At 46.5% G+C, this 225,000-nt stretch overlaps 1 protein-coding gene across 7 annotated transcripts; it reads left to right on the top strand.

Annotated features, from left to right (window-relative positions):
- Nucleotides 1-49,004: 49,004 nt before the first annotated feature.
- On the top strand, nucleotides 49,005-174,114 carry NFE2L1 (NFE2 like bZIP transcription factor 1). Of its 7 annotated transcripts, none has more exons than XM_086924282.1 (6): nucleotides 49,005-49,345; nucleotides 52,569-53,616; nucleotides 125,462-125,671; nucleotides 129,508-129,597; nucleotides 164,628-164,795; nucleotides 170,808-174,114. In XM_086924282.1, the coding sequence occupies exons 2-6, from the start codon at nucleotides 53,104-53,106 to the stop codon at nucleotides 172,137-172,139; spliced, it is 2,313 nt and encodes a 770-aa protein (XP_086780408.1). In that variant the 5' UTR covers nucleotides 49,005-49,345; nucleotides 52,569-53,103; the 3' UTR covers nucleotides 172,140-174,114. The 7 variants fall into 7 exon arrangements, with proteins under 7 accessions (XP_086780408.1, XP_086780405.1, XP_086780409.1 ...); XM_086924279.1 differs by lacking the exon at nucleotides 49,005-49,345 and adding an exon at nucleotides 49,432-49,584; XM_086924280.1 differs by lacking the exon at nucleotides 49,005-49,345 and adding an exon at nucleotides 49,488-49,867.
- The last annotated feature ends 50,886 nt before the right edge of the window (nucleotides 174,115-225,000 follow it).

Raw genomic sequence — 225,000 nt, 5'->3', positions numbered from 1 at the left:
GTGCACATTTACTTTCACCAGGGTGCAGAGAATAGAGAGACGGGCGTTTTCAATAAAAGATATTATTTATTGAGCAGTCTTCCTTCTCATGCAAGAGAAATGAATTGCCACAATTGCAAGACTTGTTATTATGAAAAGTGCGTACAGTAAAAGGAGTATTCCGAAATAATACTGTAAAAGCATTGATATGGTTTCTTAGCCATAAGATAGTTAAAATGAATAAAATATATACATTCATATATACATTGGCTAACGACCTCAACTGGTGCTTCTAACTACGCCTACCCCGGTGTACCTGACCTAATCCTAGTACATGGGAGGGAGTAAGTAGGTAGCAATTTAAGTTAAGTTGGTTTTACCAAGAGTTTGTTTCAAGAATTCTCTCTAAGGGTTTAGTCAGCACCGTACCTCTGGAATAGAATACAGGAGGTCTGGTATCTCCTCTCAGGACCCGATATCCCAGTCACCCACAAAGGTAGGCTGGAAACGCCGGAGCTGGATTTTCTCGGCAGGAGAAAAGACAGCGTCTTTCTCAGCGCGTCAAGGAGGAAGGGCAGCGTCCGTGGGCTTCTCGCGTCTGCTGGGCTCTCTGCAAGGGGACAGCTGTTCTGCTCCAGTATTCACCACCACCGTGTGTTTGCTTAAGGCAACGTTGGTATATTTATACCTGAAAGGTGCCGAGTTTGACGTAAGTTTTTGGACATAAGACGCCAATAAAGATGTCACTAAGAACTGGTCGTTCTTACAGTGCTCGCAGGAGTTCTATTACTAATCAAAACAAAGCAAGCAAGGCTTTCCCAGGTTGCTGGGGGTTTGGTATGTCGAAAGAACTCGGTGTGCTATCTAGGAATCTAAGGAAGTGGCTTCTGCTGTGTCATGGACTGTCATTAACTGCAGAGACGAGTTACTGAAATATGGCTCTGATTGTTATGCCATTATAGGGATATGTATTGATTATAGCTGTATAGGGGCATGAGGTCACAATATTGATCGGGGTCCTAGATAAAACACATCACCCACTCCACGAATTTATGTCCATCAAATTACTAAAAACTAAAGCAATAGGATGCACGTGTATTCCTACCCACCCCAAAATACATTTTTGCATTTGAAATGGTGTATATGAAATATATGAAAATGATAATAGGTACTGTATGTTTTCAAGCATAGTAATCATTCAAAAAATATTGCATATGTAATCAGTTGAACGATTTTGCGAAGAATTACACATGAAATGTCTATAAATACAGAAAAGATGGGCGAGACTATTTCATCACATATAAATACAATTGCTGTAAAATGTGCTAGAGGCTGAGGTAATATTTTGTCTCTAGATCTACTAAAAATAGAAGCTCTGTTCTTTAAGAATAGTTCTACTTTAAGCAAAGTACGAGTGCCAGAAAAAGGTAAATATTTTGGAAAAAAATTAATGTCATGGTGAGCGGGGAAAAAATAGTTCAAAATGCTTCTCAGTAGCTTTTGTTTATCAAAGCTGAAGGCCGAATTGAGAGTTCATGGGAACGCTGTGTGCCGGATTGTTTTCCAAAAAGTTATTGTTTCTGTTCAGGGGAGAACATCATTTCAGACAGGCTCGCAAAGAATTGGTCTACATATTCAGGTGACAGTTCGACCCAGTTCGATAATGCTGTAACTTGGCAGTTGTGAGAATGATTGCTATCATCGATTTCAGGATCAGCAATGCTCACAGAAGGTCGTACCTGGGTGATGCTGCTTCCATTTCTTGCCTTACTGCCACCACCTAGTCGTAGCGCAGGAGTCTCAACGAATGCCGTCATCAGGATTGGTAACCGCTGGGGACAACACGATGCGTGAGCCGTTACTGGACTTAGCAAAGTATCGACATCCATTGGTATTGCTGATGGTAGTGCAAGACAGGTGTCTAACACGCATTCCTCTCCGCATAGCATACATCGAAGTACAGGTAAGATGCAGGTCTGCCATATAGGTCTGAATGAAAGAAACCAGGTCATATTCAGATCTCTTAGCCGGGCTAATCCAAGGACTTTAGTTATGCGGTCCCGGTAGCGTATTGCTAGGAACGTTTCTTCCATTGTTGCCGGAGTCATGTCTGCGTTTGCCATATCGGAGCAGGAGGGTAAAAAATAAAATACCTGCTACGAGTCCCAAACGTAGTGGTAGGCCGCCAAAGATCGAATGGACAAAATTTGGAAAGATACCCAGGACTGCTTCAAATGGTGTTAACAGTCCCTGAAAAATTGTCTTAAATACATTCGAGATACCACTGGCATTCGACATATTTAGGATTTGGCTGAGCATTTCTGTGAAATGCACCAGGCAATTTGTTGATAAAAGTGTATGTATCTCTGAAATTGTCCTTGCAACTTGGAGATCATACGTCTCTTTTGATGACGAGATGGGCACTGTTGTCTGCAAAAGCACAGACTTCATTCTGCTTAAAGTATCAATTCGTATATAAGAGATATTCAAAGGAGGCCAAATCGGAGCCACTGAGTCTCCAGGGCCGTTCGGATACAATGCTTGCATACAGCAAGTGACCATGGAACTCATGCTTAAGAGATATGCTTTCCCTGGCACCAAGCCACAACAGCTGCGATCCGTTATTAGAACGTAACTCCCGTTAGAAAGTTGCCGAAAGAATGGCTCTATTTGTGCTGCAGGTGTGCCATGCTGGTGGCATGAAAGGTTGTTTGAAGTACCCTCACAGGCCCCGTGTAAGTTAATACCTTGGCACAAAAGTATACAGTGGTAATGTGGTTGCATTATCAGGTATTGGCTTTGGAATAGACGGTTTGTTAAGGTCTTTAATCTTGGCTAGTCCAAGAAAGGTTGTTTGTTGAATTGTGTCATTCAAGAACATTATTTGTTCTGGGATCGTGCAGGCTCAAAATAGTGCTTCTAGGCCTTGTACCTGCCAATCTTTTGTACCCCAGATGGTTTTTGTTTCAATGTTATTTTTCCAGAAATCAAAACCAAATGTAATAATTTTTTCATAAAATGCTTCTGAATATATCAATTTAGTATTTGTCAGCATGGTTTTCGTCCCTGTTTTATCCAACAGTTTATAATAAAATGTTTCTGCAATACTTGTGTTAAACCCTGAGAAGTACTGGAATTTCTCATAGAATTTTTTTGAACTGCTTTTAGGTGGAGTAGCACAATGTTACCATTGGTTATATTTAAAAACATTTCTAGGTTGAGCAGATTTATGTAAATAGTGGTCTGCGTAATGTGAAAAACAGTACATCTGTTCATAATTAGATGAACCTTGTAAATAATCATGTTCTGTAAATTTTGCTGACAACACTAAATCCGACATCATATTGTTTATACTTTCAAAATCCCAATCATCAGAGAATGTACTGGGTTTTACAAAGTCACTTAATGAAACCTTAAATTGGTGAGGATATTTCAAGATCTCGACCGGTCCATATATTTCATAGTCTGTTTTGTCCAAAACTATCCCGCCGGGTATTGGAATGGCTGTGACATTTACTGATGATAGTCCTCTTTTCTCGATGTGGGATGATTTGTGAGGCTTCAGAACTAAGTTGATGTTCTGACTTGCTGTGTCCATTGAACTGTATTTTCCCTCAATGAATTTTCCCAAACAAAGTACCATGATGAGCCAAAGAAGGAGGAAAAATACACCTAGCCCAATCCAAAATTCTAACCATGGAGAAATAAGATAGGTTTCTTTGAGTTGATGAAAGATTTCTGTTGCTTTTTCTTTAAAAGTCTTTGTTTCTGGCGTCACTTCAGGGTCGCTTTGATCTTCAGAAAAGTTGTCGAAATTGATGGAGTAGCCAGATGCAGCTCTGTCGATGGTTGGAATTGTTTTTCCTATTTGGCTTTCATTAGCACATTCTGATGCCACATCATTGTAGACTGGTGTTTCATGACGAACTGTTTCAATTTGTGTTTCAAGAGACACAAGTTCCATGGCATTTCTGCATAGTCCTTTTTTATTCACTCAGGGGTGGGGAATTCATATCTCCCGACGCCCGAGACTTCTAGATTTTCTACAAGGGCAAGAGGTTTTAATTTCTGTTTTGTCCGAAGGACAAGTAGAAAGTCCTAAAGTAATTTGATACACAGCTGTTGAACTCTGTTGTTCACATCTAGTTAATAAGTCGCTCAGAGCAGTTTATTAGCACTGAAAGGACGAATGCAAAAGCTGGGGGTTGCACTTTCACTTTCCCCTAAGCAGAAGAACATGATGGAGCGAAGGTCAAAGTTGCAGCTACCTCCGACCCCAGCATGTACATCCACAGCAGTATCAGGCTCACGTGTGGCTTGTGGGCCCCCTCCGGGTCCTTTCATTTACTTTGTGCCTGAGACGAACATCGAGCTTCTGCAGCTCCAGAACACCTGCAGCACTGGCATGTAAGAGACAGCCTTTTCTGTCTCTTGGCCCCCGCTCTGACTTGAACTTGTGAACCCTGTCTTTCATTCTGTGCTTCACCCTTGGGTCTCTTACGGCCCCACGATTCCTCCACATCCTCACCTCCAGGAACTAATGTAAAGCACCTTGTTTTCCCTTCTCATGAAGCTCGTGCCCTCCCCCCCCTCCCTTTGTATTTCCTATACACCTCCGCCGCCATCTCTGACAGCCCTGACCCCTTTCTCTTGGCCTCTCATATCTTACGTGTACATTACATCTCCTTACTTTCCCCATGGGGCTTTCATGCAGGCCTCAGGCCCACACCTATTTTTATACGTGCACTTTGTCTCACTTTTTGTCTTCTTCAGGGTGCACTGTAAACACACAGTTGTAGCAGCTACTGCAGCTGTGAGGTTCTTGATAGGTGTCTTTCATCTGCAGGTTCACAGACAAAGGCTAATTAATGTGAAAGGGTGGGTGAGTGGGTTAAAGGGTGGATGGATAGATGCAAGGATTGATGTAAGAATGGGTGAGTGAAAGGATAGAAGGATTAACGCACGGGTAAATGAATGGATGGGGCGAACGAGCATGGAAGAGTGAAAGGATGGATGGCTGAATGAAATGGTGGATTGACGGCTGAAAGAACTAAGATGGATGGGTGGATGGTTAGGTGGGTGGATGGATGATAGGTGGATAGGTGGGTGGATGGTGGATAGGTGTGTGGATGGATGGATAAGTGGGTGGATGGAGGATAAGTGGATAGGTGGGTGGGTGGAGGATAGGTGGATAGGTGAGTGGATGAATAAGTGGGTGGCTCGGTGGAAAGGTTGCTGGATGGATAAGCGGATGGATGGATAGATTGATGGGTGGATAGTGGAGTGAAAAGGCTGATGAGTGAAAGGGTAGATAGAGGGATTGAAAGGGTGGATGGATGAGCAAAAGGACAGATTGATGGTGGGATGGCTGAAAGGGAGGCTGGATATATGAGTTGAAAGGAGGATGGATGGGATGGATGGATGGATGAGTGAAAGAATGGATGGAAGATGAGTGCAACTGTGGATGGATATCTGAGTTAAAAAGAGGATGATGGGGTTAAATCGTGGATGTATGAGTGAAAGGATGGATGGAGGGATGAATGAATGGAAGGAGGAATGGATGAGTTTGATGGATAGATTTGGAGATGGAAGGATAGGGTTGGAGAAGGGTGTCAGGAACCCCTCATTGTGGCAGCTACAATGGGGGTGCAGCCCGTAATGTGCCTCTTCGGTCTACAACTCAGCAGACAAAGGCTGATAAGTAATGTGAAAGAGCTGGTGATTGAGTGAAAGGATGGATGGATGTGTGGGTGAAAGGGTGGTTGGATGAGTGAGTGTAAGTGTGTCTGGCTAGATGGATGGATGAATGAATGAGTGAGTGAAAGGATAGGTTCAAGGATGGATGAGTGATAGGTATGGTGGATGGACGACTGATGTGATGAAGGAAAGAGTGGATGCATGGGTTATAGGGTGGATGGATTAGTGAGAGAAAAGATGGATGGGTGGAAGGATGGATGGGTGGGCGGAAGGATGGATAAATGGATGGATGAATAAAAAGGAGGGTGGATGGAAGTAGTGAAAGGGTGGTGGATGGTGAGAAAAAGGATGGGTGGGTGGCTGCAATAGATGGATGTATAGGTTTGGAGATGATTGGGTAGGTTTAGATATGGGTGGGCGGATGGTTGGATGGAAAAACAATGGTGAAAGGCTATTGGATGAAAGAATGAATGGATGACAATGTAAAGGTAAAATGGTAGATATCAGTGGGCGAATGAAAAGTTGAATGGGTAGATGCTTGGATGGGAAAGACAAGAGCTTTTCTAGAGAGGGTTGCAATGGCTTTCTTCACTTGCTTGGTAGCATAAGAACTTTGGTTCAAAGTGGGGTGTATTTTAATTTTCTGCTCACGCACTTGGCCTGCACTATGCTCCTTACTCTATATCGGCTTATCAGGTGAGCGTGGTGCTGTTTGCCAGCACGTTCTTCCTAGACAGCCAACTGTTTTTGTTCTCAAAAGGCCCACATTGCCACAGTAGTTCCTGGAACTGAACAAAACTACTTTTTGTGCAGATATGCTACTTGTAAAAGAGCAGAATGCTGTTACACACAGTGAAGTCAGCCGATAGATAGAGAAAGCATTTTAATTAAAACAAAAGTTCTTGGTTAAAGCTCAATTGTTAAAGAAAGCCACAAAAGTGCACAATGATGGATGTCCTTGCATTAATGCAGATTTGCATCTTTCATGAATTCACATGAATTTCCTTAAGTAGGCCAGGAAATCATACTCTAGGAAATATTTGTGAATTGCACTTTCACATGAGCTATGAATGTGTAGTTTTGCCACTGCGAAAATCTGTTGAATGTTTACAAGTTCACTTTTCTTCGAACCACATTTTTCCCAGCCCTCAAAGAAATTTTACTACTGTCAGGAGTACATTTCCAACCCTTCTCTGTATTGGAAAGGATTAAAGAGAGCTGATGATAGCCCTCAAAATATGCGCGTTAGTAGGTTTGCATAGACTCGAAAGAGCATTCTAACCCTGTAAATATTGCTTACTGCTACTTCCAAACCCAGCATGTAGACTTGCAGAAAGGATGCAAAATAAGAGATTTGCTAGTATTCAAATCTGTCTATACTATGAGCCTGACATAACCAGAGTGGCAATTGCCAAAGCTCTTTTATGACGAGACTGCTGCCATTATTTGACGGTGCACTATATCGCACTAAAGGGACAAGTGGGTTTTGTTAAAGGACAAGCAGATTTATGAAGCTACTTGTCCCATGGACAACTAGATATTTTACTAAATTCCACAACCCTGTCACTGCAGGTTTATCAAATGTGATTAGTCTTTCAGTTTGAACCTCTTGGATACTTGCAAATTTGGGCATTCTGTTACTTCTTGGGAGTCCACTGGACCTGCTATTGATTATAGGCCACATGGTTGTGGTTTTACCAGGTCGATTGATACAACTCGGTTCTCCTTTTTACCAACAAGGGGCGGTAGTACTACTGATCTTGTTCCGTTGATCGCTAAGACAGGTACTGCTTTTCTGTAAGAAGGCCCAAATTCCTTCTTCACCGCTATTTTCTCTCTGACCAGATCCCCAATCTTTGGAATCCAGACAGGTCTTGCTGGGACAGGTGGTGTGTCTTCAGTGGTGGTTAGCTGTTGTTTAACTTTATGTTGCTCAGGGCTTTTCTTGTTTCGTTTAAGTCCTGTAAAACAGCCAAACGATCTTTGATGTCAAAGTCTTTATTCTTATCTTCTACCACTGAAGCAAGACTATCTAAGTCCTGAACATGCATTTTAGTTCCGAACAATAGTTCGTACGGGCTGAAACCTTTAAGAGAATTTCTTGGCAAATTGTTAAGACTACGTTGGACACTTATTAAATGCTTGACCCACCCATCACCTGAACCTATTACCTTTGCGGTTATAGATTGCTTTATGTCTCGGTTTTTTCTTTTCACTACCCCGTGTCCCTCAGAATGGAAGGGACAAGAGAATCGGAATCCAATGCCCATGCTGGTCATGGCCTCCTTATAAGCTCGAGAGCTAAAAGCAGGACCCTAGTCAGAATGAAGCATGGCAATTGCGTATGTGCCGATAAAGACTCGCAAATCTTTTATAACAGTTCTGGCGTCAGCCGAGCGCTGGGGCCACATTTTTAAAGTAAATGTAGTCTTAAACAATTAATAGGACGCTGGATTGCATGTGTAGATAGCTCTATGCTACCTTCATAAATGGCCATGGCATTACTCCGCTTGACTCGTTACTCCGGTCTCTGTCGCAGTCTGGGCAGTTCTTTACAAATTTATAATGGTGCAGGCTCATCCCCGGCCACCAGTATGCTGATTGTAATTCGGTCAGAGATACCTTCATCTCTTTGTGCCTTGGACCTTCACCCATGTGTGCGTCTGCTATTAATAACTTTCTCCGATTCGTGTTTGGAATTACCCTATCCCCCACTCAAGGGATTCGAGCAAAAGGAACGGAGTTTGCATCAATTAAGTATGTATAATTGAGTGGATAGTTCACAGGTAATGCTGCACAGTTGCCTTTTGAAGACGTTTTTACCGCCAGCATGGTTTCCCCGTCTATGTATTTTTCTGAACGCTTTTTTGTGGCTACGGAAGCCGGTTTAGTTGCTTCCGCTGTGGCTAAATTAGCCAATGAATTCCCTGCAACGTGAACGCCATCACGTTGATGACTCAGAGTGTGTATCACGTGAGTCTTCTGTAGTTCTTTCTGAAAAAGAACTACCTGTTTCCAGAGCATTTTATGCTTGATTGTGGCACCTGTGTCATCCTTGTAATAATTTTTAACCCAGCTCTGCAAATCATTATTGTAAGAATTGACGCAAAAATGCGAATCGCACACGATTAGTGTTGGGAATTCACGTTTTGCTTTTTCAAGAGCCATCTTTAAAGATCTGATTTCAGCTCGCTGAGCCGAACATTTTCTCAGTGATTCAGTTTTTGTTATTTTCGGTCTGAATTTACCGCAGAGCCAGCGACCTTTAACAATTGCGCAGGCTGCATCGTAGGATTTATCTTCTACATTGTAATGCTGTACAAATCTGTCTGTATAGATTATACAGGAGTACTGTTCTAGAGGGAGAATTTCGATTGGCAGAGGATATTCTTTTTCATATTTTAAATCATTCCGTTTTTTCATGTGCGGGGCGAAATAGTATTTCACCTCTTCTGCAGCAAGAGAGTTTTCCCACTGTATCCATTTCGGATCTAGTGACACTGTAGGCAGGTTTACTGGGCTGAATAGTGCCTCGAAGGCGGATTCTGCTGTGAGAACAGTGATCCTTTTGCCTTGTGCTAGTGCCCGTTCTTTCGCTATAGCAGTTTGCACTGCCTTTACAGTATTTTCTGTGAGACTGAATGTTTTTTCTGCTTGTGTGTACAAATGTGATTTGTAAGCTATTGGTACCATTTCTCCCTCATTAGAGGTCAGGTACGTGAATCCGCATCTTCCTGGGATGACCCGGATTACAAGGTTGCGTGTATTGTCACATGTTTCTAATTTTGTTTTAGCTAACATGTCTGTTTTTGAGTCCAGGTGATTGGTTTAAAATCAGGTTTTGTTAATTCGTAGAGAGGTTTAATCCTCTCTGCATAGTTTAGAATGTAAGTTCTTCCGAAATTCAGGAAGCCTAGAATTGATTGTAAGTTCTTCAGCGTTTTCGGTGCTTGGAGTACAGCGCACTTCTCTAAGAAGTTGTCCGCTAGGCTTTTTCCTTCACTTGATAATTCGTATCCTAAGAATAAGACTATTAGATGGGCAATTCTTTTTTTTTTTTTTTTAAATTTTTGAAAACCTTTATTGTGCATAAGGAAGCATAACAAATATGGGCCTACAACCATCCGGCCGGCCACGAATAATCAGTTAGCACAACAGCTTACGTTATGGCGACACAGTGCTGTAACAGAATCACAAGCATTTAGAGGAAGAAAGACTGAAGGATATCGCAGCACCGTGTCTCAGGATGGATGTAGGTTTAATTTTAAAGTTTTTTGTATGCAACTATTGAAGTCAGGCCGTAGTGTTCCGTACCAATAAAATAAAGTTAAGAATAAGGTCCATGCAGGTGGGACATGACGTTAGCAACTGTACCAAGCAAGTCAGAGATCGATAATCAAGTCCCCACCAGGCAGGATGGTTACACAATAGCAATGTTACAGAGCAGCACATATGATCCAGTCACAGTACCACTGCCACCCTGTACCCAGCACTCCCAAACATGGGCAAGAAAGTCGAAATCATAGAGGAGAACAAAACAGGTCCCATAGAAACTAATAAAAATGAAATATAACCCCCCACCCTACACACATGCAGAGGCTATGGCCTACCCCCCCCCCCCAGCAGCGTGCCTGTCGCCCTATAAACCCGAAATTTAGGAAGAAGAAAAGTCGGAAGAAAGGAGAAGGAACAGCAAGAGAGTGCAGAAAGAAGGAAAAAAGGGGAAGAAAAGAAGAAGAAAAAGGAAAAAATGTCACTCTTGAATATAGGGAGGGAGAAAAGAGCAAGCTAATCTACCACTCCCAAGAGAAAAAGTGGGGGGGAGGAGCCCACTTAACTTCCGAACTCCCGGGGCCCCAGCCATCCACTGCGTCCCACACTGAAAACCTCCTACTCCAAATGCAACAGCGCTGTATTAAAGAGCAACAATAGGAGGAATGGAGAAATCATTTCACGATGTATGCGCCCAACATTTACAGAAGCAGTCCCAGTCTCCGTGCAGCCCACCCGAGAAGTCATAGCATCATTAATCACCCCAAACACGACATGATAGCGGGCACATGACAAAGCCAGTCGCTAATAATAAGGCATTCTCATTCAGAACCCCGGACCCTTGCAGAACCCCCCTCCCACCATCAAGGAACACAGCAGTACAGGATAGTCACGAGCTCAAATGGGAAGGTGGCTACAATGGCAAATCAGTTAGTAGAACAAAACGATAAATAGTCCGGGTCTCCGCCAGCCGATCAAACAAGCCGAGGTGAGGAGCCCCTTCAACCCTGTCCCGATCGACGAAACCTCTCCAGGCAGGACCATCGCAGCGGATACATGTCCGGCAGAACAAAGGAGCAAAATGGCCGCTCTCGACATGGAGGGAGCAGAAGAGAGGAAGATGAGCGTCCACGATCTCCTACTAACACAGCGGCCAGGATGACAAGCCCCCCTTGCCATGCAAGATGTCGCCCACTCCGGCAATGTTGAAAGAGGGCCCCGAGGGTTGCACCCTCAAAGGGAGCAAACAGCTGGGAGAGCGATAAGCAAAGCCTTGAGTGCAATTGTTCAGGCAGAGTCAGAGTTCCCGGAGTGAGGGGAAACTTCGTAGCAGTAAAAGCATCGGCAGGGAGGCACGCAACACTGTAGCTAGGAACATCGCGATCCTCCGCTCGCACTTGTAATAACACTGTATCCATTTGCTTTTTTTTTTTTTTTTTTTATATTTAAAAATTTTATTTCCATAATTTGCACAGTTTACACATCATACATTTATACATTTCGTATACTACATTTCATATTATTTGCCTGTAAAGTAAAACATAGGAACACGACAGCGAAAAGCCAAAAAACACAAAGGAATAGCCCTTAGACCTACTGAGGCCCAATATTCTCTTTCCATCTAATTATGGGTTCCCATATTTTTAATCCTCTCATTTTACCTCTTATCCCTTTTCTGGAATAAATAGGTTTCTCCAAATTATAGACTGCCAACAAATTAGCCAACCAGGTTTGCATGGTAGGTGGATTTTTATCTAACCATGCTCTAGCTATAGTCAGTCTATAAACTGCAGCAGCCACAAAGATAAATTCTTTATGTATTATATCTCCATCCTGATCCATCCCCAACAATAATACTGATGGTGTGAGGGTTATACGTAACTTCAATGACCTAATTAAAAATCGTTCAACATTTTCAATCAGTGTGTACAGCTGTGGACAAGTAGCAAAGACATGTATTATATCCGCCTCTGGATGATTGCACCTTGAACAAGTAATGCCCGTAGTTCCTCCCCATTTAGCTATTCTAGCTGGGGTAAAGTATAAGAAGTACAAAGTTTTATAATGCTGTGATTGTAAAGGTGCCGAACATAGAACCGTACGCGCAAGCTCAAGTGACTCTTGAAATAATTCTTTTGGAATACTCAGTTTAGATGCCCATTTGTTACTAAATTTCTCCATATCATCTACTTTTCCTTTCACCAGGCATGCATACAGGCTCCTAATTGTACAATCTCCAGAGATTTGTATTTTCTCTAAGATTTCATTACTCTGGAATCCTGCAGGTCCTCCCTGCTTATTACCCAAAAAGCTCCTAACCTGGAGATATTTAAAAAAAGATCTCCTATCAATGGCGAATTTCGTCACTAGATCTGTGAACTGTAACATCGCTTCACTCCCTCTGAGGTCCCCAATCTGACCAATTCCCCTTTCAGCCCAGCCAGCCATTGTACTATCAGCAAAAATTGCTGCGGGTAATGACCTATTCTTGTACAATCTGACATATCTGTTAAACCTACCAAGGCCTGATTTCTTTAGAAAAACATTCCAGATTCTAAGAGCAGCATTTAGTGTTTTAAACCTGGTCCTTTTGTAGTACCCATACTCCGTACAATTTAAAAAACAATTTTCAGCTTCTTCACCCAGAACAGCCTTATAAACTTCTGTCGACATACTTGTAACTTTTTGTGTCTTGCCACCTCCCCCAATTAACCCCTGCATATACTGCAGGGCAGCAGCAAGATAGTACATCCTGAAATCAGGCACTCCCCACCCCCCTTTTTCTCTCGGCAAAGCCATAAATCTATAAGCCCTTCTCGTCTTACCTTGCGCCCATATGAATTTATTCAAAATAATCTCTAATGAGTTAAACCACTTATTCTCAAAAAAAAGGGGGATGGCTCTGAAAAAATAAAGGAACTTAGGAAGGATTAGCATTTTGATAACATTTGTAGTTCCTACAAGAGACAAATGTAAATTGTTGAGCCTTTCCAGGTCATTTTTGACTTTTGCCAATAGGGGGGCGATATTAATTCCCACAACATTATCAATGTCTGCCGAAATAGCCACCCCTAAATAAACTGCCGAAGTAACCACACGCGGATCATTACAATTAGAATATCCATTTTCTACAATCTGAGTCTTTGCTTTATTAAGACTATACCCAGAGATTTGCCCAAATAACTCCGCTTCCCGTTCAACTTGACCAATTGACATATGAGGGTCAGAGGTGAGAATTGCCACATCGTCTGCGTAGGCTAGGGATTTGACAACGCACCCATTCAATCTAACTGGCGTGATCAAAGGATTGCCTTCTAATCTGTGGAGCAATGGTTCTAAATACAGGGCAAATAACAGTGGGGATGATGGACACCCCTGTCTTGTCCCCCTTCCTATAATGACATCTGCTGAATATCCTCGATTAACTCTGATTCTGACTATAGGATCAATATATAACCCCTGTATAGCCCTAATAAAGCCCTCGCCTATCCCCGACCACCTCATAGTTTGCCATAAATACTTCCATGAGACCCCATCGAATGCCTTCTCGGCGTCTAAGAAGAGTGCTGCCATAGGGTCTCCCAGGCCACCTGCAGCGTCGAACATAGTTAGAACCGTCCTGGTATGCTGCGTTGTCCCTTTGCCAGGTATAAATCCGTGTTGGACGGGGCTTACCAAACTCTCAATAACCCCTGACAGCCTTGTAGCTAATATTTTAGAGTAGACCTTGACGTCAGCATTCATCAATGTGATCGGTCTATAAGATCCAGTATTTTTTGGGTCTTTCCCTTTTTTAAGGATTACAATAATATCTGCCCCTCCCCAGGATGGGGGAGACCCATCACCTTTTTGTGCTGAAATCATAATATTAAACATATCATTAAGCAATACATCCTTAAATACTTTATAAAACTCCACCGGAATCAAGTCCGGCCCTGCAGCTTTGCCTGATGGTAGGCTATTCAATGCTGTATTAAACTCATCTAATTGTATTGCAGTCTCAAGTTCTTCTCTTCCATTTTCAGACAATTTACAGGTCTCAACTCCCCTTAAGTACCTCTCAATATCTGTAAAGCTCTCTTCCTTCTCTGGGGTATAGAGGGATGCGTAGTACTCCCTAAAAACCTCTCTCTTGTTCTGTCTCGCTTACCAAGTTAACCCTGTCTATCCTTAATTTCTTTAATATCCGAAGTAGCAAGTCTCTGTCTCGTGCGGACCGCCAATATATGTCCTACCTTCTCACTTAATTCATATGCACTCTCCTTTTTGGACAAATAATTAATTGCCTCTTTCTCTGCAATACATTCTACTGCTTCTGCTTTCACAGCTATAATCCTATACAAATGTGATTCCACTGGAACATTCTGTATTAAGGCCATAGCAAGATCTTCTTCCTCTTTTATCAATCTCAATCTTACCTCCTCCAATCTCGCTCTCTCCTTCTTCTGTCTTGTTAGGACAAAACTAACTGTCTCCCCCCTTATTCCCGCCTTGAAAGCGTCCCAGACGATACCTGACCTGGCAGATCCTCTATTAATTTCCCAATAGAATTTTATCCATTTTTCCATGTGACCTCTGTATGCGTCATCTGTTAGTAATGATCTTTCGAATGTCCATTGTGATCTAATTTCCTGACCCTGTCCTAGTTTAAAAGTTAAAATCAACGGACTGTGATCTGATATTATCCGAGGTTGTTTCTCAATTTGGACATCCTGGAGTATTGTCCTAGAAATTAAAAAGTAATCCAACCTAACCAAAGTCCTATGTGGGGCCGAGAAGAATGTGCTACCATCTACCTGTTGTTGTGAATTAATCCAAGGATCTACCAGGGAATTATGTGTCACCAGATTTACTAGAGCCTTATATACTTTCTTCTTCCTACCCCCATAATGTCCACCCGTCTGCAAGCAAAAGCCATCTGGAACATGTATGTTTAAATCTCCGCAACATACTATTGGCTCTGGCCAATGAGCTAATTCAATATCCAAATATTGTAAAACATCAGGATCATCCTCAGTAGAACCATAGATTGACGTCAGTGTAAAAGTCTTTCCTTTAAAACAGATTTCAAGTATGACCCATCTTCCCCACTGATCTTCTTTCTTTCTTTTAACTGCTATCTCCCTAGTCTTTCCCAAAACTGCTACTCCTCTTGTTTTTGTCCCTTGTTTAGTGTTGGCCAATAACCTATAGCCAAGCTGTTCCATTAGATAGCCTCTTGTACCTTCAATATGTGTCTCTTGTAAACACACCAAGTCCAATCTCAGAGATTTTAGCAGCGCTGCCACCCTCAACCTCTTGTTAACACAGTTAAGACCACAAACATTAATTGAGGCAATTCTACACGTCATCATGCTTCCACAATTTCCTTATATGAAAAACTGAATTTTTTATGTACCACCTACTCTGGAATATGTAGGATGTGTAATCGTGCTGAGTCAAACATTGTGTATCGTGCAACTGTACTTCTTTTTCCCCCCCTCCCCCTCCCGCCCCCCTCTCTCCACAGTTCCCACCCCGGTCTCCCCCCCCCCCCTCCACAGGCAAATAGGTCAACAGACCTATGTGTGGCCGCTTTTGAATTGCGTCAGTCGCTTCCCCTCTCAGCCTAATCTCATCACTAGCTGAGTCCATGGTTCCCCTTATCATTTACCCAATCTGTGCTTATAGTGAAACCCCAACTATCATATCCTAGTCATCAGCTTAAGCCCCCTTCCTATTCTTCAGCTCTTCAATGAACTGCTGTGCCTTAATTTCGGAAATGAACACTCTAATTTTCCCCTTCGTTACAACTTTCAATTTAGCAGGAAAAAGGAGGTATGCCTCTGACCCTAATGCCTGAAATGGTGCGATCAGCTGTCTGAGCCTCCACCTCCTCTCCACCGTGACATGACAAAAATCGGGCCTAGCAAAGAATGCGGTACCCTCAAATACCCTCTTGCTATCTGGTCTAGCTTTGGCAATAATCTCTTCCCTCAACAGGAAGTTACCTACATTTACCAAGATCGCTCTGGGATAAGAGCCCTGTCCATCTTTCCTGGCCCCCTGTTTCAATGTAAAGGGATATCTATGCGCACGCTGTACCTCTGTATCCCACTGCCAATCTGACTCTGGAAAAGCCCCTTTCAACAAGTTCACAACAAACCGTCTTGTATCCTGCCCCTCAATCCCTTCTGCCACACCCAAAAGTCTAATGTTATTTCTTCTCTGACGATTTTCAAAATCTTCCAGCTTCCATTGGAAGTCCTCCGAAAGTTTTTCTTGATCTGACTTAAAAGTTTTGAAATCGCCCATCTCATCTTCCAGCTTGCCTGTCCGCTCTTCAGCCTCTGTTACTCTTTCAGCTAGTTCATCATAGAGCTTGTTCATTTTCCTCATTGTATTTTGAATTTTTTTAGCGTCCTGTCTTGCTCTACGGCTTTCTGCCCTAGCCTCCGCTTGCATCTGCTTGAGTGTATTAAACAGAAGTTCGACTGGGAACTGATGCGCTGTGTCTGAGCCTGCTGGGGTAGGACCTGGGTTATTATCATCCACCTCCTGGTAGGAGTGCGATGTCGCTGAGTAATCCCATAATAACTTCTTCTGGGCCTCCTCAAACCCCCCTGCCAGCTGTCTAGATAGCTGCAAGGACTTCCTTCTAAGGGTGGTATCTTTGTCAATACTTAAGTCTGAGTCTGAATCTGATTGTTCACCCTCCTCTGAGCTACCAGTGCTTGTTTGTTCAGGATCTGTCTCCTCATTCACTGAGAAAAAACAATCTCCCTCTGCCGAGCCACCTTCGAGCTTACCATCTCCATCACCAGCACCATTTTTACTTGCCAGGCTGAGGGAGCTTCCCCATGTTTTCAATGGCTCCAAGCTCGCTAATTTCATTTCATTTTCCACGACCAGCAGAGCACCTAACATATCTGCATTACCAAATTCAGCCGTGGGCCTGCCTTGGCTTCCTTGGTTTCCCATAGATTCTCCAGTCTCAGTCTCAATAACAGTAACAACGTTATTACCTTCTGACTGCATCTTTCCTTCTCCAGTCTCAGTCTCAGTAACAGTAGCAACGTTATTACCTTCTGGCTGCATCTTTCCTTCGAGTTGCTGCAGCTTCTCTGGTCGTGTTTGCCCCTCTGCCACTATCACCGCTGTGTCAGTAGCACTGGTCTCCTCACAGAGCTCTGTCTTGCCGCCGAGACCGTGATTCAGGCGTTGCCTAGCAACCCCTGCAGTAGCGTCGACAGCGTCCTCGAGGACGCTCTCCTGAGCGTCCGGTTTTCCACTGTTTTCCTCGGGTCCCGTGAGTCCGCTGATTCCGCTGCTGCTAACACTTCCCCGTTTTCCTCTTGGGCCCTGCACACCGTCCACGCGCTGGAGGGATCTCGGGGAGAAAGCTTCAGTCACGGTAGGCTGCCGCAACAATGTATCTTTACCTTTCCATTTGTCTTGTTGCCTGCCGGTTTTAATAACATTGCTTGCGCGAAGAGTGTGCTCATCAGAGCTGCTGCATTTCTGATCGGATTTCTTTTTTCCTCCGACCACGACCCCTGTTTTAGGGATAGCACCCAGATTGGCGCCTGGATTGCGTGAAGCTTTACTCATCCCAGTTGTATTCCCTGCTAAATCACTCGGTCCACTCGGCGTCTTCTTGTCCTTCTTATCTTTTTCTCTCTGCATTTCTTGCTTCTCTTGCCTTTCACTTTTCGTCATTTTTGTGGGCATTGTAGACATCGAAGACTCCTGCACTTGAGCTTCAGCCTGCTGTAACAGGGTTTTCCTTTTAATCCTTAGCGCGATTGTACTCATCAGGATTTTGGCACCTTTCTTCAGACAGTTGAAGGCACGATAGCAGTAATAAACTTGCTTAGCTATTAACCCTGAGTAACTTGATTTTAAAAGCTCTGGCTCATCCTGTACCAGCCATATCAGTGCCATTCAGAAGAGACTAGGAAGACCATGGATTCCAGCTGTACATTCTGCTACTCTTCCTTAGGCTGGAGAGGGGAAAAGTGCGACTGCTCACAGCAATCCAGCGTCGGCCATCTTGCCTCTCCTGCACAGCGCCATCTTGCCTCTCCTGCACAGGCAGGACCATCGCAGCGGATACATGTCCGGCAGAACAAAGGAGCAAAATGGCCGCTCTCGACATGGAGGGAGCAGAAGAGAGGAAGATGAGCGTCCACGATCTCCTACTAACACAGCGGCCAGGATGACAAGCCCCCCTTGCCATGCAAGATGTCGCCCACTCCGGCAATGTTGAAAGAGGGCCCCGAGGGTTGCACCCTCAAAGGGAGCAAACAGCTGGGAGAGCGATAAGCAAAGCCTTGAGTGCAATTGTTCAGGCAGAGTCAGAGTTCCCGGAGTGAGGGGAAACTTCGTAGCAGTAAAAGCATCGGCAGGGAGGCACGCAACACTGTAGCTAGGAACATCACGATCCTCCGCTCGCACTTGTAATAACACTGTATCCATTTGCAAAGCGCACGCAGGTAGTAGAGAAACAGGTAGCCTCGGCCGCTTTAAGGAGAACACAGCCTCATCGATCCTATCTCCTAGTTCTTGAGCCATGTGCCGCCATGTTACTCGTAGGTCTGTGATGGCATCAAGAATATCGCCACAGGTCAGGTCACTCCGTAACACCAGCCGATCCCCATTGCACAGCGTCGCATCCGGATCTACGCCCGGGTCAAGTGCGGGCAGGTCCGCACCAGCTGGGGACAAGGGAACAGCCCACTGGTCTTGCTGAAGGGCAGGCGCCATTGCGTTCTCTCCCACGGATCCACACTGGAGGGAGGGGGGCGATTCCGTTATGGAAAGGCAATCGTCGCTCCCCAGAGGGGCATGCAGCTAGCAGAGCGGAGGGCCCCACACAATGAGATCCCCCTCGGCTCCCGGGGGTACCAGTAGCGCGCGACCAGAAGGACGCCGCAAGATGGAGTCCGCCCAGGACAAAGGCAGCGTAGGAGCGGAGAGCGAGGAACAAAGGGATCCCGTTTCCCGGGCACACACTCCTCAGCAAACTGGAGTCGCGCCTCGCAGGACAGGATGAGCTCCTTCCGTCTCCCGCAATCAGGTCAGTTCAAAACGCCGGCGCCTCCACTGCCCGTCCGCCCATCTGGGAGCACCAGTGACCTGCAGCGACAATCGGCACCAGGGTCGCGGGCAGCCCCGGTAATCGGCTAGTTACCAAGTCCTCGTCCAAAACGGCCGGCGGAGGTTTCAAATGAAAGCGACTGTCCTCAGCGCGGTCGTGTCATCGTCTCAGTGCGGTGTAAGCAAGGATTAGTGCAGGATTTCAAAGCGGAGCAGACGGCTTTGGGAGCCGGGCGCTCACACGTCCGTCCCGTCCGCCATCTTGGCTCCTCCCCCCTAGATGGGCAATTCTTGACTTTTTAAAGTTGAATTTGTAACCCTCTGCTGCGAACCCAAGTATTATGGTGTTCACTGTTTTCAAGTGAGTATCCAAGTCGTCGTCAGTGAGATAGATGTCATCGACATAAGATAATGCCTCATCATCATATATTTGTAGTAACTCTGTTACTCTGGCTGAGAATAGTCCTGGGCTGTTCTTGAATCCCTGTGGGAGCCTACAGAAATTTTTCTGTGACCCCATTATTGAGAAAGCGGTCAAGTACCTGCTTTCTGGTGCAATATTTTGGCAAATGTCTAATGTCGTTTTGTATTTTTTGCGAACTATGTTATTCATTAGTGATGCACTGTGCGAATTTTGTACCACAAATATTTTGCAACGTGAGTTAAGGTGTCTGTAGTCCAAGACTAAACGATACAAATCGTCCGGTTTGGAGACAGGAAACAAAGGATTGTTCATTTGAGAGGTGCATGTTTCAATTACCCCTTGGTATTCAAGTTGATCTAAAATCTCCCTGACCTGTCTTTTAGCTTCTTGCTTAATTGGGTACTGCCTTTGTGCAGTTGGTTGACATTTTAACTGGATTTTGTGAGGAGGAGAGTTCTCATCCCATCCTACATGATTTTTATATAATGCTGGTGCCTGGGCTACTGTCCATTTCCTTGCATATATATATAGTGTGAATTGGAATGTGATTTGAGAAGGCAGGCATAATCATTTCTTTGCCATGAGGGCACTCCCTGACAAACTCTGGGGGCCAATCTTTCTCGGCTAACAGGATGTCATAGCCTTTTGAGAGGTTATCCCAAAATAGACCCCTTATTTTTCTAGTCTTATCTCCCTCTATACGCAGTGTTATTTCGTATATCTTATGAGGTTCGCTAACTGGTGTCTGCAGTTTCTACCTGAATGTATTCATTCGTGTCCATTGTCTCCAGATGACTCATCAGGATCTTGCGAGCTATGCTGATTTCTGCTGCACTGTCTAGCATTGTCTGTGCCCACTCTCCGTTTTTCAGTTGTGTCCTCAGTATTCTCGGCATGTTCGATTACTCTAATACTGGCTACCTGCTTCCTTGGGAATTGTAATTTTTTACTTTGAGCAGGTTCCTTGTCTTTAGACATGGCGTGCTCTTCCCTTGGGTCTGACCGTCCTCTTCTTTCCGATTTCTGCGAAAAAGATCGAGAGGGACGTGTATCAATACTTTGATATCTATCAGGCTTTTTCAAGTTATCCCTATTTCTAAGGTTATATCTTTTCACAGAGTGTTCCCTCTGGGGAGACTGGTGTTCTCGAGTCGGAGTTCTTTCCCTCCGCAGAGGAGACCTTCCTCTGGACTGGAAAACTTTTCCTTTGGGAGTGGATTGTTTATTTCCATCCCAGCTTTTTTTAGGAGTGTTTAGATTATTTTTAATAAATAATTTTTCAGGATTTTCGAGTAGTTGGGGTTTTACAGGTTTCCCACCCAAACTATCTCTACCTAATTCTTCATAGCATTTTTCTATAATTCTGGCAAGCTCAATTGGTTGATCTGTTATATCTGTTTCTTTCAATTTCTGGCGGATCGCCACAGATGCTGCTTCTCATTTTATGTTGGCTAGTAATATAGCCGAGACCTGCTTGAAGTCTTTCAGTAATTTCATACCAAGAGTTAAAGCAGGTTCTGGACCGTATTCATTCTGAATTTGTTTCAGCACATCCGGTATTACCGCCATGGACGGAACACCATGTGTTTTTGTGTAAATGGAAGCAAAGAGTGTACCCAAAGTGTCACAGTCCTCCACATGTGGTGCGACCCCCATTGGAAGGCAGATAGTCAGAATTCTGTGTTTCTCAATAGGGGTAGTATTTGGGAATACTGCCTCTATTTGAGTAATTTTCTGTGCTAACCAGAAAGGAATTTGTTCCCGTTTTGCTGGAGTTTTTCCAAGACATGATTGTATGTTCTGTGGTGTAATTTTATTTGTGTTCCCCTGATGAGGGGTCAGCTGTGGAACATTAACAGCTGTTTGGACTGTTGCAGTCCGCATTACATATTGGACTAACTGTCTATGTATTTTAATTAGTAATTTTAGCTTTGCTAAAAGTTCTTCTTTTGACATTTTATCAATGTCTGGATGTGGTGTGTAGCTGGCTAGAACCGGCCACGTTGCTCCTGGTCTATCTAGTGGACCGAGCCTGGTAATGTGATCATTATGTTTTAGGGCGCCTTTAAACCAGAGCAGGTGCTCTTGGTATTTTAATGGGATTTCAATCTCCTCGAAAGGAGCGTACTCTTCCGGTGGTTCCTCTATTTTGTAATAGTGGAACTCGTGTGTTGTAGCGTTTGCCGCTGGAAAGTTTATTCAAGAATAGAATACCTCTGTCTGCCGATATTCGTGTGCCTCTATCACGAAAATGACTGTACCACCTCGTGATGTCAGTCCGTTTTCTATAAGTTTTGAAGTTATAGATTTTCTTATGTTTGCAGGGATGATAATCTCACCCGATTCATTAATCCCTGTAACATCGGGACCCTGTTGATTCGCGTCTACTGCGACTTCATTGGTTCCGTTGTTATTGCCATTTTCTGACATTGTATTAATGAAGGTTTGCAGAGCAGGTTTCCAAGGAAACAAAGATTAGGTGCACAATATTTTGTAACACTGTATCCTTCAACGTTGATTAAACCAGAATCTCTACATAGGAATCTCTTCCTACTACGTTCCGGCGGATTTTAACCTTTCACCCACTCCAGACGTCTATTGGAGTATTTACGGGAGAAAGGGTCTGTGTGAAAAAGCACGACTGAGTTACTCTAACGTCTTGCGTTAGTTTTATCGCCTTACCAAACGTTGGGCGCCATGTAGTGTAGTTCCTATTTTCCCTACAGGCTCTGCGCATTGGAATAACATAAACAGCAGTGTAGACGTAGGACTGCGGTCTTCTAGGTCTCTACTGACTATGTTAGACTTAATTTTAGGTTTGCGCCAGCTAGCTCAGAGGTCACTGGAAACTTTCTTGACCGAATAGGATGTCAGGATTATGGTTCTGAACGGGACGCTGTCCGCGCAATGCGTATCATTTGGCACCTCAATCAACCGAACTACATTTCCCAGAGGGCCAAGTGGTTACGCGACGCAACGCGCTAACCACACAATTCCCGGAAGTAAAACAATGAAGCGACGGCTGTCGGCGCCGATAATTCTTACCAAGCTGGGGTAAGAGGTTTGCAGAGAACGGTAATCCGACACAACCGTGAGTAACAGCTATTGTGAAGAGATTTGCCTGGATTTTCTCGGAGTGGTTCAGGCTGTGTTCCGGGGTGCGTTTCTGGTGATTCACTCGGCTGAGTGGATACGTCTGTTTTCCCCGTTGGCTGAGAAGTGCAGCTGCATTCTCTTGCGGGGAAAAGAACTTTACGTAATTTTGGAGTGTTTGTTTACCACAGGAGCTGAACGAGGGTTCTTATATATCTGTGGTTATATTGGAACTTGTTCTCCTGTGACACGTAGTTTGGGCTCAAGCTAATATATGGGTATAGACTTTGTGGATGACAAAGGATTGTCAAAGACACTTAATTGCACATGAACATTCACGCATAAAGGTGTGAGCAGAACTGATAAGGGGGTGAAGCAACCTTCATTGATTGTTATATCATTTGTCTGCCGACAACTTTGTTTTGTTATCTTTTCTTCAGTGCAGGAGAGAACCTACAACGGGGGTTATCTAATCAAAAGGACTCGACCAGCCCAAGGCAAAACACTGAAAGAAAGTGGTAGGTGAGGTACTGAACTAATGTACATGCACTCTGTGAGGAAGATAGCATCACCTTATATTCTTCCTTGTTCTCTTTCAGTTGGTTGCCATTTTGGATAGAACCCTAGCCTCTCTCTCTCCTGTTTATAAAGACCTCCTATTTTTCCTTTACAGGTAGAAGGGTAGACATACAGGGGTCTCTTGTTATATAACTCGTTGTATGCAGGCTTGAGAAGAAAAGATAAGAAAGTGGACATTATTGTAAACGTATTATTTCTGTTGTTTCAGATCTCCCTCCCCGCTGTCCCCTTCCTTTCCCGCGCTCATGGGACCATTCTGCTCGTCTGTGGTTACCAAGTCAGACAGCGGGATTGTTACGACGGTGTGGGTAAAGGGCTTTCAACACAGCCCCAAGGAGTAGTGCGACGGAGCCTGACAGAATTATCGGCCCAAGAAAACGGTCCTCCTCTTGGCTGTGTTGAAAGACAATGGCCACGCTTGATGACGTCCTGGCAGCCCTAGCCTTAGTGCAGACAGAACTGGCAGCCTCCAATAGAGAAGTGGCGGCTTCCAGAACTGAAAATGCTCAATTACGAGCCCGTATGGATAGAATGCAGGGGAATCCGTTTGATGCTGGGGCGAGCGCTACACCTACCCCCTCTTTAGTCGTGGAAATGCCCACACAAATACCACTAGCTCCCCCTGAACGGTTTTATGGGGATAATAAAAAGGTCAAGGTTTTCATGACACAAGTGCTCTTACACTTCATGTGTAAACCTAAAATGTTTTCAACCAGTCAGGCTCGGGTAGCGTTTCTAATTTCCTACCTTGGGGGGGAAGCAGCGCAGTGGGCTGTCCCAGTGGTTAGAAGAGATGACCCCTTGCTCTACGACAGGGACGAATTCAGGGTAGAGTTCGAAAAAACATTCGATCGCAGAGCAGAAACGTTTTCAGCGGACAGGGAGTTGTTGGTCCTTAAGCAGGGTAACACAGATCTGGTGACTTATTTGAATAGTTTCCGTCGATTGGTTGCAGAAACAGATTGGCCCGAGGTCAAACAATCAGTTTTGTTCTATCAGGGCCTCAACGATGAAATGAAGGATGTGCTGGCACATATCGACCCGCAACCCCGTACCTGTTCGGCTCTCATAGAACTCGCTCTACGCCTGGATCATCGGATAAGAGAGCGGAAAGGCGAATTAAGAAAGAAAGAGCCAATAGTGGTGGTTCCTGATCGAGGTGGAGGGGTTGGCGACAAAACGACCTCGGCACAAGACGCCATGGAAATAGGAGCAGTTCGGGCTTCTTGATCTTTTAGCAAAAAGGAATATCGCAGAAAGAACGGCCTTTGTTTATATTTTGGGAAAAAAGGTCATTATCTACGTGAATGCCCAACAAAGTCTAAGACTGGAAGGTATAGGACAGGACAAGCCGCTGCCGGAGCATCGGATAAGAAGACGGAAAACTCCAGTGCTTGACAGCGGAAGAAGGGCTACCCTCAGGCTTGACCATCATCCCTCCCATAACGCCTGGTTGTGATCAGGAAAAGAATCATGTGTTTTTGTCCTTGTCTTTATTCGTGGAATCCGGAGAAAGAGAAGTCAAAGCTATGGTGGACTCTGGGGCCACAGGTTGTTTCATAGACTATGCTGAAGCGGAACGATTGGGAAGACGGCTTATTTCCAAGAAACAACCTGAACTGGTATTTGCGGTGGATGGCAGTGAACTGATAGCCGGACCCATCAAATACCATACCTCTGAATACAATTGTATCTACAACGGTAACCACCAGGAGATGATCTCGTTTAATGTGATACAAGCACCACAATATGGCATCATTTTGGGGCTTCCCTGGCTCCAAAAACACGAACCATACATTCAATGGACTTCTAAAACGATCAGTTTTGTTTCGGAATATTGCAAAGAACATTGCATAGTGACTGCGGAGTGTCCATCTCGAGCCTTGGCGTTGTTACATAACATCACCACTGCCGCAGAAAAAGAAGTGGAGTTACAAGTTATAAGGCTTTTTCGGAGGTGTTCAGTGAGGATCAAGTCGAGGCACTTCCGCCTTATAGAACATTCGATTGTCGTATCGATCTCATTCCAGGATCAATAGTACCAAACGGCAGGCTCTACGCTCTTACCGTACCCGAGAATGAGTACCTAAGGGCTTATTTGGACAAATACCTGGCTACTGGGTACATCCGACCTTCAAGATCACCGGCGTTGTCGCCTTTATTTTTTATCCCTAAGGCGAACGGAGAGAAGAGGTGCTGTATAGACTATTGTGCTTTGAATTCCATAACTATAAAGAATCAGTACCCTTTGCCCTTGATCCCGGTCTTGCTGGAACAAGTCAGAGCAGCTACTATCTACAGGAAGCTCGACCTACGAGGGGCATACCATCTGGTCCGCATTAGAAAGGGCGACGAATGGAAGACGGCCTTTAAGACGCAGTATGGGCTCTTTGAATACCTAGTGATGCCCTTCGGGCTTTGTAACGCCCCGGCCGTATTTCAATTCTTTATGAATGAGGTACTGAGGGGGTTTCTGAATCGCTTCATAGTCGTCTACATCGACGACATCCTGGTGTACTCCAACTCAACAGATGAACATCGAATACACGTAAGCAAGGTGTTGGAAGCCTTGATGTGTCATCATCTTTATTGTAAAATCACAAAGTGTGAATTTCATGTGACAACTGTTGAGTTTCTGGGGGTAATGCTTACTCCCTCAGGTCAGGTTATGGCGGAAAGGAAAGTTAGAGCCATAAAAGAATTGCCTTGTCCATGTACAGTCAAAGACATCCAGTGCCTGTTGGGCTTTGCCAATTTTTATCGGTGCTTTATCAGTGGACTTTCTGCCCTGGTGACCCCCTTAAACCGCCTCACCAGAAAGAATGTATCGTTTCTTTGGGATGCTGAAGCGCAACAAGCGTTTGATGGTTTGAAAGAGGCCTTCACCCGAGCACCTGTCTTGACTCACGCCAATCCGGAACTGCGTTTTGTGGTAGAAGCAGATGTGTCTAAAGTAGCTTTAGGGGCTGTTCTGTCCCAGAGAAACGAAAGCACAGGAATCCTACACCCCATTGCTTTTATGTCAAGGAAGCTCAGTCCTGCAGAAATAAATTACACCATCGCAGAAAAGGAGCTACTGGCGATAAGAGACGCCTTTTTGGAGTGGAGACAGTGAAGTAGTGTGGCTCACTGGTTAGAGGCGGCAGACCCGAGAGCAGAGGACGGCCCGGGACCAGGGTTCGATTCCCGGCGCGGCAGGTTTCTGGACCAGGGTCAGCGGACTCGATAATTCTCTCGCCTCGGTGCCCACTCTGATCAGCGATCACACTCGGCAACTCTGGGCATTAGCTTGCCTCATCTTCACTAACGGCCCCACCAGACCGCCGGGGATGCCTGGTCTCACCCTGGAGATACCCATTAAGGGACCATCTCTCAGGGAAGCCAGGAAGGGTTTCGCAGCGGTCGAAGCGCCTTGGGACCCTACGGGTAAGTAGTGCGCTATATAAATGCCTATACATTTACATTGGTTGTTGGGAGCGGTTCATCAGGTCAGGGTCTATACTGACCATCGTAACTTACAATTCATACGAGCAGCACGTCATCTCTCTCCCTGACAGCTACGATGGATGCTGTTTTTTGAGGAGTACAGATTTGTTGTCACTTACAGACCCGGAATTAACAACAAAAAGGCAGATAAGTTGACCCGGCAAGAAAGTCCTGTGATGCATGCCATAACCCCAAACCGATCCATCATAGATCCCACTAAGGTGGTGTGTGTTGCCCAATCCGGAGACTTCTTGCAAGCAGTGCGTTCAGGGGTACAGTCCTGCGTATGGAGAACTTGGCTTCGCCACCATCCGGAATGGAAAATGAAACAAGGAATAGCCATGAAGGGAACACAAGTGCTTGTACCTACCAAAGCATTGCAAAGAACCGTGTTCAAATGGTGTCATGACACGCCTAGTGCAGGCCATATGGGACATGTGAAGACTCTGGAGAAGGCGTTAAGGCAATTCTGGTGGCCTTCCATTCGCGTGGATTTAAGTAATTGGGGAAAACAGTGCGTGCAGTGTGCCCGAATGAAACCAGATCGACAACAACCTCAGGGGTTCTTTCAACCTTTACCCACTCCTGAGACCCCATGGGAAAGCTTCTCCGTGGATTTTATCGTTGGCTTACCGAAGGATCAGGGCAAGACAGCCATCGTGGTTGTTGTGGATTATCTTACAAAGATGGGACATTTTATCGCTTGTGATCAGGTGCCAACTGCGGGTCGATTAGCACACCTTCTATTGGTACACGTGGTGAGGTTGCATGGACTCCCTAAAGTGATAGTATCGGACAGAGGGGCCCAGTTTACTACCGGTTTCTGGAGAGTCTGGTGTTCGGCACTACATATATCCTCATCCTTATCCACTAGTTTTCACCCCCAGTCTGATGGCCAAACGGAGAGGCTCAACCAATCCCTGAAACAATATCTCCATTGTTATGTTCAGGTAGATTCGGATTCCTGGATGGATTGGCTGTGGGTGGCGGAGTTAGCGTATAATAGCACTCAACACTCTTCTACGGGTCATTCCCCTTTTTTCAGCTCCTATGGTCATCATCCTAGGGTTAATCCCTTGGTGCTCCCAAACGATACTGTTCGGCTGCCAGACGTCAAAGCAAGATTGATGCGCATTCGCAAGATACTTCTGGCGACGCGTAGGAATCTTGTTCGGGCCAAGGTGAGGTACAAGGTACAGGCGGATAAACACCGAAGGCCGAGTCCTGTGTACAAAAAAGGGGACTTAGTGTGGTTATCCACAAGACACATCAGATTCAGGAGACATAGTGTGTTTAATCCCAGGTTCATTGGTCCTTATCAGGTGGTTAGACGGGTGAACCCTGTTGCTGTGGAATTGAAGTTGCCTGCTCATTTCAAAATTCACCCTGTGTTTCATGTGTCGCTCCTGAAGCCCTCTCGTGTCCCTGTTTGTCGGGCTCCCTTGCCTGTTTGGGTGCAGAATGAGCAGGAATACGAGGTTCTGCAAGTGTTGGACTCCAGGAGGGTGAGGGGGAGGCTCCAATACTTGCTCTCAAGGAAAGGATAAGGCCCGGAGGAGAACTCCTGGGAGCCGGCTGGTTCGTTACATGCTCCCCGACTTGTGTCCCGCTTCCATAGACTGCATCTGGACAGGCCGGCTCCTGGACAGCGTCCCTTGTGAAGGGGGATGTACTGTCAGGATTATGGTTCCGAACGGGACGCTGTCCGCGCAATGCGTATCATTTGGCACCTCAATCAACCGGAACTACATTTCCCAGAGGGCCAAGTGGTTACGCGACGCAACAACGCTAACCACGCAATTCCCGGAAGTAAAACAATGAAGCGACGGCTGTCGGCGCCGATAATTCTTACCAAGCTGGGGTAAGAGGTTTGCAGAGAACGGTAATCCGACACAACCGTGAGTAACAGCTATTGTGAAGAGATTTGCCTGGATTTTCTCGGAGTGGTTCAGGCTGTGTTCCGGGGTGTGTTTCTGGTGATTCACTCGGCTGAGTGGATACGTCTGTTTTCCCCGTTGGCTGAGAAGTGCGGCTGCATTCTCTTGCGGGGAAAATAACTTTACGTAATTTTGGAGTGTTTGTTTACCACAGGAGCTGAACGAGGGTTCTTATATATCCGTTGTTAAATTGGAACTTGTTCTCCTGTGACAAGTAGTTTGGGCTCAAGCTAATATATGGGTATAGACTTTGTGGATGACGAAGGATTGTCAAAGACACTTAATTGCACATGAACATTCACGCATAAAGGTGTGAGCAGAACTGATAAGGGGGTGAAGCAACCTTCATTGATTGTTATATCATTTGTCTGCCGACAACTTTGTTTTGTTATCTTTTCTTCAGTGCAGGAGAGAACCTACAAGGGGGGTATCTAATCAAAAGGACTCGACCAGCCCAAGGCAGAACACTGAAAGAAAGAAGTAGGTGAGGTACTGTACTAATGTACATGCACTCTGTGAGGAAGATAGCATCACCTTATATTCTTCCTTGTTCTCTTTCAGTTGGTTGCCATTTTGGATAGAACCCTAGCCTCTCTCTCTCCTGTTTATAAAGACCTCCTATTTTTCCTTTACAGGTAGGAGGGTAGACATGCAGGGGTCTCTTGTTATATAACTCGTTGTATGCAGGCTTGAGAAGAAAAGATAAGAAAGTGGAAATTTTTGTAAACGTATTATTTCCGTCGTTTCAGATCTCCCTCCCCGCTGTCCCCTTCCTTTCCAGCGCTCATGGGACCATTCTGCTAGTCTGTGGTTACCAAGTCAGACAGCGGGATTGTTACGAGGGTGTGGGTAAAGGGCTTTCAACACAGCCCCGAGGAGTAGTGCGACTGAGCCTGACATAGGAAGTGATCAGCTTCCCTGGCTCAGACAAGAAGGGATTCAGCTTCCGACAACCGCATAAACATGACAACCTTGCTCCTCAGAATAAGAGTCAATCTCTGGAGTCGTGTGAAACAATAGACAGCTATTTCACTCAGTCAGTTGTGCACATTTACTTTCACCAGGGTGCAGAGAATAGAGAGACGGGCGTTTTCAATAAAAGATATTATTTATTGAGCAGTCTTCCTTCTCATGCAAGAGAAATGAATTGCCACAATTGCAAGACTTGTTATTATGAAAAGTGCGTACAGTAAAAGGAGTATTACGAAATAATACTGTAAAAGCATTGATATGGTTTCTTAGCCATAAGATAGTTAAAATGAATAAAATATATACATTCATATATACATTGGCTAACGACCTCAACTGGTGCCTCTAACTACGCCTACCCCGGTGTACCTGATCTAAGCCTAATACATGGGAGGGAGTAAGTAGGTAGCAATTTAAGTTAAGTTGGTTTTGCCAAGAGTTTGTTTCAAGAATTCTCTGTAAGGGTTTAGTCAGCACCGTACCTCTGGTATAGAATACAGGAGGTCTGGTATCTCCTCTCAGGACCCGATATCCCAGTCACCCGTAAGGGTAGGCTGGAAACGCTGGAGCTGGATTTTCTCGGCAGGAGAAAAGACAGCGTCTTTCTCAGTGCGTCAAGGAGGAGGGGCAGCGTCCGTGGGCTTCTCGCATCTGCTGGGCTCTCTGCAAGGGGACAGCTGTTCTGCTCCAGTATTCACCACCACCGTGTGTTTGCTTAAGGCACCGTTGGTATATTTATACCTGAAAGGTGCCGAGTTTGACGTACGTTTTTGGACATAAGACGTCAATAAAGATGTCACTAAGAACTGGTCGTTCTTACAGTGCTCGCAGGAGTTCTATTACTAATCAAAACAAAGCAAGCGGGGTTTTCCCAGGTTGCTGGGGGTTTGGTATGTCGAAAGAACTCGGTGTGCTATCTAGGAATCTAAGGAATTGGCTTCTGCTGTGTCATGGACTGTCATGAACTGCAGAGACAAGTTACTGAAATATGGCTCTGATTGTTATGCCATTATAGGGATATGTATTGATTATAGCCGTATAGGGGCATGAGGTCACAATATTGATCGGGGTCCTAGATAAAACACATCACTGATGAGATGTTATACCGCGGCGGAGAATATGGGTGGTGGTGAGTGACACCGTCAGAGAGTATGAAGTGAAGCATACAGTGTCTGCCAGAAGTAGGGGCGGGTATGCCGTACCATGTTTGGAACTTGACTTGAGCTTGAAGCGACCGGGTAGACACTGGCTCTGTCCTTTTCCCAATGCTTCACTTCATACGTTCTGACGGTTTCATTCACCGCCACTCATATTCTCTGCCGCAGTTGACATGTGGGTGCCAGGTAGTAGGAAGGAAATGGCATGATGGTCAGACCAGTCACAAGGATCTATGAAGATAAGCTTGACTGTTGATTCTTTGGAGATGATGCTGTCCAGAGTGGCCCCCTTCGAGTGAGTTGAGAGTGAACAGGCTTGGGACAAGGCTTGATCGGCCAGTAGGTCTTTGATGGCATTGACATGAGGATCCTTGTGATCGTTCCAGTGTAAGTTGAAATCACCCTGGAAAATACCTTTAGCGTTGGAGGAAACCTTAGTTGTGATGAATTCCATGAGGTGGTCAGTGAAGGAGTTGTTCAATCCTGGGAGGTGGTAGAAGATGTGTAGATTACACAGTTGGGTGGAGTTGCTGCAATTGAAGGGGGTGAGGTATTCGCAGGAGTCTGTGGTATCCGCTAGAAGTTCCGTAACTAGAAGGTTAGAGCGGTAGATGCAAGCGATGCCTCCTCCTTTCTTGCTAGATTGCCTGTCCAGCCTTGAAATGTTATAGTTGGGAGGGACTAAGAGGTCCAGGCAGGGAGATGAGGATTTGTTAAGCCATGATTCTGTTAGGATTGCTAAGTCAAAATTTTTGTCCGGGATGAGGTCTGCAATATCGGCGGCGTGCTTAGATGCTGATCGGCAGTTGATTAAGAGACCAGACAGAGAGGGGTCGGAGGGAGTGCCAGGAGACAGGGTGGACAGGTGAACAGGGGCTAGATTGCTTTTGACCATGTTTCTGTTGCGGAGGGTAGCTGATCTGTTGGGGTTGATAGTGACCGTGCAGATTGCATGTTCGGCACTCAATTTCAAGTAGACAAGGGGTAGCTGGGGCAGTGTTGTAGTCTCTGTGCTGCTTGTGGACCACCTGGAATAATAAACGACTCTGACCCGAACTGCCGGGCACACCAATGTATATTTTGACACTATACTGATATATTTCAACGGGTGCAGAACGCGGCAGCTAGAGCCCTGGTGGGCCTGCCACGCTTCTGCTCAGCCCGTAGCACAATCTTCAATCTGCACTGGCTGCCAGTAATCAGGCGCATAGAGTTCAAGGCCCTCTGCTTTGCCTTCAAAATTCTTAAATCTGACACCCCTATCATCCTTCAGCACCTTTTGTCTTTGTACACCCCTTCGCGCAGTCTTCGTTCTGCTGGCCAAAATCTGGCACTTGCCCCCGATTTCAGAGATGTAGACTGGGTGGCCGATCGTTTACGGTCTTGGCCTCTAAACTATGGAACGCACTTCCTGCCTACATTCGCACTTTGGATGACCTTTTTGCTTTTAGGAAAGCTGTCAAAACTCATTTCTTTCCTCTGCCTTATTAATCACTCCCTACTCTTTCTGTGTTATTAGTTATGTTACCTTTTCCAGTTATAGCGCCGGGACGCCCCTTAGCTGGGGCAGCTGCGCGCTTAAAAATCCAAATAACATAACATAACATAACATATATGTCTCGATATATCTAACAAAAAGAAAGTATGATTTCTATTGCATATGTAAAGTAAAATGCTCTATCACCCATTGTGGGGTAATATTTCTTGTTGTATACAAGCCCTCAAATAAAATAAACTCTGAAAGAATTTTTGAGATATTATGTATCTGGCTCTCAGAACAATTGGAAGTCCCTGATCACTGCTGCAGAGTTTGTTTACAACAATATTGGGCACCCTTTTTTGCTCTCACAGAATTCCACCTTTGAAATTTTCCCCAATGATATTCTGTTCCTGCCATTCTAGCAAAATGTCACCTATATCAGGAAGATCCTTCTTGAGGGGGTGTGGCCAAGCACCTAAAATAGCTGACGTGTTCGAGTGAAGCTCGGGGTCCCATCCCCAGGTTATCCTGAACATCGCTGCATAAATCTACTAAATACCGGCCCTGCTGGGTCGGAAGGTGAAGAGGAACTCCCGCTACACCCAAGGAGGGGCTTATCGCGCATCAGACTCCCTAACAGAGTTGGTTCTTGGCCACGGCCTACCGCGCAGCTGACCCGGTGCCTCCTGGGAGTGGTGGCCGATGCCGCGCGGAGACGGACCTCCCTGCCCTTTGGGTGCTCATAATTCTGGCACCTTCCGGAGCCATGGAGGGCCATTACAGAACAGCGTGCTGTCTGAGAGGATGATGGGGTAAAGATACCTTCAAGGGATTTTAATGAACACAGAAATTTTGAAATCACTTACGGTATGAAATCATGTGGGCTTTAGTGATTTGAACCCACTAATGCTGGTTATGCAACAACAAAAATGACATATATTCAAAGCTGTTACTTGTCAGTAATCAGTCAGGAGAGAGAGCAAAAAGAGATTGAAAAACGGGTGTATATAAACAAAGAGTATTTAATTTTTTCTTTTTTTCAAAACAAGTTAAAAAGTAGGGTACAAGATAAACAGCAAAGGTGTAAAGGGGTAACACCATTAATCCACACAGCCCTTTTTACATCAATTGCTCAAGCTTTTCTACCTAACACAAAATTAATTAAATATTCAATGGTAGATAAAGCCACAGTCGACGTTTCGGTCTCTATTCTTTCGTGTAGGAGACCATCCTCAGGACATGGATTTCATATCTTGAGTACCCTAAAAATGATAACAGATTTAAAAAAAAATTTCAATACTGTCTCAGCCCAATGAAAGTATGATCTACTTGATATATATAACACCCAAAGAGTTCTCAACTCCTAAGAATAAAGGCAGATATTTAGGCATACCTTTTAGTTGAACGACAATCAAAAAATATATAGTGGTAAAGTAACAAATACAAGATTATGAGTTGCAGCTATTATTTACATCATAAATGACATTCAGGAGATACAGTTTGTGAATCAAATTAGATAAAGAGTAAATTCTTCATTTACGTAATGGAAAACATTTAAAAGATACAATTTAAACATCAAGTTATGTAAATGATATCATAATTAAGGAGTGCACTTCCTAAATAATATCAATTCTATGTCATCATCCAAATTATCCACAGGGTATCCATTTTAGGCCAAGGGAAACCTTAGGTTAACATTCAATGTATTAGTTCTATAATGGTTAGGACAGTGATCTAGCAAGAATTAGGTCAGGAATCAAATTTGGACGTTGTTTATACCTAATGGACAAGTTAATTCGAATGTTGGCATAAAAACCACCCTCATTTTTAACCTTTTTTATATTTTTGTACCTCAATCATGTAGGCGCATGTGTCAATCATGCAAGCGTCCGGATCATAAAGTCAATTTCCTAGCGCTGATACCGATTCAAGAATTATCGTATTGCGCTGAAGTACCCTGTGATTGGATAGTGAAGCAGAACAAGAATTAGATTACATTACATATCCCTATATTAGATCAAATTTCCGTGTAACTAAATCCTTGGTTTTTACCTCATGGGAGCCAACAGGTGTCCCAGGTAGATGGAATAGTTTGCACCATAGAGATTAAGAATGCCGTCGCGGTATCTGTATTTATAGATAATATAGATATATTGGTAAGCTGATAATATCCAATATGCGTCTATGCATTTCCCCATTCTATACATAAGTTATTATTTCTTACTTATCCATTTGCCTAGATCTTTTGTTTTAAGGCAAAGTCACAAGAATTTCCCAAAGCATTCTGCATTATTAGCCTTGTTGACCAAAACACTCACTAGTCAGTGTTGGTGGACAGTTTTAATGTTAAATCCTACTGTATACGCTCTATGATAGAGTTTTGGCTAACTGATGTTATCAGGTTTTTGCGACATTATAGAAGTCAAAAAGGGGATAATATCCGAATAATCACTAAATTGCCTGTGTAAAGCCACGGATTTAGAAACAGGTGGGGGGGTCACTCATTATTTTTTAAGGGATGTATTATTTGTGGTACAAAAAAGGGGTGTACCCTGGCTGATCTTAGGCTCAAACACATTGATACACAAATCGAATCACAGTAATCACTATATATTATGATTGCGGCCGACATTCTGATGTCCCATGCAGCTGTATATTCTATACACCGAAGCTCTAGCTAAACAGGACTGTCAGATTTTATTAAGACACAGTAGCCGAGTTAATCACAGAATACCTGTTAAGTCGGTCGTTTCCAAAACCACGGGTTTAGGGACGGGGTCCTTGTTAATTTTAAAGGATTCCCTGATTGCAATTTAAGGAAAAACAGAGGTTACATTAAACCTTTAGAAGGGTTCAAGTGCGTTAATACATAATTTTACTCTAAGAGTCCATACATACCTTACACATTCGAAGGTATAGCAACACCTTCTTGTAAATCTTTTTCAGTGAGGTAGTCAGTTCTAAAAGTTCTAAAAGTTTAAAAGACCACCATAAGATTTACGATAGAAAAGGGCGATTAATCGAAGCAATTTATCTAGGCAAGGGAATTTGCGGGGTGACCCAATTCCAAATACCTGGGTTCAATGTGTCAGAGTCCGTCCTCACGCAGCGAATGATACAGCAGTGGATGCAAAGAAAGTGGCGGCAGATTCACATGAGTTTATACTCTGTGGTTTGGAGATCAACAGAGGACTAGAATGCTTAAAGCTCATAGGGTCTATTGCACAAAGGGGCGGCCATTTTGTAATGGTGCTTCCTTAAGCAGGTAACTCATCGACACGCCAGTATAGTGTCTAATTACCAAATGTCATGGTTATTTTATACAGTCATCCTTTGTCACCAAATTTGTGGCGTAAGGCAAAAATGTATACCCATTGGGCACCGAAGAGCTCCACTGTCGTTTGGAGATCGACAGAGGACTAGAATGCTAAAAGCTCATAGGGTCTATTGCACAAAGGGGCGGCCATTTTGTAATGGTGCTTTCTTAAGCAGGTAACTCATCGACACGCCAGTATAGTGTCTAATTACCAAATGTCACTGTTATTTTATACAGTCATTCTTTGTCACCAAATTTGTGGTGTAAGGCAAAAATGTATACCCATTGGGCACCGAAGAATTCTTTGTTATAGACATATATTTCCGGGACCCACAAGGTTGTCACCGGGACCCACAAAGGTATCTTAATGGTGGGTGCACAAAAAAATAGAAAAGGGGCAAAACTCTTTGATGTATCACATAATTTTGCATGGCACCTACCGTATGTGGCCACGTTGGTGAAAAAATAATTATCAAGTTTGTGACCACGTCTAGAGAGGCGTGGTCGGGTTTCCATTTAAGTCAAAAACTTATGTACCTAACAAACAAATGTGGTAACATTTTTTTTTTTCTAATTCTTTTTATTGAAGTTGTATTCAGGTTTTATGCAGCATAGATCAAAAAACACGGAAAATCACAGCAAAGTAAAAATTACATTTGGTTTCAACTTAACGTAATATCAAACCAATTTACTCAAAATAACATCCCCAAATTTGATCGAATTTTCTAATACCCCCAACTCTTTGAGCAAATAACAATTCGCTTTTCCTAACCCTTTTCATTTTTTCCAGCCATTCCTTCAGCGTCGGGATATAGGTTGAAAGCCAATTCTGCAATAGTAAAGATCTAGCCACGGCCATTATAATATAAATCAATTTTGTACAATCAGGATCATAACCAAATAATAACATTGTTGCATTGCATGGGACTGATAACATACAATAAGTTTTTAAAAAACCAATAATTTCTTCCCAGAAATGCTTCATTTTAGGACAAAACACTATAATGTGTGACCAATTGGCTTGTTCGCAATTGCAATGTCTAAAACAGAAAGCAGATGCATTGTTATACATTTTAGCAATTATTACTGGTGTACGATATAATAGCCAATTGCTAAAATACAACATCCGGCGCCAATTGGCACCACGCAGTACACAAAAATTAAACTGATTAATAGTTTTCCATATTTCCGGTGACAATATTAAATTTTCCTGAGTGTACCATTTACGGATAGCTTTAGCAGTCAGCTCTACCTCCCGACTTTGTATCAGACACTGTTTCCATGCTCCGGGTTTCTTCTCCAAGTTATTAACAAAAAGATCTAAAACAAGAGTAGAAGTATAATTCGAAATGGTACCGAGATCTTATTGCGCCAACATAGGATAAATTAAATTAGAATAGGAACCAATTAGCAAAAAATTGCCAACAATTCGACCTGACATCTCGTTAACAGAGAGCCAAGTCCCGCTGACCAAAAAATCAGCTAATGTTCTGAACCCGGCCCGGCCCCAATTTTCTATAACAATGGGATCGATTTTAATCTTTAAAAAGGAAAACACTCCAATTAAGGGAGTTAGTAAATGAAAGGGTGGAAGTGAATATCTCTTAAGCATTGCATTACGTCGTTTAAAAAACCAATTTAGGATTTTATACCGCACAAATTTGGGAGATTTCGGTACAAACAAAGGGGATGGAATTTGAATTTCTGAACATATCAAATCAAAGAAAAAATGTATAAAACAACTAGTTGCTGCATTCCTATTCTTAAATCTCTCTAAATACTGTGCAAAGTAAGCATAGTAATAATCTTTCAAATTTGGAAAGGAAAGACCGCCATAATCAGTTTCTGCAGTTAATGTCCGTACATCTAATCTGGGTGATTTTTTTGCCCAAATAAATTTGGAAAACATAGATTCTATTTTGGAGAAAAAAGTACCCGGCAAATAGACTGGAATGGAAGCGAACAAAAAATTAAAAAGAGGAAGGATTGACATTTTAATTAAATTGATGCGACCGAGAACAGTTAAAGGCAGAGGGTCCCAACGAGCGAACAAATGTGGTAACATATCATCAATTGTGTTCAGGATATCAGCATCAATCTGTAGTAAAATTAGAAATGCCAGCATCAATCTGTAGTAGGGTGTCATAAACATTAAATTAACATCCAAAAACAGATAGGTACAAAACATTTGATGAAAATATATTGTTATTTTGATTTATAAGGTCTTCTTTTACATCAATTAGTATGTATACAATGAAGATTATTGTGAGGCCCTCCTGGTTGTGTCCCAGTTTACAACTAACCTACATATCTAAAGGAAGTCCCTCCTAGTCCACAACCAGTTTACACCTAGATCGAAATACAGGAAAAACATGCAAATTTACAGACACGCAAGTGAATGCCATTCAGTGGCGCTGTTGAGCCCTTTCTCAATGTTATTGGCATTGCAAATGTATTTTCCTTCCCTGAGTGTCAAAATACGGTCAACATTTTGTTGCTGTTTTGTCGGTTTGACTACCTCAATGACCCACCAGGTCATTTGGTCAAATGTGTGGCCTGATCTGAGATAGTATTCAACAAGTGGGGCAGATTCTACCTTGCATCGGATGCCGGACTGATGCTGAAGTATTCGCTTCTTTACAGGTTGAATTGTCTTGCCGATATAATGTAGTTCACATGGGCATTTTATGCAGTAAACCACATTGGCCGTATTGCAGTTAGAGAAGTACTTCATGATCAACATAATGCCATTGATGTTACAGGTTTTTACTGTCTGTGTGGTATTACAGGCTTGGCAGCTACAGCATTTAAAGTGACCAATAATGGGTGCCAGTTGCCTCATGTTATCAACCACATGTTGGTCTTTAGCGTTATCATACGCATGGACTAACCGATCCTGAAGATTGGTGCCTCTCTTAAAAGCAAAAAGCGGCTTTTGGATCAACTCAGGAATTGACACTAACAGATTCCAATGCTTTAGTATGATTTTCCTAATGGCATTGGCATGAGTGCCAAAGGTGGATACACATACTAGATTGTCTTTTCTAGGGCGGTCTTTGACTTTCAAGAGCTCCTCTCTTGGGTTATACCAGGCTCGTTTGAGAGATCTTTTTAGGAGCTTGGAGGGATAACCCCTCGCCTTCAATTTCTCCTTTAGAATTTTTGCTTCAGAAAAGTAGTCCGATCTTAGGGTGCAATGAGAGATGCTATAAAACAAATGAAATACATGTGACAGAGGGGCTATTACTTCAATATAAAATACTAAGCGTCAGATGTACGTTCTGTTTTTATATGCGCGAACGGGTTCCCGAACCCGTTTATGCATGCAAAAACCTATTTAGCCATGTACATAGCCTATTTTGCGAGTCGCAATTTGTTTGCGACTCGCTAAATAGATTTTGCAACTTGCTATTTGGAAGGGGCATTCCCTTCCAAATAGGGAGTCTCAAAACCATGTCGCTGACCACCTAGTTCAAGTAGATGGTAATGCATTCCCAAATGGGAAAGGTTCCCCAGGGGACCCCTTCCCCTTTGCAAATGCATCAAAATTATTTTTTAAGGAAAGGCAGTGGTCCAGGACCTCTGCCTGCCCTTAGAAAATGAAACGAAAACGTTTCATTTTCTTTTTTAAATGCATGGTAAACAGGCTGCATTTTTTTTTTTAACTGCTTTATTTAAAAGCAGTCCGAGACATGGTGGCCTGCTGAGCCCAGCCGGCCACCATCCCTGGGAGGGCTGGCATTCCCAATGGGCTTGAATATTGCGAGAGGCTCATTAATATTAATGAACCTCGCAATTTGCGACCCCATTGGGAATCCAAAACAGTGTTAAACACACTGTTGTACACTTCATTTAGCGACTCGCAATTTGCCACTCGCAATGTGTCGCCAATTGCGAGGCGCTAAATTAAATGGTCGTACATCTGGCCCCAAAATCCTTAGTACTTTGAGTATTTGTTTTGTGTGCACACATGTGTATTTTTTTCGAATTACTGTTTTAATTTTGAAATTTAACTCATACAAATTGCTTGGGATACCCCGGCTTCCAGTGGTGACTCAATGGGGGTCCTCAGGAGTCAAAAGTTTGGGAACCACTGGTCTAATGAAATGGTCGGCATATTGTGCCAATGGTTTGAATATAGAATTGCAGCCGGACACTATAGGTCGTCCGGGAGGGTCTAATAGGTTCTTATGGACATTAGGCAATAGGTATATTGCTGGCACTGTTGGTGTTTTGTTGATAAGGAAAGCTGCTTCCTTATCCTTAAGCCAGCCTCCATCCAAGCCTTCTTTACTTAAGGCACAAATTTCTTTAGTCAATCGGGGAGTAGGGTTGGTTGACAACTCCCTATAGTTGGTTCTATTAGATAGTTGTTTAAGCATTTCTCTGTTATATTTGTTGCGTTCCCAAAGCACTATTCCACCACCTTTATCTGCAGGTTTAATTAGGGTATTCTCCAATGTTTAGAGATTACGTAACGCTTTTTGTTGGTCAATAGGGAAGTTAGACTTGTATTGCAGTCTCTTCTTTTTAAGGTTATCTATTCCAATCAAGACAGTGTTCTCAAATGTGACAACTTCTTTCCTGACCATGGAGTTCAAAGGGTAAAAGGTTGAAGGGCAGAGAAGGCCCATTATGCCTTGATTTCTGCTACTGGTATTATTAGCAAAAAAGTTTTTAAGTCTCACAGATCTAAAAAATCTGTACATTTGAAGTTTGGTTTCAAAGAGGTCATTTTTATAGGTAGGGATGAAACTGAGACCAGCTGATAAAACCACAATTTCTTTTTCTGACAGATTCAGTAGAGAGGCGAACCGAGTATGCACAAAATCGCATGATTTGTGCATCTTCGGTTCGCCTCTCTACTGAATCACTGAAGATGACGACGGGAGTACTCTCCTATAAACCAATTTTTTTTCCTTGGATTGCATCAAATATATGAATTTTAGAGATATTGATCTTATATCTGAATAGAGGATTAATGGAAATGTGACTTTCATGAGGAGAATCGATTTTACTTAGTTTTATGCTGTATTGGGCCATTGGTAGGTCTTACCTGGAATGTGGTGTATTCTTTCTCGAGGATTACTTATGCTCTGATGAAGTCATTGGGTGATTGTTTCTCGTGCCGAAACGCGTGTCGGCTTGGTTTTCTGGCTACATTCTGTATAATTCCAATCAACTTAACAAGGAGAATTACTATTTTGTGAAAACTCCACGATTGTGAAGAGAAAAGAAAGGAAAATAAAGGAATTAATTGATTGAACTTTGGAAACAGCTAAACTGCTGATTTATTCTCTTTTCTCTTGAACTTATTATATTTATTAGATAAACATCTATTGTGTATGGTGCTCAGGAACAACAACTCTTTATTGTGTTTTCTCTGTGTTTACACAGAGGATTATTTGGAACGTAGGTGGCCGTTGCCCTTTTGTTCCCTTGAGCAATTTATTATGGAACCTGTTACTATTGCATTGGTTTTGCAAAAGGTTTAACCCAGCCACGCCTCATAGCATAGCAGTCAAAACAGTACTAACCATATAGAAGGATACCTCCAAAGCCACATTCAAAGGGTGGCTGAACTGGGTGACTTTCCTCAGAGGAGCCGACAACACTGCACTCAGACACACACCATGGAGGAACCCCAACAGAGGTATGTGGTCGAAGCTAGACATATTCCTAAACACCTGCAAACCCCAATAGACAACAAATGCATGTCTAATGAGCCAAACCAGCTTAACGTAACTTCACGTGGTCCGACGCTCTGTCACCAAATAACCACCAATCACTTTTATGTTTTATGTACCAACTAGATACGCGCCCAATGGTAATAACCTATGTGTTTAATGTTATATGTGAGCTAGACTTTCAGGCGGACAAGCAAAGACTGTTAAAACAATCACTGTTGCCCTATTGCCTTACACCTTTCTCAGGCGGCTGATGTAACATGATTTCTCTGGCCTAAACACTCACTTGACACAGTTGACTAATGCCACTACACATCTATCACCTTTCACATAATTGCCCACTGACTCATAGCTGCCAAGGTTTCAGATTGCTATGTGTGACATTTTCATAATTTTTGTGTAATTATGAGTGAAATTTCAGAGAATATGAGTGACACTTTCTTGTGCGTAAAATCAAGTAACGAAACTAGGGAGATATATAAATATATGAAATTACACCCATTTGAGTAAGGAGAAGCTCTATATCTTGCCCCAATAATACATTGTCATGTGAGATCTTTGTATGCCTAATTGTACTGTGCACACATTGTCCAGCCTACCTGCCGCCTATTCTCCCCGGTCCACCGCGACTTCGTCGATTCTTGTGGAGGGAGAATACGCCCACATCCGGGTTACGGAGGTTGCGTTTGAGCGGCCTGACCCCCATAAAACCGGATGTGCTTTTGGCCGCGCAGCGGACGACGATTGGGGTGAGACAGCACCTAATCACACGGAGAGAGAGAGCACTGCGGTGCAAATTGAAAGCGTATTTTTATACTTTGCTTTTAAAAACCCATTTTTAACTGTTTAACTGTTTGTGGTCTCGCCACTTTTATTCTGGGATGACACTGCACCACTTGTCCTATTTGTGAGATCTTTGTATGCCTAATTGTACTGTGCACACATTGTCCAGCCTACCTGCCGCCTATTCTCCCCGGTACACCGCGACTTCGTCGATTGTTGTGGAGGGAAAATACGCCCACATCCGGTTTACAGAGGTTGCGTTTGAGCGGCATGACCCCCATAAAACCGGACGGGACGGGAAACGCTACCGGTTCTAGCCTAAGTCAAGACAAACCTTTAAGGTATGATAGCGTTGCGCTAAGACAATACACCCCCCTCATAAATGCCATAACCTTGTCGAGTTAGACCGGGACAACCGAATCATATCCTGCAACATGTGTAACTGGACTAACGTCCGCTACTCAGCAATTGCACCCGACCCCATGTCTAACACGCCGGATCGAGATAAGAGGAGCCAGGGAAACCTTATAGTTTACCTGCTCAATGTAAGATCCCTTAACAAAAATGCCCAGCACATCTCTGACCTGATCTCAGATTCAAGGCCTGACATATTTTTCTTAACGGAAACCTGGCTCTCGGACACTTCCAACCCCACATTGGCAATAGTCGTGCCCATGGGCTACTCCATCCTTAGGAAGGACAGCACCACTGGGAAGGGTGGCGGCATTACCATGATTTTTAAAAAGGATATCTCGGCCAAGCTTCTCCCCGTGGATGAAATCGAGGGGGCAGAGAGCTTTTGTTTCTACTGTACATTATCCGCCCATCAATCCCTGGCTGGTGTTTTATTATACAGACCCCCAGGCTACTCAGGACCTTTTTTAAAAGCCATCACCAATACTATAGCACCACTTGCCCTCAAATATAACCAATTTCTGGTCCTAGGAGACTTTAATGTCCATATTGACATATCTGAAAGTGCTGAGAACATTTTATTAGGTGAGACCCTTAACGCTCTGAACCTGTGTCCCCTCTTAAATTCACCCACTCACGAGAAAGGACACATATTAGACCACATCTTCTCTAACACCCCATGCCACCCCGAAGAACCCACCCCTTTGGTCTGGACGGACCACTTTCTGCTAAAATTTACATTGGCTACAATCAGGAAACCAGGCCTCACCAACACCAAACCCCCCCTTCTTAAATATAGAGCTCTCCATAAGATAACTCCAGAGGCCCTCAACTCTGCACTGCAAACGCACTTGTTTGTCAGCAGTAATGAATTAGAGCTGGACGCCTCCAATCTGGAAAAATGGATAACGCAGGGAGTGTAGACTATAGCACCCGAGACTCTACGGTCCCAACGGACCATACACCGTTCTGCACCCTGGTTCAATGAAACCATACGCAAACACAAAAGTGTCTGTAAACAGCTAGAAAGGTCATGGAGGAAAAACTTTCGCGACAATAGTAAATCCCTCTATAAAAAGTCCAGAAAATCCTGGCGGAAAAGAAACGGTTCTTTGAAACTAAAATTGACATATCAGTCAATAAAAGTGAGGAAATATTTAAAATCGTTAAACACTTCATCTCACCGCCAACAGCTGTTCCTAACAGCGTAGTCTCTGAGGTTTGGACACATCAAATAGCAGACTTCTTCCACAGGAAGATAGTCGATATACAGCTTTCCCTCAACCCCCCCACTAAGACACCCACTGACCCATGTCTGCCACACGTCAAACCATTACCAACCGCCACCTTCCTTCAATTCCCCTCCATTTCATTAGCTCAATCCCTGAAAATCATGAAGAATTTAAAATCCGGCTCCCCATTAGACCCCTGCCCAGCTAAAATATTGGCATCTGTAGCAGAGGTGATCAATACCGAGGTCAATACTGTGCTGAACCTATCACTAAGCAGTGGCCAGGTTCCAGCTATGTGGAAACACGCCAAAATTCTGCCACTGCTAAAAAAGCCCACAGCAGATCCTCTAACAGCGTCTAACTATAGACCCATCTCACTCCTGCCGTCCATTGCTAAGGTCATCGATAACCATGTGAACTCGGTTACCACCGAATTTATGGAGTCGAACAACTGCCTCCATACGAGCCAATCAGGTTTCCGAGCGGGCTTTAGCACCGAATCAGCCCTCCTCGAAATAACTGAATCCATCAAAATGACCCTCGACGCGGGGGGAGAGCGGCTCTGATTCTGCTCGATCTTTCTGCAGCTTTCGACACCGTGCCCCACGTGAGACTCCTTCAGAGACTGAGAGAATGTGGGGCTGGGGGCACGATGTTGAAGTGGTTCTCTTCGTTCCTTCAAGATCGAAGGCAGGAAGTCTGGATCCCACCTTTCTCCTCCTTCATGCCTCCCACGGAGGTGGGTGTCCCTCAGGGCTCTATCCTGAGCCCATTACTTTTTAATCTTTAAATGGCCCCTCTCGCCCTGCTGGTCGAAGCTGCTGGAGCCCGGATTATATCCTACGCTGACGACACCCAGCTCCTGTTCACCTGTAAGAAGGGAGAGGATCTTGATGGCGACAAAATCAGGAACTGTTTAAGACAGGTCTTTTCCTGGTTTAGTCACAACCAGCTTCAGTGCAACTCCGCTAAACTCAGAAGTAATTCTCTTTGGAGCCTCGGACCAGGATGTCTGGAGACAGTGGTGGCCACCTGACATGTCCCCCCGCAGTCTTCGGTGGGAGTAGCCAAAAACTTAGGGGTCAAACTGGACAACGCATTGAACATGAAGACCCAAGTTCAAGCTGTGGTAGGCACCTGTTACGGAACTCTAAAAATGCTCCGGAGATTCCTCCCCCTTTTGTCCCTCTCCCACAGAAGGACCGTGGTCCAGGCCCTTACCACCTCCAGGCTGGACTACGCTAATGCTCTCTATTTGGGTCTTCCAGAATACCTCCTTGGAAGACTCCAGGTCGTGCAGAACTCGGCCGCAAGAGCTATCCTTATGCTGGGCCCCAGAGTCCATATCTCGCCACACCTAAAGAAGCTGCACTGGCTTCCCATCCGACACAGAATCAAGTTCAAAGCTCTATCCATTGTCTACAAGGCCCTGCATGGTTAAGGGGCCACCTATCTGAGGAAAAGAGTGAGCTACTACATACCTGGTAGAGCACTCAGATCTTCTCACCAATATCGGCTGAGTGTGCCAAAAGTCAACCGTGCCCGCTTGGGAGGACGTTCCTTCCAAGTCCTGGTCGCTAACCTCTGGAATGAACTTCCTTTAACAGTCAGACAAGCGCCTGATATTCTGCACTTCAGGAAATTACTGAAGACATGGTTGTTCCAACAGTAACTCGGACCCTTCTCCCGCACCCACGCCTCTTTCTAATCGCTCTGTCTGCCAGCGCCGGGACACTCAGCTGAGTAGCTGTGCGCTCTATAAATATGTTAAATAAATAAATACTCCTACATCGAATCTGAAAACCTCAGTGTTATACGCGTGGTCGGTCTCTGAGTCTACACTTATCTGTTGTGTGATCTTTGTCCACACCTGATCTTCATGTACTCTGTTACCTACAAAATCGGATTGCTTGGAAACAGGTGCCTGCCCATATTAGATTCTGTGTTTAAAGCAAACAGTCACCCTCGCTTAGGGATTATTAACAAACTCGGCTGCACTCACTATTGTTGCGATGCCGCTCCAATTTCACTTCAGCAAGGTCACTGCCCGGGTCCCGTTCGGCGGCTGCCCTATCATGATCACACCTGAGCCCTCTGATGCCGCCCGGACATGATGTTGCTGACCATTCTCCGGGACTAATCACTGTCTCGGGTCCCGATCTCGCCTGCCGGTCCAGCGCGGGGGGAGGGGTGTAATTATTGCCTCGAGTCTCCCTCCGAGTCCAGCCCTGCAGTGCTGCATCATGCTAATCTAAGACATAAATTAAATAGCGCGGCGGGTCGGGCCCGCACTGCTTCTCCAACCTCCTTTCCTGCCTGGACTGAAGTGACAGGTCACATCCGATCCCCACCCCCCACGACTCCCCACCCACCCCACTATCTGCACCAAAGAGTCGAATGAAAGATGGATGATGCCCCCATTCTCTCTGTACTCTTTGTGCCTGTTACGGGGCGCAGGCGGCCGCGGCGGGCGGCCATGCCATGGCGGCGCTTGAGAGAGTCAGAGAGCGTCTCGTCGTGATCTGTTGACTGGGTAGGCGTGGAAGGGTATGCTCAGATGTGAGTCCCTTGCTCACTGCACCATCAGGATTCAAGCAAGCCGGGCCGAAGACGGCTGTAATGCCAGAAACCGGTCCCCGGAAGCTTGTTTCCTTCCCAGTAAAAGAATTGGCTTGGTAGTTTGGTCTGCCCTGTTCCCATGATGCACTGGGCCAGGGACAGACTAATTTGCATGTAGCCGGGTTCTGAGCTGGGATGGTGCAGTGAGCTAAAAAATGGTGATGGATCAAGCCCTGATCTGTTGACTGGGTAGGAGTGCTCTGCTTAATTCAGATACTCTGTCCATCACCACCCCCTTTTCTGAATCGTTTTGTCCACCATAAGCGTGGGAGGGTATGCTCAGATGTGAGTCCCTTGCTCACTGCACCATTAGGATTCAAGCAAGCCGGGCCGAAGACGGCTGTAATGCCAGAAACCGGTCCCCGGAAGCTTGTTTCCTTCCCAGTAAAAGAATTGGCTTGGTAGTTTGGTCTGCCCTGTTCCCATGATGCACTGGGCCAGGGACAGACTAATTTGCATGTAGCCGGGTTCTGAGCTGGGATGGTGCAGTGAGCTCAAAAACGGTGATGGATCAAGCCCTGATCTGTTGACTGGGTAGGAGTGCTCTGCTTAATTCAGATACTCTGTCCATCACCACCCCCTTTTCTGAATCGTTTTGTCCACCATACGCGTGGAAGGGTATGCTCAGATGTGAGTCCCTTGCTCACTGCACCATCAGGATTCAAGCAAGCCGGGCCGAAGACGGCTGTAATGCCAGAAACCGGTCCCCGGAAGCTTGTTTCCTTCCCAGTAAAAGAATTGGCTTGGTAGTTTGGTCTGCCCTGTTCCCATGATGCACTGGGCCAGGGACAGACTAATTTGCATGTAGCCGGGTTGTGAGCTGGGATGGTGCAGTGAGCTAAAAAACTGTGATGGATTAAGCCCTGATCTGTTGACTGGGTAGGAGTGCTCTGCTTAATTCAGATACTCTGTCCATCACCACCCCCTTTTCTGAATTGTTACTGGGCGCAGGCGGGCGCGGCGGGCGGCCATGCCATGGCGGCGCTTGAGAGAGTCAGAGAGCGTCTCGTCGTGGCAGCCTGCAGACTCTAATCCTCCGCCGCTTTTCTGCACTTTCTAGTTTCGGACGTGACGGCACTACTGAGGCCGGCACATCCGGATTTAATCCCGGCCCCCCTGGTGCGCCACACGGTGACTGACAGCGCTGAGCTGCTGACTGCATTATTGAGAGAGCAGCCCGGCCCCCCTACAGACACTGTGAGGAGTCTGAGAGTAGCCGTGCGCCGCACCATTGGCACTCGGGCTCTCTCAGAACAGCAGAGAGGGAGCCCGGACACAGGAGCGCCTGGCACAGGTCGAAAATGCGTGACAATGCATTTCAGTGCGGTGATGCGGATCACCGCACTGAAATGCGTGGGCGTCACACCTGTTGCGTGACGCTTGGCAGGACTGCTGGCTTGACTAGGCTGCCGACTGCGCATACTGTGACTAAATGTGTGCTTCACAGGGCCTGAGGCTGCCTTGACCAAAATGCCCGGGGTGCGTGCTACTGCTCCATTCTGCCCCCTTAGTTTTCACTTGACTTCACCCTGGCGAGCCAACAGCTCAACTGTGCTTTACTTGGGTGATGATAGGAAATTAAATTCAGCGTTCCCAAGACGATGGTAGGAGTCTCTTGAAGATGGTGCCCGTGTTTGTGAGGCAGCGGTTACCCGGATGTACACGTGTGATACATGAATGCTAGCTAAACTAAAGTGCGTCAAAAATACACCAGTTATGGGAGGATGTGGATAGAAAATAGAGCAGGTTGTTTATTTTGAATAATTACTAATTTATGCTGAGTGGCCTCAAGTTGAACGGGCCATTCCTTGAAGAACTTCGAAACAACTGAGTAAATTTTGAGAGACTCGTTTATAAAATTATAAACATTACAGCACACTAGTTGGCTCTGCCTGAGACTATGCGCCTCAGCTTGAGGCTTAATGTGTTTTAGGTGCTTTACAGTACTTTAAAGATGTGTTTGTTGCTAAAATCCAATTTAATTTATGCTTCATTTTGCTCGAGAAAAATTGTCACTCATGGTCATTGAAATGTCACTCATAATCACACTGAAATTAGGAAAATGTCACACATAGCAATATGAAACCTTGGCATTTATGAGTAACCCTAAGAATATCGAGCTATACTTTTTTGCAGTATATTACGCAAACTCTTCCAGGAGGTATTAAAGTGCTTTGTGTGAGCTTCGTTACATAACACAAGGACACATCAACTTTGTAAGCACTGGGTGATTAAGTGATGTGCCCAGAATCACAGGATGTTGAGCCGACACCGATACTTGAACCTGGTTCTATAGTTCAAAGTTGGCAGCTCTGACCGTAGTACCACATCTAAATGCGAATACGTATTTACAAATCCTTGAATGTTTTACTCATTTTCTTTCTTGTTTCACAATTGCTGTATCTAATTGATTAGCAATATGGCACCCCAGAGTTGAAGCGCGCACGTGGCCGAACTCCGGTTTTATGAAATCGAAAGCACATAGCGCATACACACAAATAGCATATAAAATAAATCAAGGCGCATGCGCTGTACAACTGTGTCGCTTTCTTCGTTATTCTTTCCTAACATCTGGGACGTTAACAAAGGCTGGGAACTCCCCGTTTCAAGATGGCGACCTTGCAATGCGCCCACGCTGCCTTTGTCCTTTGAGCTCACAGTGCTTGTTAGGGGATTTCCCGCACGTTGTCAGCCTTATGACGCCATTCACCCAGATCTTTCCAGAACGCGGTTGGACCCCGGTCCAGCGCATGCGCACACAAAGGCGGGGTTGTGGGCGTAGCCCCATTAGTTTCTGCAAGTCACTGTGGGAGGCGCTTAGGGAGTCGCGAAAGGCCAGACACTAAGTTTCGTCTTCATTTATTTACTTACATCAGCTGGGCTATGGATACATTTACAACGCTGACCGCTTGGTGTCCGCGACGAGTAGCAGGCTTACCCAGCACATCCCCTCCGTTTCGCTAGGCCCTATCTTCTGTTCTAACGGTAGAAAAGGCCATTGGCTGAGCTCATCAGGAGACGGCTGGCGCACCGTTTTGGTTGGACATCATATTCGTCAATCTGCGCCACTGCAGACCTGCGAGGGTGGGCGCCCGCTCTAATCTGCAAAGTGACTGGAGGTTATTGCTGTCACTTTGTGTTGGGTTAGTCGCCGCAGAGCTCTGATTGGATAGTGGTTATGTCGTTTGGCGTAGTTTCGGTCTAGGATGTGACATGATTGGTGCAAGGCCGTGTCCCAACTATGTTGCCCCGGTGATGCGGAAGTGTCGACTGTTCGCCCTGTGCGTTTGTTTGTGCGGCGGCGTCACTGACAGGACGGAAGCCGGGGCGGGGCCGGCCGTCAGCGGCTGCAGGGCACGGAGCCGAAGTGGGGCGAGAGGGGGTGAGGGTCTTGAGACAACTGGAGACGGATGGCACGGATTTGTGGGAGAGTGTGAGTGCATAGACAGGAGATAGTGGTGAAGATGGAGGTCAACCATGTGGAGCTCATTGAAGGTTGCCGCCCTCCTACTCTTTGGAGAGGAGGATGATCTGTGCTAGGAAGCCATGAGCAGTTGGTGGTAATAACTGGGAGTAGAGATGGACGCTGGCTGTGTGCAAAGGGAGGGCTGTGGAGAAGTGAAAGGAGCTGCAAGGTGGAAACGGGAAGTGGATGAGTTTAGGTGGTAAGTGTGACTTTCACATGGGGGAGGTACGTCGAAGCACAGTGAGTGGGACACTAGATGACGTATATGGTCTAACACGTCTCGGAGGAATTGGAAATTTTGTTAGTGGGAAAGGGTACGTCTTGGGGGGGGGGGGGGGGGGGGGGGGGGTAAAACAGCCCCGAGTCAAGTTCCATCTTAAGTTGGGCATATTCGCTTGTCCCCATCATACCTAACCAGCCCTTCTTTTCAGTACCATTTATTATCCTTATTCACCCTTGCGAGGCCCTAGAGAAACTTGACTTGTGTTTATGGGTTGGGTAGGGTTAGAGCTGACTTGGAAGGTCCGAAAATTAGGTTCTTTATGGCAAAGTCAAGCTCTAAGAACAGATGATCAATAGATGCGAGCTGAGGCGTTCGTCTCATAGTTAATTTATTATAATTCATGGGATCTAGTTAGTGTGTACATTTGTGTGTGGAAGTTGACGGTGTGTACTTTGAGGCACAGTGTATTGTAGTTGACATGGCCTCGTTGTCCTGTAGTTTTTGCAATCTGTGGAATTTGCGCCAGTATGCTTTGTAATTGATGGATCCTGGTTTGTTAGCGCCTTGTAGTAAACAAGGCCTGGCTTCTTTGGCGCAATGAATTGTAGTTGACAGGATCTGGGTTGTTTGACCCACAAAGCGTTAAAGTCAACCTGGACTGGCTTATTTGTCCAACAGTGTGTTGTAGTCAGCTGAGTCTAGTTAGATTATTCTGCAGTGCTGTTATTTACAGGATCTGGTCACTTTACATCACAGTATGCTGTAGTTCACAGGTCCTGAGTTCAGGCACAGTGCGATGAAGCTGGTGGGATGTGGGTCAAGGCAGAGTATGGTATGGTTATGTGGGTACAGCACAGTGGTGTTATTTATAGTGTCTTGTTTTGGTTCAGGCACATCGCAGCATACTCTGTGTCGTAATTGATGGGGTCGATTGGGATTTTAGGCACAGTGCCGTGTAGTTCATGGGGTCTGGTTGGGTTCAGGTACAGTGTGGTGGTATTGAAGGGTAGTCTGGGTGTGTTCAGGCACCATGTGTTGTAGTTGATGGGTAGTCTGGGTGGGTTCAGGCACCTCGTGTTTTAATTGACTGGCTCTGTACCAACAGTTGGTTCTGTAATTCTTTTGTTATGTTAACATTTCACAGATAGTGCTGTGCTATACAAATTCTGTTTGATTGAATAACAAAAGAACAATGTCTACAGGTCCTAGTTTGTTAGCTGCACACTCTGTTGCGGTTAACAGGGTCTTGGTTGTTAGTCCCACAGTGCATTGTAGTCAATGGGTGCTTGGTTGGTCTGCTGCAGTGTGTTTGACAGGATCTGATCACTTTGTGGCACAGTATGTTGTAGTTGACAGGGCCTGAGTTTAGGCGACAGTACTGTGTAGTTGACAAGTATAGTTGGTTTCAGGTGGAGCATGTTGTAGTTGACAGGGTCTGGTTGGGTTCAGGCACAGTGCAGTATAAATAAAGGATAATGGCACAGCGTGTTGTTGACGGGTAGCCTAGTTGGGTTCAAGCACTGTGCAGTATAGTCAACGGGTAGTCTTAGTTGATTTTGGGCTCAGTGTGGTGTAGATGACGGTCCTTCTAGTTGGGTTCAGGACAATGTAGTTTTGCGGGGTAGTCCACTTGAGTTCGGGCTCAGTGTGGTTGATGGGCAGGCTGAGTTTAGGCCCAGTGTGTTGTGGTTGATTGGTAGTCTGGTTGGGTTCAGGCAGTTCGTTGTGGTTGGGGTGGGTAATATGTAGTTGTTGTATTCTGGTTTAAGGGACGTTGCTTTGTAGTTGATTGGTTCAGGTTTTGGAGACAGTGGTTTGTAGTTGATGGGTGCTTGCGTTGCCGGGGTGCTGTTAGTTTGCGGCACAGTGCGTTTTCTAGTTGAGGGGGGTCTGGTTAGTTTGACCCCTTGCGCTTTTCTGGTTGACTTGAGGTTGCTAGTGTCTGGGTAGCTCGAGGCACAGTGTATTGTGACTTGCATGGTCTGGCTTCTTGAGATACAATTTATTATAGCTGACGAGGCTGGTTAGTGGCACTGTGGATTGTGTCGAGATCTAGTTTGTGGCACAGCGTGTTGTTGATGAGTTTTGGTTAGTTTCAGTCAGCTTGTTTTCATTTGCGAGCTCTAGTTGGTTTGGGGTGTGGTGATGTTGATGGGATCATGTTAAAGGAGCAGCGTGCTTAAATATTTAAAGGGGATAGGCTCTGGATTGTACTTCACGACGTTTAGTTTGTGGTACAGTGTATTGTTGTCAAGGTCACGTTCTACTTACTATATTTAAGGTCAGGTTCGATACTTATTGTATTGTAGTGCATATGACCTGCTTCTTTTTAGCACCAGTGGTTTGCAGTTGACGGGTCTGGTTTCGTTTGAGAAATAGTGGTGTGTACAGTGAGTATTGGGGAATAATAGGAGCCTACTTGTTTTCATCGAATAGCTACTACTGACTATCAAGAACTAGGATGATCCTATTTCTGGTGACACTTGGGGTTTAAGTGCCCCTGTGTGTTACATATTGATATAGCAGAAGTTCGTGTGTGGCACGTGGCGTTTTGGAGTGCGAGGCTAAATGTAGTGTAATGGGGTGTAGGCTGTGCACGGTTGAGTTTGCGTTCAGGGACTTTTACGTGTATTGTTTTGTCTATTTACTGGAATTTCGTGTCGTTTTTCCTCGTTAGATATACATTGTAAACGAAAGCCTGTGACTGTCGGGAAGGACCCGCTGCGCCGGCGGCTGCCATTAGACCAGAGCTCGAGTGCCGGGAGTGTTGACGGAAGTTGCTGGAACGAACTTTGGGCCGCGGATGAGTCACGTGTGGGAGAGTGGAGCCTCCCCTGAAATAGATTCACCGTCCCCGGGGAGCGCCAAGAGTCAGAACAGCTGAGCACGCGGCACCGGAGAGCACCGTCCACACTCCAGGGACAGACCCCGAGGATCGAAGGAAGTCAGCACCCGTCCCGAGGACAGCAGACAAAGGGAGCACGCGTCTGGAGGGAGCCGGGCAGGCCGGACCGGTGAGCACGAGGGGACAAAGGGAGCGCTCGCAGGCGCCGAACCCGGGGACTGCCTAGGGCCTCCGAGGCGTGGCGTCCTAATCTGAAGCTTTGTGTGACAAACCCGAATGCCCACCTGCACCTGCTGGACTCTAAAGCTGGTCAGCGTATGTGTTTTTTAGTCTGTTGTATTGCCTTTTGGGTTGGTTTTGCTCAGAAATGCTGTCTCTGAAGAAGTATTTCACAGAAGGCCTCATCCAATTCACCATCCTACTGAGCTTGATTGGCGTGCGTGTGGACGTGGACAGCTACCTGAACCCCCGGCTGCCCCACCTGCGAGAGATCATCCTGGGCCCCAGCTCTGCGTACACCCAGACTCAGTTCCACAACCTCCGCAACACCTTGCAGGGCTATGACGTCCACCCCAAGAGTGTGGACCTGGACAGCTTCTTCACCACCCGCCGCCTCCTCAGCCAGGTAAGAGCCCTGGACCGGCTGCAGGTCCCCATCGCAGAGGTGGATGCCTGGCTGGTGCACAGGGAGCCCGAAAGCTCCGTGTCTAGTGCCCAGCCCAACCCACCCATCACCATCGACAGTGTCGGCGGGCTGCAGGAGGTCGGTAACCTTGAATCAACGGTGAGGGCCGAAGGCTTGCCCGAGCAAGGCTATGGGGAAGAAGAGGAAGACCAGGGAGCGGTGGCGCCCCCCAGCAACGACGACCTTACAAAAGAGGTAGGTGTCTGTCTTGCATCCTACCCTTCTGGATCTCTTAAATCTGATCTCCGCTTTGTCCCTCCAACTCTTCCCCACCCCTTGTTTATTTTTCTTATACTGAAACTAAATACCGGCTTGCGTTTGTTGGGAGGTGCATGCCCGGACAGAAACCCTTTCAGACGCTCTGAGATGGGACTGTTTGGGTTGACGAGCATAGATCTATTTCTGGGGCGACCTTGCATCACCTGTCTACCGAAGTCTGTCGCTGGAAGATATTAGCCACATTTGGTAACTGATACCTAACCCCGTGTCACATGTTGTGCCCTGTAGAATCCTGTGCAGTTTTGTGGGGAGTTCAGAATGTCCGAAATTTGTTTACTTGGCTGTCGTTCAGCTTGTATACCTGCCCTGGCCTGTCGCATTAGCGTCTTGTATGTTTAAAGGCATCAATACAGAGCTCTCTTTGAAAATTGGGTGCGGCGCATATTTTCGTGGCTCAGTCTTTAAACAGTTCATTACTTTTCACATGCATTCTTCGAGTGAAATGCCTTGGTTGGGGGTGTGGGTCTAGCTAATGCACTAAATAGTCTGTTAGGCCCGATATGGATACTAAAGTTGATAAAAACATGACCTCTAGACAGATCTGCAAAGGTGCAAAACCAGTACATTTTGGCCAATTCTTCCACAGTACGTGCTGTGATCTGCACTCTGAGCATGCCATCTTTGTATTACCTCGGGAGTTCTTTAGAACTAGGTCACAGCAATTTTGTTTATAAACGCCTGACAGTGATTGTCACCCCAATAGTCTACACCACCCTAAGATGGTCCCTAAACTCCACCTCTGCACCTACGTATAAGCTACTGACATCCAACTGATAACAGATTACTTTTTTGAAAATCTTTCACACCCTTTTTTGCTGTGTCTGCTCCCCAGCACTGTGTTCATGGCCCACACAGTGCCACTTTGGCCATGAATCACCAACAGTGCTCATGTCCCACTGCAGTCCTACTTTGTAGAGAAACTATAAACTTGAGCCACAAAGTGTTCTGTCTTTAACGCCCAAAATTTTTTAGGAGGCCCCCTCTTGGTAGTTATCTGGGACCAGGGGGAATATATGCAAAAAAAATTATGGGGTGTCCCGTTTTTGCAGGCCAGAAGACCTGTTGTCCAATGGAAGTGTTCTGTATGTCTGAGTACTATGGCATCTAGTAGGGGTTTAGCAACAATACGCAACAAGTATCTGATGTGTACCTAATACACAGACAATCAATGAGTACTACAGATATAGGGTGACTAATGTAAACTAATACAAATAATTTTTGGTAAAAAATATATACGAGTTTATTCTTATTTCATACAAATTGAGACATATCGTAATGTTAAACAGCAATAAAAACAAACCTGTGTAATCAGTCAACGTAGCATTGTACAAATTAATTCAAATTATAATAAAATACGATACATAACAACAAGAATCACAGGTTAAGTCGAAGCGGCGTTTCGGTTTTCCTTATAAGACACCTTCTTCAGGACCGATTCTTTAACACTAATCTTTATATTTGAGTCCACTTAGATTTTTAGTGGTATGTAGTGCCCCAGTCTTGTACGATCTGTTGGCATATGTTGGATTTTGGTCTGAGGCTATCTGTCTTCTTTAATTAGATATCAGGCCTTCCACACTGTGCGAGGGAGCCACCGTTGTGATTTGGATGTAGAGTTTCCTATTCTCGTGGGGACAAACAGCTGCAGTCAGTTGCCTCTAGATCGGGATTGGCGCCAAAAGTTTTTTCAGGGGTTATTCTCCCGTTCCGGTTCGTTTAGCCCACTGCACTCTTTTCCAATGATTACGTCCTCCCTGCTCCTCGTCACAGCGTCGCCGGTTTCGTGTTAAATTCGATTCCGATCCTCATCATCAGCCTAGCTGATGAGGGGTGTTACCCTATTACCGGTCCCAGGATGCATGTTTTCGGTCCAGTGAAGACCTGGCTTGGCAGTTTGGGCTGGACTGTTTCCATGAAGAACAGGATCAACACTGAATTGGATATGGCTGAGTCTGAACTAGGGTGGCGAAGTGAGCCAAAGCATGATGATTGATTCAACCCAGATACGTGACTGGGGGTGAGTGTCTGAAAAGGTTCAGAGCTCCGTCCATCATCTCCTTGTGTTGGCTGAGTTAAAAACTCAACCCCAGTATTTCACACTAGTACTGCATAGCTTCAAAGTCCAGTCGTTTAGCTGTAGAAAGCAGAAACACCTTCGTGTTATAGGTTCTTTTGTGGCAACCATTTGCCCCGATGTGTGACCAAACTCTCACTATGTATACAAGGACCCCATGACATTGAAGACAATGATGCTACTCTGAAGATCTAGCGATGTAGTCTCTGCTGACCACTGGGTCAGGTCACATGAATCTGGTTAGGGCACAGTCCAAAGTAAGTAAAACCCTTCAAGTAGTTAAGAAACTAAGAGATAGGACGCATGTAGTGGGCAATTGGCCTCCATTAAATCAATAGGTTACTTAAACTTGTGACCCTGCATCTCTGGCAATGTCCGTTCCAGTAAATATTTTCTACTGGCAGGGGCAACCACTTCTGTCTCATTAAATTTGTAATTGCAGGTGACAGTGGAGCTTGCGACCCATATGATGCAGCTCTGTCAGATGATGCGATGATTTCAGGTCAGGATGCTTCATCTGTCAGCTGGATTGTGGGGATCTCATCTCATTGTGGTTGAACTCTTTCAGCTCTTCAAATCAGCTGGCCCTTCTGCAGATCCTCATAGAATTAAGTCTATTTCTCCAGGGGTGGACCACCGTACTCCTCGTGCAGATGAGCTCTTTTTTCTTTCCACAGATCACTGCATAAGGTTTCAGGTCAGCTTTCCAGACTATTGAAGATGTTTTCTTCCAACATTGATATGTTATGTTATGTTATGCTAGACGTGCTTGTGTAGTGCATGGCTGCCTCAACATCGGGAGTCCCAGTGCTCACGGACGGATGACCAGGAAAACGAATGCAAGCCAGATGAAGAGACAGTCTGGTATAGCCAGTTTCTACGAGTCACGGAACAGGAGCGCGGCATTTGCATACACATGAACTAGATGGATGAAAACAGCCAGGTTTTAATCTGTTTTCGGAATGCCCAATGATCTTGTGTGCTGTGCGCCATGAATGGAATAGAGTTCCATAGTGCAGGGGCCAGAGACCTAAAGGAGCGCCCTCCCGCTCTGCTCCTGCGCACCCTAGGGGTGTAGACCAGATACAGGTCTGCAGAGCACAGTGTTCTTGTTGGGACATAAAATGTACAGAGTACACAGTATCTGGGGACCCTGGCCGTGTAAGATCTTATGGGTGGCACAGAGATTCAAACTGAGTTCTCTGTTTGATAGGCAGCCATTGTAGACGGTGCAGGAGATGGGAGGTGTGACAGTGCTTAGGGAGGGCAAGTAGAATGCGGGCGGCCGCTTTCTGTGCCTTTTGGAGTCTCTTTGTGACAGTTTTATTAACGCCCAGTAGCAGCCCGTTGCTGTAGTCGAGACGTGACCTAACCACTGATTGAATAATCACTTATCGGGTGGAAGCATCGGAAAACCCCAGAAGGGGTTTCAGACCACGTAGGTGGCCAAAGCAAGTGCCTGCCACTTTTTTGGCATGGAGCTCGAAAGAGAGGGAATTGTCCATCAGGACCCCCATATTATGTAAGCCTCCTCCTTGTCCATCCGACCGACTGCAAGTACTGGACGTAGGGAGTGGATGGGGGAGACGTAGCAGGTGTAATTCGTTAGTCTGCTGGTGACCAAGACTTAAAGACACCATCAATCACAAGATCTGCTTTATTTAAAGTTTTGCGCTTGCTTTCCTGGGCTTTGAAGCCATAAGTTGGAGAGAAAACAAGTATGCAGTGGTTCAAGTGCTTTCTGGAATGAGGACTAGACATTGCTTTGGGACCGTGCAAAAATACAAGAAAGTGGGGTAGCTGAGTGTATCTCCGGGAGGGGAAACCATCTCTGCACAGATTTATTTATATGCTTATGTGCCATAGCCACCACCATCATCTTGCAGCAGGTTTCAGTGACTGGAAAGCAGCATGTGCAGTGACTGGAAAGCAGCATGTGCAGCGCCGGGCATGTCCAGCATAGACCTAGCCATCCTTCCCAGGAAAAGTTACCTATTAAGACGGTCTAGACTGATCTTTTATCTGGCATGTGGTACAGCCACTAGGAAATCTAGGTTCAAGGGCCCGTTAAAACCCCCCCAAGAAAACTGTGTCACTGGGTTATAAATCTGTTCCTGTCACAGAATTGGGTGGGTCGAAAAAGCAATAACCACATTCAGACTTTGGGGTATATTTGAACAGAAGAATGAAGAGATACCATTCCTAGTGGCCTTCTCTGGTTTTGGAGTCCATTAGAGAACACGCTACCCTAACCAGAAAAACCTGAAAGGGCACCATGGCTCTTCTTTTTCAAAGAACACTGCGGTCACTCCTCCCAACAGTTGAGGGTTGTGCCATGCCTCAGTGATGGGTTTCACACCCACCTGTAGCTCACGCTTGAACCATGTCTTCGTTTAGATGTTCATTCTCTCTGTCGTGTTTCATACCATGACTGGGAGTTTTTATATCCTCCACCCCCCCCCCCCCCCCCCCCCCCCCCCCATATGCGCCTCCATACAATTTGGCTTTCTTTACCTCTGGTCACCGCACCTCCCTATTGTTTTGGCCTCAAAGATTTAGAGGTGGCAATCTTTACTGTTGTTTTTTGGTGGGATGGTTGTTAACTTACACTAAGCCGTTTCAGTGATTTGTTTGGAGAAATGGGAGTGAAGTGGAAAGCCAAGATGCTAGAATGCGCTGCTCCTACCCTGCAGGTGCCGTTGACCTTTCATAGGTTTGCCTTTCTGGTCTGTAACAGGCGATGCCGGTTTTGGGTTGTCACTGCAATTTAAAAATCTGTGGTTGAGCCCATTCCGGTCAGGCCTGCAGTACCTAGGAACCGCCCTCTGCCATACAAGAGGTGGAGATTTCCAGGCCCACGTTGCAGAGTGGGGCAGGACACAACTAGACACCGAACTAAACAGGATATTTCAACAGGAAAAGAAGTATGCCTGGAAGGAGAGCCTGTGGTCTGGAGCTGGCACACACATTTCAGAAAACTTGGCTCCTCTGCCAGAACGCATAGATGAACAGGCTGCAGAGGGGGAGGAGGAGAAATAAGCTAATACCTTCTTGTAAAGGAGGTGTATATTCTGGGAAATCATTTTGCAAACACTCGCCAAGGCCTGCTCGTCAGGAAAGTGTTGGTGGGTGCGAGTGTAGCGAATTAGAAAGTCTTTTCCATTTACTTGCTGGATTTGTAGATGCATGAGTTGAAGGGTTAGTTCTGGTAATAGCTGGGCAGTAGGAGTGACTGTAAGTAAAAAACGCACCATTGTGGATGAGAAGCAATTGCTTTGTAATTGGGAAGGTAGGGGTTGTTTGGTATAGTTGAGTGCTTGAAACTTTGCTCTGGCTGGTCACATACATGTTTAGCGCTGGCCATTACAAAGAGCTACAGGTTTGCTAAGAGATTAAACTCTACACTCTTGCCAATGCGCCTTGTATCTTAAAGGAGACAGCTTGCCAATTTGGGCCCACTGGAGTCTCATCACAGTGCAAGTATGCATTCATGAGGCAGGATTTAGAGTTGGATTTTTAAGTGATTTTTAGCACTCATCAAAAACATTCCCCATGGTTTTGGTCATTGATGGTCTGTGAAACATTGTCAAACCGATGATGGACTGATTAGTCTGCTTAGAGGTCTGAATCTAGTGCATTTTTTTGAGAAACAGAAAAGTAACTTCTGTACTGGAAGGAATTGTTAAAAGTACCCTTTTCCCAGGTTTTGCTAGTTGGTTGTTATAAGGGGGCTTCGGTGGTTGAGAATCTCTACAGTTTACAGCTTAGTGCCAAAATGAGGCTTCTGGTACAAGGTCCTCTGTCTTCAGGTCCAGGGGCTCAAACATGTGGTGTCTCCATCTAGTATTGGGCTTCCATGGACTGCACTACTGCAGGCCTCCTATTTGGCATTTATTGTTCCCTTATTCTGCTCTTATGTACCCTAGGGCTTTTTTTCCCTTTTCATTTTTATTTCAAGGTCTAGACTTTCTTCCTCACCATTTACTGATGTCCATGTCCCAGCTACGTATGCACTGGTACAGAGAGCACACCCGAAGGAATGGTGCAAGGTTATCTGGTAATGCAGGTTATTCCGTGCTATCATGGCCAGATTTCCCTGGGGCATCCCAAGTGGAGTAGGGTTTGTTCAGCTAAATTTCAGAGTCCTCATTTTCCTCTTACTTTCCTATTCAATACATTTCAGAATTCTCAAACATTGATAGTGAGCTCACAACTTTTCAAGAGTCTTTTACTCGGATCTTGGATATAATTGCAGCTTTAAGACCTATCGCTGACAGTTCACTAGACCCCCCTGCTTTATGGTTTAACGAGGAACTCTAGCAAGAGAAATCAGCTTGTAGGAAACTGAAAAAGAGATGGTGTATATCCAAAACTCCAGCCGACAAAATGACCTACATAACTGTTTAAAAAAAAAATTGAGCCACTCGGAAGTCTAATCTCCTCAATAGAATTGGTAACGCTGGTACCTCCACTAAAGAACTTCGTTTATAAAATTGTTTTTATTGGCAGTTTCATAATCATACAGTTTGATATACACTATATTTAGAGGCACGTCTTTAACAAGTAGTACTGTTATGTCTTAAAGATAGCAAATAAGTAGAACAATAGTTACGTAGACCATACAATGCTCACATCAAAGGTCGTCATGAGGAACAATCATATTGAGCATTCAGCTCCGGTACATGAGGGACAAACATGTGAACCAGGAAGGCAATTAAGTAATAGTGGCAGTTCACTAGGCTCTGGTACGTTTTGTTCTGACGTCCTCAGCCAAGTGAGACCCCATATGTCCCTTGGTCGAGACGCAATGGGCATTATTTCCCAAAAGACAATGAGTTGTGCTTGACAAAATGTGACATCAAGGATCCAGTATTTAAGCATGGGAGGGTTTGGCCTACCCCACCTCATGGCGACTCTGTGTTTTGCTAAAAGTAACAGCATAGCCAATAACCTGCGGACTCCCAAAGGGGCGTACCTGACGTACCCCAGTAATCCCACTAGTGCCATAGGCTCTGTGTGTCCTGAGTATTTCACTTTATTTTTAGAAAGATCTTTCTCTCCAATAAGCCGCAATCTGGGGGCAGTCCCAGGCCAGGTGCAGAAAAGTTACCTGGTCTTTGTGACCTCTTCAGCACTCCACTTTGGGGCCAATGCCCATACGAAACAATTATATAGGTGTTATGTAGAATGGATTTACCTGAGTTTATAGTTTGGGGACAGCTGCTCCAAGTTGCGCGCAGCAAAATTGCCATTGCTCTTCCGTGATCTAGGGATGTAACTCGGCGTTCCACTGTTCTGTGTTTTGGCGTTGTCAATGGACCGTGTGTTTGCGTGGACCAGTAGAGTCTTGTAATTAGCTTGTGTGCTGAGGGAGTGGTGACTATGTGCTCTAGGGCCTGTAGGGCCGGAAGGGAGTCCGGAAATGTGCTGTGCATCTGACGGCAGACTGCCCGTATACGATGGTACAACAGTGTGTCAGAGAAATTGTGAGGTGGCGTGTCGGTCGCGGATGGTGGCCCAATGAACCCTTCTTCCTGATATAAATCTGCATAGCTGATGATGCTAAGTCACCTTGATCCTCTAACGGGGGCATTGCTGGTTTTTAGCGAAAGATTATTGAAGGGGCAAATAGTTTCTTTGTATTGGTGCTCCTCCGTATTCCGTCCCATGCCCATCGCAATATTTCTGTGGTGTCACTTGCATGGGGGGTGGGGGGGGGGGGTTTGTATGGTCGGTACAATGCCACTACTAGGGGAGTAGGTGCAGCTAGATCATACTCTACCGCCATGTGGGGCTGGAAAGGGGTCGGGTCAAGAATTACGCTTGTGCGCAGTATGCGTATAGTGGAAAATCGGGCGCACCCACTCCCCCCTGGCTCTGTGGGAGCGTCATTGTTTACCGAGAGACTCTAGCCTGTCCTCCCACCCATACTAGTGATATCAGCGAGCACATAGTGTTGAAGAATGCTTGAGTAAGTTTGAGAGGGACATTTACAAAAATATACAGATACTTGAGGATGACAATCATTTTAGCGATTTTAATATTTTTCCCGCTAGGGACAATGGCAGTGTGGACCAGACTTTAACTTTCCACTCTAGCCAGGCATTGGGGGAAAGGGGACATCCCTGTCTCGTTCCACAGGTTATAGTAAATGCGTCTGATATTTGGCCATTTACCTTCGTACAGTGGGATCTGAATATAGCAGTTGAATCTGTTGTATAAAGAGCAGGCTAAATCCCAATCTTGTAAGTACAGCAAAAAGAAATGGCTACTCCAGGGAGTCAACTGTCTCGGTGGCGTCAAGGAGTGCTGCCACCGCTGGAAAATGTGGGTAGAGGTAGTGAAGGATCGTGAAAAAAGTGAGAAAATTATGTGCAGTCTATCTCCCAGGAATAAAACCAGATTGATCTGGTCTTGTAATGAGCGGTAAAAGCGGCTGAACTCTATTGGCTAGCAATGTGGCGTAAATTTTATTATCTGTGTTGATTAGGGATAGTGGACAATGAGTCACAGATCTGATGATTTGTCAGGCTTAAGTAGCAACAAAATGCTTGCTTCTCTAAGTGTAGGGGGTAGTCTACCATTTTCAAGGGACTCCTGGTTTACTGCCATAAGGTGAGGAGCAAGGATAGATCCGTAACATTTATAAAAAGAGGCCTTCCGGCCGTCCAGCCTGGGGCTTTGTCAGGTGGTAAACTATTGATGACCTGGACTACTTCTTTGGTGAATGGTTCGTCTAGATATGCTCTGCGTGCATTTCTCAGCCACAGCAGCTCCACCGAATCAAAGTAGGGTTGCATATTCTCTGGCTGGCCAGTGCACTGTGATGTGTACAGATCTGAATAGAACTTTGTGATGTGGTTCATTATTTCCTGAGGGTCCCTAATTGTCTGCTGTGCCTCATCTCTTAGTTCTGTAATGTAATGTAATTTGTGATGTGTGGAGGTCTGAGTAGGGCTACTACTGTTTTCCCAGGCCCATCACCATACCTTCTAGCTTGTGTGTTTTTGCTTAAGTGTTGAACCTTTCTCTGTGCCTCCTCTTCAAACTCATCAAGCCTGCTCCTGATTTGGGAAAGTAGATTGCGATCGCCAGACTGGTAGTAGTCAAGCTCAAGTGTTCGGATTTGTGTTTCTAGGTTTTTGAGTGTTTGTCTAAGGGCCTGAAGTACTTCGGCTTGTCTGGCGATACACTTGCCACCTTGAATGCCTCCCATAGAGATGATGGGGAGGATACAGATCCCTCATTGAGTCAGAAGTATTCGAGGATATCACTTTTTATTTCCTCTCTAAAAGCGGCATCTAGTAAGGCTGTAGGTGGGAGCTTCCATTGAAATTCTCGGGTAGGTGCAGTCGTTGTTTGTAGATGAAGCAAGCATGGTGCATGGTCCGAGAGGGTTTGAGGGAGGTGTTTAATGTCTATAGCCCACATGGCTACGTCTTTAGTTACAAGCCAGTAATCAATGAGAGACCAGGCTAAGTGTTGCACCATAACGCATGTGCCCTCCGTCGTGTCTGGGTGTCACTGTCTCCATTTATCTATCAACCAGCTGTCTTTTTTTTAGTGTGTTTAACGCAGTGCTGTCATTAGGGTGCAGTTTGCCAGTCGCTCCCTTGCGATCCAGAGAGTCCTCAAGGATGGCATTGAAATTCCACCACCCACCCCCCACATAGTATTGTGTCGCAGCCGGTTTGCATTATGCTGCCCCGGAGAGTCCGAGTTGGGGTCATAGACTGTCACCAAGACCAGCCTGACCGCTCCGAGTGTGCCCTCCGTTAGATGTATCTTCCTTCCGGGTCAGACTGCGTTTGAATCTGGTTCCAGCCAATACCTTTGCGAATAAGGATCGCGGTTCCTCTAGCGTAGTGAGAGTAGGCCGCCAGATATACGTTTCCCCAGTGTCTGGTATGGAACGGCATGGAGAAGTAAAATAACCTGCATCAACCTATAAGGATATAGCAGGCAACACAGATGCCCTACCTCCCCCACTGATATACTGTTGATACTATGAGCGATATGGCTCTCTGCCTCTTGCCACCCAGACCAGCATGATTTCTCTTCTTTTACACAAGAGCTGCAGAATAACATCTTATCCTCCTACAGTGGACAGAGTCCTGAATCAAGACACTGACAACAGCCAAATCTTCATTTACACTGATGCCTAGCGTAAGACCTGCAGGAGCTTCCTACACAGTCTGATAGTTGGAGGATTTTATAGAGCTTTTTTGCGGTCTCTAACAAATGGTGTAGTCAGAACCAGCCCTTATGTAACAGATACATGCCCCACGTTCTCCAAAGACGTCTCGCTTCCACAAGCATTTTCTTGTAAACATCTGTAGAATATGCAGCAAATGATGGATTAATTGGCAAGGGTGGAATAATTATTTTGAAAACTTTGTAGAAACGCATAATTCCAGTTTGTCTGACCATAATGCACACAACTACCATGCAAAACAAAACTCGTACCACAAATGCAGTTGAAAAGTGTTTTAAGAAACGGGGGAATGTTTATTGAAAATACTGAAATACTGCACTATTCCCCTCTTTGTTAAAACAAAAAATATATGTATATAAAATTGGTTGAGAATCAATGATCAGTGTATAGTAGTCCGAGTCCGTGGAATTATGCAGTTTTTTAGCTGCAGTGTTTATTGCATAGTTATTTACTGCACTTTGCCGATTTCAAAAATATGTTTAAAAAAATCAAATTAATTAAAATACTGCAGTTAAATGTGTTTTATAATATATTTTAAATAATCCTGCCACATAATTTGGCTCTTCGTCTTCATTGCTGCTTAATCCTAGTGGCTCGACTACTTTAAAGCTCTTTAGGAATTGTTTGGGAGCTGTCATGATGCTGAAATCCACAAGTCACGGCGGGGTGCGGTGGTGTATGTGTACGTATCTCTAACAGGGAGGGGAGGGGTGTACACGTACCTCTAACAGGAGCCTGCCCCCGTTGCAAAATGAACAATTGCTGGACTGAATGTTGCACAATTCAAACAGGCCTGATAGTGCCATGGGAAGTACACCCATCTTCGGAATGTGCTGTTGAAGTACCCCCCTTTTTCAGTGGGTCCTGTCCAGTGAAGAGTTAGGCTCTTTGGGGCGTACTTGTCGAGTGAAGATTCGTTTTTAGGTCGAGCCTAGACGAAAGCAAAGCGAAGCTTTGCTGTCTAGGTCGACAACTTATGTAATCACTTTCAGGGGAATGTGGACAGCAGACTGTCACGAGCGTCTCCTGCCTGAGATTCTACCTCGTGAGCGCGCACGCCCAGCCCGGCGCCGTGCACGTCCGCTGCCACACACACATATGCACACGCAGGCAGGAAGGACCACACACACACACACAGACACACGCGCGCACCCCCCGCCACACACGCAGGAGCGCACCTACACACACGCACGCACGCATACAGAGACACCCCCCCCCCCGCATACACAGAAGCGCCCCCGGCCGCCGCATACATACTGTAGCGATACGCAGCCCCCACGTGCTACTGCGAGGCCACCACGGACATTCTGTGAGGGTCTGATAACACTCAGGGCAACAGCAGGGCATGGGCGGGTTTTTGTTGTGGGCCTCTCGGGGCCGAGGGGGCAGGGCATGGGCGGAGTCCCGCTCGGGGGACTCGATGCACCGGCAATGTGCCCCGACGCCCCTCCTCTCTATTTGGGACTCACCGGGTCGGCTGGCGCTCGGCGGCGGCCCGGTCTCTCCTCCTCCAGCGGGGGCTCCCTGTTCTGCACGGGGCCCCCCCGCCATGGCTGGTTTTTGTTGGGTCCCATTGTCAGCGTTGTGTGTATTTCCGACTTTCACTTACTTCCGTTATGTACTTATTCATTTGGGCTCAACAGAATTTCAGTTGCGTGCTCCAAACTTTCATTACTTTCGTTATGTACTTATTTATTACTTTCGTCACAACAGGATCTCAGTTGCATGCTTCTGGCTTTCACTTACTTGCCTTATGTACTTACTTATTTGGGCACAACGAGATTTTACCTGCGTGTTCCCAACTTTCACTTACTTCCCTTATGTACTTATTAATTTATTTAAGCACAACGGGATCTCGGCTGCGGCTCTCGACTTCAACTAACTTTACTTATGTACTCATTTATTCGGGTACAACGGGATTTCAGCTGCGTGCTCTCGACTTTAACTTACTTCCCTTATGTACTTATTACTTTATTTGAGCATAACGCGTACTTATTACTTTATTTGAGCATAACGCGATCTCAGCTGCGTGCTTCCAACTTCCACTAACTTTCCTTATCTACTTATTTATTTCGGCACAACGAGATTTCAGCTGCGTGCTTACGACTTTCACTTACTTCCCTTATGTACTTATTTATTCAGGCACAACAAGATCTCAGCTGCGTGCTCCCGCGTTTCATTAACTTTATTTACTTGAGCCCCCACTCCGCCTCATGAAAGAGCACACCCTTTACTCCTGCCCCCTGTTGCCCCAATCCCTCCAAACCCTTTCTCATTTTCCAACCCTGCACCCGCAGCCTCCCGTAGGCTCGCTTTCCACAGACATCGCACCTAACCTCCTCATGCTCGTCCTCAACACCCCCCTCCTCCTCCCACCTACTGTTGTTTCATGGACACCATGCCCCCTGCCCTGTTCTGGCATCACAGTACAGTACTACTACCAAAGTAAGTTAATACTGAACTTACCTGTGGCGAACAGGCTGACAAGGACCCAATTGGGACAGCGAGAGACGAGGGAGACGTGAGACTCGAAGTGAGGGGCACATTCACACGGGTTGCAAGAGCATTCATGGCCTTTTGTTTACTCATTATTAACCTGCCTCGTGTTACGCATACTAATTACTAGAAGTCAGGTTGAGTAGGCAGGCTGACTTGACGCAATCTTACTCTCGTAGTGAGCTGCCTGCTGTGGCGGTGATAGTGGGCGTGGCAGTAATGAAAAAAAAATGTGCGCGCGTTCTCGCACAAACTGCCTCTATCCTACTAAAATCCAGCCCAACCCAATGTCTTACAGTCCGGTGTTCTATAATCCGCGGCCACCACAAGCAAGTGTCTAAGGCTGCCGCAGCACGCAATGCAGTACCACCATTAACAATTCTATGAATTCCTAAGACCCCTAGTTCGCATCCCCGCCACCCCACATATACTTGAGCCCCCACTCCACCTCATGGAAGAGCACACCTTTCACTCCTGGCTCCCTTTGCCCACAATCCCTCCAAACGCTTTAATATTTTCCTTCCCTACGCCTGCAGCCTCCCGTGGGCCCGCCTTCCTCAGACAATGCACCTAACTTCCTCGTGCTCGTCCTCAACACCTTCCCCCTCCCCGTCCAACCTAATGTTGTCTCCTAGACACCACGCCCCCTGCCCTGTTCTGACGTGACAGTACAGTACTACTACCAGAGTAAATTAGTACTAAACATACCTGTGGGGAACAGACTGACAAGGGCTCACTTGAGACAGCGGGAGGCGTGGGACGAGAGGCAGGGGCACATTCACACGGGCTGCAACAGCATTCACTGACTTTTGTTTACTCATTTTTAACCTGCCTCGTGTTACGCATACTAATTACTACGAGTCAGGTTGAGTAGGCAGGCTGACTTGACGCAATCTTACTCTCGTAGCGAGCTGCCTGCTGTGGCGGTGATGGTGGGCGTGGCAGTAATGAAAAAAAAATGTGCGCGCGTTCTCGCACAAACTGCCTCTATCCTACCAAAATCTAGTGACACTACCATTGTTATATCAATAGATGCACGTTACATTAATGCACGACATATTGCATTACTAATGCTATAGGTGTCACATTTCCAAAAGTTAAAAATATTCGCATTTTACATAAACTATTAAGTTAGATATTTTCAAAACTACCACATAAATAAACAAATTGCTATTTACAATACTAATAACTCTAGCTTTTCGAATGCGAGACCTATTGCATTGCAAATGCTTGTTAACTTCTTTTATCATGTCCTTAGTGTGTAAAGGTCACTAGGAAAACTAACTACGCATATGCAAGGCAAGGTCACTGATGTTATTCATCACTTTGCAGATCTTGTTGCTTTTATTTGGCTTCACATTTACAATGTAGACCTTCCTGTGCTGAACTACTGAAATTGCATGATACCGAGAGCATCATGCATACATTGTCTGAGTTACTTCCTCGCTCACCTGATCTGGCTCGAAGCTCACTGTTAATCGGTATGAGATGCTTACATTTTCCTTTTTTGTTGTTATAAAAAACACATACGCGTGGCAAAACAGGTGTTCTATCATAAGGCGAGCATCATTGTTATAAGAGTATCCATAACATTTTACACTTTCAGTCTTCGTTATATTATAAACTTGCTACAACCCTTTCTTATCAGTCCTAGTTACAGTTAAACATCTTAAGCCCATTTCTTAGCGCCGTATAGCCTTCTTATGTAATCTTACTGGATTGGCATTCCCCCATCAATGCTCTATGATCGCCTGGATCTCCGTGTTCTCTGGAAGCCACCCATCTGCCCCAGGTCTTATCCCACTTCTTTTGGCATCCCCTGTTTTGGTACACCACTTTTTCAGCAGTGCAGCACCAGTCTAGGCCCTCCTTCCAATCAGTAATCCCCAGTGATTGTATTTCCCCCTATGCTTGTGCTATATTTCTTTTGGCTATCATGTCAGCTATCTTGAGCCGTAGTGGTGTGTCTTTTGGCCATCTATTTTCATTTTTCACACATAGCATGTGCCATTTGGCCCTCCTTGGGGCTTTTTGTCCTACTACTTAAGCCATTACCTGTATGGTTGTTTCCCAATACTGCTTACTAGGGCAAGCCAACAACGTGTGGAAAAATGTGCGGGTTTCCCCACAGCCCCGGTACATAGTTCCGTGTCACTGTGGCCCATTCGGTGGAGAAGTGCCCTTGAGGTGTAGGAACTAGTAATTTGTAACTGTACAAGGCGAAATCGCGCTGGTATTGCAATCTCTCTAGGGCTCTGTATAGTCTCTGTCCGGTCATCCTCTTCCAATATGCCTAGGTCAGTTTCCCACGATTCTCATAGTGTTCCTAATAGGTCAGGTGTGTTGTTCATTATTTGTTTTATTAGTGAGGTAAGTGGCCTTATAAATCATGGGGTCCAGTAGTGTGTTCGCCCTTTGGGATATGCCATCGCAGTGCGTGCTTCATCTGGATATATCTATATTGTTTGGTATCAGACACTTCGTATTCCGTTTTTAACTCTTCAAATTCAAACATCTTTCGTCCCCTCCATACGTTTTCTAAGTAGTCAATACCCTGTTGTTTCTACTTGCTGAAAGCCTGTTGTCCACCTACTTCCCATAGGAGGTCACTATCCCATAGCGGAGTCCTTCCTGTACTCTTTCCCTTCCATCCCAGGAATTTTGTTGCCTCTCGCCATATCTTTATAAAGAGCCGCTAGATATCCTCTCTGCCCTATATCCTGTATGCAGGTTTGTCCATTCCCGTAAAGACCCATGCGTTTATCGTGACTAGCTGTGCTGCCCGGTAATATTTTTTGATGTCCGGAATGGCCAGTCCGCCAACAAACACTCCCCTCTGTAATTTGTGTATGGCTATCCTAGGGCTCCCCCTCCCATAGTAATAATCTAATTTCACTGTCTACTTTTCGAAAGAAGTCTGATGATACCCTACATGGTGTATACTGTAAAACATAGAGGTATCAGGGTGGCGAGGGGGGGGGGGGTTAGCCCTATCATTTTAAACAGTCCAGCCCTTCCTATGAGAGACGGTGGTAACTGTCTTAAGTATACTACATCATTTCAAAGCCGGTCTGTTTGTGGGAATACGTTGTCCTCTAGGAATTCAATGTCTGTTTTTTTTAAATATATTTTTAATTGTATTTTCGTTACATAGACAGGATATACATAGACGTACACGGGTACAACGCTCTTTCTGACGCGTCGATCACTTCGCCCTTACATTTTACATCCTCGACAAATGGATGATCTATGCGTTGTTTTACTCCGTTGGGCGGTTACTTCCCTGTCCATTTGGGCTAATAGTTCTATTCCATATATCGGTGGACGGTATTACGTTGGCTCTTAGCTTTTTCGTGAACATGTAACATATAGCTGTTGGCAGGTAGTTAAAGATAGTCTTCCCACCGTATTCTACAGAACCGTGGTTTATATGGCTATGGTGGTTTGAAAGGGTCAAGTGCACTGTCTAACGCTGACCACATCGGTCTATTGGGCTTCTTCCAGGGAGTGTATTTTAGAGCTGTTTTGTCAGCGCCTCTTAGGAATGTAACCCAATTTATCCATCCCTTAAAGGTGGCTTTGGAGGTGTTTTTCCATTTGGCTAGTATGATTTTTGTGGCACTTGTTAGGAGGAAATCTAGAAGGTTTCTGTCTTGTTGTATGTTGATGTGTGTTGTTGGGGTGCAGAACTCCCGCTTGAGGGTGCAGCCTAGTGTCTGGTGGGTGAATTCAAACACTTTGTCCCAGAATTTTCTGACCTTGCAGCAGTAGAAGATTAGATGGGCCAAGTCCCCTGTTGCTTTGTTGCAGTTCCAGCACTGACTATTCTCTCTTAGGCTCAGTTTTGCTAGTTTTGCTGGGGTCCAGTGTACTTGGTGTATCAGCCAAAATTTGGTTTGCGCTAGTACTGGCGAGACTGTTCTGTGTGGGGGAGGCCCAGATGGTCGACAGCTCCTTCTCTGTGAGGGTACGGCCTATCTGGTTTTCCCAGTAGAGTTTGTTTTTCATTGTGTTTTGAGGTCTTTGGGCGGAGAAGTTTGTATAGCTGTGATATGTGGTGCCCAGTTTTGTTTAGGTCTTCTATGAGTTGAAAGATAGAAGGGGTGAGGCTACTTAGGTTCGCTTTTGTGATCTCTGTTTCGATGGTCAGGAAGTTATATAGTTCCACCTCTGGGAGGCCGAACCTACCCTTTATGGTGCTGTAGGAGAGCGGTTTGCCTTCCTCTTCTAGGTGTGCTTGGTGTGAGAAGCCTAGTGAGCTCCACGTCTTTATATCCAGGGGCTTCCCTTTGTACTTTATTTTTGGGTTAGCCCATAGTGCCACGCATTTCGAGTTTTTTAGGCTTACTTCTAGTTTCTGATCTACCTTGAGGAGGGAACTTCTCGTTGCTTTGAAAATTGGGTTCCCTTTTAGTGACTGTTTATTGGCTGTGAGGAGGGTTAGGGGGTCCGAGTTGTCCAGGATGGCTGTTTCCAGGGCCAGCCACGTTGGTGTGTATTTCTGGTTTTGGATTACCCAGTGCAACCCTTGTCTGGCTATGCAGGCTGTCTGGAATGTTTTTAGATCTGCCACGTTTAGGCCTAGTTCTTTTCTTAGTCTAAGTTTTTGGAGGGCAATTCTTGTTTTTTTGTCCCTTAAGATGAATTTGTTCAGTGCTTGGTCTACTTTTTTATGGAAGTCTTCGGTTAGAACTAGGGGAAGCAGGGGTGTGGAATTTATTAAAATATCTACTTGTCCATGGGGCAGGTTGCTTCATAAATCTACTGGCCCTGTAACAAAATCCACTTGTCCCTTTGTTGCCATGTTCTGCGGCGACAAATTATGGCAGCAATCATTATATAAGAGCTCCTATATAGCCTCTCTGACTATGACATGGCTCATACCATAGTAGCAATCTCTTTATGTTGCTACGTTTCCGCAGGTCTACATACTGGGACTGAAGGTAGTGGTAAACAATAGTTGGAATTTCCTTTTGAGTCTGTGCAAACCTACTAACTTGCATGTTTTAAGGGTTTTCAACAACTCTTCCCTAATCTTTTCCAATACCAAGAAATGTTGGAAATGTACTCCAGACAATGGCAGATGTAAACCTTCTTCCAGAGTTGGGAAAAAAGTGGTTGGAGGGAAAATAAACTTGCAAACACTCAGGTGTTTACATGAGCAATCCTACTCATGCATATTTGCTCATGCTAAAATGCAGTTCACAAATATTTTCTAGGAGTACTATTTCTTGCCCTACTGCTGTAAATTCTTTTGAATTCACGAAAGCCATATAGCTGCTCTTAATGCAAGGACATGTACCAAGAGTGCACTTTTGAGACTTTCTTTAATAATTGGGCCCCTATTTTGGTCTGGCTTTAACATGACTTTTTGTGTTTATCAAAATTCTCTCTCTGTATTGACTGGCTTCACGGTGAGTGACAGCATTCTGCTCTTTCACAAGGAGCATATCGGCACACAAAGTAGTTTTGTTCGTTGCCAGTAACTAATTTGGCTGTAAGTGCTTTTTTGAGACCAAAAACAATTTTTGCTTTTGCCAATGTTTGTTATATTGGTGAGGGTCTGGCAGCTCTCACACCAATACGGTTTTACAAAAACCATGCCAAAACAAGTCACCCATTACCAAAACTAAAAAGCGGACTAGCATTTCCGACCTACTGGCTTTGCCAATGCTTCTTTATTTTTGTTTCCCAAAATCTTATTGAAACTGGTGGCACTGATTTCTAATATGAATATTTTGGGGAAATACTAGCATGCATCAACAAACACATTTTACAAAATGATGCTGAAAAGAAACGGTAACTGAAATTTTACAGTAGTTTAGCAAAGAAATGTTTTCCTACTTTCATTTTTAGGAACATTTTATAATTAAAGCAAAGAATCCTCAATCTTGCTTTTAAGCTTCTGCAAATATTTGCATCTAATCGGAGAGCATTCTGGGAGCATTATGCATAGCCTCATATTGCTAAACTTTGAAACCGTGTCTCCACATTTTTATACTGGAACCACTGTCAGTAGTGCAGTCAGAACTTACATTTACCGAGAGCGCTCAGCCTAATAATAAAGGCTCTCAATTAATGAACCATAAATACAAGTTTGGACAGCATTAACATATGTACACAAATATTAACTTAACTGCAGGCAGTGTCCCTCCCTGATCCTTAATCTGGTACTGCAAACTGGCAGCCAAAGGGTTTGCGCTGCAAGGGGTTGAGACTTCTTGTCCCAAGGACAAAATGCACATTAAAACTTGTTGCCTTTGACCCCAAACAATATGTCCTGGGCGTCGGGCTATAGGAATTCCACATCCCTGGGGAAGCATACTGGCTGGGTAGTTAACTATAGGTGTGGCCATCATTTTGACTGTTTCTATTCTTCCCCACCAGGTGATAAATTTTGGTGACCATTTTTCCAGCAGATCTCTTATCTTTGTCAGTGTACTCTTTTTGTTCAGGTCTAGGGTCGTTTTTAGATCTTTGCCAAAGTTTATTCTTAAGTATTTGATTGATTTTGTTTGCCACGCTAGCCCAGAATCCCCTAGTACCTCTTTGGTTGTGTGTACATTCATGTGCATGCACTCTGACTTGTCCCTGTTTAGTTTGTACCCTGAGTGGGAAGCATATGTGTCTATGGTATGCATGAGTGCGGGTATAGACACTGTTGGGTCTTCTGTAACTATCAACAGGTCGTCTGCGTATGCCGCCAGTTTAGCCGTGGTTTTGTTAAAGGAGATGCCTGCTATGTTCTCGTTTGTGAGAATGTCCTTGATCAGGGGTTCGAGTACTAGTAAGAATAGTAGTGGGGACAGCGGACATCCCTGTGTAGTTCCTCTTTGGAGGTCTAAGGGGGCTGAGGTCGTGCCGGTAATTGCGATCTGCGCTTTTGGGTTTCTATACATGGCCATGACCCTTCTGGCATACATGTCACCCAGGTTGTATGCTTGCAGGAATTCTTTTAGGAAATGCCAAGACACCCTGTCAAAGGCATATTCTGCATCAAGTGCGATTGTAACCGCAAATTTTTGTGCGTGAGAGTAGTGTTCAATGACTTGGCACAATAGTCTGGTGTTGTTGCTGGACAATCTGCCTTTCATATATCCTACTTGTGTGTTGTTTATCAGTTGTGGGAGCACGGCGCACAGCCTGGTAGCTAATATTTTAGCGTATAGTTTGCAGTCAAGGTTGATGAGTGATATAGGTCGGTAGTTCTTTGGCCATTGTGGGTCTTTACCCTCTTTCGGAATAACTATGATGGCTTGTACCATTGTCGTGGTCACTTCACCAGCCGCCCCGCAGTGTTTAAAGGCTTTCGTTAGAGTAGGAGCTAGTTGCTCTTGGAATGATTTGTAGAAGGTTGTTGTTTAGCCATCTAGGCCTAGGGCCTTGTTATCTTTTAGCGCTTAGATGGCTGTTATCACCTCCATTGGTTTGATGTCTTGACCTGAGGCCCTCGCTTCTTCATCTGTGACTTTTGGCAACTTCAGGCTCTCTAGGTAGGCCTTCGTTCGCGTTGTTTCTAGTCCCTCATCTTTTTTTGTACAATTCCCTGTAGAATTCCTTGAAGGTGTCAACAATGTCTTTGTGTCTGGTGTGTGACTTGCCTGCAGTGTCTGTGATTGATGTAATGTTGTGTTGTCTCTGCTTGCGCTTGAGGTATGCTGCCAGTGTTTTACCTGCTCTGTTTGCTTCACACAGATTGATCTCTTTGTACTTTTTTATCCAGAGGCCTGCTCGTTCGCTGAGTACTCTATTGAATTCATATTTCTTTTTAGTGAGTTCTGTTAGTATGTTTTGGTTGTCTATGTTGCTTATGTGCTCGGTCTCTAACCTTTTAATGTCTTTTTCTAACTGTGCTATCTGTCCTCTTGTCTCTTTGTCTTTTCTCCCCTTTATTTCCATCAGGACTCCTCTTACGGTTGCTTTCAGTGCTTCCCATAACCTGCCCGGGTCTATATCTGGTGTGTCATTCACTGCCATGTATTCTCTGATGGCTGTCTGAATCTTGGCTCTGTCCTCTTGCTAAGCTAGGGTTGTGGGGTCAAGTCGCCATCTGTGTGTCCGTTGCTCATTGTGGCTGCCTGCTAGGTGTAGGCTGATGCAAGCGTGATATGGTTCTAGCTGCGATGTCTGTGTGGTCGGTTAGGTGGGTGTGGGTTGAGGATATGAGGATATAGTCTATTCTGCTGTAGGAGTTGTGTGGGTGTGAGTAGAAGGTGTAATCTCTTGTGTTGGGGTGTTGTAGGCGCCATGGATCTGCTATGTCCAGTTTGTTGCACTTGTTCTTCAGTGCCTTGTGCGATGTTGGCGTACGTGTTTTGTGTTTGGCCTGTCTGTCTAGCGTTTGGTCTAGTGTCATGTTGAAATCCCCTGCCACTACCACCATACTGTGTGAGGCGCTATTCTCCAGGTCCTTGGTTACTTTCTCCCAGAAAGGGGGCAGGGGGAGTCTGTGTTTGGTGCGTAGATGTTCGCCACTAGGATAGTCTCCTCACCTCTTTTCAGCTACGTGATTAGTAATCTGCCTTCCTCGTCATGCTGTACCTTTTCAATGGTTTTGTTGGATTTGCTGCTGACTAGTGTGATGACTCCTCTTTTTTTCCCTACTGCTGGCAACTTGGCCAATCCATCTGGCTCTGAGTTTGTTTGCTTCCTCTGTGGATAGTTTTCTCTCTTGCAATAGTATTATGTCTCCTTCGTCTTGGCATGGTAGTCTAGTGTTTTTATCCTTTTCACTGGATGGTTGAGACCTTTCACATTAAGTGAGATGACTCTTAGCTCTGTCTGTATTGATTTGCTATGCAACTGTGTCATCCTTATGATTGCATCCGGTTATGTGTGGTTTGGCGCTGGATGACTGCAGCGTGTCTCTTTGGTGCTGTCTGTTACCACTAATGTAAATGGCTGGTTGTGCCGGTGCTGGCGGCGATCTTTTAACGTTGTTGGATACTTTACTGACAAAGACATGACTAACAAGACAAGCAGGACTTACAAGACTTACAAAATGAACTTTTCTACGTTCTGCCCTCTCCCCCGCCCCGCCCCCCCCCCTTCCCCCCCCCCCCCCCTGTTTTTGAGATCACAATTCCCTTGGTATTTGAATTTGTGATTTATTTCTAGGGTTTGAGCACTGGATGGCAATGCTTGTGCCGTTCCCGCCAGCACAAAGGAGTGATTTATCTCAATTAATCTGATACCCCGAGTATCCCCCAAATATTTGGAATATGTGAAGTATTCAGAATGTCGATTTTTGGGTTTGTGATATATAATAATAGATCATCCGCATAGAGTGATCTTTTCCCATCCCAGTCGTTCCTTCCTGGTATCCGCATTATCAGAGAGTCACCTCTGACCCACGCTGCTAGGGGTTCCAAGGCTAATTGAAAAAGCATCTGGGATAGCGGGCAACCCTTGTGCTAGATTATTGGCCGTGATATCGTCCCATTTACTGTCACCCTGACTAGTGGGTTGGTATACAAGAGATTGAAATTGTAATTGTGTGTGTCTTGTAAAGCGCACTTCTACCCGCACCGCAGGCCTCGTAGCGCTATAGACCGCTGGGGAACCCGTCCTGGCTTTCCCTGTGAGATAGTCCCTCCTGGGAGTCTCCAAGGTGAAACCAGGCATCCCCGGCGTTTGTGAGGGGCCGTTGTGGAGATGAGGCAAGCTAATGCCCAGAGTTGCTGAGTGTGATCTCTGGTTGGAGTAGGCACCGATGCGAGAATTATCGAGTCCGTTGATCCTGGTCCAAGACCCTGCCGCGTCGGGAATCGAACCCTGGTCCCGGGCCGTTCTCTGCTCTCGGGTCTGCCGCCTCTAACCAGTGAGCCACACCACTCCACTGTGCTTGGGTCCAAGAGATGGACCCAAGCACAAAACTTTAAGCCTGGTCCCAGACGTTCTAGCACCTCGAATAGATACGGCCATTCGATGCTATCAAACGCCATACGGGGATCTAATGACAGGAGCTCTGCATCTTCTTCCAGCTTTTGCTTCATAAAATGGATTACTCCATATAATCATTGTAGATCAGGCCGGCCAGGTGCTCCTATGTGGCATAAAACCTGAGTACTGTACTCTATCTAGTAGCCAACACTTTCACCAGCACTTTTGCTTCTATATTAAGCAGTGAAATGGGGCGGTAGGAGTTAGTCTGTCAGTGGTTTAACCTTTTTCAGAATAGCTACGATGGTGGCCTTCTGTTGGTCCTCCCCGAGGATAGCCGGCTCCAGTGCCTCTTGGTACATATTTAGCCTATGCGGTGCCATGACAGTCTCTACTCTTTTATATAATTCAGCTAGAATGCCGTTTGGTATGTACGCCTTTTCTGTTTGCAAGGCTCTAATAGCATGCCCTAGGTCTCCCTCAGTTAAGTCTTTATTTAGATCTACCTGTTCGCCTGGGGATAGTGTGGGAAGTCTAGGCTCTCTGAGGAAGTCAGCACAGTCTGGTCCAGTTCTATTTGTGGTTGACTGATACATGCTTTCATAATGCTTTGCAAATGCTGAGGCTATCTCTTCTGCTGTCCTGCTTATTTCTCCTCGTGGGGTACAAATTTCCAACACTCAATTTCTTTCTTTGTCCAGTTTCTCTGGCCAAGCCATCAATGTATTGGCTTTGTCCCCTACCTCAAACAATCTTTTCTGGGTCACTTTGGCCTGTGCCCTGGCCTTCCCTTCCGCATGTCCCTCAGCTCCTGAAGCTTGAGTCGGATTTGATGTTTAACCTGGGCCTCTAGTCCCCCTGCATTTCTGTCTTTTAGTCTCAAGTCAGGCCGGCTCAGTTTCTATATTGGCATACTGGAACCTTTTGTTTATTGTTTTTAACTCCAGCTAAAGCTTGCATGCACCCTCTAATCCCTGTTTTTATATACTTCCCACACTATACCTGCTGAATTTACGGGGCCACCATTTTCTTGGTAATATTGCTGTGTCCGTTCTCTCACTTTATCTCGGAGCAGCTTATCTTTGAAGAGCCAAGTGTCTAGTCTTGATGGCAGTTTGATATCTTTAGTGGGTTCCTTCATGTGTACCTCCACTGGTGCATGATCTGATATGCCCCTCATCTTGTGAGTTGCCCCCCATAAATCAACCTGCTGTGGTGGAATGTGTCATTAGTCTAAACGAGAATATCTCCCTCCATAAAGCTAGTAATCTGAGGGCCTTCATGAATGCTCTCCGGGGTTGTGTGCTCATTCCCCTATCTGTGGTTGATATCTTTTATGGGGTCCAAGGTGCAATCATGTCACCTGCCAGAATTAAGATGCCTATTTGTAGTTCAAGCATTAGTGCATTGATGGCAGGCATTCTGTTAGCGTCGAGTCTTGGTGGTACGTATATTGAGCATATGTGGATAACCTTTCTCTCCCAGGCCCCTGTCAGTGCCATGTATCTGCCCATCTAATCGCTCCCGACCTTGCCCGGTATAAAGGGGAAGTGCGTCCCCACCAGGATCCCTGTTCCTTCTGATTCCCCGATGTGAACCCTGCATGTGCGAAGAGTGTATAGCCACCACTATCCAGGGTTTTGTAATTGTTACCTTTATTAGTGCGTTTCCTGTAACAGTACTATGCCGGATTGTGTCGCCAGAGATCTTGCAATACCATTGTACTTTTTATTTTGTGGCCTATGCCGTTCACATTCCAGGGCATTATTCTCAGATCTGCACTGGCATGTGTTTTCCTTGTAGGTAGGTTCAGGAATCCTGTCTCTTCACCCCTTGTTGTCATGTGGTGCGTTTGACATGTGGTCCGTTTTACATGTGGTCCTAGTAGGTGTTTGCCTCCCCCCTTTTGTGTCAAACCTCCCCAATTCTTCGTTTGCCTAGCTGAACATCAAGTATAACTATAAAGCATTCCCACCTTGAACCTCGCCTCTCAACCTATTGCAGCCCAACTCCCCCGTCCCTACTGCCCTGTGAAGTGGGTTTAAAACTTCTCACCCCCCTAACTTGCAGAGCGCCTGTCTCCCCATAAGAATCCTACCGTGAATCAGGTGGGCTTTGGCCCAATGTGTGTCTACTGGACGCCTATTTAGGCCCTCATATATAGATCATGTGTATAGTAGCATATCCTATATCATAAGGTGGTCCTATAATTGATCATTCAGTTAATTGATTAAACATTAATTTAGCTGTGTAGATAGTTTCTGCCCACAAGATCCCCACCTCTTCTGTTCTCGATATCTCCCTTCAACGTCTGTGCTTAAGTCACTCAGTGGACATGTGCATTTGTTTGTGATGTCCCAATGGTTATAGTCCTTCCCTGCCATTCTTCAAGGGATCAGAGCTCTGTGATGAGTCCTCCGTTTGATCTGGGGTCAGGTGTGCTCGGTCATTGGTCAGTTCTCCTGTGTCTCTGGTGTTTTGCTCCCCCTCCCCCTGGCTTTCCCCGCCGTCCTCCAACCATTGAGCCACTCCCATGCCGCCTCAGGAGTCGTAGCACCAAATTTTTCCATCCGAGTCTATTCTGAGCGTTGCATGGAAGAGCATGGACAATTTGATTTATTTTTCTGTAGAGCTGCTTTCACCTCCAGGAAGCTCTGTCATTGCCGCTGTACCTTTTTAGTGTGAAGTCTGGGGAAAAAGGTAATGGTGGCGTTCTAGAATTTGAGTGGCAGGGCACTCCGAGCAGTCTGCAGTATCACATACCTGTCTCAGAAGTTGAAGATTTTCGCTATTATGGGGCATGGAGGTGCTCCCAGTTTTGGTCAAGTGCCCGGAATATGGTGTGCCTGGTCCACTGAAAAGTATTTGGATAGTCATCTTGGTTGAAGCATTTTGGTTATTAGTTCCTCCACAAATAGGTCCACTGTTGGCCCCACTGCTTTTTCTGTCACCCCCTATAATTTGATTGTCGTTGCGCCTGGAGTTCTTTTCTCAGCGTTAAAGCTTGGCCTTCAACTGACTGGTCACATCCTGTAATTAACTGACCTGTATTTGTAGAATTTTGCTGCCACCTTTTATTCAAGATCCCATATTTCACACATCCGCTCTCAACAGGGAGACCTCTGTCATCACTGAATCGATTTTCCCAGCGAGGTCAGTCTTGACCACCTGGATAGCTGTCAAAATAATTTGCAGCACGGCTTCATGCGCTACCGATGAAGGCAACATTGTATCTGCCATTGTCCCAGGTCCTGTCATTGCTTCCTTTTGATGGGGTGGATTTGTCCAGTATAGTTTGTTGCGTGGAGTAGGGGCTCTTTTGCCCTGTCATTGGTTCCACGTACTACTGCTGGTTTTGTCCAGCGATATGGGACCCGAGATGCTTGCATTTTCAGTGCTCCCATTCCTGCACCTCTCATGACATTGTGTTGGGATGGAAAAGTTCCTTACATGGTGACGGAAGGGCATACTGCCCTGAGTGCCCAACCTACAACAATATCTGTTTCCTTGGTACTGATTTTTGTTTTGTGTATGTGTCGCAAGCGAACACAGATCATGTTTGGGTGCCATGACTTAGACCCGACTCATGTATTGCAGTTTTTCTTATTGGACCAGGTGGGGCTCCCAAAGTGCTACCCTCCTAAGTGGTAAAGGGCTACCGCTCCTTACCAAAGAGTTAAGTAGCACAAGCACAGTGGTGGAAGTATATGGTGTTTTAGGGCTCGCCTGCTGATGCGCTTCTGCGCATCGCTGGCGAAGCTCTAATGCGGCTTATCCAGTGTTTAACGACCACTGGCGATTCCACTGGCGATTTCTTGAAGTGCATGTGCTTTTTAGGTCATTACGCAAGCCCTAAAAAGCGCGTGCACGATGCCACCAGCTGCCTGCCTGCCTGCCTCGCATTACCACATCAAAGGCAGCCCGCCCCCCTCCCACAGCTTCTCTAATTATTCACTGCCAGCCGGCCGGCCGTACTTTACATCACGCCTGTTAGACCTGTTACTTCACATAACGAGTGCGGCTGAAATCCACATGCACGGACACTAAACATATTTGTATTACAAATAAATCGATCACAGTGAATAGTGAATCAAGGCTTCCAAAAATATCAGCAACGCTTCTATAGAGGAAGTGCTCAAGGCTTGCAGAAGGTTCCCAGGGGCACTATACGACCAATGAGGTGCACTACCTGTCCCCGCACACAGTGTTGCTCAGTGCAGGCTGGTACATTGTTTTCGGGACACTATAATACAACCGAGGGGTCTGCTCCCGTTCCTCGCTGCACCGCAATAAAAGCTCTGTGTGATGGCTGCTCAGCCACGGGGGGGAGGGCCTTTCTCTCCTATTCGAGCATACAGTTAGTAAAGTCGGGTAGCTTGTCAGCATCAAGAGAGACGTATTGGAAGACTTTGCTTGCCAGCATCTTCCTGGGCTATCTTTAACTCTTGCCAGGAACCACTGATTTAAGCGTTTCTCTTTTCCTGACATGATGCTCACCATACAGTATCAGTATTTTGTTTTATACTGCGTGGCATTTTAATAATCGGTGTGCTTCTTATTGGATTCTTCAGGATTGCAGGGTGCACTTATGTGGCTAATAGAGGTACCTTTAAAACTCCAGAGGGACACCTAGTAACAACCTGTGATACTGCACCCTTTTGTTTTTGCTTGGCAGGAACCACTGCGGTAAGCGATTCTTTTCCCGACACAATCCTCATCAAACTATAAGAATTCCGTTTTCATAATGCGTGGCCCATGTGTGGCAGAAAGCAGATCAAAACGCTGAACTCCATCCTCCAGTGAGCTAATGCACGGATAAATTACATTATTTCGCATTTGAGGAGGATCACAATTTTTTTTATACTCATCAGCATTCTTTTGATTGGATTCTTCAGGATTGCAGGGTGCAGTACCTTATGTGGCTAATACAGGTCTAGAGAAACACCTAGCAACAGCCTGTAGTACCACACCCTATCTCCGCTTTGTGGATTTTCTTTTATTGCTTTCGCTACGGCTTGACGTATGCCACTCCCTTGTGTCCAGCACACTAGAACGGTTAGAAAACTATACAACCACTCTTTTCAGAATTTTCCGTTTTTTGCTGTAGCATGCATTTTCTAAATGATCCCCCCAACTGCAAAAAATAAACAAGCTTCACCGAGGCACCCACATACACAGCTCCACCGAGGCACCTACCACACAGCTCCACTGATGCACCCTCCACACAGCTCCACCTATGCACCCACCACACAGCTCCACCGAGGCACCCCCACACAGCTCTACAGATGCACCCACCACACAGCTCCCCCTACACAGCTCCACCGATGGACACAGCTCCACCGATGCACCAACCACACAGCTCCACCGATGCACCAACCACACAGCTCCACACATGCAGCCACCACACAGCTCCACCGACACAGCTCCCCCGATGCACCCACCACACAGCTCCACCGATGCACCTACCACACAGCTCCACCTACACAGCTCCACCGATGCACCCACCACACAGCTCCACCGATGCACCCACCACACAGCTCCACCGATGCACCCACCACACAGCTCCACCAATGCACCCACCACACAGCTCCACCGATGCAGCCACCACACAGCTCCACCGATGCACCCAGCTCCACCAATGCACCCACCACACAGCTCCACCGATGCACCCACCACACAGCTCCACCTACACAGCTCCACCGATGCACCCATCACACAGCTCCACCGAGGCACCCACCACACAGCTACACTGATGCACCCACCACACAGCTCCACCGATGCACCCACCACACATCTCCACCGATGCAGCCACCACACAGCTCCACCGACATAGCTCCACCGATGCACCCAGCTCCACCGATGCACCCACCACACAGCTCCACCGATGCACCCACCACACAGCTCCACCTACACAGCTCCACCGATGCACCCAGCTCCACCAATGCACCCACCACACAGCTCCACCGATGCACCCACCACACAGCTCCACCTACACAGCTCCACCGATGCACCCACCACACAGCTCCACCGATGCACCCAGCTCCACCAATGCACCCACCACACAGCTCCACCGATGCACCCACCACACAGCTCCACCGAGGCACCCACCACACAGCTCCACCGAGGCACCCACCACACAGCTCCACCGAGGCACCCACCACACAGCTCCACCGAGGCACCCACCACACAGCTCCACCGAGGCACCCACCACACAGCTCCACCGATGCAGCCACCACACAGCTCCACCAAAATAGCTCCACCGATGCACCCAGCTCCACCGATGCACCCACCACACAGCTCCACCGATGCACCCACCACACAGCACCACCTGCACAGCTCCACCGATGCACCCACCACACAGCTCCATTGATGCACCCACCACACAGCTCCACACATGCAGCCACCACACAGCTCCACCGACACAGCTCCCCCGATGCACCCACCACCACCAATGCACCCACCACACAGCTCCACCGATGCACCCACCACACAGCTCCACCTACACAGCTCCACCTACACAGCTCCACCTACACAGCTCCACCTACACAGCTCCACCGATGCACCCACCACACAGGTCCACCGATGCACCTACCACACAGCTCCACCGATGCACCCACCACACAGCTCCACCGATGCACCCACCACACAGCTCCACCGAGGCACCCCCACACAGCTCTACAGATGCACCCACCACACAGCTCCCCCTACACAGCTCCACTGATGCACACAGCTCCACCGATGCACCAACCACACAGCTCCACCGATGCACCAACCACACAGCTCCACACATGCAGCCACCACACAGCTCCACCGACACAGCTCCCCCGATGCACCCACCACACAGCTCCACCGATGCACCCACCACACAGCTCCACCTACACAGCTCCACCGATGCACCCACCACACAGCTCCACCGATGCACCCACCACACAGCTCCACCGATGCACCCACCACACAGCTCCACCAATGCACCCACCACACAGCTCCACCGATGCAGCCACCACACAGCTCCACCGATGCAGCCACCACACAGCTCCACCGATGCACCCAGCTCCACCAATGCACCCACCACACAGCTCCACCGATGCACCCACCACACAGCTCCACCGAGGCACCCACCACACAGCTCCACCGAGGCACCCACCACACAGCTACACTGATGCACCCACCACACAGCTCCACCGATGCACCCACCACACATCTCCACCGATGCAGCCACCACACAGCTCCACCGACATAGCTCCACCGATGCACCCAGCTCCACCGATGCACCCAGCTCCACCGATGCACCCACCACACAGCTCCACCGATGCACCCACCACACAGCTCCACCGATGCACCCACCACACAGCTCCACCGATGCACCCACCACACAGCTCCACCGATGCTCCCACCACACAGCTCCACCTACACAGCTCCACCGATGCACCCAGCTCCACCAATGCACCCACCACACAGCTCCACCGATGCACCCACCACACAGCTCCACCTACACAGCTCCACCGATGCACCCACCTACACAGCTCCACCGAGGCACCCACCACACAGCTCCACCGAGGCACCCACCACACAGCTCCACCGAGGCACCCACCACACAGCTCCACCGAGGCACCCACCACACAGCTCCACCGATGCAGCCACCACACAGCTCCACCGACATAGCTCCACCGATGCACCCAGCTCCACCGATGCACCCACCACACAGCTCCACCGATGCACCCACCACACAGCACCACCTGCACAGCTCCATTGATGCACCCACCACACAGCTCCATTGATGCACCCACCACACAGCTCCACACATGCAGCCACCACACAGCTCCACCGACACAGCTCCCCCGATGCACCCACCACCACCAATGCACCCACCACACAGCTCCACCGATGCACCCACCACACAGCTCCACCTACACAGCTCCACCTACACAGCTCCACCTACACAGCTCCACCTACACAGCTCCACCTACACAGCTCCACCGATGCACCCACCACACAGGTCCACCGATGCACCTACCACACAGGTCCACCGATGCACCTACCACACAGCTCCACCGATGCACCCACCACACAGCTCCACCGATGCACCCACCACACAGCTCCACCGATGCACCCACCACACAGCTCCACCGATGCACCCACCACACAGCTCCACCGAACGACCCACCACACAGCTCCACCGAACCACCCACCACACAGCTCCACCGAACCACCCACCACACAGCTCCACCGAACCACCCACCACACAGCTCCACCGAACCACCCACCACACAGCTCCACCGAACCACCCACCACACAGCTCCACCGAACGACCCACCACACAGCTCCAGCGATGAGGCCACCACACAGCTCCAGCGATGCAGCCACCACACAGCTCCAGCGATGCAGCCACCACACAGCTCCAGCGATGCAGCCACCACACAGCTCCAGCGATGCAGCCACCACACAGCTCCAGCGATGCAGCCACCACACAGCTCCAGCGATGCAGCCACCACACAGCTCCAGCGATGCAGCCACCACACAGCTCCAGCGATGCAGCCACCACACAGCTCCAGCGATGCAGCCACCACACAGCTCCAGCGATGCAGCCACCACACAGCTCCACCGATGCAGCCACCACACATCTCCACCGATGCAGCCACCACACATCTCCACCGATGCACCCACCACACAGCTGAACAGATGCACCCACCACACAGCTCCACCGATGCAGCCACAGATGCAGCCACCACACAGCTCCACCGAGGCACCCCCACACAGCTCTACAGATGCACCCACCACACAGCTCTACAGATGCACCCACCACACAGCTCCACCTATGCACCCACTACACAGCTCCACCGATGCACCCACCACACAGCTCCACCGATGCACCCAGCTCCACCAATGCACCCACCACACAGCTCCACCGATGCACCCACTACACAGCTCCACCGATGCACCCACTACACAGCTCCACCGATGCACCCACCACACAGCTCCACCGATGCACCCACCACACAGCTCCACCGATGCAGCCACAGATGCAGCCACCACACAGCTCCACCGAGGCACCCCCACACAGCTCTACAGATGCACCCACCACACAGCTCCACCTATGCACCCACTACACAGCTCCACCGATGCACCCACCACACAGCTCCACCGATGCACCCAGCTCCACCAATGCACCCACCACACAGCTCCACCGATGCACCCACTACACAGCTCCACCGATGCACCCACCACACAGCTCCACCGATGCACCCACCACACAGCTCCACCGTTGCAGCCACCACACAGCTCCACCGTTGCAGCCACCACACAGCTCCACCGATGCAGCCACCACACAGCTCCACCGATGCAGCCACCACACAGCTCCACCGATGCAGCCACCACACAGCTCCACCGATGCAGCCACCACACAGCTCCACCGATGCAGCCACCACACAGCTCCACCGATGCAGCCACCACACAACTCCACCGATGCAGCCACCACACAGCTCCACCGATGCAGCCACCACACAGCTCCACCGATGCTGCCACCACACAGCTCCACCGATGCTGCCACCACACAGCTCCACCGATGCTGCCACCACACATCTCCACCGATGCACCCACCACACATCTCCACCGATGCAGCCACCACACAGCTCCACCGAGGCACCCACCACACAGCTGAACCGATGCACCCACCACACAGCTCTACCGAAGCACCCACCACAAAGCTCCACCGAGGCACCCACCACACAGCTCCACCAAACGACCCACCACACAGCTCCACCAATGCACCCACCACAGCATCACTCAGCGCAACCACTGCATCACTCAGCGCAACCACTGCATCACTCAGCGCAACCACTGCATCACTCAGCGCAACCACAGCATCACTCAGCGCAACCACAGCATCACTCAGCGCAACCACAGCATCACTCAGCCCAACCACAGCATCACTCAGCCCAACCACAGCATCACTCAGCCCAACCACAGCATCACTCAGCCCAACCACAGCATCACTCAGCCCAACCACAGCATCACTCAGCCCAACCACAGCATCACTCAGCCCAACCACAGCATCACTGGTTCAAATGTGTTCTTTCAATGTTTCAAGCTGTTTTCAAGATTTCATGCTTTATTACAAATCACAAAAAGATGTTAATATTTCACTTCTGTTCTTGGATTTTCGTCACAATATAAAACACTGTACATAATCTTGACAAAAGTTATTTACAAGTTTAAGCTATTGCCATTACAAATTAAATAACTTATTTAAGTATTAATTATTTAAAAAAATTAAAAGCCATTGTTATTTGTAATATCAATACATCTAAGTCACGTAAATACAAAACATGTTGCATTACAAATGCTATAGGTGTTTGCGAAAGTTATAACTATTGGCATTGTAAATGACAAAGCTATTAATTTAGCTAGTTTAAAAAATAACACATAAATAAAAAAAATTCATTTATAAGACCAATAGCTCAAACTTTCCTAATGCGAGCCCTATTGCATTTCCAATGCTTGTTTGTAATAGGGATCAGTGGTGTGAACAGGCCTTTTTAGGTTTCGCCTAGCGGAAGCTGCGCTCTGCGCAGCTTTTCCGCGCAGGCGAAATCCTGTTGAGAACTGTAGTGTGGCTTTTGTTCGGCCCTCGTCCTTGATTGGCTGGCTCCGTAAACGGAGCCTTGCCATTGGACGAGGGGCCTGTCCGTCAATGCCGGACCAGACACGGGGGCGTTCCCGACATTCTTTGGCTTTTGCCGACGTCACGCGACGCCGGGAACGCCCCCGTGTCTGGTCCGGCATTGCCGGCACTTCTACGTCTCTCCTGCCCCGTGTCGCATCTGTCCCCGGAGAAAAGCCGCCACCGAGACTATCATCGGGCTCGGGGCCCGCAACGTTTGTTCCCCCCCTTGGTTTTGGGGTTGCCAGCCTGCCTGCAAGTGCCAAGGTATTGTTGATATCCCCCGCGGTGCGAGCCGCCCCTTCCCGCTGACTCGCACCGCTCTGTGTCTCTCTGCCTGCCTGCAGCTCCGCGCTGCGAGAGCGCTCCAGCCCCTCCCGCTGGAATCCTTTAGCGGTCGGGTCCAGCAGGCTGCAAACGAAGCCCCCGCCCGCGTGACTGAGGCGGCGCTGGGTCCTTGGGCCTTCCCTCCCCCTGGATAGCCCTGAGGTCGGTGGTTCCCCCCCGAGTGGGTCCTGTAGACCAGGGGGGCCATCCGCTCTACAAGACCCGACCGGGCCGATCGCGTCTCACGCGGGAAGCGTGAGACTTGGCAGGGAGTCGGGATTTCACCCGTCCAAGGCACCGCGAAGCGCGGCAAAGTCCCTCATCCGCACCGGGTTCTTGGCTGCCGCTCCGCTGCCCACCTCCTGCCCCTCGAAGTCCTGGGATGCACCGGCGTAGCTAGGGGGGTGCGGTGGGGGCGGTCCGCCCCAGGCGGCACTATTCCGAGGGCGGCGGCCGCGGCAGTACCCCATTGCAGCGCCCTTATCATTTATGTACTGTCAGTGAGTGTCGTGTCCTCATATAAATGATAAAGGCCGCCACAACAACTGGCCGCCACTACCACGGCCGCCGTCTGAAGTGCGAGCGCTGCACAGCAGCGCGTCACGTGACTTCCTGCTTGCTGCGATGAAGAAGTTGTGGCAGGCCGCAGAAATGAGCGCGCCTCGCTCACACCGAAGAATCATTTAAAAAAAATGTGTTCGTTTGACCGGACCCCTGAGCCAACCCCAAGGATCACAGCTGCCTCGCAGCCAAGGGCACACCGGTGTGCAGCTTTGCTGCTGAACCTATTAATCATGCCCGGGCGGCATGGTTTGCCCCAGGAGTCAGTGTGGCCACGAGGAGGCCTAGCCGTGCTGAATTGCCGCTCGTAGAGTGAGGCAGGTAATTGTATCCTATCTCTTGATTGAATTCGATTTCGAGCCCTCTGTCTTTAAAGTTTCGAGCATCTGTAATTCAAGAAGAAGACGCACGCTACTCTAAAGACTGTCGTATTTAGGAAACCTACCAGACCTACATATTGCGGCTGCATCAATCAATAGATAGGGTGCGACACACAGAATTGTTCGAGAAAGCTAAGGGGCACATAGCATCTACATAACATGAGACAAACTGTCTTTATCTTTATCCTGTCTGCCCACCCGAGCATTCTCGAAAATAAGGGTCCAGTATCTGTTTACCGGCCAGGGAGTTCACATCCAGCCTAGTTTTGGTTACACTAAGATCAAATCAGCATGGCTTCCTGATGAAGGCTTGTGGCCGAGTTTTGCATGTTCAAACATTATGACATAAAATAGATTGTGTTTGTATAACAGGTTATATGATTCAAATGAAATGTGAAAGTGATTACCTACTGTGAGAACTAAAAAAAGATAACATAACACAGAGGTTTCATACGAACTAAATCTTTTTATTGCATTAAATATTAAAAGAATAAATCATTTTTTGAAAAAGAAAAATAAATACATTTCTAATATCACTTTTTGTGTAATTTAATGTACTTTCAAAATCCTATACAATTATTGTCTCACAGTGTCTGTTTATGTCCATATTTTTAATCATGTTTTCTAAACTCGCTAGTTACAACTAATTGTATCTCTTGATATCATCTGTAGCACGATAACAATATATGGTCATCCTCACATGGTTGGTGTATGAACCATGCATAACCACCTATAGAGAAACTAATACATTGATCATTCGGTATATTCCAGTGTATATTATTTGTGTATGTACGCTGTGCCCCTGTGCCACCCTCCAAAGTAACCTGGATGGCATGTGCCATTTATGGAGCATGACAGGGGACCACCATGGCAAAGGACGCAGCTGCCATCAGCAAGTGGTCTTTAAAAACGCATTACATATTTTTTCTGGAATTTAATTAAATAGTGGCAGGATTAGCAAACTGTTTCGATGAGTGAGTCGTTAAAGCTTTGGCCCATATTTACTAAGGTACAAACAGGTCTCCTACATACAAGGTCCCTACAAAAATACAGTAAATGCTAAACCAGCTTCGGCTTAAGTGCACTTTGTAAAACGACTACTATACCCAAGCTCTGTCACACAGTGTGACCTTTAGCACACAACCTTCTTTTTGAACCCAAAGCTACTCTTTTTGTTTCTGAAGGAGGGATTTAATTAAGCTATTTGTATTCCAATAAAACACATTTTAATACATTTATAGTACAGATCCAGTAAAAAAAGGTAGCATTCTTCATATATTTGATTAGGCAGGAACACACCCAAAAAGTTCACACTAGTAGTTTAAACTCACTATTTCTAATCATGCATCTTTACTGCTGTTCATCTGTAAAGCTGTAATCATACATATTTTTTGTATTTTGCTGCTTTCACGCCGAGACTATATTATACATAGGGGCCCATACGTGCTCTTGAATATACATTGCGCCACCTGGCAGCTCTGCGACACGAGCTCAGAGGATACTGCCACTACAGTAGCTCGGAGTGTAGTCTGTAAACAGAAAGGTGGGAATAAAGCAAGTGTCAATTGCAGAATAATTGGTACCACTTGGTACCACTGCACCAGCCACACTACTTCCCTACTGACCGTTCTCCACTTCAGCCCCGTCTAAATTACAATTCCTGCTTGTGACCCTTTTGCCTGCTTGTGCTTGTTTTCCTGACCCTGTTGCCTGCTTGTGCCTCCGTGTGCCCCTGTTGCCTGCTTGTGCCTCCGTGTGCCCCTGTCGCCTGTTTGTGCCTCAGTTTTCGTGCCCCTGTTGCCTGCTTGTGCGCCCCTGTTGCCTGCTTGTGCCTCCGTGTGCCCCTGTTGCCTGCTTGTGCCTCCGTGTGCCCCTGTCGCCTGCTTGTGCCTCAGTTTTCGTGCCCCTGTTGCCTGCTTGTGCGCCCCTGTTGCCTGCTTGTGCCTCCGTGTGCCCTTGTTGCCTGCTTGTGCCCCTGTTGCCTGCTTGTGCCTCCGTGTGCCCCTGTTGCCTGCTTGTGCCTCCGTGTGCCCCTGTTGCCTGCTTGTGCCTCCGTGTGCCCCTGTTGCCTGCTTGTGCCTCAGTGTGCCCCTGTTGCCTGCTTGTGCGTCCGTGTGCCCCTGTTGCCTGCTTGTGCCTCAGTGTGCCCCTGTTGCCTGCTTGTGCCATGTGGGTGTGTGTGGAGGGCTCTGTGTGGCTGTGTGTGTGGGGAGGTTTGTGTGGCTGTGTGTGTGGGGAGCTTTGTGTGGCTGTGTGTGTGGGGAGCTTTGTGTGGCTGTGTGTGTGGGGAGCTTTGTGCGGCTGTGTGTGTGGGGAGCTTTGTGTGGCTGTGTGTGGGGGGGGGGCTCTGTGTGTGTCATTTGCGAGAGATAAAGCTAGTGGCATTGTAAATGACAATGCCATTTATTTATGTTAAAAAATACATAAATAAAAATAATGTCAAGAGCAATGCCAATAGCTCTAACTTTAACAAAGGCGAAACCATTGCATTGTAAATGCTTGTTACCCGTGTCAGTGGAGTCAGACCTACTGGTAAAGCTCAGCTGATGTGAGTTTAACTTTGCCTACCTGGTGTTAGCATTTAGTGCTGTATAGTGTGCAAGTTGTGATGAATGTGTGCTTGTAAGAGGTACAATACATTGAGGTCTGTGGGTTCTATATTGGAAGCCCAGGGTCTTGAGGAAGGCATGTGGAGAAACCATCCACGGCAGGTTAGTGGATTGTATTAGAATCTTTCACTTCCTTTCTCTCTCTTGCTTTCTTTCTTTTTTGTCTTTGTTCGATTTGTTTCACCCTTTTTTAGGTCTCGAGACATTTAGTATATGGGTTTTCTAAGTGCTGTAACAGGCTTTGGCGTGGCCTAGTGCTTGCGTTTACGGACGCAGCCGCCATCTGCCTCGCTTCCAGCCCGATCACTTTCACTTTTTTGTGCTGCTTGCGCATAACTAACATGTATTTTTGTTTTGTTTACATTACTACAAGCTTCCCGCGTCGCTCGGCCAATGCTTGTCTTGAAGTGCAAACATGGCTCTTCCATTTGCTTCATGTAGGAACCGTTTTTAAAACCACAGCTTTACTCAAAATCTGCTCTCAGGAGCGTTGGGATGTGTTTTAATCCTGTCCACTGCCGTCATTTTCAGATTTTTGCCAAATTACAGGAGTAAAGGAGCAGCACAGTATCACATCTGCTTTAGCTGAGCTTCAAGGACGTCAACTTCGGTTCAATTTTTAGGTCTCATCGAACGTACAAAAGGTGATGGAGGGAATGCTTGCAGTTTGCCTAAGCGTGTGTAAACTCAACAGTGCTATTTTCTGCCAAGAACTTTCATATTTAATCCGCTCAGAAAACATACGTGCTGTTCTCCCCCTGCCGCTATTTGTTATCCTTCCTCTGTGTGCCGTGCTGTGGCTATTCACCATGCGGGCATATCGGTGTGTCATTAAAAAGCACTGTTACTTCTGTTTAGGCGGGAAAGCACCACCTTCACTTTGTGAGATCCTTTCTCTGTCTTTTGATGGGGCACACAGCAAAGTTTCCGTGCTGCACTATTGTGCAAGAGAGAACAGCAGGCATGACTTCGAGTGACAGACACTCCACTGACCTACCTAGCTCTTGAGTCTGTTACTGACCCTTTTGGTTCTTCCTGTAGGTACATTTCCTGTACCCTATCTGGATTGTCCTCTCTTAACAATCAGTCAATACCTGTGATTGCGCCTACCAAACATCACTTGCAATCATCTATTAAATAGTTATAGTGACAGCAGTCGGGGTGCCATCACCCATGGTTATTCATCCTCCCCTGTCATGTTTTTGGAATCAGAATTTGCCACTAATGTTTTTTTAACAGTTCAGGTCACTAATCAAATGCTACAACTGAAAAAAACGGTACAAAAGGGGGTGGTGATGGACGGAGCATCTGAATCAATCAAACACTCACACCCAGTCAAAAAATCTGGGTTTAATCCATCACCGTTCTTTAGCCCACTCTGCCACCCCAGTTCAGAAATGGCTATATGCAAATCAGTCTGACCCTGTGCCTCAGGGGAACAGTCCAGCCCGAACTGCCAAGCCATGTCTTCCCTGGACCGGAAACAAGCTTCCGAGGACCGGTTTCTGGCATTCCATCCGTCTTCAGCCCGGCTTGCTTGAATCCAGTGGCAAAGCTTGTTTCCGGTCCAGGGAAGACATGGGTTGGCAGCCAGAAGTGTGGCAGGGTATGCTCAGACGTGAGTCCCTTGCTCACTTTGCCACTGGACAATGGTGATGCCGAGGCTTTTCATCGAGGGGAATGGGGAGGCAGGTGACCCCATTGTTGACGGCCAGAAGTGCAGGCCCCAACTGGCCCCCCATTTGCCAGGAAGCACCAGCTCGGCCTTCCCTGGGTTGAGTTTTAGATGGTTCAACTCCATCCACCGCTGGATGTGCAGCATGGTGGCCTGGAATTCCGTGGCAGAGTCCGGGGAGTCCAATGTGAATATTAGTTGCAGGTCATCGGCGTAATTAAAGGTTGTAACCTTTCTGTTTTTTAGAGAATGTAACAGGGGTTTCAGCTATAGGTTAAACAGAAGTGGAGACAGTGACGAGCCTTGTGGGACACCGCAGGTAGTAGCCAGCTTGGGCGCAGTAAAGTTCCCGAGCCTGACCGCCTGAGTACGGTCAGTTAGGAAGGAGTTCACTCAGCTGAGAGTGGATTATCATTTTTACGTTTTACGTTATTTTTAGAGGAAAGCCTGCTTTGGCGAAGACATAACTATTGAGTTGTTGCTTGCCCAGCAGCTTCTGCTTTGTCTATAGTGTTTGAGAACTTCACAGGAGTATTTTGCTTTCTATGTGTTTATTTTTTATGTTTCCCCTAGACAGTGCATGCACTGTCTCTGCAAGACTTTTGTGTACATATAGTGGCTTACAGGCCGTCCTTAGCTTACCATTTCTTAGCTTCAGCATCACTCTTAATTTGCTTCGTTCCAGTTCGTCACGGCATGCGGGTGTCATGTCCTTTTCTCGTGTTGGTCTCTCCCCTGAAGCATGTGTCCATCCACTGCTCCCATTTTCGGACCGACTTTTTTTAGTGTTCAAGCGCTCCTGTAAAAGTGCTTGTGTTTTCAGTCCGTCTCCCATATTCCCTTCTATGTAGCTTCTATTCCCGCTCACCCTCCCACTTTCCATGTTTCGTATTTTACGTCCCACTCCCTACACTGCACTCTATGCCACTGCACTCTATGCCACTCTACTCCACTCTGTACCACTCTACTCTATTCCACTGTACTTTGCACTACTGTACTCAACTCCACTGTACACTAGGATACTCTACTGTGCCATTCTACGCCACTGCGCCCTACACCACTGCACCCTACGCCACTCTACACCACTCTATTCTACACCACTGCCCTCTACACCATTCTACTCTTCTCTGCCACACTCTAATGCACTGCACTCTACTCCAATCCACTCTACTCTATGCAACTCCACTCTATGCAACTCCACTCTAACAACTCTACGCCCCTGCACACTAAGCCAGTCAGTCCACTCTACTCCACTCTAATCTATGCCACTCCACTGCCCTCCCCTCTATGCCACTCCACTCTACTGTACGCCATGCTTTGACACTATACACCATGGCATTTCACGGCATTCTACTCTATTCTGCACCACTCTACTCCACTCCTGACAATGCCACTCTTCTCTATGCCACTCTTCTCTATGCCACTCTTCTCTATGCTATACTTGAGAACTACCCCGGGTTCTCTGCTTCTTTTTTGTATAATTTGTCACTCTATGCCTGAAAGGGTGGGGGGGGGGGGGTGGTGTGTGTGTGTGTGTGTGTGTGTATATATATATATATATATATATATATATATATATATATATATATATATATATATATATATATATATATATATATATATATATATATATATATATATATATATATATATATATATATATATATATATATATATATATATATATATATATATATATATATATATATATATATATATATATATATATATATATATATATATATACACACACACACACACACACCCCCCCACCCTTTCAGGCATAGAGTGACAAATTATACAAAAAAGAAGCAGAGAACCCGGGGTATATATATTCCTGTTTCGCCACTGCTCGGCGAAAACACGACCAGGTGCAGACCTCCAAAGTAACTCCGATTTTACAACTTGTAGTGGTTCACGAAGAAAATACAAATCCTCAAATGGATGGCAGAGTTCAAGATTTTATTTAGTCAAATCATAGGACCAGTGTCCAATCACGACGCGTTTCACTTCTCCAGGGAGCTTGATCACATGAAACGCTCAGTGGTGTGCAAATATATTCTAAACATAGTTGTGGGACAAATTAGTGCAGTGCACGCCCTCGGCGTGCAAATAATAAAAACAAATGACAGACAACAAAATATATATATCTGTTCTGTTAACCAGTTCATACCATGATAATTATTTCGGTGATTAAATGTTAGATACAAAATATGTATATTTGTCATTATGAATGTCGTGGATGTTTTAATTTAAAACCAGGAAGAAAAAATATATAATCCTGGAAATAACAACATAACGCGAACAATATTCTTTGAAATATACTCTTCAGCAGTAGTATTTTGCTAAAAAGAATTTCAGATAAAAAAGTAAGGCATAGTGCCATAATAGAATCTTGATTCTTAAATAATTAACCAGTGTCAAAAAATCTGAGAATATAAAATAAATTCATACAGTTCTTGTTATAATGTAACAATTTTCTCGTGTATCTTCGATCAAAATTTATCTAATATGAACAAACAGATACTATTGTTCATTTATTTTGAGATTTTTTTGCTGTCAAAAAAAGTGCATAAAAAGTGCAGTGAAAATGTGAAAATGTGAACAAAATAAATTCATGGTTTAAACCCACTAAAAAAAGTATGTACAAATTACATCCGAGTAAGCGGATTCGACAGCCCATCACAATTCATATATATTTTATACATTGTTTAAGACATTAACAGCCTGATTCATCACCGACCCGTTTTGCGAGTCTATAATAGCGATTCATAAGGAATTGCTATTACAGGCTCGCAAAACGGGATTCATGTAGGAATCGCAAAAAAAAATGCGATCCCTACATATTCTTTATTTGCGATTAGCAAATTGCTAATTGCAAATAAGGAATAACTCCCCATTCATTCCTATGGGCCAAAATGCCCATAGGAATGAATGGGGAGTATTCCTTATTTGCGATTAGCAATTTGCTAATCGCAAATAAGATAGCGATTTAAAGGGTGCCAGGGGTGTCTAAAGGACACCCTGTAGCACCCCTTAAATGCAAATTTAAACAGGTGTTGCGCACACACAGGTCCAAAGGACATGTGTGTGTGCAACATGCAAGTTAGAAAAATGCTTTTAAAAGCATTTTTCTAAGTTTTCGCTATTTACCACGAGGTTTGACCTCGTGGTAAATAGCGGGCCAAAATTGCGAATTCGCAATTTTGAAATGGATGATGAATTACATTTAAGGAATCTCAAATAGAGATTCCTTAAATGTAATTCCTCGCTAAATAGCGAAATCGCTATTACCGATTTTTGCATTTGGGATGATGAATCCCAAATGCAAAAATCACACTCGCAAAGGGCCAGATTCTCAGAATCTGGCCCTTTGTGAGCGCAAATCAGGCTGTAAATCCTGTATATACAACATTGATCAACTGGTCATCATCCGATGACAAATCAATTCTAAAATGATTGAATAATAAAATTAAATGCAGTAATGTGAACGCAACCCAAGAAAAGGATATTATATAGAGTTCATTCATATAGGAAGTTGTTCAAATCCTCAGTTAAATTCAAACCGTTGGGTGCCTTAGTATCTAACGCTAGTATAAGGTGTGACTCTTTTTGTCTGAGCAGTTTCTCACGATCCCCACCCCGTCGGGGCTGGGGCACTGAGCATAAAACAGTGTATTCAAGATCCTTCAATAATTTGTTGTGAACAGCACGAAAATGTCTTGCCACAGGGTAATTATTGTCACTGTTGACCATTGCTTTTATATGCTGTAAAATGCGCTTATGCACAGGCAATTTTGTACTACCTATGTATTCGAGATTGCAGCTACATTTTAATTTATAAACTACAAATTCAGATCTGCAGGTTGGATATTCTCGAATAGGGATAGGGACATCACTAAAAGCTGTCATATAGGGAGTACTGTTTTTTGCAAAAGTGCAAGCGCGACAAGAAGTGCATTTGAAAAATCCTGTTTTGCTCAGCCAAGTTTTTTAGGAGTAATCTCAGGTGTAGGTCTATCCAATACATCACCCATTGAAGTTGCCCTCCTGAAAGTTATATTATGTGTACTAGACAGAATTGGGCCCAAAATGACATCTGTCAACACTATTGGCCACTCATTACAGATAATGCGCCGGATTTTACGCTCTTGTGCACAAAAAGTTGTTATCAGTCTAACTGAGCATTCTGATCTAGTGATCTCAGTATTTTTCGGTGCAAGAAGGAATTTGCGATCCATTGATTTAGCCCTAGTTAGAGCCAAGTCCAATAAAGACCTAGAATAACCCCTATTTAAGAACCGATGTATTGATTGATTTAAACAAAGGTCCAGTGAATCCTTATCACTGCAAATTCTGCAGATACGTATGAACTCCCCATAGGGGATGCTCTTAATAGTATGTGCGGGATGGGCACTCCGAGCATGTAAAATTGAGTTGCCCGCTGTAGATTTGCGGTGGATCCGGGTCTCTAGTTCATTATCTTTTAATGAACATTCGAACATCTAAAAATTCGGCCACACCAGTGAATTTCAAATTGAGTGTGTTTATGTTTTTAGGTCTGCTACAAATGTTGATGCCTCCTCTGTCGTACCTCTCCAAATTATACAGACATCATCAATAGAACGCCAGTAATTGACGATATTGGGCAACCAGTGTTGGTGTGTGGTTCTGAGCACGTGCTCCTCCCACCAGCCTACATGCAAGCATGAATAGCTGGGGGAGAAGCACGAGCCCATCGCCACACCGCGTAGTTGTTGATAAATGTTACCCTGAAATCTGAAGAAATTTGAGTTAAGACAGATTTTGATCATTTTTCAATCAACATTAAATTATGATCACGAAAGCAGATATCACGTTTACTCAAATAATGTTCAACAGCACTGATGCCATCATGGTGGTTGATGGATGTGTATAGTGATTCAATGTCCATCACTAGAAATAGATAGTTTGTACACCATTTAACATTCATGATCTTGTTGAGGAAGTCAGTCGTATCCTTCAAATAGGATGTCAAATTAATCATATGTGGTTGAAGAAAAAAGTCTACATACTTGGAGATGTTCTCATTCATACTCTCGATTGCAGAGATGATTGGGCGACCGGGAGTAGGTGTAACTTGTTTATGTACTTTAGGGAAGAAATACAGACAAGGTGTTATAGGATGCTCTACGCCTAGGAATTTAGACTCTTCTTTGGTAATTAACCCAAGTCGTTTCCAACTACCAATTTGTTTCCGTGTGTTATTGTTTTTATTCATTGCAAATTGGGTTGATAGTGAATAGCATGATGGATCTGATAGATGTCTTTCCGCCTCAGTTATGTAGTCATCCAGACGCCAAAGAACTGTATTCCCTCCTTTGTCAGCATTTTTAACAATTACATTGTTGTTATTTTGTAATTTTCTCATGAGTAGATGGTATTGACTGTCGTTATAGTTATGTTGTTTGCGTTGGTTCATAACTCTCGTATTTAAAGCTTTCAATTCCACAATTACCCTGTCACTGAATACATCCACCGCATCTTTTGGCATCAACGGTACAAAAGTTGATTTAGGGCGGAAAGGGCTGGTGACTGATCTGTTGGCATTGATAGCCTGGCTCACAGTGGGGGCAGTTTGAGTGTCATCTATATACGCCAAATCATACAGGTTTTGTAAACCGGTGATATCTTGAACCTGAAGAACTTGTACTGTGTCTTCATTCGTAGTCTCATTAGATGTTTTATTGCGCTTAGATTCCAGTTGAAAGTGCTTAATCAGTTTGATTTTACGAATAAATTTGAAGATCTCAATCCTCGTTTGATTGTATGAAAACCTGTTAGATGGACAGTAAGATAACCCCAGTTAGAGCAATTGTTCCTCCGCTTTAGTTAGGACAAGGTCAGTTAAATTGATTACTGTATTTTCAGTCATACCAACTATTGTCTCCAATTCTTTTTTGTTTTGACTTGAGTAGTATTTCTTTTTACAAATCCGCTTCCTTGCGCGCCTGCGCTGGCTGTTTGATTGCCTTGTTTTGATTGAGGATTGCGGGAGCGCAGTGAATATCTCCGGTCCTCGCTTACAAAATGTAACTCCTCTATCAAAGAAAAGTTCCCACGACCAGTTAAACCGGTAAGATGTGTTCCTTGCCCACTTTCATCAGAATCATTATTAGAAGTAAGTGAATTCGTAGACAAAGTATCAGTATTGTCAGTGGGAATAGAAGAGGCACCATTAGGTTCTGTAACATGACTTGGTAGTTGTTGACCGCTGTTTGTTTTAATGCCTTGCGTTTATAGTTATCATATTTGGGGGAGAAGGTGGAAATTCTGCCAGTGGCATAATCATTTTTGTCCCGTGCAAATTTTGTGATTTTCCGTTCAATAATGGTTTCCTCTAATTTCTTGATGCGTATATCAATCTCCGCTTTACTTTTGACAATAAAATCAGCTTCCCCAGTTGCTTCTAGAAGACTGTTAACTCGGTCGATTTCCACCAATAATGCTTCCCGGTCTGACTCTGCATACTTGATCAGTATGTGGATCATGTTCATTGAGCTTTTCAGATTTTTTTCGGCCCATTCCTGGAGCATTTGGGGATTGGGATTCTCATATGTGGGTACAATTAGCACCCGCAGGCCACGTGGAACTCTGTTAGCATCACGATACTTCTCAAGGGATTTTTTCTCCCACCATTTGGAGCGCTCACTGCGAAGTAACCTCTCCAAAGTTTTTATCAAAGTTTTGGCATCCTTGTTAGTGTTCATTGGTACTGCATTTATGTGATTTAATACAGGAGCTGGAAGGCTGTTGAAGCGCACCTCGGCTGTAGCCTCTCTATTTCTGAGCGCATCACTGGATATCATTATGACTGTATTTAAATTTTCGTATTCGGCATTCAAACTGATTTCGTGTATATGCCGCCGATACTCTGCTCGAGTGAAACCACTTTGCAAGTAAAATTAAGGAGCTCAATCCCGCAACCCACTGTAAAACAATATATGCAAACAGATGCACAGCATCAGGTGGAGCGTCTTACCGGAATCGGTGCTGGGCTGCCCACCAGTCAGAAGACCGACTCTCCCCTCAGCAACCACGGCGTTCGACCGAACTCCGACCTCCAAAGCAGCGCAAAATAGTTTGTTTCTTCACTTCAGCGGGGGCACAGCACAAAGCAGATTCGTCCGAATCAAAGTTCCGAAATGCGAGTGAACGCAAACAGCTGAGCCAACGCTGTGCCTCTAACAGCGGGAGGGTCCACAAGCCGGAAGCAGCAAATCCTGGTAAAGCAAATGAAAGTAATGTTCCTGTTTCGCCACTGCTCGGCGAAAACACGACCAGGTGCAGACCTCCAAAGTAACTCTGATTTTACAACTTGTAGTGATTCACGAAGAAAATACAAATCCTCAAATGGATGGCAGAGTTCAAGATTTTATTTAGTCAAATCATAGGACCAGTGTTCACCCACGACGCGTTTCACTCCTCAAGGGAGCTTGATCGCATGAAACGCTCAGTGGTGTGCAAATATATACTAAACACAGTTGTGGGACAAATTAGTGCAGTGCACGCCCTCGACGTGCAAATAATAAAAACAAATGACAGACAACAAAATATATATATCTGTTCTGTTAACCAGTTCATACCATGATAATTATTTTGGTGATTAAATGTTAGATACAAAATATGTATATTTGTTATTATGAATGTCGTGGATGTTTTAATTTACAACCAGGAAGAAAAAATATATAATCCTGGAAATAACATAATGCGAACAATATTCTTTGAAATATACTCTTCAGCAGTAGTATTTTGCTAAAAAGAATTTCAGATTATATATATATATATATATATATATATATATATATATATATATACACACACATACCGCCCGCAACATCGACTTGCTTCCCAGTTGACTTTATTCGTCTTTAGGCATGGCAGCACAGCAACACTCTTAGAATCCCTACGCGTTTCGGCGTTAGCCTTGTTCACAGGTGAGTGCACTATTTTATAGTCTAAGTGGTCATGTGGTTCACAGTTCTGACCACAAATCCCAGAATGCACCAATATGCAAATTATGCAGCATGACACGGCGCGCTGTTCCATTCTGCTTAATAGCGTACTTACATTGCCAATGTCACTTTAAAATCACTGATGTACTTCACGGTGCTTGCAGGTAAGTTTCTTTCTGCAAAGTGCATAGTTTTGGCTGCCATGCACAGGAAATATGTCCGGGATGCGACGTTGCCAGAAAGAGTCAAAACCTCCTTCATTTCCCTTTCTCTCTCGCATCACCAAATAGCCCTGGAAATCCGTTGGCTGGTGCGCTAGAAGAGCGTGTCATGCCCCCTCTGTTTGGAGCATAAGAAATTCTCCATTTTACTGGGGGCCCCCGACTCTGCAGGGCGGGCTCAAGATAGCAGGAATGGAGAATCCTGCTGCCATTTGAACACAGAAGCGTAGAGCCCGCAACATCGACTTGCTTCCTAGTTGACTTTATTCGTCTTTAGGCATGGCAGCACAGCAACACTCTTAAAATCCCTATGCGTTTCGGCGTTAGCCTTGTTCACAGGTGAGTGCGCTATTTTATAGTCCAAGTGGTCATGTGGTTCACAGTTCTGACCACAAATCCCAGAATGCACCAATATGCAAATTATGCAGCATGACACAGCGCGCTGTTCCATTCTGCTTAATAGCGTACTTACATTGCCAATGTCACTTTAAATCACTGATATACTTCACGGTGCTTGCAGGTTTGCATAATTTGCATATTGGTGCATTCTGGGATTATATATATATATATATCTATATCTATATTCACTGAAAAAACCATAGGTTTCACACCAGTTTAGTTGAGGATTAGCATTTAAAAAACCTATTAACCCCTTCGATGCTCATGACGAGCTCAGCTCGTCATGAGGCACAGTGGAGCTGTGCTGATGATGAGCTGAGCTCGTCATGAACAATGGGAGTGATGAAATATCAGCACAGGAGGAAAATATCAATATCAGCGAAGGTGTTAAATTCACTGAAAAAACCATAGGTTTCACACCAGTTTTAGTTAGCTGGAAATTTTACTGACATAAAACCATTGAAATTCCACGTTATAGTTAGTTGGGCTCACTATAACTTGCGCGCCTGCAATGCACTGCTGATGACGTCACATATTACATCACTCATGACATGGTCAGTGACATCACTCATGACATCCCTGATGACACCATCCAGTGAATGTGTGTCTTTCTGAAATATCAATGTTTTATATATGTACTAGCAGCCCGTCCCGACCTTGTCCGGGAACAACAGGCTTCCCCGACCCCTGCCCGCCCGACATTGTCCAGCACCCCGGGCCCCAGCCTGGCCCGTCCCCCGCCTGCCCCGACCCGCGCTTGCCCCGACCTGCGCCTGCCCCGACATGGGACCCTTACCTCAGCCGCCGCTCCTCCCGCCTGTCCCCTGCTGATATACAGCTTTAAATATGTCTGTTCTTCCTTGCAGAGGTGTACAGCTGACCTATCCGCTCTACAGAGTGTACATTGGCTGTGAAAGCTTACATCATAGCTAATCTTTTTGGCCTAGAGATGTGTTAATGATTGCCGTTTCACCATAAAAACACGGGATCATTCTCTTTTCTCCTGCAGCCCGGGCCCCCGCCCAGCCCGTCCCCCGCCTGCCCCGACAGGGGTCCCCTTACCTCAGCCGCCGCTCCTCCTGCCTGTCCGCTGCTCGCACCGCCGCTGGCCTGTCCGCTGCTCCTCACGTCACCGTTCCTCCCCCGCGCCATGTCCGCCGCTTCCTTACCTCAGCCGCCGCTCCTCCAGCCTGTCCGCTGCTTGCACCGCCCCTTAGCCTGTCCGCTGCTCCTCACGTCACCGCTCCTCTCCCGCGCCATGTCCGCTGCTCCTCGTCGCACTCATGGACGCCGCTCCTCCCCGCGCTCCTGACGTGAGCACGCACGTCGCGGCCGGCGCTACTTCGGAGGGACTACTTTTTTTTTTTACTGTACATTTTTTAAATAACGTTTTTTTTAAACATTTATATAGCCTATAACCATCTACACACCCTGACGATTCCAACTGTGTTTCAAGTGTGTGGATTGGCGCTGTAGTTCCCGAGTTTACCCGCCTCAAAGGCTGAAAGTTCTTCCTTTATTATAGTAGTATAGATTTGTAAAGGTCGATGGACGAATAAATGTTTAAATAAGTGTTTTAATGAATGTTTTTTTTTTTTTAAATGATTGGTTAACTGGCTTATTAAGTGTATCTTAGTGAATACATATTAATGTTTTTTTTTTAAATGATTGGTTAACTGGCTTATTAAGTGTATCTTAGTGAATACATATATTAGCGAGTAACTTTTAAATATTGAAATGTATGTATCAGTGTTTCACTTTGTGTATAAGTGGCTGTATGGGTTGGTGACTGTCTCACTGTTTGTATGTGTTTTGAAGACAGCATATGTACAGGACTGTATGGATGGATGAGTGTGTATATGTGTGTGTTAGTGAGTAAACAACTGTCTCACTATTGTCTTTATCAGTAACTACATATGTTTTAATCTAGTATATGTGAGTATTGATATATATAAGTGAGTATATGTGAGAGTGAGAGATTGTAAGAGTTCCTGTTTAAATAAGTATGCATTTCTAGAAGTGATTGTTTAAGAGAGTAAGTATGTGTAAGTTTCCTTAGAAGTAAAGTGGTAGTGTGTGTGTATAGCTGTATATGCAAATAAATGGATGTTCAATAGTTTATTTGCATGTGTGAATATGTGTGTGAGTAACTTTTGGATGACTGTCCGTGTGTAACAGGATGTATAGGTCTATCACTACATATGATGAGTGAATATATGTATAAGTAACTATATTGAACTGTTGGTGAATGAGTGGATGTGTATTAGATGGTGGTATTACTGAATTGGATGTTGTAACTGGTATGGGTATCTCCACTTTTTTGAAAATGTTTTTTTTTTTTTTAATTTTTGAAAACCTTTATTTGTAAACAAGGTGTACACAGCTATTCAGCCGAACATCCCGGAGGCACGGCAGCAGGATTAGAGACCAGAACTATTGCAGCACACACCATTTTGCACAGGATGAGTGAGGTTATTTTTAAATTTTACAACAGGATAGTTACCGTTAAAAGAAATGAATTTCAATATAATAACAAAAAGAGCGGAAAACAAGAAAGAAGGGTGGGATCAGTCACAGAATCTAAATCATATATCTATCGGCATCTTTAAGGGGGGCCAATCAGTATACGCGTGCAATCAAACACTAAGCACACCCGGCCATCGCCCGTACACGGAGAGGCTTAATGAAAAACATTCATGGGCGGAACCCACGGTCAAATGTCGAGAATACGAAATCAGGTAATGCACTGCACCGATCCCAGAACCAAGAAAGAAGGGAAAGGAACAGAGAGTCCAGTTAAACTAATGAAGAAAAAAGGCCATAGAAACAACAAACAGAAAAACAATAATACCCCATCCCCCCTCTCCCCCCCCCCCCCCCCTGCCCCCCCCCACCCTGCACCCCTGCAAATGGCTACGGCCTACCCCCCTAGCAGCGTGCCTGTCGCCCAGCATCTAAAAACCCGAAATATAGCGAGAAAAGGGAAATATAAAAAGATAGAAAAAGGAAAAGATAAGAGAAAGAAAAAAGACGGAGGAGGAGAAAAATCACATTTGCCCTCGGTCCCCTTACCCCCCTGCGGCGCACGGTCCCAGTTCTAAGTACAGCAATTACGTAAGCAAGTTATTGAAAATAAAGCCCAGGGAAGGCGTCAGACACTGCCCCACCACCCGCAAGCAACAAAATGACGGATCCCCCGAACTTCACGCACCCCCAAAGTCAAGATCTACAGCAGTCTCACCCTTGACCCCTCCGAATGTTCACAATGAGTTCAGCCAACTGTACTAGAACGTATCTAGGAAAAATCAAAGTTCCCGCCAGTCTGTGGACCTGCATAAGGAGTCCGATCAAGCACCTCAGTCCGTCATGATCCGCCACCGCCATGACACTTGCCGTTTTCCAGCCAAAGTACGACCATGTCGATCTCAAACTCAAGGCAAAGTCAAAACAATCAAGTGATGTTCGCAGCATCCGCCGGGTTGTATTAGCCGTAGGCTCAGGAGAAGAGAAGACTACAAACACATCAGTGGACGGATGCGCCGATAATGGCGGGCGTCTCTCTGAGACAACAGGTCCATTAGCACACAGTGTTCCAGGCGATAATTGCGAGGTTTCGACATGAAGGGAGTCTCGTTTGGTAAGTACCGGGAATAGCGAAGACATAACAGCCAGCTCAAATGCACCAGGCAGGTCGGGGTCCTCGCACGATCGGGCAGTTTCGGTGACATTCGCGATCGTCTTCTGGTGGGTAGAGGCCATGAAGGATCGCAGCTCCTTAATGGCGGCCATCACGGTCCTCAAAGACGGCTCTTCATTACCCCGCACCGCCTCCACACGGTCAGCTCCAGACATTTGAGTGCACCTCGGAGCGCCCGATTCCCCCGGGGACCGAAGTGCGGGTCGGGTAGGCGGGGATTGGAGGCTCACTTCCGAACAGTGACGGGGCTTCTCTGGCGGGGGCACCAGCCCGGCGAGGGGGCCAGCCGCCGGGAAGGGGACCCCCAACCTCTCAGCCACCTTCAGGATACGTACACCTCCGCAGTGTGCACAGGACCGTAGGCACCTCACCAATACAGGGATGGGAAACACTCCAGGTCAATCATCCGGACCACGTCTGGGGCACCCAACCGCCGCTGCTGCCCAGTAACCCGGCTGGGTCAGTGATCGAGGTCCCGGCGTACAGGCAACCTTGGGCCAAGAACTTTCACACGGCACAATTCCGCCAGTGTCAGCAAAGATTACCCCGCACAGGGGTGAGGCGCGAAAGCAGGATATATGTAAGGATCTTCAAGCAACAGGCGGAGGTCGACTGAGCCGAGAGCTTATGCGGCCATCTTCGTTCGTCGCTAGGCTCCTCCCCTAGCTTTTTATTGACAATGTTGGTTACTATTTTTGAATATGTGTTTCAAGGGTTACTTTACATTGAAAGGAGGTCTGTCACTGTCACAAGGATGGTGTCATCAGTGATGTCATGAGTGATGTCACTGACCATGTCATGAGTGATGTAATATGTGACGTCATCAGCAGTGCATTGCAGGCGCGCAAGTTATAGTGAGTCCAACTAACTATAACGTGGAATTTCAATGGTTTTATGTCAGTAAAATTTCCTGGGAAAACACATTTTGGGACCCCCCTTTTATCTCGGCCCCCGCTTGACGAATCCCCCCCCAAACTTTCAGGGAAGGACCGGAGCGGAGCGGGCCATCTACTTTGAGAAATTCGCAAAGATTCGTCCACCGGCGCCAAAGTTATTCCCAATAGAATGTTGCGGATTTCCTATGGAAAGTAGATCCTAACTATAACTACCTACTGGCGACTGCATATATACACACACAGAATCCGGTGATAGGAGGCCGTCTTTCACGGCGGTCCGTGAACAGGGCACCAGGAGCCCTGAAATATCCAACCACCAACGATTTCCAAGTCCAGAAATCACAGGGACACCTTGAGTGGGTTGCAGGTAATGTATTCCACAACTGCACAGCAACGGGTTTCGACTTTTGTCTTGATCACGCTAACAAGACCGGCAGCATTAACACACATATACATAGTCTTTTTAGCAATCAGAAACGGACTTACAATGACACCAAGTGAAAAAGTATATATCAAAATGTAATGATAATTTGGCGGCCATCTTCTCACTGTCATGTCAATGTGTAATTTAGTGTCACAACCCTAATATTTACAAAATAGGTCATTATCACTTCACCTTTGATTGATCAGTAATTCAAAACAAAAGATTTGAAGAATATATACATTGATTTTTAAGAAATTTTAACCAAATTCAATCATGGTAAAATATGCATTACATTGTATTGTAACAATTTGCTTCAAACGTAACAATTTTTACACTTCAGCACGATTTGACATAAAAGATTCATGATTGATCTTCATATTAGTAATACATTTCATCAAATTCAAGTGCTTTATTCAGCACAAAATGCGCTGACAAGCATGCACTTGTTTTGGCTGGCTTCCAACGCACTATTGCCCCAACGAAGAACACTATACACATAGGAATTGTGACCGCAAATTGATAACCCTGATAGCGTGATCAAGACGAAAGTCGAAACGCGTTGCTGTGCAGTTATGGAATAAATTACCTGCAGCCCACTCAAGGTGCCCGTGTGATTTCTGGACTTTAAAATCGTTGGTGGTTGGATGGATATATGTGTATGTATGTGTATGTGTATGTATATATGTATGTGTATGTATGTGTGTGTGTATGTATATATATATATATATATATATATATATATCCATCCAAAAGAAAAGCACTCTGCATGTGAGGGCCTCACCCGTTGACAACTTTCTATCTTGTTGGCAGAATGAAAGGCTTGCAGACAGAATCCTTTCACGCATATTTATTCAGCATGCCATCATTTCCAAACATGTTTCGGGCAGCATTGCCCTTGATCACTGGTGTCTGCAGATTTCACGGGGCAGCAACAGTTCAAATGCGCACCTGCGCCTTGTTAAATAGACGCCCCTCTCGGCTTGCACTTGCTTTGCATTCTTGTAGTTGTAGTCTGTACGATATAATTTCACAATGCGTGCTGCCACACGAAAAGCACTGTTAATCCCATAGTGGGTCTGCATTTAGGTAACTGCTGCTCACCTTTCCAATGTCCAATTTCCACCAACTGGTAACACAACGTTTCCCTCAGCGCTTCAAGTTCATAGCGCCAGTGACCTGCTCCTCAGCAGTGGGGCACTCGCGATCTGAGTCAGACCGTGATACCTCCAAAAGAAAAGCACTCTGCATGAGGTATATTCACCACATATTCTCCAAGAGTAATCAAAACCAACTTCAAAAAGATGCTGTGATAGAGCAGGTAATGTGTCACTTGGACATTTACCTAGCGCCTACTAGAATGGTAAATATTTTGGATGTGGAAGCCTAAATCCAAGATATTGAGCATTCTAGGAGACACTAGGTCCTAGGTAGACGTCCAAGTGATACATTATCTGCACCATCACTACATCCTTTTTAGGTCTCGCCCTGGAATTCGCATCCGAAGGATGCGTCCAGGGTCGGAGACTTATAGTCGTCTGACACGGGGGAATGAGGGACACAAAACTGTGACGAGCGGGTGGATTGAGCTGCGTGCACGCGCGTCAACATTCACGCATGCGCACATCACAGCCACACGCATACACAGCACTCACGCATGCGCACATACACACGCATACACAGGCACACCCCCGTCACCTACACGCATACACAGAGACCCCTCCACACACACCAGCCCCTCTCCTCTCGGCTCCACACACACGCACACGCATTTACACTTACACAGACACGCAGGCACCCAGACAGGCAACCCCCCCCCCCCCCTCACACACACGCATACACACAGACTCCAGGACACATACACACACACATGCACGCTCACACACATACACAGCCCGCCGCCGCGTGCGCGCGCGCACACAGATGCCCCCCCCCCCCCACACACAAGGCGAAGCCCCACTCACCGGCTTCCTCAGTGCAGCGGCTCCCACCGGCAGCAAGACTCTTCTTCGGCACCGGGGCGCAGGGTAGGCTCCTGCCTGCTCCGGTGCTCCAAACAATCGCGGCTCTTCCGTGGGAGGCGGGGTAGGCTCCCGCCCTCCTACTTCCGGTTGTCCCGCCCGGCCTGCCTGACTTCCTGGTCGCAGGCCGGCGCAAAACGCTGAAGAGTGCTTGTTTGGATTTAGAATAAGCCCCCGCCCCCGTGTTCTGGGAAACTGCGTGTTTTTTAGGTCGGTTCGAGTTCCTGACGGTGAGGGAGAAGCAGAAGCAGCCTCGAATACAGATTTCCAGTGTTCGGCAGATTAAAGGCCCCCGGTGCATTGTTCGAATACCACGAGATTAGTTTCCAAGGAGACGGATGTCCGTTGCTATAGGCACCGGGGGCCAGGAATTAGGATTGTGGTTTTTTTTTTCATCTTGATCACGCAAACCGGTTGCTCACGCTCCACAATTTAAGCGTCCGTTTACAAAACCCGACAGGAAAGCTGAAGAGCGGATTGCTTCCTGGAATTTATTTTCCTCTCCCGCCACTCGTTTCCATGTACACAGCGTTTGGTATTAACCCCCCACCCCCCAACCAAAGTCGCTCCTCTTTCTTTTTTGTTGGGGCCGAATACCTGAGTGGGTCTGTACTTTTCAACAGTATTATGCGCACACATACCATTTTTGTAAACAAGTCCAACTGCCCTTGGAAAATCCTTTCCATCATACCCTACTGATCGCAAATCCGAGAGATTTCGGCTCTTAACCAAGGTATAAGCAGAGATTGTGGGTCCATATCTTCAGAATATGAGACCCATCGACATGCTTGAGCCGCAAGGAACGAAAGTGAATGCATATTGATTGTAACTACAGTTTATTAAAACTTACAATAAAATAATGCTCGTTACAATAAAAAACACAGTAAAAGAGCTATTTAGTCTCGTGTTAAGATCACATAGCAGACATCGTTCCCTGTTTAAACACAATGCTAATTCGATAGCATTATTGCTGAATCCGTGCTCAGTCAAGAGGAGCGTGCTAGGTGCATTGTTCCATGCCAATAAGAACATGAAGTAGAGTGCGGAAAAAGTGTGTGGTGCATGTTTTAAAATGAGCAGAAATAGGGCTGGGGCAGGAACAGGACTGATCATTAAATAGGGCTCAGAGACGACGAAAAGTGCATGTTATAACATCAGAAGTTAAACACATGAGAGCTGTTGGACCGTGGCCGTGGTTTGTAGAATAATGAAGTTGCTTGTTGGCGAGGAAAGGCATGAATAATGAAGAGAAAACTGAACCACCGTCATAAAAGGCCCAGAACCGTTATGCACTCGGAATACGGCAAACGTGGACAGTGACTTGGCGTGCGTGCTCTGCGGTGCCAGCGCGGTCAGGGCACAGTTATCAGGTACCCCTATTCTGTGATGCCAGCAAGGTCAATTTTGATTCAGCAAAGGTCATACATTTTGGGAATTTCCCAAAGCATAAGATCTTCTTGAAGTGAGGCTATAATACCTTCGTACATGTGCGGGTTCCGGCTGTTTCAAGAACACGCTCTTCTCGGACGGGGCAAGTGCAGATATGGCAAATATCTATCTTTGGGTAGTGGCAGAGCCGGCAAGCGGTCCCGCCGGCATTCCGGCTTCTCCAGGCCAGGAGATTGCATGCAGTGTGAAGAAGCTGCCTTATCGACAATTCAACAGTCTGAGTTTCGCCTTTAGACTAACAGTGAGTGCAGAGTGCGTGCAGAAACAGTGAGTGCAGAGTGCATGCAGAGTGAGTGCAGAGTGACAGTGAGTGCGGAGTGACAGTGAGTGCGGAGTGACAGTGAGTGCGGAGTGACAGTGAGTGCGGAGTGACAGTGAGTGCGGAGTGACAGTGAGTGCGGAGTGACAGTGAGTGCGGAGTGACAGTGAGTGCGGAGTGACAGTGAGTGCGGAGTGACAGTGAGTGCGGAGTGACAGTGAGTGCAGAGTGAGTGCAGAGTGACAGTGAGTGCGGAGTGACAGTGAGTGCGGAGTGACAATGAGTGCAGAGTGCGTGCAGAAACAGTGAGTGCAGAGTGACAGTGAGTGCGGAGTGACAGTGAGTGCAGAGTGACAGTGAGTGCAGAGTGACAGTGAGTGCAGAGTGACAGTGAGTGCAGAGTGACAGTGAGTGCAGAGTGACAGTGAGTGCAGAGTGCGTGCAGAGTGACAGTGAGTGCAGAGTGCGTGCAGAGTGACAGTGAGTGCAGAGTGAGTGCAGAGTGAGTGCAGAGTGACAGTGAGTGCAGAGTGACAGTGAGTGCAGAGTGACAGTGAGTGCAGAGTGACAGTGAGTGCAGAGTGACAGTGAGTGCAGAGTGACAGTGAGTGCAGAGTGACAGTGAGTGCAGAGTGACAGTGAGTGCAGAGTGACAGTGAGTGCAGAGTGACAGTGAGTGCAGAGTGCGTGCAGAGTGACAGTGCGTGCAGAGTGACAGTGAGTGCAGAGTGACAGTGAGTGCAGAGTGCGTGCAGAGTGACAGTGAGTGCAGAGTGAGTGCAGAGTGAGTGCAGAGTGACAGTGAGTGCAGAGTGACAGTGAGTGCAGAGTGCGTGCAGAAACAGTGAGTGCAGAGTGACAGTGAGTGCAGAGTGACAGTGAGTGCAGAGTGACAGTGAGTGCAGAGTGACAGTGAGTGCAGAGTGACAGTGAGTGCAGAGTGACAGTGAGTGCAGAGTGACAGTGAGTGCAGAGTGACAGTGAGTGCAGAGTGACAGTGAGTGCAGAGTGACAGTGAGTGCAGAGTGACAGTGAGTGCAGAGTGACAGTGAGTGCAGAGTGACAGTGAGTGCAGAGTGACAGTGAGTGCAGAGTGACAGTGAGTGCAGAGTGACAGTGAGTGCAGAGTGCGTGCAGAGTGACAGTGAGTGCAGAGTGACAGTGAGTGCAGAGTGACAGTGAGTGCAGAGTGACAGTGAGTGCAGAGTGACAGTGAGTGCAGAGTGAGTGCAGAGTGACAGTGAGTGCAGAGTGAGTGCAGAGTGACAGTGAGTGCAGAGTGAGTGCAGAGTGACAGTGAGTGCAGAGTGACAGTGAGTGCAGAGTGCGTGCAGAGTGACAGTGAGTGCAGAGTGACAGTGAGTGCAGAGTGACAGTGAGTACAGTCACTCAGCACCACCACATTATCACTCAGAACCACCACAGCATCACTCAGAACCACCACAGCATCACTCAGAACCACCACAGCACCACTCAGCACCACCACAGCATCACTCAGCACCACCACAGCACCACCATAGCACCACTCAGCACCACCACAGCATCACCACAGCCCCATTCAGCACCACCACAGCATCACTCAGCACCACCACAGCACAAATATGTTCTCTCAATGTTTCAAGCTTTATTACAAATGTCACAAAAAGATGTTAATATTTCACTTCTGTTCTTGGATTTTGTTACAATAAAATACACTGAACATAATCTTCACAAAAGTTATTTACAAAAGTTTAAGCTATTGCCATTATAAATTACAATCACTTTTATTAAGTATTAAAAAAAATTAAAAGCCATTGTTATTTGTAATATCAATACATCTAAGTCACGTAAATACAAATGTTGCATTACAAATGCTATAGGTGTCACATTTGCGAAAGTTATAACTATTGGCATTGTAAATGACAAAGCTATTAATTTAGCTATTTTCAAAACCAACACATAAATGAAGATTTGGTGAATTTCCATTAAAATATTTGACTTTTTTACTAAGATATTATTATACTGTTTTATGCAAACAAAATTTAGATACTGCATAAATAACTTTAATAAAACATATTTTAAATGTAGCTTTTTATGTAAAAAAAAACTATAGCATAAAGCAAAAAACAATTGCCATTTACAATGCTAATAGCTCAAACTTAAATAATGCGAGACCTATTGCATTGCAAATGCTTGTTTTGGTTGGTTTTGATTCCTTATCAAGACTTTCCCTCCCTGTACAAAGCTAGAAGCTGTGGGATCTCTGATGCAGAGGAAGAGTTTGGAGTTTCACTTCGGTGTCAGACTTCAACTGGCCGAGCCCTGCCACCGATGGACGAGAACTGTACTGAAGTGGGCCTTCCTGCCTCATCTGAGCTGGTAGCTGACCTCCCCCGAAGAATGCTGAAAGCACCCCTTTCTTTGAAGCCGAGTCCACCATCCCTTGGGAGGCAGCTGCCGGGAAGCTGCAGCTGGTGGATTAGCCGTTTCTCTGTAACATTTTCACAAGCGGATAAAAATATCGCATGTGACAGCTTGTGATTGTAAGGGGGGCGACTCTGGAGGGGTGTCTGCTGCTGTCCCTTCTCATTCAGTGATAGTGAGCCAGTGGGCGAGGGGAGCAGCGGCGGCTGTCAGCGCCTGGCTGGACCCACTTGCACTTGATCCGACAGGTCAATCCGGGCTTGTTTACCCAGACTTTCCGACAGCAGCCAGGTCCAGTTCCAGGGCCCGGCTTGGGACACGGCGTTTTATTTAACCTTCAAGTTAAGCTGCGAGGACCAGTAAACGCGGCTCGTTGCGATTCCGATCTCTTGGCTTTTAATAGTCATACAGCACCCTAGGCCGCAAGCTCTTTGGGAAAACTTGCATTTGAACGCACATGCTGGGCTTTTGGACGAGAGAAATTGTAAAGTCTAAAATGTCAGTACTTACACATTCCAGTTAATCAACGGGGAATTTATATTTGCCTCGGGTCGCAGCGTCGATTATATTAGCCTGGACAAAATATGCATTATTCTGGCGTAATTTCACATTACACTTGTTTGAAATGACAGGCCGCGTATCATTATCATTCGCCATTCTTGGTAAATATTTACCGCGAATGCACTGTTCGCGGTAGAGTTGATTTACCAGCAATGCACAGCAATTACGCGAACGGCAGAGAGTGAGTAGGGCTTTTTTCACTTGGTTTAGTTTTTGGCACGAAATGCATCCTCTTGTCAAAAGTGAGCGCAAGGATACATTTAGTGCTACAATACAGAGCTAAATGTAATTTTTTTCATTTTGCAACATCAAATTTCCCTTAGTTTTGCTGATATTTTTTGTAATTGCAGAAAAGCAAAATACACAAATTTCACACACCCCTCGATTATGTAATATTTGGTGGGGGGGAGCATTGTCAAAGCCATTCAGTCCCCCTGTGTCATCAGTGGGCTTTGTAGATTAGTTAGCCTTGCTTTGGTATTGACCACTGATGCACGTGTGCATGATGACGTGGACGCCATTCTCTTTATTTGTATTTATTGATCGAAGATGGTGAATGCCACTTGGGTCGGTAAATGAAGAAATAGTTTTATTTTTTGCACGCATCAGGGAGAGGGAGAAACAGGAAGATGGAAGAGAATCATATGATGGCGAAAAACACTGAGCTCAAAGGGATCACCATAGAAGCGCGAAAGCGAGTAACATGAGCGCTGGGGAGTAGCATACAAGGGAGAGACCAGGTGGTGGGGAAGAAAGTACATGGGAGAGATGCACATGCGAGAAGCACAGAGTCGGCAGGGAGCAAGCATTTGTGGGGGTGGGCAAATGAGGGAGAGAGCTGGAAAACACACATGCTCATGCTTAAGTACTGTATACCTGAAGTGCTGAAACGGTGCTGTCTAGTAGTTCCTAAAAGTGAGCTTTGGAAGGACACTGGTAAAGAGGATGGATAAGTAAGGCTGCTGAATAAAAACAAGAAAATGAGTGACAGTAAAACCAAACTAATGGCGGCCAACGATCGTACTAAAGCCCAGTAATTTCTTTATAGGGCCATAATAGGTATTTTGCTACCAGACAGTGCACTGTATGGTAGGAGCAATTTGATAATGGGTTGAAATTTATTTTATTTTAAAGGTTTTGTAAAGCGCGAACAAGACCCATGCGGGTATCCGAGCGCTTCACAAATGAGTTGGTTAGTTAGACAAAAGAAGCATTGTACAAAAGAAACCTAGTATTTCGAGATAAAGACATATGTTACAACTGGATTGTTCCAGGAATCTGAAATAATGTTCACATGACTTTCGTCATGAGAAGAGATTTAACTTCTTTGTTGAAGGATACAGATGATGTCTGGTTTCTTGGGGTTGTGCATTCCAAATCCTTGGAGCAATTCCAGAGAAGGCGCAATTATATGTTTTCTTCTTAGCAAATCTTTGAGACTTCAAAAGAATGTTGTTGGCGCTCCTAGAGGATCTGTTTCCACACAAGCTCCAATTTCTGGTCCAGGTAACTCTGGGTGTTGTGATGTAGGTCTTTGTGTGTCATGCAAGCAATGTTTAGTTGGATTCTTGCTTCGAAGGGCAGCCAGTTGAACGTTTTGAAGTCGGGGGAAATGTGGCAATGTATTTAGAACCTGTGAGATGAGTCTGGCCACTGATTTAAGTGATGCTCTTAGCGGGGCAGTTGTCCATCTAGGGAGTCCACAAAGCATTGCACTACCATATTCTAGTCTGGGAAGTACTAGTGGTTGGACCGCCAGTTTGAAGTCATTTGCTGGGAGGAAGGGTTTTAGTTTTCTCAGGGTGTGCATCTGAAAGTTTGCTCCTTTTGCTGCAGCACTGATATGTTTTTGCATGTTTGTTACTGTCCAGAGTTGCTCCCAGTGATTTTGCTGAGTCGATTTAAAAGAGGTTGGCAGTTGAGCACTGAAAGTTATTTAAGCCATTCTTGAATGATGTCTGTTTGATTAGGGAGGGGGGTGATTAGTAGGAATTTGGTTTTGAGGGAGTGTAGTTTGAGGTGGTTATCAGTCAACCAAGACTGAGTTTTTAGTAGGGTTGAATTGAGAGCCTTGATGTCGCCCGGGGAGTTTATCTTTAAATAAAGTTGTGTGTCGTCTCGTACATGTGAAAGTTCATATTAGATGAATTGAAGATTTCAGTACGAGGTTCCATGAATACGTTGAACAGTGTAGGTGAAAGGGAGGAGACCTGCGGGACTCCTAATGTGACTGGGACCGTCCTGGACAGGGATTGGTTGACCTTGATCCGTTGGGCTCTATTCCGGAGGAAAGAGGTAAACCAATTTAGAACCGACCCTGATGAGCCCATTCTATGTTGGAGGAGGTCAAGAAGATTTTCATGTTTGACGGTGTCGAAAGCTGATGATGTAAAGGGATGAATTAGCACTAGAGGTGTAGTAACCTTAGGAGAAACGGCGACCCTTCAGACCTACTTTTAGTGTCTGTGAAAGGTGTATGTAGCTAGGAAAGATGTAGCTATACAAGTCAGTGTGACATTTGGATCGATTTGCCCTCGGTTATAGGTTAAGACCTGTCTGAGAAATCTCCACTTTCAGTTGCTGGCCTGTCGCCCCCTGTATACCACTGGCTTTTCCAGAAACCCTATTACACTGCAGATCAGGCAGGATTGGAAAGCCTCTATCATTGTGGTTGTACTTCCTTTTGCTTTTAGAATCTCAACTTCAAAAGCCACACTTCCTCTCATGCCCATCCCCAGTTACACAGGTGTTCATAAAATGGTCTGTTTGGTATTTTAATACTTGGAATGCTTGTTTCCCTGTGTTGTTCCGTACACAGAATCCTTCTCATTTGCGAAGAGATAAGGATGCCATGGTTAGGTAGGGGCAGTATATAGAGAGCAAATATAGAGACTGTAGTCAACGTGCACATGGAATAGGAGGTAAGCAGGAGGAGAGATTGAAAGAATTGGTGAGTTCTGGTAGTGGCTTGATAGAGATAATTTATCATTGCATAACTGCTTTGTGGATGCAGTATGGTTTGGAGGAGAACAGGACAAATATGCTTTAACTGTCTTTAAGGCAGATGTTGATCAGTCAAGTATATTTTCTTTGATACGTAGAATTTATTCTGCTCAGTAAGAATGCATTGCGTACGTTGCCAAATGCTGCAGATGTGGGCAAGAGAATGTATGCTATCACTTCATCTTTATCCACTGTATTTTTCATGTCATCCCAAATAGAATCACGATGGATTTAGTGTCTCCTGGCTGCAATCTTGTTTGCTGGTAAAACTGCAAGACGCTTTCTCCCATGTGTTTAAAGATCTGGGAGAAGGCTGCTATTTCTCTTTTACTAAGCAATGGTGCATTGAAAAAGAATCTGTAGTTGTTGGGTGTCGGCTTGGTTCAAGTTATTCTTATATGTATGATGCTTTGACCTCCGAAGGAAATGTGAATGTGGTTAGAGATTTGATTTGATGATATTTAGTTGTTGAATGATCTGAGGAGGTGCCTGCTGGACCACTTGATCTCATTAGCTCATGGGATTCAATAAATAGTTCCCTGAAGGAGGACAGAATGGTTATGTTTTTCTCCAATGACACCCCCCCCCCCCCCCACCCCCTCTATGTGGGTTTGTAAAACGTGCTTGCTTTTCCTTTTAAGTGTTTGTGTATTGCTTTAGCATTAGGAATGAAATGATCGGCTACTTGGTTGCAGAAGCTCTGAGATTGAGGAATTGATATCCAATCTGCATTGCTCCATTCTGGTAGCATCTTGTGTTGCTCCTTTGCGGCCATTTGGCTTTGTTAATTCTGTTTGAATGGAAGGTCATCTTTTCGTTTGTTTGCATGATTTATACATCCTCGATCAGTCTGTGCCACAGCTTGGAAGTAAACCGTAGTGTGTATTAAACATCCGGATGGGGATTCCAGGAAGGTTATGTTTTTTTTTTTCACATTTGGCAGCATGGCTTACTGTAAAACCTGCATCTGTATGCCTGAAATGGGGTGGCAGATCTACCCTTAAGCCCAGTCTAATGCAGGTGTGCTTAAGAGCAGGCCGTTTCTGTCTGCATGTGTTAGATAATCGTATCCCTCTAAAAGGGAAGGGTGTTATGAGGCCAAGCCAGACGACATCATTCAGGCTTAGCATATGGCATAGCTCTGTCGAAAGGAGCAGGCATCGGTTGGGCTGGCAGAATGACTAACTGCATGTCATGGGGTGGAGTTGTTCGAATTCTGCGAATTTGGTTCTGTTGCATCAGCTTGCGAACATACAGCTTTTTGCCTGTCTCCTCCCTGCATCCTAAATTTAACACAACGGATGCAAGCGCCTCTAGCGATGAGCAACTGCGAGGTGATTCATTCAGCTGCCCAGGGCGGTTATGCACTTAATCTGTCCCCATTGTCCTAGTCTGTTATTTGCCCTTTGGAATCAAAGGCGTTGGTAACAGGCCGTCTTTGTTTACGTCGAACCGTGCGTTTAGGGCTTACCTAGAGACTGCGTTCTCCGACGATGCAAAACATCCCCGCCCTTATTTCAGTTCTCACAGACGCCTGATGTACAACCATCAATACAGTGGTCACATTTGTACTTCAATAAGGGGCTGCTGTTATTCTTACAGTAGTAATCTGCAGCTAGATGCTTTGGCTTTTTCTTGGTTTCTCTGGCCACGGGCCGATGTCTTGTGTGGGAATTTCCCATTGGTGACTGAGGCCCACCAGCAGGGCCGGCCCTAAAACGATTGGACCGGGACAGCGCCCTGGAAAGAACATTTGGGGTTTGTTGTGGGGGCGGAGGATCGTTGCTGTGTGACGGCAGGAGGTGGGAGGAAGATGGGAGGAGGGCAGGAGGTTGAAGGGGTGCTAACAAGTACGTGGAGGAAAATGAAGGGCTGACTGCACAGGCTTTCAGTGGCCGGTTGAGATCAAGTGGGATGGGCGAGTTCTGTTTGCATGACATAGGCAGCGCTCCTCGGAATATTTGGCGCCCCGGGCCTGGGGCCCCTAGCTCGCCCAAGCCGGCCCTGCCCACCAGTGCTACAGCGCTTACATTGTATAACCCAGTTACTACCATTAGGCACTTCACTCTCCTGTGATAGTAAATTCAAGGTGTACACGAGTTGGCGGTAGAGGTTAGCTACCTAGATGCACTATGACACAATAAATAAGAGAATAACTGTCCAGCCAGTGCATTAGCTTCAGAAAAGGATGACACTTTTATTTACAGGGGTTTGAAAAGGATAAAGTGCTAGAGGATTTTTGGGGCTGAAACTTTGTTTTCGGTAACAGTGGCTGTGTGGCTAAAGTTATGAGCTGGTGCTGCCAGTCGGTTGAGTGTGAATGTTAGGGTTTCATATGTTGATACACTGTCTTTGAAGGTTCCGAAAAATAGACGGAAATACCAGCCAAAAATAAGTGTAACAACTATGTCTTGGCTTGTTTTTTATTAATTTTATTTTTTGCTGCTGAGTTTCTTATACGCACAAACAATAAGGGCAGCTCACCCAGGTCAAACATGTTGATTTCAGAGTGTCCAAAGTCTCGGTGTCTAAATTCAATCACGAACACGGAGCTGAATTTTTTTTGTTGTAGACTCTGCAAGCCTATTTCTCAGTAACGTTTATTGTTGAGTTTTTTTTTTTTTGTTTTTTTTTTTAGTGAAGTGTGGGTTTAGGGAGAGGTGGAGTTCAGCCATTGATTGCACCGCTGCCCTCACTGGACCACAAGGCTTAAACCGTTCCAACGGAAACTGAATTTTAGGATTACAAAACACAACTACACGTATTGAAGATTGGCTCAAGCCAGTGAAACGAGAAATCTCCCAGGGTTTAACTGCTGATTTCCTGCCTTCTCGGTCTGGAAGAGGCAGCGACGCATACTCCAAGGGTTGATTATGATCTGAGCGGTGTAGGCTCACATGAGCACGCAGAAAAGCAACTGGAGCACCAGGAACTAGGCAGTGCTTATCTGGGGGCTGTGCTACTTTTGCCAAGCCAGCTACTCCAGGAGGGATCATGGCTCTTGCAAACGCTTAGAAGAACCTGCATGTAGGATGCCTTAAGCATTCTGTCATCCGGGCATTTTGGAGATCTTTAGTGGTGAGCAAGCTCCTCTCAAGACTGGCAGTAAAGATGTATTATCCCCATTGTTTACAGCTCAATGCTGGAGTTCCAGTAATCCAGGCCTGTCCTCACCTTGACGGACGGCAGTCTGTTAGCGAAGGTCTTGCTTCTGTATATGTATCTGCCAACACTGGTATCAAGGCTGTCCCTTGAGCCCACTGAAAATATTGACCCCTCAAAGTTGGTAAAACTGTATATTATCCATCTTTGGTGCTAGAATGGATAATATGAGTCAACCAAGGTTTTGCATTGTTTAACAGACATTCTGCCAATCTGGAGCAAGTACGTCTGTCCTATTTTTGGGGGATTCTAACACAAGCTAACCAAGGTCAGCTCACTTTAAACCATTAAACTCTTTTGTTGTTCCAGCCAAACAGAGACCTATAAGAGTGCTTACTACTAGACAACATTTAGCAATAGAAGAAGACTCAGTAGGAAGGGGGATCCTTTCTACTTGGCAGTTCAGGCTGTACTGTTCCCATGAGGCACAGGGTCAGACTGATTTGCATATGGCCATGCTTGAACTGGGGTGGCAGAGTGGGCTAAAGAACGGTGATGGATTAAACCCAGATCTGTTGACTGGGTGTGAGTATTTGATTGCTTCAGATGCTCCGTCCATCACCACCCCCTTTTGTACCGCTTTGTTCGCCATAAGTTGGCAGGGAATGCGCAGACGTGAGTCCCTTGCTCACTTTGCCACTGGATTCAAGCAAGCCTGGCTGAAGATGGCTGAAATGCCAGAAACCGGTCCTAGGAAGCTTGAATCCGGTCCAGGAAAGGCATGGCTTGGCAGTTCGAGCTGGACTGTTCCAATGAGACACAGGGTCAGACTGATTTGCATATAGCCTTGAGCTGGGGTGGCAGAGTGGGCTAAAGAACGGTGATGGATTAAACCCAGATCTGTTGTCTGGGTGTGAGTGTTTGATTGGTTCAGATGCTCCGTCCATCACCACCCCCTTTTGTACTCCTTTCTAGAAAGGCAAATCTACACAAGAATTAAAGGGGATGGAAAGCCTCCGTCACCAACAGGTAAGCCTAGATTTTGAGGAGTTGGTTTCATATTCTCTGGGCAAAAGAACGCCTGCTCTGAAACCGCCATTTTATGTACCGTTGCACACTGTGTGTCACTTGTCACCACCATTCACTCTCCTTGGTCCACATGGATACTAGCCACACCTCAGCATAGGCAAGGGAGAACAGTTATGGCTGACTTGCGTCAACCTCGTTCAGGGTTGGCTGCCTGCATGTTGTTTCCCCAAAGGGTGCAGTTAAAGTCCCTTGCTGCTGTCACCCTCCACCTTATAACCCAGGCGAATGGCCTATAGCTATCCTCAATTGAGATTGGGGGCTCACTCAAATACAGGCAAGATATACCAGACATTTTGAAAAAGGTCAGCCCAGCTGAAATACTGACTAGGTATCTACAACTGTGTAAGCATTTGCCTTCCATTGTTTTCCAACCACTTCCCTCTGGTGTGACTGCCATGAGTGCAGTACTGTTATGGAACGCATCCACTGAGCCATGTGATACATATTGCTGTACATCCGCTAAGAACCGGTAATCTCACACACTGTAAAAATGAACTTTAAAGTGTTTTAATTTCTGTTCTGTTCATCTGAAACAAAGAGAACGCTATAAGATGTGAGCATCGCTCTGCAATGAGGCACAGACTGGGCTGGTTCCAGGAGAAATGGCCGAGCTGCCAGAGACTTAATATATTCCAGTTGCCTCTATGACCTCTTAAGATGCTCAAAGGTCAGGAGAGACGTGGAAGAATATGGCCCTTAGATATTTTACTTCCTATCAGTCTCACAGGGTACAATTTAGATAACTTAAATATAAATGGTCTCTTTAGTTAGTACTCAAAACCTGTTGTGGTCTGTATATAATACTCACAACCTGCATCTTACTGAACATTCCCAATGTTCGTAAATAAGGCAATGGTGAGAGGGGGGAGAATTTGATTTACACGACTCAACTGGGCAGTGGAGGAAAAACCCAGATTAGCTTCCTGGTCTTCACAGTTCACAAGCATTTGCAATGCAATAGGCCTCGCATTACTGATAGTTTGAGGTCTTGGCTTTGCAAATAATAATGCACCGCCAATAGCTCATACTATCAGTAATGTGAGACCTAGTGCATTGCAAATGCTTGCGTAGTGAGCCAGGAACCAGTATTTTATGTCTCAGGGCAGTACTGCAAGCTTCTCCTAGAAGACCCTAGTGAGTAAGGCACCAGCACTACTTGTCTAGGTGCAGTACCGCAAGCTGCTCCTAGAAGTCCCTAGTGAGCATCATAAACGTTTGGTCACATATGGTACTGCACCCTGCAGAAGATATGGTAAATCCACCCTACCCATAATGCATGCATGCAAGACAGTACCATGAGTAAATTCAAATAGCTATGTCCATATATACAATTAGTAGCTTTGATATGTGACAAAAGAATTATTAGATTAATTCCAGACTTTGTTGTACTCTATGTGGAGCTGATGAAGGGAAATTTATAGAAGTTCTAATATAAATGTGGGAATTACTAGCGAGTAAAATAACCACTGCCAACCTAGTTTAGGACCAAGTAAGTGTCTATCTGAAGATCTTTAATAAAATAGTGCCTTGAGGCTGTAATTAAAACCTAGGGCGTAACAATACATGTAACGTGGTGTCCTCATGGGAGGTTGCAAGAAGAGACGAGGCGGTACTAAGGAGGGACTACTAAGCCTAATGATCAATAAAAAGCCACCATTTACAAAGGTCAGGATCAGTTAAAAAGATGGGCGGAAAGTAGGCGGAGCTTTATGTCCATATCCTGAATACAGCATGTCTCGAACAGACCGCTCAAGCGCTGCATAGGCGAGACTTAATAACTACATGTTGACCAAGTATTTTTCTTTAGGTACACAAGGGTGGATACAATTGTGTGTTTTGTATATAGTGTTCACATTCTACTTTTATGTGTGTTTGTGCATGTTCAGATGGACCATGATTCATAAAAGGGAGTCATGCAACACCGCCTCTCCTTCTGCGGTTATACAAACATATGATATTACATTCTCCACACCTGCATGTATTATTCCATGGCATTTTTCATCTACATTTGCTTAAAAAAAAATTATTTTTAGTGCCACAGCATAAATGTATATGTGCACAGTGGTGAGAAAGTAAACCTCTATGGTTTTACATATTGGGATATAGCTGGGCGTCATCCCAAACTGCAGCACCACACACATTTCACCTTGTTAAAAAAACGCCAAATTTCAGTAGCCTATGTGGGAAAAATGAACCTTGTAATTCAGTAACTTGTGTAACTCCCTTTAGGAATAACTTTCAGTAAAGGTTTCCTATGATTTTGTCTCATTGTCTGGAAGAAATTGAACCTGCTTAAGCTTGCTGAGGTTTGAGGGATTATCTATAGGTCCCGCCACTGCATCTCTCAAGGAACTGACGTCTGGCTTTTCTAAAATATTGATGCTATTCTAGCTCTGAAACCAGCAATTTGTCCTGTTTCACGATTTACCTCCAGTTAAGTTTTTGATGTTGGATGGCTCACCTGTTGGTAGTCCCCTTTCTGCTGCTGCAGCAGGTCCACTCAATTACCACTCCACCACCTTGCTTGTCAGTTGGTGTGAGGTTCTTAATTTGATAGTTAGTGTTGGTTTGTCATTACAGCCAAATATTTTCACTTTGGCCTTATCTGCTTCAAAGACATTTTATCAAAACTCTTTTGGTTCGCTCAAATGCTGTTTTGCAAATGTAAGCTATGAAGCAATGTTTTATTGGAGATGAGGTTTTCTCAAAGAGACCCTTCAACGAAATATGTTCTTGACTTGTCTTTTTCTAACCGTACAACCATAACCTCGAATGTTTTTCTGTTGAGAGGTGTAGGGAATTAGGTTATTAGTAGTAAGGGGTGGGGCCTGTGCTGAACCCTATGGTAGCTTGGCATAAATAAGTTAGGCTTAATTTGGAGGCTATGTGTGAAGTATTTATGTAGCACTAAAACAGTAATAAAGTGAAAACGCAACCCAAGAAAAATATCAATCCAAGTTAGGGAAATAGAGTTCATTTTAATAAATGAAATGACAAAAATGCAATGTCTGGCTGGACTGGACTAGGGGAAAGTCGCAAGTTCAGGCTGCCCATGAATATCAAACAACAACCTGATCTTCATGCTACAGCAGTGATGCCTGACCAGCTCCGTGCCCCTTCTCATGCGAACTGCACCTTTCAAGCTGGACTTGAGAATTCAACTATTCAGTGGGGCTGACCTGGTCCCTGTATCAGACCCGCGGTCGGCCCAAACTTTTGACTGTCCCTATGTCCAGTGTGGTCAGATAACCGCGAGTGGCGCTTTGTGCTTCTAATGGTTTTTAAGACTCATAACTCTGGTTTTACTGATTGAATTTGTCATTTTGTTGTAATTTTAGTTATAAAAATTTACTATTCTTCTAAAGTAATTTGCCATTTTGTGTGAAATACTTTACACATTTACTCTAAGTTACGCTTGACTGCTTTGTACCAAGATACCGGAGGTGCTGCCACCCATCTCAACTAATTATCCAATTACCTACAAGAGGTTGTCGGTCCCTATATTTTGGCTTTGGTTTTTCTTTGTGAATCCCTAGCAGCATCAGACGATCTGGTCATGGGGTGCATTAGCTGAGAAAATTGGCAATTGGGTAGATTAACAGCTGTTTTGAACTTCTCATTTCTAGATCTTCTTTTCCAGGGTGGAATGAATGACCTCATGTTTGGTAATGGCTTTATAACCCTTCCCAGACCAATGATTTTGGCCATCACCGCTAACTTAAATGTTCCAAATCAATTATACAACATTTCTAATTTTATGTAAAGGCAGTAGAGGGTCCTCGCGACCAAAAATATGTTGCTGCTAAACAAGCACATGATTAATTACCTTAAGTGATACTGAAGGCTTCTCAACAGTAGTGGATTTTATTTTAGATTTGTTTAATAAAGACCAAATAAAATTAAAGTTATTTGTTACACAATCTTAGCTTTATCTATTATTATGACTTGTGAGGTCTACATGATATCAGATATACATAAATATGCAAAATCATTGTCTCTAAATACTACACTTTCTTTTTACGTGTGTGTGGTGAAGGAGTCTGGTGGCTTTGTGGACTAATGCGTCCCACTTTAGGGGCCTGTTTTCGACCTCATGGTCACAGGTTCAAATCACAGTGAGTCCACTCAGCCTTTCTGCCTTCTGAGGTTGATAAAATGCGTACCGTTGAGTTGGGGAAACAATAAATACAATAAATGTTATTCAGCGCCAAGATACCCTTGGGTGAACATGCGCTTTACAAATAACTTATATATATGCTATATATATTATATATATATATATATATATATATATATATATATATAACGTAGTATATTGTCTTATATATTTTATGCTCCACTTTGTAATATTCTTTGGTATTCGTGGATCTGTTAGTACCCGCTTGTAAAAATGTAGCTCAGACTACCTAAAATGTAATAAAAAAAAATCCATGAATATTACGTAACTGAAGCATGTTTTCTCTTCATGTTAAAAGGAATGACAGATCCAACATAGTTTAAAGGTGAAGCTCAGTGATTGGTCAGTCGTTGATTGTTCTCATTGTGGTACATACAGTGAAAGTAGAGGGAAGGTGGGCTAAACTGGCAAATTTATGTATCCTCTTCATACATTTGGTACATTTCACTTGTGTACGGTAGATGTCAATTTCCCACATCTTGCCCCCATTTGTCTCTCTTATTTGCTCTTTTTTTTCTCTCTCTCCTGTACTCCTTCATTTACATGACGCTATTTGTAGGAGTTGTATTCTCATTCTAAATTATTTTACTCTTTTTCCTGAAGTTATTTGAAACTCCCCTTTATTGAGAGCACTCCTGGTACACTATTGCAACCATGTCGCAAGCAGTTTACACAATTTCTTTTCTTATATATTTTGCTGATGATAATAAATGTGCATATTTTCAGTCACTGTGGCATCCGCAAACTAGAACACTCTTCAGATACACCTGTCTGTAGTGCAAGTTTAGTTTTTGGACAAACAGGTGGCATCGCGAATCACATGTATTCTAATAGAGCACCCTGGCTCCGATTATGTTAACAATAACATGGCTTGGAACTGCTGTCTTGCTAGTGTTTTTTTTTTAAACCTAGGGTTAACTCTGCCGAGTTTGGGCGGTGAGGATGCAGCCATTGCAAATTTCTTAAAAGAACGAGGCTCTGTTAATCCATGCCGTTTATGATTTTTAGCCTTCTGTCCAGACTGCTCTTAGGGGAGGGATGACGTTTTTAAAATTCGATGTGTGGGTTCCGTGGTATTGATGGGCTTGACGTTTGCAGACTGCTTACTGCTTTTGGAGTGTAGCTGACTTGGGTTGTCAGTGTTGCTAACATTTTCTTCTCTTTTACCATCCTACCTGATACCCTTCCAGGACCTGGATCTCATTGACATATTATGGAGGCAGGACATCGACCTTGGAGCTGGGCGAGAGATTTTTGATTACAGCAACAGACCAAAGGAAAGTGATGTGGAGAAATTAGCACATGAAGAGATTGATGCTGGTCGCAGATTAGAAGAGGATGAAGTCCGATGCTCTAGGTCAGCTGTGGATGGAGAGACTGGAGAAACCCTCCCGGTACAGGTAAGATCCTACACTTTCTCGCCAGTTTTGCCACTTGGTCACTTTTTATTGACTTACTCGTTTTAATAGTGCAGTGGAATGAGTGACTTAACTAAGTGAGTGCATCTGGTAGTTTGCTATGGCATGGTACAAAGGGGTATAGTTTGTGCTGGACTTGGCCTTCTCCCCTGAAATTTTTCGCTTTTGACCCCCTTGACTAGGATGTCTCCCCCATGGTAGTAAACCTGTATAGGCAAAGTGTGGTAGGAGTTGCCCTGTTTTAAAATTGTAATGTCACGAAATGGTGTGCAGGAAATGTTCCCCCATTTTAGAATTGCACCTGACTGAAATGTTCTGTATTTAAAATGGATGCCATGGCCATGGGTTTTGCCACCTGACTGCCATAGGTCAGCGGTCTAGATATTATTACCCAGCCGCCCCTAGCTTTTGGAGGGAAAGCCTGGCACCCAGGGTGCTCAACCCCTCCCCTTGTGCCGGTTTGGGCCAGAGTTGCCAACATTCTAGAAGGTTCTGGCACTGCCTGGGAGGAGGGTATAAGTAAGGGGGATGTGCCACAAGAGAGTCACACAGAGCTGGGACAGGAACGTGAGGGGACCTGCTGCGAGGTGTTACCGCCACATGGGCCTGTGAGCTGGGCCCTGCACCCTCCCCCCCCCCCCCTCTGCTGTCCCCTGGGCCCCTGAAGGAGGGCCCACCTAGGTCCCTGTCTCTGTTGGGACCTTGAACCACGCCAGCGCCGTGCTGAAAAAGCACTGAGAAGGGAAGGAGCTGATTGGATTCCCCCAGGAGGTGAGGAGTGGCCCCTGAGGAACTGCAGTGGGACTGTCTACCCCCTCTGGAGGAGCTGTGGCCCCCCTTGGAAGCACTGGGCCGTGAGGAGCCGCCTGGGGAGGATTGGGCCCCTGAGGGACTGTGGCGTTCTAAAGCACTGTGCCCTGTGGCTGGTGTGGCCCCCTGAGTGCTGTTGGCCATGAGAGCTCTGTGGGCCGAGGGAGGAGCGGTGCGCTGTGAATAGCGCCGTGTGGCCTGAAGGGACCATGAGGGGGATAGAGCTGGAGGAGCCTACCCTCGTTTTGGCGCGCTTGCGGAGATATAGAGAATTAATAAAAGGGAGCCTACCCCTGATTGCGGCCGTCCTCGCCGCCGCTGCCTTGCGCTGGTTGGATAACACTGAAAACCACCGCCGCGGCCCAGCGCCGCCTTGGAGGGACCCCTACTGCTGTGGTTAACGTTGCGGCGGCCGCCGAAGTGAAGGAAGGGCTGCGTTAGGCCCTGAGGCCGCCGTCACCCGCATCACTTGACGGGGGCGTCCGGCTGCGTCATCGGCCCGCCCCCGCCAATGCCGTGCACGGATTGGCCCGCGCGGCCGTGCCCCCAGAAAGGCCGCGCAGGGATTGGCTGCCGGCCGGGCAGCCGAGGAGGAAAAGCCGACCCTAAGCCCCAGGTCCCCGTGAGGGAGGGGGACCCGGGTGAAGTGCCGGTGCGGGGCCCCCGTAGTCGTGAGGGAGCCCCGTGGAGAGCACCGGAGCGGGAGCCCACCCCGCCGGTCTGTGCCCGGTGGACTGGGGCCGGTGCCGGGAAGAGGTGCTGCTGAGGGAGGCGGGGCCGGGGCACACTGCCGGTGTCTGCCCCGCCGCCGGACTCGAGGAGAATGGAGCTGGCTGCCGGAAGCTGCCGGTGAAAGCGGAGACAGCGCCCCCGCGAGCTGCCAGTCCGGCAGCCAGGAGAAGCGACCCACAGCATTGCGGGACTCCAGGGAGGTCGAGGGAGCCCCGTGGGAGAAAAGCCAGGCAGGCTTCCCCCACGTGGGCCAGGTCACCGCGTTCGTCCCCTGTGGCCTCCCCGAGGCCGTTTTGAAAACCCCCGGGCCCCCTGTGAGGAGGAGGGGCCTGGGTGAAGCGAGTGTACCCCGCCGGTCTGAGCCCCTACCTGCCGCGGCATCCAGGAGGTGGACCTGGAGCCCGTCGGCTCCAGATCGAAGTCCCGGGCCCACTGGAGAGAGGCCCGGGGGAAGAGAACTACCGGGAAGTGCTGGGGAGATCCTGCGGGTTCCCTGTGAGGAGAGGTGAGCCCCGCAACTCCAGCGCAAGTGAGGAAGGACAGCAGGGAGGTTCCGGGAAGAGCATCGGACGGCTGAGAGTGAAACCGGAAGCGAGAGGTCAGGTTGCGGGGCCCCCAGGTGGAAGGGGGAGCCCTGTAGCTTGCATAAAGTCCCTCATCGCCGCCTGAGACATCGCCAGGAGCCCGGTGAGTGGGGCTACTTGCAGTGGAGTTGGGGGGGCTGTCGGGGCACAGGATCAGTGCCCACCCCCCAGAACCAGTGTTTTGTTGGGGGGCCTCACCCCCAAGGACAGGGGTGCCCATACTGAAGAAAGTGGTGCCTAACGATACGCATGGCACCAGGATATGCCCACAGGACAGGCCAAATGCTTCCATGCTAGTTGTGGGCCAGAACTGAGTTCCATTACTGCAGTCCCCTGCTGAATTAATGGTCCGCTTGTCCCCTAAATGAGTTAATAACTGGGTACTAGTTTGATGGATTCGCTACTTGGGCTGGGGACTGGAATGTTGCCTGGTCAATCACCTAAATGGGTCTACTGCTCCTCTAGGGGAGTGTTGTTCGCAGGAGGAGATGTTTGGGTTTACCCTGATGAAATGTCTATTCCTGCACAGTGAACGGGTTATAGGAGATGTTTGAGTATCCCTGCCCATGATTGGTGGTGTCCTGTCTGGGGCCCCCAGGTTACCTTGTGATGCCTAGTGTGTATACCTAAGGTTTTATTCAATGTAAGGTGCCATCTTACCTGATGAAATGGTTATCTCCCTGGCCTAATGTGGTGTTAACGGTTGCTAATGTTATTGATGCCCCTGGAAGAGTTCAAGCCTGATGTTTTAAGCCCGCAGGGGTGGAGTAAACCTTGATGTACCCTTTTAGCGCAGGTGTACCGCCCCAATGCTGGCCTGACGTGTCATACCAGGCCCCTGGTTGCATCCCATGTTAGGGAGCCAGGCTTGCTGATTTATTACAGGTGCTCCTGTCTGTTCATATATGCTGTGGTGCCATGAAGTTCTTCCTTTACAGGGGTCGGGTTGGAGTTGTAGTGCACGCTGTATACTTCTGCTAATATTGTATTTTGCAATTACAGCCTCCCACTGAAGATTAGTGCCTGAGTTGGCCCCGCCATATTGGACCCAGGTTCAATGTTAATTTAATCACATTGTTATTTATTGCAGCCATGGATTTAGGGACTCAGCCCTTACTTCCCCTGTAAATAATCCCCCCTGATACACTTGGCTCTGGTGCCAGTTGGCGCCGTGTTGTGATACCACTGTTTATGCCTTTTTGACTTGCAGGTTGGAGATATACTAAACTACTTACTAATTTTCCAACTCAAGCTGGTGTCCTGTCTCTTTTGTGGTGTGCCTGGTGTGTCGTATGTGGGTATTGCGTGAGTGCTTCACATGTCCTCCAAAGTTTGGCCTGCCCGCTTGGTTCCATGCTACCCCCTTGGAGATTTGGTAACCCCATTTCTTACAGTTTGCAAAAATGGTTCTGCATGAACTACGTGACCTTGGAAGACTGCTAACAAGCACATCTGAGTAACCTTTGCTTAAATTGTTAAATTTATTGGTGGCATGGTCGTGTATGGAATCCTGTCAGGATGTATGGATATCCAGTGTTGATTGAGTTGTTAGTTTCCTGGAAGGTGCGGGAAAGCGGGCAACTGGAGAGCAAATAAGATGTGATTTAAGGGTCTGAACGGTGACGGAGTATGTGGAGTCTTGGTAGCTTCTTGCTGAGGTTCCATCTGTTTTTTTTTTTTTTCATTTCTCAGGTGTCCACCTTGGCGGACCAGACAAGCCTGTCTCTAGAGGAATGCCTACGGCTTCTTGAGGCCACATTCCCCTTTGGAGAGAACTCTGAAGTGAGTGGATACATTTAGAAATATAAGGCAATGTTTCTCTATTACTAAACTCCTATTAAACCGAAAGATGTATGAAATTCATATAATTTGCTTTTACGTAATAGCACAAACTAACATCTGCTTAATTTTATGAAATGCAGACCTGCATCTAGAGCTATTTTTAGAGCAAAATGCATCCTCTTGTACATTTTAAATGTGAGGACGCTATTGGCACGAACGCCAGTTCTATAAACAGCAGCTGCTTGCATGCTTGTCAGTCATTTCCTGTGCTCTTGCTAAATTTTGCCGCAAACTGTGGATAATTAGAAGATGTTGAGTAAGAGTGTAATTTTACAGAACGAGAATAACACATTACATTCGTACTGGAAACTTCACCTGGGCCTAATAACCCAAGGAACAGACTGAGTGTCCCCAAATTTGCAGGCACCCCATTCCTTTAAAGAGTTACGGGAATTAAATACAATGTCTTAAAGAGGACGGATTTGATGGTCTTTGGGGATGGGGGAGGGGTACTGTCAACTGTTAAGCCGTGTCTGACTGGGTTTTAGGTTCATGCCTATATCTTGGCTTTTAATCCTGAACTGCTTACAGTCCTGCTATGTAGTGGTAGGATCAGAAGTTGCGTCTCAAAGCTGTTCATATGGAACGCCCCAATGCTCTGTATCGCCCACAAAAGAACATGTATACACCGCTCTCAGAATAATAAATGGGTATCCGCTCCGCCATTTTTTCTCTTCCTTCTATGGATCGTTGACATCTAGAACCTGATTTTATTTAATTTTGCATTTCGTGATTTTGTGCTGTGGGAACCTGTCTTGCCCTTTTCAGGGAATTCTTACTGTTTTCTTCAGCTTAAGTGCAGGGAGACCGTAAAATAGCCCTCTTGAGAATGAACCATGTATGATATGATGTAAGCAATTTACAGCAGCTGACCTGGTTTTCTCCTTCCTTGGGAGCACCCTTAGACTATGCCCGACACTGGGTCACCATCTGGACAAGTTTTAGAAACGGCATAGTGTTTGTGCAGGTCAATAGTTGTTTTTTTGTTTTTTTAGGATGCCAAAACGAAATGTTAGATTAATAATCACATTACAGAGCACTCCTCAGTTAGTGAAGAAGCAAAGCAATATATCCACGTATACATTCCCAACCTACCTACTTAGGCTGTTGTATGGAGTTTCGTAGAGAGATGATGTATGGCACTATCCTAAGGACAGACTGGCTGTTCGTTCTAATGGACATCCATGAAACACATGGCTTTGCGAATCTCTACAACACACAACAGGTTTTCTTAACACCGATCGGAAAGAAGATCCTTGGGAATTTCTACTGAAAGAATATTTGATGGCCAGCCAGGTGATGAGGGCTGCTAAGTGTGTAGCAGTCAAAGCTTCATGTTATAATCTTAGCTAGAAAATATCTTAATGAGATTGTCTTACCGGTTTAGTAGTTTCAGCGGCCTACCACATTTTTTCCTTTGCATAACATTTTATTAATCTGAATCTCAAATCTGTGGACCCCAGAAGTTTTTTTAGGCACCCACTAAGAGGATTAAAAAAAAAAACTTCTAGCCAGCTGATTCAGTGCTGTTATTGCTCCAGCAGAATCGTTACTAGAAATCATGAACCAACCAGAAATAATTTTTTAAAAGTTGGGTAGAGAATTTCTGCTTTTCGTGATTACTAGGACACCTACCACTCTGAAGCGGAGTAACCCCCCCCCGGTCTTGATTACTCCAGCAATGTTGTCGGGGGTTGATGGCACTACCTGTTTTGAATGAATGAAAAAAATGTATGAAAATGGAGTTCTTCGTATTGAATACTCTGGTGCGCCCCCAGTAACTCCTACAGACCTGTACATCTATTCTCACTAGTTTAGAATGTTGATCTGCTCTGTATTGACTATTCACAATATTTTTGTGGCATTTTCTCAATACCATGAAGCCTTTAACAACCAAGTATCCAAGGAAGGCACATCTCCGATTCTCCTCTGCAACATCCCCATCCCACGTCCCCGAGACACTCTCCAACCAAGAGAGACTCAAATATATTACAGCTGATAAGGTTGGGTTGATTTGATAAGGGGGTCCCTTGAGATTCCTTTTCTTGAGTAGAATAGACTACTGCTTCTCTCATGACTATTTCTTCTAGGCAGTAGTACTGTTAAAAACAATGCTGCTTTAGCTCTGCAGCTCTTCTTAATACACAATGGCAGCGCCTTAACCGCATCGCTGCTGCGGTGATTTTTGCGCTGTGCGGCTGTTTTCCATTTTCCGCGTTACATGACGAGCTCAGCTCGTCATCAGCACACGCCACCCGTGGCTGATGACGAGCTCAGCTCGTCATCAGCAGCGAAGGGGTTAATCTATTCCTCCTCTGCTATTCTCCTCTTTTCCATTGTAGTTACAAGCAGTTTAAGTGCGCTCCATTCTCCTCGTGCAGAGCTGCATTTATTTTCCGTTTGAGCTACGCCTGCCTACTGCTTACACCAATTTTTTCTGGTGTTTCAAGGTGATAGAAAATCAAAGGCATGCAGCTATTGTATTCTCTTCTCTGCTGCATGTATCTTTGTATATCTGGTAAGGGTTGAATGGGTCAGTCATTAGGCCATCAAGTAGGCTTGTATATTCTCTATAAAAAGTCGTTATAAGCCCATCTGAGCATAGTGCTTTATTTGGGCACATGAAGTTAATGGCTAAGACTCTGCATCCAATAGGCCTATAAAGTGTGCCCTTCCACTGAGGGGAGATGGTGGTCTTCAGAACCTTCTCTAAATAGCTTGATATCTAATTTTCTTTTCATAGCCTCCACAGTATATAGTTGCCTCCCAAATGAGCGGAATAGGCCCCTCTTCTCCCTGTCTTCATGCCCCCTGGGATTCGGAAGGGTTTTAAATGCCTTTGATTGTTGTGCTGTCTGTCGCAGCGCTAACGGTCTGTCCGCTTTGCTCCTTTTTTTTTGTAAAAGGTTTGTTCTAGATGGAGCAATGTATATTCTTTATTTTTTCTTCATATTTGAAGTTGGCACCTAATCGATACAATTGTTCTCACTAGTTTTATGGGGGTTGTCAGTTTGTTTACATTGTACCTAATATAGTTCCTTAAGCAACAGTATTCTAACAGGTTTTTCCTTCCGGTGATCCCTGAATGTCGAAGCTAAATCTTTGCGGTGCCTCTTGTTGTCTTAAATGTGTCCCAGTGGGTGTGAGCAGTCTCAACTGAAAGGGTGATCCCCCCCTGTTTCATGCAGAATAGCTAGGCCCGAAGCAGATGTCTCCTGAAAGAAGGCAATGTCTTGGTCTTTATCTTGCTTTGCTTTCCATTTTTTTTATTCTATTTGAGTTGAGCCCTCACACATTCAAATATAGTAGATTGAACGCTCACAGTATTTCTCAGTCTCCATTTTTGATCTCCCTCTAGTTCTTTTCTGCTGAGAAGGTTGAGGTCAGCAGGGATATCACTAAAATCTTAACACACATATACCCCAAAATCATTACTGTTGTAATCTTAATTGTTCAGTCCCTACTTCCCAAAAATTTCACAGGAGCAGCCCTCTGGTTGTAAACGGACGCGTTGTGGTTTGGTCACCAAGATCTTTTAAACACCTCCAATCCTCCTACAACTGTCTTGAATTTGGAACCCCCATATAACTCCTCCCAGTTTCCTTCGTTGTGTAGATTTGAGTAATTTTACTAATCTCTTGGAGCAGGGAGGCTAAGGGCGACAGTCTGTCAGTGTGCGCCTATTATCCAGCTCCTTCTAGGCCATCCACTCTGCCCCTTTCCAGGACTGGTGCTTAATGATGACCCCTCTATTTAGCAGGGTGTTTACAGTGTCTTAAATTGTTTTTGTGCTTCCTTCATCTGTGTGACTTTTGGCTTCAGTTTTGGACAAGGCAGCTTCTTGTTTTTAGGTCGAGGACTGCGTCGCACTGCGTAGCAGTGTGGGCAGAGCCCCGAGATTTAATGTTTTTTAGTTGGGAGGCTTGAACCCACCCCTCTTCTCCATTGGCTGGCCTCGTAAATGCTGGCCAGCCATTGGAGGAGAGGGGCGTCACTCTCTTTAAGCCCCGTCTTTTTCGGATTCAGGGGCGTGTTTTTTTGCGTTCTTTCTCACCATGACATCATTGGTCACTCCACAAAAAACACGCCCCCCAGTCTGAAAAGGACGGGGCTTAAATGCAAATGGCATGCGCTACAAAGGGGCTGCGTGCATATCTCTGTGCACAGCCTGGACTCTCTGCCAAAATTTGCCTGTCCGAGTAATCCTGGGTACCGGTGTGCGTTCGGCACACAGTGAGGCTTTGGAGGACTCCCGCTCCCTTTAACTGCTGCTCCAGTGCTCGAGAGTGCGACTCCGTGCACAGCCCTAAGCCGTCATCAAGAAGAGGCCTGAATCACCGCCGCGGGCCCTGTGCCACTGTGGGAAGACGTACGAGTAATTTTTCCCCCGTGTTGTGCCCCAGAAAGATCACTGCTACAAAGTGTGTGTACGAAGCGGAATTCCAGGAAGATAGGAGAGCCGCCGACGTCACCACTGGTCCGCGCTGGGCTTGGACCCAGCTGCCCGGAGTTCCTTTCGCGTCATCGAAGGGCTGCGCTGTGATTGGCCCAAGCGCCCGTGAAACCCGCAGCATCATCAACCAGCTGCGCTGCCATGGTCCAGATTGGTCCAACTATAAGAAGTCAGTGACTATGGGGATGAGTGTAGTCGGAGATCAGTCAGATGTTAGTTTTTCGTGCTTTATTAGAACTGCTGCCTGCTCTATTTGCCCAGGCCGATTGACATATTTTCCAAATCAAAATGTTTAATGTTTTTGTAGGAGAGTAGGGTCTGCAATCCTATGATCACCCAGATTTTTTGCTTTTGTTTCACTGGTTTACGACTTTCTCTGGCTGTGGGCCTGCTAATCAGACCCACAGCCTGGCTGTTCTCTTTCTAAATTACAATATGTACCCTAGGTGCATTTACCAATTGGTACTGGGCCACCTTATCAGACCCCGTAACGCAGGGCATAGGTGTACCCAGGGCCGCCAGGAGCTGCAGCATGTATTATGCCACCCCTGGCTGGCCTCTCAAATTTGACACAACTGGCTGCACGACAGCTGGGGCGAAGACGTGTAACCACCCTTCGCTTTAGGTATAGTAGCCCTATATCTAACCATACACTGGACACCCGAGTCCCTATCAGTCACTCCTATGGCAGGCCTTATCAATCCTGAAGGCAGAGTGCGTGGGCTCGTGTGAGTTAGGTTCAGGCCCGAGCCGAGCCCGGCTGCAGCTTGCGGGATCAAGGCCCAATAGCTGTTCCATGATAACGCGTACCATATCGGTAATTCCGGTACCGCGTTATCAAGGCATGTCGAGTAAGGTGTCATACGAATCGGGATGCTGCCCTCTCACCAACCCTGGCGACGAGGTTAGCATTCCGCCCTTTTAGAGGGACACGACATGTACGTAACTGTGAACCCCGGTTAAAGTTAACTAAAGCCTCAGCTCCACAAGATGGATGCTGCCACCACAGACACAAGTCTGACCTCCTGCTGCTGGGAGTCCTTCCAGCGAGGAGCACTTGGACAAAGGGTTTCCTGTCGAGGGCGCTGTTCGCACCGTCCCAGACAGGGTTTGTGTATTCTGGGTAGGTAGGGCTTTGGCGAGAAGGTGACTGCGGAGTGGCACCCTGGTGCTCACTACGCATCTGCCGGTTAGAACCAGTTCCAGGGGCGACAGCCCTGGCCTGGGGAAAGCCCGGCAGGGGAGAGGGGCGTAACTACCCCCCTTCCTGGTCCCACCCTTAGGGCAGGACCTAGTCATGTACCCACCCCTTTCTTTAGGATAAAGACCGGAGCGGGGACCCTTCCAAATTAGATCATCTTTGAATCAAGAATACTTTCTACGAAAGGACTTCAAGACTCTTCTCAAGATTTCTCCCTTGTGACTAAGGAGTAGTCACCCTGCATCAGCGGGCACCAACTAAGAACTCTGCGGTTTGCTGCAAGTCCTTCCTCAAGGATCCGACGGCCCAGCTCGACGAGAACCGGCTTCCCTGGCACCTCTGACCTCTACCCACGTCATCAGCTCAGCTGTGATCTGTGGGTGCGACGAGACCTCGAGGGACCGGCCATCATCAGAACCTGCACGCTCTTAAACCAGCACGACCATCGAAGCAATTCCCTGGTGAGTGCTCTGGGGTCCGAGAAGCCCCGACCCTGAGCCGCTCCAGCACCGAAGTGCAGTCTCCCAGCATCTCCAGGATCTGCGTGGGGCCCTTCTGCTCGCTGCTCAGCGCGTTGTCTGGTCACTAGCCGCTGGCTTGTGCCCTTCTGTGACGACATCCGAGAATCCTCACTGCTGGTCTGGTTGCTCCAGACTGGCCCTTGCTTCCATCCTTGCGAGAAGCACCCCGGACCCTCCTGGTCCACTCAAGACGCCATCTTAGGCCCATCCCGTGGCCCCGAGATTTGCCAAGGCTTGTTGCCCCATCCTGGGCCCAGCGACGCCGACAGCATCATCCTTCGTGGGACAGCTCGCACCTCCACCGTGGTCGCCGACAACGCCTCCTGGTCCGTGAGACTGCAGAGCCTAGCGTCGCCCACTCACCTGGTCGAGGTGACGGCCAACCGGTGCCTTCCTGGTACCCTCTGACTACTGGCTAGTAGTACGAACTTGGTCCCCTCTGCTTTCAGGTTTCATCAATCTCCGATCCAGGCTTGGATCTCTACGAACTATTCAGCACTGGTCGCCGGCCAGCAACTCCTTTCTTCCGGCTCCTGGCTCGTCAGCGAAGACCCCGACGCCTGTAAGACTTGTGCAGCCGCAGCCCTCGTGGCTAGGTAACTCGGCATTTCGGTGCCTGCATAGCCTCCTTACTCTAGGGTCCCGAGTCCCTCGCTTCCGACTTGCCTTATCGGGTCCGCCCGAGACCTTAAACTTTCCGTGTCCTTGGACACTTGTTTTAATTGTGCACTTGAAGTATTTTCCTAAGAGATTTGGTTTGTGCTTAGTACCCTGTCCTCATAAAGAGTACAGGGCTGTTGTGATTCTTAATAAATATCCTGTTTATTTTCATAACACTTGTGTGGTGTCCTTTCACTTGGTGTTCGAGGGGTACATGTGTGGTAAACAGCTGGCTTAACGCGCCCTCTCGAGTCTTTAGCCTTAGACTGCTCGTATCCACGCTACTAGGATAGCTGGTCTATAAGGTTGACTTACAACCAAACACCATAAGGGTCGCTGGAACGATACATAGCGGTCGCTAGAATAGCGAACGTTGCATATCGGGCCAACTTCTCACATTGGTGAGCAGCGGTTGGGATTTGAGCTTGCTGTTGTTTTACCACACGTATCCTAAGAATATCTTGTTGAAAGATCGCATAAGTACTGTTAGTACATATAACTAAAGCTTAGAATACTCTGAGTTCTACTGAACCAGCTGTTGTAGCTCCTCAAGGCTTAGCACACCTTGGCTGCAACTCTTAGCAAGGGAACAGTAGGGAAACACATAGTGTAGGTAGGTGCATCACTTACGCCACACTAGAAGCAGTATGTCGGACAAAGGAGGAAACTCTGAGTCTCCCCTTGTGTCAGTTGACCCTCCACAGGTCATCCCTTCAAGATATACTGCGCTTAACTTCCATGAGTTACGACAAGTATGTACCTCTAGGAAGATTAAGCAAGGGGCTAACCCCACCACCTCCTTTCTGATTGGTCTCCTCGAGACTTATGATGCCAGAAAGGCTGAGAAGCTTCTTAGCCATTCTAATCCAGAAGGAGACATGCCTCCCCTCGAGGGAACCCGAGACGATCCTGACCTCATCCACCTCGCAACTGAGAACGAAGATGGGGAGGAAGATGAGGATGAGGATCTCTCTGGGGATGAGGCAGATAAGGGACAGGTAGAAGTCGTCAGACTAAGCAGGTCCAACTTAAGCAAACATGATAGCGGTACTGGGGGACCCCTGGGGCCACTATCAGGTCAGCTTAACATTGGGAATGGACGAGCCAGATCTCTGTCGAGAGGCTCTGGCAGATCCCTTCAAACCAATGGCTCTCACAACTCGTCTCAGAGAGGGATGACATCCCCTCAGAGGAGAGTGTACGAAGCTAAGGAAAGGGCAGCTAATCTAAGGATCGAAAGGGAAGAACTTGCCCTGGCCAAAGAGAGGCTTGCCTTTGCAAGAGAGCAACAGTTAAGTGGGGTAGTCCCCACTGGTGGCAGCAATGTACCTAGCAATAGGGAAAAGAGTTTCGATACGAAACACCTTGGGAAGATAGTGCCCCCCTTTAAACAAGGGGACGACATCCACAAATGGATTACTGCTTTGGAGAGGGCCTGCACTGTGCAGGGCGTTCCCCAGAGTCAGTGGGCAGCTATCTTGTGGCTCTCCTTTGAAGGAAAAGGAAGAGACAAGCTCCTCACCACAAGGGTGGAGGATGCGAACGATTACCAAGTCTTGAAAAATACACTCGTTGAAGGGTTCGGCCTAACCACTGAGCAGTACAGGGTGCTGTTCAGGGATACCCAGAAAACGCAGTCTCAAGATTGGTCTGATTTTGTCGATTGTGCCACTAAGGCTTTTGAGGGCTGGTTACTGGGCAGTAAGGTTACTGATTACGAAGGATTGTATAATTTGATGATGAGAGAACAAATTTTAAACAATTGTCAGAACCAGTTGTTGCATCAGCATCTTGTCGACTCGGATCTGACCTCTCCCCAAGAATTGGGAAAGAAGGCAGACAGATGGGTTCGTACGAGAGTTAAACAGAACCAGGGCCAGAATCAAGGTGGTCAGAAGAAAGCAGACCAGAAGGGTAAAGATTCTAAGGGGGAACAAAATGACCAGAAGTCTTCGACAGGTCCCCAACAACCCAAAGAGGGTGGGGGTCAGGCTCCCCAAAAGAAGAAAGAAGGCCAATCCAAAAGATGGTGCCAGTACTGTAAAAGTAAATCTCACTGGTTTAGTGAGTGCACCAAGAAAGGAGGAGGGCAGACTCCTGCCACTGCAGCCCCTAAGGCACCTGTGCCCCCCAGTACAGTCAGCAGTGGTAGTGCACCTCCCAAGGGTTTAGTAGGGTTAACCCTGGGTTCTGAGGGGCGTGACAACCTAGTTGGCACACTCACTCAGGCTGTCCTTGTCAGTACAGGGGACGTGGACGTGTCCCCTGACGTAAGCCCCAATTCTTTGGGCAAATACCGACAGACGCCTTTCATAAATGGAAAGATGGCTCAGGCCTATAGGGACACTTGTGCCAGCGTCACCATGGTGACGCCTAACTTTGTGGACCCTGGACAGATCATGCCAGGTACAGAATTCCTGGTGACCAATGCAAGCAATGTCACTACCAATCACAGTATGGCAATTGTAGCTTTCTCCTGGGGAGGGGTAACTGGCCAAAAGAAGGTTGTAGTTAGTCCAGACCTCCCAGTGGATTGTTTGTTGGGCAATGATTTGGAGTCGTCACAATGGTCAGAAGTGGAGCACCGGACTCACATGGAAATGTTAGGCTTGCCAGCACATGTGTTCGCTGTGACCAGGTCACAGGTCAGGAAATGCCCCACTGAACAGGTGCTGGATCCTGGAACAGCGGACCAGACACCTCCCAAGAAAAAGAGCGGTAGGGTTAAGGCTGCGCCTTCCCCCTTGCCCCAGGTCGAGGATCAAGTCTCAGAGGAGGCTGACCTACAGGAATTGCGGGAAACTGAGCCTAGGGAATTCGAACTTGATCAAGTTGAATTCTTGGGTTCAGGGGGACCCTCAAGGGAAGACCTGGGGAAGGACCAGTTAGACTGCCCTTCTCTTGAACCCCTCAGACAGCAGGCTGCTGCTGAGGCTGCTGGGAACGCCACAGGTACCCACAAGGTATACTGGGAAGATGGACTCCTGTACACTGAGTCAAGAGACCCCAAGCCTGGCATGACCAGGAGGCTGGTTGTACCCTTGTCTCAGCGTGGTTTCCTACTTACCTTGGCCCACGAGATTCCCTTAGCAGGTCACTTGGGCCAGACGAAAACGTGGGACAGGCTTGTCTCACACTTTCACTGGCCTCATATGAACGAAGATACCAAGGAGTTTTGCCGCTCCTGTGTCACTTGCCAAGCCAGTGGTAAGTCAGGTGGCACGACGAAGGCCCCCCTTATACCACTGCCGGTGGTGGGGGTACCCTTTGAACGGGTGGGGATCGACATCGTCGGTCCCATGGAACCACCTACAGCATCAGGGCACAAGTTTATACTGGTGGTAGTGGATCATGCCACCAGGTATCCTGAAGCTATTCCCCTTAGGACCACTACAGCACCTGTTGTGGCAAGAGCCCTAGTTGGAGTATTCTCCAGAGTGGGCTTCCCTAAGGAGGTCGTCTCCGACAGAGGTGCAAACTTTATGTCGAGCTACTTAACTGCTATGTGGAAGGAATGTGGTGTCAACTACAAGTTCACTACACCCTATCATCCACAATGCAATGGGCTTGTTGAGAGATTCAACAGGACCCTTAAAGGGATGATTCATGGACTACCTGAAAAGCTTCGGCGTAGATGGGACGTCCTGATCCCCTGCCTCTTGTTCGCCTACAGAGAAGTCCCACAGAAGGGGGTTGGCTACAGCCCTTTTGAACTTTTGTACGGGCATCCTGTAAGAGGACCCCTGTGTTTGGTGAAGGAAGGATGGGAGAGACCTCTCAAAAAGCCTGCAACCAACATAGTGGACTATGTGCTCGGCCTCCGCTCGCGGATGGCTGAGTACATGGAAAAGGCATCTGAAAACCTTAAGGCCAGCCAAGAACTCCAAAAAGCTTGGCATGACCAAAAGGCTGTCTTGACTGTTTACCAGCCCGGACAGAAGGTGTGGGTGTTGGAGCCAGTGGCCCCAGCAGCACTCAAGGACAAATGGTCCGGGCCCTACACCATCCTGGAGAAAAAGGGAGAGGTCACCTACCTGGTTGACCTGGGAACTCCCCGGAGCCCCCACAGGGTGCTTCATGTCAACAGGCTCAAGGCATATGTCGACAGGAAGGACATGAGTTTGCTCATGGCCCTAGATGAGGGACAGGAGGAGGAGAGTGACCCTCTCCCCGACCTGCTCACTCAGAATCCTGACGATGGATCGGTAGATGGTGTTGTCTTTTGTGGCAGCCTCTCCGAACATCAACAGAGAGACTGTAAACAGGTTCTTCAGTCTTTCAGACATATGTTTTCTCTAACACCCAGCCAGACCGATTGGTGTACCCATGAGGTTGACACTGGTGACAGCTTGCCCGTGAAGAGTAAAATCTACCGGCAGCCTGATCACGTTAGAGACTGCATCAAGAGTGAAGTGCAGAAAATGTTGGAGCTGGGAGTCATTGAGCCCTCGGATAGCCCTTGGGCTAGTCCCGTAGTGCTAGTGCCGAAACCTCACACCCAGGGTGGTAAGAGAGAGATGAGGTTTTGTGTAGACTACAGGGGTCTCAATGCAGTCACTAAGACTGACGCCCACCCAATACCAAGGGCAGACGAGCTTATCGATAGATTGGCTTCGGCCAACTACCTAAGTACGTTTGACCTGACAGCTGGGTATTGGCAAATCAGGTTAGCTGAGGACGCCAAGCCTAAAACCGCATTTTCAACCCCTGGTGGGCATTATCAGTTCGTGGTGATGCCCTTTGGTCTGAAAAATGCACCTGCCACCTTCCAACGGTTGGTGAATCAAGTCCTTACCGGGCTGGATGACTTCTGCGCGGCGTATCTTGACGATATCGCTGTCTTTAGCTCCACCTGGGAGGATCACCTGGTCCACCTGCGGAAGACGTTAGAGGCACTGCAAGCCGCAGGTCTCACTATCAAGGCCACCAAGTGCCAGATAGGGCAGACACAGGTTGTATACCTGGGCCACCTTGTAGGTGGAGGCCAGGTTCAGCCACTGGAGAGCAAGATACAGTCAATCAGGGACTGGGCTCCTCCAACCACCCAGACTCAGGTTCGAGCTTTCTTGGGCCTGACTGGATACTACCGGAAGTTTGTCAGGAACTATGGTTCCATCGTGACACCATTAAACGAACTGACAAGCAAGAAAATGCCAAAAAAGGTTCAGTGGACAGCGAGCTGTCAAAAAGCATTCGATGACCTAAAGCAGGCCATGTGCACGGCGCCTATCCTCAAGAGTCCGGACTACTCCAAACCATTCATTGTCCAAACAGATGCTTCTGAGTTGGGTGTGGGAGCTGTTCTTTCTCAACTGAATTTTGATGGTCAAGACCAGCCCATTGCTTTTATAAGTAGAAGGCTGACCCCTAGAGAGAAGAATTGGTCAGCTATTGAGAGGGAGGCCTTTGCTGTTGTTTGGGCCCTGAAGAAGCTGAGGCCATACTTGTTTGGCACTCACTTCAAGATTCAGACCGACCATAAGCCCCTCTTGTGGCTAAATCAGATGAAGGGTGAAAACCCCAAACTGCTAAGGTGGTCCATTTCCCTACAGGGGATGGACTTTACAGTGGAACATAGACCTGGTACTGATCATGGCAATGCCGATGGGCTCTCCAGATATTTCCACTTAGAACAAGAAGACTCACCTGGTCAAGGTTAGCTTATTGTTCCGACGTTTGGGGGGGGGGTCATGTAGGAGAGTAGGGTCTGCAATCCTATGATCACCCAGATTTTTTGCTTTTGTTTCACTGGTTTACGACTTTCTCTGGCTGTGGGCCTGCTAATCAGACCCACAGCCTGGCTGTTCTCTTTCTAAATTACAATATGTACCCTAGGTGCATTTACCAATTGGTACTGGGCCACCTTATCAGACCCCGTAACGCAGGGCATAGGTGTACCCAGGGCCGCCAGGAGCTGCAGCATGTATTATGCCACCCCTGGCTGGCCTCTCAAATTTGACACAACTGGCTGCACGACAGCTGGGGCGAAGACGTGTAACCACCCTTCGCTTTAGGTATAGTAGCCCTATATCTAACCATACACTGGACACCCGAGTCCCTATCAGTCACTCCTATGGCAGGCCTTATCAATCCTGAAGGCAGAGTGCGTGGGCTCGTGTGAGTTAGGTTCAGGCCCGAGCCGAGCCCGGCTGCAGCTTGCGGGATCAAGGCCCAATAGCTGTTCCATGATAACGCGTACCATATCGGTAATTCCGGTACCGCGTTATCAAGGCATGTCGAGTAAGGTGTCATACGAATCGGGATGCTGCCCTCTCACCAACCCTGGCGACGAGGTTAGCATTCCGCCCTTTTAGAGGGACACGACATGTACGTAACTGTGAACCCCGGTTAAAGTTAACTAAAGCCTCAGCTCCACAAGATGGATGCTGCCACCACAGACACAAGTCTGACCTCCTGCTGCTGGGAGTCCTTCCAGCGAGGAGCACTTGGACAAAGGGTTTCCTGTCGAGGGCGCTGTTCGCACCGTCCCAGACAGGGTTTGTGTATTCTGGGTAGGTAGGGCTTTGGCGAGAAGGTGACTGCGGAGTGGCACCCCGGTGCTCACTACGCATCTGCCGGTTAGAACCAGTTCCAGGGGCGACAGCCCTGGCCTGGGGAAAGCCCGGCAGGGGAGAGGGGCGTAACTACCCCCCTTCCTGGTCCCACCCTTAGGGCAGGACCTAGTCATGTACCCACCCCTTTCTTTAGGATAAAGACCGGAGCGGGGACCCTTCCAAATTAGATCATCTTTGAATCAAGAATACTTTCTACGAAAGGACTTCAAGACTCTTCTCAAGATTTCTCCCTTGTGACTAAGGAGTAGTCACCCTGCATCAGCGGGCACCAACTAAGAACTCTGCGGTTTGCTGCAAGTCCTTCCTCAAGGATCCGACGGCCCAGCTCGACGAGAACCGGCTTCCCTGGCACCTCTGACCTCTACCCACGTCATCAGCTCAGCTGTGATCTGTGGGTGCAACGAGACCTCGAGGGACCGGCCATCATCAGAACCTGCACGCTCTTAAACCAGCACGACCATCGAAGCAATTCCCTGGTGAGTGCTCTGGGGTCCGAGAAGCCCCGACCCTGAGCCGCTCCAGCACCGAAGTGCAGTCTCCCAGCATCTCCACGATCTGCGTGGGGCCCTTCTGCTCGCTGCTCAGCGCGTTGTCTGGTCACTAGCCGCTGGCTTGTGCCCTTCTGTGACGACATCCGAGAATCCTCACTGCTGGTCTGGTTGCTCCAGACTGGCCCTTGCTTCCATCCTTGCGAGAAGCACCCCGGACCCTCCTGGTCCACTCAAGACGCCATCTTAGGCCCATCCCGTGGCCCCGAGATTTGCCAAGGCTTGTTGCCCCATCCTGGGCCCAGCGACGCCGACAGCATCATCCTTCGTGGGACAGCTCGCACCTCCACCGTGGTCGCCGACAACGCCTCCTGGTCCGTGAGACTGCAGAGCCTAGCGTTGCCCACTCACCTGGTCGAGGTGACGGCCAACCGGTGCCTTCCTGGTACCCTCTGACTACTGGCTAGTAGTACGAACTTGGTCCCCTCTGCTTTCAGGTTTCATCAATCTCCGATCCAGGCTTGGATCTCTACGAACTATTCAGCACTGGTCGCCGGCCAGCAACTCCTTTCTTCCGGCTCCTGGCTCGTCAGCGAAGACCCCGACGCCTGTAAGACTTGTGCAGCCGCAGCCCTCGTGGCTAGGTAACTCGGCATTTCGGTGCCTGCATAGCCTCCTTACTCTAGGGTCCCGAGTCCCTCGCTTCCGACTTGCCTTATCGGGTCCGCCCGAGACCTTAAACTTTCCGTGTCCTTGGACACTTGTTTTAATTGTGCACTTGAAGTATTTTCCTAAGAGATTTGGTTTGTGCTTAGTACCCTGTCCTCATAAAGAGTACAGGGCTGTTGTGATTCTTAATAAATATCCTGTTTATTTTCATAACACTTGTGTGGTGTCCTTTCACTTGGTGTTCGAGGGGTACATGTGTGGTAAACAGCTGGCTTAACGCGCCCTCTCGAGTCTTTAGCCTTAGACTGCTCGTATCCACGCTACTAGGATAGCTGGTCTATAAGGTTGACTTACAACCAAACACCATAAGGGTCGCTGGAACGATACATAGCGGTCGCTAGAATAGCGAACGTTGCATATCGGGCCAACTTCTCACAGTTTTTAAAGCACGAACATTATATAGTGAATAAGTGCACACTTTTAATCTATTGCTCCTCCATATTTCTTGAGCGGGTTCAGAGTGGCAGTCGCTCTGTGTCACTTATATCTGCGGCAGTATAAGAGGTGGGAGAGCTTTACCTAGGCAGGATACTGCCTGCAGCAAGTGTTAAGAATGTTCTAATGATCTTGCACTTTTCTCTCTATTATATGGCTCAATACTGGATCACAGATGCTCCAAAAGTTGGAAGTCTGTTGACTCTGACATAACAAGCCCCCTCCGTGTTAGCATTGTAGCTGGGCATTGCCTGACCCATGGAAGCGCTCTATAAAAGCATTGTGCAGGAATACACAGGTTGTCATGCCACTTTAAACATTTCAGCACTAGCTACAAAGCTTGTCGATACACACTAATTCCTGCTAAAATTGCGCTTTTGTAAGTATTGTTTTTATGTCGAGGACTGCGTCGCACTTACTCGTCACCTGCATCTCTTCATTCTGTCTTACTCCTCATGCATCACGTTATTCTGTCTGTCTTTGTAGGAACTGGGGTCACCAGTTCCCCGGGGGTAGCCTGGCACGAACAGGTAGGCACCCGAAAGCTTGGGTGTTAAGTGACTACACAGCACACGCATCCACTGAGACAATAAGTGCACGCAAGGACTTAGACCACATCAGTGAGTTTGAATTAAAACAGTATGCTTTTATATAAGATCAAGGTTCAGGGTAATCAAAAATCACGGTATCACTTACTCATCAAAGCATTTCATCAGAGGGGAGTAAAGGGAGCAGTTCAATATCCAATTCAACATGTCGCAATAAACATTTCATTGAAGGGTAGCATGGACAATCAGCTCATCAGGCAAGGATGAGCATATCCTGTAGCAAGAGTCTACATGTCATCAGGTAAGTAACCTGTTCAGTAGGCAAATCAATTAACTCCTCACCAAGCAAGGGCGAACATCTCATTAAACTCCTTAGCAGGAATAAAAACCATCCCTTAAGCAGGTGTAGAACGTTCTATGAAGCCAACGTAAAACATTTCCTTGGGCATAGGTACCCCATTTCATTAGGACCGAATTACCCACCTCATCAGGTAAGAGTAAAATGTTTCATTTGTTAGCAGTACCTCTCAGTAATCCCTTTGCGCATGGATAGACACTTCCTTACGCCAGGGTACACATTTCCTTGACTAGGAAGAACATTTCAATAATCATTTCACTGCAGGAGTAAAGGGTGTGATTCCTTCATCAACTCGGCATATCGATCAACTCGGCATATCGCAATAACCCTGTCAGGGAAGAAATGGGGTTTCTTGACACAGCAGTAAACATGTCAGTAGGCAAGGATAAACATTTAATTTTGCAAGAATGCGCATTTCAGCAGGCAATAATAAACCCTTCATCAGGCAAGTGTGTCCACAGTTCTTGAGATGGGAACAACCCTTCCTTAAGCGTAGGGAAATCACTACATTCCTTGGGCCACTCTAATAAGCACTCTTAGAACAACCCCTAATCAAGGGTTAACCTCCTCTTCAAATTAACCTCCTCTTCAAATTAATGAGGGCCAAGTGCTTCACGGGGCTAATGGGGCCCAGTCACCAGTTTTCCCCAGGGAGGAGCTAACTCGGGACCTTCCGCCCTCCTCCCTGGGGGTTTGCTTCACTCCTGCCGATGAATTGGGGCCAACGAGGCCCAGGAACCGTTTTCCCGTAGGGAGGGGTGGTTTCCGGCTCTCCGCCCTCCCCCGGGGCTTTACCTGTCATCTTCGGCCCCCCTCGGGGCCCTTGCGGGGGTTGTCAGACCGGTGGGAGGGCTCTCACTCCGTTCGGAGCCCTCCGGTAGGTTTCCCGCTGTAGGGGCCGGTCATGGTGCCCCGCGCCGAGGTCTCAGTCGGCCTCGAGGGTGCAGCAATTCGGAGGGGGCTCCTTCTCCTCCAGGCCCCCTCCGTGACGGTTCTCGGGCTGATTCAGGGCTTCTACCAATCAGAGGCCTTGCTGGAGGGGCGCGGCCCAGCAGACCAATCGCTGCACAGCGAGGGCGGGGGCGCGGCCGGCGCCACCGTCACGCGGTGCGGTTGTAGGCGGCTTCAGACCTGGCTCGGACTGCCGCAGCAGTGGCGGGGGTGGGGCTAGACGCGCCCCCGTCACGTGAAGAGGATGCAGGCTTCAGGGCCTAGCTCGGCCCACTCACACTTCGCGGTGGCCCTCTCCTCGCACCGGGGGCCGCCGCAGGGACTCTCCACGTTCGGGCTGGGCTGCGGCGGTGACTTTGGCCCCCCAGGCACAACGGGTGATGGCGCCTCTCCCCCTCACTCTTCCAGGCCGAGCGTGGCCCACAGCACACGGCGGCAGCCCTCTCGCCGCATCGGGAGCCGCCGGGTGCAGTTTTCGGAAGAATCGGCGCTCCTCAGGGCACAGCAGGCAGCCCGGGGCGGCGGCGGTGAGTACTTCTGCAGCGCCTCGGCAGGGGACTTCGGGGACATCAGCGCTTCGGGCCACAGCGCAAGCAGGGCAGGAAGAAGGATGTCAGCGCTTCTCAAGGGGGCAATTACGACAGCGCTCTATTGGCAGTAGCTCTCAGCAGATCGGTCGTCCCCAGCGCTACTCAGGGGCACAGTAGGATAGCGCTGGATAGGTAGGGGTAAAATTGCAAAAAACACAGTTGATGGACAGAATGCAGAACAATGTCTTACATTCACTCCAGTATAAAGATCTGGGCCTAAATCCATCGTTTTTTTGCACTCCACACCACCCTAGGTCAGACACTGGCTATATGCAAATCAGCCTTGACCCTGTGCCTCATGGGAACAGTCCAGCCCGAACTACCAAGCCATGTCTTTCACAGACCGGAATCAAGCATCCAAGGACCGGTTTCTGGCCTTCTTCATCCTGGATAGCTTGACTCCAGTGGTGTGGAGAACCTGGGACTCACGTCTGAGCATACCCAGCCCACTCGTGGTGAAAATTGCAAAAAACACAGTTAATGGACAGAATGCAGAACAATGTCTTGCATTCACCCCAGTACAAAGATCTGGGCCTAAATCCATCGTTTTTTGCACTCCACACCACCCTAGGTCAGAGTAGGTAGGGCAGCAGCACCAGTAGAGAGGCAGTCCAGGATACTGGCGCAGATAAATGGGCGCGCTTAGCAGTTTAGTCAGCAGCTCACACAGGACAGGCCACACGACAGTGGCAGGATTGCACAGGGACCCAGGTCAGGTAAAAGGGGCAGAAGGAGCACAGCCCAATACCTGGTGGATCCCCAGTGGTCCTGGTTAGTGCAGTTAGACTTCTTCTTGGCGCTTGATGGTTTTGGTGCCCTTGTGGATGGTTCCTTGTTTCTTGAAGGGGGGGGGGGGGTTGAGTTGAGGGCTGCTGACAGGAATCCTCAGCAGGTCACTGTAGATGGTCCCTGGGTTCCCCTCCTGCCGGGCCAGATCAGTGGGCTAGTTCAGGGTACCTCACTCTACTTGGAAGGCAGCACCTAAGCCCTGTCACTCCCAGTGGCATAGGCCCCTGACTAGGCCCTACCGCCTAAATCTCCTGCGTGAGTCCCCCAGGTCAATGATGCCCCAACTGACTGGAAAGTTTCAATCCCTTTCTTTTTTCATAGGCCCAGGTCAGGTGACCACCCTCTAAGGCTGCAAAAATAGGCTCCGCCCCTATTCTGGAAGGTGCAAGGAGCTTCCCTATTCTAACTGTGGGCAGGCAAGGCAGGCTGGAATGGCAACAATGTTTGGGGTCCCAGCCAGCTCCTGGCAACTAGAATGCGCCTGAAAAGACCATGCTGCAGTAGCAGGGGTCAGCGGCAGCCATGTTGGAGGTAGAGAGCACCTGCACCTAGCATTGATTTTAATAATACACAGGGCATCTCAACCTCACAGGGCCTATACAATTTTATTACAATGGGGGGACATCCAGAATTAGGGGAGCGAAAAGCAAAAAATTTCCAGGAAAAGGGCCAAGTCCAACAGTCTTTTTCCTCTATGGCATCTCCTTATTCCATCTTACTCGTCTCCTGCATCTCTTTATTCTCTGTTACTTTTACTCCTCTCCTGCATCTCTTTATTCCGTCTTACTCAGTTAAAGCATCTCTTTATTCCGTCTTACTCCTCTCGTGCCTCCTTTTTATTCCATCATACTTGTCTCCAACATCACCTTATTCCGTCTTACTTGTCTCCTGCATCTCTTTATTCTCTTACTTTTGCTCCTCTCCTTCATCTCTTTATTTCATCTTACTTCTCATGCACCTTTCTAGTCTCTTACTCCTCTCATGCATCTCTTTATTCCGTCTTACTCCTCTAGTGCTTCTCTTTATTCCGTCTTACTCCTCTCATGCATCTTTATTCTGTCTTACCCCTCTCATGCATCTCAATTCGGTCTTACTCCTCATGCATCTCTATATTGCATGTTACTCCACCTATGCTTCTCTTTTTTTCTGTCTTATTCCTCTTATGCATCTCTATTCTTTCTTATTCCTCATGCATGCTCTTTATTCTGTTTGTCCTCTCGTGCATCTCTTTATTCTGTCTTAATCCTCTCATTCATGCATCGCTTTATCCTGTTTTACACCTCCCATGCATCTGTATTCCGTCTTACTCCTCTGATTCATGCATCTCTTTATTCTGTTTTACTCCTCTCATGCATCTGTATTCCGTCTTACTCCTCTGATTCATGCATCTCTTTATTCTGTCTTACTCCTCTCATGCATCTCTTCTGTTTTACTCCTCCCGTGCATCTGTATTCCGTCTCACTCCTCTGATTCATGCATCTCTTTATTCTTACTCCTCTTGTGCATCTCTTCATTCTGTCTTACTCCACTTTTACCTTTCTAGTCTGTCTTACTCCTCTCATGCATCTCATCTCTCTAACCGTATCTTTTTCTCTCATACATCTCGTGTGCGTCGTACTCCTGTCATGCTCCTCTCTAGTTCGCATTTTACACCTGTCATGCCACTGTCTTGTCTTGCTTACTCCTCTCATGCATATCATTAATCTTTATCTTATCATGCACCTCACTGGTCTGGGTTTTACTCCTCTCATGCACTTCTCTAGTCCTCATCCTACTGTCATCATACAGCTCTCTGGTCTGTCTTACTCTCTTGGATCTCTAGCATCTCCAGCATGTGTCTTACTCCTCTCATCCACGTCTTGTCTCTTACTCCTTTCATCCACCTCTATAGTCTGCGTCTTATTTCTCTCATCTAGCTCTGTAGTCTCTTACTCCTCTCATACATTTCTCTAGTGTTTGTCTTACTCCTCTCATGTACCTCTGTAGTCCATGCCTTGCTCTTCTCATACACATCGTTAATCCAAGTCTTACTCCTTCCATGAAGCTCTCTAGTCAGTGCGTGCGGGGGCAGTGTAGACTCTTGGGGGTAGGGGCACAGTATGGTGCCACCAGCGTGGGTCACAGGCTCTGTACAAGGGCAGGGCGGTACCAGGACGCTCACCTCCCTTTAAATGTGTCGTAATAGCGGAGGGGTGGGGCTGCCGGGCTCCACCCGGGAATCGGTGCCAACCCGGAGCACCTGACTCTTAAAGGCACAATGCCCACCAGGACATGGTGCCGACAATCCTGACGTTCGGGGCCTCTGACTCCACTGGCTCTTGGGCTCGCTGCTTTGTGGTGCAGGATATGCAGGGCAGTCTCACCTCTTCCCGTGCTGGCTGTTTCCGCCTTCCATAAAGTAGAGGATTTGCATTTTTATTCCCGCATGTCACTATAATATTCAGTGGCAAGCGCCTGTGGCCCATTTGCGTTTTTCACTCCTTGTTTAGTTTCAGCGTGCGCTACTGGTATTTGTTAATGCTAATATGTGTTAATCCCGGATTTTCTTTGCCTCTGTTCCCCCGGTTTTCCTGTGCCTCTGTTCCCTGCTTGTCATCCCGGTTTTTCTGTGCCTCTGTGTGCATGGCTCTGTCTGTGTGTGTGCGTGTGGCTCTGTCTGTGTGTGTGTGTGTGTGTGTGTGTGTGTGTGCGCGGGGCTCTGTCTGTGTGTGTGTGTGTGTGCGTGGCTCTGTGTGTGTGTGTGCGTGGCTCTGTGTGTGTGTGTGCGTGGGTGGCTCTGTGTGTGTGTGTGCGTGGGTGGCTCTGTGTGTGTGTGTGTGCGTGGGTGGCTCTGTGTGTGTGTGCGTGGCTCTGTGTGTGTGTGCGTGGCTCTGTGTGTGTGTGCGTGGCACTGTCTGTGTGTCTGTGTGTGGCTCTGTGTGTGTGCGTGAGGCTCTGTGTGTGTGTGCGTGGCTCTGTGTGTGTGCGTGGCTCTGTGTGTGTGCGTGGCTCTGTCTGTGTGTGTGTGTGCGTGGCTCTGTGTGTGTGTGTGCGTGGCTCTGTGTGTGTGTGCGTGGCTCTGTGTGTGTGTGCGTGGCTCTGTGTGTGTGTGCGTGGCTCTGTGTGTGTGTGCGTGGCTCTGTGTGTGTGTGTGCGTGGCTCTGTGTGTGTGTGCGTGGCTCTGTGTGCGTGGCTCTGTGTGTGTGTGCGTGGCTCTGTGTGTGTGTGCGGCTCTGTGTGTGTGTGTGTGGCTCTGTGTGTGTGTGTGGCTCTGTGTGTGTGTGTGGCTCTGTGTGTGGCTCTGTGTCTGTGTGGCTCTGTGTCTGTGTGGCTCTGTGTCTGTGTGGCTCTGTGTCTGTGTGGCTCTGTGTCTGTGTGTGGCTCTGTGTCTGTGTGTGGCTCTGTCTGTCTGTGTGTGGCTCTGTCTGTCTGTGTGTGGCTCTGTCTGTCTGTGTGTGGCTCTGTGTGTCTGTGTGTGGCTCTGTGTGTCTGTGTGTGGCTCTGTGTGTCTGTGTGTGGCTCTGTCTGTGTGTGTGCGTGGCTCTGTCTGTGTGTGTGCGTGCGTGGCTGTCTGTGTGGATCTGTGTGTGTGCGTGGCTCTGTGTGTGTGTGTGTGTGCGTGGCTCTGTCTGTGTGTGCGAGTCTGTGTGTGCCTGGCTCTGTCTGTGTGTGCCTGGCTCTGTCTGTGTGTGCCTGGCTCTGTCTGTGTGTGCCTGGCTCTGTCTGTGTGTGGCTGGCTCTGTCTGTGTGTGGCTGGCTCTGTCTGTGTGTGGCTCTGTCGGTGTGTGTGTGTGGCTCTGTGTCCGCGAATACTCTACTACTCTCTAATGCTCACCTATTGCCACTGTAAATGACAATACCATTTATTTGTTTTTAAAAAAAAGTGAAAAAAAATGTCATGAGCAATGCCAATAGCTCTACCTTTAATAATGCTGAGACCATTGCATTGTAAATGCTTGTTCTACTAGGCGACCGGTCTCTCTGCGTTGGGTGATGCATTCATTAACTGCTTCCTGATGCTCTCGATACTTATTAAAGCGCTTCTCTTTTCCATGGGCACCTATCGAGTTAACCAGCTTCTCTTGCCACCCCAGCAATATTGTGCGTGTCAGAGCAGCAGGCGTGGTTCCCCTCAACACAGGCTGGTCTTACCCTAGTACTCACACTAGTGTTGGTATGTTTTCACTTGCGCCATGGTCCTTCTGTGGGTACTCGGGGACAGATTCTTCTACAGTTCCATTATTCTCTACTCGTTTCATCAATTCATACTCTTGTCTCTCTATGCTGCCAGTAGTCGAGGATGGCTGTGGGTTATCACTCAATTTAACTGCCTCACTCGTGGTTATCCTTTCTTGCAGACATTTTGTGCTGGTTCCCAAAGCCAATACCTTTTTGCCAGACTGGCCACCAAAACGTCGTTATGCTTTTCCTCTATTTCCATTGATTCCAACAGTCCTCCATCAATTCAAAACTTGAGGTGAAGAGGATTAGAATTGTTTCTGAATGACTGGGGCCATAGTGGCTTCTGGATCTCCTCTGATGTCAGAGAGGCAACGCATAGTTGTTATGCTAGCTTTTATCCAGACTTCGAAACTGAATTGCAATGTCTAAACTCTGCCATCATATCGTCATCTTGCCATTCCAAAACATGACCCTACATAGACCTTGACGTATATTCGGAGACTTACTATTTCTACTGCACTCTTGCAGGAAATCGTTTGACCTCTGATTGGGAGGGTTAGATTGCCAAAGGATTGGACGTGGCATGTTTCTTTTTCTCATATAGCTTGCATTCCTGAGGGGCGTCCATAAATTAAAAAAAACAAAAAAAACATTTCCTTTGATCCTTTTGCCACCGGTAAAGATGATCAAGTAAAGTATCCAATAGAGCAAGGTAACTTAGGTCAGGCACATGTCACGCTTGTTAATGTATAATGAACACATATAGATGGTCCAGGCTTTCAAGCATCTCTTCACAATATGTAGAAACTTAACTCTGAAAACCGTGTTCTGGGGAGATGATTTTAACACTGATATAAGCAGCCAAGGAATACACAAAACTTGCAACCCACCCAGTCCTCCGCATGTAAAATAGTAGTAAGCTTGGTAAAGGAATAGAGACAAGTGGATATTTCAAGAGGTAAAAATCCAGAGACACAAGATATAATATTAATATATTATTAATCCTCACATGATGAATCCTTTTGTCTAGACTATTGGCTCCTATCTAGGGATAAATGCACCTTGGTGACCGACAAAGGTTCCTTCATACTGTCTGCAGGGGTGGGGGAATCCTATTGCGTGACGTCTGAAACATGTTGAATTTTATGATGGGCAAGAAAATGTAATGTCTATTTTTTTCAGACTGACAAGTGGACATTAAATCACGTAAATAATATCAAAGCTGTGGGCGCTCTGGGGCTCACAGCCTCTCAGAAATGCTGACCAAAAGCCAAAGAACCTTTGGAGGCCTATAATTGGCTAGAAGCCATTGACTGGGCTCTAGTCGTGTGATTGACTGGGTGGGTAAACCATCAGAGTCTCAGTAAGAGGTAGTTGGTTGGCCACCATGAGGCTTACATTAAGTATAAAAATAAGCACTACCATATTTTCAAAAGTTTGGCACCATGCCTGCTTTTGCGTTGCAAATTAGCATCTTGGCATGCCATCAATCATTAGAAGGAATATTCGCCATAAGTGTCCAGGAAGTTTAACATACTTTATTACAGCCAGCTCTAAACAGACACTGCTGTGACATATTCTGCTCCTATTGGTGCACGTGATGTCCCTGTGGCTGCAGGAAGCGCGGGCTCTCGCTGACCTCATCACCGCTCCAATGGTTGCAGAGGCGTCTGCAAACATTTCCATTGACGGAGCTGTTTCAAATCCCTTTCGTGCAGCCTTAGTGCAGGTCGGTCGCGGTCTGTTTGCATCTGGGTTTCATGGCGAGGCAGAGTGACAGCAGCCCGGATACTATAGCAGGAGTTGATGAGACCATCGTAGAACACCGGGAAGAGACCAACAGCTTACTCTGTTCCGTGGAATTCCAGAGCCGCACGTAAGCCGCAGTGGAGACCACTGACTGGCCAAGGCTCGCTAGAGGCCAGCAAGTTAAGAGCAGATTCTTAAAAGAGATGGTGCGCCGACTAAGAGCATCGCCGATGTCTATCACCTGAGTAGCACAGCATCTCCTCAGCTGTAGAATGGCCTTTGCCCCGTACGCATGCACCAAGTGTCATCAGCACTATCCCAAGGCCAACAGCTCTGCAAGGTGCATGTTTACGGGACTGGAGCACGTCCGGCCCATTGGATGTTATGCTCTTTAACACTGATCTGGGTGTATTGCCTTTGGTAAGGCCCAAAGATGTGCTCGCTCTGGGTTGACCCCTTCCCCCACCTCCTCAAGCTGCCACAGAGTCACTGGGATCGCTTTTGGTGTTCTGTAAGACCCTTCCCAGCACCTGAGCGAACTGGCCATGTAGGTAGGACCCCCGTAGCACTGTCCACCTTGAGGTGAAATGCAGAGGCCAACCTGCGGGCTACAGGGCTGATTTCTGGGCTACCTGCCGCCCAGAACCAGCATATATGCAAAGTAGACTTTCTTGCCGAGACAGAAGCTTAAGGTTTGATAACTTCATGAGCTAGCTGGTATGTGCCATTGGCAGATTATAGCTCCGCCTACAGGAAATACTCAAAGCTTGGTAACAGGTTGTTGCTGACGTTTGAAATGGTGGGTTTTTGCAGGATAATTAATTGGGTGCACTCTTTTTCTTTGGTTCTCTCTACATTTGTGCCGTTTATGCCACCCACAGCCCCTGTAGTCGTTCAGTCTTTCTCATAGATATCTTGGTATGACTGCATTACATTTTTACAAAGTAGTTGTTCGAAAGAAATTTTTTTGTTATTCAATATTTGTAAAGCTCGCAGCTACTCGATAGTGTCCGGCGCTCAGCAGAACATGCGTAAAACCGTTTACAGGGCAGTGGGTTATTCATGGAATAACCAAGTTTTGAGATGTTTCCTAAAGAGCCATAAATCAGTCAATTGTCTGAGTGCAATAGGCAACCCATTCCAAAGGTGGGACACCTGCACTTTAAAAGAACGGCCGCCTCTGCGAGAGTGGACAAATTTGGGCACCGTCCTCAGATCTTGTTGTGACGATCTTAAGTTTCTACCGGGAGTGTAACACCCGTTTCCTAATGTAGTAGGCACCTGTGTCATGAAACTCTTTAAAGGCCAACACAAGGGCCTTAAAATGAGTTCTGCTACGAATGGAAAGCGACTGTAAGGTAGGGAGAAATCTGTACTCTGTGACCCAACATACGAATGGCTCTAGCTGCCACATTTTGGATGACCTGGAGTTTGTTCAGAAGACAATCCGGGAGGCAGAAATATAGGACATTTACATAGTTCAGTCTTGAAGTGATGAGGGCTTGAACCGCAGTCCTTCTGTGGGGGAGCGATGGGAGGGGAAGAAATCTCCGGAGCATTTTCAGGATGCCGTAGCAGGTACCTGCTACCGATTGAACTTGGGTCTTCATCTCTAGAGAATCCTCCATCTTTACCCCTACATTTTCACCACTCTTGAGGAGTGTGACTTATCGGTTGGCCACCATTGCCTCCATGCATCATGGATGAATGAGCCATAGAGAATTACTTTAGATTTCTCAGGGTTGCATTGTAGCTGGTTAATCCTCTCCCTGTCAAAATCATCGCCCTTTTTACAGGTACACAACAGCTGAGTATCTTCAGCATAAGATATAATTGTTGCACCACAGGCTTCTGCCAGAAGGGCGAGGAGAGCCAGATACAGATTAAATGGTAACGGGCTTAGGATGGAGCCCTGATGGACTCTGACTTTCATGGGGGGAATGTAGGCTGCAAAATGGGGGGGCAAACCTTCTGGGTTCTATCTATCCTATCTTTTGGGGTGGGGAATGTGTAATTTACTAAAATTGCACGCATAATTTTGTAGGTTTTCAGACAGCCCTTTTCCTTCATTTGTCTGTTGTCATTAACATTTTTCTTCCCCCCACTACAGCATGGGGCAGTGGGTCAACCCACTTTAGTGATTGGTTACTGTGATAGTGTGGGATTTTTTTTAGGCCAAAAATATTTAAGGGCTCATCAACAATGGCGTTTTGTAAAAACAATGGCAAAATAAACATATGTTAAGTCAAGACTGGCAGCCAACTCCAGACCCATTGACTTTGCCGGTGCTCACTGTATGTACTAACTATATTATGGGCAAGGATATTGGGCTAACGAGATGGCAACCACTGCACAGTATTATTAGTACAGTGTAGTTTTCACTTGGGGGGGGGGTGTCTTCTCAGTGTGACCCTCATTATGTATAAAGAGAATCAAGAACTCTTGCACTATATCCATAAGTTAGAAAAGACTTGCATATAATCCAGGTGCTGCGTCCATTTACTGTTGGAACAGTCAAGGTGGTGAGACTATGTGACTTATTTAGTTTTGGTTCAAAGCTTTCTTGAGGCAGACCCCACTATATACATCGTTCATTCTTCAAGACTGATGGTGCGAGTTAATCAAGCATGGGGGTTCAGTTTTCTCCTTTAACATTTGACACATACTTCAATGAGTTTCTAGCTCCTTGGCAGGGCACGAAACAGGCTTCTGTCTATAGACAAGCCAAGGGGTGTCCATTTTTGAACCGTAAATATATATTTTAAAAAAACATGTCCACTCATTCCATAGGCGCATGCAATTATGGGGACGCATGCACTTGTATAAATCCTTGTACATGTGTGAGCCTAGGAAATAGTCTCATCATCATTCCTACGATGCTACACTGAATTGGCAGCTTTTTGTTAATGCTGCACATCCTCTGCAAAAAGCACTGGCAATGCCTATAAGTCAGAAAAGCGAGATCTTTCTCGGATCAGTAAATTTAAAATATATATATATATATATATATATATATATAACACTCCTGACCGCTTACGAAGCGGCAATACAGCAGGCAAGGACCTCTTCTCTATTAAGTCAATTTAGCGCAAAGCTAAAACGCCATCACACCGTCTTTATAAAGTGGCATATTTATTCAACAAAAAGTGTAGAGCTGATGCTCTTCCCTGACGCGTTTCGCTCCTACAAAGGAGCTTGGTCACATGACGCGCCCACGGCAAATGAAACAATAAATAGTGTAGAGCAAGCTCAATCACCCATGAAAATAAGATAAAGTGCATAATGACATCGATTGGCATGATATACATTACATGTTTCAAATAACTTTGTATATAGAGATATTGTAAGCATTTGAAAAGACCCAACCAATTAAAGCATAGTGCTTGAGTTCATAAATGTTGAGCAATTATTCGCTTTGTATGGGCCAAAATTAAATCAAACCCCACAAACTAAGGGACACAAAAAGAGACAACTCGACAAATCCATGCATAGTGTATGAGTATCTAAACAACCGGTTGAAATATAATGTTAAGAAATAATATGTTGGAATCTCCCCCAAATAGAGATCGATCCAATGTGATCAGAAGAAATCATTCTTACACAAATGTTTAAATTCATTAACGGATGATAAACATTTTTCAACCCAGTTGTAATGAAGTTGTATCTACCTTAGAGTAATATATTGCAAACAATATCAAACATGAATCACAGATTATCAACCGAATAAAAAACGTGCTCTTAATAATTTGATTGAAACTTAAAAATCAAAACAATAAATTATTTTTAACGGTTGAAGTTGAAGCACAGTAGTAGAAAATCATCAATGTTCATAATAGACAACAGTTAAATTCATTACTCTTCTACTCATAAGTTACTTATTTACTATGAGTAACCTAAAAGAAAACTCACAGATTTAGAATCAGATCAATATTACAAAAAATTGTGTAGTTCATCAGTGGCATTTAAAGCATTAGGGGCCTTGGAATCGAATAACAGGATGGATTAGGTTTCCTTTTGTCTTAGGAGTTTCTCCCGGTCTCCTCCCCGTCCGGGGTTTGAGACAGACCCTAAAAGCGTGTATTGCAAATCTTTCAATCTGTTGTTATGCACAGCCTTGAAGTGGCGAGCCACCGGGTAGTTGCTGTCTGAATTTATGATTGCCCGTATATGTTGTAAAATACGTTGATTGGCAGGTAGCTTAGTGCTGCCAATGTAAGAAAGATTGCAAGTACACTTGAGTTGGTAGATGACATAGCCACTCCTACAAGTCAGATATTCAGAAATTGGGATGGATTTATCATTAAATGCTGACTTGTAATGGGTACCATTAACTGCAAAAGTGCAAGCACGGCAAGACGTGCATTTGAAGAAGCCGGTTTTTGCTAACCAGGTACGCTTAGGTGTCAATTCAGGTTGGGCATGGTCTAGAGCATCCTTCATGGAGGGAGCTCTCCTAAAGGTGATAGCCGGTTTGTTAGGTAGAATGGGACCCAAGATGACGTATATCTATATATATATATCTATATATATATATATATATATATATATATATATATATATATAGATATATATATATATATCTCTTGAAATCCTGCACGGCCGCCACGTATTCACTCACACGATGCCAGCAAAACGGGACACGGACCCGAAATTCGTGCTTCAAGTTTTATTTACCCAAGAGTCAGAGACTCGTTTCGCAGCGCGGACGCCGCTTGTTCCCTCGACAGTTTTTGTTTAAACCCGGGAAGCATTTTTAAAGTGACAGTGCTTTGATTCAGTGAATCACGTGAGTTACTTTCACAATGGAACTAGACAAAATACTCTTTGCGCTTATGTTGTATGCGCTGTTTACCAACTGTATGATAATTTTGTTAAATACATAATTAACCATGATATAATATACATGTAATTATATATATATATATATATATATATATATATGAATATTGAGACTTCATTTGATACATAAATATCCGTATATATATATATATAATAGCGCACTGGAGTCATTCCACTCATATGCATTTGGATATATCATGCATGCATGAGTAAGTGGAATTACATGTGTTTGCGTCATCACTGCTTTTTAGGTCTGGCTTTAGACAAGACCTTTTTGATTTTGCTAAAATATGTATAATATACTTAAAGGGGCTTTCTGCCACCTCTTTTCTCCCATTAGTCGGTTGTTGTCATTCCCACTTTGCGTCCGCCCACTACAGCATAACAGCATGGAGCAATGGGTTGGCATTCTTAAGCGTCCGGTTAAAGTCGCTTTGAGTGAGTGACTGTACTTCTCTTTCACAAGGTGCACATCTGCACACAAGGAGTCCCTTTATTACCAGTGTTCTCTGATTTGCTCGTAGGGCACATTTGAAGTGAGCACGTGGGACATTTCAGCTCGATCTCCTTCCAATGCTGTTGTAAATTCCCTTTGAAGTGGACTGCAGATATTTCGTGGCATTCCTGGACTCTATTTCACCATTGTTTCTTTGATCAACTTTGCCCATATAAAAACAAATTTTATGGCCCTTAATTTGCAGTAGTTTTATTTAAACTTATGTGTGCTGTTTAATTTGGTTTTTAGTAACCATAATTTATTTTATACTAAGAACCTTCTTTCCTTCCTTCCATCCATTTTCTTTCTTGCCTTTTTGCTTTCCTACTTTCTCTTTTGCCTTTCCCCCCTTTTTTGCCTTTCCTTTCTTTTCTTTACCTTGTTCCATTCTTTTTCTTTGATTTTATTTTGCCTCATTTCCTTCTGTCTTTCTGTTAATTATTTTCTCTATTTATTTTAGCCCTCTTTCTTGAACAGTAAATTGCACATACTTTCTAGAGGTGTTTTAAAAATGTTAACATGGATGAATCACCTTTATGTAAGCAAATACTTTTCCAAAGATCAAATTCTTGTTGTTAGTGTAACTCTTTTCTTAACTTTTAGATCTAGAGTGTAAGCAGTGTGCCACCAGACTTTATTGCGTTCACAACTTGGCATGAAACAGAATCACAACAGACCATAGTAGCAGTATGGAGGCTCATTGCAGCATACTGCCTCAACCCTTGTTCTCTGAAGTTTGGAAAACCAGTGGAGAAAAACTATATCAAGATTTAGTGCAGTCTGCTAAGTGAGAAGTTTTTTGCCATAAATAGCTTAACATTTCTGGACAGTGAATTTAATTCTGAATCAAGTATAGGCTCAGACTTTATCAGTTTGTCCTGTTGACAGGAAAATGTGTCTCCGCAAAGTGTGAAGACACTGATAAAGAAAAGCCAGGAGAAGGAAACCAAAAAAAACTGAGGTTGTGCCTTACACCACCCCATATAATCCTAACAGAACCAAGAACAAATCGTATGATGCTGTAAAAAGAATCTGTTTTTCAGACTCACTGGGTGGAATCCTGGCCATGGCTAGCTAGCCCTTTGGGAAAGTGAGGAGGGAGACGCACCAAAAATGCACTGCACTATTTACCAAAAATATCCTGCTGTAGCAGTTCAGTGTTCGAGTTCAGGTAGAAGCACATTGTTAAATGGATGTGAATATTTGCGTGTTGAACCAATCAGAGCTCATTAAACTTGTAAGGCACATATGATGTGTTTGATGGCACCACCAGGAAATGAAAGGCCCAGCCTTGCAGTCTCAGATTCTTACAGCAAGAACCTCAATTCCAGTACCCCTACAGAGCAGCCCTACATGCAAGCCCTGCAAAATCGGAAGGAGAGAGAAAAAACTAACCATCTTGTTTAACAATGCTTACCTACCTAACTGCAACACAAGGTAAGCCACTCTCAGACATGGAAACCCTATGTAGGACTGTGAAAAAAGCCTCAATTCATAAAATGTGAAATGGATATAATTCGACAGGTCAGCAACAAAAATGTCCAATTCACGCTTCCTCTGCATTTTTGGTGACGATAGCACGGATAGTGCTATCATTTAACAGGAAACTGTGCTGGTGAGAGTAGTCAATGATTGGAAATGCTACACTATTTGCAGATCTTGTTCCACTTGAACATGTTTAACCGCATGCGCGCTAGCGGAATTCCGCTAGCGCGCTGGGTTTTTCAAAATCGCACTTTGCGTGACGAGCTGGGCTAGTCATCAGTGTGCGAGCGGGCTACACCATGACGAGCCCAGCTCGTCATGAGTGTCGAAGGGGTTAAGGTGTTCTGGAGGGTATGTTAAAGGAATCAAAAGGTTATCTTTAGATTTAGTAGGTATGAGGTTAACAGAACATCCAGGTTCATCACGAACGGCTGTCTATTTCGATGGTCCTTCACTTATGATGGAATCTAAGGGAGGGGTTGCAGCACTCCTAGAGAAAGACATTCCATTTTCTTCTGACTTTCCACTGTGTATTTAGCCCACAATTTTCAGCTCTGGATTCTAGACGCTGTAAAATCTAATCCCTCTATTTGTCAGTTTGAAAAAACGTTGATGTGGATTTTTAAATTTGTTAGTATAATCCTAAGAGGCGAAGAGATGCCAAATGCATTTCAAGAATAGTTGATGAAAACTTTACACATTACCTAATTATTAAACAGTTTAGATAGATATTCAGCAAAACCGGGTCTTTGGTAGCCATGCAACAAAACTTGCAGGCAGTGGTTCTACACCTGGGACAGGTTGCAGCTGGGAGTGATGATTCTGCCTTTAAGGCAAAGAAGTGCCTCTCAATTGTTACTAGCTTTACATTTATAAAAAAAAAACTTTACAATCTGAGGAATGTTCTGCAGCCAGTGTCTCAACTTTCAGAATTCTTTCAGTCTAATGAACTGCTTTTCTTGCATGTCCCACCTGCTGTAGAAAGGTGTGTATTGACCATAGAAGGCCTAAATAGTGAGTTGGGTTTAATATATGCAGCAGTTTAAGAAAATAAGTTTGCAAACATTACATTACAGGATTGCACAGTTTCAAGGCATTATGCACAATCGTACAATATGTCACAGGAAAGTTTACCTTGAGCATGTAACACTTGCAATATTGTGGAGAAATATCGTGGAGATGCTGAGAAAGTGAGGAGGACAACAGAAAGAGGCACCATAAGTAGGGGAGGGAGGCAGATGGAGCAGAGGGGAGCGAGAGCGGAAGGGGAGTTAATCATTGATCTTCACCGGCTGCCGCCATTGGCGGAGCGCCGGCGAGGTCGCCGGAATTTGTGATTTTAAATGTAGGGCACAAGTGGACCCCGTATGTCAATTGGGCGGGATCTGGCTAGCAGCAGGTCTCAGAATTCCAGACAGGAGGGTCTGGCAGCGTGATGCATCCTCAAGCCAAGGGGCAACCTTAGGTGCAGGGCTGCGACCCCAACACATTTAGACCCTGCGCAGCGCGAGGACCAACAGCATGGCAATCAAGCAGCTGGAGGCATCTTGACAAAATTTGACGAAGCCTAAGAGGCAAAGCAGAGGATTGGGTTGGACCAGTGACGAGGTAATCTCAAAAATAGAAGTGCAGACCTTGCGTCAGTATACGGAGACCTTGGGGCACAGCCAGGCGAGGTGGGAGAAGTCTGGCGCAGAGCAGTGCAGGCATCTATCTTTTGCAATGAGACCGAACTTATGCATTTGGGCGGGAGTCTGATATAGCCTATGTATGTGAGTTTTGTGGACTTGAAACCCATTTGAAAAGCTTTCAGACCAAAGGCATTCCTGTATTGCCTGCATACTGTACCCTGCTAGCAACAAGACCTTCCATGTTGACTAATATATTAGAGCTTGTAGAAATGATGTTCACGTTCAGTGTAACTACAGCAGAAGCGGAACATTATGTTTTCTGCCATGTCTATCTTTAAGAACTCACTAAGAACACCTTTAAATCAAGATGTTATCCAATACCTAATGCTTCTTAAGATAGAAGGACCCAACTTTGAGGAGTATGACCCCAGCACAGCTATTGATCCCTGGCTTGCAGCAGAAGGCACTAAGCTTGTGTGCGGACATCGGAGGCCACTATCATAACTTTTGTAGTATTGTCAGCATGAGTCTTGGAACTGCCTGCCATGCAAGATAATTTATTGTATTCCTATACAGTTTTCATACTTTAAGATAATCTGAATAATATCACTTCAAGTTTTTCTGTAGTATTATTACAAAGCATTGAATTGTTTATTGATTTTAATGATAAATTAAATGTTTCTCTGTCTACTTTTATTCAAGATGTAGGGATTAGGTGGGACAAGGGGGTTTTACAGGACAAGTAGACTTAAGAAGCATTTTATCCCTTGGTTAAGTAGTTTGAAAAAAAATTCAATACCCCTGTGTCTGACTCTCCCATTAAATTGGTATGCAAGACCCCGGAACCCACTGCCAAGTATAGACCGCGGCAGCTTTCATCGGTAGCCCTATTAAAAACTCTCTTTTGGATGGAGATGAAGTGGACTTTTGCAGAACACTTTAATTTCAGTGGACTATCAGTCACCAGCCCAGGTGTGGTCAAGGAGGCATTCAAGGCTTGCATAATCAGTCCAGTGTGCTGAGAACACTGCTAGAAACTTTGAAGAGATTGGAGGTGGAAATATGCATTGTTGAGAGAGACAACCAAACCACAGGTGGAAAGAGCAGCGTTAGGCAAACTGAGACTTGGTGGATAAATGAAGGGTTTAGCGATACCGGAGGCTTTTGCTGTCTGCCTTCCATGTGTGTGCATGCGTTTTGTTCCTATCTTCAATGTTAATCTACTTTTTTTTTGTGGAACATAGTCCCCACAACCCCCCGTTTAAAACCTGCTCTCATCCCAAGTGATCTAAGTTGCTCTCACCTCCGTCCTTTGCTTTGCCCAATCTAGCTTTTTTTACCCACTCCCCCCTCATCCCTTCCCTCACAAAAGATGTCAAGGTCATTTGGCGCTTCCTGCCCACTCCTCTCCCCCCAACCCCCCCACGGTTGTCCCAATCCTCCTCATTCATTAACTTGAAGCCCCTTCACCTCTTTCACAGATCTCCTGTATGGCAAACAACTATGGATATCTCTATTACTATTACACAGCAACTACTTGTTTGTATGGCAAACAACTATGGATATCTCTATTACTATTACACAGCAACTACTTGTTTATATCCATGCAACTGTATTTTTAAAGAGCTGCATTAATATGAAGAAAGACTAATTATATGTGCAATAATGAAGTACAATAATGGCAAGATGATGCCTCGCAAATATTAATCTGTCCACCCTTTCTCAGGCCTTTGACCAGTTTGGAATGGACAACCAGCATTTTGCCAAGAACCAACTTTTTACTGTAAAACATGAGTTAAAAGTGCAATAAAAAAGGTTTGGGTCAGTGAACTTGGGCCGATAGCTGAAAAGAGAATTTTGAAATAAATGTTGGGCATGCATCTTTATATTGGCTGCCCAGCTCTGTCTTCATACTATTTTTAGGACACACCAGGCTCTCGCTCAATACCCACACCCTCCTCCTCCCCTCTTGACATAAATCAAATCCACCATGACAGTCTCCCACATGTGAGCTGGGTAAGGGGCTGCGGAAGTTGTGTATGAAAGTGTATGCGCTAATCACATGCATATTACCAGATGCACAATGCTAAAATTGAAAATGTTTGAGAAGCAGTTGTCAGTTCTACAATTATATTGCAGGCTAGCTACTGTATTGGGTTAGGCACACTTTCAATACCTTCCTGTCAGGCCTATGCCGTTCGATTGGTCACATTCCAATGTACCGAATACTTATCAGGCTATCCTCCTTTCTAGGTAACAAATAGAATATATCTGCAAATATTAACACAAGTTAATGCATTGTTTTGCCTAGTTTCCAGCTGCTGTTCCCTCCGGTTTGATAGAAGCAGAGTCCAGTGTTAGTGAAGGCACACCATCAGTGACTTCAGAGGATCTTTTATCACCTCTTCTCCCAGATACAGAGTCCCCCCTGGATTTGGAGCAGCAGTGGCAGGATCTGATGTCTATAATGGACCTACAGGTTTGTTTATTGCTGAAGTCATTATGTGGACTCTGTTTGGAATACCAGACCTTTTTTTTGTTCCTAGTAATGAGTTATTCTCATGGGATCTTCATTTATTGTCCTAAGCATTGAATTGTCCCGCCCAGGCACTGTTTCCCAGAGCACATTTTCATCAAAATAAACAATGTTTTTCTTTTTGGAAAAAACGTATTTTTAAAACCTATATTCCACAGCCTTTTACAGGCCAGATTATCCAGCTTTCAGTAATATTCTTCGATCAAAAAATTACACTAATTTAAAAAGTCTTTATTTTCAGTAGGGTTACACAACAACCTTTCATAAACCCTTTTTACAAATGAAGGATGAGATTAAATAAGAGCAATTTAGCATAAAAGGCTGGGAACTGTCACTATTCCTTAACGGAATACCATACCACTAGTATTACATCATGCCCTCTTAGTGACAGGTGAAGCAGTTATTTTTTTTCCCTCCAGCATCTTGGAGGATGGAGGTCCTACTTTTTGGCTTTTTCTATTTGGAAAACCTTTCCAAGCCTCCCAAAGAGAACTTTACTATATGTCTTTCAGGACCAAGAGTAAGTTTATTTTTTGTTTTTCTGAAAGAAAATGAAAAAAAATCTCCCTATAATGCTCTTCCTTATTGTGAAGTGTCCTACTTGTGGGGAAAAAAGACCCAAACAGTGATGTCTGTATTGGGTGCCTTCCCAGTTTTCCATCGCCCAGACCCCTGTCCTTTCTGTCAGAGCATATTCATGAGGGCACCTGAGGATTGGGAGAACATTTGTATTGGCCTGCAAGAAGACCAGCTCAAGCATCCCAAAATGACAGTTAGAAGATCTGAGAGACTATGCACCTGCTACCACAGCCCCATCCAGTGTTTTAACTTTGAGGAGGAATCGGATATGGAAGAAGACCACTTGTGAATTTGGGCTTGCAATTTAAGAAGAGGAGATTGCTACATACACTGAATTCAGACGATTCAAGTGCATAATGTCCATGATGACCTGTAACCCAGTGTGTGGTTTCTGCTCCTGGAACTCCCTCAGAGTACCACAAGTTTTCAGCACCAACTACTTTTTGCCTGTTTCTCCTGTGGCACCAGTTGCTCCTACAGCTTCCACTACCGTTCCCACCACCTGTGTTTAACATCCTAGAAACTCGCCAATTACTAAAGGATTATCACACACGTGTAAAGGTGTTCCTCGCGTTTTTATCATAGATCCAAACATAATCACTCCAAATCTAGACACTCGAGTCTTCGCTCCATAGTTTTTAGGATCTACAGATACTTACAGATTTTTGTGTATGTGAAGATCCCCAAACCGTTCATATGCCTCTTGTCTTTCTTTGCTTTTTTCACTTTACCAAATCTCCCTGTTATCTGAGTTTTCTCCAGAGAGAATCCCACTGATTGATAACATTGTTAATAGAGTTTTGGTCATGGAAGGCACCTAAAACGTTATTTTTGTAAGCTCTCAATCATTCCTTGGTAAGACGCCCTGGGGCTTTTAGTCTCCGATGTAGAGTCTTTTTTTATTTTTCAAACTCCGCTATGGCAAATTCTGCTCCTGTGCAAATGTCTGAAAGCACAGCCCACCAGGACAAGAGTTTGCTCCTGTAGGCATTTCTCCTTCAGATTCAGGTATTTCAGCTGCAAGCTAGGACAAACCCAGCTAGCTCTCCATCCTCTATTTAAGAACGGATGCAGTTTGTAGAAAGTTTTGTGACAATTCTGCAACTGCGATGAATAAAATGAGCACCACTGCCTTGCTCTGGGTTACTCTTTAGTGAATTCAATAGATAGTTCCACTTGAAGACAGGAGTTTAAAGAGGTTCTGCAGGGAGGGAGGATTGTGCGCAGTTATGGGAACTATACTAATGCAGATTCAACCGACCTGGCTTTTCCTGGGTACTCTCGTAGGCTAGCCTTGCATAGGTCAATCTAGCTCCGCGTTAAAGCAGAGCTGGTGACTCTTAAGGAGCAGGTAGGGATGACGAAAGAGTACAGGAAACACACGTACAACCCATGACCAGCATTGCACACAACAGGTTGTGCTGTGGTCTCAGCAGTACCAAAAGTACCAGCAACATAAGAAGCAACCTGACCAGTCTTCGTACATCCGCAAATGGGGAGGAAGGAACCAAACATCAGCTGCTGCCGGAAAACCTGCCAGTTAGTGACTGCTACTTCTCACGCTTCTGTTTGTCAGCCAGTATGAAGAACATCAGCTGTCACCTGGAAGGGAAGATGTGGCATTCTGGCCACAACAGCTGACTTTGGAACGAAGAAACTAGGTTTGATTCTCTGCGTTGCCTCAACATCCTGTGATTTTGGACAGTTAATCTCCCTGTGCCTTAAGAAATTTAACTTTCAGGAATGTAACTAGTGCTCAAAGGGTTCCAATACCGTTGAGCCATATTTGTGCTATATTAAACTGCAGAAATATTATACAATGCTATTAAGACAGATAGATGGGTGCTAAATATTGTTCTAAGTGGCTACACTCCCAGGTTGCGTTAATCTCCTGTAAGCGTTCCTCCAAAAAACACATATCCATATACCACTGAGACTTACTTCACCTGGAGGTAAGCACTTTTCTGTGTAAGAAGGCTGTAACATTGGTCCTTATTCCAGAAAGGTATATTCCTAGTAGTTTGAAAGATGAGTCCTAAACGAGTGCACCATCCCATTTTCGAAGTACAGCAAACTACTGTGAAAAGAACTTCAGAAATTAGGCTTTTCATTAATTGTACTCAAACTCTATGGAGATTAAATATGTGCCACATCCCTCCAAGATGCTTGTTTTCATATGCCTTTTGTCAAACATCAGAGTCCTTACATTGCTGGTGGGCAGTGTACTCTGTCAATACGCATGACTTTTTTCAGCTAAAGTGGGCTCCACTAACATTGTCAAAGTGTTTGGCTGTAGTTTCTCCCCATCTCAGGAAGATTTGTGAAATACTTTGGACTGGCTTGTAAAAGCATTAACTTTCCAGTAACCTGATCACTACCATGTAGAAGTTTTGTTTCCCAGCTCTGGAGTCTGAGTGAAGCATTCGAAGGTGATTGCAGGTCTGTTCCATTCACCACCCATCACCTAGAAGCAATTCTAAACACGCAGGTAGCAAGAATGTATCATTTGAAGGGGAGCTTGAAGTTTCTCACAAACAGAAAGAAAACAAGGACACCACATTCAATGGTCCGGCAGATTTCCTCATTACAGGGGTCAGTAGCATTTTGCATAGTTCTACTCCCAAATGCCAGACTGCAGATGCAAGTATATTAGCATTGTCTGAAAAATCAAAGGTGCCTGCTTGTACGTACGAATAATTCTGTGATGCATAATCTCAACAGTCAAGGAGGAGCAATATCTAGAACATGCATTTCAATGTAATTCAACTATCTATCACTGGAGAGCATTTCAAGAGACTCATGAATGTATTCTAAATGACGCATTTGTGTGGTGTCTTTTTTTTTTTTTTTACTAGTGGATTTCCCCCCAAAATTTCACAAATGTTGGACATGCTCTGGTTATGCACCTATGTGTTTACTCACCAGGTACTCTGGGGAATGCCTTTTTGTAAGCCAGTTGAAGATGTTGGTGCATGAATATCTTGTGACACCCCGGATTCTATCTGTCCTTATTAAGTTGAGGGATAGAGTTTGGATGATCCTGATCGCACAAGAGTAGCCACATCATTTGTGATCACTGACCTTCTTCCCCTATTGGAATATCCACACAAGAGGCTGCCGTGCACACTATCTGCTGTTAAATTTCAGAGTTAGATGCTACACTTCAACTGTCCATTGTTAAGTTTGGCAACCTGGCTCTTGTACTTTTGCACTATAGCCATTTAATAAATATTCCCCAAGATTGCATGTACATTAATTGAAAGAAGTTGAGCCGTCCATCTGTCAGAATTTCACATTCTTTCACATGGAAGACGTTCTACTGTATCTTTAAGAAAGTATTGATCCAACCAGGTGCCAAGAGACAGAACTCCCATATCCTCTTTGTTCGGTGAGACCTGCGCTGCAATTTTCTATGATAATTCATTACTTCTTACAGAAAGTTAATCACAAATCTTTCCCCCATTAAGGAGCCCTTTACCTCCATGAGAGCGCAATGTGGAACTTTCAAAACTAATATCTCCCTCTACTCTCTTCAAACCTATTCATAATCTGCTTTGCACCCTAGCTCTTGGAAGGCAGTCTTTCTGGTTGCTGTCACTTCACCCTTCTAGAGTTGGTGAAAGTCACACGATATACTGTACTGAACCTAATGTGTGTTTTCCAAAAAGATAAAAAGGTGTTGTAAACTCATTTTAGTTTCCTCCCTAATGTAGCTTCAGATTTCATGTCAACCTGTTTCCCCTCCAAACTTTCTCCAGAATCCCTCCTATTCAGCAGAGAGGACTTTACGTACTGTAGATGTTTAGTGTTAGAAATGTTTACCTCAAAAAAACTGTAGCCATTAGAAATGTCTCCATCTTTGTTCATTTAAAGCCCTATGTACAGGTTTAGCCACTTCCAAGCAGTTCTTTTCTGGGGGGATACATTCCTGTATTTTATTGTATTCTAGTGAATCTAATCAAAGTAAAGTGGCTACTGCTGAATTACCAAGAAACGTATCCATTGCTCATTTATGTTGGGCACTTATACCTTTACCAAGACGTATTCTAGAATAAATACCTAAGTGGAGCAACCTTGTTTACAGAATATATGCACAGACGCAGGCAGGCACACACACACACACACACACACACACACACACACACACACACACCCAGGCGCACACAGAAACACACACACACACACTAGCAAGGGCACATTCGCACACACTCACACACACACACACACACACACACACTAGCAAGGGCACATTCGCACACACACACTAGCAAGGGCACATTCGCACACACACACACTAGTAAGGGCACACATTCTCACACACGCACACTAGCAAGGGCACATTCGCACACGGGCACATTCTCACACACACACACACACTAGCAAGGGCACATTCCCGCACACACACACACACTAGCAAGGGCACATTCCCGCACACACACACACTAGCAAGGGCACATTCGCGCACACACACACACACTAGCAAGGGCACATTCGCACACACTAGCAAGGGCACATTCGCAAACACACACACACACACACACACTAGCAAGGGCACATTCGCACACACACACACACTAGCAAAGGCACATTCGCACACAGTAGCAAGGGCACATTCGCACACACACACACACACACAAACACTAGCAAGGGCACATTCGCATTCACACACACTAGCAAGGGCACATTTGCACACAATCTGTCACTGAGAGAGCATTGGCGGGTACTGGTAGCATGCTATTCCCTTAAGGTACAGTGATAGTTTTTGCCTGTCTTTTAGGATATAGGGTATAGGGTTACATTGCCTTTCTTTTCACGTATCTATCCTTTAACCCCTTCGCTGTGTTTGTCGGCCAACGGCCTTCGTGAACACTACCTCCGTAAAGCTGCGCACGTCCCTTGCCCGCCCACTCTGCTAAACCGCCGCAGTTAAGAGGCTATAGGTATGACCACAGTTTTCTTGTTACTACACAAATAATGATGACTATCAGCCATTTAAAATTTGCCTTTTTTTATATAGAGAAAATAAGTGAAGATTGGCCAGTGTATCTAGGTATAGACTATGAAAGTTACATTGATATTTGCTTTGAGTCTTCCATCTTGTATTGTAGCTGGACATGGTCACCGTTGTTTGTATCCTAGTTCTCTTTATGGTTTCTGCCTTTTTATAGTGGTCTTTAACCAGGTGTGGGAAAGCTGGTCTATTTGTATGGTGTGTGCTGTATTGAGGTTTTAAAGCTGTGCATGGTATCCTACTGTATCTTACCTTTCCTTTTGTTCGAGAATACATTAGGCTCAAAATGTGTAACCTGCAGCATTGTATAATCAATTTTTATACAGTCATTACAGATTTACTAATCTATTCCCATTTAATTCTAGGCACTGGATGTGAATAACAGAACCGAAGATTCACTGTACAACAGCACAAGTGGCGATCTGCTTAACATGAACTTCAGCTTAGCCCCTAGCTCACCAATCCACCAGAATGTGAGCTTGCATCAGGCGTTGTTGCCTAGCTGCACCCAAGACCTTTCTTCACTGTTCAGTCCGGTGGTTGAAGGAACGTCCTCAACCTCAACCTCTAATTCGGCTTTGCTCCAATTGGCTCCCGATAACTCCACCCACCTAAATTCAACCTTTGGCTCCACCAACTTCACTGGCACCTTCTTCGAGCCTCAACTGAACAGTACCACCAATGAGACCTCCAGTCCTCAACTGCCAGATCCTTTAGGGGGGCTTCTCGATGAAGCTATGCTTGCAGAGATCAGTATGATGGACCTTGCCATCGAAGAGGGCTTTAATCCTTTACAGGCTTCCCAGCTACAACAGGAATTTGATTCAGACTCAGGACTTTCCCTGGACTCTAGTCACAGCCCTCCTTCTCCTAGTAGTTCTGAATCTTCGTCCTCAACAGCCTCTTCTTCATCCTCTTCCTCTACTTCATTCTCTGAAGAAGGAGCAGTTGGGTACAGTTCAGAATCTGAAGTTGTTGACTTCGAGGGATCCGAGGGGGCTGTTGGATACCAACCAGAGTATAGTAAGTTTTGCCGTATGAGCTACTTGGATCCCTCGCAGTTCCAGTACTTGCCATATCTAGAGCAGGTTGGCCACAACCACACATATAACATGGCACCTGAGGTTGTAGACAGCGATGAATCCCAGATGTCACCTGTGATGCGATTGAGCAGTAAAGAGAAACAAGAAGACTTCCTTGACAAGCAGATGGGCCGGGATGAGCAGAGAGCCAGGGCCATGAAGATACCCTTCACCAATGAGAAGATCATTAATCTTCCAGTGGAGGAATTTAACGAGATGTTGTCAAAATATCAGCTGAGCGAGACACAGCTTAGCCTAATTCGTGACATTCGGAGGAGAGGCAAAAACAAGATGGCTGCTCAAAATTGCCGTAAGAGGAAGCTGGATACAATTTTGAACCTCGAGCATGATGTGGACGATTTGCGAAGAGACAAGTCGAAATTGCTTCGAGAAAAGGTAGAGTTCCTCCGATCCATTCGGCAAATGAAGCAGAAGGTGCAGAGTCTTTACCAAGAAGTGTTTGATCACCTACGCAACGAAAACGGCCAGCCGTACTCTCCTCATCAATATGCTCTGCAGTATGCCAATGATGGAAGTGTGGTGCTGATGCCGCGCACTGTGGCAGACCAGCAAGCCAGGCGACAGGAAAGAAAACAAAAAGACAGGCGAAAGTGATGGATTGATGGGGATCTATAATTTGTTACTATGGAGATGGGCTGCCCATTAGAGGAATCTTTAATCCTCCTTATCCCTTATCTTCTCAGGCATGACTGCTGACGGGTCAGTGTACAGGGAAATGACCACAAGTGAAGGTCGCACGCCATTCTTCTGGCCTTACCAAATGGCTTTCCCTCATCGAGGTGGATGTGGGAAATGGACCAAGCTCCGATGCCTTCTTAATTATAGCATCTTGTCCTTGCAGTGGACAAATGGTTGGTGTTGGGAGCCTGCTGATGGGTGATCAAAAAACAGCTCTGCTGTTGGAAACAGACTGGTTAACCATGCTCATTGGAAAAATTCGAACATGTGGAGGGAAAGGTTGAGAAATTGCTGTTTTTCTTAGTTATTTGCGTGAAATAGCTAATCCAAGAGAGAGAGACGGTGATGAAAGTTGAATAGTTGCACTTTTCCCAACATAGGCTCAGGTAGGCCTCGCTATAGGTGAATAGAGCACAGCAAGTTACCCGATTTTTAAATGTGCATTAAGGTTTGAACCGCTGCATGATGTACAAGAAGAGGTACTGGTGAAACATGGGCCGATAGCGATAAGGCTGTATTTGGACTTAAAGCATCATTGAGCGACTGAACACAATAGTTACGGGTTTTTGAGGGGTACTGGTGAAACTGACCTGGGCTGATCAAGGTTTGTAGGTAAACTGCCTATGATGTATCTGCATCCCTCTGGGGAAACCTAGTTACCCGTCCTCACAGTTGATAGTCTGACATGACATATTGTGATGCCATTGTATGTCCGCACTCTATTCATCCCCTCCCTAATAGGCTGAGGAACATCGTGGTGGTGCTCAAACACAGAATGCAGCTCCCAGTACTGCCGCCAAAGACTTTGAGTTCCTGCTCTGTGGGCCAAAGATCTGGGGTCTGCATGCTTTGTGCTACTCGCTACAAGCTGCAGTTCCCGTTCCTACTTAATTCTCACATCCCTCATTATCATGTCACAGGTGTTTTTGGAATCTGACAACTAAGCTAGAATCCAGGGCTCTCTGTTTCCTTCACTTCACTCTTTTCAAAGTTCACTACACACGTTGTCTCTGTTTACAGTTTCAACATTTGCAGATTAATTTATGCAGCACGTAACATCTGACCCCGTGAAATTCTAGCTTAAAAGTGCTTGAATGTTCAATAGAATTTTGTCCTCCATATAAAATTGCTGCCTATGATGTGGAGAGGCGTCTTGCCTTTTTTGTGGGCAAGTCTGGTGAACCACACCACTCGGTGGTTTCCCAGGAATGTCAAATCTAGTCCAATTTCTTGCTCATTTGCTGGTTATTTAAATTTTTGGTTATGCCTTTTTGACCAAGCAGTTTCCAGGTGAATTATGTGGTCCAGTGTGGGGTGTCCATATTCCCTGCGAATGACCAGGTGCAAGGCAGGTTTGGGTCGCACTGAAACACTGCTTCTGATTTTCTGATGGCTGCCTGGAACGTGAGGATAGCTTTAAAACTTGTTCCCAGAGCATTTTTATCTGTCCTGCACTTTTAAATCGTCTGAGTTTTAAAAACTGCGATGCAGTAGAAAATATCCAGCTGTACCTCTTGAAGAACCAATACTAAAAAGAACTGATGCAACCCTAGATGCCATGCATGATCTGTTGATGCGTGGTCTGAGAGCACAAATCCCATTTGCTTTAATCTTTGCGATCCCATGACACCAGAAGCATGGAGTTTAGGGCAGCAAGTGTTCAGTGTGGCAAAGTGTAGTACACTTTTCCTCCGCTCCTAACAAAATCGTATTGGAACATAATACTACTGAGGTGTGTGTGTCTTTATTATTTTTTTGTTTTTTTGCAAGAATTATTTCTAGGGATTTTGAAGACAAATAATCCACTAAAATATAGAAAGGGCGCAAAATGTGTACTTTTTGTTTTGTCTGAAGAAAATGAAGCAGAATAAAATCAATGCTGGAAAACTGACTGAGTCTAATTACAAACGTGTTTTCTGTTTTTGATGCCTTAGTGCCTCGCCCTTTTAGGATCTCTCAGTAAATTATTGTGATAGTGAACAGACACTATCTGATGCTGCATTACCTGTTAAGAGTAACAGCATACTAATCAACACTAACTGTAGTGTGTTCATAGCCTATATTGCGTATTTTCTTTTAATCAACATTGTTGCCTGTGAGTGGTAGAGAACTGTAGGCTGTGCAAAGTGTGGGTCGTGTGCAGGTCAGTTATTGGCATATCACCATGCTTACCAGTATTCTCCTCCATATTGTGTATGGATGCAAGAGTAAAGATCCTCTGGTACTTTGTTGCAGAGAGGATAAGTGCAGGTGTTTTATTGCAGTTTCACTTTGGAAGGTCAGCAGCTACGCAGGCCAGGCAGTTGAAATGGGCCATACTTGATGTTTGGACATTTACTTGGCTGTGCAATTAGAGGGAATGCTTGTCTCTTGTGTCACGAGCAAAACACAAGATTTCAATTCTTGAGGTGACAACTGTGAATATTCAAGCATGTAAATATATGAAATACCTAATGTTGGAGAACCGTTTTTTACAGATAACATTGAAAATGTAGGAACATGCCTTTCTTTGTGCACATCAGTCAAAACACATCCGTACCAGTGGCAAAAAGTGGGGGTGATCATGACAAAGTGCCTGCTAACGCAGGCCCCAAGCCAAGTGCTCTTTCCCTAAAATCAAGGTAAGGTGGACTAATTGTAGCACAGTTGGTACATACTATAGCACCCCTGTAAGTCACTAGTAAGTGGTACCCCTGGTACCTAAGGCCTGCGTACTAAAGACGGTCCCTCCAGGCTGCAGCATGTATTATGCCACTCAAATGGACCCCCCCCCTCCCCCCCCCCCCCCCCCCTCCCCCTCAATACAAATTGAATGCAGACTGCTTGTCATGGTGTAGACCATGAGTGAAAACACATGGCACACTCACTGCATGCCATGCCAAAGTTACTGCAGGTAATGTATGCAAGTCAAACCTACAGCCGGTATTTTAGTCCTGTGGCAGGGTGCATTATATTACATGTGAGGGCATATGTGCATGAGCAGCTATGCCCATGTGATGTCTACTTTAGATACTAGATGGTACAAGTGAACAGGGGAGCCATCTTAAGTATATGTATTGGGCACTGGTCATTACGTGTTCCGCAACTACATGACTTTGCTGAAACCTATGGTGTTTGGTATCCAACACTTTGTCTTAATAAATCTGTACTGTTACCTTTACTAGATTTATATTGACATGCTGGCTGATTGGTATCGTCCAGCCTGTCACAACAGACGGGTTTCTGACCCCTTGCAGGTGAGACCCCAAGCTCTTCAAGGCCAGAAACGCCTCCTTCAGTGGGATGGCTAGTGATTTAGAATATCCAGGCCAGGGTCTTCAAAGCCCCTGCTGCATTTGATATGTGACCCTGGCTTCCCCCAGATCTGAAAGATGCCACCCCCTGCCTTGAGGCCCATTTGGTACCACGACAGGTGGGAAATTTGCTATGCATTACCACCACCAGGCTATTCACACCCCTGAGGTGGAATACCTAATGTGCTCCACGAAAGAAGGATTCCACCATCTTGTTGTGCCCATTCGCATCAGGAAGTGGTCATATAGGGGGTGTAGTGACCCCCAAGGGTAAGTAGCCCATTGGCTACTACTCTTCACACCCCTAAAATAAGTGTTTAGGTGTCCCCCTGACACCCAGAAACTGAGATTCGTCTGCCTGAAAGGACAAAGAAGAGCCGCAGACGTGAGAATTGTTGACCAGCATCATGCCGGACTACTGCTCTCTGCCAATTACAACTACACTGACTCGTCCAGAAGCAGGACAACCTCCCCAAACTGCACAGCACTAATACCCGAGGTACCAGAGCCAGTTGCAAGCACCAAGGCTTGTTTAAGTTCAGTCAGAAAATCGCTGCTGCCAAAACGTACCTGCACATCAAGGAACTCTGAGAGGCCAGCTCCACATCAAGAGTGGTCCTGCTGTGTTTTCTTTTCCATCTTCTGCAGGACCACTGAGAACTGCAAGAGCCTCTAACTCACCGACCTGTCGGACAAAACTCCTCTGCACCGAACTCCCCAGTCTGGGCTCAGGTAAACCTACAGTGTCTGTGATTCGGAGGCCATCAAGAGCCGAGCCCTTTCCTAGGGTTCTGGCGGACTGGTCCACCACCTCACACCCCATTGCAGCTAATTTACTTTTCCCATTGACTTTATCAGGTAACGTTCTAGGCTACTGCCGCGTAAAGCACTTCTGCACCCGGACACACTAGGGCAAGTATTTTTGAACTCTTGATGCTTTCTTGGACCTTGGCCCCTACTTACCTTGAGTCCAGAAGAATAGTGCTGTAAGGCGCCTGCAAGTGTGTCTATGGATAACATTACTGCTTTAGAGGCTTATGCCTCAAATCTGACAGTGGTTATTTTTTTACTGTAAAATTTGGTAACGTCGAAAGTAATTACCTGATACCAATAATTTTGGTGTCTAAAATTCTATAAAAATGTTTCTAAATTGGTCTCGAGTTTTATCTTGAATGTCTCATTTATTTACTGTGTGTAAAACAAATGCTTACACTAACCTGTACTACCCTTTGATATCCCTAAACTGCTCGCCCACACTACAACAAAGAGCATTTAGGATTAATAATTTAAGCTCAGTAAGCCAATATAGGGTTGTTTGGACTTTCTTCACAGTGTACCTCATTTCGGCACACTACATAAAAAGCCAGCTTCCTCCAAAACAACTATTGACTATATTTTTAGCATATACTCTTGATGATCTAACTCCAACTCTAGCTACTGAAATGGAGAGACCGAGGTCAAACTACCACACTCCAAGCTTTTTAAATGCTCCACTTTAGACCTTCTGACAACAGGTCCTCTTTGTTTCTCTGCTCTTCGTAGTTACTACTGTCTAACAAAAAAAAACAAATGGTGCACCACTTTATGAATATAAAATGTATGAGATCTGTGTCCAAGATTGTTTCTTCAAATCATCCTTTATTTTATTAACTTCTAGCACATCAAGTTGAGTCGAACAGCCAACGTGTTTCGTTCAAACAGATGAACTTCCTCAGGGCGTGTGCAAAGCACTCCTAACTATTCGTCAGGGTATTCGCGATGGATCAGTGTGACCAGCAAATAGAAATCGAACACTCTGTATCCACTCAATTTATTGTGGATGAAACGTTAATAAACCAGAACCCAAGCCCAAATATGTCTAGGTACAGAGTTTATTCGGCTCTGTACCTGGACAAATTTGGGCTCCGGTTCTGGTTTATTAACGTTTCATTCACAATAAATTGAGTAGTGGACTGCACCGTGACAGTGGGTGCATTAACTGTGTGCACACACCATTAGGGTATTTCCGACTTGGCACAGCACATAGGGGATAGCAGGTTAGGTGCTAGTTCCATTTACGGTTCCGCTGTCAATGTATTTTTGTTATAGTTACTACTGTGTTCATACTACATGTGGCTGTAGATGCTCATGCTTAGTATATTCCTGCTATCTAGTATAAAATACTTCCAGCATCTGGGCACCCCACAGCTAGACCTATTTGCCACCCCAGAAAAAAAACAAATAACCAAGCTTAGCCGCCATGTACCCATACATACCTACAGTTCATGGACAATGCACTATGGAATTGTACACACTGACTAGGCCATGGGGAAATATGGGTAAAAGATCACCCACTAAGTATACATGAAGAACTGAACTCTACACTCAAATTACATCAATACCAAATGGCATCCATGTCATTAACAAGGTTTCCATAATTAATTAGACCATTTGTTGAACAAAACATTCCTTTAGGAGACCCCAGTTATATTAACTGACACATAAAAAATTGCTTCAATCAACGTCTGCAATTAATTCTGCAATCTTGTTTACAAAGATTCTATGCAGAAATGTAGCTCTCATAAAGGAGTCTAGCAAATCATCCAGAAATGTCCATTAATCATAAAAGTTTGGTCATGTTGTACAAGACCAGCATGAAAAGTTTACAAAGCCATCAGCTGTGATCTTGATTCCTCCTTCAAAGGCAACTGACAGTGAACAGCTAAAAAATGTTGATACACGTTTCAGTCGAATTCTTAAGTTGGCTTACCCTTCATCAGGACCACGAAATACATTTCAACAATCAAACAGAGATCCTGAATCGAATCAGATTGCAGAGGTGGTCTAAGACTACGCAAGAAAAATAGTCTAATGGGTTACCAAAAATATTGGACTGAAGAAGGGATGCGTGACAGTTAACACCACAAGAGCTGTGCTGGCTGGCCGAGAATATCATAAGATTAAAAACTCCAATATTTTTGAGCGTTTCAGAAAAGGAAGCCCTCTGGTGTTTGAAAAGTTGCATACATAAAGAGCAGGCAAATCGGCAATAGAACAGCTGAAGCCTGAAAATTGGACAAGAAAAACTAGCTAGCATAACAATGAATTATTAAACGGAGCTCCTGTAAGCAAACATGAAAGCATTTTTATAAAATTAGGATTTGTGGGCCTGCAGATTTCAGAATGGAACATCTGATGCTAAAGACAAGTGGAACAATAATTTAGATTTGGACCCGGCTTATGGAACATGGGGAAAACACCAGTGCAGTAGAGCACGATCAAGCATTATGGATGCATTAGTCTAAGATATTGACCTATGCTTTTCTACCCCTCCCGCTGCTTCCCTACATGGTAAGGCAACGCAGGTACTACTCTAGAATCCGATATTAGTATATTGTCCGTGCATAGAACTTGAGTCTTTGATACATTTAACTTCTATCCCAAGATCGGGCCAAACTCTAAAGCTAATTGCTCAATCTCTTCCAGAGCCATCACTGGACCACCGCTATATCGTCTGAATATGGAAACACTGAATGTGAGAGGCTTTGCACAACAAATGGTTTTATTTGCGGAGTATTAGTTAGCCTTTCATTGAAAGGATTTATATACAGAGCAAACAATGGGGAGCAGGGACACCCCTGCCTGGTGCCACTTGTGATTTTTATATTATCCGATTTCCTCCCCACTGGCTGTTGGTGAAGTATATAGTACCTGGATTGCCTTAAAAAAAAATTCTCCAAATCCTGCTCGCCTCATGACCTCCCATAAATAATGCCACTCCACACGGTCCAACGCCTTCTCAGCGTCTAATAAGATCAGTCCTAATTTACTTTGTTCTGCTTGAGCAATGTCAAATAAAGTTATGACTTTATTAATATGTGTGACCGTTCCTCTATTGGGTATAAATCCATGTTGGTTGATCAAGACTAGTGGAGTGATGACCTTTGATATACGGTTAGCTAGAATTTTGGAGTAAATTTTGCTGTCACAATTGAGCAGAGAAATGGGGCGATAAGAGCCCGGCAGCTCAGGAGGTTTACCCTTCTTGTTAAAAACCACTATGGCTGCTTCATCCCATGATTTGGGTGCCACCCCTCGTTGCGCTGTTCTAAAAGTTTCCAACATTACCTCTTTTAATTGAGTAAAAAATACCTTATAAACTTCTCCCGGAATAAGATCAGGACCAGCAACCTTCCCATTTGCTAAGCTTTTTACTGCATTCTTCAACTCTTCCATTGTAATTGGACTGTCTAACCATTCCTGCTCACTAGCCCCTAGTTCAGTAACATTCTCCTGCTGTGGTATTAAAACACCTCCTACATTCCTGGTCTGCTCTGTATATAATTCGGTATAGTATATATTTTTTTAAAAACCATTTTTAATTTCATTTCATCAACATATAATACGAAACAATCAAATACAGTCTCCTTCTATTACATTAATAGATTAATTATGATCCGGCAGTTTCAACAGTAAGGTTAAAGAACATCACATATACTTTAACTATCCCACTACACATTTACACCCGCCTCACCCCATCCATCACATTATGTCGGATTCCCAGCTGTTACATCAGGGACCTCCCCCTTTCACGGGCTGTTTTCAGGTGTCATCTCAGTACATGGTGGCTCACATATGTTCCCTCTGGATTCGTTCCACTACCCCCATATTCGTATCCACTTTTTGGGGCAGCCCCTATGTGTGTAGACCGCTTTCTCCGCTACCATGGCGATGTCCATATAGTTTTCCCATTGTGATTGTGTGGGTGTAACCCCGGAGCCCTATTCCGCGCTATATTCCGTTTTACAATGGCCATTCCCAATGTCGCCCACGCTTTCTGCGTCACATTGAGGTCTGTTGGCTGCCATATGTTTAGAATACAACATCTAAGGTCTGCCAGGACTTCTACCCCGCTCACCTCTGAGATTTGTTCCAACACTTGTTTCCAATATGATCGTATTTTGGGGCAATCTCATATGGTATGTGCCGGTTTGTCCGCAGCCCCGCAGACAAAGTGCCCAGTCCGAGTCATTTATGTCCCCTATTTCCACCTCCCACTTGCTGCACAGCACTACCGTGGGGTCAGGGAGATTGTTGATCAATTTTCTGTATGTTTGTGAGATGGCTTTTTTGTCTAGGTGGTCAGTGAGGAGCCGATCCTCAAGTGGTGAGGTGACTGGCAGGGTGGTTCCTGGGGGAATAACGCATTAAAGAGCATGCCGAATTTGGGTGTATCGGTATAATTCCGTGGCTGCCATACCGTATTTTTCTTTGAGCGCGGTAAATGACATAATTTCTCCCCTTACCCACAAGTCACCAATATTGGTAATAACTATTAGGTCCCAGTTCCTGAACCCTTTAGTGTTTGCCAGTGTGCCCAACCGTTTTGTCTCCCAGAGTGGGGTAGCTAGCGTAAGCACTCCTTCCCAACCTAGTGCCTTCTGGGCTGTATGCCATATTTTGATTGTGTGGGCTGTGGGGCCTGTCAATGCTTGGCGTCTCTTGGTTGTGTATAGGGTTCTCATCAGGCAATCAGCCGGTAGCACCTCCCTGTCTAACCGGTAGGCTGGGTCGTCGTGTGGTGTGTGCAGCCACTGATTCACAATTACTAGCTGTGCCGCCCAGTAGTACAATTTGATGTTTGGTAGCGCTATGCCACCATCATACCAACTGCAAGTCAACTTCGTGTGTGCTGTACGAGCCGGCTTTCCATCCCAGAGCAGAGCCGCTACTTGGTTATTAACGGCCCGAAAATAGAGTTGAACCGGGAAGGGTGCATTCTGCAGCGCGTAAAGGAACCAAGGGAGCGCTAACATTTTGAAAAGTGCTGCCCTACCTAGCAGAGTGAGCAGGAGGGACCGCCAGTGGGAGACGTCTGATTTTAGTCTGTGTAATGGCTTCATTAGGTTTTCCTCCGTAAAGTTGGCCGCTTGAGGTGTGATATAGATTCCCAGATATTTGAACCCTCTGGTAACTATTTGTACTGGACAGTCTTGGGGCGAGGTCGGTGCCTGCCCGCGTAGTACCTATAGTAGTGATTTTGTCCAGTTGATCATATAGCCGGATTTCTCCCCATATACTGTAAGGATGTCCAGTAGGGCTTGCAGGGACTCTGTCGGGATGTCATGTAGAGTAGCACATCATCGGCAAATAAGGAGATACAGTCTTCCCAACCAGTCTCCCATACTATCCTCCGAAACAGCGGTGTCGTGCGTGTCCAGGCTGCTAAAGGTTCTAAGACCAAGGCGAAGAGGAGAGGCGAGAGCGGGCAGCCCGGTCTTGTCCCCCTGCCCAGCGCAATCGCCCTCGAGATATGACCATTTGCGACCACATGCGTCAGTGGTGCCGTGTAAAGTAGCCAAATCCAACCACAGAACTTTGGGCCAAAACCCATCCGTCATAAGACCGCAAACAAACAACCATTCCACCTGATCGAAAGCCATCGTTGCATCCAGGGAGAGGATGGCCCTATCACATTGGAGCAGGTGGGTGTGAGCCAGCACCCCATGCAGGCGCCGCAAATTGAGGGAGGTGTTACGGCCGAGCATGAAGCCTGACTGGTCTGGGTGGACCAGCGTCGCCAAATGGGGCTGTAGGCGTATCGCCAGTGTCTTGGCCAATAATTTTGCTTCCGCATTAATCAGTGATATGGGACGGTAAGACGAGGGTTGGTCCGGTGGCCTACCCGGCTTGTGTATCGTTACAATTGTCGCTAGTCTCTGGTCTTCGGGCAGGGTTCCCTGCGTGAGGCTGTCATTATACATGTGTATCAAGTGGGGACTGATCTTGCTCGCCACCGGCTCATCGTACCTTGCCAGCTTTTCGACAATTAACTGCGGGTCCGGTGTCAGTGTGCCGTCCGCTAGTGTCAGTTGTGCTATCCACCTACTCGCCCTTTCCTTCTTCTCTAGCCATGCAAGCATTTTCCCGGTTTTGTCCCCCACCTCATATACTTTGTGCATTGTTGCTTTGGTCATAGCTTCAGCATATGCTCGAAACTCCTGCCCTGCTAGTGTTAATGTCTGTGCTGTAGTGTCGTTGGGGTCTAGTGCATGTGCAGTCTCCGCCTGTAGTGCCGTTGCCTCCAAGGAGTCCATGATTTGGTTTTGTTCCCGCCTGTGTCGGGTGATGGCTGAAATTGCGTGTCCCCTAATGACCGACTTATATACTTCCCATAGTGTGCATGGTGAATCTACTGACCCAGTGTTGTCAGTAAAGTACAGGTCCGTGGCCGTTACCAGGGCAATGGCGATCTTAGGGTTCTGGAGGAAACTGGGGTACAACGGGTATATGCGCAGCCGCCGCGGGCGGTGAGTATTGTAAGTGAGCTGTACCGGGGAGTGGTCCAAAATACCTCGAGCTAGGTGGTCGATTGCTGTGATGTTCTATGGGGGTATCGCCAGTGTAAGGATGTAATCAATGCGGGATAGACTATTGTGTGCCCCCAAATAGTATGTGTATTGTCTTTCCGTGGGATGTTTTAAGTCTCCACATGTCGGTCAGACCCACTGCCCCAAGAAATTCTACAAGGAGTTGACTGGGTTTATTACTGTCTCTGGGTGGGCTACGGTCGATGGTAGTGTCGCATACTGCATTGAGATCTCTACCTAGGATTAATTCGCCCTCAGGTAAGTCTAATAGGAGTTTACAGAGATCTGAAGTGTTGCCTGATGAAGTGTTGGGGGAATGTATACAGAGACCATGTTGTAACTGAGCCCCCCCCATTGACAGGTGAGTGCTGCGAATCTCCCATAATTGTCTGCCCACGTTCTCGTGACCACTAGTGGGGAGTTCTTGTGTATTAAGACGCCCACTCCCCTGGATCCGGAGGAGAACTCCGCATGTGCTGCCATTTTAAATCCCCAGCGATTGAGTGCCTTACACGCCGGTCCAGTTAAGTGTGTTTCCTGATGTAGAACCACTGTGGGGGCCTTCCGCTTTAAATATTGTAGGACTAAACCCCTCTTGATTTTAAGACTCAAACCATTGACATTCCACAACAACACTGTCAAGGGGGGGGTGATCAATCGAGGTGCTTGTTGATTACTTCCCATCAGGTTGGTGCGCTGCATAGTATTCGTGGTGTGGAGTGTCACGAGTGATGCCGCTGCCAGTGCACTTGTCTTTTATGTGCCCCCTGTGTTCCCTGCCATCTTACTATCAGTTTGAGGAGAGTCTGTGTAACGGTAACCTGTAAACACATGCATAGAAACTTTGCATAACTTAAAACCCGTACCCCCCACCCTGCCTTCCTGCCCGGTGGATTCACAACAGTCCACCTCCCCAACTGAGCAGAGTGCTTACATTCCCCGGTAACCTGCATAACTCGGGAGGATGAGACCTCGTTGACCCCATTCAGCCCCCCATTCGGAATTAGTCCCATTATTGCGTATTGAGTCCGATATCACCTTCCTCTTGCCGTCTTCTCAATTTGGTCGGCTGTGTCCGCCCAGGTCCGCGGCAGATGTCAATTGTACAATGGCCGCCCCCCCCATCCCCGCAAGTTCCCACCCACCAGTCTCTGTTTGCATTAGTGACGATGAAGAAAGGATCCCCGGTTCAGTCATAGTCTCTTGGTCATGCTGCAATCCTCCAGGTTGACATCTGCAGTGTTCATCCAGTAGACACTGTAAGCCCTCCTCCGGATCGTCGCGGGCTGTTCCTCGATTTTTAGGGCCTCTTGCCGGTCGCCAACCCTCTAACCAGTCTCTCGCCTCCCCTGGGGATTCAAAGAAGCATGTCTTTCCTTCGGATTCTACTCTGAGCCGCGCTGGGAAGATCATTGAGTACTTGAGTTCTCTGCTCCGCAATTCTTTTTTAACCTCCATAAAGCTCCTCCGTTGTTGTGCCACCGCCGCTGTATAGTCCGGTTAGAAGGCGACTTCCGAGTTTTCGATCTTAATTGGAGGGGCCATTCTCGCCGCGTGTAAAATGGCGTCGCGGAAGTTAAAGATGCGCGCCAAAATGGGTTGTGGCGGTTTCCCCGGGTGCGGCTTCCCCACTGGCACTCTGTGGGCCCGTTCCACCGAGAAATATTTCGACAGGCCTTGTGGTTTCAGCTGGTTTTGGATAATATCCTCCACGAAGAGGTCAAGGGCCGAGTCTCCCGCCGTCTCTGGCACGCCAACTAGGTGTACATTATTGCGCCTCGATCTACCTTACTGTTCGTCCAGCTTAGCTTTCAGCGTCATGTTATCTTGCTCCAGCTTGTGCATTCTGATCTGCAAGTCCGCTGTATCCGCCAATAGCCCCGTCGTTGTTTTCTCCACTTCTCCTAGGCGGTCTGTTACTTAGGCGAGGTCCGCTCGCATGAAAGAAATATCAGTCGAGATCGTGCCCATGGAGGTCTGCATCAACTGTAGCGTCACCATGACGTCTTTTAAGGTGATCTCACCCGTACCCCCTGGGCTGGGCGATAGTCGTGTGGATGACTGCGGTGTACTCCCTTGTGGTAGGCATACTTGTCTAGTCTTGGGGCCTGTGCCCTCCCCCCTCTGCCGCTCATAATGCCCCCTCCTGTGGGCGAAGTACGGTGGTTTCCCCTCATGCCCCTGCCCACTGTTCTCCGGCAGCTACGTTCTGATCGTTGGTCTTCCTGTGTTTTAGCGTCGTGTCCCAGCCAGGGGCTGGAGAGTGTGTCGCAGTGACCGAGGGGCGCCCACCATGCGGCTCTTCAGAGTGGTTGATAGTGCTGTTGGGGTGGCGGGCCTGCCTGACGCGCGGCCCGTGTGCTGTCGCTCACCAAGTGTTCCTCCGGGGGGGGGAAGGGGGAGTGCTGATTTTGGCGGGGCCCAAACCGGCTCATCGTCCGCGGTCCCTGGCGTTTGCGGCCCTCAGGGGTACTTGTAGACTGCTTGCACCGTGTTCACAGACCCTGAGGTGTGGGCCCCCGCGGCGATGCTTTCGTTTTTACCGTCCCGTTGACCGCCTCGAGCCCGCTGCGGACACTTGGGGCGGTCTCCCACACAGTTGCGCTGTTTCGCGGGCCTCAAAGTTAATCGAGTCCACGGCACCGGCGGGAACAGTAGGCCTCAAATTTCACTGTGTCGGATCTTCGCCTGTGGAGGGTTGTTGACGACGCAAGTTGGCTCTTTGGGAACTGGACGTGTTCAGATTATAGAATTTGCGCAGTAGGCGCCAGTGTCGGGCAGGATTCTTATGCGGATTTCGGCGGGAGGCTCCTAGGGTCCCAGAGCTCTCCTAAGCTGCGGGCATCTTGACTGGTCGCTAGCCACGCCCCCCAATTCTGTATAGTATTGATGAAAAATAGCCAATATCTGCTCTGGAGTGTGACATAAATTCCCATTATTTTCTTTTAACCCTACTATGAGCCTTGAGGTTTCCTGCATCCGTAGCCGTAAAGCAAGACATCTCCCTGTAGCCTCCCCATATTCATGACATTGGCTCTTATATACCAAATATTTCCTGCTATCTCAGAATTCCAGACCCCTAATATTTTGGCCCGACAACGAGCCACCGTATCCTCAAAATCTGAGATGTTCCCTTAATTCGTTTTTTTAATTTCTTTCATTAAATTCTCTTCTGCGCTAGTTATTGAGATATAAAGATCTTGCATTTCTGCCTTTAATTTTTTGGGGTGAAAATTACCAAAACTCAGGACTTCCTCTCTGAAGCAAACTTTGAATGACTCCCATACATTATCAACTGAAGTAGAATGTAAATTGAAAATAAAAAATTCTGATATCCAGTTTATCATATGACTTTTAAATTGATCATCTAAACCTAATTTTCGATCAAAAGTAAAACCTCTCCTTGAATATTCCATCCCTATATCTGCTATTTCGATCAATATTGGAGCATGGTTAGATGAGCTTCTAGGAAACAGCTGCATGCTTGCTCCACTTAATAAGGAGAGGGGGGCGAAAAAATAGTCAAGATGGGCCATTTTTTTTATGAGGGAAAGATTAGAAAGTGTAGCCGGGGCTGGCAGGATAAAGATCACACCACACATCAACCAGGCCGTGATCTATTCGAAGATTATGAAGAGCTTTGAAAACCCTAGGTTTGCCTTTGTAATTTCCAGGCCCTTCCATTATCTCTTGTGGTGTCAAATTAATATTAATATCACCACATATCACCAAGGGTGATGCCCAGGATGCCAGTTCTATATTCAGCCCCTCCAAAACCTCCGCCTCATCCATATTAGATCCGTAAATTGAACACAGAGTAAATTGAAAACTACCTATCTTTAGTTCTGTTATAACCCAGCGTTCCCATTTATCACTTCAACTTCGGCCGGCTATACAATAGTGAGATTTAGTCAGTATCATAATATACTAATATCGGATTCTAGAGTAGTATCAGAAGTTGTATATTTAGGTATTAAAATTAAGACCACTATGAAAGAAATAGTAGATGTTAATTGGTTGGATACATTGCAACATATTAAACAGTCATTGGATAGATGGGGGCATTTTCAATTAACGATAATCGGCAGAGGGAATATTATTAAAATGAGTATACTGTCAAAAGTATTATATTTATTTAGGTCTATTTCTCTCGAGATACCTCTTACATATTTGCAGCAATTGCAGTCTTTATGTTCAAAATTTCTTTGGACCCCGGGGAAGCCACGACCGCCGATGCGATTGATGACACTTCCCGTTGAGAGAGGTGGACGGGCTATTCCAGATTTTACTTTATATTATTATGTTTGTTTTTTGCAAAGATTTTGCGCATTGTTGACAGGGGAATTATTAGAGGACAGCACAGTAGCACCATCTATATTTCAGCTTTTGATAGGGAGTCAGGCCAATCGATGTCTGTTCAGAGAACTGGAATGGAGTTACTATAAAATAACTTGTTTTAAGGTTTTAGAATCAGAATTCAAAATTTGGAGGAATGTGTCGAGATTGACCGGTGTAGGTAAATTGACATATTATACACCATTGAATGCTAATAAAATATTACCTTCTATATTCTGGGATAGGATAGCTAGGGATTGGGTCCATAAGGGTATTGAACAAATGGGGGTTTTTTTTGTAGTAGGAGGGCTTTTGTTGACATTTGAAGAATTACTCAGAAATTTAATTTGATTAACACTCAGTTTTTTAAATATCCTCAAGTTCGTGATTTTTTGACTCTGAAACAGATTAACTTTGAACGTAATGCTTTGGTTGAGGCAATTCGTCAGCAGGGTAAAATTTGAGATTTGTATAAAATACTGATGGAATTTAAACCTGATGATTTAGAGAAACATAATTTATATTGGCGGACTAGGTTGGGAGAAACAGACTTGGTTGTAGAGGATGCTATTTTGATCTCCCAGGAAGCCTTCCTGTCGGCCATTTTGAAGGCTCAATTTTTTAAAACTCTATTCAGATTATATTATACTCCGGATCGCATGCTTAAATGGGGCACTCGCTATGACGGCAAATGTTTTCGCTGTGGGAGCGATAACGCAGATAGTTTACATATATTTTTTAGTTGTGTTAAACTACTTTTTTTTTTTGCATAACATGGAAAAGTTTCTATCTGCTATAACACGATGCACTGTTAAGATCTCTCCAGCTCTTATGCTGTTAGGTGGTGTTGGGCAAGCTGTTAAAAAAGGGATGCCCCTTTATAAATAAAGATATTTTCTATTTGTAGCGATAACTGCAGCTCGCCTATGTATTGCATCTGATTGGCTGCAAATTGAGCCACCAGCTTTTGAATTTTGGCGGGCTAAACTCTATAATTTGTATAAATTAGAATGGAATCTTTATGCTTTGAAAGGGGCAAAAAAAACGGAAACTTGTTATGTTGATCTGGGGGGTAATTCATGATCATGTGGAAACGGGGTAGTTTAATCTGTATACTGATGAATTATGTTTCTTGATTTTACTGAGTGTTATAATTATTCTTGCTGATTGTTGTCTCGATGTTCTTACCGTGGAATAATTAAAAAAAAAAAAAAGGTAAGGCAACGCAGGCCAACATCACTAACCCTCATTCTAGTAGCAACACCCTTGGCCTGACAGTCCTGGTACTCCACCCTCCTAGAGATGTCTCTCAGCCCTCCCAAGAGGTGCCTGCTCAAGCCAGACCTCCTATGACTCCTTCTGATTCTGGACAGCTCAACCTTGCAGTTTAGCACCTGTACTTCATCCTTCCAGGAATGTATGTCACACTTAAAGTTAGCCCAATGGCCGACAATGCTGGCTTGATACACGGAAAGATGGAAAAGGTTTGTTTAATTTGGATTTCCAAAAAGTTGGTCCCTTGAGGCCTACTGTTCAGGATATTGTCCACCTTTTGTACTTGCAGAACTCAGGCCTTCGGTACACCTCTTTGCCTACACTTTGATCAGTTGGAGCCTACATGCAGAACAGGGAATACTTTCCCCCCCTACCCACCTTTCAAAGTTATAGTTAAGACAGCCGTGTAGGGTCTCTAGAGTTTTACCCCCTAAAGTGCCTGCTGTGTGGAATCGCTATGTAGTGTTCATCAAGCTCCAGGGACCACCATTTGAACCTATGCATTCATGCCCGCTTCAGCCCTTCTGCTTGAAAGTGGCTTGCCTTGCGGGCATTACTTTGCTTGGCTGCATTAACAAACTGCAAACCCTCTCCACCACAAGGGCCTTTCATTCAGATCCACCTGGACAAGGTTGTTCTTGATACCGATCCTAGCTTTCTCCCTAAGGTCTTAACAACATTCCACCTTGGCCAATTTTTTTCCTCAACCAAATTCCATGGCAGAAAGAGCACTGCACACATTGGATGTTAAGAGAGCTCTCATGTACTCTATTGACTTGACCAATCCATTCTGTAAATCAGATCTGCTGTGTCTTCCTTGCAAGGCCTCAGAGAGATCTCCCCATCTCTAAGGAAGGTATTGGGAAGTGGATAGTCGCATGTACCTGCTATCACACACAAAGAGTGTACTCCAACTGCCAGAAAGGAGCAGCTATGGTCTTGCTGATAAACATCTGGCCAGAGGATATCCGTCAGTCAGCCACCTGGACAACTCCACAAACCTTTATCAAGCACTACTGTGTGGAGCCCTTCGCATGACAACAGGCCATAGTATGCCAGCATGTGTTACCCTTATTTCAAACAACCTGTGATGAATGACACATCTGTGAGGACTTCAGTGCCAACACCTTCAGTGTCTGGCAGATCCAAACCCAGCACATCCTGAAATAGATGTCTCTTTGTGGGCATTCTACAAAGTGCTCTTCTTGGCAAGTCCAAGAGAAACGGGCTTCAGTTGATAATTTAGACTTTTGGTAAATGTAGTCAGCCCTCTGGTAATGTCGAAACGACAGATGGATTCTTCTATTATGGAGATTCCGCACCTTGTGAATATTCCTCTGGTGTCAGCTGGATCTGGAAACAGTTCAGCAGTACCCCTGCGTCTGGTAGGTGGATCCACACTGGGAGCGATTTGCAGACCAACATGTAAGTGCTACCCATGCGTGCTAACCTCCATTCCTGTATTTCTATAATACTAGATATGGATCTGGAGCTATCCTTTTTTCACTAATGAGACCATTCTCTTTTTCAAAATAAAAAAATACACCAGTGAAAATGAAATGTAACCCTTGAAGACCACAGGGTTCAAGCCTTTTAAGACTGTCTCAAACTGATGTCTGTGACTGATCCCATCAGGTATGCCTTTGGTAATTTGTGTTAAAACACGATTCCAAGGCCTGTAGTGATTGCAGCCTGATATACTTTAAAGCCATACCGGACTGTGAGGCGAAGCTTTGTCACCAAACAACGAAGACCACATACTAAATGCTCGAGGACAATAGGTAGGTCTCAATCTCACTTCTGAAGTTGTTCCCACAGCAGATCATAGTTGCAATCAAAGTCATCAGGTAGGTCAAAAAGAACAAGAGGCCCATGCAGGATTTGGCCCCTTTACTTCAATCTTGAACTCCAACGACTCAATGGTGTCCGTGTGCCTGCCTCTCTCTCAAAGTTGATTACATTTGAAGCAGATTCCAACTTGTCCCAAGGCAACCCACATTTTGAGTTCCTTTGGTGGTGTTGCATCACTTGGAGAAATTCTGAGAAGCCATGCTGCGTCTTTTTGGCACCGTATCAGCTCTATTCTGCGCACCTCTGGCCTCCAGGATCCATGTGGACCTTCAACTAAAATTCTGCCTGCATTTCTAACATCTGTACCAGTTGGAACTTCTGAACTTGTTGTAGGTTCTGTTTCGGTCTTGGTGCCATGACCAGCATTGGACTGTCAAGCCATGATACTGGATGAAAATGCACAACTTGTCATGCTCTCTGACTCAGGCCAAACTCCTCTCGACCAAGGCCTCGACCTGATCCCTCCTGGTTGCATCCTTCAAGTCACACATCAGACACTGACACATTGCCCTTCCCTCCTGAATGGGCTCAAGATATCCAGTCTTTTTAGAACAGATTTGGATGATGACCAGTATGATGATGGGGGTGAGTTGGTACCTCCGTACCAGATGACAGTTGGTATGAGGAATTGCAATCTGCCAGTGGTCTGGATGCTTCTCTGAACTCAGAACTGGTTCCTCACCCTGGTCCTCCTACTGAGGACAGTGACTTATTTGCTGTGGGAAAGCTGAGGGCAGCTAAGGTACTTTACCTCCATGATTGGGAGTTGGAGGTCAAGGTTGGGGTTCACCAACTAGATCAAACTCGCACACACACTGTCTTCTGCCTTTTAATGAGGCTCTAATGGATACCATGCTACGGGCATGGGTGAATTCCTGCTTGGCTCTCCGGTGAGCTGGCAAAAAGCTTCAAGCCATCATCCTGCTTTTGGCAGCCAGGCTTTTCTGACGCTACACCCGACCCCTGAAAGTTTAGAGGTGCAGGCTTCTGCCAATAAGATAAACCAAATGCTTACTCTACTACTGGACAGAGCCAAATTACTTTGAGACCTTAAGCACATGGTTTACTCCACCATCCTTGCTGTGTGTTTGATAAATGCCAGCGGTCTCATTTCCACTACTCCTATGCATTTTGGGATTCAGCAGCCAAGGTTTTGCCTGTCATGCAGAGGACTTGCAGCCCTCTTAGGCCATTCAAGACAGCTGTGATGTGGGAAAGTATGTGATACGTTGTGAGCTAGACACTGCTGATTACCTAGACCGTGCAATAGGCATCAGTGTAACACGCAGATGGAATGCCGAGGATGAGGTCTACCAGCTTTCCCAGGGACATTTAGTCCTTGCAAATTGACATGCCATTCACCAGCTCTCTTCTTCGGTTAGAAAGCAGACTGTGCCCTTAGGCGAATTAAGGATAGCAAGACCACAATGCTCCTTGGGTCTGTCTGCCACCAATGATCAGTTGCACCAGCAGTGCACATCCTCGGTGGTCAGTAGGGGCCATCAGTATCAACAACACTAGCCTACACTGCCAGCCCAGCAAACTTCCAAGCTAGTCCAAGGCTGAGAACATGCACCCCACAGACCACATGGATAACTGGGGCAGCGTTCTGCACCTCAAAACTGCTTTAGTGTGTCTTTCTAGACACACAGCCACCCTGTAAGAGGCAGGTATCAGCATTTTCTCCCTGGATGGCAAGCTATCACTTTGAACAAGTGGGCCCTTCGGGGCTACGCCTTTCAATACCTTTCCACTTCACTGCATCCCAGTTCCTTTCTGCTAAAGGGTTGACCCACTGCAATCCAAATTATTGCATTTTGTGTTGTGACTAGCCCATCAAGCATTTCCTTTGGGTACTGTTATCTGTTGCTTTGCCAAAAACGCTTTCACCTTTTTTTGGTTGCCAGATCAGCCTTCTTTGTTTCAAATTGCATTTTGTGATGCGTTGTGAAAGTTTGTAACATTTCGTCCCACCTACACCTCAGTGACCTCAACTTTCAGGTGGAGCACCTCACTGACTCCCACTTATCCCCTCTCCAAACATCCCCTACCTCCTGGAGGACCTGAGCATAATGGAGATGTTCCAACAAGGAAACGTCTCCACCCATGCAGGTGGACATCCCCACGACCCTGTCTGTCCAACTTCACTAACATCCCGGTAGACAAGCTCACCACACCCACCTGTACAGATAACTCCCATGTCTGATTAGGCGTGCATCTGCCCAACCCACACAGACCCGTACTCGCCAAAACCTCCTGCCACAGCTGGAAATAGATCCCTGACGAAATCTGAAACTAAGACCTCTCATCTCGACACCCGTCTCAACAAGATGACCTTCTTTGCTCTGTCATGAACTTCTACAGTTGGACGACTTCCTGCACACTGACCCTTGCCTCCCTCAAAACCATCTCAACATTTTTGGCAAAGCAATGGACAAACTGGAACATGGAAGACCTATGTCTCTACAAGCACCAGTGCAAACAGCTGGTACGCCAGTGGCCAGTCGCACATACTGCCAATGACCAGCAACTACAGATCAGCCCTCTGGATCTAACATTAGCGCCTCAGAGCCACCAAGTGCTCTGCACTAATCGAACTGCTCCAATAACTCTACCACTGTGTAGGAATTCACGTCACCTGCTGCCAGCTTCACAACCATCACCCTGTTCACAGGAACTCTGCATCCTGCTCTCACTCTTACTTCAGCAACAAAATCGAAGCCACCTAGAGCATAGTTCCATACCAACCAGATCTCTCCTCCCTCCCCATCCTTCAAAACCTTGAGAAGAGCACCCCAAAATAGGCCCTGACCTGCTGGCCCATTCTCACTCTTTGGAAACCACCATAATGCCCTCTGCCACTTGGGAGTCCTTGGATACCTGCCCCAACTTCATTTTCACTTAAGGACTCCAATCTATCTGCACAGCTGTCTCTTAAATCCTCAACAACACGACAGCCACCTTGCTGGACTCCTGGAAGCTCACCACCATCTTACTACTCAAAAAACCTTCAGCATACTTGAAGACACTGAACTACTGACCCATCTCCCTCCTCGCTTACCCAGCAAAGGTTTTGGAAAAACTCATAAACAAGTGACTGTCTTACCACCCCCTAGACCCATCCCAATCTGGATTTAGACCTAACCACTGCCCCACGACCTCTATAATCACCACTGTTTATGCCTGGCTAATATTGGACAAAGGGGACACACCAGTACTCATCCTCTATCACCTCTTGGCTGCCTTCTACAATCTCCATCCCCATCCCAAATCTCCTCTGGACCGATGTTAGAAATGGGATCCCTGGCTGCCCATCCAGCCTTCCTGGAGCCAGGCTCACCAGCCAGCTCCAGCCAATCACACGCCAGGCATATTTTACACTAATATGCCAACTCCTAGAAGTGGCATTTGTACACAAGACACACTCATGCCACATACATCAGTGCGAAGCATTCACTCTCACGAGTTCGCACATATCAAATTCGAACCTGTACACCCCACGCATCAGGAACTACCAGGGACACATACATTCCCCATGCATTCCTATGAGAGGGCAGGCCTATCTCATCATATGCACTCAGAGTGCGCACGCACTTTCCACTGGGACACAGTGAAAGTGCGCAGAACCCAAAAATCACCATCACCAGGTCACCATTACAAGCAAAAAGTCTAGGGGTGAGCCTGCCAGAAGGGCCAAGTCCAACACCTGGCTAATATTGGACAAAGGGGACACACCAGTACTCCTCCTCTATCACCTCTTGGCTGCCTTCTACAATCTCCATCCCCATCCCAAATCTCCTCTGGACCGGATTGTCTCAATAGACCTGGTTGTTCAGACAGCAGTGCTTCATAAACGTATGAGTTGATACCAATGTAGCAGCCTGGCATATGTTTAGGACATGCTCTCCATGTACCAACACAGCATTAGCAGTTTTAGCTCTGGTGGCTTGAGACCACTAACTCTGTAGAGGCTGCTTCATAGCAGCTTCACATTCAAAGAACAATCCTGCAGGAAGTGATCAGCTTATGCACTACTTTGCCCTTCTTAGCCCCAGCGAATTCAACAAAGCTGAACATCCACACGATATTCCTTGGTAGGACTAATGTAGGTTCACATGTCTGATGGCAGAGGGAGAGAAATTGAATAAAAACTGACAAATGGTGACAGTCCTATTTTGTCAAGTGTTGCTGCTTTGTTATTCCCTACTATGCCTGAAAACATTTTTAGGTCTCGCCTAGCGTTCCTGCACACATGTGTAGCTTGCTCGGCGAGATTTATTGCTAATGAGGTGTTTCAGTAGAGGGCTTGAAGCTCTGCCCCTCATTTCCATTTACAAAAAGGGGGTGGTGATGAACAGAGTGTCTGAGTTAAACAGACCACTCTTACCCAGTCCAAAGATCAGGGCTTGATCCATCACCGTTATTTATCTCACTGCCCCATCCCAGCTCAGAACCTGGCTATATGCAAATCAGTCTGTCCCTGGCCCAGTGCATCATGGGAACAGGGCAGACTAAACTACCAAGCCAATTCTTCACCAGAAAGGAGACAAGCTACCGGGGACCGGTTTCTGGCATTTCAGCCTTCTTCGGCCCGGCTTGCTTGAATCCTGATGGAGCAGTGAGAAAGGGACTCATGTCTGAGTATACCCTGCCACACCTATAGTGGCCAAAAACGATTTACAAAAAGGGGGTGGTGATGAACAGAGTGTCTGAGTTAAACAGACCACTCTCACCCAGTCCAAAGATCAGGGCTTGAGTGTAAGAATTGGCTTTTGTAGTTTGGTTTGCCCTGTTCCCATCATGCACTGGGACAGGAACAGACTAATTTGCATACAGTCAGGTTCTGAAACTGGGATGGTGCAGTGAGCTAAAAAACGGTGTTGGATCTAGCCCTGATCTCTTGACTGGGTGAGAGCTTTCTGCTTAATTCAGAGACTCTGTCCCTCACCACCCCTTGTTGTAAATATTTTTGTCCACCCTAAGCGTTTAAGGGTATTCTCAGATGTGAGACCCTTGCTCATTGCACCATCAGGATTCAAGCAAACCGGGCCGAAGACGGCTGTAATGCCAGAAACCGGTCCCCGGGAGCTTGTTTCCTTCCCAGTGTAAGAATTGGCTTTTGTAGTTTGGTTTGCCCTGTTCCCATCATGCACTGGGACAGGAACAGACTAATTTGCATACAGTCAGGTTCTGAAACTGGGATGGTGCAGTGAGCTAAAAAACGGTGTTGGATCTAGCCCTGATCTCTTGACTGGGTGAGAGCTTTCTGCTTAATTCAGAGACTCTGTCCCTCACCACCCCTTGTTGTAAATATTTTTGTCCACCCTAAGCGTGGAAGGGTATTCTCAGATGTGAGACCCTTGCTCATTGCACCATCAGGATTCAAGCAAACCGGGCCGAAGACGGCTGTAATGCCAGAAACCGGTCCCCGGGAGCTTGTTTCCTTCCCAGTGTAAGAATTGGCTTTTGTAGTTTGGTTTGCCCTGTTCCCATCATGCACTGGGACAGGAACAGACTAATTTGCATACAGTCAGGTTCTGAAACTGGGATGGTGCAGTGAGCTAAAAAACGGTGTTGGATCTAGCCCTGATCTCTTGACTGGGTGAGAGCTTTCTGCTTAATTCAGAGACTCTGTCCCTCACCACCCCTTGTTGTAAATATTTTTGTCCACCCTAAGCGTGGAAGGGTATTCTCAGATGTGAGACCCTTGCTCATTGCACCATCAGGATTCAAGCAAACCGGGCCGAAGACGGCTGTAATGCCAGAAACCGGTCCCCGGGAGCTTGTTTCCTTCCCAGTGTAAGAATTGGCTTTTGTAGTTTGGTTTGCCCTGTTCCCATCATGCACTGGGACAGGAACAGACTAATTTGCATACAGTCAGGTTCTGAAACTGGGATGGTGCAGTGAGCTAAAAAACGGTGTTGGATCTAGCCCTGATCTCTTGACTGGGTGAGAGCTTTCTGCTTAATTCAGAGACTCTGTCCCTCACCACCCCTTGTTGTAAATATTTTTGTCCACCCTAAGCGTGGAAGGGTATTCTCAGATGTGAGACCCTTGCTCATTGCACCATCAGGATTCAAGCAAACCGGGCCGAAGACGGCTGTAATGCCAGAAACCGGTCCCCGGGAGCTTGTTTCCTTCCCAGTGTAAGAATTGGCTTTTGTAGTTTGGTTTGCCCTGTTCCCATCATGCACTGGGACAGGAACAGACTAATTTGCATACAGTCAGGTTCTGAAACTGGGATGGTGCAGTGAGCTACAAAACGGTGTTGGATCTAGCCCTGATCTCTTGACTGGGTGAGAGCTTTCTGCTTAATTCAGAGACTCTGTCCCTCACCACCCCTTGTTGTAAATATTTTTGTCCACCCTAAGCGTGGAAGGGTATTCTCAGATGTGAGACCCTTGCTCATTGCACCATCAGGATTCAAGCAAACCGGGCCGAAGACGGCTGTAATGCCAGAAACCGGTCCCCGGGAGCTTGTTTCCTTCCCAGTGTAAGAATTGGCTTTTGTAGTTTGGTTTGCCCTGTTCCCATCATGCACTGGGACAGGAACAGACTAATTTGCATACAGTCAGGTTCTGAAACTGGGATGGTGCAGTGAGCTAAAAAACGGTGTTGGATCTAGCCCTGATCTCTTGACTGGGTGAGAGCTTTCTGCTTAATTCAGAGACTCTGTCCCTCACCACCCCTTGTTGTAAATATTTTTGTCCACCCTAAGCGTGGAAGGGTATTCTCAGATGTGAGACCCTTGCTCATTGCACCATCAGGATTCAAGCAAACCGGGCCGAAGACGGCTGTAATGCCAGAAACCGGTCCCCGGGAGCTTGTTTCCTTCCCAGTGTAAGAATTGGCTTTTGTAGTTTGGTTTGCCCTGTTCCCATCATGCACTGGACAGGAACAGACTAATTTGCATACAGTCAGGTTCTGAAACTGGGATGGTGCAGTGAGCTAAAAAACGGTGTTGGATCTAGCCCTGATCTCTTGACTGGGTGAGAGCTTTCTGCTTAATTCAGAGACTCTGTCCCTCACCACCCCTTGTTGTAAATACCTCATTTCCATTGACCTGCATCACCGCTTATGCTAAACGGTGGCCTGCCATTGGACATTTGAGTTATTGGTTGCTGCCCTTTGGCCTGCGATCCGGACTGGGTCGCCTGCTTCACGGCTGTCGTGAAGCACTTATCTTTATGGGGCCAGCCTCCGGCTGCAGCGCGTTCCTCTTTCACTTTCGGGACTACGCTTGTTAACAAAGGTTCTCACTTTCTGCTCTGAAATCTATAGCCATTCATCACACGCACACTCTTCCCAGATCTCACTTCTCAGCTCTCCCCTGACCCTCTAAAAAAAGCATAGCTCAAAAACTAGCAAAAAATAGAGCGCCTTCCCTCGCATGAAAGCACTATCCACTACATTTCAATAAGGACATGCGCGGGAAGCCTTATTTGAGGACAATCTGCATCCGTTTTTCACAGGCGCCCAGAATAAGCATCAGCAGAATTTAGCGCTACACAACATACAATAACCTATAGAAAGTAGAAAGGTTCACTTGGGTAATCTTGTGTTCCGCTGCTGTACTATCAGAACTGCCTCTTGCGTCCACATGATCACAGGTGAGCAGGATTCCATTGGGGTGCAGCGCCTAGTTCAACATCAGAAGGCTGCTCAGCGCTGTGGCCTTAAACGTTAGGCCCATTAGTTAGACTATAGGTAGAACTCAAGGAATGCGGAAAGTCACTACTGCGTTTTTCGGCGGGTCGAGCTGGGTAGGGCCAAGTGAAAGGAGGAGCGGGAGCTGCAGGAGTGGGGGGAGCCTGCCGAAATCGCGCAGGTGATCCTTGTGGCATTCAGTGTTGGCGCCACTGGTCGGACAGGTTTTGGAAACCTGACGCCGCCTCCAGGTGAAAGACCCCTTTCAGGCGTGCCGAGGCCCACCTGGAGCATGCCATTTTACCTCTTTTCAACACATTCCTTTTCTCTAGCTCCCAGGTGAGGGAGCAACAGTGCACACCGGGACAGGCAGGTCTTTGAACGTCAAGGTCTCGTTTTCTGAGACCTGTCTCTTTGGTCTTCAGCCCCGCCGGTTTTGGCCTTCATTCCTTTCATCCTCTAAGGCCTCACTATTAGCGCCTTTAAGTATTGACGTCAAACTCTTCCCGGGCCTCCTGCTCTGTCCCCCCGCAGCCCTGTCTTGTGTCCTCTTTCTACTCATCTCTTCCACCTGACCCTATTTCACAGTGACTGTCTCATACCGTCCTATCGCCTGTCTCTCACCTTTGTCTCCTGTCTGTCACTGCTGTGGCGCGCCTGCTGGCCTCGCAGTACAGTGCATCCTCCAGGAGAAGAGTCCCTCTGGAGCCCCGCCCTGCTCCTACCAGCCCTGCTGTCTACTTTCTATCAGACCCTGTGAGTCCACATCAAACTCTTCCTCTGCCCAGTCTGTCGCCTCCTCTTCTTCCTCCTATTTTAACGTGTCTCCTCAGTTCGTACCCTGTACCCCAGTCACCGTCTCTTAATCTTCTAGCGACTGTCTCTTTCACTCATCTCCCCTGTTCCAATGTTGCCGTCATGCTCGGGTACTCAGTGCCCTTGTCTGTCACCTCTCCTACTCTCTGCCCTGCTTCCTCTCTACTCTCTTCCCTCAGTCTTGTGTCTACTTCCTTCCCCCTTGCTCTTTCTACCCCCCTCTCCGCCTCATCCTACTCCTTCTACATCCTACTCTTTCCACCCCCACCCCCCTCTCTCCCTTTCTGTCCCTAAACCGTTTCCTTTACTCTTAATTCATGCACTCTCTGAAAATCGATTACATTCGCCAACAATACTTGTTGTTTAATGTGTTTAAAACAAGCATTAAAAATGCAATAGGTCTCGCCTTTCATTAAGTTAAAGCCATTTGCTTTGCTATTCAATACCATTGCAAACAAAACAGGTGATGGACAGAATGTGGATCAATGTCACACATTCACCCCAGTCCAAAGAACTGGGCCCAAATCCATCGTTTTTTTGCACTCCACACCACCCTGGGTTAGACAATGGCGATATGCAAATCAGCTCTGACCCTGTGCCCCATGGGAACAGTCCAGTCCGAACTACAAAAGAATGTGTGACATTGATCCACATTCTGTCCATCACCTGTTTTGTTTGCAATTGCCGCCATAAGTGCGCTGGGGATGCTCAGACGTGGGTCCCAGGCACTCCACACCACTGGAGTCAAGCTAGCCGGGCTGATGAGGTGTTACCTCGAAACCGGTCTGGTCCTTGGATGCTTGATTCCGTTCTGGGAAGGACATGACTTTTGTAGTTCGGACTGGACTGTTCCCATGGGGCACAGGGTCAGAGCTGATTTGCATATCTCCATTGTCTAACCCAGGGTGGTGTGGAGTGCAAAAAAACGATGGATTTGGGCCCAGATCTTTGGACTGGGGTGAATGTGTGACATTGATCCACATTCTGTCCATCACCTGTTTTGTTTGCAATTGCCGCCATAAGTGCGCTGGGGATGCTCAGACGTGGGTCCCAGGCACTCCACACCACTGGAGTCAAGCTAGCCGGGCTGATGAGAGGTGTTACCTCGAAACCGGTCTGGTCCTTTGATGCTTGATTCCGTTCTGGGAAGGACATGGCTTTTGTAATTCGGACTGGACTGTTCCCATGGGGCACAGGGTCAGAGCTGATTTGCATATCGCCATTGTCTAACCCAGGGTGGTGTGGAGTGCAAAAAAAACGATGGATTTGGGCCCAGATCTTTGGACTGGGGTGAATGTGTGACATTGATCCACATTCTGTCTATCACCTGTTTTGTTTGCAATTCAATACCATTAGCAAAGCAAATGGCTTTAACTTAAAGGCGAGACCTATTGCATTTTCAATACTTGTTTAAATTACCGCAGATGTTCAGCGCTGTTTTGTTCTGCCGTGTGAAAAAATCCAGCCCTCAAAGCGTTTTTCCTTTTATTATGACGGGTCTCATATGTGCCGAAACAGAACTCCAGTAACGTTAAACTGCAGGAAAAACACACGCTATCGAGAAAAATTAACAAGACTAAGTATTTTATAGCTAAAAAGAACTAATCGGGTATAATCAAGAGCAAACTTTTTTTCAACAAATATTGAAACTCAGTAATCGTTATCTCTACTGCCCTGGCACTTGAGGGATTAATTGGTGTGTTCCAATTTGGCCGCTCCACAGTAGCAATCGTGATCTACAGTAACACAGTCCACTCTCTACGTTTACTAGAGGTGCCAATTTAATTTTTCCTCCCAAACAGTACTGGAACCTGTGTTTGCATCCTTTATATTGAGGAAGCAGAAAACGTCTGTTATGGCAACACAGGGAGAGGTGTGCAGCTGTAGTGGTTGAGGTGGGGTTGACACCAGGGAATGCAAGCACAGAAGTCGCAATGGGTTTTAAGGTGTCATTTGCCGTTAACCGTTTTTTGTGCTGCAACTTTGTTTTTGCAAATGATTACATTTGGAAAAACAGTCCCATATCATCATAATGGTTTCCGGTAGTTCTACAGAAACCAGCCTTTTCGAAACTAAAGCATCAGCAACGCCAATCGGTTTGGTTTGAGATGTAGATGAAAATACAATCTTGGTCTGCTAACTGGCTGTGCTTGTCTGTGTTCTGGGCTGCGACTATCGCGTGATTTAGGGAGGGAGACCTGCCAGACCAATTTGCACTAATTCCTACCGAGCTCTTTTAGGTCTTTGCTAGAGAACTGGTCTTTGAGAAGGGCAAAGTGCATCAGGTTGTGTGTGACTGTTAGTCAGTGTTGTTCAAATGATACTGCTAGTATGTGATGAGCGTAAGAATCTTCCAGTGAGTGACGGCTAGTCTGTAAGGTGTCGGAGTGCTGTTATTAGGGTGTTGCTTTTACACCTCAAGGACTTCAACAGTTCATCTCATATTTTCATTAAGACCGTGGCTGCAGAGACTGTGAATACTAATTTAATAATCGATTGGTCTTACTCATGAACTAGCGATGAATACATCATTCCCAAGAATTCTTTTCTCTGCTACTGAGCCTAGAAATTGCTTTTCCCGAGGTTGTTCGAAGACTGGGGAACATTATTGACTCAGGCTATCAATGTGTTTACTTTCAAGAACCATTGACCAGTGACCTACCAACCCCCACATTTGTATCACTTATTCCTATGTCATCTATGCAGCCGATTGGTGTAGCCAAGCAGCAGCTTCCACAGGAAACCAGCCTCAGGTGGTTTCCATGGACCTTCCTGTTACGACAGAAATAACCATTCAATTATGTTAATAAGTCTTTAGTGACTATTAATGCGGGCAGTTTATGTTCGCCAAAAACAGCCTGCATATCACACACATATATCACATCACCCCCTCTATTTATAACCTGCTTATCTGTCCTCAATTTAACCCTCATTTATAAAACCATCATTATTAAACCATCTATACACCATATATCTCTCTCCACTTTTCTCTAATACACTTTTTTCCAATTTCTCTCTCATTCTCTGTCTTGCATTTAACTATTTCTCTGCACACTACCTCTCACTTAATTCTTAAAATAGCTCTACCTATTTCTGTACTCCAAATCTTATCACTCTCTTTCTGTCTTGCTCCTTTTGACTCACTCGCTCTCTAGGCAGCTGAGCTATTGGCGTTGCAAAGAATGTTTGTTAGATTTTTTTGTCAAAATATAGCCCAGCAATAACAAGTGATAAAAGAAAATACAAAAAGGTAGGAAAGGGTGTAGTACCAAAGGCTGTTCCTAGGTATCCCTGTGGAGTTTTAAAGGAACCTCTATCAGCCATATAATGTACTGCATCCTTTATGCAATGATAAAATAAAGATTGCAGCAGAGCATATGTTTCCATTTGTTTTTCTTATGTTACTTATGCTACTGGTCCAATATTATTTGAAGAACAACCTATCTAATTAACATTGGCAACGCAATAACTCAAACTTTCACAAATGCGAGACCTATTGCATTGCAAGTCTAGTTCTTATTTTTGTACTGCCTGGGATATTGAAATACATGTGGTGCTGGTAGAAAACTGTCCAGGTGGCAAACCTCCCCCAGCTGCTGGATGCAAGGGGATTCCAACCCAAAGTTGGAGTTCCAGTATCAGGGGATCTGGCTAAGACCGCCCTCTCCCACCCCCTTCCCCCAGATTAACTCACAGCTCAATGTCCTGCAGTCCATCAACTCGAATATGTTTATGGCATCCATTCCATTCCGAACACTGGTACTCCACTTCAGAGCATCACCCTTTTCTGTTTGTTCTGCACGTGGGATTTTCACAAATGCCTAGCTGAGTGAAGGCACATATGTGTAGTTGAGGAGTAATGGTCTTTCCTTCCCTGGGCACCTACCTCATCAGAATTGCGTCTACCAGGCAGACAAACTAGGCAGTTGGAAGAACACTCAGTGATGGTGTGGGATTTCTTTTCACAAGTACTGCTTATATCTACCTATGTGAATTAATCAGTTTGACCAAAAACACATAATGCATGAACACCTAAATGTATACTTGAGCCTCTCTTTGTAAATTAAATCTATTCTTAAGTCCCAAAGACACAATATAAAATGGGACATTGCAGATGGTTCATGTCAAAAAGTGGTGAGTATATAATGTTTACAATCAAATTAACAGATAAATGATGGTTTGTCGAAAAATAACCTACAAAAGAAGTCCAGCATGATCTTTCTTTTACATCTCCGTTCTGTATAATCAATTAACATCCCATGCGATATTGCCAATGCTTCTACCCAATAGTGTCAATTCATAGGATCTCACATTTGTACATCTACCCTCAAAGCCTACTCTTCACAAGAGGCGTTAAACTGAAATCCTTATTTGAAACATCTTCAAGCGGATCTGTTTGTTTGTAAGTACTGAGTCATGCTAGGAATTCTGTTTTCTGGCATTTCACTTCTTCTTCTGCGCTGCCTATGAATGTGCTCCTATCCGGAACAGCCAAACCTAAAGTGGGGACTGAGCACTGGTCATTGGGATGATTTGATCTATCATACCAAAGCCAGACCGGCTCTAGTGTGGTGGTTGGGCCCCCAACAAACCACTGTGCATGTCAGGATCTGTGTTCATAGGAGCCTCTGTTTCAACTCACAAAGGATGCATCACTCTGTGTCCGGTAAAGCCATCACCAGGATCTCTCCATCAGTGGGGGTGTGGTCTCGGGAAGAGTAAGAACTGCATATTCATGTCCTGAAACTGAGCTTAAAGTTGGCTGCAAAAGCTTTCCTACCCCATATTCCCAATCTCTGCGTCTTCATTAGAGCATAAAGAGATGCCGGTTAGACTGCCAGAAGTGAGAGACTGACCTGTCACTTGCACCAGAAGTTTAATTTTTGGCAACCTGCCTCTCCTCCTCCTTATTATTTATTCACCCTGGTACTGCAAAATACAGGCTCTTCACAATATAGTGATATCTCAAGTCTCTGGGAGAAGGGCTTTTGCTTCCTTGGTCAGGGATTTTTGCATATGCTTATTCTATAGTCCCCCTTCCACCCCCGTAAGATCTCCAGAAACCGGAGAAAGAGCTGTGCAAATTGAATCTAGTAGGTCTGGCTGTTCTTTTACTTTAATGTTAGGGCTCTATAAGTGGTCTCAGTTGACCTTCCACTTCAGAGCAGACCTTCATCCCCTGACTAGCGATCAATCAAGATCTGCAGTACAACCCAGTTGCTTCACTTGACAGCCTGTCCTCTACACAGCTTGTTTCTTCCAGCATTCCACCTGATTGCCTGACAGTTCTTAAAACGGCAAGTGCACCCTCTACAAAATAAAGAATAATATCTGTATTTGCGAAGCGGATCATAACTTGGATCCTTTAGCTTTGTGCCCACATAATAGTGTACTAAATTCTGACCTGAGGTATGCATCCACTTGTGTCCTTTTGGCTGCTGTTTTAAGGTGTCTCAGGATACCAACTTATTATATTTTTCATTAGGGTAATAAAAGCATTTGAGGCATATTTTGGACTTTTTCTTCATTGGCAAAACCTCCACCAGTCTGCGACATGAATACAGCACAAGGAGCCCTCGTTATTAATCCTATCTGCCTATTCACAAATCTCTTCAAATGCTGTCCTTGAAAGCTTCCATCCATTAAGTGAGTGAGATGATTTGGAGAAATCAATGCTATTCATTCAACAACAATTCCTAAATGTTGAGAAATCCACGTAGTGCCTTCTGTTTTTTCACTTCCACCAGAAGATACATTTACCAGATTTCTTTTGCAGCCTACAGCGCCATCTGAAAGTGTCCTTCACTGCTTGGATATTTATATGGAAGACACTACTGAAAGGTCAGAGTCACGCATGAAATGAGATCGTCCCTTTGTTCCCTTTGGCAGCACCAACAAAGGTTCTTTATTGTCTAAGCAAGGCAGGTCTCGCTGCATCTCAGCATTCATAGATTTTTGCAATAGAAAATCTGCCAAGTTTTTCAAGAACCATGTTCAAACTCATTCTGCCAGAAGTATGGTTGTGACTTCTTCACTTTTACAAAGCATTAGTGTTTTAATTTCCAGACTACATTAGAAACAGCAGTAGGACAAGTGGCACATGCTTAAGGTGAATCGCAGGACTACGGTAATGCTTTTGCGTATATATGCGTATTGCTGTGTAATCTACATTCTAACACATTACCTATGAAAGTTTTAGTTTTGGTGACAAAATTAGCTTACCAGTAACTACAATTCTTCATCTTTGGTAGATTTGATAGTCTGTTGTGACCTGCCCACCTACCGGTTTACAAGGCATTATTCTATATGCTGTGAAAATCTGAGCAGCTCAGACTCTGCGGAGTTGGAGCTGTGTGTCTCTCCATCTCAGTATCCAGAGTTCAGGTTGCATAATGAGGTTGATAGAATACATATAGGCTATGGCTGTTTTCAGTCTTTTTTTGTGTGGAAACTGCTGTAATAACATTGACTATGGAAGATGACAATGGGGAACAGTCAGGCGTTAGAATTTTTTTAATGAACAAAATTTGGACAACTCTATTGTTGAGGCATGTGTGGCTCTACATACACATGCAGTGCATACTATTACCATATAATGTTGGGTCCAGATGTGTGCAAGTTGTTTTTCTTTGAAGAAGACTTCTCGAGTGACGAGACCGTGTAATCCCACCACTTGCTGGTAATGTGCATGGCCATCAGCTCCATTGTTAGATTGTTATCTTTTGGCTGTCTCGTTTGGACATGTGCTCCAGATCAACGCTGTTGCGGTTCCCCTTTTGGCTTCCACTGTTCCTTTCCCTCCATCAGTGTTCTCTGCGAGCGTGTTTCCCTTCGTATGTTGTATCTGGTCGGCACTTAAATGTTCGTCAAGGTCGGGCCTCTCGCCAACTTGAACCAGTGGTTGGGTCTTGCCCTTTAGGTCCTTCACCCATTCTCCTTGTCTTGCTCTCACCATCCTTTGCCTGTAATGGAACGGAAGCCCTTTCGATACTGCCCCTGATGAGCTGAATACCTCTGGGCCAACAGCACCAAGTCTGCAATCTTTGCCTCTTGTACGAGCACGACGAGTCCTCCTGCTCCTTCCGGTAGAAGAAGCTTCTTCGAGACTACCAGGCCAGTCGACTCAAAATATCACGCAGGAGCAAAGACGACGCCCCAGACCTTCTGCACCCAGGACCTCGAGGGTGAACATCATCCAGAGCGGTCAGCTGCTGTGAGGAGGCCTATTCACCTGATGCTAGTTCAGACTCCAACCTCTAGATCAAAGACCTCCTGCTTGCTCAGCTAGTCATGAGTAAGGTCCCCTCTCCCTTTCACTCTCGACACAGTCCACTCTTCAAGTAGCCCTACCACCTAATAAGGGGCATACAGCCTCTGAACCCATAGAGACAGGCTTTTGGGCCACCACTGCCTTCGGGCCATGGTCGGCACCAACCAACCAACCACTTTGGACTTCACGCTCTGCTTCAGCTCAGCGCAAAAGATGATATTGAAGCCAACCCATTCTGCGCTGACCTCTCCCAGCTTGGCGTCGTCCTGAGTGTCTGATCAGAACCCGTTGATGTCGAGACTGAAATCGGCACTAGGGCTGACAGGGAAGTCAGCCGTCCGTTTCGTCAAACTGGTCCAACAAAAACTGCGGGATGAACTCAGCGCATGCTAGAGGCAAATTGTCATCCACCCGAATATGGGCTCAATCCTCACTGAGCCAACAGTGTCTGCTACTCTGCCTTCTAAGAAGCAACTTAGCTTTGAGGAGGCCCTCGGGGTCCCACCACCAGTTGAGCAGAGGAAGATACACAAGTCCACCAGTCCTCTTCCTGAGCCTCAACTGCCTATCCCCTCCATTACTCCTCCCAGGCCTGAGTGTCGCTATTTCCACCCACTACCCCTGCTGACCCACTTTCCTACTCAACACAGGGGTCACCACATTGAGTTTGAGTGACATAGCGGAGGGGACCCATAAGATATACCCACACAGGGAGACCCTCATGCCCACCCAGGGAGACCCTTGGGATTCCTGCGGTGGTGACTTTCCAGAGGATACAGACCCTGACCTCTACCCCGCCCATCCCTCCCCCCTAGACAACACTACCTCTTACCATGCAGTCCTAGGTAGGGCCACCTCATACCATAACATGAACATGCACAGGGAACATATTGAGGAGGATTTTCACTTCATACTCTCTCCTGGCGAAACCAGACCGAGCAAGGGCATCAACAGAGATGTGGCAGCGCAATCGGCCAACTCCATGGGCCTGCTTTCCTGGTGTGACCGAGCCAACTCGGATGAGCAGGAGAAGCTCCTCCAACATCTCCCAGAGGATCACCGTAAGAGAGGACATTAGTCTCTGAGGGCAAACTGAATTCTAAAACTACAATTCAGTGTGCCCTCAATGCCACTCACGCTGCCGCTCGGGGTATCAACTCCAGCTTGCTCCTACACAGGCATGCTTGGCTCTGTGTCTCCAGCTTCAAGCCGGACGTTCAACATCTCCTCAACCTGGCCTTTGCGGGGAACATCTCTTTGGACCCAAGGTTGATGAGATGTTGGAAAAGATAAAAAAGGACATGAAGATGGCACAGCCATGGGTGCACAACAAACACCCACCCCTTGCCGATTAGCCTACTGTGGAGGCTTTAAGACCACCTCCACTGTTGCCTCTATGTCTGTCCAGCATTAGCAAGTCCACCAAACCTCCACAAGAGGCTACTTTAGAGGTGCCTACCATGGTAACAGCAACAATGTTGGAGGTAAAGGCGGCTCCCACCAAAGGAGCTGCCCCAGGCAATCAATGACTTGCCACTCCTGCCCCCCGCCTCCAGAGGTTCATCTGCACATGGAAACGCCTCGCCTCCGACCAGTGCGTAATTGAACATCATCCATAAAGGCCACAGGCACATCCTCTCCTGAAAACACCATTGCCTACTTTGGCACGAGATCAGAGCACTACTTCTCATAGAAGCCATTGATGGGCGCCACATCATCGACAGGGAAGAGGGGTGTAATCCCTCAACTTCCTCATTCTCACGAAGGACAGGTCCCTCTGACCTATCCTGAACATCAGACCGCTCAACGACTACATCCCCTCAGAACGTTTCCATATGGTCACTCTTCAGGATGTCACACCACTGCTACAGCAAGGCGCCTTTATGGCCGCTCGCGACCTAGATGACTCGTACTTCCATATCCTGCAAATGATTCTATCTCAGGTTTGTGGTAAGTGGCAAACACTCAAGTCAAGGTCCTGCCCTTTGGGGTCAGCACTATGCCACAAGTGTTCACCAAATGCCTCGCAGTGGTAGCTGCATGCTTGCGAAGACAGGGCATCCATGTTTTCCCTACCTAGATGACTGCCTGATAAAGAGCGCCATTCATCAACAGTGTTGCATATACACCCAGGCCATCAACCACCTATACTCCCTCGAATTTACAGTCAATGCCGTCAAGTTCCACCTCCAACCCATGCAGATACAACATTCCCTAGGGGCGACCCTAAATTCTGAGCTGGGCAAGGCATACCCCAACCCTGCAAAGGTGCAGTCCTTTCACTCGTGATTCCACCATTTTCAGCCTAATCAGCAGGACACAGTGCAGACAGTCATTCGCCTCCTAGTTGTGATTGTCTCATGTATAGCCATTTTCCCCTCATGCCAGGTTACACATGCGCCTGTTCCAAGAATACTTAGTGCATCAATGGTCCCAAGCGGAGGGTCATTGGGACGACTTAGTGTTGATCGGCTGCCACACCAGTCACTCCAGGGCTGGCCTTTTCTTGACCCACTTCTGCAGGTGACCATTACAATGGATGTCTCTATCACCAGGTGGGGCACGCACCTACAGGACCAGAATGTCCAAGGTCAGTGAGAGCTTGCTCACTAGGGTCCCCACATCAACTACCCGAAGCTCTTAACTGTCCATTTCGCGTTGAAGGCCTTGTCTGCCACATTGCAAGTCAGGTAGTCCTCATCCAGACAAACAAAATTATGCCCATGTATTCATTCCAAAAGGAGGTCGGCAACACTCTCCCTAGCTCTCTCAGCTAGCCCAGACCATCTTGTAATGGACTCTTCACCAGAGGATCCATCTGCTGGTGAAGTACCGCGCAGGAATGGACAACGACTTTGCCAATCTTCTCAGCAGAATGCAGTCAGAATTGGGAACACCACCCGTGCGAGTTCATACTTCCAGCAATGGGAGTTCCCTCAGGTAAATCTCTTCGACATGGCAGAAAATGCCAAATGCATCCAAGTTAGCCTCCAGGTTCCCACACCAAACAGTCCATGGGTAATGCCCTACGGATAAATTGGTCATGGATGTTTGCCTGTGCTTTTCTGCCTCTTTCTCTGTGATGCAGAGGCTTCTGCAAATGTCTCGCTCTCGTTCAGTTGGCTTCCACTTGGGCTCACCAGCATTGGTTCACCACTCTCCTCGACCTCTTGGTGGTCCCACTTGAGAGGCTCCACAATAGTCCATACCTTCTCCTACAGATCCATGGAGAAATCAGGCACCCCGATCCCAGGTCACTCAACCTTGTTTTTTGGTTCCTGAGGTCTTAGAATCTGATTACCTTAAAATACCTCCTAAATTCATGAGCATTCTCAAGGAAGCAAACAGGCTTACTACTTACACCTGTTATGCTGCCAAATGGAAATGGTTCGTTCACTACTGTCACTCAAAACACATTGCAGACCTGTGAGCTAGCCTTCATTTATATCTACCTTCCTCTAGTTGCTGTAGCTGCCTTTCTCCAACATGAGCAACATGTTTCACTTTTTAGGATTCCAGTCATTAAAGCCTTAACACCTTGGCTGCTAAGGGGTTTTCCCCTCCTGTGTTGCAGATGCTTGAATACTATAGAATAATGACATGGTCAACTCGTCATAAGCACAGCGCAGGTAACACCCATGACGAGTTGACCTTGTCATGAGCATGGAAGAGGTTAATGGAGGATATCAAGGGTCATTCCTCCACAGGTTCGCCCAGCTCCTGTATGGAATCTCAACATTGTCCTTATGAGACTTTTGGATCCTCCATTCAAGCCTCTATATTCCTGCCCCTTCCAATTCCTCTCCTGGAAGGTGGCGTTTATTGTTGCTACATTTCACTCAGGCGTCTCAGTGAGCTTCAGGTTTTAACCCTGGAAAAGCCCTTCTTTGAAATCCACAGGAATAGAGTTGTCCTGCACACGATCCCTAGATTCCTTCGTGCAGTGTTTTTTTGTTCCACCTGAACCAGTCTATAGAAATTGTTTTCTTTAACTTGACTCAGTTGTAGAACGTCTCTCCGTATCCTAGATGTAAAACAAGCTCTACTGTACTATATTGACCGGACTGAGCCTCTTAGAAAGTCGCAAAACCTCTTTATTGCCTTTTCCAAATGTCATAAAAATAGTTTAAATCAGGCATAGCTGGATGGATTGTCAAATGTATCTAAACATGCTACAAATGCCAAGAGAGCTTTGTCTGCTCCCAGAGCCCACCCTACATGGGAAATGGGGGGCCTCGGGGGGCCTTGCTTGGTAACATTCTCACAGCTTATATCTGCAAGGCAGCTACCTGGTCTACACCACACACTTTCGCAAAACATTACTTTGTGGACGTACTAGCCCACTAGCAAGCCAGTGTTGGCCTGGTTGTAATTGCCAGTATACTGCAATGCCCACAGGTACGCCCACACTTATGCTGAGTATAGACTGTAAAGCAGTCCTTCCATGTGTATTTACAGCCACACATTCCTCGAACAGAACATGTCACTTACCCTGTAAGCAACTGTTAGTGACATGTAGTGGTGTAGATTCATATGCGCCCACCCTCCTCCCCAGAGACCTTTGGCTGTTGCAGTGCTTTTTTAATCTACAATCATTAGTCGCTCTCTCTCTTAGTCCCCTCTCTCTCGTCTATAGCTGCGCTACATCCGAATCCTCACCCGCCATGCGGTAAAACAATGGAGCCGATGCCCCTATGCATTATCAGCAAGAGGCGGACTCACTGCCTCGTGACTCGAGAAGACTTCTATGAAGAAAAATAACTTGCACACCTCCGGATCCAACACTAGATGGCAGGAGTGTGTACAGCATGCAATTCTACAGCACTACATGCTACAAAGAGATGCTTTGAGGGTAAGTAATATTTTCCTTCCAGGTGAGTAACTTTCATCTCCTTCAGAGAATCTCCTCTGATAATCATAAGCACTGAACAGTGTTGACCAGGTGTGAGAATCTCGAGAATGTTGCAAAAATATTTTAAAATAAGCAGATTTTCTTGAAGCATACCATTGTAAAATCAAAATTCCAGTTTTCACAGCATGTGAGGCAATGTAGGTAGAATTTCAGTTATTTTTTTAAAAAGCAAATTCTAGATTAAAGATGGAGACAACATTTCTTAGAAGAAAATTAAGGGGAAATAAAGGGCAGTATTAGATATGGCATTCCAGTCAGCGACAGTTATTCCTGTTCTTGCTGATGTCATCTGAGGTCCGCACCTATGACCCTTTTTATTTCTTCAGGAAAACCTTTCAGAAACTTGGTTTTATGACTGTACTCTACGTTTTCTAACTTAGAGATTTTCCATTCTGATAAAAAACATTGCTTTTTATCAAATGCCCAGGCTGTGGGCGACAAACAGTGGAAAAAGACTTCCACATTGTGGGTATATTCGGTTTTCTAACTTACATGTACTTGAAGAATGTGAGTTTTGATAAAAATTAAGGACAGCAAACAGATCAGGCTCCATGGCAAGCAGAAAGATGAGGCACCAGGAATCTCTCTAGCAGAATTATTTATTTTATGAGCAGTTTTTAGGTCGAGCCTTGGCCAGCACGCATGCGCTGCTCTGCGCGGCTTCTTGTTAGCACTTAAAACTTCTATGTGTGGGTCTGACTCCTCCCCCACACATTGGGTTGGCTGTTGCTGGTGTCCTTTTCTTATTGTAGCTTCTAGACAATGGGTTGTGCACCGCTCCTGAATTTTTATGTGCTTTTTTAGACTGTGCTCTGGGTTATCACCTCCCTCCTGAGGTGTATTTGATAGCTCCACCATCTGTGTAGCCTTAAGCCGAATGGGCTAAATGAAAGAATGGAATGTACATGCTACTTGTAATGTTGAATAATCATAATGTGTTGTGAATTTTACAGTATTTGTTCAGTAACATCTTAGGAACAGTATTGCTCTCATATTGGAATTACGAATGTAAAAGCACCACATTTGATAATTTGTATAGTGCAGGACCCGCGAGATTGACGCACCATAAGCAAATGTGTAGAGTCCGAGGAGCTTGTCTCCGTGTCGATAAAGTTAGATTTAAGCAGCTTTAAAAAAAAAAACACTGGGACTCCTCTAAGGTGCGCATGCGCGACAATCGCGTTTGAACTAACCTTGTCGAAGCTAAACGGAGCGGAGGGGCTTCGTGTAGCTGAGACTTTAGCAGCAGAGATTAAGGTGAGAGGCGAGCACTGGGTATAGACGCTCACTAACGGCTAGTCGAACGCATACTGTAACTAGAGAACGCCCAAGCGGGCAGCAGCAAGCGCGTAACGACATACTGATCTACGGTCAGAACTGGGAGATTAAATCCATAGCAGGTGTTACAGAGGAAGCAGTGCCCTTTATCTAAAGGAGTATTTATAGAGATATTGAGGTGGAAAGTACAGAATTTAATTTGTATACGCTTGATCAATATTATTCAGTGAGATAGAGTTGAAGCTTTTGATTACAAAGTATTTTATTTGTTTAATTTTCAGGCGTTCCCTGATGAAGGTGCCGATTGCACCGAAATGCATTGGAATGATTTTGTGTTTACGCCTAACATGATCTAATCCAAATTAATTGAGAATTAACTTGTGTAAATAAGAATTAAAGAACTTTGATGAAGTAAACTACTGAATGAACTGTATCGTTTATCAGAGCTGGTATCCAGCACATCACACTTGTGCCTAGGGTGACACACCTGTGACGTAACAGGTGTGCGACCAGTGGAGCTTTTCTTATTGTAGCCTGCAAATGGCTAAAGGCAGGCACATGTCCCACCTTTTTGCCAAACGTTCACTCTCACAGCGTTTTGCTTGCGGGAGCAAGCAGGGGCGCAAAGGCTGGCAGCTGCATTCCTATGCTCATGGGTCAGGTTACACGCACAGCGCTGTGAGGAAATCCTGCGCGTTGTGGGGATCTTGTTTCATTGTGCTGGGTGATTTATTAACTTTCGAGAGTAATGTTTTCCACCTGCGAAGTTGCGCAAATCTCAACCGTGTCAAGTGGCATTTTCCAACAAGCCAGACGCTGCTGGAACAGAAAAACTGCAAAACACGAAGATGCGCAAGGTCACACGTCTAAGAAAGTGAGCCTTCGGTAAACAGAGAGGTGGGCAAAGGACGCGCAGGCAAAAACGCAGCCGAAATCTGAACGCAAGAGTGAGAAAACCGTTAATTTATAATGTGTTTGAAAATGCCTGCTTCTTCTACTATGAATAAATACATTCAAATTAACTACAATTCGTAGAGGACTGTTTATCTTCGTTCTACAAATATGTTTTGAAAAATCAGATGTTTGATGAGCAGCATCCCTTGAAGTAATTTTTAGGTTTCGTAGAACCAACGCGCATGCGTTGTTCTGCGAGAGTTATAGTAAGGGGCATTCAAAAATGCTCCCAAAGTCTGCAGGTGGATCGGACACAGTTCATGTGCACTGGCGCGTACACCATCTGTCCGCGTGCAGGCTTTGGGAGCATTTTTGCGGCCGCTTTGATGTTCTCAGTGAGCCGCATGGCCACTCAGAACATCAAAGCGGCCGCAAAATTGCTCACCATTTGCCACCCACTTCCTTATGGGCTCCAACAACAAAGGCTATCAGTTTGGCTGGCCAGCCCGCAGCCAAGCACAGTGTAAATACTTTATTTCTCTCAAAGACAATTAAAGCAACACAAAAAACACATTGTGAAATTAATCAAATAAATACATACTAAGATGTTCGAGGCATATGAGCTGCAGATCGTACACTTAGCAATAGATCGCCACCTGGTGTTGGGCTCGGATGATTGCAGGTTGTTGTCTTTGTAGTCACGAGATAGGTGACTCCTCCCTTGGACAATACTGCGCATGGTCATCGACTCCATCCTCAGATTGTTTTTTTCCGCCATTGGTTTCAGATGAAAGTTTCCACTCCGGCTAGAAAATACTTTTTTCAGCAACTTTGAAGCGTGAAAATTTATATAAACAATTTCGACATCCAATAGACTTTTCAACCTTACCAGCTACATTCTGGTGCATCGACGCGGGCCGTTGGGCCTATCGGCGCCGTACGGCCTACGCCTCATGGACAGAACTCGATTCAAGAGATGCCCGGTATGTTGAGCAAAATTCCCTCATAGCGACCATCACGAGGTCTGCAACTTCTGTCTATCGCCGGAACACAGCCTGTGCCTCCTTCCGATCGAAGACCATTCGGGATCGGAGGGCCTGGAGATCAGCGCCAGCACTGGAGGCCATCTTTGAGGAGATCGTCTGAGAGGATGTCTCCGGGGACGAGGATCCACTCGAAGATATCTCCGAGGATGAGGCTCCACTCGTCGCCGAGGAAGACTCGCCTGATCTCCAGATCATATCAGGGGCAGAAGACTCGGACGACTCAATTCCATCTCGGCAACCCATGAGTACCCCTACCCCTGCACAACATACACTACCCAAGCCAAAGGCAGTGGTCTGCACTCCGCCCATGGGGCCCAGTCGAGACCGAAATTTACCCTCAGACGCCCGCCTTCGGGCTCGGCTCAGAGGAAAAAGACTACGCCTTCCGGTGCCTCTGCACCAAAAAAAACACATGTGCCAATTCCACCTACTCCATTGGGACCGAGACATCCTTCGACACCGAAGGACTCTTCGACACCGAAGCCAAAACGCCCTTCGGTGCCCAAAGACCCTTTGGCACCCAAGCCATCGGTGCCGAAGCCAAAAACTGTACCGGATCCGAAAGCTTCGACTCCGAAGCCAAAAACTGTACCGGATCCGAAAACTTCGACTCCGAAACCTTCCGGTTCCAAAAATAAAGACGGAAAGCCATATTCCGGCGCCGCAGGCCCAACGAAACCTGTCTCCACGCCGAAATCTCCAACATCGGTACCAAAGACTCCAAGGCCTGATACAGATACGCTAAACCCTCTAACAAGCCTACCAAGCCAAAACCACCTTCGGCACCGAAGGATTTGCCACAGGACTCGATAACTCCTCCTAAAGCAAAGAACACTAAACAACCCCTATCTGCACCGAAAAAATCGACGGCGAAGAAGATTGTAGATGAGGAAGAACTGTTTAGAACAGATCCTAAACAGAAAAAGGTCTATATCAATCCAAAAACTGGACATTTGAAAGCAATTCCTTACAATAAAAGACCAGCAGACGCACCACTTCCACCTGTGGTTCCTGCCAAAAAGAAGGATTGTGCAACTTCTCCAATGCACCCTTCCTCTCCTTCACCTTCTTTCTCTCCTATCCCTCCTTATATTGAACCTATAGCTTCTCCTGTTCAATCTCCTGCATCATCACACCACACTGACGAGGAGTATGATCTAGGTGTGGGGAATGACGTACCAGAGCCACATGCATACCCTTTAGATGAGGATGTCAATCCAAAATATCCTAAGGATGACGACATATATAGTTTTCCACCACACAATGTGCCAGACATTCCTGATCCTCAATACTACCCAACAAATCCTTCCCCTCCAGAAGATAGTATTGGGTTTAATCATCTATTAAACAGAGCTGCCCTTTATCATGGAGTTCCAATGCACTCTGATGCCATTAAGGAGGATTTTTTACTGGACACATTTGAGCAGTCACAAAGGGCTACACAAATACTACCTATGATCAAAGGAGTCATTAAACATGCTCCGGACATATTTAACGACCCGGTACGATGTAGGGTGTTAAATCCCAGAGTAGAAAAAAAGTATAGACCAGCACCATCTGATCCAGTCTATATTAAGGGACATCTGCCACTAGACTCTTTGGTAGTGACTAATGCACGTAAAAGAGCCAATTCTCAGACCTCTGGTGACACGCCCCCGCCTGACAAAGAATCAAAAGTTATTGATGCGTCAGGGAAGCGGATTGCTGCGCAGGCGACAAACATATGGCGCATAGCAAACACACAAGCCTTACTCTCGCGCTATGACAGGGCTCACTACGACCAACTAGAAAAACTAATGGAGCACCTTCCAGATCAATACAAAGATCAGGCAGCAGAGCTCTTACAAGAAGGCAAATTATTATCCAATGCCTCAATTAAATGGCACTAGATGTAGCTGACACAGCATCCAGAGCAGTCAATACTAGTGTTATACTCAGACGTCATGCGTGGTTACGCATTTCAGGTTTCAAACCAGAGGTACACACTACCATCTTTAACCAGCCTTTCACTCAGAACCAGTTGTTCGGGCCGGAAGTAGACCACAAACTAGAAAAGATGGAGAAAGTCACGGACACAGCTAAGTCTATGGGTGCATTACAATCCACACAGACTAGAAGTTCTTTTCGCCACTCCTTTTATAGAGGAGGCTCCAAGCAGATACAACATCATCTTTTAAGACGCACACACAGACCTCCTCTAACAAAGGCTACTTTAGAGGAGGATACAGGGGCAACAATAATAAGGAAATAGGTAGAGGTAATAACAACCGCTCCTCTTCCACTCCCAAACAGTGACTTCCCTCTGCCTCCCCTACAGCATTCCACTCCTGTGGGGGGCAGATTATCACAGTTCCTACCTGTCTGGAATTCCATCACAACAGACAGGTGGGTAAGACAGATTATCCAACATGGCTACTGCCTAGAACTCACAGCAACCCCCCCAAACATACCACCCAGGCAGCGTCCAATGTCCACAGAACACATGACTCTACTTCAACAAGAAGTTCTAGCACTTCTACAAAAGGATGCTATTCAAGTAGTTTCTTTAGAGGAAAGAGGAACAGGAGTTTACTCCCTGTACTTCCTAATTCCCAAGAAGGATGGGACATTAAGACCAACTCTCGACCTCAGGCCCCTCAACCATTAGATACAATCAGATCATTTTCACATGATCACTTTACAACAAGTACTCCCACTACTACAACAGGGGGACTTTCTTTCAACACTAGACCTAAAGGACGCCTATTTTCATGTTCCTATACATCCTGCGCACAGGAAGTATCTAAGGTTTGTCATACAAGGACAGCACTATCAGTTCAAAGTCCTTCCATTCGGGGTCACAACAGCACCACTAGTGTTTACAAAGTGCTTAGCAGTAGTAGCAGCACATCTCAGAAGACAACAGATACATGTCTTCCCTTACCTCGATGATTGGCTCATAAAAGCAAAATTGTTCAAACAGTGTGTACAACACACAAAACAAACAATTCAGACATTGCACAACTTAGGGTTTACAATAAGCTACACCAAGTCGCACCTAGAGCCTTTGCACGTTCATCAATATCTAGGAGCTACCAGAGACACATCTACAGCTCTACCGTATTCCAGTCAAGCCAGGATACAGAGCATTCAAACCTTAGTCTCCCTTTTTCAACACCAGCACTCCCTCCAAGCCAGAGTGTTCATGAGACTAATAGGCATGGTGGCATCTTGCATCTTCATAGTTCCTCACTCAAGACTGCAAATGAGCCCATTACAAGAATGTCTAGCACAACAGTGGAATCAGGCTCAAGGTCAGCTCACAGACCTGGTGTTGGTAGACAGCTGTACATATCGCTCTCTGCATTGGTGGAACACCAAAAACTTGACAAAGGGAGGCCGTTCCTAGACCCTGTTCCACAGATAGTGCTCACGACAGGTGCATCTTTCACAGGATGGGGAGCCCATTTCTTGCATTATACCACACAAGGCCAATGGAACAAACAACAAAGACAGTTCCATATCAACCATCTAGAGCTGCTAGCAATTTTCCTAGCACTCAAAACATTTCAAGTACAAGTACGAAACAAAGCTGTCCTAATCCGGACTGACAATATGACAGCCATGTGTTATATACAAAAACGGGGGGGGGGGGACACACTCTCTGCAACTGTCCAAGCTTGCACAGAACATTTGGAGATGGGCCATTCCTCAAAACATACACCTGACAGTAGAACACCTTCCAGGAATTCACAATCAGATAGCAAATCTGTTGAGCCGTCAGTCACAACAGATTCACAAATGGGAGATACACCCACAAGTTCTTCAACCATTCTTCCGAATGTGGGGGCATCCACAGATAGATCTGTTTGCCACCCGCGAAAATGCAAAATGCCCAACCTTTGCCGCCAGGTTTCAACACCCACGGTCGGAGGGGAATGCGATATGGATGAACTGGTCAGGCAGATTTGCGTACGCTTTTCCGCCTCTCCCACTCATTCCAGTAGTAGTACGCAAGCTCAGACAACAGTCTCTCAAACTAATACTAGTGGCTCCCACATGGGGACGTCAAAGCCATCTGACAAAATAGAGTCAGAAGCAGCACAGGACCAAGCGAAGCCTCTGCTCCTGTTCCAAAACAAATCAACAGCACCACTCAACACCACAGCACCACTCCACACCACAGCACCACTCCACACCACTCAAAGCCACAGCATCACTCAATGCAACAGCATCACTCAGCACCACAGATTCACTCAGCACCACTGAATGCTACAGCCCACCTCAACGCCACAGCATCACTCAATGCCACAGCATCGCTCAACGCCACAGATTCACTCTGTACCACTGAATGCCACAGCATCACTCTTTACCACTGAATGCCACAGCACCACTCAGCGCACAGCATCCCTCATAGCCACAGCATTACTCAATGCCACAGCATCACTCAATGCCACAGCATCACTCAATGCCACAGCATCACTCAATGCCACAGCATCACTCAACGCCACAGCATAACTCAACGCCACAGCATCACTCAATGCCACAGTATCACTCAGCACCACTCAACGCCACTGCACCAATCAACGCCACAGCACCCCTCTACACCACAGCACCACTCTACACCACAGCACCACTCTACACCACAGCACCACTCAACGCCACAGCATCACTCAACGCCACAGATTCACTCTGTACCACTGAATGCCACAGCATCACTCTTTACCACTGAATGCCACAGCACCCCTCAGCGCACAGCATCCCTCATAGCCACAGCATTACTCAATGCCACAGCATCACTCAATGCCACAGCATCACTCAATGCCACAGCATCACTCAACGCCACAGCATCACTCAACGCCACAGCATAACTCAACGCCACAGCATAACTCAACGCCACAGCATCACTCAGCACCACTCAACGCCACTGCACCAATCAACGCCACAGCACCACTCTATACCACAGCACCACTCTACACCACAGCACCACTCTACACCACAGCACCACTCAACGCCACAGCACCACTCAACGCCACAGCACCACTCAATGCCACAGCATTACTCAGCGCCACAGAATCACTCAGCACCACTGAATGCCACAGCACCCCTCAACGCCAAAGCACCACGCAGCGCACAGCATCCCTCAACGCCACAGCATCCCTCAATGCCACAGCATCACTCAACGCCACAGCATCACTCAACGCCACAGAATCACTCAACGCCACAGCATCACTCAACGCCACAGCATCACTCAATGCCACAGCATCACTCAACATCACAGCATCACTCAGCACCACTCAACGCCACAGCACCACTCAACGCCACAGCACCACTCAACGCCACAGCACCACTGAATGCACAGCATCACTCAGCACCACTGAATGCCACTGCATCATGCAGCACCACTGAAGGCCACAGCATCACTCAGCACCACTGAAGGCCACAGCATCACTCAGCAGCACTGAAGGCCACAGCATCACTCGGCACCACTGAATGCAACCATTCAACAACTGGTTCTAATATGTTCTCTCAATGTTTCAAGCTTTATTACAATTGTCACAAAAACATGTTAATATTTCACTGTTGTTCTTGGATTTTCATCACAATAAAATACACTGAACATAATCTTCCAAAAAGTTATTTTCAAAAGTTTAAGCTATTGCCATTATAAATTACAATAACTTTTATTTAAGTATTAATTATTAAAAAAATAAAAGCCATTGTTATTTATCATAATAATACATCTAAATACAACACATATTGCATTACAAATGCTATAGGTGTCACGTTTGCAAAAGTTAAAACTATTGGCAATGTAAATGACAAAGCTATTAATTTCGCTATTTTCAAAACCAACACATAAATAAAATATTTGTCATTTACAATACCAATAGCTCAAACTTTCGTAATGCGAGACCTATTGCATTGCAAATGCTTGTTTACTTTTAAACCCAGTTGTTTGGTACTTGCTTGCACTGACTTCTAATCTTGAACACCTTTTATCGGTGGTTTCAGACTGCCCATATGCCACTTACTTTTTTTTCATTATACTGGGTGATTTATAAACCCTTGGGAGTAATGTTTTCCACCTGCGCAGTTGCGCAAATATCAACAGTGTCAAGTGACATTTACCAACAAGCCAGACGCTGCTAGAACAGAAAAACTGCAAAAACACAAAGATGCGCAAGGTCACACGACCTAAGAAAGTGAGCCTTTGGTAAACAGAGATGCGGGCAAACAAAGGACGCGCAAGACTGGGAACAACATTAATTTCGACTAATATGTTTGAAAATGCAAGCTTTCTACTATGAAAAAATACATTCGAAATAACTACAATTCACTAAGGACTGTTTAACTTTGTTCAACACGTATGTTTTTAAAAATCAGATGTTTGATGGGCAGCATCCCTTGAAATTATGATTCCCTTTTAAACCCAGTTCCATGCTGCTTGCTTGCTTGCACTGACCTCTAACCTTTAGTGCATTTAATCTGGAAAAGATTGACCCTCTTCCTTTTAGAAGATGCAAAATAGATGCTTAATATTAATGGAGGGCCACCTGCGCTCTCTGTGCCCTCCACCACCTGCGCTCCCTGTGCCCTCCACCACCTGCGCTCTGTGCCCTCCACCACCTGCACTCCCTGTGCCCTCCACCACCTGTGCTCTCTATCCCCTCCACCTCCTCTCCCTGTGCCCTCCACCACCTCCTCTCTCTGGGCCCTCCGCCACCACCTCTCTCTGTGCCCTCCACCACCTCCTCTCTCATTGCCCTCCACCACCTCCTCTCTCATTGCCCTCCACCACCTCCTCTCTCTGTTCCCTCCAGCTCCCCTCTCTGTGCCCTCCACCCTCTGTGCCCTCCACCTCCTCTCTGTGCCCTCCACCACCTCCTCTCTCTGGGCCCAGCCACCACCTCTCTCTGGGCCCTCCACCATCTCCTCTCTCATTGCCCTCCACCACCTCCTCTCTCTGATCCCTCCACCACCTGCGCTCTATGTGCCCTCCACCACCTCCTCTCTCTGTGCCCTCCACCACCTCCTCTCTCTGTGCCCTCCACCACCCCCTCTCTCTGTGCCCTCCACCATCTGCGCTCTCTGTGCCCTCCACTACCTGCGCTCTCTGAGCCCTCCACCACCTGCGCTCTGAGCCCTCCACCACCTGCGCTCTCTGAGCCCTCCACCACCTGCGCTCCCTGTGCCCTCCACCACCTGCGCTCTGTGCCCTCCACCACCTGCACTCCCTGTGCCCTCCACCACCTGTGCTCTCTATCCCCTCCACCTCCTCTCTCTGTGCCCTCCACCCTCTGTGCCCTCCACCACCTCCTCTCTCTGTGCCCTCCACCACCTCCTCTCTCTGTGCCCCCCACCACCTGCGCTCTCTGTGCCCTCCACCACCTGTGCCCTCTGTGCCCTCCACCACCTGTACCCTCCACCTCCTCTCCCTCTGCCCTCCACCTCCTCTCCCTCTGCCCTCCACCTCCTCTCCCTGTGCCCTCCACCACCTCCTCTCTCTGGGCCCAGCCACCACCTCTCTCTGTGCCCTCCACCACCTCCTCTCTCATTGCCCTCCACCACCTCCTCTCTCTGTTCCCTCCACCACCTGCGCTCTATGTGCCCTCCACCACCTCCTCTCTCTGTGCCCTCCACCACCTCCTCTCTCTGTGCCCCTCACCACCTGCGCTCTCTGTGCCCTCCACCACCTGTGCCCTCCACCTACTCTCTCTGCCCTCCACCTCCTCTCCCTCTGCCCTCCACCCCCTCTCCCTGTGCCCTCCACCACCTCCTCTCTCTGGGCCCTCCGCCACCACCTCTCTCTGTGCCCTCCACCACCTCCTCTCTCATTGCCCTCCACCACCTCCTCTCTCATTGCCCTCCACCACCTCCTCTCTCTGTTCCCTCCAGCTCCCCTCTCTGTACCCTCCACCCTCTGTGCCCTCCACCTCCTCTCTGTGCCCTCCACCACCTCTTCTCTCTGTGCCCTCCACCACCTCTTCTGTCTGTGCCCATCACCACCTGCGCTCTCTGTGCCCTCCACCACCTCCTCTCTCTGTGCCCCCACCTTCTCTCCCTGTGGCTTCCACCACCACCTGCACTCCCTGTGCCCTCCACCACCTGTGCTCTCTATCCCCTCCACCTCCTCTCCCTGTGCCCTCCACCACCTCCTCTCTCTGGGCCCTCCGCCACCACCTCTCTCTGTGCCCTCCACCACCTCCTCTCTCATTGCCCTCCACCACCTCCTCTCTCATTGCCCTCCACCACCTCCTCTCTCTGTTCCCTCCAGCTCCCCTCTCTGTGCCCTCCACCCTCTGTGCCCTCCACCTCCTCTCTGTGCCCTCCACCACCTCCTCTCTCTGGGCCCAGCCACCACCTCTCTCTGTGCCCTCCACCACCTCCTCTCTCATTGCCCTCCACCACCTCCTCTCTCTGTTCCCTCCACCACCTGCGCTCTATGTGCCCTCCACCACCTCCTCTCTCTGTGCCCTCCACCACCCCCTCTCTCTGTGCCCTCCACCACCCCCTCTCTCTGTGCCCTCCACCATCTGCGCTCTCTGTGCCCTCCACTACCTGCGCTCTCTGAGCCCTCCACCACCTGCGCTCTCTGAGCCCTCCACCACCTGCGCTCCCTGTGCCCTCCACCACCTGCGCTCTGTGCCCTCCACCACCTGCGCTCTGTGCCCTCCACCACCTGCACTCCCTGTGCCCTCCACCACCTGTGCTCTCTATCCCATCCACCTCCTCTCTCTGTGCCCTCCACCCTCTGTGCCCTCCACCACCTCCTCTCTCTGTGCCCTCCACCACCTCCTCTCTCTGTGCCCCCCACCACCTGCGCTCTCTGTGCCCTCCACCACCTGTGCCCTCCACCTCCTCTCCCTCTGCCCTCCACCTCCTCTCCCTCTGCCCTCCACCTCCTCTCCCTGTGCCCTCCACCACCTCCTCTCTCTGGGCCCAGCCACCACCTCTCTCTGTGCCCTCCACCACCTCCTCTCTCATTGCCCTCCACCACCTCCTCTCTCTGTTCCCTCCACCACCTGCGCTCTATGTGCCCTCCACCACCTCCTCTCTCTGTGCCCTCCACCACCTCCTCTCTCTGTGCCCCTCACCACCTGCGCTCTCTGTGCCCTCCACCACCTGTGCCCTCCACCTACTCTCTCTGCCCTCCACCTCCTCTCCCTCTGCCCTCCACCTCCTCTCCCTGTGCCCTCCATCACCTCCTCTCTCTGGGCCCTCCGCCACCACCTCTCTCTGTGCCCTCCACCACCTCCTCTCTCATTGCCCTCCACCACCTCCTCTCTCATTGCCCTCCACCACCTCCTCTCTCATTGCCCTCCACCACCTCCTCTCTCTGTTCCCTCCACCACCTCCTCTCTCTGTTCCCTCCAGCTCCCCTCTCTGTGCCCTCCACCCTCTGTGCCCTCCACCTCCTCTCTGTGCCCTCCACCACCTCTTCTCTCTGTGCCCTCCACCACCTCTTCTGTCTGTGCCCATCACCACCTGCGCTCTCTGTGCCCTCCACCACCTCCTCTCTCTGTGCCCCCACCTTCTCTCCCTGTGGCTTCCACCACCTCCTCTCTCTGTGCCCCCACCTCCTCTCTCTGTGCCCTCCACCACCTCCTCTCTCTGTGCCCACCACCACCTGTGCCCTCCACCTCCTCTCTCTGTGCTCCCACCCCCTCTCCCTGTGGCTTCCACCACCTCCTCTCTCTGTGCCCTCCACCACCTCCTCTCTGTGCCCTCCACCACCGCCTCTCTCTGTGCCCTCCACCACCTCCTCTCTCTGTGCCCTCCACCACCTCCTCTCTCTGTGCCCTCCACCACCTCCTCTCTCATTGCCCTCCTCCACCACCTCCTCTCTCTGTGCCATTTACCACCCCATCTCTCTGCTCCCTCCACCACCTGTGCTCTCTTTGCCCTCCACCACCGGCGCTCTCTGAGCCCTCCACCACCTGCACTCTCTGAGCCCTCCACTTCTCTCTCTGTGCCCTCCACCTCCTCTCTCTGTCCCCTCCACCACCTGTGCTCTCTATGCCCCCTGCTCCTCTGTGTCCTTCACCTCCTCTCTCTCTGCCCTCGACCTCCTCTCTCTGTATCCTCCACATACTCTCTCTCTGCCCGCACCACCTGCGCTCTCTGTGCCCTCCACCTCCTCTCTCTGTGCCCTCTACCACCTCCTCTCTGTGCCCTCTACCACCTCCTCTCTCTGGGCCCTCCACCACCTCCTCTCTTTGTGCCCTCTTCAACCTGCGCTCTGTGCCCTCCACCACCTGCACTCTCTGCGCCCTCCACCACCTGCGCTCTCTGTGCCCTTTACCTCCTCTTTCTGTGCCCTCCACCACCTCCTCTCTCTGCCCTCCACCTCCTCTCCCCTGTGACCTCCACCAGCTGTGCTCTCTGTGCCCTCCACCCTCTGTGCCCTCCACCCTCTGTGCCCTCCACCACCTCCTCTCTCTGTGCTCTCCACCACCTGCGCTCTCTGTGTCCTCCACCACCTCCTCTCTCTGGGCCCTCCACTACCTCCTCTCTTTGTACCCTCCACCACCTGCACTCTCTGTGCCCTCCACCACCTGCACTCTCTGTGCCCTCCACCACCTGCACTCTCTGTGCCCTCCACCACCTGCACTCTCTGTGCACTCCACCACCTGCGCTCTGTGCCCTCCACCACCTGCGCTCTCTGTGCCCTTTACCTCCTCTCTCTGTGCCCTCCACCCCCTCCTCTCTCTGCCTTCCACTTCCTGTCCCCTGTGACCTCCACCACCTGTGCTCTCTGTGCCCTCCACCCTCTGTGCCCTCCACCACCTCCTCTCTCTGTGCCCTCCACTACCTCCTCTCTCTGTGCC

The sequence above is a fragment of the Lissotriton vulgaris genome, chromosome 5 (genome assembly GCF_964263255.1).
Source record: "Lissotriton vulgaris chromosome 5, aLisVul1.2, whole genome shotgun sequence".
In the NCBI taxonomy this organism is placed as follows: domain Eukaryota; kingdom Metazoa; phylum Chordata; class Amphibia; order Caudata; family Salamandridae; genus Lissotriton; species Lissotriton vulgaris.
Note: the sequence above shows the minus strand (reverse complement) of the source record. Positions and strands in the feature narration are given on the sequence as shown.

What these genes read in the sequence shown, in the direction of transcription:
- NFE2L1 (XM_086924282.1), top strand. Translation starts at nt 53,104, where the DNA reads ATGCTGTCTCTGAAGAAGTATTTCACAGAAGGCCTCATCCAATTCACC. An exon ending in GAGAAACCCTCCCGGTACAG is followed by an intron (nt 125,672 to 129,507) that starts GTAAGATCCTAC and finishes TTCATTTCTCAG; the next exon opens with GTGTCCACCTTGGCGGACCA. An exon ending in CCTTTGGAGAGAACTCTGAA is followed by an intron (nt 129,598 to 164,627) that starts GTGAGTGGATAC and finishes TGTTTTGCCTAG; the next exon opens with TTTCCAGCTGCTGTTCCCTC.